General features: G+C 44.5%; 5 protein-coding genes and 2 long non-coding RNA genes across 12 annotated transcripts; 3 read left to right on the top strand and 4 right to left on the bottom strand.

Annotated features, from left to right (window-relative positions):
- The first annotated feature begins 30,915 nt into the window (after positions 1–30,915).
- LOC106563796 (dnaJ homolog subfamily C member 3) lies at positions 30,916–41,684 on the top strand. The gene is given in 10 exon segments (XM_014129653.2): positions 30,916–32,283; positions 32,914–32,988; positions 33,387–33,530; positions 33,847–34,028; positions 35,532–35,651; positions 36,820–36,925; positions 37,426–37,546; positions 40,829–40,961; positions 41,200–41,348; positions 41,536–41,684. Coding segments are annotated over 10 exon segments (1,314 nt in total). The 5' UTR covers positions 30,916–32,148.
- Positions 41,685–48,122: 6,438 nt separating this feature from the next.
- On the bottom strand, positions 48,123–126,717 carry coro6 (coronin 6). Of its 2 annotated transcripts, none has more exons than XM_045690171.1 (11): positions 126,397–126,717; positions 119,692–119,891; positions 88,870–88,992; positions 82,066–82,195; positions 81,658–81,836; positions 74,981–75,100; positions 74,624–74,728; positions 73,243–73,388; positions 68,468–68,525; positions 67,959–68,189; positions 48,123–49,371 (listed from the first exon to the last, which is right to left on the bottom strand). In XM_045690171.1, exons 2-11 carry the CDS (start codon positions 119,887–119,889, stop codon positions 49,204–49,206), a joined length of 1,458 nt encoding a protein of 485 aa, XP_045546127.1. In that variant the 5' UTR covers positions 119,890–119,891; positions 126,397–126,717; the 3' UTR covers positions 48,123–49,203. The 2 variants fall into 2 exon arrangements, with proteins under 2 accessions (XP_045546127.1, XP_045546128.1); XM_045690172.1 differs by lacking the exon at positions 48,123–49,371 and adding an exon at positions 61,045–61,914 and having other exon boundaries at positions 126,397–126,697.
- Positions 126,718–143,931: 17,214 nt separating this feature from the next.
- On the bottom strand, positions 143,932–151,250 carry LOC106563795 (uncharacterized). Its single transcript, XR_001319322.2, has 3 exons — positions 151,108–151,250; positions 150,937–150,996; positions 143,932–145,828 (listed from the first exon to the last, which is right to left on the bottom strand). It is a non-coding gene; the product is annotated as an uncharacterized lncRNA (long non-coding RNA).
- A 9,784-nt stretch (positions 151,251–161,034) lies between these two features.
- Positions 161,035–165,921, top strand: LOC123725204 (uncharacterized). The gene is made up of 3 exons (XR_006757714.1): positions 161,035–161,714; positions 164,838–164,907; positions 165,002–165,921. It is a non-coding gene; the product is annotated as an uncharacterized lncRNA (long non-coding RNA).
- A 12,665-nt stretch (positions 165,922–178,586) lies between these two features.
- LOC106563791 (protein phosphatase Slingshot homolog 1) lies at positions 178,587–251,383 on the bottom strand. Of its 3 annotated transcripts, XM_014129649.2 has the most exons (16): positions 251,203–251,383; positions 241,740–241,824; positions 222,133–222,176; positions 194,660–194,772; positions 194,213–194,277; positions 191,342–191,463; positions 191,191–191,256; positions 190,990–191,055; positions 190,210–190,404; positions 187,296–187,389; positions 187,063–187,191; positions 186,820–186,866; positions 186,488–186,634; positions 185,072–185,272; positions 182,017–183,187; positions 178,587–180,670 (listed from the first exon to the last, which is right to left on the bottom strand). In XM_014129649.2, the coding sequence occupies exons 2-16, from the start codon at positions 241,800–241,802 to the stop codon at positions 179,246–179,248; spliced, it is 3,948 nt and encodes a 1,315-aa protein (XP_013985124.1). In that variant the 5' UTR covers positions 241,803–241,824; positions 251,203–251,383; the 3' UTR covers positions 178,587–179,245. The 3 variants fall into 3 exon arrangements, with proteins under 3 accessions (XP_013985124.1, XP_013985123.1, XP_013985122.1); XM_014129648.2 differs by lacking the exon at positions 251,203–251,383 and having other exon boundaries at positions 241,740–241,952; XM_014129647.2 differs by lacking the exons at positions 222,133–222,176; positions 241,740–241,824; positions 251,203–251,383 and adding an exon at positions 204,221–204,820.
- A 2,915-nt stretch (positions 251,384–254,298) lies between these two features.
- Positions 254,299–258,185, top strand: nsrp1 (nuclear speckle splicing regulatory protein 1). Of its 3 annotated transcripts, XM_014129651.2 has the most exons (8): positions 254,309–254,508; positions 254,905–254,992; positions 255,414–255,501; positions 255,838–255,894; positions 256,011–256,139; positions 256,400–256,607; positions 256,734–256,836; positions 256,937–258,185. In XM_014129651.2, the coding sequence occupies exons 2-8, from the start codon at positions 254,973–254,975 to the stop codon at positions 257,805–257,807; spliced, it is 1,476 nt and encodes a 491-aa protein (XP_013985126.2). In that variant the 5' UTR covers positions 254,309–254,508; positions 254,905–254,972; the 3' UTR covers positions 257,808–258,185. The 3 variants fall into 3 exon arrangements, with proteins under 3 accessions (XP_013985127.2, XP_013985126.2, XP_013985125.2); XM_014129652.2 differs by lacking the exon at positions 254,905–254,992 and having other exon boundaries at positions 254,299–254,508; XM_014129650.2 differs by lacking the exon at positions 254,309–254,508 and having other exon boundaries at positions 254,623–254,992.
- Positions 258,186–264,448: 6,263 nt separating this feature from the next.
- On the bottom strand, positions 264,449–273,305 carry LOC106563790 (uncharacterized). Its single transcript, XM_014129643.2, has 4 exons — positions 273,220–273,305; positions 270,452–270,546; positions 270,174–270,278; positions 264,449–268,706 (listed from the first exon to the last, which is right to left on the bottom strand). The coding sequence occupies exons 3-4, from the start codon at positions 270,265–270,267 to the stop codon at positions 264,934–264,936; spliced, it is 3,867 nt and encodes a 1,288-aa protein (XP_013985118.1). The 5' UTR covers positions 270,268–270,278; positions 270,452–270,546; positions 273,220–273,305; the 3' UTR covers positions 264,449–264,933.
- Positions 273,306–288,358: the final 15,053 nt, after the last annotated feature.

The raw sequence follows: 288,358 nt of genomic DNA, 5'->3' as shown, positions 1-288,358 counted from the left end.
CAGACGCTCTTATCCAGAGCGACTTACAGTAGTGAATGCATACATTTCATACATTATATATTTTTTTTGTACTGGTCCCCCGTGGGAATCGAACCCACAACCCTGGCGTTGCAAACACCATGCTCTACCAACTGAGCCACACGGGACCACGTGTTTGACATAGACAACACACACTTAGTCACTTTTTTAAAATATATATATATATATATATTTTTTTTTTAAAGCACTTGACGTTTGGCAATCCTTTACTTGAAACGTCAGGATGCTTATAAACTGGTTATAATACTTTGTGTTCGCCACTGTTTTCAGACCGTGACGGACGCATTTAGCAGAGAGTTGTTCCGTATGCTAGTTTGGAACATTGCAGAAAACTTTGCTAGGGTTTTAATCAGTCACGTCCCTGTCAGTCTCTGGTCTGGATGGCCATTTTGTTCCAATGACAACAGCACTTTGGTGGCACTTACTGTACAAACAGACGTAAACACACACTTCATGAGAGTGGATCTCACATGATCCATATTCACCATTTCTTTCTCTTACCTTTTCTCGCTCTCCTTCACCTTTTTATCTCCATCCTTCAAATATCCCCCCTCCCCCCCAAACTATGGGGCATGGTGTATGTGAACAGAGTGATACGAGAGGGTGGGATTATAGAACTGGTAAAGGAAGCTGAGGTCAAGTCATAGAGGGATTTAAGGGAAGATGGGTGGAAGTGAGGATCTGGGGGTTACTGAATAAGAAGATAACTTTCAGTGTGGGGTTTACAGAATGTTCAAAGGAGAGTTCTAGAATGGTGGAGGTTGTCTGGGGGTAAAAATACTATACAAATACTAACCCCTGTACAGACTAGTACACTACAGTATGCAGTACAGACTAGAACAGAACAGGTGTAGTACGCTACAGTATGCCATACAGACTAGTACAGAACAGGTGTAGTACACTACAGTATGCCATACAGACTAGTACAGAACAGGTGTAGTACACTACAGTATGCCATACAGACAAGTACAGTACAGGTGTAGTACACTACAGTATGCCGTACAGACTAGTACAGTACAGGTGTAGTACACTACAGTATGCCGTACAGACTTTAGTACAGAACAGGTGTAGTATACTACAGTATGCCATACAGACTTTAGTACAGAACAGAACAGGTGTAGTACACTACAGTATGCCATACAGACTTTAGAACAGAACAGGTGTAGTACACTACAGTATGCCATACAGACTTTCGAACAGAACAGGTGTAGTACACTACAGTATGCCATACAGACTTTAGTACAGAACAGAACAGGTGTAGTACACTACAGTATGCCATACAGACTTTAGAACAGGTGTAGTACACTACAGTATGCCATACAGACTTTAGTACAGAACAGAACAGGTGTAGTACACTACAGTATGCCATACAGACTTTAGTACAGAACAGAACAGGTGTAGTACACTACAGTATGACATACAGACTTTAGTACAGAACAGTACAGGTGTTGGTTTATGACTGCTGAATGTCCTTTTGGGTGGGTGGTGATGCTGCTGTTGCTCCTGCACCGCCCCCTGTCGTTACCCCCCTACCCCTTTCTCCCTACCGGACCACCGTCCGACCCCCTCCTCAAATACAGACAGACCCCTCTCTCTCTCTCTCTCTTATATATATATATATATATATATATATATAAGGTGGGGGGAGGTGTGGTAAAATAATATATATATATATATATAAATAGTTGATTTAACAGCAATTTCATGTGGGATGTATAGGAAATAATGTGTTAATATTGTACATGTTTAGAATTGTAAAAAGAAAATCGCCATTTAAAACAAATCCATGTTGAGACCAATTAACTGCGTGTATTGTGAAGACACAAATCGCTGTGATAACTGACATGGTCTCTAACGATGCTTTGAAACAAGGAAATGAATGAAAAAAACATGATCAACAACACCTTGTACATACACACACACAACGTGTGGTCCTGGAGTAGTGTTATTAGATTCCATTGGGGTTCTATCGAGTTCTGTTGGATCCCATTAGATTCTATTGTCTCTACTAGTTCAGACTTGCCACTGACCTGTGAACTATTCTCCATCTTCTCTTGTCCACTCATTCTTTCTGCAAAGAACCTTCAGCTCTCTCCCCAAACTGAGGAGGATGTGCTGTACTGCTCTTCCTTTTAATGGTTTTAATTTACTGTTCAGGTTTTATTTCTCTTATCGAGAGAAATGGTTGGTTTTTATCTACATCGATTGATGTAATTCAGTTGGTCAGATTATGATGCCATCTAGATTATACTCTGAATGGTCAGATTAAAATAAGAGATCCACTCTGGTTCATCCTTGGAGAGGCGGGATCTCTGTACAGTCTGATCAGTATTCCTTCTGATCGTTACAGTTACAGGAACGATTCCCACGCCATGCAATCTGTATTAAACTGTATAGGTTGTGCAAAAAAGATGAATGTCTTACATAAAAGAATATATACAATTATAGAAAAGGTGATTTTAAAATGTTTAAAAGAAATTGAGAAAGAATGTTTTAGGAGACAAATGTAATATTTTGTTTGTAATTACTTATTTTGTTTGGCAGAGGGCTACTGAACAAAGATTCCACTGTAATAAAGTAATTTTAGTACTTCTGTGTCCTGTCAGTGTAGTGGCGGTTCAGCGTGAGTGTGTGTACTGCTTATTTAGAAACTGCAAGGCAATGAGTATGGTTACATGCACACAATAATATGATTATTGTGAATATTCCAATGTAATATAAGTTTGATTTAAACGTTTACTTGCTTTCCAAGAATAACGATTTCCCAAATAATCCTGTTTACATGGACACATCTGAAATCAGGCTGCCTGATGGGACTTTGATAAATGCAGAAAATCGGCAGTTGAAATAAACTTTATTTTTGGGAAGCCTATTTTATATAATAATAATCATTTCAAAGATTGCTCAGAAAACCATGTTTTAACCGGCGTACGCTTAAGATCAGCAGAGTAAGGTGTTTACATGACAATCAGTTTAATACTGAGTTATTAGTGTGGGTACTCAATGACAGTAGATGAATATAAATCCTTATCTTTAAATATAAACCAAACACATGACCAGGAGTTTTTCTTCTGTCAGGTCACGTGGTTGGACAGGTATGGCACCTTGACCTGTTGAAAGTCTCATTCCCTATAGGCCCCTTTCTGTGTTTGCAAATATTGTTGCACAAGGGCGTTAAGGGCTCAATTTGGTTGCAGAAACCCCTCCCTGATAATATGGACATCTGCTTGGAGCTCAAATGCAGAGAAAAAGTTTGTAGTTTTTTTTTCTGACTTTACTGAGAGAGAGTGACAGTGAGGAAAGATATCGGCCAAAGGGCAGCAGGCCGGATTCTAACCGATGCCGGCATAGGTGACACCATAGACCTGTGCCGTAGACCACCCTGGGCCACTGCTGAGTGAAGGTTTTGTTTAATCACAATCTATTGTGAATATTACAGATAGCCAATGTACGAAGCACAATGTCCTTATCACGACTCAGGATATGACCCAGATGCAGACACAGGAGGTAGATGGTTCAGGTCTCAGAATATATATTATAAGAAAGGAGTAGGCAAAGGGCATGCTCAGGACAGGCAAGTAAGGTTGGAACCGGGAAGACTAGAAAACAAACACTTGAGAAACGGGAAACACGATGGTAAGACCTGACAAAACAATACGAACTTTCAACAGACAAACGGAAAACACAGGTATAAATACACAGGGGATAATGGGGAAGAATAGGAGACACCTGGTCGGGGGTGGAGACAAGCACTAGACAGGTGAAACAGATCAGGGTGTGACAGTCCTATAAACCAGGGGTTCCCAACCTAGGGTAGCATGACCAAGAGCAGTAGTTCCCAAACTGTGGGTCGGCCCCCACTTGTGGGTCGTGGCAGGGGTCCAGGTGGGTCGCAGGATGACATTGCCAAATACATCTTTTGGATAGAAAAATGCTTTCAGTGTAAACTTAAATGACTAAAACCTAATAGAAAGTATGTAGAAAAGATGATGGACTTATACATTTTTCAATAGTAGCCTTTCAGGTTATGTCAATGTAGGACTCGTTTTACTGTGGATATAGATACTTTTGTACCTGTTTCCTCCAGCATCTTCACAAGTTCCTTTGCTGCTGTTCTGGGATTGAATTGCACTTTTCGCATCAAAGTATCAACTAGCTAGTTAGTTAACATTAGCTCACCATTCATGTAGTCAGACTTCTAAGTGGTGACATTCTAGCTAACCAACAATCCTTGCCATAGCGCTGGCCTAACTTTAGCTAGCAAGTCTGACTACACGAACAATGAGTTAATGTTAACTAGCTAGCTAAATATCAATTTCCTGGTGGGCTAACGCTAGCTAGCATGTCACCACGTAAAAAGTTACTACACTAAAGACTTGTCAACAAAAAGGTCAAAATAGTCATTATGCTAGCCTATGCTGGTTTTCTTTTTACTTGTAAGGATGGTAACATGCGTTGTACATGTAACTACAGTCGGTGGTTATCTAGCAAATTTTCATAAGCACCTAGCTGACCACAGATCTTTGACCTAACCAAAATAGCTTGTTAGCAGCTAGCAAACAGGGCTTATCTTATCACACAGCTCCAGTTCATGCAGGAACCAATGGGGTGCTGCATACAATGCTTTCGGGAAAGTATTCAGACCCCTTGACTTTTTCCACATTTTGTTACGTTACAGCCTTATTCTAAAATGGATAAAATCAATAAAAATATGCAGCAATCTACAGTACACACAATACCCCATAATGACAAAGCAAAAACAAGTTTTTAAAAATGTATTAAAATAAAAAACAGATTCCTTATTTACATAAGTATTCAGACCCTTTGCTATGAGACTCGAAAATTAGTTCAGTTGCATCCTGTTTCCATTGATCATCCTTGATGTTTCCACAACTAGATTGGTGTCCACATGTGGTAAATTCAATTGATTGGACATGATTTGGAAAGGCAGACACCTGTCTATATAAGGTCCCACAGATGACAGTGCATGTCAGAGCAAAAGCTAAGCCAAGAGGTCGAAGGAATTGTCCGTAAAGCTCAGAGACAGGATTGTGTTGAGGCACAGATCTGGGGAACGGTACCAAAAAATGTCTGCAGCATTGAAGTCCCCAAGAACACACTGTCCTCCATTATTCTTAGATGGAAAAAGTTTGGAACCACCAAGACTCCTCCTAGAGCTGGCCGCCCGGCCAAACTGAGCAATCGGGTAGAAGAGCCTTGGTCAGGGAGGTGACCATGAACCCGAGAGTTCTCTATGGAGATGGGAGAACCTTCCAGAAGGACAACCATCTCTGCAGCACTCCAACAATCAGGCCTTTATGGTAGAGTGGCCAGACGGAAGCCACTCCTCAGTAAAAGGCTCATGACAGCCCGCTTGGAGTTTGCCAAAAGGCACCTAAAGACTCTCAGACCATGAAACCAAGATTGAATTCTTTGGCCTGAATGCCAAGCGTCATATCTGGAGGAAACCTGGCACCATTCTTATGGTGAAGCATGTTGGTGGCAGCATCATGCTGTGGGGGTGTTTTTCAGCTGTAGGGACTGGGAGACTAGTCAGGATCGAGGCAAAGATGAAGAGAGCAAAGTACAGAGATCCTTGATGAAAACTTGCTCCAGAGCGCTCAAGAACTTAGACTGGGTTAAGGTTCACTTTCCAACAGGACAACGACCCTAAGCACACAGCCAAGACAATGCAGGAGTGGCTTCGGACAAGTCTCTGAATGTCCTTGAGTGGCCCAGCCAGAGCCCGGACTTGAACCTGATCGAACAAGTCTAGAGAGACCTGAAAATAGCTGTGCAGCAACGCTCCCCATCCAACCTGACAGAACTTGAGATGATGTGCAAAGTTCAATGGGAGAAATTACCCAAATACATGTGTGCCAAGCTTGTAGCTTCATACCCAAGAAGACTCGAGACTAATCGTTGCCAAAGGTGCTTCAACAAAGTACTGCGTAAAGGGCCTGAATACTTATGTAAATGTGATATTTCAGGGGTTTTTTAAACAGTTTTTTCTTTGTCATTATGGGGAGTTATGTGTAGCTTGATCAGGAAAAAAACCATTTAATCCCTTTTAGAATTAGGCTGTAACGTAACAAAATGTGGAAAAACTGACATTTACTCCCGAGGTGCTGACCTGTTGCACCCTCGACAACTACTGTGATTATTATTATTTGACAATGCTGGTCATTTATGAACATTTTAACATCTTGGCTATGTTCTGTTATAATCTCCACCTGGCACAGCCAGAAGAGGACTGGCCACCCTTCATAGCCTGGTTCCTGTCTAGGTTTCTTCCGAGGTTTTGGCCTTTCTAGGGAGTTTTTCCTAGCCACTGTGCTTCTACACCTGCATTGCTTGCTGTTTGGGGATTTAGGCTGGGTTTCTGTACAGCACTTTGAGATATCAGCTGATGTAAGAAGGGCTATATAAATAGATTTGATTTGAAAAAGTAAAGGGATCTGAATACACTGTATACAGGAATACCCACATTCACTGGAATGCCCCGAATTGAGGGCTGCAGTTGCACACTATTGAAACATCTGGATAAAAACAAAAAGCTTCCAGCAGAGATCCCTGCTCTCAGTTATGAGTTCCTAATCTTGTCAGATGGTAGTGTGACATCCAAGGATTCGAACTTCATCATGTGGTATTCTTACTTTGACACAGGGGTTTAGAAGTTTTAGAAGTAGTGGGGGGGTGGGGCATTAGATTTATTGTATTTATATTTTTTTTTTGAGGGGGTGGTAGGTTTGCTTTAATATTGCAGATAGATTGATGGAAATTACAATGTAATTATTTGCATTATTCCAATCCCCCATATACTTTTTTGTAAATACACTACCAGTCAATTTTTAGAACACCTACTCATTCAAGTTTTTTAAAATGTATTTTTACTATTTTCTACGTCAAATTTTATTGGTCACATACACATGGTTAGCAGATGTTATTGTCAGTGTAGCGAAATGCTTGTACAAAAATAGTGAAGACATGAAAACTATGAAATAACACATGGAATTATGTAGTAACCAAATCAAAATATATTTGATACTTGAGATACTTCAAATAGCCACCCTTTGCCTTGACTTTGCACACTCTTGGCATTCTCTCAACCAGCTTCATGAGGTAGTCACCTGGAATGCATTTCAATTAACAGGTGTGCCTTGTTAAAAGTTGAGCCAATCAGTTGTGTTGTGACAAGGTGGTGGGGGTATATCAAAGATAGCCCTATTTGGTAAAAGACCAAGTCCATATTATGGCAAGAACAGCTCAAATAAGCAAAGAGAAATGACACATCTCCACATCAACTCTTCAGAGGAGACTGTATGAATCACGCCTTCATGGTCGAATTGCTGCAAAGAAACCACTACTAAAGGACACCAATAAGAAGAAGAGACTTGCTTGGGCCAAGAAACACGAGCAATGGTCGTTAGACCGGTGGAAATTTGTCCTTTGGTCTGGAGTCCAAATTTGAGATTTTTGGATCCAACCGCCGTGTCTTTGTGAGACGCGGTGTGGGTGAACGGATGATCTCCAGATGTGTATTTCCCACAGTAAAGCATGGAGGAGGAGATGTTATGGTGTGGGGGTGCTTTGCTGGTGACACTGTCAGTGATTTATTTAGAATTCAAGGCACACTTAAAGAGCATGGCTACCACAGCATTCTGCAGCAATACGCCATCCCATCTGGTTTGGGCTTAGTGGGACTATCATTTGTTTTTCAACAGGACAATGACCCAACACACCTCCAGGCTGTGTAAGGGATGTTTGACCAAGAAGGAGAGTGATGGAGTGCTGCATCAGATGACCTGGCCTCCACAATCACCCAACCTCAACCAAATTGAGATGGTTTGGGATGAGTCGGACCGCAGAGTGAAGGAAAGGCAACAAACAAGTGCTCAGCATATGTGGGAAATCCTTCAAGACTGTTGGAAAAGCTTTCTGGTGAAGCTGGTTGAGAGAATGCCAAGAGTGTGCAAAGCTGTCATCAAGGCGAATGGAATCTGAAATATCTTTTGATTTAACACTTTTTTGGTTACTACAAGGTTCCATATGTGTAATTTATAGTTTTGATGTCTTCACTATTATTCTACAATGTAGAACATAGTAAAAATAAAGAAAACCTCTTGAATGAGTATGTGTTCTAAAACTTTTGACTGGTAGTGTGTCAGACATGTTCTGGATTCTCTTTCTCATGGTGTCATTGGATAGGGGTCTGGTTTTAAGTTTGTTGGCGGCTGACTCCCGCGATTTCAGTGCCCATATCAATCGCAGCAGGGAGTTTGAGATCCTCTGCGCCGGTGTGGTCTTTTTTGCACTTAGCAATACGCTGGGCCACAAGGTACGATGCGCAAAGTTACTTTTCTTGTACCATGCATATGTTGTTCAATGAATCTTGTGAGGCCTCCAGATATTGACATTTCCTTTTAAAAGTCAGATGTCTTACCTTTGTGGCTTGGATGCTTGGTGCCCAGATGCCTTTTCATTTTGGAGGGTTTTATGCTCTTATTAGCTAACAGCTTGTTGCATAGGACCCACTGCGGTCTACACTCACCCTGCCTGTCTTCTATATATGTAAAACCATATTTTATGAAGTCAGTGTCGTATTTTCTCTTCTTGACATGGACCGGGTTGTCTGCCTTGTTGTTGACCTTGGAAGCAGCAGTAGATGAAGAGGGAGCTGCATGTCATAAAAACTGGCCCATGACTTTACTCTGACAGCTAGACTACATATGTTAAATGACCGCTGACTATCCACATGTGCAATGCCTGCAGAAAACATCTGCATATGTAGCTGTCAATTAAGCTAGCTGTCAGAAGAAGATCTGTATTATCTGATTGGATGTGTCACATTTAAAACAAAGTTACAGAATGATTTTTTTTATTGGATCAACGTGTCAAACCAAATGTTTATTGGTCACATACACATATTTAGATGTTGTTGCGGGTGTTGCGGGTGTAGCGAAATGCTTGTGTTTGTGTGTGTCGAGAAATCTGTCATTTCATTGTGTGTGTGTGTGTGTGTGTGTGTGTGTGTGTGTGTGTGTGTGTGTGTGTGTGTGTGTGTGTGTGTGGGGGCGAGAATGTTATTGTATTGGTCAGTGAGTGAGCGCAGCGCGAAAAGCCTCCGAGTCCGAACATAGCTTGCCATTTCACCACTGAGGACGCACTGCATGTGTTAAGTCAGCAATAATAAGCGGTGCGGCGGATATATAATTATATATATATATATATATATATATAAAAAAAAAAAAAATATAATATATATATATATATATATATATACACACACACACACACACACACGTAACCCTCTCCAGGCTCGAATATGACTCTCACAATATGAACTTATGCAGAGTATCTCAGCAGCATGGGATGTTAGGTGAGAAGGACATCTCCAATAACAATTCCTATTGTAAACTGTCTAGGGTTATGACAATAGGGTATTAACTTCAGATGAAATGATTATAGGTTTCTGTTATTGAATCAGGATAAACCATCCCATGCATTACATGAAATTGAAACAATCAATGACTCCACCAAGGCAATATACATAACGTTCCATATGTGTCTTAAACATTTACAAACAAATATACATTTTCAGACACAACATCAAAATAAATAAAAAATAATCCCCAATGAGTCGTGCACAACCCGTGTCCAAATTATTTCAAGTTTGCTTAATTAACCTTTCTAGGGTATGTGGGACAAATCGTCCCACCTACTCAACAGCCAGTGGAAACCAGCTTTTTACATTAGCATGTGACGTTCAGAACTAGCATACCCACCGCAAACTTCCGGTGAATTTACTAAATTACTCACGATAAACGTTCACAAAAAACATATCAATTATTTTAAGAATTATAGATACAGAACTCCTTTATGCAATCGCGGTGTCCGATTTTAAAATAGCTTTTCGGCAAAAGCACATTTTGCAATATTCTGAGTAGATAGCTCGCCATCACGGGCTAGCTATTTTGACACCCACCAAGTTTGGCACTCACCAAACACAGATTTACTATAAGAAAAATTGGATTACCTTTGCTGTTCTTCGTCAGAATGCACTCCCAGGACTTCTACTTCATCCACAAATGTTGTTTTGGTTCAAAATAATCCATAGTTATGTTCAAATATCCTCTGTTTTGTTCTTGCGTTCAAGACACTATCCGAATGGTGACGCGCGGACGCGTATCGTGACAAAAAAAATTCAAAATATTCCATTACCGTACTTCGAAGCATGTCAAACGCTGTTTAAAATCAATTTTTATGCGATTTTTCTCATAAAAAAGCGATAATATTCCGACCGGGAGACGTCCTTTCTGTTCAGACTCAAAATCTAAAATGGACTCTTCACGTGCATGCGCGCCCTCGTCTCATTGTTCTCAGATCGACCACTTACCAAATGCGCTACTGTTTTTCAGCCATGGGCTGCAAAGTCATCATTCAACGTTCTGGCGCCTTCTGTGAGCCTATGGGAGCCTCAGAAAGTGTCACGTTACAGCAGAGATCCTTTGTTTTCAATAAAGAGAGTGTAGAAGGCCAAGAAATGGTCAGAGAGGGCACTTCCTGTACAGAATCTTCTCAGGTTTTTGCCTGCCATATGAGTTCTGTTATACTCACAGACACCATTCAAACAGTTTTGGAAACTTTAGGGTGTTTTCTATCTAAATCAAACAATTATATGCATATTCTAGTTTCTGGGCAGTAGTAATAACCAGATTAAATCGGGTACGTTTTTTATCCGGATGTGAAAATACTGCCCCCTACCCTAGAGAGGTTAAATAAACCGTTGGTGACGACGCACAGACATATCCTGAAGCACCTCACGTTGTGGTTACTCACTGCTTGGTAGATATTCCCTCAGCGAAGTATGGTAGTTCCATGCAGGTTTCCTCACAAAGTCCCAGGCAAGCACAGCTACCCATGCAGACAGTACTCCTTAGCCGTAACCGATATCCCCATGGGAACACGAACTCGTTAACCTCTTGGGGCTAGGTGGGACGCTAGCGTGCCACCCGTGGTGCACTCCATCAACAGCAGGTGCATTTCAAGAGCGGCAAATTTGAATCCAAATAAATGTCAAAATTCAAATTTTTCAAAAATACAACTATTTTACACCATTTGAAAGATAAACATCTCCTTAATCTAACCACGTTTTACGATTTCAAAAAGGTTTTACGGCGAAAGCATAAATTTAGAGTATGTTAGGACAGTACATTTACAAGAGTTGTGTGTAATGTTTTGTCAAGTCAAAGACAGGGTCACCAAAACCATAAAACCAGCTAAAATGATGCACTAACCTTTTACAATCTCCATCAGATGACACTCCTAGGACATTATGTTAGACAATGCATGCATTTTTAGTTCTATCAAGTTCATATTTATATCCAAAAACAGCGTTTTACTATGGCATTGATGTTGAGGAAATCGTTTCCCTCCAATAACCGGCAGTCAAGTCAGCGTCACAAATTAAATAATTAAAATTAGAAAACATTGGTAAAATATTATATTGTCATTTAAAGAATTATAGATTTACATCTCTTGAACTCAATCAACTTGCCAGATTTAAAAATAACCTTAATGGGAAATCACACTATGCAATAATCTGAGCACTGCGCCCAGAAAAATACGCGTTGCGATACAGACTAGACGTCATGTTGGGGAGATCTAAAATCGAAAATACTATGTAAATAATCCATTACCTTTGATTCTCTTCATCAGATGTCACTTCCAGGTATCACAGGTCCATAACGAATGTAGTTTTGTTCAAAAAAGCTCATCATTTATGTCCAAAAATCTCCGTCTCGTTAGCACATGATGTAAGCCAGCCGGACTTCTCGTCATGAACGAGGGGAAAAAATATATTTCCGTTCGTTCAAACATGTCAAACGTTGTATAGCATAAATCATTAGGGCCTTTTTTAACCAGAACATGAATAATATTCAAGGTGGACGAATGCATACTCTTTTATAACGTATTGGAACGAGGGTACCCAACATGAACTCGCGCGCCAGGTGTCTAATGGGACATCATCGTTCCATGGCTCTTGTTCGGTCAGATCTCCCTCCAGAAGACTCAAAACACTTTGTAAAGGCTGGTGACATCTAGTGGAAGCAATAGGAAGTGCCAAAATATTCCTAAGCCCCTGTGTTTTTCAATGGGATAGGTTTAAAGTCAATACAACACATCAGGTATCCACTTCCTGTCAGAAAATGTCTCAGGGTTTTGCCTGCCAAATGAGTTCTGTTATACTCACAGACACCATTCAAACAGTTTTAGAAACTTTAGAGTGTTTTCTATCCATATATAATAAGTATATGCATATTCTAGTTACTGGGTAGGATTAGTAACCAGATTAAATCGGGTACATTTCTTTTATCCAGACGTGCAAATGCTGCCCCCTAGACCCAACAGGTTAAGCTTCCCCAGCAATTATCTCCCGGTGTCACACGATGCTAGGCTAACCTCAAGGCTGGCTAATACCTCCACGACGAGACGATAGCTTCAGTCTTTACTAAGTTTTAACAAAATTATAACTCTTTTATAAAATAAAATATGTATTTCCCTTCATGTCTTAGTAGGTATGGGTTTTGTTCTAGTTCTGTCGTCTTCTTTTATAATTTTTCTTCACCAACCGTCCTAGGGTAAAACGTCCGTCCTTTCATCAACGTCTTTTTCCCTCTCCTTTTTTCCCAGGCCTCCCGTTAACCAGGTCAACTCCCATTGGCCACAACTTAACAAGCGACCTTTTTGGTCAAAACTTAAACTTCAAAGTAAAACAAACTATTCACTTATACATTGAATAAATATTTCTTCAAAAAGCATAATGCATTAACAACATTACAGTTTAGGAGCAATTCAATCATCTTTTAAATATAACACCAATTAATTATAACAAATAAACTCAATACCTGGTTCAAACAAGGGTATTACACACACATATATATATATATATATATATTCCTTACTGAGGAGTTGGCAACACTGTTCTTTCAGTATCACGAGCCTGGTCCAATAGGTATTATATATATATATATTCTTGCAAGAGTTGGTTTATACTACCCTTAAAATCATCCCAAATCAAATTGTATTGGTCACATACACATGGTTTGCAGATGTTATTGCGAGTGTACACAACGAAACCTAATATCTAACAAATTCCAGAACAAAACCTAATACACACAATCTAGTAAAGGAATGGGATGAGAATATAATATATGGATGAGCAGTGACAGAGCGGCTAAGATGCAACAGATTGTAAAGAATAGTGAAGGATACAGTATATACATACATCTGGCATTACTCATCTCATATGTAAACATTCTTAAAGTGGCATTATTATTATCCCATGACCCCCCAGTTGAGAATCACTGCACTAGTGACACCTGGTTGTCAAAATGATTGTGTAGCCTTGTCTTCTATCGAAACCAATACCTCATTGGTTTGACGAAACGAAACTTTGGTCTTTATAACGTACTTCTGATAAAGCAGATACATGCATCAGCACACCGCTTCGAAATAAACTGCTTAACGATTTCGACACATGCCTCAGAGCTCCGGTATCAAACATAACATCACTATCAATACGTTGTTGTGTCAAGTTGTAACGTTAGTGCTTTGAAAACTGGATCTATTGGCATCGGAGCTCAGGTGTCAATCGTCCCATCACTACAGAGACGTGGAGAAGTGAAGTACAGTGAACTATGAAGCCGGGTCGATGGAAAGGTCTCAGCGGGGTCCAATTTTACTTTTCACTGCTCTGTGTCATTCTGGACTTCCAGTTGGACGGTAAGACAAGCAGTATTGTAGACGGGTCTCGAGACCACCTATTGAGTGTCTCGGTCTTAACTCTGTGTCGGATAGATTTCTACTCCGTCTTGTATGGACTCGAGACCCAGGTCAAATATATTCACTCCTTTCTTTAAACAATGTTCTTATTGCCTATTGAAACCTGGGATTTCTACATTACTCGTAACATTAGGCTACAATCCTTTACTTTAATTGAAAAATAACCCCAAACATTGTCCGAATTTCCTTGACTAATTGGTAGGGAAGAGTGGGGCAAATTGTTGTTAAGTTGCGAGCTCACTATTAGTTAATGGAAGACCTGTTTGCGCAATAGCGAACCTACGTATTGGACCAGGCTCGTGATACTGAAAGAACAGTGTTGCCAACTCCTCAGTAAGGAAAGTAGCTATTGGCTGTCCTAAAAGTCGCTAAATCACCTCATCACCTAATTTGCATAATTGGTCATGTGCATGTAATTGTGATGGAAGCTGTAGGAGAGAGGAATAACGTCGTGGGAGAGACAAAAAGTGAGTAGAAAATACCCTAAATATGTTTAGAACTACAAATGAACTTATTTCTGTCGATTCTTCTTTTTTTTTTTTTATGTCACAATTCCAACCCTCCTCCTTTATTTGGGCTTGGGACCGGCAAAAGTGACCCAAAAGAGACACTCTGGCAGAGTTACTTAGTTTTTTATAATTTATTTAATTTTGTTTTTTAGTTTAGTTTTTTATATCCCGCCCTGGCTTAACCTCTTACATCTAGACGTTCCGCTAGCGGAACACCTGCTCCAATATCCAATGATAGGCGTGGCGCGAATTACAAATTCCTCAAAAATACAAAAACTTCAATTTTTCAAACATATGACTATTTCACAGCATTTTAAAGACAAGACTCTCCTTTATCTAACCACAGTGTCCGATTTCAAAAAGGCTTTACAGCGAAAGCAAAACATTAGATTATGTCAGCAGAGTACCCAGCCAGAAATAATCAGACACACATTTTTCAAGCTAGCATATAATGTCACAAAAACCCAGAAGACAGCTAAATGCAGCACTAACCTTTGATGATCTTCATCAGATGACAACCCTAGGACATTATGTTATACAATACATGCATGTTTTGTTCAATCAAGTTCATATTTATATCAAAAAACAGTTTTTTACATTAGCATGTGACGTTCAGAACTAGCATACCCCCCGCAAACTTCCGGGGAATTTACTAACAATTTACTAAATTACTCACGATAAACGTTCACAAAAAGCATAACAATTATTTTAAGAATTATAGATACAGAACTCCTCTATGCACTCGATATGTCCGATTTTAAAATAGCTTTTTGGTGAAAGCACATTTTGCAATATTCTAAGTACATAGCCCAGCCATCACGGGCTAGCTATTTAGACACCCGGCAAGTTTAGCCTTCATCAAAATCAGATTTACTATTATAAAAGTTTAATTACCTTTTGTTGTCTTTGTCAGAATGCACTCCCAGGACTGCTACTTCAATAACAAATGTTGGTTTGGTCCAAAATAATCCATCGTTATATCCGAATAGCGCCGTTTTCTTCGTGCGTCCCAGACACTATCCGAAATGGTAAATCAGGGTCGTGCGCATGGCGCAATTCGTGACAAAAAAATTCTAAATATTCCAATACCGTACTTCGAAGCATGTCAACCGCTGTTTAAAATCAATTTTTATGCAATTTATCTCGTAAAAAAAGCGATAATATTCCGACCGGGAATCTCCTTTTCGGCAAACAGAGGAAAAATCACAAAGACGGGGGCGGCCAGGGCACGCGCCTAAGCCCACAGTCCCTTGATCGGCCACTTGAGAAAGGCGATAATGTGTTTCAGCCTGGGCTGGGATGACGACATTCAGGTTTTTCCCGGGCTCTGAGCGCCCATGGAAGACGTAGGAAGTGTCACGTTAGAGCAGAGATCCTTTGTAAAAGATAGAGATGGCAAAGAAGTTCAAGAAATGGTCAGACAGGCCACTTCCTGTAAAGGAATCACTCAGGTTTTGACCTGCCATTTGAGTTCTGTTATACTCACAGACACCATTCAAACAGTTTTAGAAACTTTGGAGTGTTTTCTATCCAAAGCCAATAATTATATGCATATTCTAGTTACTGGGCAGGAGTAGTAACCAGATTAAATCGGGTACGTTTTTTATCCAGCCGTGAAAATACTGCCCCCTAGCCATAACAGGTTAAGCGGCGGCTTCCCGCATGCGCGATTCATTTGCAGTCTGGACGCGGAGAGGTGAACATCTCCTGCTCTGACTGCAGCTGGGAGGGACTGGGCCGCCTGTGAGTGCTTTGGGATGGGGGTGGGGCCCACGGCAGCACCCGCTGCTCGTTGAGAAGAGTAAGAACGATACGTGCTTTCACGTCAGAGTCTCCAAAAGTCTCCAATAACACCAGAAAAAGTCGCTAGATTTGTCGCTAGTCGCTTTTTTGAAAATGTGTCGCTAGAGGGTTCTGAATACTCGCTAAATATAGCGACAAAGTTGCTAAGTTGGCAACACTGACAGCAACCGTAATACCAGCGCAATGACGGAGGAGAGTGCAGTTTTTGTAAAACACAAAGGGCCAGTGGTGTGGTGGAAGCTATAAGCAGTTATACGCCCTATACCCACTTTTTTTTTCAGTGGGCATTGCCTATACTCACTTCTTAATCACTTCTGTTGCATATCAAAGTAGTGTAGTGGAGGTTTACTACTTATTAATTATGTAGTACAATAGAGATCATACACAAAAGTCGCCTACAGAATCACAAAGCACGTGAAATACACTGCTCAAAAAAATAAAGGGAACACTTAAACAACACAATGTAACTCCAAGTCAATCACACTTCTGTGAAATCAAACTGTCCACTTAGGAAGCAACACTGATTGACAATAAATTTCACATGCAGTTGTGCAAATGGAATAGACAACAGGTGGAAATTATAGGCAATTAGCAAGACACCCCCAATAAAGGAGTGGTTCTGCAGGTGGGGACCACAGACCACTTCTCAGTTCCTATGCTTCCTGGCTGATGTTTTGGTCACTTTTGAATGCTGGCGGTGCTTTCACTCTAGTGGTAGCATGAGACGGAGTCTACAACCCACACAAGTGGCTCAGGTAGTGCAGCTCATCCAGGACGGCACATCAATGCGAGCTGTGGCAAGAAGGTTTGCTGTGTCTGTCAGCCTAGTGTCCAGAGCATGGAGGCGCTACCAGGAGACAGGCCAGTACATCAGGAGACGTGGAGGAGGCCGTAGGAGGGCAACAACCCAGCAGCAGGACCGCTACCTCCGCCTTTGTGCAAGGAGGAGCAGGAGGAGCACTGCCAGAGCCCTGCAAAATGACCTCCAGCAGGCCACAAATGTGCATGTGTCTGCTCAAACGGTCAGAAACAGACTCCATGAGGGTGGTATGAGGGCCCGACATCCACAGGTGGGGGTTGTGCTTACAGCCCAACACCGTGCAGGACGTTTGGCATTTGCCAGAGAACACCAAGATTGGCAAATTCGCCACTGGCGCCCTGTGCTCTTCACAGATGAAAGCAGGTTCACACTGAGCACTTGACAGACGTGACAGAGTTTGGAGACGCCGTGGAGAACGTTCTGCTGCCTGCAACATCCTCCAGCATGACCGGTTTGGCGGTGGGTCAGTCATGGTGTGGGGTGGCATTTCTTTGGGGGGCCGCACAGCCCTCCATATGCTCGCCAGAGGTAGCCTGACTGCCATTAGGTACCGAGATGAGATCCTCAGACCCCTTCTGAGACCCTATGCTTGTGCGGTTGGCCCTGGGTTCCTCCTAATGCAAGACAATGCTAGACCTCATGTGGCTGGAGTGTGTCAGCAGTTCCTGCAAGAGGAAGGCATTGATGCTATGGACTGGCCCGCCCGTTCCCCAGACCTGAATCCAATTGAGCACATCTGGGACATCATGTCTCGCTCCATCCACCAACGCCACGTTGCACCACAGACTGTCCAGGAGTTGGCGGATGCTTTAGTCCAGGTCTGGGAGGAGATCCCTCAGGAGACCATCTGCCACCTCATCAGGAGCATGCCCAGGCGTTGTAGGGAGGTCATACAGGCACGTGGAGGCCACACACACTACTGAGCCTCATTTTGACTTGTTTTAAGGACATTACATCAAAGTTGGATCAGCCTGTAGTGTGGTTTTCCACTTTAATTTTGAGTGTGACTCGAAATCCAGACCTCCATGGGCTGATAAATTGGATTTCCATTGATTATTTCTGTGTGATTTTGTTGTCAGCACATTCAACTATGTAAAGAAAAAAGTATTTAATAAGATTATTTCTTTCATTCAGATCTAGGATGTGTTGTTTAAGTGTTCCCTTTATTTTTTTAAGCAGTATATATTCACATGAGTGCAGCACACAGCCTTGTTTCAGCGGAATATCATCTGCAGCCAGCAAAAGTTTGCCACATGGAGCAGCTCACTGAAGAATGACATCGTTAGCCGGTAGGGTAGGAAAGACAATCCGTTGTGTTGTGACAAGGTAGGGGTGGTATACAGAAGATGGCTCTATTTGGTAAAGACCAAGTCCATATTATGGCAAGAACAGCTCAAATAAGCAACGAGAAACGACAGTCCATCATTACGTTAAGACATGAATGTCAGTTAATCCAGAAAATTTCGAGGACTTTAAAAGTTTCTTCCAAGTGCAGTCGCAAAAACCATCAAGCGCTATGATGAAACTGGCTGTCATGAGGACCGCTACAGGAAAGGAAGACCCAGAGTTAGCTCACCAATAATAAGAGACTTGCCTAGGCAAAGAAAAACGAGCAATGGTCATTAGACCGGTGGAAATTTGTTTTTTGGTCTGGAGTCCATATTGGAGATTTCTGGTTCCAACCGCAGTGTCTTTGTGAGATGCAGAGTAGGTGAATGGATGATCTCCGCATGTGTAGTTCCCACTGTGAATTATGGAGAAGGAGGTGTGATGGTGTGGGGGTGCTTTGCTGGTGACACTGTCAGTGATTTATTTAGAATTCAATGCACACTTAACCAGCATGGCTACCACAGCATTCTGCAGAGATACGCCATCCCATCTGTTTTGTGGGACTATCATTTGGCTTCTCAAATGACTGCCTCGCCTGGTTCACCGACTAATTCTCAGACAGAGTTCAGTGTGTCAAATCGGAGGGCCGAGGACCGGACCTCTGGCAGTCTCTATGGGGGTGCCACAGGGTTCAACTCTCGGGCCGACTCTTTTCTCTGTATGTATCAATGATGTTGCTCTTGCTGCTGCTGATTCTCTGATCCACCTCTACGCAGACGACACCATTCTGTATACATCTGGCTCTTCTTTGGACACTGTGCTAACAAACCTCCAAATGAGCTTCAATGCCATACGGCAGTCCTTCCGTGGCCTCCAACTGCTTTTAAATGCTAGTAAAACTAAGTGCATGCTCTTCAACTGATTTCTGCCTGAACCCTCCCACCCGACTAGAATCACTACTCTGGACGGTTCTGACCTAGAATATGTGGACAACTACAAATACCTAGGTGTCTGGTTAGACTGTAAACTCTCCTTCCAGACTCACATTAAGCATTTCCAATCCAAAATTAAATCTAGAATCAGCTTCCTATTTCGCAACAAAGCCTCGTAAAACTGACTATCCTACCGATCCTTGACTTCGGCGATGTCATTTACAAAATAGCTCCCAACACGCTACTCAGCAAACTGGATATAGTCTATCGCAGTGCCATCCGTTTTATCACCAAAGCCCCATATACTACCCACCACTGCGACCTGTATGCTCTCGTTGGCTGGCCCTCACTATCCGTCGCCAAACCCACTGGCTCCAGGTCATCTGTAAGTCTTTGCTAGGTAACGCCCCGCCTAATCTCAGCTCACTGGTCACCATAGCAACACCCACCCATAGCACGCACTCCAGCAGGTATATTGCGCTGGTCATCCCCAAAGCCAACACTTAATTTGGCCGCCTTTCCTTCCAGTTCTCTGCTGCCAATGACTGGAACGAATTACAAAAATCTCTGAAGCTGTAGTCTTATATCTCCCTCTCTAACTTTAAGTATCAGCTGTCTGAGAAGCTTACTGATCACTGTGCCTGTACACAGCCAATCTGTAAATAGCAAACCTGACTACCTCATCCCCATATTATTACTTCCCCTCTTGCTCTTTTGCACCCCAGTATCTCTACTTGCACATCATCATCTGCACATCTATCACTCCAGTGTTAATGCTAAATTGTAATTATTTTCGCCTCTATGGCCTATTTATTGCTTTACCTCCCAACTTTTCTACATTTGCACACACTGTGTATATATATATATATATATATATATATATATATATATATATTTTTTTTTATTCTATTGTGTTATTGACTGTACGTATGTTTTTGTGTAACTCTGTGTTGTTGTTTTTTGTCGCACTGCTTTGCTTGCTGGTACTGCATATATTATTTTTTTATTCTTCAAGGGGTCCTAAAATTCGAATCAAATAGTCATACTATGGATCAATTAGCTATCTTAAAACAGACTTATAAGAATAATAAGGGCAAATTATCTTTTATCTTGAGACATATTCAAGTTCCTTCATTACATAATTTCATAGCTTGCAATAATTATTTTAATGAAAATACATTTTGCTTCTAACATCGTTATATATTCCTTAATAAGGAAAAAGGAGTTTACTGTATAAATATGGCAACTCTTGCTGTGAAAAAAAAATAGATTTGGTCTAGTTTTAAGGCTTTTTGTGTGGGTTTTGAGTGGTCATTGGTCTCAAAATTTTACATAGACCTGACAACCCTGTTAGTGAGTCTGCCAGATCGTAGGCAGTAGGGATGAACAGGGATGTTCTCTTGATAAGTGCGTGACTTCGACAATTGTCCTGTCCTGCTAAGCATTCAAAATGTAACGAGTACTTTTGGTTGACAGGGAAAATGTATGGCGTAAAAAGTACATTATTTTCTTTAAAAATGTAGTGAAGTATATGTTTTCAAAAATGTAAACAGTAAAGTACAGATACCACAAAAAAACAACTGAAGTAGTACTTTAAAGATTTTTACTTAAGAACTTTACATCACTGAAAATAACCATACCACAATATAGCCGTCTGCACCAAAAAATGTCCTGTCAACAAAAGCATATGTATAATCTCACTATCAAATAAACGTCAGAATCCAAGTTTTCTCCGAACCACACCATATTCCTACAAAGTGAGACAGTGGGCTGTCATTAGACTACTCACTTCACACGAGACTTCCTACCTTTGTTTAGACAGCAGGAATGTGGTTTGGCCAAAAGTTGGATTCAAATGTTTATTTGATAACGAGGGACACATTTCACTTTACGTCTGGCAAGTAGTGTTGCTTTGTGGGCTTCCAAAGAGGCTCACACAAATATTGTGTTTCAGGTGTCTTGGGGGATAACGTGGAGATTGAGCAACATCTTGAGATGGGCCGTAAATTGTTGGAATCTGGTCAACTTGCTGGGGCCCTGTCCCACTACCACTCTGCAGTGGGTAAGGTTACCAATCAGACACACATCATCATAGCTCTAACATCTTTAGATGTCTGCTTGTAGCCTGTTTGTGATTCTCTCCCTCTGTCTGTACGCTCTCTTAAAAATAAATTGGGCTGCTACTGCATTGCATAAGTCTTTCGAAAGGATGGATCATTGTATATCAACGTTGTCATGCATCCCTTTCTGATGTCTTTCTCCCTTCACTCTGTCTCTTTCATCTATTCACTTAGATAAACACATTGAACATTTAAACCTACACACTTTCAGTCGATGGATAGCCATGTAATCAATATAGCTACATGAAAATAGCTAGATATAAACTATGTGATAACCTACTGTGTTTAACCCTATGCCTTCCCTCAGAGGGAGACTAAGAACTACAGATGTTGGATCTTAATTTGATCAGTCTTTTGTTGCAGAGAATTTTCCTGATGCATCTGGAAATTCAAATGAGCAGTTCTCTTTCTCTCTATTCGGGGGCAGTCGAGTCATTGGGATCAGGGTTCGCTATCTTAAAATAATGTTTTCTCTCGCTCCCACAAATGCTATAGGCCTAGGTCCAATTACTGCAAATTCAAATGTACAAAAATATGACTCGTTTCAGGAAACTAGGCGTATGTCGCGCGTCACTACTTCACAGGAGAGGCAGTTGAACGTAAACGCAATTTCTTAAAATCAAATTGCGTTTTTTTTCGCAGAAATTCCTTTTGGAACATGTTCACTTTTATGTGCCTTAATAAGAAACTTGTATGCCATCTGTAAATACAAATAAAATTGTTAAATTAGGAGCCTAGTTGGTTTAGCCACGGAAAAAGGCAGGAACCTTCTCGCTAGCCATGATTGGCTGAGATAGTAGATGGAGGGGTATAATAGACTTAGTATAAACCAGCGTTTAGTCTTGACATCTTTGGTAGTTTAGAACATGGCCTCACATGTGAATCCTTAAAGAGATGGGTGGGGCTGAGGCATTAGAGGGTGTGATTGATGCTGAATGGGTGTAGACAAAGAGCTCTCCAGTAGGTTTACCAAAACATAGAAGGGCCCTTTACTCAAAAGTTGGGTTACAAGTTTATCAACTTTCAAAGCAGAATGACTTTCCCATTGTTCCTCAGCTGTAGTGTATGATATACCATTTTCTAGCTCTGAGTCTCTACTTTTATCCAATGTAAAAAAATACAATTTCAAATTTTGCTACATACTGTACGTCACACATGTATCTGAATTGCAGCCGTACATATCAGCAACTGTTGTTTTATACAGCTCAATCAAACAAGATAGTTATTGGTCTCCACTAGGCTACCACATACGTGTCTAGTGTATCCTAAGGTTGCAAATGAACTGTCAGAATGTAGTTCAGTCGTGTCCTGGGATGGACTAGTCTAACAGTTAGGACCACTGCCTTCAGCATGCACATATAGGCCTACCTTGTCGGTATGGGTTTGTTTCCGGCCCAAGCCGTTCTGGCAAAGATAACGCATTCTCCAGATTGACTTGATGTTGTTCCACATTTCAAATATATATATTTTTTCTTGAAAAGAAATGACCATACAAGACACCAGTGGCGTTTTTAGCATGTACATCTTGATGGGGCAAAGATAAACAAAAAGATGTGGGATGATTGCCAGCAAAGCCACTACACAACACTTAACAATACATCAATTGCACTATAACGGTGACAAACGGTGCCCACAAACTGTTACTGTAAAGCTGTCCCAACAGCAGAGACCCAACAGCAGTCTCAACATCTTATCACTGCTACACCTGGTTATCAGCGGAGCCTTGTCTGGCAGTGAAACAGATTATTCAACCTCATTTACTGCCTTTAAAAAAACATGGCTGAATTGCTTAAACAAATGGGGTTTCTACTGACTATTGAGATGTACAAACTATGGTATAAGGGTATGACAAGCGGATAAGAGGCAATCCGTAATTTGGATTAAGACATTAATGAGCGAGCTAGTACGGACGTAGTCAATATAACTATTTGTTAAGCACTTTTGAAATGTACAGCTACAGAATTCAGAACATGGGCAGTTCTTAGTGTTCTCCCTGTACACCAAGTCAGAACCGTAGGATAAATAAAGGGGGCATATAAGCAGACAATGAAAGCTCTTACAATATTCAATGATTACATTTCTCTAAAACAGGTTATAGGCTACATGTGCACCACCAAGTCAGAACAGTAGGCAAAATTAAGGGGGGAAACTAGACCAAATTATTAGGCTACTAACAGCTTACTACATTTACATTTTTACTTTTACGTAATTTAGCAGACGCTCTTATCCAGAGCGACTTAGAAATTGGTGCATTCACCTTATGATATCCAGTGGAACAACCACTTACAATAGTACACAACATACACTTAGTATTACTGTCTCCGCTACAATATACATATCTCCCTGGCATATTACATCATTTATGCAGCAGCATATAAGACATTTTTGGACTCACCTTGTTGTGCTGTGCTCACTTAAACAGGAAGGTGGCGCGGCGGAACTTCGTGGGCAAATTTTGTCATCAAACTTTGTCATCAAAGTCTGGCATTCTCTGTATTTGTAGTGCTTTCAAGACAACTGGAAACTCAGAAAAAAACAAGGTGGAATCATGATGACGATCTTCAGGTCGTAGCTCTAAAAAGAGGCCAGAGTTCCCAATTTACAATTCTGAGTTGGATGACCGTTCAAAATGTATTTTCCCAGTCAGAGCTCGCTTTTCCCCAAGTTCCCAGTTGTCTTGAACTCACTGCAATCAGATTTCCCAGTTCTGAGTTTACAGTTGTTTTGAGCGCGGCACAAATCATACTTCATTGACAGCATGGTCAATGTTGAATGTTTATCATTTTAAGCTTGGAAAAGAGACCCTTATTCCCAGATTTGGGACCATACAGCCACTACACTGAATAACAGGCTAGTGATTGCTTTACGATGCTTGCAGTTAGCCACTGATTCCTTCCAAACCACTCATTGTTGAATTTGCGATTTCCAACTTGTGTAATGTTTATGACCGATGAGCACTGATACGTTTTATCTATCATTTCTATTCATTATTATCTTCATTTCACAAGGATTAAAAAGGATGTGCCAGTAGATTGTCGACTTGATTCATGATGCTGACTCCTAGCTAAGATTTTTGAAATTATGATCAGTCCAACCAAAGCTAGTGTAGATATAACGTGATTTGATGTCTTGGATGGGCACTTCTAATGTAACTCTATTGGCAGCACCCAAGGGGCTTCCGAGCTCTACCCTTAGAATTGGCGGTGACGTAGTGCCCCCATGACTGACAGAACACTGAGCCAATCACGGCGCAACTAGAGAACATTACCAACCCTTATGCTCCGTATTTTCCGCTTGCTGCCCCACCACCACAGAAAGCGCTGAGCTAGACTGAAACACCTGCATTTTGGAGCTGCCTTACTAAAGAAAACAAAAAAGAGACCATGTTTGTATGCGGCTTTATTAACTCAATGATTTTTAATTTATTTTTTACTTTGTTTGCAAACTGATATGTGACACGTATTAACGCCAAAATAACATGCAAAACAGGCAAGTGGTAAACAAATAAAATAACAGTACAGCAACATCATTTCCATTCCTACAAAGTGTTGGGTAAAATGTCGTGGTAAACAAGGAAATACTTCATTTTTTTGTATAGAATGCTTGTGAAATAAATATATCGCCCGTAGTCTGTTAAAAAAGACTAAATTGTTCTGGTGAAAATATCCAACCAGAAGGTGAACATATCTTGAAAGACTTTGGTTGCAAGCAGGACTAAGGCAGAGAGGAAGAGGTGAAGCAAGATGTCTTGCTTTCGCCAAAATAAGCTCAATGTGTTTCTATGGGCTTAATATGCAGACCTAAGCTTGTCGCCTGCCTTTGGGACAACTCCCATTGTTAGGGCAGAGACATGACCATCTCACCATTAAATACAGATCTCTGACTAAGGTAACACCGACATAATATTTTAGGGAGTGGTATAGGTGACCAATAGTAGTTGCAATTGAGATCAGCTGTGGGGGTGAATTTAGTGCATATTGATGGTTTAACAAGACATCAACTGGTGATGATCTAGCACCATCGATGGTTGCAATAGGCCCCTTGTTATTTCATTATATTCCTATAGGCTACATTTTGTAGGCTACCTGTTAGCCTATCAATAGTCACATAATTAAAGGTGTGAAAACCGATAATCTACCGTTTGTGCAATTTATTTGACATTAATTTATTATTAAAGCCTGCCAGAACCATCTTGCAGATGTCCCCCAGCACAGGTACTCTCCAATGAAGACTGACATCCAACAAAGTCCATAGGCTGTACAGTTTAAATTACGGTCATTCAATTAAATTGACTTAATATCTATAAATGTGCACAATTTCATGAAAAGTTATATGGTTGGAATAATTTTACAATTTCAATAGCATTATTGAGAATAAATTTCATTATAATATCAAGTACCTGTGATGGTGAATGCATTCCAAAAATATATACACCAAGAGTGACGTTGCATTTTTAAAATCAGAATGAACAGGTAAGTGTTACAACAGTCAAACGATCAATCCCGAAATGTGACTATCAATCATGTTAATAATATGCAAATCAGACATCTCACAATGGAATTAAATTGATGTAAAAACATGTTTTTGTTGTATTTCAACTAACCCTAACCCTTTTCTTAACCTACTCCTCCAAACCTGCTACATTAATTCTCCTAACCTACTGCTAAAAGTACATTTTTGACAAAAGCTGTATCCCTGCTAGACAAAACCGGATTGACCCTCCATCCTCCTCCTCTTCTGAACCACTCCTTTCCACTTTAAAAGGTGTTCTCTTTTCTTGTCTATATATATATACATTTTTCACCTTTATATAACCAGGTAGGCCAGTTGAGAACAAGTTCTCATTTACAACTGCGACCTGGCCAAGATAACGCAAAGCAGTACGACAAAAAACAACAACACAGAGTTACACGTGGGATAAACAAAAGTACAGTCAATAACACAATATAAAAATCTATATACAGTGTGTGCAAATGGCGAAAGGAGGTAAGGTAATAAATAGGCCGAAGTAATTACCATTTAGCAAATTAACACTGGAGTGATAGATGTGCAGATGATGATGTGCAAGTAGAAATACTGGTGTGCAAAAGAGCAAAAAAAGTAAATAAAAACAATATGGGGATGAGGTAGGTAGTTGGATGGGCTATTTACAGATAAGCTGTGTACAGCTGCAGCGATCGGTAAGCTGCTCAGATAGCTGATGCTTAAAGTTAGTGAGGGAGATATAAGTCTCCAACTTCAGCGATTTTTGCAATTTGTTCCAGTCATTGGCAGCAGAGAACTGGAAGGAAAGGTGCCCAAAGAGGTGTTGGCTTTGGGGATGACCAGTGAGATATACCTGCTGGTGCGCGTGCTACGGGTGGGTGTTGTTATGGTGACCAGTGAGCTGAGATAAGGCGGAGCTTTACCTAGCAAAGACTTATAGATGACCTGGAGCCAGTGGGTCTGGCGACAAAAATATGTAGTGAGGGCCAGCCGACGAGAGCATACAGGTCCCAGTGGTGGGTGGTATATGGGGCTTTGGTGACAAAACGGATGGCACTGTAATAGACTGCATCCAGTTTGCTGAGTATAGTGTTGGAGGCTATTTTGTAAATGACATTGCCGAAGTCGAGGATCGGTAGGATAGTCAGTTTTACGAGGGTATGTTTGGCAGCATGAGTGAAGGAGGCTTTGTTGCTAAATAGTAAGCCGATTCTAGATTTAATATTTGATTGGAGATGTTTAGTATGAGTCTGGAAGGAGAGTTTACAGTCTAGCCAGACACCTAGGTATTTGTAGTTTCCACATAGTCTAAGTCAGAACCGTCCAGAGTAGTGATGCTAGTCGGGCAGGCAGGTGCGAGCTGCGATCGGTTGAAGATGCATTTATGCATTTAGTTTTATTAGCGTTTAAGAAGAGTTGGAGGCCACGGAAGGAGTGCTGTATGGAATTGAAGCTCGTTTTGAAGGTTTGTTAACACCGTGTCCAAAGAAGGGCCAGATGTATACAGAATGGTGTCGTCTGCGTAGAGGTGGATCAAGGAATCACACGCAGCAAGAGCGACATTGTTGATATATACAAAGAAAAGAGTCGGCCGACCGATTTGACACACTGAACTCTATCTGAGAAGTAGTTGGTGAACCAGGCGAGGCAGTCATTTGAGAAACCAAGGCTGTTGAGTCTGCCGATAAGAATAAGTGATTGACAGAGTCGAAAGCCTTGGCCAGGTCGTTGAAGATGGCTGCACGGTACTGTCTTAAATCGATGGCAGTTATGATATCGTTTAGTACCTTGAGCGTGGCTGAGGTACATCTGTGACCAGCTTGGAAACCGGATTGCACAGCGGAGAATGTACGGTGGGATTCGAAATGGGCAGTGATCTGTTTGTTAACTTTGCTTTCGAAGACTTTAGAAAGTCAGGGCAGGATGGATATAGGTCTGTAACAGTTTGGGTCTAGAGTGTCACCCCCTTTGACGAGGGGGATGACCACGGCAGCTTTCCAATTTTTAGGAATCTCGGATGATACGAAAGAGAGGTTGAACAGACTGGTAATAGGGGTTGCAACAATGGCGGTGTATAATTTTAGAAAGAGAGGGTCCAGATTGTCTAGCCCAGCTGATTTGTACGGGTCCAGGTTTTTCAGCTCTTTCAGAACATCTGCTATCTGGATTTGGGTGAAGGAGAAGCTGGGGAGGCTTGGGCAAGTAGCTGTTGGCTGGGGTTGGGGTAGCCAGGAGGAAAGCATGGCCAGCTGTAGAGAAATGCTTATTGAAATTCTCAATTATCATGGATTTATCGGTGGTGACAGTGTTTCCTAGCCTCAGTGCAGTGGACAGCTGGGAGGAGGTGCTCTTATTCTCCATGGACTTTACAGTGTCCCAAAACTTTTTGGAGTTACAGGATGCAAATTTCTGTTAGGAAAGCAAAGGCTAGCTTTTTCAAACTGCCTGTGTATATTAGTTCCTAACTTCCCTGAAAAGTTGCATATCGCGGGGGCTATTCAATGCTAATGCAGTACGCCACAGGATGTTTTTATGCTGGTTGAGGGCAGTCAGGTCTGGAGTGAACCAAGGGCTATATCTGTTCTTAGTTCAACATTTTTTGAATGGGGCATGCTTATTTAAGATGGTGAGGAAAGCACTTTTAAAGAATAACCAGGCATCCTTTACTGATGGAAGGAGGTAAATATCCTTCCAGGATAGCCGGGCCAGGTCGATTAGAAAGGCCTGCTCGCTGAAGTGTTTTAGGGAGCGTTTGACAGTGATGAGGGGTGGACGTTTGACCGCGGACCCATAACGGATGCAAACAATGAGGCAGTGATCGCTGAGATCCTGACTGAAAACAGCAGAGGTGTATTTAGAGGGCAAGTTGGTCAGGATTTATGAGGGTGCCCATGTTTACGGATTTAGGGTTGTAACTGGTGGGTTCCTTGATAATTTGTGTGAGATTGAGGGCATCTAGTTTAGATTGTAGGACTGCCGGGGTGTTAAGCATATCCCAGTTTAGGTCACCGAACAGAATGAACTCTGAAGATAGATGGGGGGCAATCAATTCACATATGGTGTCAATGGCAAAGCTGGGAGCTGAGGGGGGTCTATAACAGGCGGCAACAGTGAGATACTTATTTCTGGAGAGACCTGGAAAGTATGACAGAACTTTGTACGCTATCTCTGCAGTAGATTGCAACTCCTCCCCCTTTGGCAGTTCTATCTTGATGGAAAATGTTGTAGTTGGGGATGGAAATCTCAGAATTTTTGGTGGCCTTCCTAAACCAGGATTCAGACACGGAAAGGACATCAGGGTTGGCGGAGTGTGCTAAAGCAGTGAATAAAACAAACTTAGGGAGGAGGCTTCTGATGTTAACATGCATGAAACCAAGGCTTTTACAGTTACAGAAGTCAACAAATGAGAGCGCCTGGGGACACATAGGGCCTGGGTTAACCTCTACATCACCCGAGGAACAGAGGAGGAGTAGGATGAGGGTACGGCTAAAGGCTAGCAAAACTGTTCGTCTAGTGCGTTGGGGACAGAGAATAAAAAGAGCAGATTTCTGGGCGTGGTAGAATAGATTCAGGGCATAATGTACAGACGGATATGGTAGGGTGCGGGAACAGTGGAGGTAAACCTAGGCATTGAGTGACAATAAGAGAGGTTGCATCTCTGGATGCCCTAGTTATGCTGGGTGAGGTCACCACATGTGTGGGGGGTGGGACAAAAGAGGTATCTGAGGCATGTTGAGTGGGACTAGGTGCTCCGCAGTAAAATAAAACAATGGTAACTATCCTAAACAACAGTATACAAGTCATATTGACATTAGAGAGAGGCATAAAGCAATCACAGGTGTTGATTAGGAGAGATAGCTAAGACAACAACAGCTAATCAACTAAGACAACAACAACAGGTAAAATGGTGATGAATGGGCAGAGAGGGTCAGTTAACTACACACAGGGCCTGAGTTCGAGGCTGGGGCTGACAGATAAACAAAATGGAGTACCGTGATTAATGAACAGTCCAGCAGGCATCAGCTATGTAGCCAAGTGATCATAGGGTCCAGTGAACAGAAATAGATAAAACAGGGAAGCTGCTAGGTAGTCGTTACTACGCTAGCAAGCGGGAGACACGGTGTTCAAAAAAGTTAGCAGGCCGGGGCTAGTAGAAGCATCTTCACCAAAGTCTGGCAAAGGCCGGTTGAGGGCACAATGGATGGAATTACTTCGGGAGACTAGTCGTGATGGATCGGCAGGGCTCCGTGTCGACAAAGGGTCCAGGCCTGTTGGCAAAAGAGGTATCAATGATGTCGCTCTTGCTGCTGGTGATTCTCTGATCCACCTCTACGCAGACGACACCATTCTGTATACATCTGGCCCTTCTTTGGACACTGTGTTTGACAGTGATGAGGGGTGGTCGTTTGACCGCAGACCCATTATGGATGCAGGCAATAAGGCAGTGATCGCTGAGATCTTGGTTGAAAACAGCAGAGGTGTTGGTTAGGATGATATCTATGAGGGTGCCCGTGTTTACAGATTTGGGGTTGTAACTGGTAGGTTCATTGATAATTTGTGTGAGATTGAGGGCATCAAGCCTAGATTGTAGGATGGCCGGGGTGTTAAGCATGTCACAGTTTAGGTCACCTAACAGCACGAGCTCTGAAGATAGAAGGGGGGCAATCAATTCACATATGGTGTCCAGGGGGACAGCTGGGGGCAGAGGGTGGTCTATAGCAAGTGGCAACAGTGAGAAACTTGTTTCTGGAAAGGTGGATTTTTAAAAGTCAAAGCTCGAATTGTTTGGGCACAGACCTGGATAGTAAGACAGAACTCTGCAGGCTATCTCTGCAGTAGATTGCAACCCCGCCCCCTTTGGCAGTTCTATCTTGTCGGAAAATGTTATAGTTAGGGATGGAAATTTCAGGGTTTTTGGTGGTCTTCCTAAGCCAGGATTCAGACACTGCTAGGACATCCGGGTTGGCAGATTGTGCTAAAGCAGTGAATAAAACAAACTTAGGGAGGAGGCTTCTAATGTTAACATGCATGAATCCAAGGCTTTTACAGAAGTCAACAAATGAGAGCACCTGGGGAGTAGGAGTGGAGCTAGGCACTGCAGGGCCTGGATGAACCTCTACATCACCAGAGGAACAGAGGAGGGTTAGGATAAGGGTACGGCTAAATGCTATCAGAACTGGTTGTCTATTACGTTCAGAAGAGAGAGTAAAAGGAGCAGGTTTCTGGGCGCGATAGAATAGATTCCAGGCATAATGTACAGAGGGACGTCTAGAGGGACGTCTCGATGGAGGAAAGTCTGTTTTAGCCTCCGTGTGCGGTGATGTCGATAGACCAGTCGTGATGGATTAGTAGGGTTCCTTGTAGCAGAGGGGTCCAGGTCCAAATGGCAAAATAGGTATAGTGGACCAAGAAATTGGCAGATGGATCTATACAGCTAACAGTCCAATGTGCTCTAGACAGCTAGTGGGCCACGGCTAGCAGCTAGCGGGCCGCGGCTAGCAGATGGGCATTCAGGGGACGTCGTGATGTAGAGGCCAGTTGAGTACCCCCTCGAAATGATTACGTCGTAGTCCAGTCGTGAAGGATCAAAGGATTTGATTTTCACTTGTCCTCAACACAATTTCTAGAGCAGAATTAGAGCAGAATCTTATAAATACTTATCTTACTCTAGAGCAGAATCTTATAAATACTTATCTTACTCCAGAAATATAATACTACAAAGGCATAAGGTAATTAAAGTGCAACTTACCTCTCTCTGGCTAAGAAAGTTTTGACAAGCTATTTTGAATGCATTTCATTGTTCAAGGCCCACTGAGAGTAACTAGAAAAGTACAAGTTCCTCCAAAAAGGGCAGTGGGCCCGATTCAAACCCATGCCTACCCTGACATATGTGCCGTTGTCATTGACTACCCACTGGACCACTCAGGGACTGAGACACGTATTCATGTGTTTTGACTACCCACTGGACCACTCAGGGACTGAGACACGTATTCATGTATTTTGCCTATTGCTTGCCTTGAACATATAATAAACCAATTGTACAAAAAAAAAAGATTTTCCCTAATAAAAAAATACATCTACCCCTTACAAATATTGTCACTTTATTTTAATTCACATGAGACACATGTAGCCTACATAGGCTACTTGAACTGACGCCCAGTGGACCTGTAAAACACCACTTCCAGCAGCTCCCTAGCAGTGATTCTAAATATTAAATAGACCTTTAAAATCCTCCTGCTGTAGGATTCATTTCCTCCTGCAATGAAATGGTTCATATTAAGATCCAACATCTTTACCTGACCTACTATGAGCGGGCAGCTGTGTTTCTGGCAATGGGGAAGTCCAAGTCAGCCCTGTCGGACCTGACCAGAGCTATCCGACTCAAACCAGATGACGTCATTGTGAGTGGACATAGACAATTGTCAACAATAACATAATCTCTGTTTCATGACAAGTCACGGTTATGGACAACAACGTTGTGATATTGTTATTAACGTTCTTTCTCCATCCATCTCTGCCTTTCTACCTGTATCTATCTTTCTCTTTCTGTCTGGCTACTACCTCACTCACTCGCTTACTTACTTTACTACTACTACCACTACCACCACTACTACTACCACTACTACCACTACCACCACCACTACTACTACTACCACTACTACTACCACTACTACTACTACCACCACTACCACCACTACTACCACTACTACTACCACTACCACCACTACTACCACTACTACTACCACCACTACTACTACCACTACAACTATCACTACTACTACCACCACCACTACTACCACCACCACTACTACCACTACTACCACTACTACTACCACTACTACCACCACTACTACTACTACCACTACTACCACCACTACTACTACCACCACTACTACTACCACCACTACTACCACCACTACTACTACTACTACTACTACTACCACTACCACTACTACTACTACCACTACTACCACCACTACCACTACCACCTCTCTTTCTCTCTCTATTTCTCCCCCTCTCCATGTTTTCAGGCCAGAGTGCAGATGGGGAATATCCTTCTAAAGCAGGGCAACACCCAGAAGGCCCGGGAGAAATTTCAGGCTGTGGTAAGTCTCGATAAATAGAAATATAACTACTAGAATGCTACTACTAGAATAATATTATTTTTCTATGTCTAGATGCACATTATCCTTCTGTCAATCAAAATCTCACCGCTGTATTTTTTTCCCAATGCTCATTCCATCATCGCATCCTCTCGCTGTCTCATATTGCCGTTACATTTGTTTCTCATTCATTATCCTTTTGTAGTTGCAGTTATGTGATGTGGGCTAAGTAAAGTAAATCTGAAGTGTTAGATGAAACTTGATATGAGTTGAGTGCTATTATGTATTTATAGATATGAGTGATCTATTATGTATTTATAGATATGAGTGATCTATTATGTATTTATTACAAGTTATATTTGCTTCAGAAACTTTACCTTTTTTATTTTTCTGCTCCTCAGCTGCAGCGCTCCCCTGACCAGGAGGAAGCGTGGCACCAGCTGATGAGGGCCAACGAGCTGGAGGAGCTGCAGGAAAAGGCCCACGCGACCCACCACAGAAGAGACTACAGGACCACCATCAATGTGTTGGATCGGGTCATAGTGGTAGGGGCTAGCTCCGCCACAGCGCCTAGTCGTTAGGCATGGTGGTGGAGGTATAGGTTAGCGCTGCCCCAGGACCTAGGCATTGGGCCTGGTCATGGAGGTAGGGGTTAGCTCTGCCACAGTGCCTAGTCGTTGGGCCTGGTGGTGGAGGTACAGGTTAGCCACAGGGCCTAGTCGGAGGATGGAAAGTAATGCCTATTTTCCTAAACAATACCTTCATCATCAAACAGTGCTATATTATACTTCAACAGTCTTTGTATCAAATTGTAAAAAGGTAAAATTCACACCACTGACCCTACCTTCCTTTTTTCAAAAGCTGTCCCCCTGGGACCCTGAGTCTCTGGAGCTCCGGGCTGAATGTTACATCCACCTGGGAAACACCAGGAAGGCCATTCAGGACCTGACTCCCACCGCCTGGCTGAGGAATGACAACCGAGCTGCCTTCCTCAAGCTCAGTACCCTGCACTATAGCCTGGGGGAGAACAAGGAGTCAATAGGGTACGCTCACTAGGAATTTCTATTAGTAATAGGGAAGAGTGATTAAACAAACAACCACCCACATGTATCAAGCAAATACATATAAATTAAGAGGTTTTCGGCTTCAGGGCCACATTGATTTGTGTTTTTCTATCTGTCATTGATTTTGTGACACTTGAAGTTTGACAGTTGGTAAAGAATGCACAATGTCTTTCGAAAACAGTGCATTCGGAAAGTATTCAGACCCCTAGACTTTTTACACATTTTGTTATGTTACAGCCTTATTCTAAAATGTATTAAATTGTTTTTCCCCCTTATCAATTTGGGGCAGCAGTTGGCCTAGTGGTTAGAGCGTTGGGCCAGTAACCGAAAGGTTGCTGGAACGAATCCCCGAGCTGACAAGATAAAAATCTGTCATTCTGCCCCTGAACAAGGTAGTTAACTCACTGTTCCCCAGTAGGCCATAATTGTAAATAAGAATTTGTTCTTAACTGACTTGCCTAGTTAGATAAAGGTTAAATTTAAAACATTTAAATCAATCTACACACAATACCTGTAAGGTCTGTCGTCAGGAATGGACCAAGGCACAGCGGGAATGTGGATACTCATATTTTTAATAAACACAAGTAAAGCATCCACAGGAAAAAAAACAATAAACACGACAGGAACAGTTTTGCAGGCACACAAAACGCAGTGCAAAAACAACTACCCACAACCACAAGGAAAAACACACACTACTATATAGGACTCCCAATCAAAGGCAACTCAACACACCTGCCTTCAATTGGGAGTCCAACAACCAACTCACACGTAACACAAAAATCTCTGCCACGTCCTGACCAAAACTAATACAATTGCTCCCTCTGCTGGTCAGGACGTGACAGTACCCCCCCCAAAGGTGCAGACCCCGGAATGCACCTTAAAAAAGAAAACACAAAAAATCCCCAATACCCCAACAAAACCAATAAACAATACCCCCTAAACAACAAGGGAGGGAAGGGAGGGTGGCTGCCGTCAACGACGGCACTGTGCTACACCCTCCCTCCCCAACCCACCTATCCTGGAGGTGGCTAAGGTGCGGGACGTGAACCTCGCTCCACCTTCGGCGTCGCCCACTTCGGTGGCGCCGATAGCTGCGCCGGACAGACGGGCCACTCGGGCTGGGCCGGAGGACAGGCGGGGCACTCGGGCTGGGCCGGAGGACAGGCGGGGCACTCTGGCTGATCCGGAGGACAGGCGGGGCACTCTGGCTGATCCGGAGGACAGGCGGGGCACTCTGGCTGATCCGGAGGACAGGCGGGGCACTCTGGCTGATCCGGAGGACAGGCGGGGCACTCTGGCTGATCCGGAGGACAGGCGGGGCACTCTGGCTGATCCGGAGGACAGGCGGGGCACTCTGGCTGATCCGGGCAGTCGGGACACTCTGGCTGATCCGGGCAGTCGGGACACTCTGGCTGACCCCAAACTTTTGAATGGTAGTGTACATTGTGTAAATCTCTCTCTCTCTTTCCTCTCCTTCTGCAGTCACGTCCGGGAGTGTCTGAAGCTGAACCAGGATGACAAGAAGTGTTTATCCCACTTCAAACAGGTGAAGAAGCTCATCGAGCTGCTGTACTCTGCCGAGGAGCATATCAAGGAGGAGAGGTCCGTACTACTGCATTTAGTATGAACATTTCGAGAGTCTTTTGGTTGCCTGAAGAATATGATCACTTGCCCGAAAATGTTGTCAAGTTGTTTGGATGTCCTTTGGGTGGTGGACCATTCTTGATACACATGGGAAACTGTTGAGCGTGAAAAACCCAGCAGCTTTGCAGTTCTTGACAAACTCTAACCGGTGTACTGGTCTTTTGTCTTGCCCATTCACCCTCTGAATGGCACACATACACAATCCATGTCTCAATTGTCTCAAGGCTTAGAAATCTTTCTTTAACCTGTCTCCTCCCCTTCATCTACACTGATGGAAGTGGATTTAACAAGTGACATCAATAAGGGATCATAGCTTTCACCTGTATTCACCTGGTCAGTCTGTCATGGAAAGTTCTTAATGTTTTGTACATTCAATGTACAACACACTGTATGCCTTTCACCTACACATAGGGGAGGAATAGGAAAGATCAGAACTGGAGTTCTTTGTATCTGAGGAAACTCAACTTCCCCGACTGCCAAAAATGCCATACATTGTTTGTCTTTCACTTAAAGAATGGGGAAGAACCAGAAAGATCAGTTTAACAATGTTTATGTCTCTGTTTCCAGTATGAAGGAAGTTAGAGGTAGTTTCACGAGCCGATGCTAGATACCCATAGACTTCCAGTAATTGTGCTAATGCTAGTTAGCATTGGCTCGCAAAAATATGTCCCAACTTCCTTCATACTGGACACAGAGACATAAAAATGGTGCCTATGAGTTAATCTGACTCTGGGTAAGTAGATAAAGGGCCTTATTGCCAAAATCCCGAAGTATCCCTTTAAGGCTACTGGAATTCGTTGCAGTTTGGTTGTTTTCACTAGTTTTTTTTTTTTTACACCTAACCAATGGGGCAACGTCAGAGCAGGCTCAAATTCCATGCTTGCTCAGTTCACTTGCCCCAGGCAATAGGGCCACTCTAAATGTGGACTTATGTGTCAGTCCCTATGTGAGTTTTATATTTCAGTCCTTTTTTGTTCCTTTGACAGTTTTATATTTTAGGTTTCTTTGACAGTTTTATCAATAAACCTATTCTATTTGTACCCACTTTGATTGATTTTAGTTATGACTATTGTTTAACTCTTGTTGCCCTAAAATGAAAATGTATTATTAAATATTTTGTTCTCAGGTATCAAATGGCCATATACAACTATGAGTCAGTGATGAAGGCAGAACCTAATGTCCCCTACTACACCAATAAGACAAAAGAGAGGATCTGCTTCTGCCTGGTCAAGGTGGGTCCCATCACATAGAAACAGATGGATTGTGCCGTTGCCATGGCCATTTGATAGAAATAACTTGGCCTGTTCTAAAGTCAGAAATTAATTGGTAGTGTGATCAAATTCTCAGAACTACTTTCACAGCTACTGATTTCACAACTTTTTAAAAAGTATATTACTTAATGATTAGGGAACCACTAATAATTAAGCAATAAGACCCGAGGGGGTGTGGTATATAGTATGGCCAATATACCACGGCTAAGGGCTGTTCCTTGCACGACACAACGCGGAGTCCTTAGCCGTGGTATATTGGCCAAATATCACAAACCCCCGAGGTGCCTTATTGCTATTATAAACTGATTACCAACGTAATTAGAGCAGTAAAAATAAATGTTTTGTCATACCTGTGGTATACGGTCTAATATACCACGGCTGTCAGCCAATCAGCATTCAGGCTTCGAACCACCCAGTTATAATGCTTTATATACGTACGTTGCTCCATTATTCTCCCCCAGAAAAAGATGGCTGCCAAGGCAATAGACATCTGCTCTGAAGCCCACCAGAGAGATCCACGTAACATCAACATCCTTCGAGACAGAGCTGAGGCCTTCATCCTCAACCAGGACTACGAAGAAGGTACTTTCACCATGTTACTACTGTAGTATAGGGAACGATGACATGGAATGATAACCAACCAGAACTATGGAGACGGTACTATCACCATGTTACTACTGTAGCATAGGGAACGATGACATGGAATGATAACCAACCAGAACTATGGAGACGGTACTATCACCATGTTACTACTGTGGCATAGGGAACGATGACATGGAATGATAACCAACCAGAACTATGGAGACGGTACTATCACCATGTTACTACTGTAGTATAGGGAACGATGACATGGAATGATAACCAACCAGAACTATGGAGACGGTACTATCACCATGTTACTACTGTAGCATAGGGAACGATGACATGGAATGATAACCAACCAGAACTATGGAGACGGTACTATCACCATGTTACTACTGTAGTATAGGGAACGATGACATGGAATGATAACCAACCAGAACTATGGAGACGGTACTATCACCATGTTACTACTGTAGTATAGGGACGATGACATGGAATGATAACCAACCAGAACTATGGAGACGGTACTATCACCATGTTACTACTGTAGTATAGGGAACGATGACATGGAATGATAACCAACCAGAACTATGGAGACGGTACTATCACCATGTTACTACTGTAGCATAGGGAACGATGACATGGAATGATAACCAACCAGAACTATGGAGACGGTACTATCACCATGTTACTACTGTAGCATAGGGAACGATGACATGGAATGATAACCAACCAGAACTATGGAGAAGGTACTATCACCATGTTACTACTGTAGCATAGGGAACGATGACATGGAATGATAACCAACCAGAACTATGGAGACGGTACTATCACCATGCTACTACTGTAGTATAGGGAACGATGACATGGAATGATAACCAACCAGAACTATGGAGACGGTACTATCACCATGTTACTACTGTAGCATAGGGAACGATGACATGGAATGATAACCAACCAGAACTATGGAGACGGTACTATCACCATGTTACTACTGTAGTATAGGGAACGATGACATGGAATGATAACCAACCAGAACTATGGAGACGGTACTATCACCATGTTACTACTGTAGTATAGGGAACGATGACATGGAATGATAACCAACCAGAACTATGGAGACGGTACTATCACCATGTTACTACTGTAGCATAGGGAACGATGACATGGAATGATAACCAACCAGAACTATGGAGACGGTACTATCACCATGTTACTACTGTAGCATAGGGAACGATGACATGGAATGATAACCAACCAGAACTATGGAGACGGTACTATCACCATGTTACTACTGTAGCATAGGGAACGATGACATGGAATGATAACCAACCAGAACTATGGAGACGGTACTATCACCATGTTACTACTGTAGCATAGGGAACGATGACATGGAATGATAACCAACCAGAACTATGGAGACGGTACTATCACCATGTTACTACTGTAGCATAGGGAACGATGACATGGAATGATAACCAACCAGAACTATGGAGACGGTACTATCACCATGTTACTACTGTAGCATAGGGAACGATGACATGGAATGATAACCAACCAGAACTATGGAGACGGTACTATCACCATGTTACTACTGTAGCATAGGGAACGATGACATGGAATGATAACCAACCAGAACTATGGAGACGGTACTATCACCATGTTACTACTGTAGCATAGGGAACGATGACATGGAATGATAACCAACCAGAACTATGGAGACGGTACTATCACCATGCTACTACTGTAGTATAGGGAACGATGACATGGAATGATAACCAACCAGAACTATGGAGACGGTACTATCACCATGTTACTACTGTAGCATAGGGAACGATGACATGGAATGATAACCAACCAGAACTATGGAGACGGTACTATCACCATGTTACTACTGTAGCATAGGGAACGATGACATGGAATGATAACCAACCAGAACTATGGAGACGGTACTATCACCATGTTACTACTGTAGCATAGGGAACGATGACATGGAATGATAACCAACCAGAACTATGGAGACGGTACTATCACCATGTTACTACTGTAGTATAGGGAACGATGACATGGAATGATAACCAACCAGAACTATGGAGACGGTACTATCACCATGTTACTACTGTAGCATAGGGAACGATGACATGGAATGATAACCAACCAGAACTATGGAGACGGTACTATCACCATGTTACTACTGTAGCATAGGGAACGATGACATGGAATGATAACCAACCAGAACTATGGAGACGGTACTATCACCATGTTACTACTGTAGTATAGGGAACGATGACATGGAATGATAACCAACCAGAACTATGGAGACGGTACTATCACCATGTTACTACTGTAGCATAGGGAACGATGACATGGAATGATAACCAACCAGAACTATGGAGACGGTACTATCACCATGTTACTACTGTAGCATAGGGAACGATGACATGGAATGATAACCAACCAGAACTATGGAGACGGTACTATCACCATGTTACTACTGTAGCATAGGGAACGATGACATGGAATGATAACCAACCAGAACTATGGAGACGGTACTATCACCATGTTACTACTGTAGTATAGGGAACGATGACATGGAATGATAACCAACCAGAACTATGGAGACGGTACTATCACCATGTTACTACTGTAGTATAGGGAACGATGACATGGAATGATAACCAACCAGAACTATGGAGACGGTACTATCACCATGTTACTACTGTAGCATAGGGAACGATGACATGGAATGATAACCAACCAGAACTATGGAGACGGTACTATCACCATGTTACTACTGTAGCATAGGGAACGATGACATGGAATGATAACCAACCAGAACTATGGAGACGGTACTATCACCATGCTACTACTGTAGTATAGGGAACGATGACATGGAATGAAAGCACTTTGTCGCATTGTTTTTAACTCCCTCAAGTACTCTGGCTTTGTTCACTTGTGGGCTTGTTGTAGCTCAGGGACTCCCACACGTGCCATGTAACCCAGTGTTTATAGCCAGGAGCCTGAACTGACACTTGCACTTGACTTTTTTCCACCCTGACTAGCTCGGTCTTTGCTGATAGCTACTTTATTGAGGAAACATGTACTTACTGTGACTGTGATACAGTATGTGGTTGTCTCTCCTGATGAATGGTGAGACAACCACATAGATGAATTGAACTGTAAGTCACTCTGGATAAAAGCATCTGCTAAATGACTAAAATGTAAGTCCTAATTACTGCACAGCCAAACTCTCTCTGCCTTTTTTTCTTTACCCCTCCTTAGCGGTGGAAGACTACAAGGAAGTGATGGAGTTTGACAAGGAGAACAATGAGATCAGGGATGGTTTAAAGCGAGCCCAGGAACTGCTCGAGTTCACCCCGAAGAAAGACTATTACAAGATCTTAGGTGTCAAAAGGTATGCCTGACCTAGAGAAGGGAATCGTGTTCAAATACTTCTTCAAAACATAATTCCTGTCTATATGTGATCTGTCTATATGTGATCTACAAGTGATTGGACAAGGGAAAAGTTCATTCTTTTGAAATTGATTTCTATTCTCTTCTTTTCACCAACCTCTGTGATCACTTCAGGGAAATTGGAATGCATTTACTCCTTGTATTCAAACAAGCTTTTACCTTATGTTATTTTTCTCCAGGAGTGCCAACAAAGAGGAAATTATCCATGCGTACAGGCAGCAGGCCAAAAAGTGGCATCCTGACAAGTACAGAAAGGATTGGGAGAAGAGGAAGGCAGGGAAAAGGTTCATCGACATCACCTCTGCAAAACAGGTGCTCACCGACCCAGGTACTGTACTGTATATGCACCTGATAATGTTGATCAAGCCTAGTATGATTGTATTTAGGAAGCTGTGACCTATTTGGAGTATGAGGACATCCTGTCAAACAGTTTTCAGCAATCAAAATGTGTTGAAAGCATAGCCGGAAACAAGATTAACTTGTTGTTTATTCGCATGTCTCTCCATCCACTGTAGAAATGCGTAAGAAGTTTGACTCAGAAGTTTGATCCCTGGACCCAGAGAGCCTGCAGGGTGGAGGAGGGGGTCAGGGTGGCCAGGGATGGCCCTTCCACTTTAACCCGTTTGAGTCCGGTGGCAACTACTGCTTCAAGTTCCACCACTAGTACTACATAATACAATGCAAAATATATATATTAAAAAAGTCTGTCTCTTCACAGTAACCGTCATGCCGTAAGGTGTTCTTTAATCTTTTTTTTTCTGGTTTTATTGCTAGCTTGAGTTACCTGGGGTGGCAGAGAGTTCCATGTAGTCATGGCTCTATGCAATACTGCGTTTTCCCAGCCTCTCTTCTAGACCTGGGGACTGTGAAGAGGCCTCTGATTGCATGTCTTCTGTTGTACTGATGAGTGTCCGACCTGTGTACCAACTGCTTGAACAGACAGTTTGGTACCTTTTTAAATCAAATCAAATTTATTTTTATATAGCCCTTCGTACATCAGCTGATATTCTCAAAGTGCTGTACAGAAACCCAGCCTAAAACCCCAAACAGCAAGCAAAGCATGTGAAAGAAGCACGGTGGCTAGGAAAAACTCCCTAGGAAAAACTCCCTAGAAAGGCCAAAAACCTAGGAAGAAACCTAGAGAGGAACCAGGCTATGAGGGGTGGCCAGTCCTCTTCTGGCTGTGCAGGGTGGATATTATAACAGAACATGGTCAAAATGTTAAAATGTTAAAATGTTCATAAATGACCAGCATGGTCAAATAATAATAATCATAGTAGTTGTCGAGGGTGCAACAAGCACGTCCGGTGAACAGGTCAGGGTTCCATAGCCGCAGGCAGAACAGTTGAAACTGGAGCAGCAGCACGGCCAGGTGAACTGGGGACAGCAAGGAGTCATCATACCAGGTAGTCCTGAGGCATGGTCCTAGGGCTCAGGTCCTCCGAGAGAAAGACAGAAAGAGAGAAAGAGAGAATTAGAGAGAGCATATTTAAATACACACAGGACACCGGATAAGACAAGAGAAATACTCCAGATGTAACAGACTGACCCTAGCCCTCCGACACATAAACTACTGCAGCATAAATACTGGAGGCTGAGACAGGAGGGATCAGAAGACACTGTGGCCCCATCCGATGATACCCCCGGACAGGGCCAAACAGGCAGGATATAACCCCACCCACTTTGCCAAAGCACAGCCCCCACACCACTAGAGGGATGTCTCCAACCACCAACTTACCGTCCTAAGACAAGGCCGAGTATAGCCCACAACGATCTCCGCCATGGCACAACCCAAGGGGGGGGGCGCCAACCCAGACAGGAAGACCACGTCAGTGACTCAACCCACTCAAGTGACGCACCCCTCCCATGGACGGCATGGAAGAACACCAGTAGGCCAGTGACTCATCCTCTGTAAAAGGGTTAGAGGCAGAGAATCCCAGTGGAAAGAGGGGAACCGGCAAGGCAGAGACAGCAAGGGCGGTTCGTTGCTCCAGCCTTTCCGTTCACCTTCACACTCCTGGGCCAGACTATACTTAATCATAGGACCTACTGAAGAGATAAGTCTTCAGTAAAGACTTAAAGGTTGAGACTGAGTCTGCGTCTCTCACATTGGTAGGCAGACCATTCCATAAAAATGGAGCTCTATAGGAGAAAGCCCTACCTCCAGCCGTTTGCTTAGAAATTCTAGGGACAATTAGGAGGCCTGCGTCTTGTGACCGTAGCGTACGTGTAGGTATGTACGGCAGGACCAAATCGGAAAGATAGGTAGGAGCAAGCCCATGTAATGCTTTGTAGGTTAGCAGTAAAACCTTGAAATCAGCCCTTGCCTTAACAGGAAGCCAGTGTAGGGAGGCTAACACTGGAGTAATATGATCACATTTTTTGGTTCTAGTCAGGATTCTAGCAGCCGTATTTAGCACTAACTGAAGTTTATTTAGTGCTTTATCCGGGTAGCCGGAAAGTAGAGCATTGCAGTAGTCCAGCCTAGAAGTAACAAAAGCATGGATTAATTTTTCTGCGTCATTTTTGGACAAAGTTTCTGATTTTTGCAATGTTACGTAGATGGAAAAAAGCTGTCCTTGAAACAGTCTTGATATGTTCTTCAAAAGAGAGATCAGGGTCCAGAGTAACGCCGAGGTCCTTCACAGTTTTATTTGAGACGACTGTACAACCATCCAGATTAATTGTCAGATTCAACAGAAGATCTCTTTGTTTCTTGGGACCTAGAACAAGCATCTCTGTTTTGTCCGAGTTTAAAAGTAGAAAGTTTGCAGCCATCCACTTCTTTATGTCTGAAACACAGGCTTCTAGCGAGGGCAATTTTGGGGCTTCACCATGTTTCATTGAAATGTACAGCTGTGTGTCGTCCGCATAGCAGTGAAATTTAACATTATGTTTTCGAATGACATCCCCAAGAGGTAAAATATATAGTGAAAACAATAGCGGTCCTAAAACGGAACCTTGAGGAACACCGAAATTTACAATTGATTTGTCAGAGGACAAACCATTCACAGAGACAAACTGATATCTTTCCGACAGATAAGATCTAAACCAGGCCAGAACTTGTCCATGTAGACCAATTTGGGTTTCCAATCTCTCCAAAAGAATGTGGTGATCGATGGTATCAAAAGCGGCACTAAGATCTAGGAGCACGAGGACAGATGCAGAGCCTCGGTCTGACGTCATTAAAAGGTCATTTACCACCTTCACAAGTGCAGTCTCAGTGCTATGATGGGGTCTAAAACCAGACTGAAGCGTTTCGTATACATTGTTTGTCTTCAGGAAGGCAGTCAGTTGCTGTGCAACAGCTTTTTCTAAAATTTTGGAGAGGAATGGAAGATTCGATATAGGCCGATAGTTTTTTATAATTTCTGGATCAAGATTCGGCTTTTTCAAGAGAGGCTTTATTACTGCCACTTTTAGTGAGCTTGGTACACATCCGGTGGATAGAGAGCCGTTTATTATGTTCAACATAGGAGGGCCAAGCACAGGAAGCAGCTCTTTCAGTAGTTTAGTTGGAATAGGGTCCAGTATGCAGCTTGAGGGTTTGGAGGCCATGATTATTTTCATCATTGCGTCAAGAGATATAGTACTAAAACACTTTAGTATCTCCCTTGATCCTAGGTCCTGGCAGAGTTGTGCAGACTCAGGACAATGGAGCTTTGGAGGAATACCCAGATTTAAAGAGGAGTCTGTAATTTGCTTTCTAATGATCATGATCTTTTCCTCAAAGAAGTTCATAAATTTATTTCTGCTGAAGTGAAAGCCATCCTCCATTTGCGAAGGCTGCTTTTTAGTTAGCTTTGCGACAGTATCAAAAAGAAATTTCGGATTGTTCTTATTTTCCTCAATTAAGTTGGAAAAATAGGATGATCGAGCAGCAGTAAGGGCTCTTCGATACTGCACGGTACTGTCTTTCCAAGCTAGTCGGAAGACTTCCAGTTTGGTGTGGCGCCATTTCCGTTCCAATTTTCTGGAAGCTTGCTTCAGAGCTCGTGTATTTTCTGTATACCAGGGAGCTAGTTTCTTATGACAGATGTTTTTAGTTTTTAGGGGTGCAACTGCATCTAGGGTATTTCGCAAGGTTAAATTGAGTTCCTCGGTTAGGTGGTTAACTGATTTTTGTCCTCTGACGTCCTTGGGTAGGCAGAGGCAGTCTGGAAGGGCATCAAGGAATCTTTGGGTTGTCTGAGAATTTATAGCACGACTTTTAATGCTCCTTGGTTGGGGTCTGAGCAGATTATTTGTTGCAATTGCAAACGTAATAAAATGGTGGTCCGATAGTCCAGGATTATGAGGAAAAACATTTAGATCCACAACATTTATTCCATGGGACAAAACTAGGTCCAGAGTATGACTGTGGCAGTGAGTAGGTCCAGAGACATGTTGGACAAAACCCACCTCAACACAAAGACCAATAGAGGCGATACAGTCAATCTCCCCTCAACTTTGAGCCTGTAGAGACTGACATGCATACCACTGACATTCGCCCTCCGTGTACATCTAAGTGCAATACGTGCTGCTTTGTTCTGGACCAACTGCAATTTTTCACTCGAGTGGTCAAAGACACAAAGTCCTGTATAGGTGTGCCTTTCAGTCCTCCCATCTAGGCCCAGGCTGTTGATGCTGTCATTACATTCCTCAAACTACCCATGTTGTTTTTCTTTAGGATGTCAGTCTGCTGCTTTTACTTTTGCTTTGTGGTTGTGCCTTTTTCTTCCAACCTCATTATTCCTCAAAGGGCTTGTTTTGGTAGCAGCATAGCTTGTTTTGGTTTTTGCTCTGCTAGAATAGCCTGGGTGCTGGACTGTTTCTCCATTTATTTAATAACGCTAAGCCAAGCTCAAGTCGCATAAAAACAGATTCAGAATGACACCCAAATTATTCAAACAGATTATAATCAGAGATGCACAACGTTCAGAACTTTCAGAATGTTTTATAAGAGATGTTTGTTCTCTTCACCACATGAACAATATAAGTGTCTGTTCTGTTTGTTATATTTCTATCTGCAAAGCTTCAACGTTCTCCACTGAATATACCCTTGACTCGACTTAATTGACACAACAGGTGTTATGAAATATTTAGTGACTTAATCCTTCCTGGTTGTGTACCCAATCACCATAGAGAATGATAGATGCCTCTAGTTGCCATAAGGCAGTTTTAGCATTGGCAGTGCCATTTGAGGACTTAGACCATTTTAATGTAGTCAACTGGGTGGGACTTTCAACTTCATTGGCTGAACCCTTCTGATGACCTGGTTGGAGTGAAATCAAATAAAAATTTGATGGTTATCAAAACGTCATGCCAGGGTAAGCCTACACCAAACACAGACCTTATATGAAGTAGTTTAAAAAAACGATTGGAACCATTACTGGGTTTTACTGCTAGGTTTTAAATGGTACTATGACGCGTCCACTGTGCCGGAATATTCAGAATTGTTTAGAATCTTTGGTGCGCTGCAAGGTGTTATGGGACAGCCTTCCTGGAAAATTCATTTAGCAGACACCCTTATCCAGAGAAATTTACAGGAGCAATTAGGTTTAAGTGACTTGCTCAAGGGCACAATTGACAGATTTTTCACCTTGTCGGCTTGGGGATTCAAACCAGCTACCTTTTGGTTACTGGTCCAACACTCTTAACCGCTAGGCTACCTGTCACGAAACTACAGCCCCACCACAGATTACTGGAAGATTGTTCTCATATTTGCACAACAATAAAGACAACTCAAACACAAGAGCTAGAAATAGTGTGCCATTAAGTTTTGCACCTAAAAATCTACTTGACGTATGGACCAAATAAGATCATGATGACAGTATAAAGAAACTACACCATTCACATAAGGAGAACAGGGTTTGTTTTTTAATACAGTCGAGTAATACAGTATTTTTTTAATACAGTCGAGCATTTCAGTTGATTCTGTTTGGCAATGTAAAAACTGTCCATAGAAACTAAAACCATAAAATAACCAAGTAGTTTAGCAGTCAGTGACGTTCAAAGCTTTCAGTTACAGCTATACTGTATCCTTAGAATTCAAATTCAACTTATAGTTGATATTGACAATCCAATCAAATGTATTTATAAAACCCTTTTTACATCAGCAGTTGTCATAAAGTGCTTACACAGAAACCAAACCTAAGCCAGAGAGCAAGCCATGCAGATGTAGAAGCACGGTGGCTTGGAATGTTTTTAATGCTAATTAGCAACAGAGAAGACCTCAGCAAGAATACAACTTCCTGCAGGAAGTTCCTGCACATCATCTCTAACCGACACTGTCAGCTACCATTCACCAGCGCGATGAGAGCACCCCATACAATAGCAATCTGTCGATATAATCGAGAACTATCATCAGAAATCACGCAATATGAATCCGACTGTGGGGCACCGCCTGACCCACTAGTTGGCCAGAAGGTTCAAATCAACGTTTCATATCGTGGTGTAGATGGTATTGACAATGGCACAATAATGGCACAATAACGCAAGATCACATTTCCAGCATGGCCGACAACCAGAACTCACTTGCCTGCCATAGGAAGCAAAATGTTAATTAATAAATAATAAGTGAGCATGGCATTTGCAGCTCCTAAATTAATAAAAACATTTCAAATGTAGTTTGCTCTGGCAACTCGTGGCATAGCTGGCTGGCTAGCTTGACCGACATTGCTAGCCCGCGGGTGCGTTGCAGGTCGACATGGGTGCGTTCATTGCTAGTTTGCGGTTTCATTGCTAGCCCGTGGGCGTGTTGCAGGTTGACACGAGTGCGTTCCAGGTGGACTTCATTGCTTCTAAATTTATGGGTGTATTACAACGCTTGGATAGTTAACATAACAGATTACCATAATTGGTTCAGATTATTTGATGATTTAATGGTCTCTACTTTAATAAATTTTTTACAAATCCCAAATCACTATTTCAGGGCTGACCAACTCTGTTCCTGGAGAGCTACTATAGTGTAAGTTTTTGCTCCAAACCCAGTAGTAACTAACGTGATGCAGTTAGTACGGTGCGCTAGATAAGGGTTTGCACAAAAACCTACACACCCATTCAAACCCAGAATCCTATACTTTGTAGTGGAAATTCTAACCAGAAAGGAAGAGACTGTAGATTCTTCAAACAACAACTTTTTATTCAAAATCTGGAGCAGTGAACAATCCACTCAACATTGCAGAGTTAAGCTTGGGTCTCAGAGTTGGGTCTCAGCTTTTATAACCTTTGTCTACGTGGCAGTTTAGCAGATGTGTGAGATCATGATGGGAACATAGCATACAAACAAGTGATAACGGCAGTTTTGTTACTCCTTTCTGCTGTTAGAATTGTTACTACTGCTCAAGCTAGCGTCTGTTCTCTTCATATCTCCACACAGCTGTGCCCTTGAAAGACATGAAAATAACAGGATGGACCAGAAACCGGTCACAATCAGGCAGCCCTTAGTCACATGGCCAAAGACAAAGTTACTCTCAAACAAGAGAGGAAAAATCCTGGCTTCTTCTTCCATGACAGAAATGGACTGTGAAAATGTACAGGTTTAAGGCTTATACAGCGCATGTGCATAAGAGTTTGTAATTTTCCCCATCATATTCCTCCGCTTTGAGACTAATTTCAAACTATACAAAATTACAAGTAAGCATGTAAGTAATAATTCATAATGTAAGCCAATTGTCATAATCTAAGCAAAACTTCAAACAAGCAAAATATAAAGCATTGTAGGCTCTCTTACAGTACATTTAAGGCACACTTAACCAGTACATTATCTTTGTCAATGGCTTCCGTTTAGTTTTTTTCCCTTCATGGTGCAAAACATTTAAGGGAATAATTTAAACAGTTACAAATAATTTAAACAGTTACACAGGAGTACACTCTTTGTCTGTACAAAGAGGACAATCATCACATTGACACTGTCCATACTACCACAGTTCAGCATGGACCTACTGCTTCTTCTAGAAATGGGGCGGCTATTGTTTGCTGGACACCCGTCCTGAGCCTGACGTTGGCTCGAGCTGGAGCGGGTGTTATTTAAGTCCACCGTGGGACTATGCTGGTGTTGTATACTTCAGTTGCATTGTGGCCACTTCTCCCAGGGCCCATACAACAGCTGCAATGATAAGTCTGACCACGAAAGCAATAAACATGATGCGTAGTCTGGTCTTGGTCCTCCCATGGCCACTGGGGTCGCCTATGACGATCCATCAGCTGGTACATCTTTGTCTGGGTTGTGGAGCACCATCCTGCAGTAGCTGGCGTGAACCCACGTAGACCTCTGCAACCTTCACCTCTGTCTGGGTTGTCAGGAGCACCTGGAATGGACCAGTCCGGCGATGTTGGTGCGAAGTCTTTCTGCAATCTTGTATTGTGCCCTATATATATATATAAACACTGGATTAGATATGTCTTAAGTGTCATTCTGTTTTAGGACAAAGAAGAATGTAAATGTTTCCTGATCAGAGGTTTTGAAAGCATTATTTGACCAGGGAATGACCAGGATAGGGTCACCTCTACAGTTTACCTCTTACTATTTGTCTGTCTATCCCTGTGAAGTATGTCCTGTGATATCTATGTTGTATTTAAGTGAAGTGTTGAATGTTCTGTGATGTTGCATGTGTGCCATTATTCCCAAACAAATGCCGCTATGGTACAATGAAGTGTTCATTCATCCATTGTCGTTGGGCTATTGGACTCCCTACCCCTTCGATAGCTATCAGAGGGTTATGACTTAAAATTCATTTAAAAAAATAACATGCAAATCCTGGATCCTATCCTCTCTTATGATAATAAATGTTGATTCTTATGTTATTTAAAAGTCAAAGATTATTTAAGACGGCTGAAATCAATGGTGGAAATATATAGGGTCACAATAGTAAATCATGACATTTTGAAACTTTTACTTGAAAAAAGTAATGTTAGATTTGAGGTACAGATTTAAGATAGAGAGAACAGGCATTTGTAGGTATTGTCGTTTTTTTTACATCTAATTTCATTTATTTATCTTGCCTATTTCTACATAATTTTTATTAGTTTACCGAGTTGGAAGGTATGGGGGGGGGGTGTGACACAGCATTTCTTGTCCACAACCCAGAGGACCCCAAACCACTCAGCACAGGCTAATCTGGGAGGAGAAAGGAATTTATTGAGGGCCAGGATCTGATCGCCAAGTTCTGTACACTTTTCTTGTACACATTTTTTTATTTACTTTGGTAACACTTAACCTCAAGCATACAGATGTAGGATCTTACTTTGATCACCCTGTTGCAGGACAACTTTTCTGCAATGCAGGACATTTTTACCTTGTAGTGTATTTGAGGTTTGATACGGCTTCTGAAATTTGACTTGATTTTCCCTTAAAAATATATCACCCCCGACAAAAACACAATTTATTATAATCCACATTTCCTGTTACTGCAGAATTATTTTCCTGCTGTAGCAAACTGACTCAAATTAAGATCAATAATAACCTTTAAACACACTCATACAGTACTGGGCCTTTTTTATTGTTACATCTAGGCAAACCTGCAGCTTCACAGTCAAAGATCAAGGGGTTTGACAAGGCTAGGATGCAACCAGAAGTATTCAACCAGAATTATAGTATGTATCATTGTATTTGAAATGTACTATATATCTGTGATTCAACAATACAATAACAGTCCTGCACTGCTTTTAAGCAAGCTTAAAAAATGTAACCACTAATATTCACAGGCAGAGTTCTGGATACAAGGGCTGACATTTGATTTATCAATTAGCTCAAAACTGCTAACTAGTAAAACAAATTGTATAGTTTACATATATACAGTTTACAAAACAATATGAACACCTGTGCCCAGATTCACAAAACAGTTTTTAAGCAAAAACTTAATTTAGCTAGCTAGCAAGCAATGGTAATCATGTTTGCATATTTCTTAGTGAGATTACTGTTCTTGGGTTTAAAATAATCAATACTGAAACTTTCAGATGAAGTTTGTGTGAATTAAACAGGTTCAATTGCTTTCATTATATATTTCCTGTCACTGCCCTGAGTTTAAGACAAGGGTTTAACCATCTTAGAATAAAGAACATTTCCAATGAAATTTGATTATGGAAAAATTAAGTTCTCTTAACTTTTTGCTTAAGGAGAAACATAATAAATAGCACAAGAACATTTCCAAGAACCTTTTAGAGGAATAGCAGCTTTACTTAACTTTCTTCTTAAGTCTAAAGTTTAGGAAAAAATGGCAGTTAAGAAGAAATGTCTTCGTAAGAAGGTTTTGTGAATCTGGGCCCTGGCCTCTCCACTGCCACATTTATTCCTTTTAAATCCTTTGGAGTGCCAGGAAAAGCCTGACTACAAAGCCTGTTGGACACTTATTTCGACTTATTTTATTTAGCCTACTAACAACCTATTGGAGGAGAGATGCATGCTTACTCTTACTTCAAGACAACTGGGAACTCTGAAAAAAACAAGCTCCGGCTGGGAAAAAACTCGGAATTCCAAGTCAGGAACTTGGACCTCTATCTTGAGCTCCGACATGAAGATCACGGATGTCATGATTCAACTTTGTTCCCCCCCAGTTATCTTGAAAGCTCCATATATCCAGAGAATTAGAATTACCAGCCTCAGAAATTGCAGCCCAAATACATTCTTCACAGAGTTCAAGTAACAGACATCTCAACATTAAATCAGGCCTTCATGGTCGAATTGCCGCAAAGAAACCACTACTAAAGGACCCCACCGTGAAACATGGAGTAGGAGGTGTGATGGTGCTGGTGACACTGTCAGTCATTTATTTAGAATTTAAGGCACACTTAACCAGCATGGCTACCACAGCATTCTGCAGCGATATGCCATCTCATCTGGTTTGCGCTTAGTGGGACTATCATTTGTTTTTCAACAGGACAATGACCCAACACAACACACCTCCAGGCAGTGTAGGGGATATATGACCAAGAAGGAGAGTGATGGAGTGCTGCATCAGATGACCTGGCCTCCACAATCACCCAACTTCAACCCAATTAAGATGGTTTGGGATGAGTTGGACCGCAGATTGAAGGAAAAGCAGCCAACAAGTGCTCAGCACATGTGGGAACTCCTTACAGACTGTTGGAAAAGCATTCCAGGTGAAGCTGGTTGAGAGAATGCCAAGTGTGCAAAGCTGTCAAAGCCAAGGGTGGCTACTTTGAAGAATCTAAAATCTAAAATATATTTTGATTTGTTTAAAACTTTTTTGGTTACTACATGATTCCATATATGTCATTTCATAATTGTGATGTCTTCACTATTATTCTACAATGTAGAAAATAGTAAAAATAAAGAAAATCCCTTGAATGAGTAGGGGTGTCCAAACTTTTGACTGGTACTCTATATAGATGGGATTGATAGACCTAACTACTAGAAATGGGCAGATGTTTTAGTAAGTGGTGTCAGGTGTGGTCACGGGACGTTTCAAGTGTCCCTAAACCTCTCCAAAGTGGCATGTCTGTAAATGATATATTCCAGTGCTATTGCATATTTTAAATCCCTAAATGCTATTTGCTCTGCATAAAAACACAATTTATACCATATCAACCTCACTCACACTTTGTGGTGGTGTTATGGTGTATCCAGGGTACATTTCAGTGTCCATTCAACCTCTCCAAAGTGTCTGAATGTGGTAATTGCACTATTTTTGCACACTGGATGTGGCTAAAAGTTATTTTTCACTATAAAAACTAAATTTCTACAACACCAACCTCTCTTAAACATTGTGATGGTGGTAGGGGACATACAGAGGATATCCAAGTGTTTTGTCAACCTAGTGATTCGGTGGACATTTGATGTTGCCATTAAGTCATACATCATCAGGTAACATCGGCTAGATTTGTTCCTACCAACATCAGGATTAATGTGATACCCCCCATGTAGCTATAGATCAAAAACAGACCAAACTGAATCTTACCTTGTAAAATGTTTGCTGTTTGGTGAAAATGTTGTGTAAAAAAAAATAGTCAGGTGATCAATAATGGCAGACAAATAAAATATCCTCATGATCTGTGGAGTCCCGGCTTTCGGTGTGTATCAAGGTATTCCGTGTTTATTTCCTTTATGCTTCACAACGATAACCCGGATGTAGGTTGCAGCCGTCTTGAAATGAGGTCATCTGCTCGGCTTTCCCTTATATATTCTTATGCCCATATATGGTAGTAAGATTTGAAGGCACCGATCAATAGCCAAGATACTCAGCTTTTCCGCAGACACCCTGCTTTTGCAGATAGGGGCTACCGTTCTCATACCAAACTGAATTCAATAAAACAAATCAAATAGGGTCCACAAATATGGGGACTTTACTATAGCTCTGAGGTCAGGTCTAGGGTTGAATGGCGGAAACCCAGTTACTGAGATTTACCAGGATTTACCGCCCAAAATACCTCCCTTTTCCTGGGATAAATAACTTGCGAGAAACCGGTAAATTATAATAAATTATTTATATGAACAGCATGGCGTGAAATGGAACTGAAATTTAATGCAATGTCTAAATCTGGATTCTCTACGGCCTCTGCATGATGAATCATCAACGCTCAGGGTAGGGACATACAGCCCATCTCAGTATGGAGCGCAGTTCACAATGCATGCAGACATATCATCTCATCATGGTAACTTTTTTTATTGTGACAGGTAGGCCTACATTTGCTGAAGCATAGCCTACGCTACGGTAATAGGGGGGAGGAGAAAAGAGATAATAGGGGATTTGGTGCCCCCTTCTGGCTTAATACCTACACAATAGCCAGTAGGGTTTAACCTTTTACTCCAGTGGGCTAAATCAGTGTTTCTTGGAAGTCTTAAACAAATCTATTTTGAAACAAAAGTATACACCTCACACACGTGGTTATGGGCTTAAAAAGAAGAAGACACCTGTAGCATGTCAGATATAGAGTTACAATTTTGAGTTTGCATCCCAATATTACACTTTATATACCTCACAGAAAACTGAAATATAACAAAACCATTTGACATAGAAACACCGGATTTTTGGCATATTTTTGTATTTTTATGTTTATTAATTATATATTTTTTTAATAACATTCCACCCATGACACCACTAGAGGGTGATTTGGTCATTGGACTGCAGGAAAGGGTTTTAATAGCAGGAAGCAGGTTATCGAAATTTACAGAGTTCCCCCCCCAAACCCACTCCCGTTTCCCCGGGAAAATAACTGCGAAAAAACAGTCAATTATAATAAAATATTTATATAAAAAGTAAGATGTGAAATGGAACTGTTAAATGATATGCGATGTCTAAATCTGTCTTCTTCACGGCCTGCTCTGCTATCTGCATGATCAATCATCAACGCTAAGGTTGGGGACAGATAGGGCATTTCATACCGAGCGCAGACAATGCATGGACCAGCTGGTAACTTCTTTTTCTTGTCACAAGTAAATTTGCTGCAGCATCGCCTATGCTACAGTAAAAGGGAATAATATATTTGAAAGCACATCTAATTTACACATCTCCATCTGGCTTTCTGGGGTCACCGTATTTTTTTATGTAAAGATGATTTATCTTTTAATTGCAGCTGCAGAGTTTTTAAAAGTGCCTCTCACTCGAATTTCGTTGCTTTAAATCAGTGCGCATGTGAGCACTCTCTGTCTTTCTCTCTCTCCATCAATTCCATTCAAATTGCATCCAAAATAGATCATCCTGTTCATAGATATACTATATTTAGTACCAGTCAAAAGTTTGGACACACCTAGTCATTTTTTATTTTTATTGTACCTTTATTTAACTAGGCAAGTCAGTTAAGAACAAATTCTTATTTTCAATGACGGCCTAGGAACAGTGGGTTAACTGCCTTGTTCAGGGGCAGAACGACATATTTTTACCTTGTCAGCTTAGGGATTCAATATTGCAACCTTTCGGTTACTAGTCCAACGCTCTAACTACTAGGCTTCCTGCCGCCCCATCAAGGTTTTTTTTTATTTTTACTATTTTCTACATTGTAGAATAATAGTGAAGACATAAACACTATGAAATAACACATATGGAATCATGTAGTAACCAAAATAGTGTTAAACAAATCAAAATATATTTTAGATTTTAGATTCTTCAAAGTAGCCACCCTTTGCCTTGATGACAGCTTTGCGCACTCTAGGCATTCTCTCAACCATCTTCACCTGGAATGCTTCTCTAACAGTCTTGAAGGAGTTCCCACATATGCTGAGCACTTGTTGGCTGCTTTTCCAGCAATCTGCGGTTCAACTCATCCCAAACCATCACAATTGGGTTGAGGTCAGGTGATTGTGGAGGCCAGGTCATCTGATGCAGCACTCTATAACCCTCCTTCTTGGTCAAATAGCCCTTACACAGCCTGCAGGTGTGTTTGTCATTGTCCTGTTGAAAAGCAAATGATAGTCCCACTAAGCACAAACCAGATGAGATGGCGTATCGCTGCAGAATGCTGTGGTAGCCATGCTGGTTAAGTGTGCCATGAATTCTAAATAAATCACTGACCGTGTCACCAGCAAAGCACCATCACACCTCCTCCTCCATGCTTCACGGTGGGAACCACACATGCGTAGGTCATCTGTTCACCTACTCTGCGTCTCACAAAGACATGGCGGTTGGAACCAAAAATCTCAAATTTGGACTCATCAGACCAAAGGACAGATTTCCACCGGTTTAATGTCCATTGCTTGTGTTTCTTGGCCCAAGCAAGTCTCTTCTTCTTATTGGTGTCCTTTAGTAGTGGTTGCTTTGCAGCAATTGGGCATGAAGACCTGATTCACGTAGTCTCCTCTGAACGGTTGATGTTGAGATGTGTCTGTTAATTGAACTCTGTGAAGCATTTATTTGGGCTGCAATTTCTGAGGATGGTAATTATAATGAACTTATCCTCTGCAGCAGAGGTAACTTTGGGTCTTCCTTTCCTGTGGCGGTCCTCATGAGAGCCAGTTTCATCATAGCACTTGATGGTTTTTGTGACTGCACTTGAAGAAACGTTCAAAGTTCTTGAAATGTTCCGCATCGACTGACCTTCATGTCTTTAAGTAATGATGGACTGTTGATTCTCTTTGCTTATTTGAGCTGTTCTTGCCATAATATGGATTTGGTCTTTTACCAAATAAGTCTGGATACCACCCCTACCTTGTCACAACACAACTGATTGGCTCAAACACATTAAAAAGGAAAGAAATTCTCCAAATTAACATTTAACAAGGCACACCTGTTAATTGAAATTGATTCCAGGTGACTACCTCATGAAGCTGGTGGAGAGAATGCCAAAAGTGTACAAAGCTGTCATCAAGGCAAAGGGTGACTTTGTTGAAGAATCTCAAATATAAAATATATTTAGATTTTTTCAAATACTTTTTTGGTTACTACATGATTCCATATGTGCTATTTCATAGTTTTGATGTCTTCAATATTATTCTACAATGTATAAAATAGTCAAAATAAAGAAAAACCCTGCAATGAGTAGGCGTGTTCCATCTTTTGACTGTTACTGTAGATATATAGATACAGTATATAGATGTCCTAGCCTACCTCTTTTAGGAAATACATTCAATGCAGTATTAGCCTGATATTTAGTTAATGAATGAAGGGTAAATATGAATAAGCTTCAAACTTAGCCTCTGTCTTCCCTCTTGTGCATTAGGCACCTGCTCTCCGCTGCCTTCTCTCCTTAGCTCTTGTGGAGACCCAGGAAAAGCTACACTAGAATAGCTTGTTGGGCTTTTTTCTTCTTCTTGCATTTCTTATACTAATAGGAAGAGGGAAGCAATCCTGCTCTTGTGTTAAATACAGCAGCCAAAAGAGCTGGCGGGGAGTTTGAAAGAAGAGAACACGCAATGGAGATAGTCTATAGCAGTTATTTAGTCTGACCCATAATGATTCATTCTCGTTGAATAGAAGTGAAAGCCGTCTGCATCTAATTTAGTCCTATATTATTCAAGCAAGTCATTACAATGATGAAGATTAGGATAACAAAGGGTACACTATTTACAGTTGAAGTCGGAGGTTTACATATACTTAGGTTGGAATCATTAAAACTCGTTTTTCAACCACTCCACAAATTTCTTGTTAACAAACTATAATTTTGGCAAGTCGGTTAGGACATCTACTGTGGACATGACACAAGTAATTGAAAAAAAAATTGTTTACGGACAGATTATTTCACTTATAATTCACTGTATCACAATTCCAGTGGGTCAGAAGTTTACATACACTAAGTAGACTGTGCCTTTAAACAGCTTGGAAAATTCCAGAAAATGATGTCATGGCTTTAGAAGCTTCTGATACGCTAATTGACATCATTTGAGTCAATTGGAGGTGCACCTGTGGATGTATTTCAAGGCCTACCTTCAAACTCAGTGCCTATTTGCTTGACATCATGGGAAAATCAAAAGAAATCAGCCAAGACCTTAGAAAGAAATTGTAGACCTCCACAAGTCTGGTTCATCCTTGGGAGCAATTTCCAAACGCCTGAAGGCACCATGTTCATCTGTACAAACAATAGTACACAAGTATAAACACCATGGGACCACGCAGCCGTCATACCGCTCAGGAAGGGGACACGTTCTGTCTTCTAGAGATGAACGTACTTTGGTGCGAAAAGTGCAAATCAATCCCAGAACAACAGCAAAGGACCTTGTGAAGATGCTGGAGGAAACAGGTACAAATATATCTATATCCACGGTAAAACGAGTCCTATATCGACATAACCTGAAAGTCCACTCAGCAAGGAAGAAGCCACTGCTCCAAAACCGCCATAAAGAAGCCAGACTACAGTTTGCAACTGTACATGGGGACAAAAATCGTATTTTCTGGAGAAATGTCCTCTGGTCTGATGAAACAAAAATAGAACTGTTTGGCCATAATGACCATCGTTATGTTTGGAGGAAAAAGGGGGAGGCTTGCAAGCCGAAGAACACCATCCCAATCGTGAAGCATGGGGGTGGCAGCATCATGTTGTGAGGGTGCTTTGCTGCAGGAGGGACTGGTGTACTTCACAAAATAGATAACATCATGTGCCAGGGGAAAGTGGGCATCCAGCCAGTAGGGGTGATGCCAGTCCTGCGCTCAAGACCGCCAGTGCGCCTCTACGGTCCAGTGTTTCCTGCTACACGCACGAGCCATGAGGTGCGTGTCTCCAGGCTGGCACGTCCAGTACCAGCCCCATGCATCAGGCTTCTAGTGCGTCAGCCCAGCCTCGCCAGTCTGGAGCCGCCAGCCAGTCTGGAGCCGCCAGAGCCGCCAGCCAGTCTGGAGCCGCCAGAGCCGCCAGCCAGTCTGGAGCCGCCAGAGCCGCCAGCCAGTCTGGAGCCGCCAACCAGTCTGGAGCCGCCAGCCAGTCTGGAGCCACCAGAGCCGCCAGCCAGTCTGGAGCCGCCAGCCAGTCTGGAGCCACCAGAGCCGCCAGCCAGTCAGGAGCCGCCAGAGCCACCAGCCAGGCCGGAGCCGCCAGGGTCATCAGCCAGGCGAGCGCAGCAAGTGTCGCCCGCCAGCCGGGTGCAGCCAGGATCGCCCGCCAGCCGGGCGCAGTCAGGGTCGCCCACCGGTCCTCCGACGCGGCCAGGAGCGCCACCTAAGTGGGCGACGCCGAGCTGTGGAGCGGGGTCCACGTCCCGCACCTGAGCCGCCTCCGATATAGGTGGGTTGGGGAGGGGGGGTGTAGCACAGTGCCGTTGTTGACGGCAGCCACCCTCCCTTCCCTCCCTTTAGTTTAGGGGGATATTTTTGTTGTTTGGGGTTTTTTGTCTTTTCTTTTAGGTGCTTTCGGGGTCTGCACCTTTGGGGGGGGGGGGGTACTGTCACGTCCTGACCAGCAGAGGGAGTAATTGTATTAGTTTTGGTCAGGACGTGGCAGAGGGTTTGTGTTTTGTATGTATTTCTACGTTCTGTCTAGTTTAGTTTTTCTATGTTTAGGTTTGGGTGTTGGACTCTCAATTGGAGGCAGGTGTTTCTAGTTGCCTCTGATTGAGAGTCCTATATAGAGGTGTGTATTTGGTTTGGGGTTTGGTGGGTAGTTGATTTTGCACTGCTGTATGTGAGTACCTAGCCTGTAAAACTGTCGGTCTGTCGTTCTCTTTTGTTTATTGTTTTTCCGTGTTCACGTTTATTTAATAAATTATCATGATGAACACGCAACCCGCTGCGTATTGGTCCACCTTTTCTGACAGTGATTTTAACATATCGTCAGATGAAGGAGAAGACTGTTACACCAACTTATTGTGGGAAGCTTGTGGAAGGCTACCCGAAACGTTTGACCCAAGTTAAACTATTTAAAGGCAATGCTACCAAATACTAATTGAATGTATGTAAACTTCTGACCCACTGGGAATGCGATGAGAGAAATAAAAGCTGAAATAAATATTTTTTTACTAGGATTAAATGTCAGGAATTGTGAAAAACTGAGGTTAAATGTATTTGGCGAAGGTGTATGTAAACTTCTGACTTCAACTGTAACTGTGGAGAACAAGGAAGGAATGAAGCAACACAGGAGGTAATATGCACGTCACACATTAGGGGAAATATTATGAAAGGCATGCTAATAACATTAGGGGAAATATTATGAAAGGCATGCTAATAACAATAGGGGAAATATTATGAAAGGCATGCTAATAACATTAGGGGAAATATTATGAAAGGCATGCTAATAACAATAGGGGAAATATTATGAAAGGCATGCTAATAACAATAGGGGAAATATTATGAAAGGCATGCTAATAACATTAGGGGAAATATTATGAAAGGCATGCTAATAACAATAGGGGAAATATTATGAAAGGCATGCTAATAACATTAGGGGAAATATTATGAAAGGCATGCTAATAACAATAGGGGAAATATTATGAAAGGCATGCTAATAACAATAGGGGAAATATTATGAAAGGCATGCTAATAACATTAGGGGAAATATTATGAAAGGCATGCTAATAACAATAGGGGAAATATTATGAAAGGCATGCTAATAACATTAGGGGAAATATTATGAAAGGCATGCTAATAACAATAGGGGAAATATTATGAAAGGCATGCTAATAACAATAGGGGAAATATTATGAAAGGCATGCTAATAACAATAGGGGAAATATTATGAAAGGCATGCTAATAACATTAGGGGAAATATTATTAAAGGCATGCTAATAACATTAGGGGAAATATTATGAAAGATTGGCTAATGCATCAGCCTAGTAATTATAAAAATGTAAAATATGCCCTATTATATATTTTTTTAAATATCAAATTGTAGGCTGTGTGTCCTGCACCAGCATCACATCTTCTCTCCCAGCTTCATAGTCTGAACGAGGTGCTTAATAATTCTAGTTCATATAATACAGTATAATACAATACTGTAATACAGCTCCCAGCCAAAAATATTACTGGAGCTTGTTTCATTTATTTACCCAAGAGAGAATAATTGTATGTTTTTCTTTGGTGCCGTAGCCTATAATACTGTATGTATTGGATAACGGCACAATCATTTGGCCTTTTTTGGGATTGGGCTCATAAAATGTCTTTAATGTAGGGAGTGATTTATTCTCAGGATGGAACATTTGTAAAACACAGGGAAAACATGCCATAACAAATAAAATCAGCTCCATGACACAAGAAAAGGAAAAGGTTAGTCCAACCAGTTTAAAAAAAAAAGATTGTTTTAATTGATGTCATCACGTGTCTCATGTATAATCATTTACAGAACACACTAAAGTCTTCTTACATTTGATTTTTTTCACAAATGTGGGTATTTTTTAAAACCTTTTTTCCCCCAAACTTTTTTGCTTTATCGCACTATTTACATTTTGAGAAGGTTGACTGAGATCCACGGATAGTTATTACTGAGGGTTGGTCGGTGATGGATGGATGGGGATGGGGACAGTGTGTGTATGTGTGTAGCCTATGATACTGTTTGTATTGGATAACGACACAATCATTTGGGCTTTTTTGGGCTTGGGCTCATAAAATGTCTTTAATGTAGTGTGTGTGTGTGTGTGTGTGTGTAGTCTATGAGTGTGTGTGTGTGTGTGTGTGTGTGTGTGTGTGTGTGTGTGTGTGTGTGTGTGTGTGTGTGTGTGTGTGTGTGTGTGTGTGTGTGTGTGTGTGTGTGTGTGTGTGTGTGTGTGTGTGTGTGTGTGTGTGCGATCCAATTTCCAGACGCACCTAGAGAGAGAGATCTTTCGGTAAAACCTAACCACAGGAACTCCTTCAACCAGACCTATAGGAATATTTTCAACTGTGAGTTAATACAAACTCACAACTAGGTTTTCAAAATTCCAGTAACTTTCACAAAATGTCAAAGTTTTCCAGAAATCCTACTAACAAGTCACTCTCTCACAACCCGACTCAAACATTATTTTTAACTGACACTCTTTCTCTCTCTAGGTACTGAGCATTGGTTGGGGGGGGGGGTTGTGTGTGTGTTTGTGAGTACACGTGTGTGTGTGTTTGGGGGGTGGGGGTTATATGTGTTTGAAGTTAGGGGTTATTGGGGTTTCTAGAGTGGAATTTACTCAAAGGCAGGTTGCAGAGCTGCGAACTACACGAACGACAATGCGCCTTTTAAAAGACAATTTCACAGTTGTTCACGGAGATCACATTCATGGTATACACCCGCGGATTTCAGCTCAATCGTAAATGACCTTTAAAAGTCAAGTGCAATGTGCTTGTTGCTAACAGCTTTGATTGAATGTTGGCCTGGCTGTGTATGTAAGGCAGTAAGGCTATTGTGTAGGGGTGTGGCGGTGTATGTGGATAGTGGAATTGTGTGTGTGGACTGTTACAGAGTGTTGTCGTGGTGTATGTGTGTGTGTGTGAAGGATGTGTGTGTGTGTATTAGGCTGTGCCGTTGGTGTACTTGGAGAGTTTATTCTCCAAGTCACAGATTCTCTTCTCCTGAGACAGAACTGTTGCCTTGAGATTCTGAACTTCTTCCAACAACCGCTCTACCAACTGAGGCTGGAGAGAGGGAAGGAGGGAGAGGTAGGGAGGGAGGGGTAGGGAGAGAGGGAAGGAGGGAGAGGTAGGGAGGGAGGGGTAGGGAGAGAGGGAAGGAGGGAGAGGTAGGGAGGGAGGGGTAAGGGAGAGAGGGAAGGAGGGAGAGGTAGGGAGGGAGGGGGTAAGGGAGAGAGGGAAGGAGGGAGAGGTAGGGAGGGAGGGGTAGGGAGAGAGGGAAGGAGGGAGGGAGAGGTAGGGAGGGAGGGGTAGGGAGAGAGGGAAGGAGGGAGAGGGAAGGAGGGAGAGGTAGGGAGGGAGGGGTAAGGGAGAGAGGGAAGGAGGGAGAGGTAGGGAGGGAGGGGGTAGGGAGAGAGGGAAGGAGGGAGAGGTAGGGGAGGGAGGGGTAGGGAGAGAGGGAAGGAGGGAGAGGTAGGGAGGGAGGGGTAAGGGAGAGAGGGAAGGAGGGAGATGTAGGGAGGGAGGGGTAAGGGAGAGAGGGAAGGAGGGAGAGGTAGGGAGGGAGGGGAAGGGAGAGAGGGAAGGAGGGAGAGGTAGGGAGGGAGGGGTAAGGGAGAGAGGGAAGGAGGGAGAGGTAGAGAGGGAGGGGTAAGGAGAGAGAGGGAAGGAGGGAGAGGTAGGGAGGGAGGGGTAAGGGAGAGAGGGAAGGAGGGAGAGGTAGGGAGGGAGGGGAAGGGAGAGAGGGAAGGAGGGAGAGGTAGGGAGGGAGGGGTAAGGGAGAGAGGGAAGGAGGGAGAGGTAGAGAGGGAGGGGTAAGGGAGGGAGAGGGAAGGAGGGAGAGGGAAGGAGGGAGAGGTAGGGAGGGGGGGGTAAGGGAGAGAGGGAAGGAGAGGAGAGGGAGGGAGGGGTAAGGGAGAGAGGGAAGCAGGGAGAGGTAGGGAGGGGGGGTAAGGGAGGGAGAGGGAAGGAGGGGTAAGGGAGAGAGGGAAGGAGGGAGAGGTAGAGAGGGAGGGGTAAGGGAGGGAGAGGGAAGGAGGGAGAGGTAGGGAGGGGGGGGTAAGGGAGGGAGAGGGAAGGAGGGAGAGGTAGGGAGGGAGGGGGTAAGGGAGAAAGGGAAGGAGGGAGAGGTAGGGAGGGAGGGGTAAGGGAGAGAGGGAAGGAGGGAGAGGTAGAGAGGGAGGGGGTAAGGGAGGGAGAGGGAAGGAGGGAGAGGTAGGGAGGGAGGGGTAAGGGAGGGAGAGGGAAGGAGGGAGAGGTAGGGAGGGGGGGGTAAGGGAGGGAGAGGGAAGGAGGGAGAGGTAGGGAGGGAGGGGTAAGGGAGAGAGGGAAGGAGGGAGAGGTAGAGAGGGAGGGGTAAGGGAGGGAGAGGGAAGGAGGGAGAGGTAGGGAGGGAGGGGTAAGGGAGGGAGAGGGAAGGAGGGAGAGGTAGGGAGGGGGGGTAAGGGAGGGAGAGGGAAGGAGGGAGAGGTAGGGAGGGAGGGGTAAGGGAGGGAGAGGGAAGGAGGGAGAGGTAGGGAGGGGGGGGTAAGGGAGGGGCAGAGTGGGGAAAGAGGAAGGCAGGAAGGGAAAGAAGGAAGGGGAGAAAAAGGTAGGAGATGGAAAGGTAAGAAAAAAGGAAAAAGATGAAAGATAGGTCAGGGACAGGCAGCTACAGAAAAAAAACTGGAAAACAACAGGAAAACAGGCAGCTACAGGAACACAACAGGAAAACAACAGGCAGGTAGAGGAAAACAACAGGCAGGTAGAGGAAAACAACAGGCAGGTAGAGGAAAACAACAGGCAGGTAGAGGAAAACAACAGGCAGGTAGAGGAAAACAACAGGAAAACAACAGGCAGGTAGAGGAAAACAACAGGAAAACAACAGGCAGGTAGAGGAAAACAACAGGCAGCTACAGGAAAACAACAGGAAAACAACATGCAGCTACAGGAAAACAACAGGAAAACAACAGGCAGGTAGAGGAAAACAACAGGCAGGTAGAGGAAAACAACAGGAAAACAACAGGAAAACAACAGGCAGCTAGAAGAAAACAACAGGAAAACAACAGGCAGCTACAGGAAAACAACAGTAAAACAACAGGCAGCGAGAGGAAAACAACAGGCAGCTAGAGGAAAACAACAGGAAAACAACAGGCAGCTACAGGAAAACAACAGGAAAACAACAGGCAGCTAGAGGAAAACAACAGGAAAACAACAGGCAGCTAGAAGAAAACAACAGGAAAACAACAGGCAGCTAGAAGAAAACAACAGGAAAACAACAGGCAGGTAGAGGAAAACAACAGGCAGCTACAGGAAAACAACAGGAAAACAACAGGCAGGTAGAGGAAAACAACAGGAAAACAACAGGAAAACAACAGGCAGCTACAGGAAAACAACAGGAAAACAACAGGCAGCTACAGGAAAACAACAGGCAGCTACAGGAAAACAACAGGAAAACAACAGGAAAACAACAGGCAGCTACAGGAAAACAACAGGAAAACAACAGGAAAACAACAGGAAAACAACAGGCAGCTACAGGAAAACAACAGGCAGCTACAGGAAAACAACAGGAAAACAACAGGAAAACAACAGGCAGCGAGAGGAAAACAACAGGCAGCTACAGGAAAACAACAGGAAAACAACATGCAGCTACAGGAAAACAACAGGAAAACAACAGGCAGCTGTAGGGAAACAACAGGAAAACAACATGCAGCTACAGGAAAACAACAGGAAAACAACATGCAGCTACAGGAAAACAAGAGTAAAACAACAGGCAGCTACAGGAAAACAACAGGAAAACAACAGGAAGCTATAGGAAAACAACAGGAAACCAACAGGTAGCTACAGGAAAACAACAGGCAGCTACAGGAAAACAACAGGAAACCAACAGGCAGCTATAGGAAAACTACAGGAATACAACAGGCAGCTATAGGAAAACTATAGGAAAACAACAGGCAGCTACAGGAAAACAACAGGAAAACAACAGGCAGCTACAGGAAAACAACAGGAAAACAACATGCAGCTACAGGAAAACAACAGGAAAACAACAGGCAGCTACAGGAAAACAACAGGCAGCTACAGGAAAACAACAGGAAAACAACAGGCAGCTACAGGAAAACAACAGGAAAACAACAGGCAGCTACAGGAAAACAACAGGCAGCTACAGGAAAACAACATGCAGCTACAGGAAAACAACAGGAAAACAACAGGCAGCTACAGGAAAACAACAGGAAAACAACAGGCAGCTACAGGAAAACAACAGGAAAACAACAGGCAGCTAGAGGAAAACAACAGGAAAACAACAGGCAGCTACAGGAAAACAACAGGAAAACAACAGGCAGCTAGAGGAAAACAACAGGCAGCTACAGGAAAACAACAGGAAAACAACAGGCAGCTACAGGAAAACAACAGGAAAACAACATGCAGCTACAGGAAAACAACAGGAAAACAACAGGCAGCTACAGGAAAACAACAGGAAAACAACAGGCAGCTACAGGAAAACAACAGGCAGCTACAGGAAAACAACAGGAAAACAACATGCAGCTACAGGAAAACAACAGGAAAACAACAGGCAGCTACAGGAAAACAACAGGAAAACAACAGGCAGCTACAGGAAAACAACAGGAAAACAACAGGCAGCTACAGGAAAACAACAGGCAGCTACAGGAAAACAACAGGAAAACAACAGGCAGCTATAGGAAAACAACAGGAAACCAACAGGTAGCTACAGGAAAACAACAGGCAGCTACAGGAAAACAACAGGAAACCAACAGGCAGCTATAGGAAAACTACAGGAATACAACAGGCAGCTATAGGAAAACTATAGGAAAACAACAGGCAGCTACAGGAAAACAACAGGAAAACAACATGCAGCTACAGGAAAACAACAGGAAAACAACAGGCAGGTAGAGGAAAACAACAGGCAGGTAGAGGAAAACAACAGGAAAACAACAGGAAAACAACAGGCAGCTAGAAGAAAACAACAGGAAAACAACAGGCAGCTACAGGAAAACAACAGTAAAACAACAGGCAGCGAGAGGAAAACAACAGGCAGCTAGAGGAAAACAACAGGAAAACAACAGGCAGCTACAGGAAAACAACAGGAAAACAACAGGCAGCTAGAGGAAAACAACAGGAAAACAACAGGCAGCTAGAGGAAAACAACAGGAAAACAACAGGCAGCTACAGGAAAACAACAGGAAAACAACAGGCAGCTACAGGAAAACAACAGGCAGCTACAGGAAAACAACAGGAAAACAACAGGCAGCGAGAGGAAAACAACAGGCAGCTACAGGAAAACAACAGGAAAACAACAGGCAGCTACAGGAAAACAACAGGCAGCTACAGGAAAACAACAGGAAAACAACAGGAAAACAACAGGCAGCTACAGGAAAACAACAGGCAGCTACAGGAAAACAACAGGAAAACAACAGGAAAACAACAGGCAGCGAGAGGAAAACAACAGGCAGCTACAGGAAAACAACAGGAAAACAACATGCAGCTACAGGAAAACAACAGGAAAACAACAGGCAGCTGTAGGGAAACAACAGGAAAACAACATGCAGCTACAGGAAAACAACAGGAAAACAACATGCAGCTACAGGAAAACAAGAGTAAAACAACAGGCAGCTACAGGAAAACAACAGGAAAACAACAGGAAAACAACAGGAAGCTATAGGAAAACAACAGGAAACCAACAGGTAGCTACAGGAAAACAACAGGCAGCTACAGGAAAACAACAGGAAACCAACAGGCAGCTATAGGAAAACTACAGGAATACAACAGGCAGCTATAGGAAAACTATAGGAAAACAACAGGCAGCTACAGGAAAACAACAGGAAAACAATAGGCAGCTACAGGAAAACAACAGGAAAACAACATGCAGCTACAGGAAAACAACAGGAAAACAACAGGCAGCTACAGGAAAACAACAGGCAGCTACAGGAAAACAACAGGAAAACAACATGCAGCTACAGGAAAACAACAGGAAAACAACAGGCAGCTACAGGAAAACAACAGGCAGCTACAGGAAAACAACATGCAGCTACAGGAAAACAACAGGAAAACAACATGCAGCTACAGGAAAACAACAGGAAAACAACAGGCAGCTACAGGAAAACAACAGGAAAACAACAGGCAGCTACAGGAAAACAACAGGAAAACAACAGGCAGCTACAGGAAAACAACAGGAAAACAACAGGCAGCTACAGGAAAACAACAGGAAAACAACATGCAGCTACAGGAAAACAACAGGCAGCTACAGGAAAACAACAGGAAAACAACAGGCAGCTACAGGAAAACAACAGGAAAACAACAGGCAGCTACAGGAAAACAACAGGAAAACAACAGGCAGCTACAGGAAAACAACAGGAAAACAACATGCAGCTACAGGAAAACAACAGGAAAACAACAGGCAGCTACAGGAAAACAACAGGAAAACAACAGGAAAACAACAGGCAGCTACAGGAAAACAACAGGAAAACAACAGGCAGGTAGAGGAAAACAACAGGAAAACACGCAGACAGGAAAACAACATGCAGCTACAGGAAAACAACAGGAAAACAACATGCAGCTACAGGAAAACAACAGGAAAACAACAGGCAGCTACAGGAAAACAACAGGAAAACAACATGCAGCTACAGGAAAACAACAGGAAAACAACAGGCAGCTAGAGGAAAACAACAGGAAAACAACAGGCAGGTAGAGGAAAACAACAGGAAAACAACATGCAGCTACAGGAAAACAACAGGAAAACAACATGCAGCTACAGGAAAACAACAGGAAAACAACAGGCAGCTGTAGGGAAACAACAGGCAGGTAGAGGAAAGCAACAGGAAAACAACATGCAGCTACAGGAAAACAACAGGAAAACAACATGCAGCTACAGGAAAACAACAGGAAAATAACAGTAGTCAGAATTTCTAAAGATCAGAATAAGGCCTAATGATAGAGAGCGAGAGAGAGAGAGAGAGAGAGAGAGAGAGAGGAGAAATTAGAGGGAGAGTAGACATTGGAAAATGAGGGTTGATAAAGGGGTGATTATATACATAGTGACTCACAGGCAGGTTGGTGGTTAGGGACAGACAGACAGACAGACAGACAGACAGACAGACAGACAGAGTGTGACTCACAGGCAGGTTGGCTGAGCCGTCGCAGGAGGACATGCTGCGTCTGGTGGTGGGTCTGGAGTCCAGAACGTTCTTCTTGGCCACTTTGAGCTCGCGGCTCTTAGGGGGAACGTAGCCATCTCTCAAGGACTGGAGGATGGGGTCCTCGTCTCGCCCCTCCAGCCACTCCTCTGGCTCCAGAGCCGGGTCTGAACCCGCCGTGTCTGGGTACAGGTCATCCTGAAACAGGTCTGACTGGAGGGAGGAGGAGAGGGTGGAGGGGGAGAGAGAGGGAAGGTAAGGATGGAGGGGGGAGAGAGAGAGGGAGAGCAAGGGAGGAGAGAGGGAAGGGAGAGATGGAGGATGGGGAGAGAGAGGGAGGAGGGGGGAGAGAGAGGGGGGTAGGGTTAGGAAGGGGAGAGAGAGAGAGTGATGTGGAGGAGAGGGGGAAGAGAGGAAGGAAAGTTTTAACAAGCTGTAAATATAGGGAGGGAGAGAGGGAGAGGAGGAGAGGGAACGAGATAGAGGCTTACCTTTCTAGGTACTGTCATGGCGATGGGCTCACACTTCTTGTCATGAAGCTTATATAACCTGGAGATCAGGGTTGGAGTCAGAGAACAGCCACAACAAAAACATTACCCTGCTCAGCTAAGCCTACGCATTTTTGTATTTGTATATATAATGGATCTCCATTCGTTCTTGCCAAGGCAGCAGCTACTCTTCCTGGGGTCCAGCAAAATTAAGGCAGTTATACAATTAAAAAAACAAATTGTACAGTATATGAGAATATATCACTATGTTGCCAAAAAAGTTCAAGACTGTTATTTGTTCCCTTCAATAAAATGCATTCAAAACTACTTTCTGCACATTTCTGCTACTTTCTTAGGCTATACAAGTGCTATCTCTTGCTAAAAAATGTATGTTTACACCTATGCAGTACCAATAATAATAATAAACTTCTACTTCAGTAAAGAAAACAATTCTGACAGGTGTGTTGTAATAAAAACGAGTGGTGTCCACTGATTAAATGCAGTCTTTCTGCATTGTAAAGAGGGAAAACCCAGATATACACAAATTTTGTGATGAATGACAGGTTGTTTCTTCATGCAAAATAGATTTGGGGTTTAAAGTTCAATTAAGCTGCTTTATTTTAGGGGTTTAGTGAAGGCGGGTAATTTTTTACCCTTAGGACAAGGGGACTATACAGAATGTTAAGACTACACAAGAGTTAAAATCTCATTTTTACTGCTTGCATCAGTTCCTTGATGTGGAATAGTTCCATGTAATTATGGCTCTATGTAGCACGGTGCGCCTCCCATAGTCTGTTCTAGACTTGGGGACTGTGAAGAGACCTCTGGTGGCATGTCTTGTGGGGTATGCATGTGTGTCTGAGATGTGCACCAGTAGTTCAAACAGACAGCTCGGTGCATTCAGCAAGTCAATACTTCTTACAAAAACAAGTAGTGATGAAGTCACTCTCCTCCACTTTGAGCCAGGAGAGATTGACATGCATATTACTAATGTTAGCTCTCTGTGTACATCCAAGGGCCAGCCGTGCTGCTCTGTTCTGAGCCAATTGCAATTTTCCTAAGTCCCTTTTTGTGTGACCACATGAATGAACAGTAGTCCAGGTACAACAAAACTAGTGCATGTAGGACCTGCCTTGTTGATAGTGTTGTTAAGAATGCAGAGCAGCACTTAATTATAGACAGGCTTCTCCCAATCTTACCTACTGTCGTATCAATATGTTTTGACCATGACAGTTTACAATCCAGGGTTACTCCAGGCAGTTTAGTCATCTCAACTTGCTCAATTTCCACATTATTTATTACAAGATTTAGTTGAGGTTTAGGGTTTAGTGAATGATTTGTCCCAAATACAATGCTTTTAGTTTTAGACATTTTTAGGACTTATTCCTTGCCACCCACTCTGAAACTAACTGCAGCTCTTTGTTAAAACCTCTACAGGATCGGTGGGTCCCCCGTGGGACGGTTGAGCTAACGTAGGCTAATGCGATTAGCATGAGGTTGTAAGTAACAAGAAAGTTTCCCAGGACATAGACATATCTGAAATTGACAGAAAGCTTAAATTCTTGTTCATCCAACTGCACTGTCCAATTTACAGTAGCTATTACAGTGAAAGAATACCATGCTATTGTTTGAGGAGAGTGCACAGTTATGAACTTGAAAATGTATTAATTAACCAATTAGGCACATTTGGGAAGTCTTGATACAATATATTTTACAGAAATGCACTGGTTCATTGGATCAGTCTAAAACTTTGCCCATACACTGCTGCCATCTAGTGGCCAAAATCTAAATTGTGCCTGGGCTGGAATAATACATTATGGCTTTTCGCTTGCATTTCAAAACGCATGTTTTTTTCTTTGTATTATCTTTTACCAGATCTAATGTGTTATATTCTCCTACATTCATTTCACATTTCCACAAACTTCAGTGTTTCCTTTCAAATGGTATTAAGAATATGCGTATCCTTGCTTCAGGTCCTGAGCTACAAGCAGTTAGATTTGGATATCTAATTTTAGGCGAAAATTGAAAAAGCGGGTTCGATCCTTAAGAGGTTTTAAGTCTTGCAGTCATTTCAGTCTGTATAGTAGCTGACGTGTATAGTGTTGAGTCATCCACATACATAGACACATTTGCTTTACTCAAAGCTGTGTTCAGTTAGACAAGTAACTCTTTATCCACAGTATAACAGGGGGTGTAAAGCCATAACACATATGTTTTTCCAGCAGCAGACTATGATGGATAATGTCAAAAGCTGCACTGAAGTCTAACGAAACAGCCCCCACAATCTTTTTTTATCATCAGTATCTCTCAGCCAGTCATCAGTCATTTGTGTAAGTGCTGTGCTTGTTGAATGTCCTTCCCTTTAAGCATGCTGAAAGTCTGTAAAATAGCATTGTATCTGGTCAAACACAATTTTTTCCAAAAGTTTACTAAGGGTTGGTAACAGGCTGATTGGTGGGCTATTTGAGCCAGTAAAGGGGGCTTTACTATTCTTGGGTAGTGGAATGACTTTTTCTTCCCTCCAGGCCTGAGGGCACATACTTTCTTGTAGGCTTAGATTGAAGATGTGGCAAATAGGAGAGGCAATATCGTCCTCTATTATCCTCAGTAGTTTTCCATCCAAGTTGTCAGACCCCGGTGGCTTGTCATTGTTGGTATACAACAAAACATTTTCACCTCTTCCACACTCACTTTACAGAATTTAAAATTACAATGCTCGTCTTTCATAATTTGGTCAGATATACTTGGATGTGTAGTGTCAGCGTTTGTTGCTGGCATTTCATGCCTAAGTTTGCTAATCTTGCCAATGAAAAAATATCAATATCAGTTGGTTTTGTGATGAATGAGCCATCTGATTAAATGAATGATGGAGCTGAGTTTGACTTTTTCCCCAAAATGTCATTGAAGGTGCTCCAAAGCTTTTTACTATCATTCTTTGTCATTTATTTTTGTTTCATAGTGTAGTTTCTTCTTTTTACTCAGCCACATCATTTCTGAACACATTTGCCAATCAGTTGTGCAGCAAGACTTATTTGCCATTCCTTTTGCCTCATCCCTCTCAAACATACAATTATTCAATTCCTCATCAATCCACTGGGATTTTTACCTTTATTTATCTAGGCAAGTCAGTTAAGAACAAATTCTTATTTTCAATGTCGGCCTTGTTCAGGGGCAGAACAACAGATTTTTACCTTGTCAGCTCGGGGATTCGAACTTGCAACCTTTCGGTTACTAGTCCAACGCTCTAACCACTAGGCTACCTGCTGGTTACTAGTCCAATGCTCTAACCACTAGGCTACCTGCCGCCCCAATGGGTGCATGCTTATTAGTAACTCGAATAAGCAATTTCATAAATGTATCAAGTGCAGCGTCTGTTTGCTCCTCATTACACACCACAGACCAACAAATATTCTTTACATAAACAACATAGTTTTCACTACAAAACTTCTTGTATGACCTCTTATACACTATATTAGGCCCAGTCTGTGGAACTTTGGTTTTCCTAGATGTGGCTACTATATTGTGATCACTACATCCGATGGATCTGGATACTTCTTGCAAGCTAATTTCTGTAGCATTAGTAAAGATGTGATCAGTACATGTTGATGATTTAATTCCTGTGCTGTTTGTAACTACCCTGGTAGGTTGACTGATAACCTGAACCAGGTTGCAGGCACTGGTTACAGTTTGAAGCTTTTTCTTGAGTGGGCAGCCAGTCAATATTTAAATCACCCAGAAAATATACCTCTCTGTTGATATCACATACATTATCAAGCATTTCACACATTATCCAGATACTGACTTGGTGGTCGAAAGCAGTTTCCCATGAGATCCTCTTTAAGCTTTACAGGAATGTAGTTCTGAATATAAACAGTAACACCTCCACCATTGGCATTTCTGTCTTTTCTGTAAATGTTATAACCTTGTATTGCTACCACTGTATCATCAAAGGTATTATCTAAGTGAGGCTCCGAGATAGAATATGAATGTCACCTAGCAAATGATTGATTTCATGAACCTTGTTTCTTCAGCTACATATGTTAACGTGGGCTATTTTGAGCACTTTTCTTCTGCGTTGCTTGATTGTTTTCATTGCTTTACTGGGAAGCTTATCAGAAGTAGATATTCTCATGATATTTATGTTAGTGCAGGGTGAGCTGCACACAGTGGACTTCCTACTAGGGCACACCACCTCAGTGCTAACAGTATAACTCTGGTTCATAGGCATATGATTACTGTATACATTTACATTACATTTACATTTTAGTCATTTAGCAGACGCTCTTATCCAGAGCGACTTACAGTAGTGAATGCATACATTTCATTTCATAAATTTCATACAATCCTGGCGTTGCAAACACCATGCTCTACCAACTGAGCCACAGGGAAGGCTATATATACAATAGCTGTAGGATCAGCAGAAGCATTCAGGGCAGTAAGAGGGACATGAATTAGGTTACTTACATTGTGTCTACCAGCGCCTCTGTGATAATGTACATTTGCTGAAGAATTATGACAACTCAGCGACACAATGGTAGGGATTAGCTGAGCTGGGTCATTGATAAGTCATTGTCTCAACACAGCCTTATAATGCTGTGAAAGGATCCAGGAACCCAAATGATTTGGGTGGATCCCATCTTCCTTATAAAACTTGTTTTGTTTCCAAAAGGTATCAAAATTGCATTGCATATACCTGTGCGTAATGTCCATCCCTGATTGGGAGTGTGTGTGCGTGCGTCCGTGTGTGTCTGTGCGTGTGTGTCTGTGCAGTTTCCTACCTGGCGATCTCACACTTGCTGACATCCACCCCTCTCTTAGGCATGAAGCCCATCCCCCTCTGAGGCTCCTTGCTGCTGAAGGTACTGAGGTAGTGGACATAGGGAGGCTCCTCTGTTATCTCAAAGTACCGGATACTACTGTCCCCCTGGAGAGGAGGGGAGGAGTGAGTAGACGAGAGGGGAGGAGAGGCAAGAGGAGGAAAGGAGAGGGGAGAAGAAGGGAGGGGAGAGGAGGAAAGGAGAGGGGGAGAGGAGGAAAAGAGAGGGGGGAGAAGGGAGGGGAGAGGAGGAAAGGAGAGGGGGAGAGGAAGAAAAGAGAGGGGGGAGAGAGGGGAGGAGAGGGGGAGAGGAGGAAAAGAGAGGGGGGGAGGAGGAAAAGAGAGGGGGGGAGAAGGGAGAAGGGAGGGTAGAGGAGGAAAGGAGAGGGGGAGAGGAGGAAAAGAGAGGGGGGGAGAAGGGAGGGGAGAGGAGGAAAGGAGAGGGGGAGAGGAGGAAAAGAGAGGGGGGAGAGAGGGGAGGAGGGGAGGAGAGGGGGAGAGGAGGAAAAGAGAGGGGGGAGGAGGAAAAGAGAGGGGGGGAGAAGGGAGAAGGGAGGGGAGAGGAGGAAAGAAGAGGGGGAGAGGAGGAAAAGAGAGGGGGGAGAAGGGAGAAGGGAGGGGAGAGGAGGAAAGGAGAGGGGGGGAGAAGGGAGAAGGGAGGGGAGAGGAGGAAAGGAGAGGGGGGGAGAAGGGAGAAGGGAGGGGAGAGGAGGAAAGGAGAGGGGGAGAGGAGGAAAAGAGAGGGGGGGAGAAGGGAGAAGGGAGGGGAGAGGAGGAAAGGAGAAGGGGGAGAGGAGGAAAAGAGGGGGGGAGAAGGGAGAAGGGAGGGGAGAGGAGGAAAAGAGAGGGGGGAAGGGAGAAGGGAGGGGAGAGGAGGAAAGGAGAGGGGGAGAGGAGGGAAAAGAGAGGGGGGGAGAAGGGAGAAGGGAGGGGAGAGGAGGAAAGGAGAGGGAGGGGAGAGAGGGGAGGAGGGGAGGAGAGGGGGAGGAGGAAAGGAGAGGGGGAGGGGGAGAAGGGAGGGGAGGGGAGGAAAGAAGAGGGGGAGAGGAGGAAAAGAGAGGGGGGAGAAGGGAGAAGGGAGGGGAGAGGAGGAAAGGAGAGGGGGAGAGGAGGAAAAGAGAGGGGGGAGAAGGGAGGGGAGAGGAGGAAAGAAGAGGGGGGGGAGAGAGGGGAGGAGGGGGGAGGGGGAAAGGAGAGGGGGAGGGGGAGAAGGGAGGGGAGGAAAGAAGAGGGTTAGAGGAGGAGAGGGGAGGATTTATAGTAGTGGTATCAAGGTAATGGATAATACTGTTACTGTGTGTGTGCGTGCGTGCGTGCGTGCGTGTGTGTGTGTGTGTTTATACCTTTCCACAGAGGTAAACCATGTTGGTGTCTGGGTCGTAGTATGGTAACAACACACCGTTACTTGTGTCCAACTCCAGCAGTGCAATAGGCTCCTCAAAACTTGTCTGGTAGGAACAGAGCAAAGAAGGACAACATGAGAGGAGAGGGACGAGAGGAATTCATTGGACCGATGTTCACTGTCCTTCAAGAGGATTGACGAGTGAGGGTGCATGCATGTGTGTCCATGTGTGTGTGTGTGTGTGTGTGTGTGTGTGTGTGTGTGTGTGTGTGTGTGTGTGTGTGTGTGTGTGTGTGTGTGTGTGTGTGTGTGTGTATATATTTGTGTGTGCTTGTGTGTATTTGTGTGTGTGTGTTACCGGGTCCCACAAGCCCAGCTCTCTCTGGCTCATCCTAGTGAAGCCGGTAGTGAACAGGTTTCCGTCTCTGGTAAAGATGGCCCTCATCGGTCGGATCCCCTCGTGTGGAGCCATCCTCTCCTATTGGACAGAACGGACAAGCCAGACATCACTAACAGAATTCAGAGCACCCATCGAGGTAGAAAGAGGGCTCATCATGGCTTCTATGAAAGCACAAGCAGTCCCATTGAGTCTAGGCCTACACGATTTGGACTAAATATCTACACTGAACAAAAAATATAAACGCAACATGTAAAGTGTTGGTCCCATGTTTCATGAGCTGAAATAAATGATTCCAGAAGTGTTCCACATATAAAAAAAATGTATTTATCTCAAATTCTGTGCAGAAATTTGTTTACATTCCTGTTAGTGAGCATTTCTCCTTTGCCAAGATAATCCATCCACCTGACACTTGTGGCATATCTAGAGGCTGATTAAAAAGCATGATCATTACACAGGTGCACCTTGTGCTGGGGACAATAAAAGGCCACTTTAAAATATGCAGTCACACAACACAATGCCACAGATGTCTCAAGTTTTGAGGAAGTGTGCAATTGGCATGCTGACTGCAGGAATGTCCACCACAACTGTTGCCAGAGAATGTAATGTTTGTTTCTCTACCATAAGCCGCCTTCAACGACGTTTTAGATAATTTGGCAGTACGTCCAACCGGCCTCACATTGCAGACCACGTGTAAACATGCCAGCCCAGGACCTCCACATCCGGTTTCTTCACCTGTGGGATCATCTGACACCAGCCAGCTAATGTAACCGTTGGTTTGCACAACTGAAAAAGTTCTGCACAAACTGTCAGAAACAGTCTCAGGGAAGTTCTTTTGCGTGCTCGTCGTCCTCACCAGGGTCTTGACCTGACTGCAGTTTGGCGTCGTAACCGGCTTCAGTGGGCAAATGCTCACCCTTGATGGCCACTGTCATGCTGGAGAAGTATGGTCTTCATGGATTAACCCCAGTTTCAACTGTACCGGGCAGATGGCAGACAGCGTAGTGTGTATGGCGTTGTGTGGGCGAGAAGTTTGCTTATGTCAACGTTGTGAACAGAGTGCCCCACGGTGGCGGTGGGGTTATGCTATGGGCAGGCATAAGCTATGTACAACGAACACAATTGCATTTTATCGATGGCAATTTGAATGCACAGAGATACCGTGACGAGATCCTGAGGCCCATTGTTGTGCCTTTCATCCGCCGCCATCACCTTATTCAGCATGATAATGCACAGTCCCATGTCGCAAGGGTCTGTACGAAATTCCTGGAAGCTGAAAATGTCCCAGTTATTCCATGGCCTGCATACTCACCAGACATGTTACCCAATGAGCATGTTTGGAATGCTCTGGGTCGACGTGTACGACAGAAGAGGAGTGGGACAACATTTCAAACGCCACAACCAACAGCCTGATAAACTCAATGCGAAGGAGATGTGTCGTGCTGCATGAGGCAAATGGTGGTCACACTAAATGCTTGTGTTCCTAGCTCCAACAATGCAGTAATATCTAACAATACACAACAATACACACAAATCAACAAGTAAAAGAATGGAATGAAGAAATATAAAAATATTAGATCGAGCAATGGAGTATAAATATTTATATATACACTACATGACCAAAAGTATGTGGACACCTGTTGGTCGAACATCTCATTCCAAAAATATAGGCATTAATATGGAGTTGGTCCCCCCTTTGCTGCTATAACACATCTAGGCTTTCCACTAGATGTTGGAACATTGCAGCGGGAACTTTCTTCCATTCAGCCACAAGAGCATTAGTGTTGTCGGGCACTGATGTTTGGCTATTAGGCCTGACTCGCAGTCAGCATTCCAATTCATCCCAAAGGTGTTGGATGGGGTTGAGGTCAGGGCTCTGTGCAGGCCAGTCAAGTTTTTCAACACTGATCTCGACAAACCATTTCTGTATGGACCTCGCTTTGTACCCGGGGGCATTGGCAAGCTGAAACAGGAAAGAGCCTTCCCCAAACTGTTGCCACAAAGTTGGAAGCACAGAATCATCTAGAATGTATGCTGTAGCATTAACTGATGTTGCTACCAGAGGCAGTTTGGAACTTGGTAGTGTGTTGCAACTGAGGACAGACGAATTTTACGAGCTACACGCTTCAGCACTCGGTGGTCCCGTTCTGTGAGCTTGTGTGGCCCACCACTTCGCGGCTGAGCCGTTGTTGCTCCTAGACATTTCCACTTCACAATAACAGGACTTACAGTTGACCGAGGCAGGTACAGCAGGAAACAAAATTGACGAACTGACTTGTAAAGGTGGCATCCTATGACAGTTCCACGTTGAAAGTCACTGAGCTCTTCAGTAAGGCCATTCTACTACCAATGTTTGTCTATGGAGATTGCATGGCTGTGTGCTCGATTTTATACACCTGTCAGCAACAGGTGTGGCTGAAATAGCCGAATCCACTAATTTGAAGGTGTGTCCACATACTTTTGTATATATAGTGTATATAAATACTGTATATTTGTGTGATGGGATGTATAGACATTATGGACAGTATTTGGATAGAATATGTAGTATATCTGAAGAATACATGGATAGAGTAGTATATATACAGCAATAGTTGACTAAAATACAGTATATACTGTACACATAGTATGAAATGAGTAAAACAGTACGCAAACATTATTAAAGTGACCAGTGCTCCTTGTCTATGTACATAGGCAGCAGCCTCTAAGGTGCAGGGTAGAGTAAGGAGGGCAGGCGGTGTGCTCCCGGTGATGCGTTGGGCTGACCACACCCCCCTCTGGAGAGCCCTGCGGTGGCGGACAGTGCAGTTGTCGTACCAGGCGGGGATACAGCCCAACAGAATGTTTTCAATGGTGCATCTGCATTTCTTCAGTCTCCTGAGGTTATTCACCACACTGTCTGTGTGGGTGGACCATTTCAGATTGTCAGTGATGTGAACGCCGCGGAACTTAATAAAGCACATCTGTATTTCCAGTCATGTGAAATCCATAAATTAGGGTCTAATGAATATATTTAAATTGGCTGATTTCCTTATATGAACTGTAACTCAGTAAAATATTTGAAGGTTTTGGCCTTTCTAGGGAGTTTTTCCTAGCCACCGTGCTTCTACACCTGCATTGCTTGCTGTTTGGGGTTTTAGGCTGGGTTTCTGTACAGCACTTTGAGACATCAGCTGATGTAAGAAGGGCTTTATAAATAAATTTGATTGATTGATTGATTGAAATTGTTGCATGTTGCATTTATTATTTTGTTGGGATGTAAGGTAAGGAAGTATGTTGTTTTACTTCACACAAACATACATGCCTGCACGCACACACACACACACACACACACACACACACACCTGCACGCACACACACACACATACATGCCTGCACGCACACACACACACATACATGCCTGCACGCACACACACACACATACATGCCTGCACGCACACACACACACACACACACACACCTGCACGCACACACACACACATACATGCCTGCACGCACACACACACACACACACACACACCTGCACGCACGCACACACACACACATACATGCCTGCACGCACACACACACACACATGCCTGCACGCACACACACACACACATACATGCTTGCACGCACGCACACACACACACACACACATGCCTGCACAGACACACATACACACACACATGCCTGCACGCACACACACACACATACATGCCTGCACACACACACATGCCTGCACGCACACACACACACACATACATGCCTGCACGCACACACACACACATACATGCCTGCACACACACACACACACAAACACACATTCCTGCACGCACACACACACACACACACACACACACACACACACACACACACACATACATCCCAGCACGCACACACACACACATACATGCCTGCACGCACACACACACACAGACATACATGCCTGCACACACACACACACACACACACACATACATGCCTGCACTCACACACACACACAGACATACATGCCTGCACACACACACACACACAGACATACATGCCTGCACACACACACACACACACAGACATACATGCCTGCACGCACACACACACACACACATATACATGCCTGCACGCACACACACACACAGACATACATGCCTGCACACACACACACACACACACACATACAGACATACATGCCTGCATGCACACATACATGCCTGCACGCACGCACACACACACACGCACACATACATGCCTGCACGCACACACACACACATACATGCCTGCACGCACACACACACACACACACACACACACACACACACACACACACACACACACACACACACATACATGCCTGCACACACACACACACACATACATGCCTGCACGCACACGCACACACACACACACACACACACACACACACACACACACACACACACACACACACACACACACACACACACACACACACACACATGCCTGCACACACACACACACAATTCCACTGTTTGTTTGCTGTTGTATATGTGCTGTTGCCAGTGTCTTCTGTCTGTGTTGTCCATTTTGTCCTACATAGTTTTTTTGTTTTGTTATTATCCCCCGTCTCCACTGGAGGCCTTTTGCCATGCCGTCATTGTAAATAAGAATCACTCACTTTGAGTACAGAGTCTAGGTCTGGGAAACTGTGACCTTTGACCTCTCCGCGACCACCTCTCTCTTACCCCGTCATCTTTATTTCTTCCCCTCCCAGCTCCCCCATTCACCAACTCACCTCGACCACCTCTCTCTTACCCCGTCATCTTTATTTCTTCCCCTCCCAGCTCCCCCATTCACCAACTCACCTCGACCACCTCACTCTTACCCCGTCATCTTTATTTCTTCCCCTCCCAGCTCCCCCATTCACCAACTCACCTCGACCACCTCACTCTTACCCCGTCATCTTTATTTCTTCCCCTCCCAGCTCCCCCATTCACCAACTCACCTCGACCACCTCACTCTTACCCCGTCATCTTTATTTCTTCCCCTCCCAGCTCCCCCATTCACCAACTCACCTCGACCACCTCACTCTTACCCCATCATCTTTATTTCTTCCCCTCCCAGCTCCCCCATTCACCAACTCACCTCGACCACCTCTCTCTTACCCCATCATCTTTATTTCTTCCCCTCCCAGCTCCCCCATTCACCAACTCACCTCGACCACCTCACTCTTACCCCGTCATCTTTATTTCTTCCCCTCCCAGCTCCCCCATTCACCAACTCACCTCGACCACCTCTCTCTCTTACCCCGTCATCTTTATTTCTTCCCCTCCCAGCTCCCCCATTCACCAACTCACCTCGACCACCTCACTCTTACCCCATCATCTTTATTTCTTCCCCTCCCAGCTCCCCCATTCACCAACTCACCTCGACCAACTCTCTCTTACCCCATCATCTTTATTTCTTCCCCTCCCAGCTCCCCCATTCACCAACTCACCTCGACCACCTCTCTCTTACCCCATCATCTTTATTTCTTCCCCTCCCAGCTCCCCCATTCACCAACTCACCTCGACCACCTCACTCTTACCCCATCATCTTTATTTCTTCCCCTCCCAGCTCCCCCATTCACCAACTCACCTCGACCACCTCTCTCTTACCCCGTCATCTTTATTTCTTCCCCTCCCAGCTCCCCCATTCACCAACTCACCTCGACCACCTCTCTCTTACCCCATCATCTTTATTTCTTCCCCTCCCAGCTCCCCCATTCACCAACTCACCTCGACCACCTCACTCTTACCCCGTCATCTTTATTTCTTCCCTCCCAGCTCCCCCATTCACCAACTCACCTCGACCACCTCTCTCTTACCCCATCATCTTTATTTCTTCCCCTCCCAGCTCCCCCATTCACCAACTCACCTCGACCACCTCACTCTTACCCCGTCATCTTTATTTCTTCCCCTCCCAGCTCCCCCATTCACCAACTCACCTCGACCACCTCTCTCTTACCCCGTCATCTTTATTTCTTCCCCTCCCAGCTCCCCCATTCACCAACTCACCTCGACCACCTCACTCTTACCCCATCATCTTTATTTCTTCCCCTCCCAGCTCCCCCATTCACCAACTCACCTCGACCAACTCTCTCTTACCCCATCATCTTTATTTCTTCCCCTCCCAGCTCCCCCATTCACCAACTCACCTCGACCACCTCTCTCTTACCCCATCATCTTTATTTCTTCCCCTCCCAGCTCCCCCATTCACCAACTCACCTCGACCACCTCACTCTTACCCCATCATCTTTATTTCTTCCCCTCCCAGCTCCCCCATTCACCAACTCACCTCGACCACCTCTCTCTTACCCCGTCATCTTTATTTCTTCCCCTCCCAGCTCCCCCATTCACCAACTCACCTCGACCACCTCTCTCTTACCCCATCATCTTTATTTCTTCCCCTCCCAGCTCCCCCATTCACCAACTCACCTCGACCACCTCACTCTTACCCCGTCATCTTTATTTCTTCCCCTCCCAGCTCCCCCATTCACCAACTCACCTCGACCACCTCACTCTTACCCCATCATCTTTATTTCTTCCCCTCCCAGCTCCCCCATTCACCAACTCACCTCGACCACCTCACTCTTACCCCGTCATCTTTATTTCTTCCCCTCCCAGCTCCCCCATTCACCAACTCACCGCGACCACCTCTCTCTTGCGGGGGTCACATACACGGAGGCGTCGGTCCTTACAGGTGGTGCAGAACAGGCTGCCGTTACGGTTCCAGCTGACATTGTAGATGAGGTCTGGGTGGTCGTCCATGGAGATGAGCGCCTCGCCAGTTCCCACGTTCCAGATTATTATCAGGTTATCACTGCCTGGGGGTAGGGAGGGAGGAGTAGGGTGAGAGAGTGTGTGAGTGAATGCATGATTGTCTGTCTGTCTGTCTGTCTGTCTGTCTGTCTGTCTGTCTGTCTGTCTGTCTGTCTGTCTGTCTGTCTGTCTGTCTGTCTGTCTGTCTGTCTGTCTGTCTGTCTGTCTGTCTGTCTGTCTGTCTGTCTGTCTGTCTGTCTGTCTGTGTGTCTGTCTGTCTGTGTGTGTGTGTACCTGCAGTGAGTAGTATGTTGCGTGCAGTGGGGTGCCAGGTGACAATGCCGACGCGTTTGGAGTGTCCCTCCAGGACCACGATGGGCTCTGATATGGGCCGGGTCCCCATCTGGTCAGGGATCTGCCACACCTGCAGGGGGACACAATATAACTTAACACCTACAGGGGGACACAAAAAAACATTACACCTATAGAAGGACACAAAATAATGTTCCACCTAGAGGGGGAAAAACAATGTTACACCTATAGAAGGACCCAAAATAATGTTCCACCTAGAGGGGGAAAAACAATGTTACACCTATAGAAGGACCCAAAATAATGTTCCACCTAGAGGGGGAAAAACAATGTTACACCTATAGAAGGACACAAAATAATGTTCCACCTAGAGGGGGAAAAACAATGTTACACCTATAGGTTGCACCTCCAACACGGTCGCGTCATGCCATTGTTATGAACTTTCTCAAGCCGTGTATCCGCCATAGTAGTGTCCAAAAGTCAGGATAAGCGCGGTCATTTTGAACGGAGGCTAACAGAGGCTAACGCAGGCTAACGGAGACTAACGGAGGCTAATGACTGTTTCGCCTGGAAATACAATAACATTGCTAAAGTAGGAAAATATTTAGTAGGAAACAACTTTGCCCTCATTATCATGCCGTCAAATTTACTTTAGACTGATGGCAATGTTGTCATTAGCTAGCAATGTTTGTCAGAAATAGCTAGCTAATGTAAGCATTGCTGGAAGCACGAACATCCGATTGGTCTCTCCTTAATCATAGCTAGCTAGCTAATGTTGTACTGCATCTAAAGTCAATCTGGCAACATCACAATGGCAAAAGGTTTTCCTATAATTATCTGTCTCCTTTAGAAATGTTATTGTATTTCCAAGCCACAGTAATGTATTTTTGAGGAAATATTCATCAGTGCCAATTGACAATGCATTGAGTAGAATGCTCAGTCGGGCATCAGTCCTAAAACGAATGTTTCAAACAATATTGTGACGAAACGTGCAACCCCTGAATAAGGGGACACAATACAATGTTACACCTACAGGAGGACACAATGGGTGTGTTCGTAAATTCCATCTGGAGCACTCGGGGCGTTCATAAATTCAATCTGGAGTGCGCTCAGAGTGCGCTCTGGGTGTTCGCAAATTCAGAGCATTTTGCTCTAGGAGCGTTCAGAGCGCACACTGGACGCTCTGGCCGAGGAGTAGCGTTGATCCGAGCACGGCAGTCAAGCACCCAAGCTAACTGGCTAACGTTGGCTAGCTATTTCCAGATACAAATGAGAGAACACATCACTCTGACCATTTTACTCATCCTAGCAGAGCCGGTTAGGCTGTTTTCATGTTTTCCAGAGTGTTGGTGACTGTAACTGTGCTGCTGGCAACAATTGAATTACTATTTTTTTGCCGACGTTTACTGGCACCGGCCATATTCAACGGGTGTTGAGCGTTCGTAAATTCATCAGTTATTCTGCGCTCCAGGCACAGTTAGAGGAGAGTGCTCTGAAATCGGAGTAGATACCCAGAGTGAATATACGAACGCACCCAACAATATAACATTACACGCCTAAAGGATGACACATAACAACGTTACACCCATAGAAATAGAATAACTAGAACAGTCTTGGACCCTCTAAGCCTGGCAATTTGACTGGTAGACTCATGGAGATATGCCATATCTATATTTATGTAAGGGTTGACTCATAGCAGCGAGGAAGAGGCGGAGTGAAGAGGATCCCCTCCCGTCAAAATTTGTCCACGCGGGAATGTAGCGATAAGCAGATCACCTGCCTCCCCGCCTTTGGGACAACGTCTCCCATTGTTAAGGCAACGTCTCTTCATTATATACAGTATCACGGGTACATTCGCAAATGGCTGCTTGGTTTTGTGATGCAAAAATGTACACGTTAATGTAGAATATTCATTCAAATGATGCTAACTGATGTGGCTCATGCAATGGAATGTATTTTTTGTAATGTCAGTTGAGTTGATTCAACAAATTACAGCACAGATTGACTTCCTGCTTTTACTCTCGGCTGAAGGTAACAAAGGGGAGAATCTCAATTGCATATTCCTCGCATCTTCTCTCCTCCTTTCTCGTCTCCCTCTCAAAACCCATTGGATGAGAGATCTCGTTGTCTTAAACTTAGTCATCTTCAACCATAGAGAAAGATAGAGGACTCATTTTTATATCTGTGCCATTATTATTAGATATATTTTTTAGTGTCTGTGAGAGCATGGGCCGCGCCATTTAGGCTGTAACCCATAATAATCCCATCCCAGTTGACTATTTTGACTACTTTAATAATATAATATAATAATATATGCCATGGTGGAAGTCCTCAATGGCACTGCCCATGCTATAACGGTCTTCTGGCCACTAGAGGCCTCTATCATTCTCTATGTCTTCAACCTACTGTAGCTTTTACTTCCTGCTTTGCTCCTATGGGTACACCCAAACATGGCCGCCAGTCCACCCATTATGCCATCATTAACTTGAATGGAGACACCCATTCTATTGTTACACTTACACATGGACATAATACAATGTTACACCTACAGTCGTGGCCAAAAGTTTTGAGAATGACACAAATATTAATTTTCACAAAGTCTGCTGCCTCAGTTTGTATGATGGCAATTTGCATATACTCCAGAATGTTATGAAGAGTGATCAGATGAATTGCAATTAATTGCAAAGTCTGTCTTTGCCATGCAAATGAACTGAATCCCCAAAAAACATTTCCACTGCATTTCAGCCCTGCCATAAAAGGACCAGCTGACATCATGTCAGTGATTCACTCGTTAACACAGGTGTGAGTGTTGACGAGGACAAGGCTGGAGATCACTCTGTCATGTTGATTAAGTTCGAATAACAGACTGGAAGCTTCAAAAGGAGGGTGGTGCTTGGAATCATTGTTCTTCCTCTGTCATCCATGGTTACCTGCAAGGAAACACGTGCCGTCATCATTGCTTTGCACAAAAAGGGCTTCACAGGCAAGGATATTTCTGCCAGTAAGATTGCACCTAAATCAACCATTTATCGGATCATCAAGAACTTCAAGGAGAGCGGTTCAATTGTTGTGAAGAAGGCTTCAGGGCGCCCAAGACAGTCCAGCAAGCGCCAGGACCGTCTCCCAAAGTTGATTCAGCTGCGGGATCGGGGCACCACCAGTACAGAGCTGGCTCAGGAATGGCAGCAGGCAGGTGTGAGTGCATCTGCACGCACAGTGAGGCAAAGACTTTTGGAGGATGGCCTGGTGTCAAGAAGGGCAGCAAAGAAGCCACTTCTCTCCAGGAAAAACATCAGGGACAGACTGGTATTCTACAAAAGGTACAGGGATTGGACTGCTGAGGACTGAGGTAAAGTCATTTTCTCTGATGAATCCCCTTTCCGATTGTTTGGGGCATCCGGAAAAAAAGTTTGTCCGGAGAAGACAAGGTGAGCGCTACCATCAGTCCTGTGTCATGCCAACAGTAAAGCATCCTGAGACCATTCATGTGTGGGGTTGCTTCTCAGCCAAGGGAGAGGCTCACTCACAATTTTACCTTAGAACACAGCCATGAATAAAGAATGGTACCAACACATCCTCGAGAGCAACTTCTCCCAACCATCCAGGAACAGTTTGGTGACGAACAATGCCTTTTCCAGCATGATGGAACACCTTGCCATAAGGCAAAATTGATAACTAAGTGGCTCGGGGAACAAAACATTGATATTTTGGGTTCATGGCCAGGAAACACCTCAGACCTTAATCCCATTGAGAACTTGTGGTCAATCCTCAAGAGGCGGGTGGACAAACAAAAACCCACAAATTCTGACAAAATCCAAGCATTGATTATGCAAGAATGGGCTGCCATCAGTCAGGATGTGGCCCAGAAGTTAATTGACAGCATGCCAGGGCGGATTGCAGAGGTCTTGAAAAAGAAGGGTCAACACTGTCCCAGACCTTCTGGGACCTGCTGTCCCAGACCTGCTGGAACCCTGACCTGTTCACCGGACGTGCTACCTGTCCCAGACCTGCTGTTTTCAATCTCTAGAGACAGCAGGAGCGGTAGAGATACTCTCAAAGATCGGCTATGAAAAAGTCAACTGACACTTACGCTTGAGTTGCTGACTTGTTGCACCCTCGACAACTACTATGATTATTATTATTTGACCATGCTGGACCATGCATTTATGAACATTTGAACATCTTGGCCATGTGCTGTTATAATCTCCACCCGGCACAGCCAGAAGAGGACTGGCCACCCCTCATAGCCTGGTTCCTCTCTAGGTTTCTTCCTAGGTTCTGGCCTTTCTAGGGAGTTTTTCCTAGCCACCGTGCTTCTACACCTGCATTACTTGCTGTTTGGGGTTTTAGGCTGGGTTTCTGTACAGCACTTTGAGATATTAGCTGATGTAAGAAGGGCTATATAAATAAATGTGATTTTGACTTGATTTGAACACTGCAAATATTGACTCTTTGCATCAACTTGACACAATACAATGTTATAGCTACAGGGGGACACATAATAATGTTACACCTACATGGTGACACAATTCAATGTTACACCTACAGGGGGACACATAATAACGTTACAACTACATGGTGACACAATACAATGTTACACCTACAGGGGGACACAATAACGTTACAACTACACAGGGACACAGTACAATGTTATACCTACAGGGGGACACATAATAATGTTACACCTACAGGGGGACACATAATAATGTTACACCTACATGGTGACACAATACAATGTTACACCTACAGGGGGACACATAATAATGTTACACCTACAGGGGGACACAATACAATGTTACACCTACAGGGAGACACATAAAATTCTCAACATTAAATGTGCTACTCCAACCCCCCCCCCCCACCACCAATGTTCTCTCTGTGTGTGTGTGTGTGTGTGTGTGTGTGTGTGTGTGTGTGTGTGTGTGTGTGTGTGTGTGCGTGTGTTTTCAAACACAAACACGCACTCTCTCCCCCCTTCACACACACATAATCACACTCTAATGATAGCCAAGTTAGCTGGCCCAGTAAGCCAAGTCTTTTTGTCTGTGAAATCCAAAGGATGACATTACAGCTAAGGCCTTCTTCTCTGGTCACAATGCCAAGCCTGGACAGCTGTTATCTATCTATATATCCTATATATCCTATATATCCTATATCTATATATCCTATATATATCTATCCTATATCTATCTATCTATCTATCTATCCTATATCTATCTATCTATCTATCTATCCTATATCTATCTATCTATCTATCTATCTATCTATCTATCTATCTATCTATCTATCTATCTATCTATCTATCTATCTATCTATCTATCTATCTATCTATCTATCTATCTATCTATATATATCCTATATCTATCTATCTATCTATCTATCTATCTATCTATCTATCTATCTATCTATCTATCTATCTATCTATCTATCTATCTATCTATCTATCTATCTATCTATCTATCTATCTATCTATCTATCTATATATCCTATATCTATATATCCTATATCTATATATCCTATATCTATCTATCTATCTATCTATCTATCTATCTATCTATCTATCTAGCTATCTATCTATCTATCTATCTATCTATCTATCTATCTATCTATCTATCTATCTATCTATCTATCTATCTATCTATCTATCTGTCTGTCTGTCTGTCTGTCTGTCTGTCTGTCTGTCTGTCTGTCTGTCTGTCTGTCTGTCTGTCTGTCTGTCTGTCTGTCTGTCTGTCTGTCTGTCTGTCTGTCTGTCTGTCTGTCTGTCTGTCACCATGATCTATCCCATTTCCAGAACACACAAGGCATCAGTGTAGTAACACGTGTCATCATAAACAGCCAGTACTGTACATCATTAGTTCACACAAGCAGCCGCTTCAAGACAGAACCTCTGGTTTGAATCTTACTGACTGTATCATCATATGATATCTACTCCTTTAGCTTGATTTCACTATAATATATACTATATGTGTTCTTTAGCACAAAATCCCTTGTTTGCATCAACACGTTCCTTATTTGATAAAACCAGAATGCAATAAAACACACACACACACACACACACACACACACTTGTCCTTGTGCTGCCCTTGTGATGCAAGGTCTTGGTGGACTGTAGCACTAGGAGGTCTGATAAACTACATTCCTTGCACACACACACACACACACACACACACACACACACACACACACACACACACACACACACACACACACACACACACACACACACACACACACACACACACACACACACACACACACACACACACACACACACACACACAGCTTTGATATCTCATCCCTGCTCATCCTGAGAGGCTCTGTCATCTGATTGGTGGATGAGGCAGAGGGGTATTCAGGGGAGCTGTGTTAACACATGTTTATAAATACCAACCAGCCGTTACCCCAACAACCCAACCCAACCCCCCCCCCCCCCCCGCCCAAGACCACCCACACCCCACCCCTCCGCAGGCAGCACCCCTTCCCTCCACCTAACACGCCGTCCCCGTAACACCACCCACCTTTCTATTCTCCCATACACGCCAAGCCTGAGTCCTCAGCGCTTGTTATAAGTGAGGGTTTTAGGCAGGACACCGAGGCTAACATCCCACACTACAGTACTATAGTACTCCTCATGGGATCATTACTGACCACCGAGTCAGGACCTTTGGTTAAACAGCTCATTAGATGAACAGCAGTCCAGGGCCAGTTCTTAAAAAAACACTGACAGTTCATACATTATAATGTTTCCCTATGATATAACACACACACACAGGCTGCCAGCCTTACCATGGCTGTGGTGTCCTCTGAGCAGGATGCCAGGATGTTGTCGTTGTGAGGGCACCAGTCGATGTCCAGGACAGGCCCAGTATGGCCAGTCACCAAAGGGTGGTTCTTATCCAGACGACCCATCTACATCACATAGAGCAGGACAGACAGGCAGACAGCATCACATTACACTGCAATATACACAGTGTACACTCTAGTTAGAAAAACTCTACATTTTAGCAACAGCAATACAAATGTAGAAGTTATGCCCCACATCTTAGAAGATAGCTATATAATAATGATGTGGTTCCTAAGATGTTAAACATCTGATAATCTGCACAGCGGGACTGACAATAAAGACTCAATTCAAACCATAATTACACAATGCATCATACATCATTTCACATACTACACTTCTTTACTTTAGCCATGCCTGAAACACACACCAGGAACATGCGCAGTACTGACCAATGATGTCACTTCCTGTGCTATTTCACCACTTCCTGTTCCGTTAATGTGAACAACGTGTCTCTCAACCCCGTCACACATATACCCACGCACGTATACACACACACACACATACATACACACATCCTACCCTCCTGAAGTGTGTATTTATAGAGGTCTGATGAGGTGTTGAAAGGGGAGTTTTTCTTTTGGCTCGGACCCTGTGCAGGATGGATGGAGAGTAGCACAGATATATATAGACTGACTATCCAGCCCTCTAATGTACAGTGGGGTCTGAAATGATTGGCACCCTTGATAAAGACTAGCAAAACAAACTGTATAAAATAATACAGATACTGAGTTATATTGTATCCTCCACAAAATGGGGAAATTATATTATTTTATACCAATACCATTTCCCAGAGAAAGATATTTTGTTTAACAAGTAATCATTTCGACGCCAAACCCACCACTGGTGTGCGTGGCCAAAGGGCTCTATTTTCATGTCATCTGACCAAAGCACTGGTTCCAATCCAAGTCCCAACGCCGTTTAGGAAACTCCAGGCGGTTACGTTGTTTGGATGACATGGAAATAGAGCTCTTTGACCAGTGTTGAGTTTAACGTCGACATGAGCAGAAAATAACCTCAAACCTACTGTAAAATATGTTGGTGGATCTTTGATGTTATGGTCAAGGACATCACAAACTTTACCCAGTACCAGGACATTTTAGCCAAAAACCTGGTGGTCTCTGCCAGGAGGCTGGAACTAGGCCACAAGTGGTTCTTCCAGCAAAACAATAACCACAAGCACACATCAAAATCTACAAAGAAATGGTTCATTGGACACAAAATCAGCATTTTGTAATGGCCATCTCAGTCTCTGGACTTGAAACCTATTGAAAACCTATGGTTTGAAGTGAAGAGTGTAGAACAGAAGTGCAGACGAAGGATATCAAGGATCTGGAAGGATTCTGTATGGAGGAATGGTCTACGATCCCTCCCAATGGGTTCTCCAACTCACAAAACATTTTAAGAAAAAGCTCAGTGCCTTTATTCTCATAAGATGATGTATTGAAAGGTATTGAAAACAGCGGTGTCAATCATTTTGACACCTACCTTTAAACTAAATAAAAAAATTCTACTTGTTGAACAAAATCTCTTTCTCTGAGCAATTCTATTAGTATAAAATAATATAATAAAACATTTTTTAAATAGCATACAATGTAGCTCAGTATTTGTATTTATTAAATAGTCATTTTTGCTCATCTTTATTAAGTGTATCAGACTCCACAGTATAACCATCTCTCTCCCTCTCTCCCACTCCTCTTCCCTCTGTCTGTCCAGCCCTGTAATATACAGTATAACCATGTCTCTCTCTCCCTCTCTCCCACTCCTCTTCCCTCTGTCTGTCCAGCCCTGTAATATACAGTATAACCATGTCTCTCTCTCCCTCTCTCCCACTCCTCTTCCCTCTGTCTGTCCAGCCCTGTAATATACAGTATAACCATGTCTCTCTCTCCCTCTCTCCCACTCCTCTTCCCTCTGTCTGTCCAGCCCTGTAATATACAGTATAACCATGTCTCTCTCTCCCTCTCTCCCACTCCTCTTCCCTCTGTCTGTCCAGCTCTGTAATATACAGTATAACCATGTCTCTCCCTCTCTCCCACTCCTCTTCCCTCTGTCTGTCCAGCCCTGTAATATACAGTATAACCATGTCTCTCTCTCCCTCTCTCCCACTCCTCTTCCCTCTGTCTGTCCAGCCCTGTAATATACAATATAACCATGTCTCTCTCTCTCTCTCTCCCACTCCTCTTCCCTCTGTCTGTCCAGCCCTGTAATATACAGTATAACCATGTCTCTCTCCCTCTCTCCCACTCCTCTTCCCTCTGTCTGTCCAGTCCTGTAATATACAGTATAACCATGTCTCTCTCTCTCTCTCTCCCACTCCTCTTCCCTCTGTCTGTCCAGCCCTGTAATATACAGTATAACCATGTCTCTCTCTCCCTCTCTCCCACTCCTCTTCCCTCTGTCTGTCCAGCCCTGTAATATACAGTATAACCATGTCTCTCTCTCCCTCTCTCCCACTCCTCTTCCCTCTGTCTGTCCAGCCCTGTAATATACAGTATAACCATGTCTCTCTCTCCCTCTCTCCCACTCCTCTTCCCTCTGTCTGTCCAGCCCTGTAATATACAGTATAACCATGTCTCTCTCTCCCTCTCTCCCACTCCTCTTCCCTCTGTCTGTCCAGCCCTGTAATATACAGTATAACCATGTCTCTCTCTCCCTCTCTCCCACTCCTCTTCCCTCTGTCTGTCCAGCCCTGTAATATACAGTATAACCATGTCTCTCTCCCTCTCTCCCACTCCTCTTCCCTCTGTCTGTCCAGCCCTGTAATATACAGTATAACCATGTCTCTCTCTCCCTCTCTCCCACTCCTCTTCCCTCTGTCTGTCCAGCCCTGTAATATACAGTATAACCATGTCTCTCTCTCCCTCTCTCCCACTCCTCTTCCCTCTGTCTGTCCAGCCCTGTAATATACAGTATAACCATGTCTCTCTCTCCCTCTCTCCCACTCCTCTTCCCTCTGTCTGTCCAGCCCTGTAATATACAGTATAACCATGTCTCTCTCTCCCTCTCTCCCACTCCTCTTCCCTCTGTCTGTCCAGCCCTGTAATATACAGTATAACCATGTCTCTCTCTCCCTCTCTCCCACTCCTCTTCCCTCTGTCTGTCCAGCCCTGTAATATACAGTATAACCATGTCTCTCTCTCCCTCTCTCCCACTCCTCTTCCCTCTGTCTGTCCAGCCCTGTAATATACAGTATAACCATGTCTCTCTCTCCCTCTCTCCCACTCCTCTTCCCTCTGTCTGTCCAGCCCTGTAATATACAGTATAACCATGTCTCTCTCTCCCTCTCTCCCACTCCTCTTCCCTCTGTCTGTCCAGCCCTGTAATATACAGTATAACCATGTCTCTCTCTCCCTCTCTCCCACTCCTCATCCCTCTGTCTGTCCAGTCCTGTAATATACAGTATAACCATGTCTCTCCCTCTCTCCCACTCCTCATCCCTCTGTCTGTCCAGTCCTGTAATATACAGTATAACCATGTCTCTCTCTCCCTCTCTCCCACTCCTCTTCCCTCTGTCTGTCCAGCTCTGTAATATACAGTATAACCATGTCTCTCTCCCTCTCTCCCACTCCTCTTCCCTCTGTCTGTCCAGCCCTGTAATATACAGTATAACCATGTCTCTCTCTCCCTCTCTCCCACTCCTCTTCCCTCTGTCTGTCCAGCCCTGTAATATACAGTATAACCATGTCTCTCTCCCTCTCTCCCACTCCTCTTCCCTCTGTCTGTCCAGCCCTGTAATATACAATATAACCATGTCTCTCTCTCCCACTCCTCTTCCCTCTGTCTGTCCAGCCCTGTAATATACAGTATAACCATGTCTCTCTCTCCCTCTCTCCCTCTCCTCTTCCCTCTGTCTGTCCAGTCCTGTAATATACAGTATAACCATGTCTCTCTCTCCCTCTCTCCCACTCCTCTTCCCTCTGTCTGTCCAGCCCTGTAATATACAGTATAACCATGTCTCTCTCTCCCTCTCTCCCACTCCTCTTCCCTCTGTCTGTCCAGCCCTGTAATATACAGTATAACCATGTCTCTCTCTCCCTCTCTCCCACTCCTCTTCCCTCTGTCTGTCCAGTCCTGTAATATACAGTATAACCATGTCTCTCCCTCTCTCCCACTCCTCTTCCCTCTGTCTGTCCAGCCCTGTAATATACAGTATAACCATGTCTCTCTCTCCCTCTCTCCCACTCCTCTTCCCTCTGTCTGTCCAGTCCTGTAATATACAGTATAACCATGTCTCTCTCTCCCTCTCTCCCACTCCTCTTCCCTCTGTCTGTCCAGCTCTGTAATATACAGTATAACCATGTCTCTCTCTCCCTCTCTCCCACTCCTCTTCCCTCTGTCTGTCCAGCCCTGTAATATACAGTATAACCATGTCTCTCTCTCCCTCTCTCCCACTCCTCTTCCCTCTGTCTGTCCAGCCCTGTAATATACAGTATAACCATGTCTCCCTCTCCCTCTCTCCCACTCCTCTTCCCTCTGTCTGTCCAGCCCTGTAATATACAGTATAACCATGTCTCTCTCTCCCTCTCTCCCACTCCTCTTCCCTCTGTCTGTCCAGCCCTGTAATATACAGTATAACCATGTCTCTCTCTCCCTCTCTCCCACTCCTCTTCCCTCTGTCTGTCCAGCCCTGTAATATACAGTATAACCATGTCTCTCTCTCCCTCTCTCCCACTCCTCTTCCCTCTGTCTGTCCAGCCCTGTAATATACAGTATAACCATGTCTCTCCCTCTCTCCCACTCCTCTTCCCTCTGTCTGTCCAGCTCTGTAATATACAGTATAACCATGTCTCTCTCTCCCTCTCTCCCACTCCTCTTCCCTCTGTCTGTCCAGCCCTGTAATATACAGTATAACCATGTCTCTCCCTCTCTCCCACTCCTCTTCCCTCTGTCTGTCCAGTCCTGTAATATACAGTATAACCATGTCTCTCTCCCTCTCTCCCACTCCTCTTCCCTCTGTCTGTCCAGCCCTGTAATATACAGTATAACCATGTCTCTCCCTCTCTTCCACTCCTCTTCCCTCTGTCTGTCCAGCCCTGTAATATACAGTATAACCATGTCTCTCTCTCCCTCTCTCCCACTCCTCTTCCCTCTGTCTGTCCAGCCCTGTAATATACAGTATAACCATGTCTCTCTCTCCCTCTCTCCCACTCCTCTTCCCTCTGTCTGTCCAGCCCTGTAATATACAGTATAACCATGTCTCTCCCTCTCTTCCACTCCTCTTCCCTCTGTCTGTCCAGTCCTGTAATATACAGTATAACCATGTCTCTCTCTCCCTCTCTCCCACTCCTCTTCCCTCTGTCTGTCCAGCCCTGTAATATACAGTATAACCATGTCTCTCTCTCTCTCTCCCACTCCTCTTCCCTCTGTCTGTCCAGCCCTGTAATATACAGTATAACCATGTCTCTCTCTCCCTCTCTCCCACTCCTCTTCCCTCTGTCTGTCCAGCCCTGTAATATACAGTATAACCATGTCTCTCTCTCCCTCTCTCCCACTCCTCTTCCCTCTGTCTGTCCAGCCCTGTAATATACAGTATAACCATGTCTCTCTCTCCCTCTCTCCCACTCCTCTTCCCTCTGTCTGTCCAGTCCTGTAATATACAGTATAACCATGTCTCTCTCTCCCTCTCTCCCACTCCTCTTCCCTCTGTCTGTCCAGTCCTGTAATATACAGTATAACCATGTCTCTCTCTCCCTCTCTCCCACTCCTCTTCCCTCTGTCTGTCCAGCCCTGTAATATACAGTATAACCATGTCTCTCTCTCCCTCTCTCCCACTCCTCTTCCCTCTGTCTGTCCAGCCCTGTAATATACAGTATAACCATGTCTCTCTCTCCCTCTCTCCCACTCCTCTTCCCTCTGTCTGTCCAGCCCTGTAATATACAGTATAACCATGTCTCTCTCTCCCTCTCCCCACTCCTCTTCCCTCTGTCTGTCCAGCCCTGTAATATACAGTATAACCATGTCTCTCTCTCCCTCTCTCCCACTCCTCTTCCCTCTGTCTGTCCAGCCCTGTAATATACAGTATAACCATGTCTCTCTCTCCCTCTCTCCCACTCCTCTTCCCTCTGTCTGTCCAGCCCTGTAATATACAGTATAACCATGTCTCTCTCTCCCTCTCCTCTTCCCTCTGTCTGTCCAGTCCTGTAATATACAGTATAACCATGTCTCTCCCTCTCTCCCACTCCTCTTCCCTCTGTCTGTCCAGTCCTGTAATATACAGTATAACCATGTCTCTCTCTCCCTCTCTCCCACTCCTCTTCCCTCTGTCTGTCCAGCCCTGTAATATACAGTATAACCATGTCTCTCTCTCCCTCTCTCCCACTCCTCTTCCCTCTGTCTGTCCAGCTCTGTAATATACAGTATAACCATGTCTCTCTCTCCCTCTCTTCCACTCCTCTTCCCTCTCTCTGTCCAGTCCTGTAATATACAGTATAACCATGTCTCTCTCTCCCTCTCTTCCACTCCTCTTCCCTCTGTCTGTCCAGTCCTGTAATATACAGTATAACCATGTCTCTCTCTCCCTCTCTCCCACTCCTCTTCCCTCTGTCTGTCCAGCCCTGTAATATACAATATAACCATGTCTCTCCCTCTCTCCCACTCCTCTTCCCTCTGTCTGTCCAGCCCTGTAATATACAGTATAACCATGTCTCTCTCTCCCTCTCTTCCACTCCTCTTCCCTCTGTCTGTCCAGTCCTGTAATATACAGTATAACCATGTCTCTCTCTCCCTCTCTCCCACTTCTCTTCCCTCTGTCTGTCCAGTCCTGTAATATACAATATAACCATGTCTCTCTCTCCCTCTCTCCCACTCCTCTTCCCTCTGTCTGTCCAGCCCTGTAATATACAGTATAACCATGTCTCTCTCTCCCTCTCTCCCACTCCTCTTCCCTCTGTCTGTCCAGTCCTGTAATATACAGTATAACCATGTCTCTCTCTCCCTCTCTCCCACTCCTCTTCCCTCTGTCTGTCCAGCCCTGTAATATACAGTATAACCATGTCTCTCTCTCCCTCTCTCCCACTCCTCTTCCCTCTGTTTGTCCAGCCCTGTAATATACAGTATAACCATGTCTCTCTCTCCCTCTCTCCCACTCCTCTTCCCTCTGTCTGTCCAGTCCTGTAATATACAGTATAACCATGTCTCTCTCCCTCTCTCCCACTCCTCTTCCCTCTGTCTGTCCAGCCCTGTAATATACAGTATAACCATGTCTCTCTCTCCCTCTCTCCCACTCCTCTTCCCTCTGTCTGTCCAGTCCTGTAATATACAGTATAACCATGTCTCTCTCTCCCTCTCTCCCACTCCTCTTCCCTCTGTCTGTCCAGCTCTGTAATATACAGTATAACCATGTCTCTCTCTCCCTCTCTCCCACTCCTCTTCCCTCTGTCTGTCCAGCCCTGTAATATACAGTATAACCATGTCTCTCTCTCTCTCTCTCCCACTCCTCTTCCCTCTGTCTGTCCAGCCCTGTAATATACAGTATAACCATGTCTCTCTCTCCCTCTCTCCCACTCCTCTTCCCTCTGTCTGTCCAGCTCTGTAATATACAGTATAACCATGTCTCTCCCTCTCTCCCACTCCTCTTCCCTCTGTCTGTCCAGCCCTGTAATATACAGTATAACCATGTCTCTCTCTCCCTCTCTCCCACTCCTCTTCCCTCTGTCTGTCCAGTCCTGTAATATACAGTATAACCATGTCTCTCTCTCCCTCTCTCCCACTCCTCTTCCCTCTGTCTGTCCAGCCCTGTAATATACAGTATAACCATGTCTCTCTCTCCCTCTCTCCCACTCCTCTTCCCTCTGTCTGTCCAGCCCTGTAATATACAGTATAACCATGTCTCTCTCTCCCTCTCTTCCACTCCTCTTCCCTCTGTCTGTCCAGCCCTGTAATATACAGTATAACCATGTCTCTCTCTCCCTCTCTTCCACTCCTCTTCCCTCTGTCTGTCCAGCCCTGTAATATACAGTATAACCATGTCTCTCTCTCCCTCTCTCCCACTCCTCTTCCCTCTGTCTGTCCAGCCCTGTAATATACAGTATAACCATGTCTCTCTCTCTCTCCCACTCCTCTTCCCTCTGTCTGTCCAGCTCTGTAATATACAGTATAACCATGTCTCTCTCTCCCTCTCTCCCACTCCTCTTCCCTCTGTTTGTCCAGCCCTGTAATATACAGTATAACCATGTCTCTCTCTCCCTCTCTCCCACTCCTCTTCCCTCTGTCTGTCCAGCCCTGTAATATACAGTATAACCATGTCTCTCTCTCCCTCTCTCCCACTCCTCTTCCCTCTGTCTGTCCAGCCCTGTAATATACAGTATAACCATGTCTCTCTCCCTCTCTCCCACTCCTCTTCCCTCTGTCTGTCCAGCTCTGTAATATACAGTATAACCATGTCTCTCTCTCCCTCTCTCCCACTCCTCTTCCCTCTGTCTGTCCAGCCCTGTAATATACAGTATAACCATGTCTCTCTCTCCCTCTCTCCCACTCCTCTTCCCTCTGTCTGTCCAGCCCTGTAATATACAGTATAACCATGTCTCTCTCTCCCTCTCTCCCACTCCTCTTCCCTCTGTCTGTCCAGCCCTGTAATATACAGTATAACCATGTCTCTCTCTCCCTCTCTCCCACTCCTCTTCCCTCTGTCTGTCCAGCCCTGTAATATACAGTATAACCATGTCTCTCTCTCTCTCCCACTCCTCTTCCCTCTGTCTGTCCAGCCCTATAATATACAGTATAACCATGTCTCTCCCTCTCTCCCACTCCTCTTCCCTCTGTCTGTCCAGCCCTGTAATATACAGTATAACCATGTCTCTCTCTCCCTCTCTTCCACTCCTCTTCCCTCTGTCTGTCCAGCCCTGTAATATACAGTATAACCATGTCTCTCCCTCTCTCCCACTCCTCTTCCCTCTGTCTGTCCAGTCCTGTAATATACAGTATAACCATGTCTCTCTCTCCCTCTCTCCCACTCCTCTTCCCTCTGTCTGTCCAGCCCTGTAATATACAGTATAACCATGTCTCTCCCTCTCTTCCACTCCTCTTCCCTCTGTCTGTCCAGTCCTGTAATATACAGTATAACCATGTCTCTCTCTCTCTCTCTCCCACTCCTCTTCCCTCTGTCTGTCCAGTCCTGTAATATACAGTATAACCATGTCTCTCTCTCCCTCTCTCCCACTCCTCTTCCCTCTGTCTGTCCAGCCCTGTAATATACAGTATAACCATGTCTCTCTCTCCCTCTCTCCCACTCCTCTTCCCTCTGTCTGTCCAGCCCTGTAATATACAGTATAACCATGTCTCTCTCTCTCTCTCTCCCACTCCTCTTCCCTCTGTCTGTCCAGTCCTGTAATATACAGTATAACCATGTCTCTCTCTCCCTCTCTCCCACTCCTCTTCCCTCTGTCTGTCCAGCCCTGTAATATACAGTATAACCATGTCTCTCTCTCCCTCTCTCCCACTCCTCTTCCCTCTGTCTGTCCAGCCCTGTAATATACAGTATAACCATGTCTCTCTCTCCCTCTCTCCCACTCCTCTTCCCTCTGTCTGTCCAGTCCTGTAATATACAGTATAACCATGTCTCTCTCTCTCTCTCCCACTCCTCTTCCCTCTGTCTGTCCAGCCCTGTAATATACAGTATAACCATGTCTCTCTCTCCCTCTCTCCCACTCCTCTTCCCTCTGTCTGTCCAGTCCTGTAATATACAGTATAACCATGTCTCTCTCTCCCTCTCTCCCACTCCTCTTCCCTCTGTCTGTCCAGCCCTGTAATATACAGTATAACCATGTCTCTCTCTCCCTCTCTCCCACTCCTCTTCCCTCTGTCTGTCCAGCCCTGTAATATACAGTATAACCATGTCTCTCTCTCCCTCTCCTCTTCCCTCTGTCTGTCCAGTCCTGTAATATACAGTATAACCATGTCTCTCCCTCTCTCCCACTCCTCTTCCCTCTGTCTGTCCAGTCCTGTAATATACAGTATAACCATGTCTCTCTCTCCCTCTCTCCCACTCCTCTTCCCTCTGTCTGTCCAGCCCTGTAATATACAGTATAACCATGTCTCTCTCTCCCTCTCTCCCACTCCTCTTCCCTCTCTCTGTCCAGTCCTGTAATATACAGTATAACCATGTCTCTCTCTCCCTCTCTCCCACTCCTCTTCCCTCTGTCTGTCCAGCCCTGTAATATACAGTATAACCATGTCTCTCTCTCCCTCTCTCCCACTCCTCTTCCCTCTGTCTGTCCAGCCCTGTAATATACAGTATAACCATGTCTCTCTCTCCCTCTCTCCCACTCCTCTTCCCTCTGTCTGTCCAGCCCTGTAATATACAGTATAACCATGTCTCTCTCTCCCTCTCTCCCACTCCTCTTCCCTCTGTCTGTCCAGCCCTGTAATATACAGTATAACCATGTCTCTCTCTCCCTCTCCTCTTCCCTCTGTCTGTCCAGTCCTGTAATATACAGTATAACCATGTCTCTCCCTCTCTCCCACTCCTCTTCCCTCTGTCTGTCCAGTCCTGTAATATACAGTATAACCATGTCTCTCTCTCCCTCTCTCCCACTCCTCTTCCCTCTGTCTGTCCAGCCCTGTAATATACAGTATAACCATGTCTCTCTCTCCCTCTCTCCCACTCCTCTTCCCTCTGTCTGTCCAGCCCTGTAATATACAGTATAACCATGTCTCTCTCTCCCTCTCTCCCACTCCTCTTCCCTCTGTCTGTCCAGCCCTGTAATATACAGTATAACCATGTCTCTCTCTCCCTCTCTTCCACTCCTCTTCCCTCTGTCTGTCCAGCCCTGTAATATACAGTATAACCATGTCTCTCCCTCTCTCCCACTCCTCTTCCCTCTGTCTGTCCAGTCCTGTAATATACAGTATAACCATGTCTCTCTCTCCCTCTCTCCCACTCCTCTTCCCTCTGTCTGTCCAGCCCTGTAATATACAGTATAACCATGTCTCTCCCTCTCTTCCACTCCTCTTCCCTCTGTCTGTCCAGTCCTGTAATATACAGTATAACCATGTCTCTCTCTCTCTCTCTCCCACTCCTCTTCCCTCTGTCTGTCCAGTCCTGTAATATACAGTATAACCATGTCTCTCTCTCCCTCTCTCCCACTCCTCTTCCCTCTGTCTGTCCAGCCCTGTAATATACAGTATAACCATGTCTCTCTCTCCTCTCTCCCACTCCTCTTCCCTCTGTCTGTCCAGCCCTGTAATATACAGTATAACCATGTCTCTCTCTCTCTCTCTCCCACTCCTCTTCCCTCTGTCTGTCCAGTCCTGTAATATACAGTATAACCATGTCTCTCTCTCCCTCTCTCCCACTCCTCTTCCCTCTGTCTGTCCAGCCCTGTAATATACAGTATAACCATGTCTCTCTCTCCCTCTCTCCCACTCCTCTTCCCTCTGTCTGTCCAGCCCTGTAATATACAGTATAACCATGTCTCTCTCTCCCTCTCTCCCACTCCTCTTCCCTCTGTCTGTCCAGTCCTGTAATATACAGTATAACCATGTCTCTCTCTCTCTCTCCCACTCCTCTTCCCTCTGTCTGTCCAGCCCTGTAATATACAGTATAACCATGTCTCTCTCTCCCTCTCTCCCACTCCTCTTCCCTCTGTCTGTCCAGCCCTGTAATATACAGTATAACCATGTCTCTCTCTCCCTCTCTCCCACTCCTCTTCCCTCTGTCTGTCCAGCCCTGTAATATACAGTATAACCATGTCTCTCTCTCCCTCTCTCCCACTCCTCTTCCCTCTGTCTGTCCAGCTCTGTAATATACAGTATAACCATGTCTCTCTCTCTCTCTCCCACTCCTCTTCCCTCTGTCTGTCCAGCCCTGTAATATACAGTATAACCATGTCTCTCTCTCCCTCTCTCCCACTCCTCTTCCCTCTGTCTGTCCAGCTCTGTAATATACAGTATAACCATGTCTCTCTCTCCCTCTCTCCCACTCCTCTTCCCTCTGTCTGTCCAGCCCTGTAATATACAGTATAACCATGTCTCTCTCTCCCTCTCCTCTTCCCTCTGTCTGTCCAGTCCTGTAATATACAGTATAACCATGTCTCTCCCTCTCTCCCACTCCTCTTCCCTCTGTCTGTCCAGTCCTGTAATATACAGTATAACCATGTCTCTCTCTCCCTCTCTCCCACTCCTCTTCCCTCTGTCTGTCCAGCCCTGTAATATACAGTATAACCATGTCTCTCTCTCCCTCTCTCCCACTCCTCTTCCCTCTCTCTGTCCAGTCCTGTAATATACAGTATAACCATGTCTCTCTCTCCCTCTCTCCCACTCCTCTTCCCTCTGTCTGTCCAGCCCTGTAATATACAGTATAACCATGTCTCTCTCTCCCTCTCTCCCACTCCTCTTCCCTCTGTCTGTCCAGCCCTGTAATATACAGTATAACCATGTCTCTCTCTCCCTCTCTCCCACTCCTCTTCCCTCTGTCTGTCCAGCCCTGTAATATACAGTATAACCATGTCTCTCTCTCCCTCTCTCCCACTCCTCTTCCCTCTGTCTGTCCAGCCCTGTAATATACAGTATAACCATGTCTCTCTCTCCCTCTCCTCTTCCCTCTGTCTGTCCAGTCCTGTAATATACAGTATAACCATGTCTCTCCCTCTCTCCCACTCCTCTTCCCTCTGTCTGTCCAGTCCTGTAATATACAGTATAACCATGTCTCTCTCTCCCTCTCTCCCACTCCTCTTCCCTCTGTCTGTCCAGCCCTGTAATATACAGTATAACCATGTCTCTCTCTCCCTCTCTCCCACTCCTCTTCCCTCTGTCTGTCCAGCCCTGTAATATACAGTATAACCATGTCTCTCTCTCCCTCTCTCCCACTCCTCTTCCCTCTGTCTGTCCAGCCCTGTAATATACAGTATAACCATGTCTCTCTCTCCCTCTCTCCCACTCCTCTTCCCTCTGTCTGTCCAGCCCTGTAATATACAGTATAACCATGTCTCTCTCTCCCTCTCTCCCACTCCTCTTCCCTCTGTCTGTCCAGCCCTGTAATATACAGTATAACCATGTCTCTCTCTCCCTCTCTCCCACTCCTCTTCCCTCTGTCTGTCCAGCCCTGTAATATACAGTATAACCATGTCTCTCTCTCCCTCTCTCCCACTCCTCTTCCCTCTGTCTGTCCAGCCCTGTAATATACAGTATAACCATGTCTCTCTCCCTCTCTCCCACTCCTCTTCCCTCTGTCTGTCCAGCCCTGTAATATACAGTATAACCATGTCTCTCTCTCCCTCTCTCCCACTCCTCTTCCCTCTCTCTGTCCAGTCCTGTAATATACAGTATAACCATGTCTCTCTCTCCCTCTCTCCCACTCCTCTTCCCTCTGTCTGTCCAGTCCTGTAATATACAGTATAACCATGTCTCTCTCTCCCTCTCTTCCACTCCTCTTCCCTCTGTCTGTCCAGTCCTGTAATATACAGTATAACCATGTCTCTCTCTCCCTCTCTCCCACTCCTCTTCCCTCTGTCTGTCCAGCTCTGTAATATACAGTATAACCATGTCTCTCTCTCCCTCTCTCCCACTCCTCTTCCCTCTGTCTGTCCAGCCCTGTAATATACAATATAACCATGTCTCTCCCTCTCTCCCACTCCTCTTCCCTCTGTCTGTCCAGCCCTGTAATATACAGTATAACCATGTCTCTCTCTCCCTCTCTCCCACTCCTCTTCCCTCTGTCTGTCCAGTCCTGTAATATACAATATAACCATGTCTCTCTCTCCTCTCTCCCACTCCTCTTCCCTCTGTCTGTCCAGCCCTGTAATATACAGTATAACCATGTTCTCTCTCTCCCTCTCTCCCACTCCTCTTCCCTCTGTCTGTCCAGCCCTGTAATATACAGTATAACCATGTCTCTCTCTCCCTCTCTCCCACTCCTCTTCCCTCTGTTTGTCCAGCCCTGTAATATACAGTATAACCATGTCTCTCTCTCCCTCTCTCCCACTCCTCTTCCCTCTGTCTGTCCAGTCCTGTAATATACAGTATAACCATGTCTCTCTCCCTCTCTCCCACTCCTCTTCCCTCTGTCTGTCCAGCCCTGTAATATACAGTATAACCATGTCTCTCTCTCCCTCTCTCCCACTCCTCTTCCCTCTGTCTGTCCAGTCCTGTAATATACAGTATAACCATGTCTCTCTCTCCCTCTCTCTCACTCCTCTTCCCTCTGTCTGTCCAGCCCTGTAATATACAGTATAACCATGTCTCTCTCCCTCTCTCCCACTCCTCTTCCCTCTGTCTGTCCAGCCCTGTAATATACAGTATAACCATGTCTCTCTCTCCCTCTCTCCCACTCCTCTTCCCTCTGTCTGTCCAGCCCTGTAATATACAGTATAACCATGTCTCTCTCTCCCCTCTCCCACTCCTCTTCCCTCTGTCTGTCCAGCCCTGTAATATACAGTATAACCATGTCTCTCTCTCCCTCTCTCCCACTCCTCTTCCCTCTGTCTGTCCAGCCCTGTAATATACAGTATAACCATGTCTCTCTCTCCCTCTCTCCCACTCCTCTTCCCTCTGTCTGTCCAGCCCTGTAATATACAGTATAACCATGTCTCTCTCTCCCTCTCTCCCACTCCTCTTCCCTCTGTCTGTCCAGCTCTGTAATATACAGTATAACCATGTCTCTCTCTCCCTCTCTCCCACTCCTCTTCCCTCTGTCTGTCCAGTCCTGTAATATACAGTATAACCATGTCTCTCTCTCTCTCTCCCACTCCTCTTCCCTCTGTCTGTCCAGCCCTGTAATATACAGTATAACCATGTCTCTCTCCCTCTCTCCCACTCCTCTTCCCTCTGTCTGTCCAGCCCTGTAATATACAGTATAACCATGTCTCTCTCTCCCTCTCTCCCACTCCTCTTCCCTCTGTCTGTCCAGCCCTGTAATATACAGTATAACCATGTCTCTCTCTCCCTCTCTCCCACTCCTCTTCCCTCTGTCTGTCCAGCCCTGTAATATACAGTATAACCATGTCTCTCTCTCCCTCTCTCCCACTCCTCTTCCCTCTGTCTGTCCAGCTCTGTAATATACAGTATAACCATGTCTCTCTCTCCCTCTCTCCCACTCCTCTTCCCTCTGTCTGTCCAGCCCTGTAATATACAGTATAACCATGTCTCTCTCTCCCTCTCCTCTTCCCTCTGTCTGTCCAGTCCTGTAATATACAGTATAACCATGTCTCTCTCCCTCTCTCCCACTCCTCTTCCCTCTGTCTGTCCAGTCCTGTAATATACAGTATAACCATGTCTCTCTCTCCCTCTCTCCCACTCCTCTTCCCTCTGTCTGTCCAGCCCTGTAATATACAGTATAACCATGTCTCTCTCTCCCTCTCTCCCACTCCTCTTCCCTCTCTCTGTCCAGTCCTGTAATATACAGTATAACCATGTCTCTCTCTCCCTCTCTCCCACTCCTCTTCCCTCTGTCTGTCCAGCCCTGTAATATACAGTATAACCATGTCTCTCTCTCCCTCTCTCCCACTCCTCTTCCCTCTGTCTGTCCAGCCCTGTAATATACAGTATAACCATGTCTCTCCCTCTCTCCCACTCCTCTTCCCTCTGTCTGTCCAGCCCTGTAATATACAGTATAACCATGTCTCTCTCCCTCTCTCCCACTCCTCTTCCCTCTGTCTGTCCAGCCCTGTAATATACAGTATAACCATGTCTCTCTCTCCCTCTCTCCCACTCCTCTTCCCTCTGTCTGTCCAGCCCTGTAATATACAGTATAACCATGTCTCTCTCTCCCTCTCTCCCACTCCTCTTCCCTCTCTCTGTCCAGTCCTGTAATATACAGTATAACCATGTCTCTCTCTCCCTCTCTTCCACTCCTCTTCCCTCTGTCTGTCCAGCCCTGTAATATACAGTATAACCATGTCTCTCTCTCCTCTCTCCCACTCCTCTTCCCTCTGTCTGTCCAGCCCTGTAATATACAGTATAACCATGTCTCTCTCTCCCTCTCTCCCACTCCTCTTCCCTCTGTCTGTCCAGCCCTGTAATATACAGTATAACCATGTCTCTCTCTCCCTCTCTCCCACTCCTCTTCCCTCTGTCTGTCCAGCCCTGTAATATACAGTATAACCATGTCTCTCTCTCCCTCTCTCCCACTCCTCTTCCCTCTGTCTGTCCAGCCCTGTAATATACAGTATAACCATGTCTCTCTCTCCCACTCCTCTTCCCTCTGTCTGTCCAGTCCTGTAATATACAGTATAACCATGTCTCTCCCTCTCTCCCACTCCTCTTCCCTCTGTCTGTCCAGTCCTGTAATATACAGTATAACCATGTCTCTCTCTCCCTCTCTTCCACTCCTCTTCCCTCTGTCTGTCCAGTCCTGTAATATACAGTATAACCATGTCTCTCTCTCCCTCTCTCCCACTCCTCTTCCCTCTGTCTGTCCAGCTCTGTAATATACAGTATAACCATGTCTCTCTCTCCCTCTCTCCCACTCCTCTTCCCTCTGTCTGTCCAGCCCTGTAATATACAATATAACCATGTCTCTCCCTCTCTCCCACTCCTCTTCCCTCTGTCTGTCCAGCCCTGTAATATACAGTATAACCATGTCTCTCTCTCCCTCTCTCCCACTCCTCTTCCCTCTGTCTGTCCAGTCCTGTAATATACAATATAACCATGTCTCTCTCTCCCTCTCTCCCACTCCTCTTCCCTCTGTCTGTCCAGCCCTGTAATATACAGTATAACCATGTCTCTCTCTCCCTCTCTCCCACTCCTCTTCCCTCTGTCTGTCCAGCCCTGTAATATACAGTATAACCATGTCTCTCTCTCCCTCTCTCCCACTCCTCTTCCCTCTGTTTGTCCAGCCCTGTAATATACAGTATAACCATGTCTCTCTCTCCCTCTCTCCCACTCCTCTTCCCTCTGTCTGTCCAGTCCTGTAATATACAGTATAACCATGTCTCTCTCCCTCTCTCCCACTCCTCTTCCCTCTGTCTGTCCAGCCCTGTAATATACAGTATAACCATGTCTCTCTCCCTCTCTCCCACTCCTCTTCCCTCTGTCTGTCCAGTCCTGTAATATACAGTATAACCATGTCTCTCTCCCTCTCTCTCTCTCTCCCACTCCTCTTCCCTCTGTCTGTCCAGCCCTGTAATATACAGTATAACCATGTCTCTCTCTCCCTCTCTCCCACTCCTCTTCCCTCTGTCTGTCCAGCCCTGTAATATACAGTATAACCATGTCTCTCTCTCCCTCTCTCCCACTCCTCTTCCCTCTGTCTGTCCAGTCCTGTAATATACAGTATAACCATGTCTCTCTCTCCCTCTCTCCCACTCCTCTTCCCTCTGTCTGTCCAGCTCTGTAATATACAGTATAACCATGTCTCTCTCTCCCTCTCTCCCACTCCTCTTCCCTCTGTCTGTCCAGCCCTGTAATATACAGTATAACCATGTCTCTCTCTCTCTCTCCCACTCCTCTTCCCTCTGTCTGTCCAGCCCTGTAATATACAGTATAACCATGTCTCTCTCTCCCTCTCTCCCACTCCTCTTCCCTCTGTCTGTCCAGCTCTGTAATATACAGTATAACCATGTCTCTCCCTCTCTCCCACTCCTCTTCCCTCTGTCTGTCCAGCCCTGTAATATACAGTATAACCATGTCTCTCTCTCCCTCTCTCCCACTCCTCTTCCCTCTGTCTGTCCAGCCCTGTAATATACAGTATAACCATGTCTCTCTCCCTCTCTCCCACTCCTCTTCCCTCTGTCTGTCCAGCTCTGTAATATACAGTATAACCATGTCTCTCTCTCCCTCTCTCCCACTCCTCTTCCCTCTGTCTGTCCAGCCCTGTAATATACAGTATAACCATGTCTCTCTCTCCTCTCTCCCACTCCTCTTCCCTCTGTCTGTCCAGCCCTGTAATATACAGTATAACCATGTCTCTCTCTCCCTCTCTCCCACTCCTCTTCCCTCTGTCTGTCCAGCCCTGTAATATACAGTATAACCATGTCTCTCTCTCCCTCTCTCCCACTCCTCTTCCCTCTGTCTGTCCAGCCCTGTAATATACAGTATAACCATGTCTCTCCCTCTCTCCCACTCCTCTTCCCTCTGTCTGTCCAGCCCTGTAATATACAGTATAACCATCTCTCTCCCTCTCTCCCACTCCTCTTCCCTCTGTCTGTCCAGCCCTGTAATATACAGTATAACCATGTCTCTCTCTCCCTCTCTCCCACTCCTCTTCCCTCTCTCTGTCCAGTCCTGTAATATACAGTATAACCATGTCTCTCTCTCCCTCTCTTCCACTCCTCTTCCCTCTGTCTGTCCAGTCCTGTAATATACAGTATAACCATGTCTCTCTCTCCCTCTCTCCCACTCCTCTTCCCTCTGTCTGTCCAGCTCTGTAATATACAGTATAACCATGTCTCTCTCTCCCTCTCTCCCACTCCTCTTCCCTCTGTCTGTCCAGCCCTGTAATATACAGTATAACCATGTCTCTCTCCCTCTCTCCCACTCCTCTTCCCTCTGTCTGTCCAGCCCTGTAATATACAGTATAACCATGTCTCTCTCTCCCTCTCTCCCACTCCTCTTCCCTCTGTCTGTCCAGTCCTGTAATATACAGTATAACCATGTCTCTCTCCCTCTCTCCCACTCCTCTTCCCTCTGTCTGTCCAGCCCTGTAATATACAGTATAACCATGTCTCTCTCCCTCTCTCCCACTCCTCTTCCCTCTGTCTGTCCAGTCCTGTAATATACAGTATAACCATGTCTCTCTCCCTCTCTCCCTCTCTCCCACTCCTCTTCCCTCTGTCTGTCCAGCCCTGTAATATACAGTATAACCATGTCTCTCTCTCCCTCTCTCCCACTCCTCTTCCCTCTGTCTGTCCAGTCCTGTAATATACAGTATAACCATGTCTCTCTCTCCCTCTCTCCCACTCCTCTTCCCTCTGTCTGTCCAGCTCTGTAATATACAGTATAACCATGTCTCTCTCTCCCTCTCTCCCACTCCTCTTCCCTCTGTCTGTCCAGCCCTGTAATATACAGTATAACCATGTCTCTCTCTCTCTCTCTCCCACTCCTCTTCCCTCTGTCTGTCCAGCCCTGTAATATACAGTATAACCATGTCTCTCTCTCCCTCTCTCCCACTCCTCTTCCCTCTGTCTGTCCAGCTCTGTAATATACAGTATAACCATGTCTCTCCCTCTCTCCCACTCCTCTTCCCTCTGTCTGTCCAGCCCTGTAATATACAGTATAACCATGTCTCTCTCTCCCTCTCTCCCACTCCTCTTCCCTCTGTCTGTCCAGCCCTGTAATATACAGTATAACCATGTCTCTCTCTCCCTCTCTCCCACTCCTCTTCCCTCTGTCTGTCCAGCTCTGTAATATACAGTATAACCATGTCTCTCTCCCCTCTCTCCCACTCCTCTTCCCTCTGTCTGTCCAGCCCTGTAATATACAGTATAACCATGTCTCTCTCTCCCTCTCTCCCACTCCTCTTCCCTCTGTCTGTCCAGCCCTGTAATATACAGTATAACCATGTCTCTCTCTCCCTCTCTCCCACTCCTCTTCCCTCTGTCTGTCCAGCCCTGTAATATACAGTATAACCATGTCTCTCTCTCCCTCTCTCCCACTCCTCTTCCCTCTGTCTGTCCAGCCCTGTAATATACAGTATAACCATGTTCTCTCCCTCTCTCCCACTCCTCTTCCCTCTGTCTGTCCAGCCCTGTAATATACAGTATAACCACTCTCTCTCCCTCTCTCCCACTCCTCTTCCCTCTGTCTGTCCAGCCCTGTAATATACAGTATAACCATGTCTCTCTCTCCCTCTCTCCCACTCCTCTTCCCTCTGTCTGTCCAGCCCTGTAATATACAGTATAACCATGTCTCTCTCTCCCTCTCTCCCACTCCTCTTCCCTCTGTCTGTCCAGTCCTGTAATATACAGTATAACCATGTCTCTCTCTCCCTCTCTTCCACTCCTCTTCCCTCTGTCTGTCCAGTTCTGTAATATACAGTATAACCATGTCTCTCTCTCCCTCTCTCCCACTCCTCTTCCCTCTGTCTGTCCAGCCCTGTAATATACAGTATAACCATGTCTCTCTCTCCCTCTCTCCCACTCCTCTTCCCTCTGTCTGTCCAGCCCTGTAATATACAGTATAACCATGTCTCTCTCTCCCTCTCTCCCACTCCTCTTCCCTCTGTCTGTCCAGCCCTGTAATATACAGTATAACCATGTCTCTCTCTCCCTCTCTCCCACTCCTCTTCCCTCTGTCTGTCCAGCCCTGTAATATACAGTATAACCATGTCTCTCTCTCCCTCTCTCCCACTCCTCTTCCCTCTGTCTGTCCAGCCCTGTAATATACAGTATAACCATGTCTCTCTCTCCCTCTCTCCCACTCCTCTTCCCTCTGTTTGTCCAGCCCTGTAATATACAGTATAACCATGTCTCTCTCTCCCTCTCTCCCACTCCTCTTCCCTCTGTCTGTCCAGCCCTGTAATATACAGTATAACCATGTCTCTCTCTCCCTCTCTCCCACTCCTCTTCCCTCTGTCTGTCCAGCCCTGTAATATACAGTATAACCATGTCTCTCTCTCCCTCTCTCCCACTCCTCTTCCCTCTGTCTGTCCAGTCCTGTAATATACAGTATAACCATGTCTCCTCTCTCTCCCTCTCTCCCACTCCTCTTCCCTCTGTCTGTCCAGCCCTGTAATATACAGTATAACCATGTCTCTCTCTCCCTCTCTCCCACTCCTCTTCCCTCTGTCTGTCCAGCCCTGTAATATACAGTATAACCATGTCTCTCTCTCCCTCTCTCCCACTCCTCTTCCCTCTGTCTGTCCAGCTCTGTAATATACAGTATAACCATGTCTCTCTCTCCCTCTCTCCCACTCCTCTTCCCTCTGTCTGTCCAGCCCTGTAATATACAGTATAACCATGTCTCTCTCTCTCTCTCTCCCACTCCTCTTCCCTCTGTCTGTCCAGCCCTGTAATATACAGTATAACCATGTCTCTCTCTCCCTCTCTCCCACTCCTCTTCCCTCTGTCTGTCCAGCTCTGTAATATACAGTATAACCATGTCTCTCCCTCTCTCCCACTCCTCTTCCCTCTGTCTGTCCAGCCCTGTAATATACAGTATAACCATGTCTCTCTCTCCCTCTCTCCCACTCCTCTTCCCTCTGTCTGTCCAGCCCTGTAATATACAGTATAACCATGTCTCTCTCTCCCTCTCTCCCACTCCTCTTCCCTCTGTCTGTCCAGCCCTGTAATATACAGTATAACCATGTCTCTCTCTCCCTCTCTTCCACTCCTCTTCCCTCTGTCTGTCCAGCCCTGTAATATACAGTATAACCATGTCTCTCTCTCCCTCTCTTCCACTCCTCTTCCCTCTGTCTGTCCAGCCCTGTAATATACAGTATAACCATGTCTCTCTCTCCCTCTCTCCCACTCCTCTTCCCTCTGTCTGTCCAGCCCTGTAATATACAGTATAACCATGTCTCTCTCTCTCTCTCCCACTCCTCTTCCCTCTGTCTGTCCAGCTCTGTAATATACAGTATAACCATGTCTCTCTCTCCCTCTCTCCCACTCCTCTTCCCTCTGTTTGTCCAGCCCTGTAATATACAGTATAACCATGTCTCTCTCTCTCTCTCCCACTCCTCTTCCCTCTGTCTGTCCAGCCCTGTAATATACAGTATAACCATGTCTCTCTCTCTCTCCCACTCCTCTTCCCTCTGTCTGTCCAGCCCTGTAATATACAGTATAACCATGTCTCTCTCCCTCTCTCCCACTCCTCTTCCCTCTGTCTGTCCAGCTCTGTAATATACAGTATAACCATGTCTCTCTCTCCCTCTCTCCCACTCCTCTTCCCTCTGTCTGTCCAGCCCTGTAATATACAGTATAACCATGTCTCTCTCTCCCTCTCTCCCACTCCTCTTCCCTCTGTCTGTCCAGTCCTGTAATATACAGTATAACCATGTCTCTCTCTCCCTCTCTCCCACTCCTCTTCCCTCTGTCTGTCCAGCCCTGTAATATACAGTATAACCATGTCTCTCTCTCCCTCTCTCCCACTCCTCTTCCCTCTGTCTGTCCAGCCCTGTAATATACAGTATAACCATGTCTCTCTCTCCCTCTCTCCCACTCCTCTTCCCTCTGTCTGTCCAGCCCTGTAATATACAGTATAACCATCTCTCTCCCTCTCTCCCACTCCTCTTCCCTCTGTCTGTCCAGCCCTGTAATATACAGTATAACCATGTCTCTCTCTCTCTCCCACTCCTCTTCCCTCTGTCTGTCCAGCCCTGTAATATACAGTATAACCATGTCTCTCCCTCTCTCCCACTCCTCTTCCCTCTGTCTGTCCAGTCCTGTAATATACAGTATAACCATGTCTCTCTCTCCCTCTCTCCCACTCCTCTTCCCTCTGTCTGTCCAGCCCTGTAATATACAGTATAACCATGTCTCTCCCTCTCTCCCACTCCTCTTCCCTCTGTCTGTCCAGCCCTGTAATATACAGTATAACCATGTCTCTCTCTCCCTCTCTTCCACTCCTCTTCCCTCTGTCTGTCCAGCCCTGTAATATACAGTATAACCATGTCTCTCCCTCTCTCCCACTCCTCTTCCCTCTGTCTGTCCAGTCCTGTAATATACAGTATAACCATGTCTCTCTCTCCCTCTCTCCCACTCCTCTTCCCTCTCTCTGTCCAGCCCTGTAATATACAGTATAACCATGTCTCTCTCTCCCTCTCTCCCACTCCTCTTCCCTCTGTCTGTCCAGCCCTGTAATATACAGTATAACCATGTCTCTCCCTCTCTCCCACTCCTCTTCCCTCTGTCTGTCCAGCCCTGTAATATACAGTATAACCATGTCTCTCTCTCCCTCTCTCCCACTCCTCTTCCCTCTGTCTGTCCAGCCCTGTAATATACAGTATAACCATGTCTCTCTCTCCCTCTCTCCCACTCCTCTTCCCTCTGTCTGTCCAGCCCTGTAATATACAGTATAACCATGTCTCCCTCTCTCCCACTCCTCTTCCCTCTGTCTGTCCAGTCCTGTAATATACAGTATAACCATGTCTCTCCCTCTCTCCCACTCCTCTTCCCTCTGTCTGTCCAGCCCTGTAATATACAGTATAACCATGTCTCTCTCTCCCTCTCTCCCACTCCTCTTCCCTCTGTCTGTCCAGCCCTGTAATATACAGTATAACCATGTCTCCCTCTCTCCCACTCCTCTTCCCTCTGTCTGTCCAGTCCTGTAATATACAGTATAACCATGTCTCTCTCCCTCTCTCCCACTCCTCTTCCCTCTGTCTGTCCAGCCCTGTAATATACAGTATAACCATGTCTCTCTCTCCCTCTCTCCCACTCCTCTTCCCTCTGTCTGTCCAGCCCTGTAATATACAGTATAACCATGTCTCTCTCTCCCTCTCTCCCACTCCTCTTCACTCTGTCTGTCCAGCCCTGTAATATACAGTATAACCATGTCTCTCTCTCCCTCTCTCCCACTCCTCTTCCCTCTGTCTGTCCAGCCCTGTAATATACAGTATAACCATGTCTCTCTCTCTCTCCCACTCCTCTTCCCTCTGTTTGTCCAGCCCTGTAATATACAGTATAACCATGTCTCTCTCTCCCTCTCTCCCACTCCTCTTCCCTCTGTTTGTCCAGCCCTGTAATATACAGTATAACCATGTCTCTCTCTCCCTCTCTCCCACTCCTCTTCCCTCTGTCTGTCCAGTCCTGTAATATACAGTATAACCATGTCTCTCCCTCTCTCCCACTCCTCTTCCCTCTGTCTGTCCAGCCCTGTAATATACAGTATAACCATGTCTCTCTCCCTCTCTCCCACTCCTCTTCCCTCTGTCTGTCCAGCCCTGTAATATACAGTATAACCATGTCTCTCTCTCCCTCTCTCCCTCTCCTCTTCCCTCTGTTTGTCCAGCCCTGTAATATACAGTATAACCATGTCTCTCTCTCCCTCTCTCCCACTCCTCTTCCCTCTGTCTGTCCAGTCCTGTAATATACAGTATAACCATGTCTCTCTCTCCCTCTCTCCCACTCCTCTTCCCTCTGTCTGTCCAGCCCTGTAATATACAGTATAACCATGTCTCTCTCTCCCTCTCTCCCACTCCTCTTCCCTCTGTTTGTCCAGCCCTGTAATATACAGTATAACCATGTCTCTCTCCCTCTCTCCCACTCCTCTTCCCTCTGTCTGTCCAGCCCTGTAATATACAGTATAACCATGTCTCTCTCTCCCTCTCTCCCTCTCTCCCACTCCTCTTCCCTCTGTCTGTCCAGCCCTGTAATATACAGTATAACCATGTCTCTCTCTCCCTCTCTCCCACTCCTCTTCCCTCTCTCTGTCCAGTCCTGTAATATACAGTATAACCATGTCTCTCTCTCCCTCTCTTCCACTCCTCTTCCCTCTGTCTGTCCAGCCCTGTAATATACAGTATAACCATGTCTCTCTCTCCCTCTCTTCCACTCCTCTTCCCTCTGTCTGTCCAGCCCTGTAATATACAGTATAACCATGTCTCTCCCTCTCTCCCACTCCTCTTCCCTCTGTCTGTCCAGCTCTGTAATATACAGTATAACCATGTCTCTCTCTCCCTCTCTCCCACTCCTCTTCCCTCTGTCTGTCCAGCCCTGTAATATACAGTATAACCATGTCTCTCTCCCTCTCTCCCACTCCTCTTCCCTCTGTCTGTCCAGCTCTGTAATATACAGTATAACCATGTCTCTCTCTCCCTCTCTCCCTCTCTCCCACTCCTCTTCCCTCTGTCTGTCCAGCCCTGTAATATACAGTATAACCATGTCTCTCTCTCCCTCTCTCCCACTCCTCTTCCCTCTGTCTGTCCAGCCCTGTAATATACAGTATAACCATGTCTCTCTCTCCCTCTCTCCCACTCCTCTTCCCTCTGTCTGTCCAGCCCTGTAATATACAGTATAACCATGTCTCTCTCTCCCTCTCTCCCACTCCTCTTCCCTCTGTCTGTCCAGCCCTGTAATATACAGTATAACCATGTCTCTCTCTCCCTCTCTCCCACTCCTCTTCCCTCTGTCTGTCCAGCTCTGTAATATACAGTATAACCATGTCTCTCTCTCCCTCTCTCCCACTCCTCTTCCCTCTGTCTGTCCAGCCCTGTAATATACAGTATAACCATGTCTCTCTCTCCCTCTCTCCCACTCCTCTTCCCTCTGTCTGTCCAGCCCTGTAATATACAGTATAACCATGTCTCTCTCTCCCTCTCTCCCACTCCTCTTCCCTCTGTCTGTCCAGCTCTGTAATATACAGTATAACCATGTCTCTCTCTCCCTCTCTCCCACTCCTCATCCCTCTCTCTGTCCAGCCCTGCAGCATATATATAACTCTCCTCACTCTGAAGTGAAGAGGATATTCAGTAACTTCAGTTCACCTTGGTTGGAGAGAGAGGTAGCGGCAGTGTTCCTTTCCTCTCTTTCTCTCTCCCCCTCGCTCTCCCCCTCGCTCTCTTTGTCTGTCTGTTTTTCACTAATAGATAGACAGACAGTTGTTGAGATTTACTGTCAGTTTCAGAGATCAGAATATGTCTGCATCAATGTGATGTTCCCCGGCCCCAAAACCTTGTCCAGTGGTCACTGCTTATTTTATATTTATTTAACCTGTATTTAACTAGGTAAGTCAGATAAGAACAAAATATTATTTACAATGACGGCCTACCCCGGCCAAACCCAGACAACCCTGGGCCAGTTGTGCACCGCCCTATGGGACTCCCAATAACGTCCGGATGTGATGCAGCCTGGATTAAAACTCGGGGACTGCAGTGATGCCTCTAGCACTGAGATGCAGTGTCTTAGACCACTGAGCCACCCGGGAACCCCGCTGGAGTGAACATTTGTGAGAATCTCTAGGTCCAATGGCCCCCAAGGAATCAGGGGTGTCAGTTAGGTAAGGCAGGGTATCCCTCTGGGTATGGCAGGGTATCCCTCTGGGTACGGCAGGGTATCCCACTGGGTATGGCAGGGTATCCCTCTGGGTACGGCAGGGTATCCCTCTGGGTACGGCAGGGTATCCCTCTGGGTACGGCAGGGTATCCCTCTGGGTATCCTACTGGGTATGGCAGGGTATCCCTCTGGGTACGGCAGGGTATCCCTCTGGGTACGGCAGGGTATCCCTCTGGGTATGGCAGGGTATCCCACTGGGTATCCCGGTGGGTATGGCAGGGTATCCCTCTGGGTAAGGCAGGGTATCCCTCTGGGTACGGCAGGGTATCCCACTGGGTATGGCAGGGTATCCCACTGGGTATGGCAGGGTATCCCTCTGGGTACGGCAGGGTATCCCTCTGGGTATGGCAGGGTATCCCACTGGGTACGGCAGGGTATCCCACTGGGTATGGCAGGGTATCCCTCTGGGTATGGCAGGGTATCCCACTGGGTATGGCAGGGTATCCCTCTGGGTACGGCAGGGTATCCCACTGGGTATGGCAGGGTATCCCTCTGGGTACGGCAGGGTATCCCACTGGGTATGGCAGGGTATCCCTCTAGGTACGGCAGGGTATCCCTCTGGGTATGGCAGGGTATCCCACTGGGTATCCCACTGGGTACGGCAGGGTATCCCTCCGGGTACGGCAGGGTATCCCTCCGGGTACGGCAGGGTATCCCACTGGGTATCCCACTGGGTATGGCAGGGTATCCCTCTGGGTACGGCAGGGTATCCCTCTGGGTACGGCAGGGTATCCCTCTGGGTATGGCAGGGTATCCCTCTGGGTACGGCAGGGTATCCCACTGGGTATCCCACTGGGTATGGCAGGGTATCCCTCCGGGTACGGCAGGGTATCCCACTGGGTATCCCACTGGGTACGGCAGGGTATCCCTCCGGGTACGGCAGGGTATCCCACTGGGTATCCCACTGGGTATGGCAGGGTATCCCTCTGGGTACGGCAGGGTATCCCTCTGGGTACGGCAGGGTATCCCTCTGGGTATGGCAGGGTATCCCTCTGGGTACGGCAGGGTATCCCTCTGGGTACGGCAGGGTATCCCACTGGGTACGGCAGGGTATCCCTCTGGGTACGGCAGGGTATCCCTCTGGGTATGGCAGGGTATCCCTCTGGGTACGGCAGGGTATCCCTCTGGGTACGGCAGGGTATCCCTCTGGGTATGGCAGGGTATCCCACTGGGTACGGCAGGGTATCCCAAATAATTCAAATCCCGATTAAAATGCAATGACTGTTTGGTGTATTGAAAGGCTTTCTTTAGGACCATGCAGAGCATCGCTCGGAGAGAAGCTACTAGCCTGCATGCCTTTATCTCAGCAGTGAGCAGACACAGTGCTGTTTTATGCACCGGTTACATTCACCTTGGACAGCATAGGCAGCACATCCTACAGGCTAGGGGATGATAAGCTTTCCCTGAAGTACATTTTATTACATCTGCAAAGATTAGCTATATAATTACTCGTGCATATGTAGAAATTAATGAATTAATTCAAAATACTACATCAGAGAGCATGATTTGGCCACAGAGGATCATTTGCTTCTTTTAAAGAATTTGTTGTGGATTGCTTTAAACGTGCAATTTGGGCAGCGCGTGGCAAATAGCTGATTGTTGAGTTGCAGCAGGCAGTGAAAAGCAGTTCGATATGCCTAGGCCTGTAGCAATATTTCTAAATACAATGGTAGGAAAAACATAGCAAATGGCTTTTGCTGAAAAGAGAAATACTATGTCTACTTATGATAAGGTAAAAGGTTTATGTTTCTGACTCCATATGATATGGTAAATATACGCAATGCAAAAAACATCTACATTTAAATGGTATTAATATTATTTCGCATATATTTCAGTTAATTCCCATATATTCCCATTAATTCCCACAGAAAGTGTCAACCTCTGAATATTCCCCAAAATGTGAAACCCTAATGACAACAAACACTTTATTGAAGAATCCCTACTGTTGACCAATCACCGACAATGGGGCGTTGACTTCGGCGCCGAACTTCGTCTTCCTTCAATAAAAAATGTTGTCTGCCCGAAAAGACTCACTGAATTCCAAAACAAACAAAAACGTCACAGAATGTCGTCATACTACAGTATATGCACAAACTCTTCTGAACTGTTTTGGCTGGGAAGCATGCGGACGCCTTCAGGCAGGGGGCAGAGAGACCTGCCCTGTCTGAGTGAAGGTTGGGAAACCCTGCTTCAGGTAACACCTTGCTGTGTGTGGATAGACTGCGAAGAGAGCAAGGCCTGTGCAGAACCGACAGTAACACATCGGGAGCTTTATCCTCTAGGGAAAAACACGAGAACTCAGATAACAACAACTTCAACACCACCTTAGAGTTCCAGCTGAATTCTTCCCCTAGCAAGGACACTCAACCAAGGGCACCAAACATTCCCTGTTATTAACACAGAAAGAAAAACAAGGCAGCTTGCTTGGAACTCTACTGCTGCAATGCAATACATCTATAACTGTAATTAGCTAACTTTTAGATGATAAGCTGCCTTCATCATGAGGCAAACACTAATATAAACATCTAACTAAACCTTGAATGAATGGCAACTACTATCTTACCAGTCTAGAACTTTGTAAATCCTCTAAGTATCTGTCTTGTCTTGGCAGGTTTTACTAAACAGGTGGTTAGTTAGTCTGAGCTTTCAGTCGGTGGTAGGAACAATCCCCTCCAGTGTATTCTAAAGAGAGAGCAGGGTACTTAAGGCCAGACTAAACCTTCAGCAACCGGCACGTGTAAAGTTTCCATCTGTCATTTTGTTTTAGAGGGGAGTGTGTTAATCTATACTTATCTATCTAGATGATTGCCTTGTCTCCTTTTAACATATTTATTTTGTTCTATTGTTTCTGTGTGTTATTTCCCGTGGAAAGAAACTGGTGCACAAAGAAAACACTTGGTGAATTTGGCTCTAGAGAGAAGGGCGAAACGTGAGACTCGGGGAAAGGGGGGATTCATTTTCTCTCAGCCTAATGGCAAAATGTGTAAAATAACATGACATTAACTATAAAATTGCAAATTGTTCTCTATGCCCTATGGCAAAATAAATCCCCCAAAATAATTAGAAAAATAACATGTTTTTTTTGGGGGGGGGGGGCCTTGCTCGCACCTTGAGGGAGGGTCCTGTGAAACTGCGTTATGCCACTGATTAGAAGTGAACTCTCACACATAAACACAATATTGACTGAATATATAACTTTTGAATTGAGCTCAATCATGCCCACACAATCAATGCTGTTCCCATCAGGCATATCAGCTAGACTAGAGAAAGGTAACACACCACTCTGACATTTTAACAAAACACACTTGGGACCTAAGACTTAGCTTGGACTGTAGAAGTTCACTGAGATGTATATATCTGACAACACAGTCCAATTCAACTGCCCAACACAGAAAGCTCATTGTGTTCATAATATTTTGTTAAATCACCTCTAAGGAACTTCAAACCAAGGCTGGTATTCAAACAAACTGACATCGCACTGCACTTGACGTTTAAAGGCCATTTCCCCGACTTTAGCAGAGATCACATTCACTGTAAATGACACAGATATCAGCTGAAGCATAAATCACCTTTAAAGGTCAAGTACAGTGCGATTTGATTTGAACTTGTCCCTGAGTTTTCCCCATCACTTTGGCAGTGGCTATTACGTTAAGTTAGTACTAGTAGTGGCTTTTGAAACAAATCCGAACCATGGATGACAGACTACTTTCAGGATAAGTTCAAATATACAGGCAAAGGTCAAAAACAGATTAAGCGACAATCAGCAGTTGAAACAATAACAAAAGCCACCACCTTGTCTCTGTTTCTGTAAAAAGCTGAGGGATGGGGCTGGAGAAATGTCACGCTCAAATTCATAGACGGCTATGGATGCATGGACAGACCATCCATGATATCAACATTATACTTTTAACCATGTTTTGAGGCTATATCGTGTGTTTTTTTTTTATATTTACTTTGTTCACAAACATTGAAGTAAAACAAGCTTATATTTTCGGTTCTGATGGGCTACGACAGTTGAACTAAGGTCATGAGGCATTTATAAGTAATAAGAGTTAATGGGTATATGTAATTAATTTATAAGTAAAAAAATGGATGTAGCAATTGCAGAATACCCCTTTAAGGTTTGACTGACCTCCAGCCCTGTCCCTGGCAGGGTGTCTACTATGTTGTTGTTTGAATCCCAGATTGCACCTTTAAGGTTTGACTGACCTCCAGCCCTGTCCCTGGCAGGGTGTCTACTATGTTGTTGTTTGAATCCCAGATTGCACCTTTAAGGTTTGACTGACCTCCAGCCCTGTCCCTGGCAGGGTGTCTACTATGTTGTTGTTTGAATCCCAGATTGCACCTTTAAGGGCTGACTGACCTCCAGCCCTGTCCCTGGCAGGGTGTCTACTATGTTGTTGTTTGAATCCCAGATTGCACCTTTAAGGGCTGACTGACCTCCAGCCCTGTCCCTGGCAGGGTGTCTACTCTGTTGTTGTTTGAATCCCAGATTGCACCTTTAAGGGCTGACTGACCTCCAGCCCTGTCCCTGGCAGGGTGTCTACTATGTTGTTGTTTGAATCCCAGATTGCACCTTTAAGGGCTGACTGACCTCCAGCCCTGTCCCTGGCAGGGTGTCTACTATGTTGTTGTTTGAATCCCAGATTGCACCTTTAAGGTTTGACTGACCTCCAGCCCTGTCCCTGGCAGGGTGTCTACTATGTTGTTGTTTGAATCCCAGATTGCACCTTTAAGGTTTGACTGACCTCCAGCCCTGTCCCTGGCAGGGTGTCTACTCTGTTGTTGTTTGAATCCCAGATTGCACCTTTAAGGTTTGACTGACCTCCAGCCCTGTCCCTGGCAGGGTGTCTACTATGTTGTTGTTTGAATCCCAGATTGCACCTTTAAGGGCTGACTGACCTTAGAGAGGGGCAGGACGAGGAAGGCTCCGCCCCCGCTGGACTCCACAATGACGGCCAGGAACTTTGGGTTGACGGCACAGAACGAGCTGTCCCACGTCACCTTGGAAACGCGAATGTCATCATAGCCCTGCTCCGTCTTCCCCGCCTGTCCGAAGACATGCCGGAACTTACTCTGTCGTACGATGCTGCGACTCATCGCTATGGAGACAAAGAAGGGAGGGGGTAAAGATGAAGAGAGAGATGGAGAGAGGAAGAGTGAGAGAGGGGCGACGAGGAGGGGGTGTGGGGGGACAGAGAGATGGAGTGAGGAAGAGTGGGAGAGGGGCGACGAGGAGGGGGGTGTGGGGGGACAGAGAGACGGAGTGAGGAAGAGTGAGAGAGGGGCGACGAGGAGGGGGTGTGGGGGGGACAGAGAGACGGAGTGAGGAAGAGTGAGAGAGGGGCGACGAGGAGGGGGGGTGTGGGGGGACAGAGAGACGGAGTGAGGAAGAGTGGGAGAGGGGCGACGAGGAGGGGGGTGTGGGGGGACAGAGAGACGGAGTGAGGAAGAGTGAGAGAGGGGCGACGAGGAGGGGGGGTGTGGGGGGACAGAGAGATGGAGTGAGGAAGAGTGAGAGAGGGGCGACGAGGAGGGGGGTGTGGGGGGACAGAGAGATGGAGTGAGGAAGAGTGAGAGTGGGGCGACGAGGAGGGGGGTGTGGGGGGACAGAGAGATGGAGTGAGGAAGAGTGAGAGAGGGGCGACGAGGAGGGGGGTGTGGGGGGACAGAGAGATGGAGTGAGGAAGAGTGAGAGGGGAAGATACATATGGGAGAGGTGGGGAGAGGGAGAGGGGAGAGAGAGAGAGAAGAAGAGTGAGTGAAGGAGGGAAACATGAGTGAGTGAGGAAGTGACAATTACAGATATGCAATGTCAATCAATCATGCATTTAATCAATCATTCAAGAAATGTTGAAACTCTTATTGACCAAGAGAAGTAATATCAAACCAACTTAAATGATCTGAATCATGGGACTGATCTCACCTCTTCCATTGACAAGCTATGCCTCTTGGCATTCTGCGAAACACACACGATGGTATATTAGGATGGAAGTGTCAAAAGTCAAGTGTAGTTGTTATGTGTCTGTTGCTGATAGTAATATAACACGGTTGAGTTGTTATGTGTCTGTTGCTGATAGTAATATAACACGGTTGAGTTGTTATGTGTCAGTTGCTGATAGTAATATAACACGGTTGAGTTGTTATGTGTCTGTTGCTGATAGTAATATAACACGGTTGAGTTGTTATGTGTCTGTTGCTGATAGTAATACAACACGGTTTAGTTGTTATGTGTCTGTTGCTGATAGTAATACAACACGGTTGAGTTGTTATGTGTCTGTTGCTGATAGTAATATAACACGGTTGAGTTGTTATGTGTCTGTTGCTGATAGTAATATAACATGGTTGAGTTGTTATGTGTCTGTTGCTGATAGTAATATAACACGGTTGAGTTGTTATGTGTCTGTTGCTGATAGTAATATAACACGGTTGAGTTGTTATGTGTCTGTTGCTGATAGTAATATAACACGGTTGAGTTGTCATGTGTCTGTTGCTGATAGTAATATAACACGGTTGAGTTGTTATGTGTCTGTTGCTGATAGTAATATAACACGGTTGAGTTGTTATGTGTCTGTTGCTGATAGTAATATAACACGGTTGAGTTGTTATGTGTCTGTTGCTGATAGTAATATAACACGGTTGAGTTGTTATGTGTCTGTTGCTGATAGTAATATAACACGGTTGAGTTGTTATGTGTCTGTTGCTGATAGTAATACAACACGGTTTAGTTGTTATGTGTCTGTTGCTGATAGTAATATAACACGGTTGAGTTGTTATGTGTCTGTTGCTGATAGTAATATAACACGGTTGAGTTGTTATGTGTCTGTTGCTGATAGTAATATAACACGGTTGAGTTGTTATGTGTCTGTTGCTGATAGTAATATAACACGGTTGAGTTGTTATGTGTCTGTTGCTGATAGTAATATAACACGGTTGAGTTGTCATGTGTCTGTTGCTGATAGTAATATAACACGGTTGAGTTGTTATGTGTCTGTTGCTGATAGTAATATAACACGGTTGAGTTGTCATGTGTCTGTTGCTGATAGTAATATAACACGGTTGAGTTGTTATGTGTCTGTTGCTGATAGTAATATAACACTGTTGAGTTGTTATGTGTCTGTTGCTGATAGTAATATAACACGGTTGAGTTGTTATGTGTCTGTTGCTGATAGTAATATAACACGGTTGAGTTGTTATGTGTCTGTTGCTGATAGTAATATAACACGGTTGAGTTGTTATGTGTCTGTTGCTGATAGTAATATAACACTTGAGTTGTTATGTGTCTGTTGCTGATAGTAATATAACACGGTTGAGTTGTTATGTGTCTGTTGCTGATAGTAATATAACACGGTTGAGTTGTTATGTGTCTGTTACTGATAGTAATATAACACGGTTGAGTTGTTATGTGTCTGTTGCTGATAGTAATATAACACGGTTGAGTTGTTATGTGTCTGTTGCTGATAGTAATATAACACTTGAGTTGTTATGTGTCTGTTGCTGATAGTAATATAACACGGTTGAGTTGTTATGTGTCTGTTGCTGATAGTAATATAACACGGTTGAGTTGTCATTTGTCTGTTGCTGATAGTAATATAACACGGTTGAGTTGTTATGTGTCTGTTGCTGATAGTAATATAACACGGTTGAGTTGTTATGTGTCTGTTGCTGATAGTGATATAACACGGTTTAGTTGTTATGTGTCTGTTGCTGATAGTAATATAACACAGTTGAGTTGTTATGTGTCTGTTGCTGATAGTAATATAACACGGTTGAGTTGTTATGTGTCTGTTGCTGATGTACTGTTGTCATGTTGTTGTCCGGGGCAACGGGCCAGAACAATGTAAGCCGTGAAAACACAGGAGACACATTCTAGAACTCTGATGATCCATCAGCACAGATATTAATAGTGTGATTGTCCCACACAAACACCCACATGCGCACACATACACTCACATACACACACACACACAGATACAGACACACACACACACAAACACCCACATGCGCACGCATACACTCACATACACACACACAGATACAGACACACACACAAACACCCACATGAGCAGGCATACACTCACATACACACACAAACACCCAAATGCACTGGCATACACTCACATACACACACACACAGATACAGACACACACACACACACAAACACCCACATGCGCACTCATACACTCACATACACACACACACAGATACAGACACACACACAAACACCCACATGCGCAGGCATACACTCACATACACACATACACACACACACACACAAACACAGCTGATGAAGATATGGGATCAGACCACAAGATAAATGAGTAAAGCATTAAGTCAAGATATAAACTCAAACTGCAGTATCTGTATGTAATGTAATACTATATAGAAGTAAAGCATTAAGTCAAGATATAAACTCAAACTGCAGTAGTCTGTATGTAATGTAATACTATATAGAAGTAAAGCATTAAGTCAAGATATAAACTCAAACTGCAGTATCTGTATGTAACGTAATACTATATAGAAGTAAAGCATTAAGTCAAGATATAAACTCAAACTGCAGTAGTCTGTATGTAACGTAATACTATATAGAAGTAAGTACTGTTGGATAATATGTACATCTGTGATAAACAGAATATTTCCTGTATATATGGAAATGAAGGGTACGTGGACATGGACACACACATACAGAAGAAAGGCCATAGGCTGGCACTAAAACCCACATCCAAAATTACCCAGCTGCCCCTGCAGACAGGAGCCCAGGAGAATTAGGACCTGAGCAATCTCTCTGAATGGCGAAATGAAATACTGTAGTAAAACAACTCTCCGTTCAGAGAAGAAAGTCAAGTTAAGCTGTTGGGATTTTTGGAGATGGAGACCTTTTTGGAGACCCAATGAAGACCGAAACACATAGCAGCATAGAATCAGTGTCTCTACTGGACTACTGGAGATGAACAAACCAGTCCTGTCAATCATGAGTCCTTGGTGTTATAATGGTTCTGATATTGACTCAACTAACCTCAGTTTACTGGAACAACTGCCCTTCAGTAATGTGTATCTAATACGAGCTCTTACTATCAGATAGATGCCGAAAAAGTAGTCCAAGACTAGAAACCATTGAAACTACCTGTAAATCCACAACTGGCTTAATCTGTTTCCAAGATAACAGCCAAATATGTGCTCACCCAAGTGCTTTATGATTTGCCACAGCATGTATGTAAGTATGCAGCATTACACGACCCAACATCTGATAGGCCTTAGTTCCGCTTATTTCTTGGGTGTGTGTTATCAGGGAATTCCAGTCACCACATACAAGGTCTCTGCTGTGTGAGTCCTGATCCCAGCTCTACTCAGCAACATGACACAGTTATCATAAGAAACGTGAACAGAGTGTAATAGAGTGTAACCGAGTGTAACAGAGTGTAACCGAGAGAAAAAGGACTGTAATAGAGTGTAACTGAGTGTAACAGAGTGTAACATAGTGTAAATAGAGTGTAACTGAGTGTAACCGAGTGCAACAGAGTGTAACAGAGTGGTAAATAGAGTGTAACCGAGTGTAACCGAGTGTAACCGAGTGCAACAGAGTGTAACCGAGAGTAAATAGAGTGTAAATAGAGTGTAATAGAGTGTAACAGAGTGTAACCGAGTGCAACAGAGTGTAACGGAGAGTAACTAGAGTGTAACAGAGTATAATAGAGTGTAATAGAGTGTAATATAGTGCGAGTATAATAGAGTGTAATAGAGTGTAACAGAGTATAATAGAGTGTAATAGAGTGTAACAGAGTGTAAATAGAGTGTAATAGAGTGTAACAGAGTGGTAAATAGAGTGTAACAGAGTATAATAGAGTGTAATAGAGTGTAATACAGTGTAACCGAGTGCAACAGAGTGTAACGGAGAGTAAATAGAGTGTAACAGAGTATAATAGAGTGTAATAGAGTGTAATATAGTGCGAGTATAATAGAGTGTAATAGAGTGTAACAGAGTGTAAATAGAGTGTAATAGAGTGTAACAGAGTGTAATAAAGTGTAATAGAGTGTAACAGAGTGTAAATAGAGTGTAATAGAGTGTAACAGAGTGTAATACAGTGTAACAGAGTGTAATATAGTGTAATAGAGTGTAACAGAGTATAATAGAGTGTAATACAGTGTAATAGAGTGTAATAGGGTGTAATAGAGTGTACTAGGGTGTAACAGAGTGTAATATAGTGTGAGTATAATAGAGTGTAATACAGTGTAACAGAGTGTAATAGAGTGTAATAGGGTGTAACAGAGTGTAATAGGGTGTAACAGAGTGTAATAGAGTGTAATAGGGTGTAACAGAGTGTAATAGGGTGTAATATAGTGCGAGTATAATAGAGTGTAATACAGTGTAACAGAGTGTAATAGAGTGTCATAGAGTGTAACAGAGTGTAATAGGGTGTAATATAGTGCGAGTATAATAGAGTGTAATACATTGTAACAGAGTATAATAGAGTGTCATAGAGTGTAACAGAGTGTAATAGAGTGTAATAGGGTGTAACAGAGTGTAATATAGTGCGAGTATAACAGTATAATAAGGTAAGCCTACTCTTTACTAAACAGTTTATAACAGTATAATAAGGTACTCATTAGAAACAAACCGTTCAGAGCAAAAAGATAGGAATGCATAGATTTCCATTACTGCATGTTTGTTCATATCCCAGAAACCATTCCATTTACATTGTAACCGCCTAGGAAACACTCTTATCCAGAGAGACTAACAATCAATGCATTCAACTACCTCCATTAGAGTACAGACAAGTTCTGTCTGTCTGTCTGTCTGTCTGTCTGTCTGTCTGTCTGTCTGTCTGTCTGTCTGTCTGTCTGTCTGTCTGTCTGTCTGTCTGTCTGTCTGTCTGTCTGTCTGTCTGCCTGCCTGCCTGCCTGCCTGCCTGCCTGCCTGCCTGCCTGCCTGCCTGCCTGCCTGCCTGCCTGCCTGTCTGTCTGTCTGTCTGTCTGTCTGTCTGTCTGTCTGTCTGTAGCTGTGATAGGCCTTAGTTCTTATATTCTCTGCTCTGTTCTGGCATGGCTCTCCAGACAGAGCAAAAGAATGACATGGTCACTTTCCTAATATAGACATGCCAAACTGTCCGTTCCCACCCCCAGCTCTAACCTTACCACTGGGGCTCTGGGGAGAGGGCCTAACCATCCCAAATAGGAAAATGAAACAGATCTCCCTGATCTGTCAATAACAAGAATATTGGCGAATACACACAAATACACGCACACACACAATCCTTAAGCGCATACGCGTAAGCACGCACACATCTGGAAACCTACCACAGTAGCCTAATAATGTTACCCCTATAAGGAAATAAGGGGGGGCAACCCCCCCCCCCCCTCCCCCTCCACCCTCTGGCCCTGCACAACGTGCTCCATTTGGTTCAGCAGTCACAACTTAAAGCTCGACACTGTCCGCGGATAAAAAGTGCGCAGTCACATTGTCACAATCTATGACTTTCCCAGCATTACGCACACACTGGCAATGCGGTAAAAGAAGCTGTCGCAGCATTCAACTGCGGCGTCGACGGCTATTGACGTTATTAATGATAGTAGAACACGGCTGCTTTAGGTTAATTGAGGCAACTCACTCAGCTCGGTATTTGTTGGGTATCTCCACCGGTCGTTCGCCCTCCGAATTCTCCACTCCCCCTTCCCTTGGTCGTTTTCTGTTGTCGGTAACGCGCCGTGCTTATTGGAGTGTTTTCTCTGGTTCTCTGTGGTCCAGTTTTGTACACTTGGTGCGGACTTGGCGGCGGACGCGAGGTACAACTATGACGCTGCGAGACGAGCAAGAAGGGAGGGGGTCTGAAAGGGGGACAGAGAGAGAAGGAGAGGAGGGAGGGGATATGGGAAAGGGGTCAAAGGGGTCCCGTCTATTTTCGAAAGGCCCTGTCTGGCTATCTCTCGTATGCCTGGGACAGAGCTATAGGTTGAGCTGCGATCGCGCGCAGGAGTCAGGTGGTCACTGGCTAGGCTGTGCCACACAAGCGCGTGAAGAGGTAGAGGGGGTTAGCGGCTTACCTTAAAACGTAGACAGCCTGCCATGTTCGTAAACTATAGTCTACTTATAAACTGTCAGATATGCTATGGGCATGAATAAATTATTTAGACGATTAAAATATATATTTTTACAAATGTGGGCCAATACACTTTGTTTTCCAAGACTGCTGTCAACATGTGGCAGCCATTTCCTAAACTATCTAGTGTGAGACCTGGTAACAGGCCGACATAAATTCCGTGGGCTACTCGGTCAGACAGTGGCACAACGGACAACTGTCACTCTGTTACAAACTATCATCTGTCCTCCTCCGTTCGGTTTGACAGCTGCGCGCGGCTCCAGACCGCTGAGATGTACTGCATGCACCCAGACCTAATACCGGTAGAGGGCGACAAACTCAGCACTGGCCTAGTGAAGTCTAGTCGGCCTAGTGAAGTCTAGTCGGCCTAGTGAAGTCTAGTCGGCCTAGTGAAGTCTAGTAGGCCTAGTGAAGTCTAGTCGGCCTAGTGAAGTCTAGTCGGCCTAGTGAAGTCTAGTCGGCCTAGTGAAGTCTAGTCGGCCTAGTGAAGTCTAGTAGGCCCTAGTGAAGTCTAGTAGGCCCTAGTGAAGTCTAGTAGGCCTAGTGAAGTCTAGTCGGCCTAGTGAAGTCTAGTAGGCCTAGTGAAGTCTAGTCGGCCTAGTGAAGTCTAGTCGGCCTAGTGAAGTCTAGTAGGCCTAGTGAAGTCTAGTAGGCCTAGTGAAGTCTAGTTGGCCTAGTGAAGTCTAGTAGGCCTAGTGAAGTCTAGTAGGCCTAGTGAAGTCTAGTCGGCCTAGTGAAGTCTAGTAGGCCTAGTGAAGTCTAGTCGGCCTAGTGAAGTCTAGTCGGCCTAGTGAAGTCTAGTACGCCTAGTGAAGTCTAGTCGGCCTAGTGAAGTCTAGTCGGCCTAGTGAAGTCTAGTCGGCCTAGTGAAGTCTAGACGGCCTAGGGAAGTCTAGCAGGCCTAGTGAAGTCTAGCCGGCCTAGTGAAGTCTAGCAGGCCTAGTGAAGTCTAGCCGGCCTAGTGAAGTCTAGGCGGCCTAGTGAAGTCCAGCAGGCCTAGTGAAGTCTAGGCGACCTAGTGAAGTCTAGGCGGCCTAGTGAAGTCTAGTAGACCTAGTGAAGTCTAGCCGGCCTAGTGAAGTCTAGTCGGCCTAGTGAAGTCTAGTAGACCTAGTGAAGTCTAGTCGGCCTAGTGAAGTCTAGTAGGCCTAGTGAAGTCTAGCCGGCCTAGTGAAGTCTAGCAGGCCTAGTAAAGTCTAGCAGGCCTAGTGAAGTCTAGTAGGCCTAATGAAGGCTAGTCGGCCTAGTGAAGTCTAGTAGACCTAGTGAAGTCTATGGGCCAATGAAGACTGTAACACACGATTTGTTCACTTCTTCAGTTCACTTTATTGGCCTTGGAGGAATTTAAAAAGTTAAATTAAGATGCAAGACAACATGAGGTTACAACAGGTCACACAACAGGACACACAAGTGACAAGAAGAACTAAGCAGAGAACATTAGGAGGTAGTGTCTTATGGATACCTATTAATGCCTGCCTTTATGGCTATAGGCCAATAAGAATGACAGTGTAACGGCTGTCGGGAGAGAGAGTAGACCAAGGCGCAGCGGAGTTAGTGTTCATCGTGATTTTAATTTAATAAAGAACACTACACAAAACAAAACGAGAAAACTGACAGCCAAACAGTCCTGTCAGGTGCAAAAAACTCAACAGAAACAATTACCCACAAAACCCAAAGGAAAAACATGCTCCTTATGTGTGACTCCCAATCAGCAACAACGAACTTCAGCTGTGCCTGATTGGGAGCTACACACGGCCCAAAACAAAGAAATACAAACCTAGAAAACGAACATAGAACGCCCACCCAATGTAACACCCTGGCCTAACCAAAATAAAGAACAAAAAACCCCTCTCTATGGCCAGGGCGTTACAGACAGTGATATCAACATATGAGATGGGGGATCCTGGCGACATTATGGCAAAGGGAAAACCGACCATATCTTCCCTCCATTCTACTGGCCAAGATGGTTGACCTGCGATTGCGGATTCTCGAATGCAATATTCTTTGCTTTTCTGAAACATGGCTCTCAGACAAGATACCCCTCATGGCTATCCAACTCGATGGATTCTCCATTCACCGTGCGGACAGGACAGTGGAATCAGGGAAATCGAGAGGGGGGGAAGTGTTTGCCTCTTCATCAACAACAACTGGTGTGCTGACTCGAAGTGTCGACCCATTGTTCACCCATCTAGGAATATCTGCTGGTCAAATGTTGAACCTTCTACTACCCGAGGGAGTTTTCAGATCTTATGGGGAATGTTGTATAATATGGTTACGGTTGAGGACAGGAACAAGTACAAGAAGTCCCACTATGACCTCCACAGTCATCAAACAAGCAAAAGGACAATACATAGACGGGACCGAAGCTTTGAGTTCCTCTGATTACACATCGCTGACGATCTGGGGTGGTCCACCCACGCAGACAGTGTGGTAAGGAGGGCGCAACAGCACCTCTTCGGTCTCGGGAGGCTGAGGAAATTTGCTTTGGCACCTGGAGCCCTCGCAAACTTTTGCAGATGCACAATTGAAAGCATCCTGTCAGGTTGTGTCACCGCCTAGTGCAGCAGTAGCACCGGCCGAAACAGCAGTGCTCTCCAGAGGGTGGTGCGGTTCACCCAACGCATCACCGGGGGCAAACTACCTACCCTCCAGGACACCTACATCACCCGATATCACAAGAAGGACAAGAAGGTCATCAAGAACAAAAACCACCTAAGCCACTACCTGTTCACCCCGCTATCATCCAGAAGGTGAGGTCAGTACAGGTGCATCAAATCTGGGACCGAGAGATTGAAAAACAGCTTCTATCTCAAGGCCACCAGACAGTTAAATACCCATCACTAGGCGGCTTCCACCCGGTTACATAAACCTGCACCTTAGAGGCTGCTGACCCGTATACATAGACATGGAACCTCTGGTCACTTTAATAATAGAACACTAGTCACTCTAATAATGTTTACATATTTTTGCTTTACTCATGTATATACTGTATTCTATTCTACTGTATTTTAGTCTATGCCACTCCGACATTGCTCATCCTAATATTTATACATTCCTTAATTCCATTATTAATATTTTAGGTTGTGTGTATTGTGTGTATAGTTGTGAATTGTTAGATATTACTGCACTGTCGGAGCTAGAAACACAAGCATTTCGCTACACCCGCAATAACATCTGCTAAACACGTGTATGTGACAAATACATTGTGATTTGATTTGATTGATATAAATCAGGTGGAATCATATTATACAGGCTCCGATGCCCACCACATGTGGCAGGGGCTACAGTCCACAACGGATTACAATCAGGTCAACACCTGCAAGGCCGCGGGGATCGAGGTTATTCCAGGGCTCGTTCTCAGAGCATGCGCAGAACAGCTGGCAGGCATATTCACGGTAATTTTCAACCTCTCCTTGACCCAGTCTGTAATCCCCACATGTTTTAAGATGACCATCATTCCTGTTCCTAAAAACTCTAAGACTTCCTGCCACAATGACTACCGCCCTGTAGCACTTACATCTGTAATCTTGAAGTGCTTTGAGAGGCTGGTTATGGAACACATCAACGCCATCATCCCAATTGGAGTGGGTCTGATCAGATCCACAGACAGATCCACAGACAACGCAATCTCAGTTGCACTCCACACTGCCCTCACCCACCTAGATAACAGGAATACCTATGTGAGAATGCTGTTCAGCATTCAACACCAATGTCCCCGCCAAGCTCGTCACCAAGCTTAGGACCCTGGTACTGAGCACCTTCCTCTGCAAAAGGATCCTGGACTTCCTGATGGGCCAACCCCAGGTGGAGAGAGAAGGCAGCATCACCTTTGCCACGCTGACCCTTAACACAGAGGCGAGCACACCCCCATCCACATCGATGGGCTGCAGTGGCGCGGGTTGAGAGCTTCAAGTTGCTCATTGTCCAAATCACTAAGAACTTAAAATGGTTCACATACACACGGACACAGTCACGAAGAAGGTTCTAAAAGTGATTGAAAAGATTTGGCATGGGCCCTCAAATCCTCAAAGCATTCTACAGCTGTACCATTGAGAGCATCTTGACTGGCTGTATCACTGATTGGTTTGGCAACAGCACTGCCCTTGATCGCATGACGCTGCAGTACGTTACTGTGACCGAGCTTCCTGCCATCCAAGACCTCTATATCAGCTGGTGTTAAAGGAAAGCCCGGAAAATCATTAAAGACTCCAGGATGACTGCTTTCTCTGCTTCTGCATGACAAGCGGTACCGGTACAGTTCTTGTGTGTTTTGTTCTACCTTATGATATTTGTTGTATTACATTATGACTGATTACTGCACTGTTGGATGTAGATCTTGCAAGAAATGCATTGCACTGTACTTGTGTACGTGGCATTAAAACTTGAAAACTTAAAAGTAGAGAATTCCTTGGCACTTTGTTATGTTACACTCAGCCAAGTTGACATGAGCTCACGCTTTGGATGAACCCTAAATGGCAAATAGTGCCTTCAGAAAGTATTCACACCCCTTGATTTTTTCCACATTCAGGAGTAAAAATTGGCTCAACAGCTCACATAATAAGTTGCAAGGACTCATACAATTACCTGTAAGGTCCCTAAGCCGAGCAGTGAATTTCGAACACAGATTCAACCACAAAGACCAGGGAGGTTTACCAATGCCATGCAAAGAAGAGCACCTATTGGTTGATGGGTAAAAAAAAACAGCCAGATATCCCTTTGAGCATGATGAAGTTATTAATTACACTTTGGATGGTGTATCAATATACCCAGTCACTATAAAGATACAGGTGTCCTTCCTAACTCAGTTGCCGGAGAGGAAGGAACCCGCTCAGGGATTTCACCACTTAGGCCAATTGTGACTTTAAAACAGATACAGTGTTTAACGGCTGTGATAGGAGAAAACTGAGGATGGATCAACAATATTGTAGTTACTCCACAATACCAACCTAATTGACAGTGTGAAAAGAAGGAAGCCTGTACAGAAAAAATATCCCAAAACATGAATCCTGTTTGCAACAAGCTACTAAAGTAATACTGCAAAAAACGTGGCAAAGCAATTCACTTTTGTCCTGAATACAAAGTGTTATGTTTGGGGCAATTCTTATAAACCCATTACTGAGTACCATTCTTCATATTATCAAGCATAGTGGTGGCTGCATCATGTTATGGGTATGCTTGTAATCGTTAGGGACTGGGAAAGTTTTCAGGATAAAAAAAGAAATGGAATGGAGCTAAGCACAGGTAAAATCCTAGAGGAAAAGCTGGTTCAGTCTGCTTTCCACTAGACACTGGGAGATTCATTCTCCTTTCTGCAGGACCTAAAACACAAGGCCAAATCTACACTGGACTTGCTTACCAAGAGGACAGTGAATGTCACCGGGTTAGAGTTTTGACTTAAATCTATTTGAAAATCTATGGCAAGACCTGAAAATGGTTGTCTAGCAATGAAAAACAACTAATTTGACAGAGCTTGAAGAATTTTTAAAAGAATAATGGGCAAATGTTGCACAATCCAGGTGTGGAAAACTCTTGGAGACTTACCTAGAAAGACTCACAGCTGTAATCACTGCCAAAGGTGCTTCTACAAAGTATTGACTCAGGGGTGTGAATACGTATGAAAATGAGATATTCATTATCAATACAATTGCAAACATTTATAAAAACATGTTTCACTTTGTAATTATTTAATTCATTTTCAATTCAGGCTGTACCACAACAAAATGTGGAAAAAGTCAAAGTGTGTGAATATTTCCTGAAGGCTCTGTATATATTAGAATCTACACAATAATGGAAAGTTACCAGATAGTATAATAACAGAGAAAGGATTGATCATAATTACAAGACCAATAGTCACACCGGTGACACTAGCTATCTAGTGGCTCAAAGGGAGTGTGACAGAGACCAACATGATGAAACAGAGATAGGAGGAGAGGGATAGAGGAGAGCCCCTGCTGGCTGTGGTGGCAACTATAGGTGTAGTCACAGTGATGCTGTTCTTTCTTAGTAACAGCATTGGGGACAATGGTGACTTGTGGCTGGACTGTGTTATCCACTCTCTGATAGACTTGAAACAGGTTCCCATGTTACCTACGGCGTCCACTTCCACCAGCTCTACCTCCAGGGAACAGCAGGAGGCGCTCTAGGCTGCCAGAGTCACGTACCCACCACGCGCCTACCACCTGGGTCCATGGGACAGCAACCTTACCTGGGTTCAGTGGACAGCAACCTTACCTGTGCCCAGGGGACAGCAACCTTATCTGGGTCCAGGGGACAGCAATGTTACCTGGGTCCAGGGCCAGTGCAAGCGGGTTATAGTTATTCAAGGTGACCAAAATAAATATATACACAAAATGAAATTACAAAGAGGCATGCCTAAACTAAAGATATTAACCAAAAACAGATTCACAATCGCTCATCATTTTCCGCACCTGAGTCATTTTCAATGCTTCCTGGCAGAGCACACCTGACCTGGTTGGTGCTGCCACCTGGGGATTGAGTGTGGAAGTGTAGTGTAGTGAAGTGTAGGGAATTGTGTAGTTATACTCCTAACACTAACCTACAGTAACAAAGTGCGCTGAGAGTCGGGAAGCAAGTTCAGGGAGTGAGTGTTTTAATAAATAAATTAAACATAATAAAAAACAAGACACACGAACAATGAACAGACAGGAAACAGAAACAATGATGCCTGGGGAAGGAACCAAAGGGAGTGACATATATAGGGCAGATAATCAAGGAAGTGATGGAGTCCAGGTGAATGATGACACGCAGGTGAGTGTAACGATGGTGACAGGTGTGCGCCATAATGATCAGCCTGGTGACCTAGAGGCCGGAGAGGGAGCACACGTGACAGTACCTCCTCCCCGACGTGCGGTTCCAGCCGCAGGACCCCGACCAAAATTACAAACCCGGGGATCAGGAGTGGACCAGTCACCTCTGCTGAAGCGCGGGAAACCTGTCAGTCCAGCTGAGAGGCGGGAGCATGGCATACGTGACGGTACCCCCTCCCCGGCGTGTTCGGTTCCAGCCGCAGGATGCCAACCCAAGGGACGATCCCGGGGACACCTACCTAAACTATTCCATAACACCTTGTGATGAGAGACTTCAATTTCAGTTCAATTCCTCCTTAGTTCAATATAATGGACAAATGAAAAATCTCTGGATTATCTGTGGAATCTCTGGAATACCTGAGGGTCTAGTGAAATGGGGGAGAGGGAGCTTCCTGTGATGTAGATAGTCAGGTTTCTCATAGACTCATCTACTGTGAAGGAGAAATGATCAGCCCTTCCTGGACTCCTCACAGCCTGTAGAATTGTCACCTGGACGAAAGTACCCGCAAAACACTAGTCTCAACGTCAACAGTGAAGAGGCGACTCCGGGATGCTGGACTTCTAGGCAGAGTTGAAAAGAAAAAGCCATATCTCAGACTGGCCAATAAAAAGAAAATATTAAGATGGGTAAAAGAACACAGACATTGGACAGAGAAACTCTGCCTAGAAGGCCAGCATCCTGGAGTCGCCTCTTCACTGTTGACGTTGAGACTGGTGTTTCAGAAGAAAGTACTTTGTTTCTGGCCATTTTGAGCCTGTAATCGAACCCACAAATGCTGATGATCCAGATACTCAACTAGTCTAAAGAAGGCCAGTTTTATTGCTTCTTTATTCAAAACAACAGTTTTCAGTTGTGCTAACATAATTGCAAAAAGGTTTTCTAATGATCAATTAGCCTTTTAAAATGACACACTTGGATTAGCTAACACAACGTGCCATTGGAACACAGGAGTGATGGTTGCTGATAATGGGCCTCAGTACGCCTGTGTAGATATTCCATAAAAAATCTGACGTTTCCAGCTACAATGGTCATTTACAACATTAACAATGTCTACACTGTATTTCTGATCATTTTGATGTTATTTTAATGGTGTTTTTCTTTCAAAAACAATGACATTTCTAAGTGACCCCAAACTTTTGAACGGTAGTGTACATATTCTCATTCACCCCTTTAGATTTCTGTGTATTAGGTAGTTGTTTGGGAATTGCTAGATTGCTTGTTAGATATTACTGCACTGTCGGAACTAGAAGCACAAGCATTTCGCTACACTCGCATTAACATCTGCTAACCATGTATATGTGACCAATAAAATGTCATTTCATTGGAGAAAAACAAAATTAGAAAACAAACCCGATTTTGATAAACTCCCATATATACTGGGTGAAATACCACAGTGTGCCATCACAGCAGCAAGATTTGTGACCTGTTGCCACAAGAAAAGGGCAACCAGTGAAGAACAAACACCATTGTAAATACAACCCATATTTATGTTTATTTATGTTCCCTTTTGGACTTTAACCATCTGCACATCGTAACAACACTGTATATAGACATAATATGACATTTGTAATGTCTTTATTTTTTTGGAACTTCTGTGAGTGTAATGTTTACTGTTCATTTATATCATTTATTTCACTTTGTATATTATCTACTTTACTTGCTTTGGCAATGTTAACATATATTTTCCATGCCAATAAAGCCTTGAATTGAATTGAGATCGAGAGAGAGAGCGAGAAAGAGCAAAAGTAAAGGAATTTTATGTTCTCCTCTAGGATGTTGAAGGTCAATAAATACCAAGGTGATGAAAAAGATATGAGAGGAAAAATACAAATACTATCAGTTAATGTTGCTCGTTACATATACCAAGGCCCAGCTACTCAAATCAAATTGTATTTGTCACATGCACCGAATACAACAGGTACAACCTTACCATGAAATGCTTACTTACAAGCCCTTAACCAACAATAGAGTTCAAGAAAGAGATTAAATATTTACTAAATAAACTAAAGTAAAAACCATAAAATAACAATAACGAGGCTATATACAGTGGGAACCAGTAGAGAGTAAATGTGCGGGGGTACAGGTTAGTTGAGGTAATTTGTACATGTACAGCGCCTTCGGAAAGTATTCAGACCCCATGAGTTTTCCACATTTTGTTACGTTACAGCCTTATTTCAAAATTGATTAAATAAATACAAATTCTCAGCAATCTACACACAACACCCCATAATGACAAAGCGAAAACAGGTTTTTAGAAACAGAAATACCTTATTTGCATAAGTATTCAGACCCTTAGCTATGAGACCTGAAATTGAGCTCAGGTGCATCCTGTTTCTATTGATCATCCTTGAGATCTTTCTACAACTTGATTGGAGTCCACCTGTGGTAAATTCAATTAATTGGACATTATTTGGAAAGGCACACACCTTTCTATATAAGGTTCCACAGTTGACAGTGCATGACAGAGCAGAAACCAAGCCATGCTGTCAAAGGAATTGTCCACAGAGCTCCGAGACAGGATTGTGTCGAGGCACAGATCTGAGCAAGGGTACCAAAATAATTCAGCAGCATTGAAGGTCCCAAAGAACACAGTGGCCTCAATTATTCTTACATGGAAGAAGTTTGGAACCATCAAGACTCTTCCTAGAGCTGTCCACCAGGCCAAACTGAACAATCAGGGGAGAAGGGCTCATCCTGAGTGGCACAGCGGTCTAAGGTACTGCATCTCAGTGTTAGAGGCATCACTACAGACACCCTGGTTCGAATCCAGGCTGTATCACAACCGACCGTGAATGGGAGTTCCATAGGGCGGCGCACAATTGGCCCAGTGTCGTCCGGGTTTGGCTGGTGTAGGCCGTCATTGTAAATAAGAATTTATTATTCACTGACTTGCCTAGTTAAATAAAGGTTCAATTTTAAAAAATAAAAAAAAGGGCCTTGGTCAGGGAGCTGACCAAGAACCCGATGGTCACTCTGACAGAACTCCAGAGTTCCTCTGTGGAGATAGGAGAACCTTCCAGAAGAACAATCCTCTCTGCAGCACTCTTCCAATAAGGGCTTTATGGTCGAGTGGCCAGACGGAAGTCATTCCTCAGTAAAAGGCACATGACAGCACGCTTGGAGTTTGCCAAAAGCCACCTAAAGGACTTTCAGACCATGAGAAACAAGATTCTCTGGTCTGATGAAACCAAGATTGAACTCTTTGGCCTGAATGCCAGGTGTCACGTCTGGAGGAAACCTGGCACCATCCCTACGGTGAAGCATGGTGGGATGTTTTTCAGCGGCAAGGACTGGGAGAGAAGTCTGGATTGAGGGAAAGATGAACGGAGCAAAGTACAGAGAGATCCTTGATGAAAACCTGCTCCAGAATGCTCAGGACCTCCGACTGGGGCGTAGGTTCACCTTCCAACAGGACAAGAACCCTAAGCACACAACCAAGACAATGCAGGAGTGGCTTCGGGACAAGTCTCTGAATGTCTTTGAGTGGCCCAGCCAAAGCCTGGACTTCATCCCGATCAAACATCTCTGCAGAGACCGGAAAATAGATGTGCAGCGACGCACCCGTTCCAACCTGACAGAGCTTCAGAGGATCTGCAGAGAAGAATGGGCAAAACTCCCGAAATTGGTACCAAGTCAATGTGCGGGGCACAGATTAGTCGAGGTAATTTGTAGTGTAGGTAGGGGTAAAGTGACTATGCATAGATAACAAACAGTGAGTTGCAGCAGTGTAAAAACAAATGGGTGGGGGTGTCAATGAAAATAGTCCGGTTGGCAATTTTATTAATTGTCAGCAGTCTTATGGCTTGGGGGTAGAAACTGTTAACCTCTATGGGCTAGGTGGGACGCTTGCGTCCCACCTACTCAACAGCCAGTGTAATCCCGTGGCGCGTTATTCAAATACCTCAAAAATGCAAAAACTTCAATTTTTCAAACATATGACTATTTTACACCATTTTAAAGACAAGACTCTCGTTAATCTAACCACACTGTCCGATTTCAAAAAGGCTTTACAACGAAAGCAAAACATTAGATTATGTCAGCAGAGTACCCAGCCAGAAATAATCAGACACCCATTTTTCAAGCGAGCATATAATGTCACATAAACCCAAACCACAGCTAAATGCAGCACTAACCTTTGATGATCTTCATCAGATGACAACCCTAGGACATTATGTTATACAATACATGCATGTTTTGTTCAATCAAGTTCATATTTATATCAAAAAACAGCTTTTTACATTAGCATGTGACTAGCATTCCCACCGAACACTGCCGGTGAATTTACTAAATTACTCACGATAAACGTTCACAAAAAACGTAACAATTATTTTAAGAATTATAGATACAGAACTCCTCTATGCACTCGATATGTCCGATTTTAAAATAGCTTTTCGGTGAAAGCACATTTTGCAATATTCTCAGTAGATAGCCCGGCATCACAGGGCTAGCTATTTAGACACCCAGCAAGTCTAGCACTCACCAAAGTCAGATTTACTATAAGAAAAATGTTATTACCTTTGCTGTCTTCGTCAGAATGCACTCCCAGGACTTCTACTTCAATAACAAATGTTGGTTTGGTCCCAAATAATCCATTGTTATATCCAAATAGCGGCGTTTTGTTCGTGCGTTCAAGACACTATCCGAAAGGGTAAATAAGGGTGACGAGCATGGCGGAATTCGTGACAAAAAAATTCTAAATATTCCATTACCGTACTTCGAAGCATGTCAACCGCTGTTTAAAATCAATTTTTATGCCATTTTTCTCATAAAAAAAGCGATAATATTCCGACCGGGAATCTGCGTTTAGGTAAACAGACGAAAGAAAATAAAGCATGGGGTCGACTCGGGCACGCGCCTAAGCCCATAGTACTCTGATCGGCCACTTGCCAAACGCGATAGTGTGTTTCAGCCAGAGGCTGCCTCGATATCGTTCAGCTTTTTCCCGGGCTCTGAGAGCCTATGGGAGCCGTAGGAAGTGTCACGTTATAGCAAAGATCCTCAGACTTCAATAAAAAGAGCCAAGATAAACAACACCTTGTCAGACAGGCCACTTCCTGCATGGAATCTTCTCAGGTTTTGGCCTGCCATATGAGTTCTGTTATACTCACAGACACCATTCAAACAGTTTTAGAAACTTTAGGGTGTTTTCTATCCAAAGCCAATAATTATATGCATATTCTAGTTACTGGGCAGGAGTAGTAACCAGATTAAATCGGGTACGTTTTTTATCCGGCCGTGTCAATACTGCCCCCTAGCCCTAACAGGTTTTAAGGAGTCTTTTGGACCTAGACTTGGCGCTCCATTACCGCTTGCCGTGCGGTAGCAGAGAGAACAGTCTATGACTTGGGTGAGTGGAGTCTTTGACAATTTTTTGGTCCTTCCTCTGACACAGCCTAGTATATAAGTCCTGGAAGGCATGAAGCTTGGCCCCAGTGACGTACCTCTGTAGTCTGTAGTGCCTTAAGGTCGGATGCCGAGCAGTTGCCATACCAGGCGGTGATGCAAATAGTCAGGATGCTCTCGATGGTGCAGTTGTAGAAATTTTTAAGGATCTGGGGACCCATGCCAAATCTTTTCAGTCTCCTGATGGGGAAAAGGCATTGTCGTGCCCTCTTCACGACTGTCTTCGTGTGTTTAGACAATGATAGTTTGTTGGTGATGTGGACACCAAGGAACTTGAAACTCTCAACCCGCTCCACTACAGCCTTGTCGATGTGAATGGGGGTGTGTTCGGCCCACCTTTTTCTGTAGTCCATGATCAGGTCCTTTGTCTTGCTCACATTAAGGGAGAGGTTGTTGTCCTGGCACCACACTGCCAGGTCTTTGACCTCGCCCCTATAGGCTGTCTCATCGTTGTCGGCGATCAGGCCTACCACTGTTGTGTCATCAGCAAACTTAATGATGGTATTGGAGTTGTGCTTGGTCACACAGTCGTGGGTGAACAGGGAGCACAGGAGGGGACTAAGCACGCACCCCTGAGGGGCCCCTGTGTTGAGGATCAGTGTGGCAGATGTGTTGTTTCCTACCCTTTCCACCTGGGGCGGCCCGTCAGGAATTCCAGGTTTCAGTTGTAGAGGTAGATGTTTAGTCCCAGGGTCCTTAGCTTAGTGATGAGCTTTGTGGGCACTATGGTGTTGAATGCTGTGCTGTAGTCAATGAACAGCATTCTCACATACAGTTGAAGTCGGAAGTTTACATACACTTAGGTTGGAGTCATTAAAACTCGATTTTCAAATATTCTTGATAACAAACTATAGTTTTGGCAAATCAGTTAGGACATCTACTTTGTGCATGACACAAGTAATTTTTCCAATAATTGTTTACAGATAGATTATTTCACTTATAATTCACTGTATCACAATTCCAGTGGGTTAGAAGTTTACATACACTAAGTTGACTGTGCCTTTAAATAGCTTGGAAAATTCCAGAAAATGATGTCATGGCTTTTGAAGCTTCTGATAGGCCAACTGACATCATTTGAGTCAATTGGAGGTGTACCTGTGGATGTATTTCAAGGCCTACCTTCAAACTCAGTGCCTCTTTGCTTGACATCATGGGAAAATCAAAATAAAATCAGCCAAGACTGAAGGTACCACGGTCATCTGTACAAACAATAGTATGCAAGTATAAACACCATGGGACCACGCAGCCGTCATACCGCTCAGGAAGGAGATGCGTTCTGTCTCCTAGAGATTAACGTACGTTGGTGCGAAAAGTGCAAATCAATCCCAGAACAACAGCAAAGGACCTTGTGAAGATGCTGGAGGAAACAGGTACAAAAGTGTCAATATCCACAGTAAAACAAGTCCTATATCGACGTAACCGGAAAGTCCGCTCAGCAAGGAAGAAGCCACTGCTCCAAAACCACCATAAAATAGCCAGACTACAGTTTGCAACTGTACATGGGGACAAAGATCGTACTTTTTGGAGAAATGTCCTCTGGTCTGATGAAACAAAAATAGAACTGTTTGGCCATAATGACCATAGTTATGTTTGGAGGAAAAAGGGGGAGGCTTGCAAGCCGAAGAACACCATCCCAACCGTGAAGCATGGGGGTGGCAGCATCATGTTGTAGGGGTGCTTTGCTGCAGGAGGGACTGGTGTACTTGACAAAATAGATGGCATCAAGAGGAAGGAAAATGATGTGGATATATTGAAGCAACATCTCAAGACATCAGTCAGGAAGTTAAAGCTTGGTCACAAATGGGTCTTCCAAATGGACAATGACCCCAAGCATACTTCCAAAGTTGTGGCAAAATGGCTTAAGGACAACAAAGTCAAGGTATTGGAGTGGCCATCACAAAGCCCTGACCTCAATCCCATAGAAAATGTTTGGGCAGAACTGAAAAAGCATGTGCGAGCAAGGAGGCCCACAAACCTGACTCAGTTACACCAGCTCTGTCAGGAGGAATGGGCCAAAATTTACCCAACTTATTGTGGGAAGCTTGTGGAAGACTACCCGAAACATTTGACACAAGTTAAACAATTTAAAAGCAATGCTACCAAATACTAATTGAGTGTATGTAAACATCTGACCCTCTGGGAATGTTATGAAAGAAATAAACGCTGAAATAAATAATTCTCCCTACTATTATTCTGACATTTCACATTATTCAAATAAAGTGGTGATCTTAACACATTTTTACTAGGATTAAATGTCAGGAATTGTGAAAGACAGTTTAAATGTATTTGGCTAAGGTGTATGTAAATTTCCCACTTCAACTGTAGGTCCTCTTTTAGTCCAGGTGGGAAAGGGCAGTGTGGAGTGCGATTGAGATTGCGTCATCTGTGGATCTGTTGGGGCGGTATATGAATTGGAGTGGGTCTTGGGCAGGTTATAAATGAGATATTCTAGATATCACCATTTTTTCTAAGAGTGTGCAGATGAAAGAGAGATGTATTTTATTAGTTGTACGTGTCTGTCCTACACTACAAGTTTATCACCCACTGTCACTGTACCTGAAGTCCTGATAGACTGCAGTATCTCTCAGTTCATTGATCTGGTCTGCATCAGGCTCACAAAGTCTTGTAGCACAAAGAAATTGAATAGGATACAAAAGAAACACTGTCCATTACTTAACATACTACATAAATAACACATTATCCATGGTGCACTGGTCTTGTATGACCACATACAGAACCAGGAAAAACATGGACTTGCAACAATTTTCATGGTTTGATCAGATTGTGTGGACTACATATGAATGATTACTGACTAAAATGGGATAATACGTGTACAGGTTGTACAGTATAAGATTTTATGTTTTCCAAAATGATTTTGGAATTCAGTACTTTTTAGAATGTAGGGACAGTGGTGGTCCAAAATAGGGGAGGGTTGTCAAGCTTCTTTTATTGGTTTGAGGAGGATTGTTTTATTTTTTATTGGACACGGGACGATAGGGCATTTTTTCCCAGGTTTACATTCCCCATGTTGCAGGTTTTACTTTATAATTTATTTCATTCGAGCCAAATTTCCTCATCTGCTTGCATGCTCCTCCCCTATATCAAGGTGTTTTGGTACTTCCTTTATGCTCTACTCTTTTCTGTGTGCTAACTTTTACCATACCACAGGTCAGTATATTCTACCAGTCTAACAGTCTATCCTGCCCTCTATCCACCAGTCAGTGAAAATAGTGGATAGTTTGTCCAGATCTGCAATATGCAACTAGCAATCATACCACACATAAATAATTCAAAGCTGCACCAATTTTCAATATAAAAGAGGAGAAGCCAGGTTCATCATTGCGCATGAAAGAACAGTTAAGACATGAGACATGCAGTTTAAAAAGCTCCCCTATTGATCTTGTTTAGGGGCAATACAATTATTCTACCTAGACTAGCCTACAACACCACAATGCAATGCAAAATTACATTATTGTTTTCAAGTGAGTACAATTCTACTATAGGCTGCAAGTGCCATTTGAATAGTGGGGCATAAGTCCTGAATATTTAAGTCCATTTGGATCAGTTGTGGATCTACTCTTGCCAGTTTAGCGTAGAAGGCCAGTCTGGCTGTATTTTAAGCTCGGATACTGAGATGCGCTGTCTGTTGCAGATCATCATTCTCCCAAGTTGCCCTATGATAATGTGGCCACATATGCTCCCAGCAGGCAGTTATTCAGGAAAGCTTAAATGTTCACTTCCTTTCTTTTTGTCTCAATATAAAATAATTTCTGGGTAATAATTAAATACCTTACTGTGGATTGTTTGAAATTAAAAACGGTCAACATTAAACAAAAATAGTATCTTAGCAAAGAGAAATTTATCAAGCAAGAATTTTGCTAGGACTGTCTGGGAGTGGTCTGAGTGGGGAGTGACATCACCAGGCAGGCCAAAACGCCATCCCACCAAAACGGCTCTTACACTAAAATGGCATTTTCATCAATTTCACAGTATTATTCCAACATCATAGTGTGGAAATATATATAAAAGACAGGAAAATCACGTTTTTGACTGCACTGGGCTTTTAAGCAAAATGGGACTATGGCTAGTCCTGTCTGTGTGAAGGAGAGGCCAGTTAACAAGACTTATTATAACATAATAGTTTCTTTATATAGTGAACAAAAATATAAACGCAACAATTTCAACAATTTTACTGACTTACAGTTCATATAAAGAAATCAGTCAATTGAAATAAATGAATTAGGTGTAATCTTTGGATTTCACATGACTGGGCAGGGGTGCAGCCATGGATGGGCCTGGGAGGGCATAGGCCCAAATACCCCACTGGGGTGCCAGGCCCAGCCAATCAGAATTAGTTTTACCCTCACAAAAGGGCTTTATTACAAACAGAAATACTCTACATATTCATCAGCTGTCCGGGTGGCTGGTCTCAGACAATCCTGCAGGTGAAGAAGCCAGATGAGGAGGTCCTGGGCTGGCGTGGTTACACGTGGTCTGCGGCTGTGAGGCCGGTTGGACGTACTGCCAAATTCTCTAAAACGAAGTTGGAGGTAGGTTATGGTAGAGAAATTGACATCGAATTCTCTGGGATGGACACTTTATCGGTATGCCTGATTATATAAAGCGGTCACAGCAGATGTGTGTGTGCCACCCTGACAAAGGATTCCAGAAAGCAGGGACTTTCTACTGTCTGAATGATTGCTGTGGCCATACTGTATAAACCCCATGTGGTTGTGGTTCCTTGGCAGGTTGGCATGTTCTGTTCAGTTCAGATTCAGGTTCATTTAACATCATCAAAAATATACATACAATGTATGATGTCATTTTACATTTATTGAACCTTAAATTACACAAATGTTGGAATATATGCCAATCATCAACCTATTACCTTTAAAGGTAGCATCTCATTTAGAAGGAAAACAAATCGAAACACATTTCATCATCATCACAATCCTTATTGTCACAGACATCAATTCAACATCCATTCCATGTTGGTTCAACTTCAATTCATTGAAATAACGTGCAAACAATGTTGATTCAACCAGTGTCCAGTAGGATGTAAAACCTTTCTCCAGAAATACATTTTGACACAGCATACAAAGCAACAAAGTGAGAAAAGCTCATTTATATGGAAAATAATCTGACCAAGAGCAACCATTTCTTATCATCATCATCATCATCAGTCAATTCATTTTGAGAGTGCATACAAAGCATAGCAATGAGAAACCTTCTCCACACTGCATTAATGGGAAGGCTCCTGTTCTGAGAGAGAGACATAGACAGAGAGAGCTGGTGAACCTTTAGAGTCATTGAAAACAAGACAGTCTTCCCAGAGTTGGAGCAGCTATGAGGCTTCTCCCTCACTATGCACCTTTTAATGTTGCACCTACTATCTACTTTGAATGAAACTCTCACTTTGCAGAGTCAGAGCACTGGAAAATGGAAAGGTTTTAAGGCTCAGTCACACAGCGACTATTAACGGTTAAAGCAGCGGATGGTCGTCCTATCACTTACTGTCACCATGGTGTGTTATAGTGACTATCTGCTGGGTGCCTGGCGAACGACAGCTGTTTGCAACGATTCAACATGTAGAATCGTCGGGTAAATTAACAAAAAATAACTGACAATATTCTGGTCAGAAGCAGTTGGACCGTGCATCGTTCTAGTGTATTTTCCTTTCTAAAAGGTGTGCATGCTGCACTGATGTTGCTTTAGGCTGCTTGACTGAGAGAAACCCCCCCCACACTTGGCGCAGTGGTAAGGTTTCTCTCCAGTGTGAACCCGCGTGTTTTTTCATAATCGATGAAAAGGCACTTTTCTTTCCACACTGGGGGCATTCGTAAGGTTTCACTCCGGTGTGGCCTCTCTTGTGCCTTCTTAGATCTCCAGTTGAAGAGAAGCGTTTCCCGTAGTCTGAGCAGTAGTGAGGTTTCTCGGAACTGTGCAAACTTTGGTAATTCTCCTTCATGCGATCTACCCGTGAAAACACTTTACTACACACAGAGCACACACTAGCAGGCGGAGGGTGTACACTGTGAATAAGCTGATGAACTTGAAGTTTTGGGCGGTGGGAAAAACTCTTATCGCACTCTGAGCATCGGTAAAGTTTGTCTCCACTATGCACCCGCTGGTGTTATTTCATGTTACCTAAATGTGAGAAACCCTTACCACACAGGCAGATGTAAGGCTTCTCTCCTGTATGTATTCTTTCATGCAAATTCAGGTTTCCAGAGTTAGAGAAGCCTTTTCCGCATTGTATGCAATGGTAGGGTTTCACACCTATATGTATTCTTTGGTGGACTACGAAGCCTGATGACAAAGTCTTTGCCACAGTCAAAGCAGTGGTAAGGTTTCTCCAAAATACCACTAGGTATTTTCAAACTATGAACTCTATTGTGAGATGTTAGGTGATGTTTCAAGGAAAATCCCTTTCCACACAAAGAGCATATGTGTGGTTTCTCTCCTGTATAAATTGTCTTATGTTTTTTCAGATGTTTTGGTCTCGAGAAACTCTTCCCACACTGATCACAGATATGAGGCTTCTCTCCTGTATAAATTGTGCAATGGAATTTCAGGTTTGATAGTTGTGAGAATCTTTTTCCACACTGGGAGCAGTCATATGTTTTATCTGGTTTGGTCTTGTAAAGGTCTGGCTCCCCTGCTGCAGAACAACTCATTCCGCTGTCAGAGGTAGAGGTTGGGCTCTCTCCTGCTGAAGACAGAGTGTTTAGTTAAACAAAGAGACTTCCTAAAACCTCCATATCTATCTATCAGTCTGTCTATCAGAAATCCCTCCACCGTTCCTTGACTACTCACCCCTAACTTAGCTGAAACAATTGGATATCAAACATATGAGTAACAAGTCCTCCAGTACATGTAAAAGTATTCCATACAGTAGTTATATTAATACATTGACTAAATGTGCCTTCAGAATGTATTCACACCCCTTGACTTTTTCCACATTTTGTTGTGTTACAGCCTAAATTTATTAAAATGTAGATTTCTTTGTCACTGGTCTACACACAATACTCCATAATGTCGAAGTGGAATAATGTTTTTATAAAATGTTGCAAATTAATAAAAAATGAAAAGCTGTAATGTCTGGAGTCAATAAGGATACAACCCTTTTGTTATGACAAGCCTAAATAAGTTCAGAAGTATACAAGTCACATAATACGTTTACATGGACTCACTCTGTGAGCAATAATAGTGTTTAACATGATTTTTGAATGACTACCTCATCTCTGTACCCTACACATACAAGTATCTGTAAGGTCCCTCAAACAGATTCAACCACAAAGACCAGGGAGGTTTTCCAATGCCTCGCAAAGAAGGACACCTGTTGGTAGATGGGTATTTTTTTTATTTTTAAAACAGAGATTGACTATCCCTCTGAGCATGGTGAAGTTATTAATTACACTTTGGATGATGTATCAATACACACAGTCACTACAAGGATACAGGAGTCCTTCCTAACTCAGTTGCCAGAGAGGAAGGAAACCGCTCATTGATTTCAGCATGGGGCCAATGGTGACTTTAAATAGTTACAGAGTTTAATGGCTGTGATAGGAGAAAACTGAGGATGAATCAAGAGCATTGTAGTTTCTCCACAAAACTAACCTAATTGACAGAGTGAAAAGAAGGAAGCCTGTACAGAATAAAAAATATTCCAAAACACGCATAATGTTTGCAAGAACGCACTAAAGTAATACAGAAAAAACAATTGCTAAACAATTAACTTTTTTGCCCTGAATACAAAGTGTTATGTTTGGGGCAAATCCAATAAAACACATTACTGAGTACCACTCTCCATATTTTCAAGCAAAGTGGTGGCTACAGTACATCATGTTATGGGTATGCTTGTAATCGTTAGGGACTGGGAAAGTTTTCAGGATGAAAAAAGAAATGGAATGGAGCTAAGCACAGGTAAAGTCCTAGAGGAAAACCTGATTCAGTCTGCTTTCCACCAGACATTGGGAGATTAAAACCTACCTCCATGGACTGGATACAGGATGAGAGAGAGAACATAAAACCTACCTCCATGGACTGGATACAGGATGAGAGAGAGAACATAAAACCTTCCTCCATGGACTGGATACAGGATGAGAGAGAGAGAGAACATAAAACCTACCTCCATGGACTGGATACAGGATGAGAGAGAGAACATAAAACCTTCCTCCATGGACTGGATACAGGATGAGAGAGAGGACATAAAACCTACCTCCATGGACTGGATACAGGATGAGAGAGAGAGAGAACATAAAACCTACCTCCATGGACTGGATACAGGATAAGAGAGAACATAAAACCTACCTCCATGGACTGGATACAGGATGAGAGAGAACAAAGGCATTTCCTTTCCATTGATATCATCTGTAGGTGTAACCTTTCAACCCAAAATCATCCACCATTGACCAATCAAATGATACACACCAAGCCCCAATCTCCACAGGGTGTCACAGCATCAAAGTCCAAAACGAACAGAAAAACGTCACAAAATGTCCGAATTCAGAGTTCACCTTGTACAAGTACAAGTTACCACAGAGATCATCCATCCATATAGATAGCATCAGAGTTATCCTCAGTGACCAAGTCGCAGATAGAAACATTTACAAAAACATGGATACTATAGCCTTATTCTATCACAATAGTCAGTTCTCTGGATACTGTAACAGAGAGAAACATTTTGGCCCCTCAGAAGGGGGGGGGGGACTAATCCTTGGGCATTGTCCTTTGCTTTCCTTGTGTTCCTGGACCAGTTGCCATGCAACTCCAGATAACAGAGAGCACATCAGCCTACACAGGCAGACTGTTCCCTCTGCTACCGCACGGCAGGTGGTACCATGTTTAGAACCAACAGGACCATAAACAGCTTCTACCCTCAAGCCAGAAAACGGCTAAACAAGACTTCTAAATAGGGACTCAAATGGCTTCCTGCACTTACCCTTTTTTGCGCTAACTCTCCTGCAATGACTATGCACACACACTGGACTCTACCCACACATCCTTACACTGACACCCCAAAACACACACATCCTTACACTGACACGCCAAAACACACACACATCCTTACACTGACACCCCAAAACACACACACATCCTGACACTGACACCCCAAAACACACACACATCCTTACACTGACACCCCAAAACACACACACATCCTAACACTGACACCCCAACACACACACACATCCTAACACTGACACCCCAACACACACACACACATCCTTACACTGACACCCCAACACACACACACACATCCTTACACTGACACCCCAAAACACACACACATCCTTACACTGACACCCCAAAACACACACACATCCTTACACTGACACCCCAACACACACACACATCCTTACACTGACACCCCAAAACACACACACATCCTTACACTGACACCCCAACACACACACACACACATCCTTACACTGACACCCCAACACACACACACACACACATCCTTACAGTGACACCCCAACACACACATCCTTACACTGACACCCCAACACACACATCCTTACACTGACACCCCAACACACACATCCTTACACTGACACCCCAACACACACACATCCTTACACTGACACCCCAACACACACACATCCTTACACTGACACCCCAAAACACACACACATCCTTACACTGACACCCCAACACACACACATACTTACACTGACACCCCAAAACACACACATACTTACACTGACACCCCAAAACACACACATACTTACACTGACAACACACATGCAAACTGATGTCATACACACACACACTCACCACATACAGTTGCTGCTACTGTTAATTATCTATCCTGTTGCCTAGTCACTTTAACCCTACTATCTGTACATAGTTACCTCAATTACCTTGTACCCCTGTAGCGACTAGGTACTCCCAGGATATGGCCATGTTATTTTTACTCGTTATTAGTATTCACTGTGTATTTATTCCTTGTGTCACTTTAAATATATATAAAATATATATATATATATATATATATATATATATATATATATATATATATATATATATATACTGCTCAAAAAATAAAGGGAACACTTAAACAACACAATGCAACTCCAAGTCAATCACACTTCTGTGAAATCAAACTGTCCACTTAGGAAGCAACACTGATTGACAATACATTTCACATGCTGTTGTGCAAATGGAATAGACAACAGGTGGAAATTATAGGCAATAAGCAAGACACCCCCAATAAAGGAGTGGTTCTGCAGGTGGGGACCACAGACCACTTCTCAGTTCCTATGCTTCCTGGCTGATGTTTTGGTCACTTTTGAATGCTGGCGGTGCTTTCACTCTAGTGGTAGCATGAGACGGAGTCTACAACCCACACAAGTGGCTCAGGTAGTGCAGCTCATCCAGGATGGCACATCAATGCAAGCTGTGGCAAGAAGGTTTGCTGTGTCTGTCAGCGTAGTGTCCAGAGCATGGAGGCGCTACCAGGAGACAGGCCAGTACATCAGGAGACGTGGAGGAGGCCGTAGGAGGGCAACAACCCAGCAGCAGGACCGCTACCTCCACCTTTGTGCAAGGAGGAGCAGGAGGAGCACTGCCAGAGCCCTGCAAAATGACCTCCAGCAGGCCACAAATGTGCATGTGTCTGCTCAAACGGTCAGAAACAGACTCCATGAGGGTGGTATGAGGGCCCGACGTCCACAGGTGGGGGTTGTGCTTACAGCCCAACACCATGCAGGACGTTTGGCATTTGCCAGAGAACACCAAGATTGGCAAATTCGCCACTGGCGCCCTGTGCTCTTCACAGATGAAAGCAGGTTCACACTGAGCACGTGACAGATGTGACAGAGTCTGGAGACACCATGGAGAACGTTCTGCTGCCTGCAACATCCTCCAGCATGACCGGTTTGGCGGTGGGTCAGTCATGGTGTGGGGTGGCATTTCTTTGGGGGGCCGCACAGCCCTCCATGTGCTCGCCAGAGGTAGCCTGACTGCCATTAGGTACCGAGATGAGATCCTCAGACCCCTTGTGAGACCATATGCTGGTGCGGTTGGCCCTGGGTTCCTCCTAATGCAAGACAATGCTAGACCTCATGTGGCTGGAGTGTGTCAGCAGTTCCTGCAAGAGGAAGGCATTGATGCAATGGACTGGCCCGCCCGTTCCCCAGACCTGAATCCAATTGAGCACATCTGGGACATCATGTCTCGCTCCATCCACCAACGCCACATTGCACCACAGACTGTCCAGGAGTTGGCGGATGCTTTAGTCCAGGTCTGGGAGGAGATCCCTCAGGAGACCATCCGCCACCTCATCAGGAGCATGCCCAGGCGTTGTAGGGAGGTCATACAGGCACGTGGAGGCCACACACACTACTGAGCCTCATTTTGATTTGTTTTAAGGACATTACATCAAAGTTGGATCAGCCTGTAGTGTGGTTTTTCACTTTAATTTTGAGTGTAACTCCAAATCCAGACCTCCATGGGTTGATAAATTGGATTTCCATTGATTATTTTTGTGTGATTTTGTTGTCAGCACATTCAACTATGTAAAGAAAAAAGTATTTAATAAGATTATTTCTTTCATTCAGATCTAGGATGTGTTGTTTAAGTGTTCCCTTTATTTTTTTTGAGCAGTGATATATATATATATATAAAGATTATTTAAAAAAGAAATATATAACTCTGCATTGTTAGAAAATGACCCATAAGTAAGCGTTTCACTGTTAGTCTACACCTACTGTTTATGAAGAATGTAACAAATCAAATTTTATTTGCAACACATGCAGATGTGTGATATGACTGACTGTCCAGTACAGTAGTACTGATCATATTAAAACTTACCAGGCAGAGGAGACTCCGACATTTCCTCATACTTTTCTTCCTTCAGAACTCCAGAATAGTCTGCATAGAATGTTCCGATTACATCAGTTAAACAATACAGGATAAGGAAGGAAACCTCCTGGATGTCACCATTACACAAAATACACGTATCCATCCCTAATCAGCACTTACTTGGAATAGGGAAGAAAAATATTCATGATCCACTTCTTCCTCTTCTTTTTGGACTTCGCTCAGCTCCAGCGTCTGACTACGCGCTTCCATCTTTACTGACGTAATCTTACAGTATCCTACCGCTCCGGCGACCTCTACAGTCAGCTGAGTAGCGTCCCTAAATGTGTAGATCATTTGTTTTTATTATTTGTTTTGCTGGGGTCAAATACAGACAAATTCCACCTATATGTTTGGGCATCATCATCCTTGCAAAAACGGTCAAACGAACATTGCATAACAGTGAATGGTTGACATTTAAAGTGAAAACAAGAGGGTAACAAAAGGACAGGAAAAAAAAGATTGGGTATAGTCTAAATAAATGTGCATGCACGATAATAAAGCACTGGAGACATCTTGTAAATTGACTGAAGATTATACGGCACAAGGCAGGCCTATGCTTTCTATACAGTTTTTTTTATTTGATTTAACTAGGCAAGTCAGTTTAAAATGTTTATCTTGTAAACGCCATTCCGGGCTCCCGAGTGGCGCAGCAGTCTAAGGCACTGCATATCTAGTCACTACAGACACCCTGGTTCGAATTAAGGCTGTATCACAACCGGCCGTGATTGGGCGGCGCACAATCGGCTCAGCGTCGTCCGGGTTTGGCCGTCATTGTAAATAAGAATTTGTTCTTAACTGACCTGCCTAGTTAAATCAAGGTAAAATAAAAGTTTAACATATATTGAGGTGTGCTCACCGGGACAATGCCTAGACTACTACGATAATGTATTTAGTTCCCGTTTTATAAATCTAGTTTGATTGAATTTTTCATCCTAAACTTACATTTTATTGCAACCGGTAGAATGCAATGCAACATTTTCTCCCACAGTTTTTTTTTTACTGGTCTCACAAACATTTTTATGGTGCGTTTGACTTCGCTCACGAGTCTTTGGCCATTTATTCCCTTAGCTCAAGACCACACAGTAACCTAAGCTACATGAAACAAACATGAGAACTAGACCTACAGTTATTCAAATGGCAATCTATAAATACACTCACGTCATTTAATGACTTCACTTCTCTCTCTTAAGTTTTTCGGTTACCTATAGCCTACCTGTTTCAGCCTATGTTGAACAATAAGCTACATCTAGTATCAGTTTATACCATATTTCACTACATGTGTTCGCATAATCATCATCACCATCATCATCCCACGATATGACAAGTTTGGGTTACACATTCCATTGCCCTTATTATTGTTCTCCTTTCATAGTATTTCAATTAACCATTGCTACATTGTACATAGGCGTATGATGTTTCCCCAGAAATGCCAATACGAGACGTCAGGAACTGCATTAAACCTCAGTGGTTAGATGACTTCCAAATGAAATTAGGCCTGTGCCATCCAGGACGTACATACCAGGCGGTGTCTGAGAAAGTCCAGAAAAATTGCCAAAGACTCCAGCCACCCGAGAAATAGTAGGTTCTCCAGGCTCCCGTCCGGCAGGTGGTACCGCTGCATCAAGGCTCAAACCAACAGACTCCTAAACAGCTTCTATCCCCTGGCCATAAGACTGTTAACTGTTAAATGGCTAAAACTACTGCTGTCCCTGTCGCACAGACTATCCACACTGACTCTATACCCATCCACAGCGATCAGTTGAAGAGCATGCATTTAGTTTTACTAGCGTTTAAGAGCAGTTGGAGGCCACGGAAGGAGTGTTGTATGGCATTGAAGCTCGTTTGGAGGTTTGTAGGGCCAGATGTATACAGAATGGTGTCGTTTGCGTAGAGGTGGATCAAGGAATCACCCGCAGCAAGAGCGACATCATTGATCTATACAGAGAAAAGAGTCGGCCCGAGAATTGAACCCTGTGGTACCCTCATAGAGACTGCCAGAGGTCTGGACAACAGGCCCTCCGATTTGACACACTGAACTCTATCTGGGAAGTAGTTGGTGAACCAGGCGAGGCAGTCATTTGAGAAACCAAGGCTGTTGAGTCTGCCGATAAGAATACAGTGATTGACAGAGTCAAAAGCCTTGGCCAGGTGTATGAAGACGGCTGCACAGTACTGTCTTTTATCGATGGCGGTTATGATATCGTTTAGTACCTTGAGCGTGGCTGAGGTGCACCCGTGACCAGCTCGGAAACCGGATTGCACAGCGGAGAATGCACGGTGGCATTCGAAATGGTCAGTGATCTGTTTGTTAACTTGGCTATCGAAGACTTTAGAAAGGCAGGGCAGGATGGATATAGGTCTGAAATAGTTTGGGTCTAGTGTCACCCCCTTTGAAGAGGGGGATGACCGCGGCAGCTTTCCAATCTTTAGGAATCTCAGACGATATGAAAGAGATGTTGAACAGACTGGTAATAGGGGTTGCAACAATGGCGGCAGATCATTTTAGAAAGAGAGGGTCCAGATTGTCTAGCCCAGCTGATTTGTACGGGTCCAGGTTTTGCAGCTCTTTCAGAACATCTGCTATCTGGAGTTGGATGAAGGAGAAGCTGGGGAGGCTTGGGCAAGTAGCTTTGGGGGGTGCAGAGCTGTTGGCTGGGGTTGGGGTAGCCAGGAAGAAAGCATGGCCAGCCGTAGAGAAATGCTTATTGAAATTCTTGATTATCGTGGATTTATCAGTGGTGACAGTGTTTCCTAGCCTCAGTGCAGTGGGCTGCTGGGAAGAGGTGCTCTTATTCTCCATGGACTTTACAATGTCCCAAAGCTGTTTGGAGTTAGAGCTACAGGATGCAAATTTCTGTTTGAAAAAGCTAGCCTTTGCTTTCCTAACTGACTGTGTGTATTGGTTCCTGACTTCCCTGAAAAGTTGCATATCGCGGGGACTATTCGATGCTAGTGCAGTCCGCCACAAGACGTTGTTTTTGTGCTGGTCGAGGGCAGTCAGGTCTGGAGTGAACCAAGGGCTATATCTGTTCTTAGTTCTACATTTTTTGAAAGAGGCATGCTTATTTAAGATGTTGAGGAAATTACTTTTAAAGAACAACCAGGCGTCCTCTACTGAGGGGATGAGGTCAATATCCTTCCAGGATACCCGGGCCAGGTCGAAAGGCCTACTCGCAGAAGTGTTTTAGGGAGCGTTTGACAGTGATGAGGGTGGTCGTTTGACCGCGGACACATAACGGATGCAGGCAATGAGGCAGTGATCGCTGAGATCCTGATTAAAAACTGCAGAGGTGTATTTGGAGGGCAAGTTGGTCAGGATAATATCGGTGAGGGTGTCCATGTTTACGGATTTAGGGTTGTACCTGGTGGGTTCGTTGATAATTTGTGTGAGATTGAGGGCATCTAGCTTAGATTGTAGTACTTTCAGGGTGTTAAGCATGTCCCAGTTTAGGTCACCTAACAGAACGAGCCCTGAAGATAGATGGGGGGCAATCAATTCACATATGGTGTCCAGGGCACAGCTGGGAGCTGAGGGGGGTCTATAACAGGCGGCAACAGTGAGAGACTTATTTCTGGAGACTTGTCAAATATCCAGACACAATGGGTCCCTTACTATCTCCAGAGGTGGTCAGGAAGATCACAATGAGTCTTTTATTCGTCTATGTGGGCACAATCAGAATGTGGACAAGATGAGTACAAATGACACGTTAGAACCAGGTATAAACGGGAATTATATTTCATATATATTAACTATTGTCTTTTTTTAAATGAATGGTTCCTAAAAAAAAGACAACATTACAAAATTTCAAAACAGTAAAGTGCATATTTGACAAACCTCCCCATATCATTGTTATTTCTGATAGAAAGGGAAGGGAGAAACTGCACTTTTCAGTCCCACACACAGACACACTTCCGATTATGTGCAAAAATGATAACACACTCAAATACACACTACATACAGTACGCAACAAACATTACACATCCTGAAATGATAACACACTCAAATACACACTAGACAGTATGCAACAATAAACATTACACATCCAAGAAGTGACTATAAAATGCCCACAACTTACACACCCACACACACAAATACACACACTGTGCCGTGGCGGAGATCTTTGTGGGCTATACTCAGCCTTGTTCCGGGATGGTATGTTGGTGGTTGGAGATATCCCTCCAGTGGTGTGGAGGCTGTGCCTTGGCAAAGTGGGTGGGGTTATATCCTACCTGTTTGGCCCTGTCCGGGGGTTTCATCGGATGGGGCCACAGTGTCTCCTGACCCCTCCTGTCTCAGCCTCCAGTATTTATGCTGCAGTAGTTTATGTGTCGGGGGGCTAGGGTCAGTCTGTCACATCTGGAGTATTTCTCTTGTCTTTTCCGGTGTCCTGTGTGAATTTAAATATGCTCTCTCTAATTCTCTCTTTCTCTTTCTCTCTCTCGGAGGACATGAGCCCTAGGACCATGCCTCAGGACTACCTGGCTTGATGACTCCTTGCTGTCTCCAGTTCACCTGGCCGTGCTGCTGCTCCAGTTCCAACTGTTCTGCCTGCAGCTATGGAACCCTGACCTGTTCACCGGACATGCTACCTGTCCCAGACCTGTTGTCCCAGACCTGCTGGAACCCTGACCTATTCACCGGACGTGCTACCTGTCCCAGGCCTGCTGTTTTCAACTCTCTAGAGACAGCAGGAGCTGTAGAGATACTCTCAAAGATCGGCTATGAAAAAGCCAACTGACACTTACTCTTGTGTTACTGACTTGTTGCACACTCGACAACTACTATGATTATTATTATTTTACAATGCTGGTCATTTATGAACATTTGAACATCTAGGCCATGTGCTGTTATAATCTCCACCCGGCACAGCCAGAAGAGGACTGGCCACCCCTCATAGCCTGGTTCCTCTCTAGGTTTCTTCCTAGGTTCTGGCCTTTCTAGGGAGTTTTTCCTAGCCACCGTGCTTCTACACCTGCATTGCTTGCTGTTTGGGGTTTTAGGCTGGGTTTCTGTACAGCACTTTGAGATATCAGCTGATGTAAGAAGGGCTATATAGATACATTTGATTTGATTTGACACACTCCATTAAAGTGGCCTTGAAACCAATGTAGGCAAGCCTGAGACAGATGTGCTTGTTTTTAACTGATCTGAAGAAATAAGCTTGTGTTAGCATTAATCAATGTTCTTAGGGGAAGCAGCCATATTGTAGACCTATCTGGAGTTTCTCTAATCTATGAGGGATGGGGTACACCTAGTACCGGCAGAGGGCAACAAAGATACTCTGCACTGGCCGGTGGCCGCAAACAATTTGAAGGGGTAGTTCACACCACAAATTACATTATACAATCTATGTTCCAAGGAAGACTGTAAGCCACTATTTGTTTCATTTATATTTTATTGATGCCATAAATCAATGGTGCCACCTGTCAATCAATGATTTTAGAGGGTGGGATAATGATGATTAAGGGTTTCACAGTCCAGATCCGTCTACATTGCACAATGGGCGTCTGACTACCTCCAGAAGAGGTCAGGAAGACCTCACCACAATCAGATCACAATCTAAAACTGTGGTCACAATCAGAATGTGGACAAGATCAGGGAGAAGGATGCACGTTAGAACCTAAATAAAAAACAGGGCTATAGAATCTTTGCTCCAAGGAAGACTGTAACCCACGATTTGTCTGCAATGTTTCCGCGTTCGCGGATACCACATTTAGATTTTATTAGGATCCCCATTAGCGACATCTAGTCTTAATGGGGTCCGACACATAACAAAAAATACACAGATCAGACACGGACAGAGTATGATTAGCTCGGTTTCAAGGGTGTTTATTAAATAATAAATCAAAAAGAAAAGAAAAGGATAGGTCTCCCCCATGAGACCTTCTCCGGGATACTGTCTTCTGGGCCTTGCTGGATCCTGTCGTGCACACAAACTCAACTCACTCGCCGTAGCTCAGATAACCGTCTCCAACTACATGGAAGTCACCTCACTTCCCCTAGTCCTCTCCTGTGTGCTGCCCTTCTGGCAGCTTTATGGGGCTTGTACAGCTGGTGAGCAATCAGCCCTTGATTACTCACCAACTCCCCAATCAGCCCCAATTAGTCCTGGGAGGAGAGCCCGTCGAGACCTGGCACATCCAGCAGATGGAGCCATCGCCTCGACGAGTTTCCCCCTGGTGGCTGACCTGCTGTACACCACCCCCGTGACCAGGGTGAAGTGGGTACCCAACAGGTAATACTTGAGTGTTTAGTGCCCACTTCACCGCTAGACACTCTTTCTCCACAATGGAGTACTTTTTCTCTCTAGGAACCAGCTTTCTGCTGATGTACATGATGGGGTGCTCCTCCCATCATTCTGGGACAGAACGTCACCTAGTCCCGTATCGCACACATCCATCTGGACCACCTTCGGCACCTGGAAATCGGCGTTATGAGGATCGGATGGGAGTACAGCGCTTCCTTCAGACGGCTGAACGCCGCTTCTGTCTCGTTCGTCCATTTCACTGTTTTCGGGAGGCGGACCCTGGTTAGATCGGTGAGGGGGGAAGCTATAGCAGCAAAGTTAGGGATAAATCGGCTATAGTATCCTGCCAGTCCCAGGAAGGACTTGACCTGTGTCTTGGTGCGTGGAACGGGCCAGTCACGCACTGCGTGACCCTTCCTCTCCTGGGGCTTGACATTCCCCCGTCCGATGAAATACCCCAGGTACTCCACCTCCTCGAAACCTAGTTTGCACTTCTTAGGGAGTCAACCCGGCTTGTCTGAGTGTGTCCAGCACCGCCTGGAGGCGCATCAAGTGCTCTTCCCAACCTTGGCTGTGGATGATGATGTCATCCAAATAGGCCGCTGCGTACTGCTGGTGGGGTCGAAGTACTTTGTTCATTAGCCGTTGGAATGTGGGCGGGGCTCCGTGGAGACCGAACGGGAGCACCCGGTACTGATACAACACATCTGGTGTCGAAAATGCCGTCTTCTCCCGGGAGGAGGCTGCCAACGGTATCTGCCAATATCCTTTGGTCAGGTCAAGGGTGCTGATGTACCGGGCCTTTCCCAATCGGTCGATGAGCTCGTCCACCCTCGGCATGGTATATGCATCGAACAAGCTGATGTCGTTCACCCCCCGGAAATATTTACAGAAGCGGAGGCTACCGTCCGGTTTGGGCACCAACATGAATTTACTAAAAATGTACTAAATTACTCACGATAAACGTTCACAAAAAGCATAACAATTATTTTAAGAATTATAGATACAGAACTCCTCTATGCACTCGATATGTCCGATTTTAAAATAGCTTTTCGGTGAAAGCACATTTTGCAATATTCTCAGTAGATAGCACGGCATCACAGGGCTAGCTATTTAGACACCCAGCAAGTTTAGCCCTCACCAAAGTCCGACTTACTATAAGAAAAATGTTATTACCTTTGGTGTTCTTCGTCAGAATGCAATCCCAGGACTGCTACTTCAATAACAAATGTTGGTTTGGTTCAAAATAATCCATAGTTATATCCAAATAGCGGCGTTTTGTTCGTGCGTTCAAGACACTATCCGAATGGTAAAGAAGGGTCACGAGCACGACGCATTTCGTGACAAAAAAATTCGAAATATTCCCTTACCGTACTTCGAAGCATGTCAACCGCTGTTTAAAATAAATTGTTATGCCATTTTTCTCGTAAAAAAGCGATAATATTCCGACCGGGAATCTGCGTTTAGGTAAAAAGACGAAATAAAATAAAGCATGGGGTCGACTCGTGCACGCGCCTAAGCCCATTGTCCTCTGATCGGCCACTTGCCAAAAGCGCAAATGTGTTTCAGCCTGGGGCTGCCTCGATATCATTCAGCTTTTTCCCGGGCTCTGAGAGCCTATGGGAGCCGTAGGAAGTGTCACGTTACAGCAAAGATCCTCAGTCTTCAATAAACAGAGACAAGATTCTCAAGGAATAGTCAGAGAGGGCACTTCCTGTAAGGAATCTTCTCAGGTTTTGGCAGGTTTTGGCAGGTTTTTGCCTGCCATATGAGTTCTGTTATACTCACAGACACCATTCAAACAGTTTTAGAAACTTTAGGGTGTTTTCTATCCAAAGTCAATAATTATATGCATATTCTAGTTTCTGGGCAGTAGTAATAACCAGATTAAATCGGGTACGTTTTTTATCCGGCCGTGTAAATACTGCCCCCTACCCCCAACAGGTTAAAAACATTAACATGTAGTGTGTGTGCATCTCATAGTTACACCTTCATGTCAGTACATTCACACAGCAAGTAGGTCACATGGGGGAGAGGCGTTCACTGTAAACACTGCGTTCGGGAACAATAGTAATGGCATCTTTTGTAGGAACTAACTCCACCATGGCTTGTTGGCCAAAGTCTATGGGGAAATTAATGTTGTTTTTTTTGTAGGGTTTTTGGATTAATGCTGGTAAAAACAGCCTTAGGAGATCTTATACATTTTGTTCTATGAGATAATCTTCATCAGCTAACATAATTTTTTGTGAATTTTGAAGCATTTATGTAATCAAAACAAACACATAAATCACAAAGGCTTTGTAATGAATAAATGTCATGTTAATTGACTGATATTATCTCATTAAACACCTTAAGCCTGTGTTAACCTCAAATCTTATTTTCGGTGTCTGCTGCAATAGCCCATCCGTGACAAGGCTTGATGAGTTGTGCGTTCTGAGATGCCATTCTGCACACCACTGTTGTACTGTGCCATTATTTGACTGTTTGTGGCCCGCCTGTTAGCTTACACGATTCTTGCCATTCTCCTGTTTTTTGTTTGTTACGCCATTCTCTGTAAACCCTAGAAATAATGGATCCGTCGCGCCTGGCATCGACAATCATACCACGCTCAAAGTCTCTTAGGTCACTCGTTTTGCCCATTCTAATGTTCAATCGAACAGTAACTGAATGCTTCGATGCCTACTTTATATAGCAAGCCATGGCCACATGACTCACTCTCTGAGAGATGGCGGAAGTGGATGCTGATTGTGGTGGGGATTATGATCCCAAGAGCCCTGTAAGGGTGAAGGAGATTGAGGTGGAAAAACTTAGAGTGGTCGAATCTCTCGAATCTCCTATGTGGAGGTGATTAAAAGTGTTGAGAAAACAAGTGACACTAGTAAAGATATGGTATTGGATGGATGACGTGCCTGTAGTAAATGTTAGCTGCCATTCAAAAGAAACCATGTATGTTAAAAAGGAGGATTTTGTGGTGTTCATTGCCACAGTTCTAAACTCAAGTCTCAAAGAAATCAAAGAAACTGGACATTATTGTGGTTGAGGCAGAAAGGTTTTTGGTACTGTGTAGGGATCAGATCTGTTTTGCTTTCAACAGAGCATTTGTTTGATTTAGTTTACTTAATTTTTTGAAGGTAGTTTATTCGTTTTTGGTAGTTTGTTCAGTTTTTCCTGTTCCCATCCCACACAGAAGAGGGCGGTGTGTACACAGTGATGTCAACTTAGCAATTTTGTTGCTAGATTTAGCAACTTTTCATACTACCCTGGCAGCTTCTTTGTCAAACAGCACCTAGCAACAAATTTAGTTACTTTTAAAAATATATTTTGAACTTTTAGCAACTTTTGAAAAGTGACTCAAATGCTAAAATGCTGGCATTTCCCCCTCTAAATGACACAAAAACGATTTTCTCTGTCACACACAACACACGTGCCCAGCTGCAAATGTGCATTGTGAGTGACGTCAGCAGCAGGCCAGCAGCAATTTCAGCAAATTGTAAATCATTGTTGGCTGATTGCAGCAGCAGTAGTACGGGTTCTACGAGCCAAACCCAATGAATATAGTTGGTCACGAATGTTTGATCTTGAACAGAACTTACAACATCAATCAACATGTCTCAATCAAAACTGTACAGAAAAGAGTGGGAGTCTGTACCTGAACTAATGTCAAATCATATTTTTCGCCGAGATGGCCAGTCAATTTGAGTAACGTTATTGTGTATTCTACGAAATGACGCAGTTTTACGTTATCACGCAATGACATCGCAACGTCATTTAGCAACTTTTAGCAACAAATCAACCTGCCTCTAGCAACTTACCAAACGACATTATACCGTAGAAGAAGAAGACTCGCCGTCTGTTGGAGTGATCCATTTTCGTGAACAGGTTGATGAACAAAATAAACCGGCCTGGACACTGGGTGTATGTAATAGCCTAAACATTACGACACTTCTAGTCAATCAAACAAGCCTCACGTAAATCGACAAACTCTCATACACCTCCATACAAAAAAAGGGTTTAACTCACGTGGACACATTTTGGGCGGAGTAAATCCTCTCGCTTCGCCTCTTCATCTGATTACCTTGAAAACAACGGTCGGACATCTTGGACGCAGTGTCCAATTCTTGAATTTATACCAGTGGTCGAGTCAGTAGCTAGTGCTTTGAAAACTTCATTGGAGTATCGGCGCTCCGGTATCACGAGTCCCATCACAAAGCCTCTAGCGCGACCGAACAAAGCACATACTATAACATATATTTAGGTACTTCCTAGCTACTGTAGTTAGCAACAACAATGAGAAACTGCTGTGCGGTGAACTGTGCTAATAGAGGTGGTCAAGGATGGAGATTATTCACTATACCAAGAGGATCTCACCCCTTCCAAAAGAATAGAAGACGGTTGTGGCTGCAAGCCATAAAACGAGTGGATTGGGTCCTGATGGTCTGAGGGGTGATTATAGCTTGTGTGGAGCTCATTTCATCTCTGGTAAGTATGCTTGGGCTAGTTAGCAAATGCTAATACGTTTACTAGTTAAAGTTAAAATGACGGAATCAATAAAAATAACAGCGCAATACCCGCCTTTGTTTAGCTAAAAAGTTAGGGTATGGGGCTGGAGAAATGTACTTAACCACTGAAATTCACATGTGTGTCGTGAACAGCGTGAGCAACAATAGTGGAATCGGCTGTTCGCCTTTAAAAAAAAATTACCCTGTTTACATTTATGTAAACTGATAAAAATTTGAGGAATCATCACACAATTGAACTAGATAGACCCACATGGTTGGAATGTTTTTTTGTTGTTTGTTAATTCAACAGACAATAATTAGTTAATTTGACACAAAATACATTTTGAAATCTTATTGTGGATGTATTAGACTTCATAATTGCATTGTGGGCAAAAGTTCCAACCTTACCTGTGGATCTTGGGTCCATGAAATGGGGTATCAGCCTACACAGTGACACCCACAGATTACAGTTCTTGAAGAGTATAGACAAATATTAACGTAGTAGCTTCTTATCGTGGGACTTCAGTACCTCCAGTGATATTTTATTTATTTTTATTTTTTATTTTTAGAACTTTTCTTGTTGAAAAGCAATATCCCAATTTATAAATACAGTAAAGTACACACACTGAAGGGTAAATTAAAAGTAACACAATAAAATAACTAACAAGGCTATATACAGGGGGTACCGGTACTAAGTCAATGTGCGGGGGTACAGGTTAGTCAAGATAATGTGTACATGTAGGTAAGGGTAAAGCGGGCGGGGGTCAATGTAAATAGTCCGGGTGGCCGTTTGATTAATTGTTCAGTAGTCTAATGGCTTGGGGGTTGAAGCTGTTAAGGAGCCTTTTGGACCTAGACTTTGCGCTCCGGTACCGCTTGCCTTTTGGTAGCAGAGAGAACAGTCTATGACTTGGGTGACTGAAGTCTTTGACCATTTTTTGGGGCCTTCCTTTGACACTGTCTAGTTGGGCATTCAAGGAGTTGGTTTGATGGAAAGTTGTGATGTCAATAGAGAACAAAAGAGGAAAGTCCCCCCCACACTTGTGGCATGTCATGACTTACCTGGACCACTTAATGAGATATGCCGTTAAGTAATCAGGTGCTAAATGAGGTGAAATGGAGAATGGAGTGCCATTTTAACTGTGGGAAATCAACTTACTATTCGGGTCTATTGTGTGTATGGAACATATTGCGATATACCGGACACTTGAGAAATTTAACCAACCCATAAAGCATCATCACATTTGCAGACTTATGTAAGACAGCCTACTATTCAGAATGTGATGAGTAGATTGGCCAGTCATAATTTAGGCTTATAATATAACTGAATCACTGTTCGCAAAAAAAGCCAGTTCAAAGCATGGCTGAGTGGCGTATAGCGTAGAGGCCTGGGCTATAGGCCATATCAGATATGTTCTTTCTTTGTACGGGAAAACACATTTCATACAATTCTACTACACTTTGTATGACTGGAGACATCAGCAGAATAGTTTTTAATTTGAGAAACAGATCAATAAAACCAACGTTGTCCATATAAACAGGCCTAAGGGGATACACAAATAGAATACTTTCCAAATGAACTGTAGTTGATTTGATTAAAACACATAGGATGTATGTATACATACATACATATATATATATATATATATATATATGCCTGTTTTTAAAATGTTCAACCAATTGATCAATCAAGTACTTGGGAGTATGGCTAGATGGTACTGTCTTTCTCTCAGCACATATCAAATCTGCAGGCTAAGGTTAAATCTAGACTTGGTTTCATCTATCATAATAGCTCCTCTTTCACCCCTGCTGCCAAACGAACCCTGATTCAGACTACCATCCTACCCATGCTAGATTATGTAGACGTAATTTATAGATCGGCAGGTAAGGGTGCTCTCGAGTGGCTAGATGTTCTTTATCATTCGGCCATCAGATTTGCCACCAATGCTCCTTATAGGACACATCACTGCACTCAATACTCCTCTGTAAACTGGTCATCTCTGTAGACCCGTCGCAAGACCTACTGGTTGATGCTTATTTATAAAACCCTCTTAGGCCTCACTCCCCCCGATCTGAGATATCTACTGCAACCCCTCATCCTCCACATACAAGACCCGTTCTGCCAGTCACATTCTCTTAAAGCACCCACATCCATGGGTTGCTCCTCTTTTCAGTTTGCTGCAGATATCGGCTGGAACGAGCGACAAAAAAACACTCAAACTGGACAGTTTTATCTTCATCTCTTCAGTCAAAGACTCAATCATGGACACACTTACTTAAATATAGGTTAAATAAAAATAAATCAATTGAACAGGTCAGGGTTCCATAGTCCTAGGCAGAAACTGGATCAGCTGCACGACCAGGTGGACTGGGGACAGGGGGGCACTGTAGCCCCATCCGACAATACCCCCTGACAGGGCCAACCAGGCAGGATAAACCCCATCCACCCCACACCACCAGAGGGATAGGCTGATACCCCATTTCATGGACCCAAGATCCATAGGTAAGGCTGTACATTGCAATATTAATGTCCAATACACACAATAGACTGACTGTGAAGATTATTTCCCCAAAATTGAGGTTATAAAGTGTTTTATATTTACGTTGTTTACAAACGTTGGAGTAAAACAAGCTGATATTTTGGCTTCTGATGTGGTACGACAGTTGAACTAAGCTCATGAGGCATTTATAAGTTACTGCTATATTCTTCAAGAATCAGTGGGTATAGATCATTCAACTAAGGATTCTAGCTTTAAAGGAATAATTCACAAAAATAACAAAATTAACATATTGATTTCCATAGCCTGCAAAGGACAAGCAATTAAATGATTTGGTTTTGTTTACCATGTCACTGTTTCCCAATGTGAACTTCATAGCATTTGTGGCACATCCAACACAGGTCAATGGTACTGATTTTATCCTCTTTTTGTTGCTTCATGTCCAAATCTTCTATAATGAACTACATTGACCTACACAATCAATTCTAGATACTTAAGGATGATTTTGACATAATTTAGCAAGCCAAGATAAAATAACCTTCTAGTAAATCAGATAAGTTTGCTAGCCAGTCCATTCACTAATCACCATTTTTCTTTCCAACCAGGAGAACCTTCTATGGACTACGACAGCCCCGATTTTGTTCCATCAATATTTCCCCAAGGCAAACAGACAAGGTATGTTTGTATTCATTACATTTTGTGTTTTCCATTTTAAATGCATTTTCATTCAGTTGCTAATTCTCACTTGAGCTCTACTGTTGTCCCCTAGAAACTCAAGAAAGACAAGATGCAGTAAAGCACAGTCTAACGGCAGTGCTGTTGCCATGGCAAGCCCAGACACAGAGGTCGATGACCTTCCTGACTGTTCTGAAGGTACACAGTTATGTTAACACTTAGGCTTTGACATTGTAAGGCATTACTGCTGAGCGATTAACCAAAATGTCAGTTATTTTTCGTTTTTTAAACAACTAATTGACAGATGTCGGTTAAATAATTTTAATTCCATTTCGTTCAGTTTTTTTTCCTGTGAGCTCAATGCGCACATCACACAGTTTCTTTAGAGATAAATAAGATCAAGCCTGAACTTCACAATGTAGTAGGGAGTTGTAGTTTCCAACAGGCCAACATTCTACATAGTTTAGCGCATAAAACATGGTAGTTGACTACAATGACCATAATCCATTGCGCATCTACTCGTCCAGTCTGTTTCTTTTATAACTGCTACTACGGAATAGAGAAGAGTGCAAAGTGCGTGATGTGAGGAGATTACAGAGAGCAGCTGTTGCTCTACCTGAAAATACATGATCTAAGTGATTGATAGTTGGTATTCAGCAGTCCTAAAAGTATGCCTTCATTTTGTAGTTCTACAAAGTAAATGTTATTTTGTCAAGACAGCATAGGCAGCAGCTCTATAGAGATGAGATGATGACTTGGAATAAAATGATAGTAATTAAATAAAACAAATGTAATATACACAACAAGGAACACCTAGGTCCTGGAGAACAGGAGCAGAGTTAAAGGGAACAGGGTAGGAGACAGAGACGTAAACAAGCAAACACACATCACTCACCCTCCCCCGTAAAGATGTTCATGTTCACAAGCAATCTTTCATAATTTCATATCACTGTCATTTGTCTGTAAAAACAAAGTTGAGCAAATAAAGTTGTTGCTGTCACCCTGCGAAAACTATTTTTTGCCCTGTTCTGACATTGTACATGATGCATTGTCATGCTCATCTTTGTGACAGATTTTCTCTACTATAATTAGCTAGCCAATAACACTGGGGGGGGGAAAAAACATTTTGGTGGAATGTGACCAAGCAATAAATGTACAAAGAAATGGAAGTATGCTTTTTTGCCAGTTGTTATTATAATAACTTAAACATTTAGCTACAATTTGATTTTCATTTATTATGTACCTGTCTAGTTAGCTAGCTAATAGATGCAATGACAAGGTCAATGGAACACAGGCCGTGAGGGATAAAGGACACCGGATTGGCACACATTGAACAAATCTGATCTAACAAAGTGGATATTCGTCAAATCTATCATGATTGGGGCATTGGAACAAACCCAGATTGTGGTTACTAAAGTTTGATTTGGATATATTTGTTTGTTTTCACTGCATAACATTTAACGTTTTAGAAGTGAAATGCTAACCCCCGTGCGTATAAGCTGGTATCATACAGTTGAAGTCGGAAGTTTACATACCCTTATTTTGGAGTCATTAAAACTCGTTTTTCAACCACTCCACAAATTTCTTGTTAACAAACTGTAGTTTTGTCAAGTCGGTAAAGACATCTACTTTGTGCATGACACAAGTAATTTTTCCAACAGTTGTTTACACAATTCCAGTGGGTCAGAAGTTTACATACACTAAGTTGACTGTGCCTTTAAACCGCTTGGAAAATTCCAGGACATGATGTCATGGCTTTAGAAGCTTCTGATAGGCTAATTGACATCATTTGAGTCAATTGGAGGTGTACCTGTGGATGTATTTCAAGGCCTACCTTCAAACTCAGTGCCTCTTTGCTTGACATCATGGGAAAATCAAAAGAAATCAGCCATGACCTTAGAAAAAAAATTGTAGACCTCCACAAGTCTGGTTCATCCTTGGGAGCAATTTCCAAATGCCTGAAGGTACCACGTTCATCTGTACAAACAATAGTTCGCAAGTATAAACACCATGGGACCACGCAACCGTCATAGACACGTTCTGTCTCCAAGAGATGAACGTACTTTGGTGCGAAAAGTGTGAATCAATCCCAGAACAACAGCAAAGGACTTTGTGAAGATGCTGGAGGAAACAGACAACAGTAAAACAAGTTCTATATCGACATAACCTGAAAGGCCACTCAGCAAGGAAGAAGCCACTGCTCCAAAACCGCCATAATAAAAAGCCAGACTACGGTTTGCAACTGCACATAGGGACAAAGATAGTTCTTTTTGGAGAAATGTCCTCTGGTCTGATGAAACAAAAATATAACTCTTTGGCAATAATGACCATTGTTATGTTTGGAGGAAAAAGGGGGAGGCTTGCAAGCCGAAGAACACCATCCCAACCGTGAAGCATGGGGGTGGCAGCACCATGTTGTGGGGGTGCTTTGCTGCAGGAGGGACTGGTGTACTTCACAAAATAGATGGCATCACGAGGCAGGAAAATTATGTGGATATGTTGAATCAACATCTGAAGACATCAGTCAGGAAGTTAAAGCTTGGTTGCAAGTGGGTCTTCCAAATGGACAATGACCCCAAGCATACTTCCAAGTTGTGGCAAAATGGCTTAAGGACAACAGTCAAGGTATTGGAGTGGCCATCACAAAGCCCTGACCTCAATCCTATAGAACATTTGTGGGCAGAACTGAAAAAACGTGTGCGATCAAGGAGGCCTACAAACCTGACTCAGTTACACCAGCTCTGTCAGGAGGAATGGGCCAACATTCACCCAACTTATTATGGGAAGCTTATGGAAGGCTACCTGAAATGTTTGACCCAAGTTAAACAATTCTAAGGAAATGCTACCAAATACTAATTGAGTGTATGTAAACTTCTGACCCACTGGGAATGTGATGAAAGAAATAAAAGCTGAAATAAATAATTCTCTCTACTATTATTCTGACATTTCACATTATTAAAATAAAGTGGCATTTTTACTGGGATTAAATATCAGGAATTGTGAAAAACTGAGTTTCAATGTATTTGGCTAAGGTGTATGTAAACTTCCAACTTCAGCTGTATAAACTCAGCAAAAAAAGAAACGTCCTCTCACTGTCAACTGCGTTTATTTTCAGCAAACTTAACGTGTAAATATTTGTTTGAACATGAGATTCAACAACCGACATAAACTGAACAAATTCCACAGACATGTGACTAACAGGAATGGAATAATGTGTCCTTGAATAATGGGGGGGGTCAAAAGTAACAGTCAGTGTCCGGTGTGGCCACCAGCTGCATTAAGTAGTGCAGTGCATCTTCTCATGGACTGCACCAGATTAGCCAGTTCTTGCTGTGAGATGTTACCGCACTCTTCCACCTGCAAGTTCCCGGACATTTCTGGGTGGAATGGTCCTAGCCCTCACCCTCCAATCCAACAGGTCCCAGAGGTGCTCAATGGTATTGAGATCCGGGCTCTTCGCTGGCCATGGCAGAACACTGACATTCCTGTCTTGCAGGAAATCACGCACAGAACAAGTAGTATGGCTGGTGGCATTGTCATGCTGGAGGGTCATGTCAGTATGAGCCTGCAGGAAGGGTACCACATGAGGGAGGAGGATGTCTTCCCTGTAACGCACAGCGTTGAGATTGCCTGCAATGACAACAAGCTCAGTCCGATGATGCTGTGACACACCGCCCCAGACCATGACGGATCCTCCACCTCCAGATTGATCCTGTTCCAGAGTACAGGCCTCAGTGTAACGCTCATTCCTTCGACGATAAACGCAAATCCAACCACCACCCCTGGTGAGACAAAACCGCGACTCATCAGTGAAGAGCACTTTTTGCCAGTTCTGTCTGGTCCAGTGACGGTGGGTTTGTGCCCATAGGCGACGTTGTTGCCGGTGATGTCTGGTGAGGACCTGCCTTACAACAGGCCTACAAGCCCTCAGTCCAGCCTCTCTCAGCCTATTGCGGACAGTCTGAGCACTGATGGAGGGATTGTGCATTCCTGGTGTAACTCGGGCAGTTGTTGTTGCCATCCTGTACCTGTCCCGCAGGTGTGATGTTCGGATGTACCGATCCTGTGCAGGTGTTGTTACACGTGTTCTGCCACTGCGAGGACGATCAGCTGTCCATCCTGTCTCCCTGTAGCGCTGTCTTAGGCATCTCACAGTACGGACATTGCAATTTATTTCCCTGGCCACATCTGCAGTCCTCATGCCTCCTTGCAGCATGCCTAATGCACGTTCACACAGATGAGCAGGGACCCTGGGCATCTTTCTTTTGGTGTTTTTCAGAGTCAGTAGAATGTCCTCTTTAGTGTCCTAAGTTTTCATAACTGTGACCTAACAGCTTACAAACGGTAGGCAATTAAGACAGTAGCCGTTCCACAGGTGCATGTTCATTCATTGTTTATGGTTCATTGAACAAGCATGGGAAACAGTGTTTAAACCCTTTACAGTGAAGATCTGTGAAGGTATTTTGATTTTTATGAATTATCTTTGAAAGACAGGGTCCTGAAAAAGGTGTGTGTATATATATATATATATATATATATATATATATAACTCATTACATACTCATTGTAAAATTGAGTATGTAATGAAGTAATACCTCAGATATTGAAATGATAAATTACCCGCTCTCCCCGTCTAACGTCGTCTCTGTCGCTCTCCCCCGTCTAACGTCGTCTCTGTCGCTCTCCCCCCGTCTAACGTCGTCTCTGTGTGTGTGGAGCTGGGAAGAACAGGCGCAATGTATTCTGGTCTTTTGTAGTTAATTCAAAGAACAAAAATAGGACAGCCCTCTGAATAACCTTAAATAAACATTTTTATTGATGCACAAACATTTTCTGTCCTATTTTTGACCTTTTGGATTATATGCGAAGATTCAGCACCTGGTCTAAGTTTATATAAAGGTGGAGTCGAGCACCTTGTTTCTTTTCATAGTAGTTAAGCACCACTTTTCTGAGCGTTCTAGGTTGAATATCTGGGTATTCTAGGTTGAATATTTGCCTATTGAAAACTACAACTCTACAGCGTCGTATGATTTCTCTCATTATTCTCTCATAAAATGTGGCTAATCGCTCAGCACTAACAAATAAGTTGTCAGTCAGAACGAGAGTGAGCAGGGAATCAATCTGACTTCTTCAGTGATGCTTATTGTTTACAACTGAGCAATCAGGGGAGAAGCGCCTTGGTCAGGGAGGTGACCAAGAACCCGATGGTCACTCTGACAAGAGCTCTAGAGTCCCTCTGTAAAGATGGTTGTTATTCTGGAAGGGTTTCCCATCTCTGCAGCACTCCACCAATCAGGCCTTTATAATAGAGTGCCAGACGGAAGCCCCTCAGTAAAAGGCACATGACAGCCCGCTTGGAGTTTGCTAAAAGGCACCTAAAGACTGACCATGAGAAACAAGATTCTCTGGTCTGATAAAACCAAGATTGAACTCTTTGGCCTGAATGCCAAGTGTCACATCTGGAGGAAACCTGGCACCATCCCTATGGTGAAGCATGGTGGTGGCATCATGCTATGGGGATGTTTTTCAACAGCAGGGACTGGGAGACTAGTCAGGATCGAGGCAAATTACAGAGAGACCTGCTCAGGACCTCAAACTGGGGTGAAGGTTCACTTTTCAACAGGACAACAACCCTAAGCACACAACCAAGACGACGCAGAAGTGGCTTCGGGAAACGTCTCTGAATGTCCTTGAGTGGCCCAGCCAGAGTCCAGACTTGAACCCGATCTAACATCTTTGGAGAGACCTGAAAATAGCTGTGCAGCAACGTTCCCCATTCAACCGAACAGAGCTTGAGGATCTGCAGAGAAGAATGGGAGAAACTCCCCAAATACAGGTGTGCCAGGCTTGTAGCGTCATACCCAAGAAGACTCGATGCTGTAATCAAGTACTAACAAAGTACTGAGTAAAGGGTCTGAATACTTTTGTAAATATTTTTTATTTATGTTTTTATTTATTTTAATTTCACTTTTATTTAACCAGGTAGGCTAGTTGAACAAGTTCTCATTTACAACTGTGACCTGGCCAAGATAAAGCAAGCAGTTCGACACATAACAACACAGAGTTACACATGGAGTAAAACAAACATACAGTCAATAATACAGTAGAAAAATAAGTCTATATACGATGTGAGCATATGAGGTGAGATAAGGGAGGTAAAGGCAATAAATAGGCCATGGTGGCGAAGTAAATACAATATAGCAATTAAAACACTGGAATGGTAGATTTGACGGATGAGTGTGCAAAGTAAAAATACTGGGGTGCAAAAGGGGCAAAATAAATACAGTAGGGGAAGAGGTAGTTGTTTGGGCTATTTATAGATGGGCTACAGTGGGGGGGAAAAAGTATTTGATCCCCTGCTGATTTTGTACGTTTGCCCACTTACAAAGAAATTATCAGTCTATAATTTTAATAGTAGGTTTATTTGAACAGTGAGAGACAGAATAACAACAACAACAAAAATCCAGAAAAACGCATGTCAAAAATGTTATAAAATTATTTGCATTTTAACGAGGGAAATAAGTATTTGACCCCTCTGCAAAACATGACTTAGTACTTGGAGGCAAAACCCTTGTTGGCAATCAGAGGTCAGACGTTTCTTGTAGTTGGCCACCAGGTTTGCACACATCTCAGGAGGGATTTTGTCCCACTCCTCTTTGCAGATCTTCTCCAAGTCATTAAGGTTTTGAGGCTGACGTTTGGCAACTCGAACCTTCAGCTCCCTCCACAGATTTTCTATGGGATTAAGGTCTGGAGACTGGCTAGGCCACTCCAGGACCTTAATGTGCTTCTTCTTGAGCCACTCCTTTGTTGCCTTGGCCGTGTGTTTTGGGTCATTGTCATGCTGGAATCCCATCCACGACCCATTTTCAATGCCCTGGCTGAGGTTCTCACCCAAGATTTGACGGTACATGGCCCCGTCCATCGTCCCTTTGATGCGGTGAAGTTGTCCTATCCCCTTAGCAGAAAAACACCCCCAAAGCATAATGTTTCCACCTCCATGTTTGACGGTGGAGATGGTGTTCTTGGGGTCATAGGCAGCATTCCTCCTCCAAACACGGCGAGTTGAGTTGATGTCAAAGAGCTCCATTTTGGTCTCATCTGACCACAACACTTTCACCAGTTGTCCTCTGAGTCATTCAGATGTTCATTGGCAAACTTCAGACGGGCCTGTATATGTATTCTTGAGCAGGGGGACCTTGCGGGCGCTGCAGGATTTCAGTCCTTCACGGCATAGTGTGTTACCAATTGTTTTCTTGGTGACTATGGTCCCAGCTGCCTTGAGATCATTGACAAGATCCTCCCATGTAGTTCTGGGCTGATTCCTCACCGTTCTCATGATCATTGCAACTCCATGAGGTGAGATCTTGCATGGAGCCCCAGGCCGAGGGATATTGACAGTTCTTTTGTGTTTCTTCCATTTGCGAATAATCGCACCAACTGTTGTCACCTTCTCACCAAGCTGCTTGGCGATGGTCTTGTAGCCCATTCCAGCCTTGTGTAGGTCTACAATCTTGTCCCTGACATCCTTTGAGAGCTCTTTGGTCTTGGCCATGGTGGAGAGTTTGGAATCTGATTGATTGATTGCTTCTGTGGACAGGTGTCTTTTTACAGGTAACAAGTTGCACTTAGGAGCACTCCCTTTAAGAGTGTGCTCCTAATCTCAGCTCGTTACCTGTATAAAAGACACCTGGGAGCCAGAAATCTTTCTGATTGAGAGGGGGTCAAATACTTATTTCCCTCATTAAAATGCAAATCAATTTAGAACATTTTTTACGTGTTTTTCTGGATATTTTTGTTGTTATTCTGTCTCTTACTGTTCAAATCAACTTACCATTAAAATTATATACTGATCCTTTCTTTGTCAGCGGGCAAACGTACAAAATCAGCAGGGGATCAAATACTTTTTCCCCCCACTGTATGTACAGATGCAGTGATCTGTGAGCTGCTCTGACAGCTGGTGCTTAAAGCTAGTTTGGGAGATAAGTGTTTCCAGTTTCAGAGATTTTTGTAGTTCGTTCCAGTCATTGGCAGCAGAGAACTGGAAGGAGAGGCGGCCAAAGGAGGAATTGGCTTTTGGGGTGACAAGTGAGATATACCTGCTGGAACGCGTGCTACGGGTGGGTGCAGCTATGGTGACCAGCGAGCAGAGATAAGGCGGGACTTTACCTAGCAGGGTCTTGTAGATGACCTGGAGCCAGTGGGTTTGGCGATGAGTATGAAGCGAGGGCCAGCCAACGAGAGCGTACAGGTCGCAGTGGTGGGTAGTATATGGGGCTTTGGTGACAAAACGGATGGCACTGTGATAGACTGCATCCAATTTGTTGAGTAGGGTGTTGGAGGCTATTTTGTAAATGACATCGCCAAAGTCGAGGATCGGTAAGATGGTCAGTTTTACGAGGGTATGTTTGGCAGCATGAGTGAAGGATGCTTTGTTGCGAAATAGGAAGCCAATTCTAAATTTAACTTTGGATTGGAGATGTTTTATGAGTCTGGAAGGAGAGTTTACAGTCTAACCAGACACCAAGGTATTTGTAGTTGTCCACATATTCGAAGTCAGAACTGTCCAGAGTAGTGTTGCTGGACGGGCGGGCAGGTGCAGGCAGCGATCGGTTGAAGAGCATGCATTTCGTTTTACTTGTATTTAAGAGCAGTTGTAGGCCACGGAAGGAGAGTTGTATGGCATTAAAGCTCGTCTGGAGGGTTGTTAACCTCTCTGGGAAATGTGGGACGCTAGCATCCCACCCGCAGGACACACTATTCAACAGCCAGTGAAATAGCAGGGCGCCAAATTCAAAACAACAAAAACCTCATAATTCAAATTTGTCAAACATACAACTATTTTACACCATTTTAAAGATGAACTTCTTGTTAATCCAACCACATTGTCCGATTTTCAAAAAGGCTTTACGGAGAAAGCATTGCATTAGATTATGTTCGGACAGCGCCGAGACAAGAAAAACCACACAGCCATTTTCCAAGCAAGGAGAGGCGTCACAAAAACCAGAAATACAGCTAAAATTAATCACTAACCTTTGATCTTCATCAGATGGCGCTCATAGGACTTCATGTTACACAATACATGTATGTTTTGCTCGATAAAGTTTTACATTGACCTGTAATTTTACATTTTACATTGACGTGTAATGTTCAGAAATGTTTTGCCTCCCAAAACTTCCGGTGAATGAGCACATCAATTTACAGAAATACTCATCATAAACGTTGATAAAATATTAAACTGTTATTCAAAGAATTATAGATACACTTCTCCTTAATGCAACCGCTGTGTCAGATTTCAAAAAAACTTTACAGCAAAAGCACACTTTGCAATAATCTGAGTACGGCACTCAGAGACGAAACCAAACTCGCCATTTTGTGGAGTCAACAAAACTCAGAAATAGCATTATAAATATTCACTTAACTTTGATGATCTTCGTCAGAATGCACTCCCAGGAATCCCAGTTCCCCAATAAATGGTCATTTGTTTCGATAAAGTCCATATATGTCCAAATACCTCCTTTTTGTTTGCGCGTTCGGTAGAGTACTCCAAATGCGCTGTGCTTGCGCAGTTAAGTTCAGACGAAAAGTCAAAAGTTATATTACAGACGATGTATAGAATGTCAAACGATGTATAGAATCAATCTTTAGGATGTTTTTATCATAAATCTTCCGTAATATTCCAACCGGCTGATTCCTTTGTCTTCAAAAAAGAAAAGGAACACAGCTAACTCTCTCATAGGAGTGCGCGCCACTGAGCTCATGTCATTTTCTCACTCATCTACTTCCAGGAGCTCTTATTCTCTCCCTATTCGCAATAGAAGCATGAAACAACGTTCTAAAGACTGTTGACATCTTGTGGAAGCCTTAGGAAGTGCAAAATGAACCCTAAGTCACTGTATACTGGATAGGGAATCACTTGAAAAACTACAAACCTCAGATTTCTACACTTCCTGGTTGGATTTTTCTCAGGTTTTTGCCTGCCATATGAGTTCTGTTATACTCAGACATCATTCAAACAGTTTTAGAAACTTCAGTGTTTTCTGTCCAAATCTACTAATAATATGTATATCCTACCTTCTGGGCCCAAGTAGCAGGCAGTTTAATTTGGGCATGTCATTCATCTGAATTTCCGAATACTGCCCCGTCACTAAAAAGTTAAGTGTCCAAAGATGGGCCAGAAGTATACAGAATGGTGTCGTCTGCATAGAGGTGGATCAGAGATTCACCAGCAGCAAGAGCGACATCATTGATATATACAGAGAAGAGTCAGCCCAATAATTGAACCCTGTGGCACCCCCATAGAGACTGCCAGAGGCCCGGACAACAGGCCCTCAGATTTGACACACTGAACTCTGTCGGAGAAGTAGTGGCGAACCAGTTGAGGGAATCATTTGAGAAACCAAGGCTGTTGAGTCTGCCGATGAGGATGTGGTGATTGACAGAGTTGAAAGCCTTGGCCAGGTCAATGAATACGGCTGCACAGTACTGTTTCTTATCGATGGCGGTTAAATATAATATATTTAAATTAGCAGAAATTCTAAACCTGTTTTTGCATTGTCAGTATTGTGTGTAGATTTGATTCATTTTAGAATAAATTTGGAAAAAGTGAAGTGGTCTGAATAGTTCCCGAAGGCACTGTATAAGTGAGTTTGTCCCAATACTTTTAGTCCCCTCCATTTTAGATGACTACGTGCAAAAAGTTCTTTAACTTTTTAAATGTTCACTCAGATGACAATACCCTCCAATTAAAGCTGACAGTCTGCACTTTAACCTCGTAGTCATTCTATTATTTAAAATACAAAGTGCGGGAGTACAGAGACAAAACAAAAAAAAGAGTAATTGTCACAATACATTTGGAACTCTGTGTTTGTTTCTTTTTGACCATTTTAATAGAAAATAATCACATTAAGGTACTTCATTGTTAACCAGAAATGATTTGATATTGAGATAAAAACGGTTGCAATGGATCTTTAAGCTGGCACACTTCATGGTGGTCTTCATCAGTAACCACATTTCCATCCAGTTTTTATGCAAGTAAAGTCATACCGTATAAAAATATCACGACAGCTGTGATGGAAACGAGTAGTTTTGGTACAATTTTCTTTTTGTGTCGAATTATTTAGGCAAGAAATGGTGGTGGAAATATTGGTATAATATATCGAGGAAACGGAGTCCCACTATGACTCTGTTCAGTTATGATGATCTTCAGTGCATGGTCATCTTGATGCTCCTTTCCAATAAAATTCAAAGTATTGTTTTAAATATACTGAAGTAGCAAAATGAAAAGTATAAATCATAACTTCTTCACAGTATATTAGGCAAACCAGACTGCACTGTTTTCTTGGACAGCCAGGGTCACACTCCAATACTCAGATACCATTGAACACATGCTTCGTTTGTGAGTCCGCCAGATCTGAGGCAGTAGGGATGACCAGGGTTGTTCTCTTCATAAGTGTGTGAATTTGACCATTTTCCTGTCCTGCTAAGCATTCAAAATGTTATGAGTACTTTTGGGTGTCAGGGAAAATGTATGGAGTAAAAAGTTATTCAGTGAAGTAAAAGTTTTCCAAAATATAAAGTACAGGTTCCTACAAAAAACAACCAAAGTAGTACTTTACACCACTGCCATGACCAAAGCACATTTGCTATTTAACGGAACAGTTGTGATAAACCGGTAGTTGAAATGCGATGGAAACGTTACATTTTTATTCGGTGTGAAAGAGTACGTCATAAGCGCCTGTCTGGTGGAAACACTACTGCTCTAATTGGATGGAAACTTAGCTAGTGACTCACTGTGGAAAAGAGGGAAACACTACTGCTCTAATTGGATGGAAACTTAGCTAGTGACTCACTGTGGAAAAGAGGGAAACACTACTGCTCTAATTGGATGGAAACTTAGCTAGTGACTCACTGTGGAAAAGATGGAAACACCACTGCTCTAATTGGATGGAAACTTAGCTAGTGACTCACTGTGGAAAAGATGGAAACACCACTGCTCTAATTGGATGGAAACTTAGCTAGTGACTCACTGTGGAAAAGATGGAAACACCACTGCTCTAATTGGATGGAAACTTAGCTAGTGACTCACTGTGGAAAAGATGGAAACACCACTGCTCTAATTGGATGGAAACTTAGCTAGTGACTCACTGTGGAAAAGATGGTAACGATTAAAAGTGTAATCATTGATCGGGCTTGCATAGAGCTCACCAGATTGTAGTCCTAAAACCTGGAAATTATACTGAACAAAAATATAAACACATGTAAAGTGTTGGTCCCATGTTTCATGAGCTGAAAAAAAATATCCCAAAAATGTTCCATAAGCACAAAAAGCTTATTTCTTTAAAATGTTGTGCACACACGTTTACCTCCCTGTTAGTGAGCATTTCTCCTTTCCCAAGATAATCCATCCACCTGACAGGTGTGGCATATCAAGAAGCTGATTAAACAGAATGATCATTGCACCTTGTGCTAGGGACAATAAAAGGCTCCTCTAAAATGTGTTATTTTATCACACAACACCACAGATGTTTTGAGGGTGTGTGCAATTGACTGTAGGAATGTCCACCAGAGCTGTTGCCAGAGAATTTTATGTTCATTTCTGTACCATAAGGCACCTCCAACATCGTTTTAGAGAAGTTGGCCGCATACCACGTATGTCCGTCCACATCCGGCTTCTTCACCTGCAGGATAATCTGAAGGGGGGTGCTGAGGAGTATTTCCCTCTGTTATAAACTCCTTTTGTGGGAAAAAACTAATTCTGAGTGGGTGGGCCTATGGCTGCACCCCTGCCCAGTCATGTGAAATTTACATTTACATTTAAGTCATTTAGCAGACACTCTTATCCAGAGCGACTTACAAATTGGTGCATTCACCTTATGATATCCAGTGGAACAACCACTTTAAATCTATGGATTAGGGCCTAATGAATATATGAACTGTAACTCAGTAAAATCTTTGATATTTTTGTTCAGCCATCCCTATAGGATAAATGAATGGGGTTTTGGAATAAATGCAGAACATTTGGTCTGAGTTAACAGTGGCTTATTATTTTGTCCTGAGATAATAGCAGCGAACATGACCTTAATGAAGCCTTTGTTTTTTTTATTGACTAATTCTTCAAGTGAAATTAGCTGATGATTATCAAACAGAACGTATTAGGTCTCCTAAGCCTGTGTTTATCCAAAATAGCCATTCATTTTCTCCAACGAACCATGGCAGAGTTAGTGCCTACAAAAAGATGCCATTACCATTTCTCTCTTTTGAATGTCTTTTGAAAACAAAAAGGTTGTGCCTGAAGATATTACTACAGTAGTTAAGTTCTCAAAGCTCATTGGAGGAGAGGATCCAAGGTCGACTTCCTCCTCCAATGAGCTTTGAGAAGTAAAGGACAGAGGAAGAACTGGGGTGCGTGCAGTTTGTACTGAATGACACGTGGTGAAAGTGCAGGTTTGGATGGTGAGGTGTGGCCTGATTAATATGGGTGTGAACATCTGAAATGCCAAAACTCATGCAGCTCACCGTAATCACAACGGTTCTTAACTGGTTCTGTACAGAACGGTTCTTAACTCGTTCTGTACAGAACCATTTCCATTGAATTCAACATTGCACACCGTTCTGTCGTCAGTCTATATGTCATACGTAAAGAAATATTTTGTGGTCCTTTTGAGAAACAGTCGGAGTTAAGTTGTCATTATTTATTGGTCACAGTTTAAGCACATAAAAAAATGAGAATATTTACAGATTTAAAAGGAAATGACATTTCTGCACTGTAAAATACTCACAACTATTCAACTCACATTAAGCATGCTCCAAGAGTAGGAACCATACATTAATCAAAAAACACTAAAGTGCATATTTGAGAAACCTCCCCATATCATTGTTATTTCTGATAGGAAGGGAGAAACTGCACTTTTCAGTCCCACACACACTTCCTATTATGTACACAAAAGTCAAACATTATTTTAAAACACACACACACACGGAGATATTCTGCCTCACACAAACAGTTCAGACTCCAACCAATAGAAAACAAAGGACATCCTAAAATGATAACTCAAATACACACTACATACAGTATGCAACAAGAAACATTACACATCCTAGAAGTCACTACATACATGATGCCCTCACGCCCTGAAGCGATCAGCTTTGTGTTAGCTATAATCCATCTAGCCTTCCAATGATCCTAGAGGAGGCTGGCATATTTTACACACATCTGACTATCATCTGCCAGGGAAGGTGGTAGGGGCTAAGGGAAGTGGCTGGCGTTTGACCAGCTTTCAAATAGTTCCAGAAAGAAATGAACCAGTTTTCATCACTCTCTCACACACAGTGAGGGTCACATAGTGTGGTAGAGGGTGCTGACAGTCCGTTTCTTCAGCCTACGTAGGGGGTGTGTCCTTCCGTACTGCTGTCGTGTTGCCACGGAGATCAGGTCAGGCGTCAGCGAGGGGGCGTGGCCAGAGTCACGACGTTTCCCCTTCTGCCAGCCTTGATTGGATGTAGGAGAATGCAAGTGTTCTGAGGGGGTGTGTCCACTCTCACAAGGCCTCTCCGCTCTGTTGGTGAGGGACTCTTGCCTGCTGGTCGAGACAGAAGGACACAGGGCATTGTGGAACAGCACCCTCAGTTTCCTGGAGGACTCGTCAGCTGCTGTGGAAGGAAGGAGGGGTTCCACAGCGGGTGTCGCCAGAGAGGTGGGGCTAATATCCCAATTGCTCAGGTCATTGGCCGACAGCTCTAAGCAGCCCAGCTTAGCCAATGAGGCAGAGCGCTTCATCAGGGAGGGCGGTGTAAGCCCAGCCTGGCGAATCCGTGCCTCCACCTCCCTGGCTCTCTGCCTGTCGCCACCCCTGACCCTCTTCTGCCTCGCCTGCGTACCTTCCCCCCACACCTGGCCCACACACCTGGGTACCTTGGCTCCGCCCCCGCTCACCTGGCGAAGGAACGCCCCCAGCTCCCGCAGAGTTTCCCATGTCTCCCTCATGATGTCGTCACCGGGGAGTCCTCGACCCGGGAGACTGTCCCAGTCTGTGCCCGACTCAAACTCTGTCACCCCCTCCAGACACAGGAAATCCACGGAAGAGAGGGGGTCGATGACGGAGTTTAGGGTAGGATAGAGAGGGGTGATGAGGGTAGGGTGGAGGGTAGATGCAAGGCTGCCATCACTAAGGTTGTGTTTGTGCATTTGGACACTGTCTTCATGTAAACCTTCTCTCCAAGCCTCCTGTCCTCCATCTTCCTCCATAGGACTACAGCCCCCATCCTTTTCCTGCACAGTGCTGACCTCTGACCCCTGCAGGCAGCGTGGTGCATTCTGGGGGTTGGAGTTTGTCTCTGGGAAGGGGTGAGAGGCAGGAGGGGAGTGTTCTCTTGAGTGAGGGAAGAGAGGGGAGCGACGATGGGGGTGGGTGGGGGGGAGGGAAGGTGGAGGAGGGGAAGGGGAGTCCTGCCTCATTCGCTGCTCCAGCTGTTGGGTGACGCGGCGCACAGAGCCCATCGCCCAATCAGCAGAGTGAGGGGCGGGAGGAGAGTGGGAGACTGCTTCCATCTCTTCTGCTTCATCCTTCACTTCCTCTTTGACAACCTCCACTTCTTGCTGTGACTCTGCATCTTTGCCCTCTACTTCCTGGTTTGACTGACCCACTTCGTGGTCCTGGGAAGCAGTAGGCTCTGGTTGGCTGGGAGGGCCAGGGGGAGGGGCCACAGTGTGCGTCATGGACTCCAGTTCAGTGACTATGAGGTGAACAGAGACAATGCTCTCCTGAGAGAAAGAACAGCAATCAGTACAATAAATAACAATATAGAAGTAGTCCTTTTGCAAGTTGGTAGCCTAAATTAATTTTCTTAAGATCCCCACTAACACCACTGGGTGGTGATGTTGGAGAACACAAACACACAACTGAATCTATTAGGTACTCATATCTTCAGGGCATGGATTCTACAGGTCAGAAACGTTCAACAGGTATGTTGTTCCATGCTGATGCATCACGCAGTTGCTGCAGATCGGACTGGCCCATCTTAGCTAGCATTTCTTTTGGTTTTTTTAGCCCATAGATTTTGTTGTCATTTTTTTGTCACTAAATATCACATGAATACACATTATACATGGCAAAATGTGTAGAATTGCAAGAAAATTAGCTTTAACATCTGCAAAATGTTCTTTCCACCCCATGACAAAATGTAAAGAACTGCAGGAAATAAGCTTTAAACCTGCAAAATTCTTTCCAACAAGAGCAGTGTGAACAGTTTGTGGTGTCATGAACGGTGCTTGTGCCCATAGAAATAGACGTGGGTGCTAGCTGGGGGCGCGGGATGTTCCCCAATGCTGGAAGAGGGGCCACGAGTGAAAAAGTTTGGGAACCCCTGATTTAGCAGGTGCTGTTATCCAGAGTGACTTACAGGAGCATTAAGTGTCTTGCTCAAGGGCACAGACAGATGTTTCACCTAGTCGGCTCGGGATTCGTACCAGCAACCTTTCGGTTACTGGCCCAATGCTCTTAACCCGCTAGGCTATCTGACATCCAGTTTTTAGCTGATAAGAGTGGAACCCATCTGTGACAAAGAGCAACGAGTTGTGCATTCCGAGATGCCATTCTGCACACCACTGTTATTTGTCCGTTTGGGGCCCGCCTGTTAGCTTGCACGATTCTTGCCATTCTCCTTTGACCTCTCTGCCGCTGACTTGATATTTTTGGTTTATCCTACCGTTCTCGGTAAACCCAAGACACTGTCGTGCGTGAAAAGCCCAGGTGGGCGGCTGTTTCTGAGATACTGGCACCGACAATCATACCACGCTAAAAGTTGCTTAGGTCAGTCGTTTTGCCCATTCTAACATTCAATCAAACAGTAACTGAATGCCTCGATGCCTGTCTGCCTGCTTTAAATAGCAAGCCACAGCTACGTGACTCACTGTCTGTAGGAGCAATGCATTTTTGTGAACAGGGTAATAAACTGTCCGGTGAGTGTATTTCTGTATGAACATGCTTCTGTGTGGAACAGTTGTATTGCAACTACAGATAGTCAAACCCTAATTAAATCACCAATTGCCTTTATTACAGTGCAAAGACTCATCACAGGATTTGATCAAAATCATTCAAATAGTCTCACCCTCTTCCTCTCCTCGACCTCCTCCTCCTCCCCAGTCGCCACAGCAGAGGGATCCTCCTGCTGTTCCTGTCCTGGATCCCTGGGTATGGGCTGAGGTGTCTGCTGCAGTGCCTGATCAGAAAGGCAACGGGTCCTCCCATCCTGAGTCAGGCCCTGGAACTTCTCTCTGGCGCTGAAGAAGTTGATGTGGTCTGTGCTGAGAGCCGAGGACCCCTCCGCCTCGAGAGCAGGGTCCTGAGGGGGAGCACTGGGCTGACTAATGATGAGTACCTCAATACTGGAGGGTTGTTGTAATGCTGAACTGCCCAATGATGCCCCAGGTAACCGCTGGTCACAGTCTAGTTTCTTGTCAGGCACTGGTGTGGACGGCTCTTGTGGTCCTGCTGTTTGTGTGCTTGTTTCCGGGGTCATCGACGATGACTCAGGCACTGATGGTGTCACCTGCAGCTGGCAGTATTTTTCCTTAGGCAAGGTGGTGGACGGCTCCTTGGCTTTCGGAGTCTCGTCTTCATCGGAGGGGGTTGGAAGGGTGGCGGGGGAGACAAGGAGGTGGTGGATAGGGGGCGAATGAGGGCGTCCGACCGGCACGGTCTCCGCCACGGTTACCGTGGAAATGTTAGGCACCACAGTGGCCGCCCGCGGCTGAGGGAGAGGGGTTGAGGGGTCCTCTTCATAATCACACAGGCCGTTGGAAAGAGGGGGTGACTGGGAACACACAGACTCCCCCTGGGCCTGGGAACCAGTGGAACCAATAGTAGCTGCTGTTGAAGGATTCTGGTCCCCGGTGCCTAACGACCGGTCCCCGGTGCCTAACGACCGGTCCCCGGTTGTGGAGGTCAACAGAGCTTCAGTCCTAGTCTCCTGGTTAGTGTCCAGATTATTCTCCTGGGTAGCAGTAGTATTGGGCTGGCTACTGGACTGTACCACCTTCCCTGCACTAGAAGGGGTCCCACACTCAGAGATGGACCGCACCACCTGGCCCGTGTTGGAGGGGGATCCCAGCGGCTGCAGCAGCTCCTGCAGGGAGGGGGCGGCGGGGCTGTTACCCTGGTTACGAGGGTGGGAGCGGCCCAGGGTGTGGGGGTGTTGGACGGTCTTACACAGCGGCTCGTGGTGCTCCGATAGGTCACTGTCCGAGTGGGAACGCCACAGCTTGTTGTGTCTCTGCTTACTGGGGGGGTAGTGGAGAGAGAGGGTAGTGGAGAGAGAGGGGGGAGAGAGGGTAGTGGAGAGAGAGGGTAGTGGAGAGAGAGGGGGGAGAGAGGGTAATGGAGAGAGGGTAGTGGAGAGAGAGGGGGAGAGAGGGTAGTGGAGAGAGAGGGTAGTGGAGAGAGAGGGGGAGAGAGGGTAGTGGAGAGAGAGGGGGGAGAGAGAGGGTAGTGGAGAGAGAGGGGGGAGAGAGAGGGGGAGAGAGGGTAGTGGAGAGAGAGGGGGAGAGAGGGTAGTGGAGAGAGGGTAGTGGAGAGAGGGTAGGGGAGAGAGGGTAGTGGAGAGAGAGGGGGAGAGAGGGTAGTGGAGAGAGAGGGGAGAGAGGGTAGTGGAGAGAGAGGGTAGTGGGAGAGAGGGGGGAGAGAGGGTAGTGGAGAGAGAGGGGGGAGAGAGGGTAGTGGAGAGAGAGGGGGAGAGAGAGGGGGAGAGAGGGTAGTGGAGAGAGAGGGGGGAGAGAGAGGGGGAGAGAGGGTAGTGGAGAGAGAGGGGGAGAGAGAGGGGGAGAGAGGGTAGTGGAGAGAGAGGGGGAGAGAGGGTAGTGGAGAGAGAGGGGGAGAGAGGGTAGTGGAGAGAGAGGGGGGAGAGAGGGTAGTGGAGAGAGAGGGGGAGAGAGGGTAGTGGAGAGAGGGGTGGAGAGAGAGGGGGAGAGAGGGTAGTGGAGAGAGAGGGGGAGAGAGGGTAGTGGAGAGAGAGGGGGAGAGAGGGTAGTGGAGAGAGAGGGTAGTGGAGAGAGAGGGGGGAGAGAGGGTAGTGGAGAGAGAGAGGGGGGGAGAGAGGGTAGTGGAGAGAGAGGGGGAGAGAGGGTAGTGGAGAGAGAGGGGGGAGAGAGGGTAGTGGAGAGAGAGGGTAGTGGAGAGAGAGGGTAGTGGAGAGAGAGGGTAGTGGAGAGAGAGGGGGGAGAGAGAGGGTAGTGGAGAGAGAGGGGGTAGTGGAGAGAGGGGGTAGTGGAGAGAGAAAGAGGGGGGGCGAGGGTAATGCGAGAGAGGGGAGTTGGAGAGAGGCAGGGGAGAAAGGAAAGAATGACCGAAGAAGAGGAAAAAAGAGGGAATTGAGAGAAGAGATCAACATTAAATACTAGTTTCTGGTAGGCTCCTCCATCCAGCTCCATACCAGACTGGCTGCTCATTGGCTGACTGAAAACTGACTCATGGGCCCGGCTGACTCATGGGTAATTCCCCTGACTCATGGGTAATTCACACCAGGAGTTACTTGTGTGTTTATGTGTGAGGCACACACACACACACACACACACACACACACACACGTGTACAAAACATTAGGAACACATTCCTAACATTAAGTTGCACCCTTTTTGCCCTGAAAACCATCTTAATTCATTGGGGCATGGACTCTACAAGGTGTTGAAAGCGTTCCAAGGTGGCTGGGTGTCCTTTGGGTGGTGGACCATTCTTGATACACACGAGAAACTGTTGAGAGTGAAAAACCCAGCAGCGTTGCAGTTCTTGACACAAACCAGTGCGCCTGGCACCTACTACCATACCCCATTCAAAGGCACTTTAATTATTAGTCTTCCCCTTCACCCTCTGAATGACACACAATCCCTGTCTCTGTTGTATGAAGGCGTTTTAAACCTTCTTTAACCTGTCTCCTCTCCTTCATCTACACTGACTGAAGTGGATTTAACAAGTGACATCAGTAAGGGAACATAGCTTCACCTGGATTTACTGGTCAGTCTCATGGAAAGAACAGTGTGTTTCTCACAACTAACATCTGCTTAGAATGTCTTTACTGGGTTTGTGCTGTAAGTGACAGACAATGCAACCTGAGTGAGTGAGAGTGAATGGGTATGTGTATTAGCTAGTGCAGTGTGTGTGTGTGTGTGTACCTGGCCAGCAGTATGCCCTGGTACTCCTCTAGCTGTCTCATGAAGGAGGGGTTAGGTTTGGTGACAGCACGTCGTTCCTTAACGAAGTTGAATGCTCTCTCCAGGTCCCAGCCGTACTCCTTCATAGCGTAGGCTATCACCGTGGACGCAGAGCGACTCACACCCATCTTACAGTGAACCAAACACTTAGCTCCTGCTTTCCTACAGGGACACGACGAGACATTATTTAACACACACACTATAACTGGTTAACGTAATGACATAGGAGCAGAGATCAGAAACATTAGAGAGACAGACAAAGATGGGAAAGACAGAGAGAAACACAGAGACCCATCTCTAGAAAGATGTGAGTGAAAGTTAATGTGGCGAGAGAGTTGAGAGAAAGAGAGAGTTGAGAGAAAGAGAGAGTTGAGAGAGTTGAGAGAAAGAGAGAGTTGAGAGAGTTGAGAGAAAGAGAGAGTTGAGAGAAAGAGAGTTGAGAGAAAGAGAGTTGAGAGAAAGAGAGAGTTGAGAGAGAGTTGAGAGAAAGAGAGAGTTGAGAGAGTTGAGAGAAAAGAGAGAGAGAGTTGAGAGAAAGAGAGTTGAGAGTTGAGAGAAAGAGAGAGTTAAGAGAGTTAAGAGAGAAAGAGAGAGTTAAGAGAGTTAAGAGAGAAAGAGAGAGTTAAGAGAGTTAAGAGAGAAAGAGAGAGTTGAGAGTTAAGAGAGAGTTGAGAGAAAGAGAGAGTTGAGAGAAAGAGAGAGTTGAGAGAAAGAGAGAGTTGAGAGAAAGAGAGAGTTGAGAGAAAGAGAGAGTTGAGAGAAAGAGAGAGTTGAGAGAAAGAGAGAGTTGAGAGAAAGAGAGAGTTGAGAGAAAGAGAGAGTTGAGAAGAGAGAGTTGAGAGAAAGAGAGAGTTGAGAGAAAGAGAGTTGAGAGAAAGAGAGTTGAGAGAAAGAGAGTTGAGAGAAAGAGAGTTGAGAGAGTTGAGAGTTGAGAGAGTTGAGAGAAAGAGAGAGTTGAGAGAGTTGAGAAAGAGAGAGTTGAGAGAAAGACAGAGTTGAGAGAAAGACAGAGTTGAGAGAAAGAGAGAGTTGAGAGAAAGAGAGAGTTGAGAGAAAGAGAGAGTTGAGAGAGTTGAGAGAGTTGAGAGAGAGAGTTGAGAGAAAGAGAGAGTTGAGAGAAAGAGAGAGTTGAGAGAAAGAGAGAGTTGAGAGAAAGAGAGAGTTGAGAGTTGAGAGAGAAAGAGAGAGTTGAGAGAAAGAGAGAGTTGAGAGAAAGAGAGAGTTGAGAGAAAGAGAGAGTTGAGAGAAAGAGAGAGTTGAGAGTTAAGAGAGAAAGAGAGAGTTGAGAGAAAGAGAGAGTTGAGAGAAAGAGAGAGTTGAGAGAAAGAGAGAGTCCACAGAGGTCTGAGTCAGTCGGCCAGTCCAGTAGTGACTCACCTGGCTCTGGAGATGAACTTGTAGGTGTCGTTCCAATAGGCCAGCAGGTCTGTAGCCTCTTCATCATACACACGGATGTTATGGTACTCAAACACACCTGGGAAGAAGTTGTCAATCTCCCTCGTCACGTTCAGAATATACTGCACACTGGGGAGGATGAGGATGAGGGAGAGAAAAGGGAAGGAATGAAGGGAGAAAGAGGAACAAGGGAAGGAGAGAGAGGTGGCCAGGTTGTCATTATAGATAGGCAATGGAAATGTCAATAGAATTGAGATTTTGAATTTTATGAGCAGTGCAGTATGGGAGTAGTAGTTCTCTAGAACAAGACTTACCCACTGTTCTGCAGCTCTTCCAAATTGGATGCGTTCCACTCAGAGCCCTGGAGGGAAACAAAAACACTAAGATCAGTTCCACTCCAGTCCAGCTTTTTTTCCAATGTGCCTTTACCCCTTAAGGTCATGTGGAAGCCAGTTTAATGGCCGACAATAATAGCCAGTTTAACAGTAAGGATTACTAGAGAAAAGACTGGGATAGAATCAGAAAAGAATGCCAGAGAGACCAATCGACCGACCTACCAGGTAAACATGGTCAAATATCTCAGTGGGACTGTCCATCTGACCCAGGATCAGGATCATCTCGTTGTCTATGTACTCCTTAAACTCACACAGGTTACACACCATGTGCACCTCCAGCTCTGTGCGGATCTAGGACAGACACACAGGTTATACGCTCATACACACAATGTGCATTTCCACCACGCTACTAACAGACAATGTAAAAACTATGAGGGCATGTTATGAACACACACCTCTTTGCAGGTGACATTCTCCAGGTCTTTATGCATCATGATCTCTCTCAGACGAGTCTTGATGAGCCGCTCTGTCCTCTCTCTCTCCGTCGGCCTGGAAACAGAGCGGGGCAGTGGAAGTGTGTGAGATAACCCTCCCTCCTGGACTTCAAACGCTGACCCTTCCAGCTTTATTCCTACCCTTTCTTAACCCCTCCCGTTCTTAACCCCTCCCGTTCTTAACCCCTCCCTTTCTTAACCCCTCCCTTTCTTAACCCCTCCCTTTCTTAACCCCTCCCGCTTTGTTAACCCCTCCCTTTCTTAACCCCTCCCTTTCTTAACCCCTCCCGTTCTTAACCCCTCCCGTTCTTAACCCCTCCCTTTCTTAACCCCTCCCGTTCTTAACCCCTCCCTTTCTTAACCCCTCCCTTTCTACCCTTTGTTAACCCCTCCCTTTCTACCCTTTGTTAACCCCTCCCTTTCTACCCTTTCTTAACCCCTCCCGTTCTTAACCCCTCCCGTTCTTAACCCCTCCTTTCTTAACCCCTCCCTTTCTTAACCCTCCCTTTCTTAACCCCTCCCTTTCTTTAACCCCTCCCTTTCTACCCTTTGTTAACCCCTCCCTTTCTACCCTTTCTTAACCCCTCCCTTTCTACCCTTTGTTAACCCCTCCCTTTCTTAACCCCCCGACCCTTTCTTAACCCCTCCCTTTCTACCCTTTCTTAACCCCTCCCTTTCTACCCTTTGTTAACCCCTCCCTTTCTTAACCCCTCCCTTTCTACCCTTTGTTAACCCCTCCCTTTCTACCCTTTCTTAACCCCTCCCTTTCTACCCTTTGTTAACCCCTCCCTTTCTTAACCCCTCCCGTTCTTAACCCCTCCCTTTCTTAACCCCTCCCTTTCTTAACCCCTCCCTTTCTACCCTTTGTTAACCCCTCCCTTTCTTAACCCCTCCCTTTCTTAACCCCTCCCGTTCTACCCTTTCTTAACCCCTCCCATTCTACCCTTTTTCAGGCCATAAACCACAGAGCTATATAATAGTGGTATACACCTGTGAATATGTAGTGGTGTGTGTGTGTGTGTGTTATAGTGGTGTGTTGTATAGTGGTATAGTGGTGTCTGTGTGTGTTATATAGTGGTGTGTGTGTAGTGTATAGTTGTGTGTGGCGTGTATAGTGGTGTGTGTGTAGCGGCGTATAGCGGTGTGTGTGTAGCGGCGTGTGTGTGTAGCGGCGTGTGTGTGTAGCGGCGTGTGTGTGTAGCGGCGTATAGCGGTGTGTGTGTAGCGGCGTGTGTGTACCGTGTGTATAGCGGTGTGTGTGTAGCGGCGTGTGTGTACCGTGTGTAGTGTGTATAGCGGCGTGTGTGTAGTGTGTGTAGCGGTGTGTGTGTTGCGGCGTATAGCGGTGTGTGTGTAGCGGCGTATAGCGGTGTGTGTGTTGCGGCGTATAGCGGAGTGTGTGTTGCGGCGTATAGCGGAGTGTGTGTAGCAGCGTATAGCGGTGTGTGTGTTGCGGCGTATAGCGGAGTGTGTATAGCGGCGTATAGCGGTGTGTGTGTAGCGGCGTATAGCGGTGTGTGTGTAGCGGCGTATAGCGGTGTGTGTGTAGCAGCGTATAGCGGTGTGTGTGTAGCAGCGTATAGCGGTGTGTGTGTAGCGGCGTATAGCGGAGTGTGTGTAGCGGCGTATAGCGGAGTGTGTGTAGCAGCGTATAGCGGTGTGTGTGTAGCGGCGTATAGCGGTGTGTGTGTAGTGTATAGCGGAGTGTGTGTAGCGGCGTATAGCAGTGTGTGTGTAGTGTATAGCGGAGTGTGTGTAGCGGCGTATAGCGGTGTGTGTGTAGCGGCGTATAGCAGTGTGTGTGTAGCGGCGTATAGCAGTGTGTGTGTAGTGTATAGCGGAGTGTGTGTAGCGGCGTATAGCAGTGTGTGTGTAGTGTATAGCGGAGTGTGTGTAGCGGCGTATAGCGGAGTGTGTGTAGCGGCGTATAGCAGTGTGTGTGTAGTGTATAGCGGAGTGTGTGTAGCGGCGTATAGCAGTGTGTGTGTAGTGTATAGCGGAGTGTGTGTAGCGGCGTATAGCAGTGTGTGTGTAGTGTATAGCGGAGTGTGTGTGCGGCGTATAGCGGTGTGTGTGTAGTGTATAGCGGAGTGTGTGTAGCGGCGTTAGCGAGTGTGTGTAGCGGCGTATAGCAGTGTGTGTGTAGTGTATAGCGGAGTGTGTGTAGCGGCGTATAGCGGTGTGTGTGTAGTGTATAGCGGAGTGTGTGTAGCGGCGTATAGCGGTGTGTGTGTAGTGTATAGCGGAGTGTGTGTAGCGGCGTATAGCAGTGTGTGTGTAGTGTGTAGCGGCGTATAGCGGTGTGTGTGTAGTGTATAGCGGAGTGTGTGTAGCGGCGTATAGCGGTGTGTGTGTAGTGTATAGCGGAGTGTGTGTAGCGGCGTATAGCGGTGTGTGTGTAGTGTATAGCGGAGTGTGTGTAGCGGCGTATAGCAGTGTGTGTGTAGTGTATAGCGGAGTGTGTGTAGCGGCGTATAGCGGTGTGTGTGTAGTGTATAGCGTACACCAGCACTATGTGAGATTTTAACAATAACTATTTCTAGAAGGTCCCTTTCAGGTCCATAGAAACAGCAAGGATGTTTAAACCCTCCTTCTTAATCCACCTTCACCTAATTAGGCAGTTAAACAAGAACTTGATGGCAGAGATAGTTATTCCTCAGGACCAGAGCCTTGTGAAGCTGGTTGTAGCCCTGTCAACATCTGAACAATACATGTCTCTGGTGACAACACACGTTTTGTTTTACTGCACATCGGCTATGTGTTGATCATGGGACCTCAAGTCATAAAACATTTCCAATGTAGTGATTACACACGGCAAATAAACATCAACGTTGAAACAGTCCCACGCATCATGTAGCGCGTTTATGACACTCACACGTCAGAGAACATCACGGGAGAGTCGGCACGGTGTGATTGGACGTCCTGCATGGCGTTCCACTCGTTGATGCGCGATTGGTCAGAGGAGACCCGGCTCTGGTAGTAGCTGACCCAGGTCAGGAACAGACTGCCGGGGAAGTAGTTATGGCAACGAGCCACCTCACACGCCTTGTGGAGCGACTGCAGAGCAGACCTGGGAGAGGGAGTGGAGAGAAATGGAGAGGGGGGGAGAGGAGAGGAGAGAAATGGAGAGGGGGGGAGTGGAGAGGAGAGTGGAGAGGGGGGGAGTGGAGAGGAGAGTGGAGAGGGGGGGGAGTGGAGAGGAGAGTGGAGAGGGGGGAGTGGAGAGGAGAGTGGAGAGGGGGGGAGTGGAGAGAAATGGAGAGGGGGGGAGTGGAGAGAAATGGAGAGGGGGGGAGTGGAGAGAAATGGAGAGGGGGGGGTGGAGAGAAATGGAGAGGGGGGGAGTGGAGAGAAATGGAGAGGGGGGGAGTGGAGAGAAATGGAGAGGGGGGGAGTGGAGAGAAATGGAGAGGGGTGGTATAGAGAAGGATGAGAGGGGGTAGAGGGAGAAGATAGAGGGATGGAGAGAAATGGGCAGAGAAGGATGGAGAGACCGTGGGTGGGGGGGGGGGGGAGAATGTGACATTGATGAGAAATTGAGAAGATCAAAAGGTAAATGGTATGCAAGGTAAAATAACAAAGAAGAGGTGTATCAGACATTAGCTAGCATGGTGGAAACAAACCAAAAACAGAATATTCTGAAAAGTGTACTCACCACATGGCCTGCACCGACACAGGCTTGAATACATGGATCCTGTTATCAGTGGACACACTGAAACCCCTGAGAGAGAGAGAGAAATAAGCACTCATAAGAATTTACAAGGTCCCTTTTTCCTGAAAGTCCTCTGAAACATACATCTGTGGAGATGAGTGTGTCCCTGTCAGTATGGTGTGTATGTGTGAGAGACATTGTTACCCGTCTCCATCCAGGTGTATCAGCGAGTCGCTCCATAGAGGGAGAACCAGCCCCACCGAGCACGAGCTGGAAGACCCACACAATAAGCCTGTGTTACTACACCACATTTCTCTGTGATAGAGATCGTATTGGACTGAGTCCACACACACACCTGTCTGCAGGGCTGAAGTCCATACCCAGCACCAAGCTCTCCTCGGTGTCCTGACGGCCGTTAGTGGAGACCACCACCATGTAACGAGTCCCCTGGTACAAGCTACTCTCCAACCGGACAGCCTAGAGAGAGGGAAGTACAGAGAGAGAGAGAGAGAGAGAGAGAGAGACAGAGAAGTACAGAGAGAGAGAGAGAGCGACAGAGGGAAGTACAGAGAGAGAGAGAGAGCGAGAGGGAAGTACAGAGAGAGAGAGAGCGAGGAGGGAAGTACAGAGAGAGAGAGAGCGAGAGGGAAGTACAGAGAGAGAGAGAGCGAGAGGGAAGTACAGAGAGAGAGAGAGAGCAACGGAGGGAAGTACAGAGAGAGAGAGAGCGAGAGGGAAGTACAGAGAGAGAGAGAGAGCGACGGAGGGAAGTACAGAGAGAGAGAGAGCGAGAGGGAAGTACAGAGAGAGAGAGAGCGAGAGGGAAGTACAGAGAGAGAGAGAGAGCGAGAGGGAAGTACAGAGAGAGAGAGCGAGAGGGAAGTACAGAGAGAGAGCGAGAGGGAAGTACAGAGAGAGAGAGAGAGCAACGGAGGGAAGTACAGAGAGAGAGAGAGAGCGAGAGGGAAGTACAGAGAGAGAGAGCGAGAGGGAAGTACAGAGAGAGAGAGCGAGAGGGAAGTACAGAGAGAGAGAGCGAGAGGGAAGTACAGAGAGAGAGAGCGAGAGGGAAGTACAGAGAGAGAGAGAGCGAGAGGGAAGTACAGAGAGAGAGAGCGAGAGGGAAGTACAGAGAGAGAGAGAGCGAGAGAGGGAAGTACAGAGAGAGAGAGAGCGAGAGGGAAGTACAGAGAGAGAGAGAGCGAGAGAGAAGGAAGTACAAGAGAGAGAGAGAGCGACAGAGGGAAGTACAGAGAGAGAGAGAGAGCGAGAGAGAGAAGTACAGAGAGAGAGAGAGAGAGCGACGGAGGGAAGTACAGAGAGAGAGAGAGCGAGAGGGAAGTACAGAGAGAGAGAGAGCGAGAGGGAAGTACAGAGAGAGAGAGAGAGCGAGAGGGAAGTACAGAGAGAGAGAGAGCGAGAGGGAAGTACAGAGAGAGAGCGAGAGGGAAGTACAGAGAGAGAGAGAGAGCAACGGAGGGAAGTACAGAGAGAGAGAGAGAGCAACGGAGGGAAGTACAGAGAGAGAGAGAGAGCGAGAGGGAAGTACAGAGAGAGAGAGCGAGAGGGAAGTACAGAGAGAGAGAGCGAGAGGGAAGTACAGAGAGAGAGAGAGCGAGAGGGAAGTACAGAGAGAGAGAGCGAGAGGCGAGAGGGAAGTACAGAGAGAGAGAGAGCGAGAGGGAAGTACAGAGAGAGAGAGAGAGCGAGAGGGAAGTACAGAGAGAGAGAGAGAGCGAGAGGGAAGTACAGAGAGAGAGAGAGAGCGAGAGGGAAGTACAGAGAGAGAGAGAGAGCGAGAGGGAAGTACAGAGAGAGAGAGAGCGAGAGGGAAGTACAGAGAGAGAGAGAGAGCGAGAGGGAAGTACAGAGAGAGAGAGAGCGAGAGGGAAGTACAGAGAGAGAGAGAGCGAGAGGGAAGTACAGAGAGAGAGAGAGCGAGAGGGAAGTACAGAGAGAGAGAGAGCGACAGAGGGAAGTACAGAGAGAGAGAGAGAGCGAGAGGGAAGTACAGAGAGAGAGAGAGCGAGAGGGAAGTACAGAGAGAGAGAGAGAGCGAGAGGGAAGTACAGAGAGAGAGAGAGCGACAGGGAAGTACAGAGAGAGAGAGAGCGATAGGGAAGTACAGAGAGAGAGAGAGCGACAGGGAAGTACAGAGAGAGAGAGAGCGACAGGGAAGTACAGAGAGAAAGAGAGCGACAGGGAAGTACAGAGAGAGAGAGAGCGAGAGGGAAGTACAGAGAGAGAGAGAGCGATAGAGGGAAGTACAGAGAGAGAGAGAGCGAGAGGGAAGTACAGAGAGAGAGAGAGAGCGAGAGGGAAGTACAGAGAGAGAGAGAGAGCGAGAGGGAAGTACAGAGAGAGAGAGAGAGCGAGAGGGGAAGTACAGAGAGAGAGAGAGAGCGAGAGGGAAGTACAGAGAGAGAGAGAGAGCGAGAGGGAAGTACAGAGAGAGAGAGAGAGCGAGAGGGAAGTACAGAGAGAGAGAGAGAGCGAGAGGGAAGTACAGAGAGAGAGAGAGAGAGCGAGAGGGAAGTACAGAGAGAGAGAGAGCGAGAGGGAAGTACAGAGAGAGAGAGAGAGCGAGAGGGAAGTACAGAGAGAGAGAGAGAGCGAGAGGGAAGTACAGAGAGAGAGAGAGAGCGAGAGGGAAGTACAGAGAGAGAGAGAGAGCGAGAGGGAAGTACAGAGAGAGAGAGAGAGCGAGAGGGAAGTACAGAGAGAGAGAGAGAGCGAGAGGGAAGTACAGAGAGAGAGAGAGAGCGAGAGGGAAGTACAGAGAGAGAGAGAGAGCGAGAGGGAAGTACAGAGAGAGAGAGAGAGAGAGGGAAGTACAGAGAGAGAGAGAGAGCGAGAGGGAAGTACAGAGAGAGAGAGAGCGAGAGGGAAGTACAGAGAGAGAGAGAGAGAGAGAGAGGGAAGTACAGAGAGAGAGAGAGAGAGAGAGGGAAGTACAGAGAGAGAGAGAGAGAGAGAGAGGGAAGTACAGAGAGAGAGAGAGAGCGAGAGGGAAGTACAGAGAGAGAGAGAGAGCGAGAGGGAAGTACAGAGAGAGAGAGAGAGAGAGGGAAGTACAGAGAGAGAGAGAGAGAGAGAGAGAGGGAAGTACAGAGAGAGAGAGAGCGACGGAGGGAAGTGCAGAGAGAGCGAAGGAAAGGAAGCGTGAAAAGCAGATCTTGATTATTGCGTTGACGTTTTGATCATGCAGGTGTGTGTGTTTACTCACCAGTTTGATGTTGTCCTCTGGTCGGAGGAGAGTGAACATGGTCTGCAGGTGCTGCTGGAGGTCACCTGGAGAGACGGGCGCACACACACTTAACACTGCACTCTGTGTTCCCATGATAACCACCACCACACTGTTCCATTCCTCAGTATAGCATCCTAATGGCCTTTACAGTAGACTGCATATCTGCTCATCTCTTCTCTTTGTCACATTAATGCTTCATCACTGGCATCTTTCCATCTCTCTCTCCGCTAATTGAACCGTGAATTAGGGAGTTTCTCATGGCCACGGTGCTTTGCTTGCTCTTTGCGGTCTAGGCCAGGTAACTGGTAAACACTTGGTGACAACTGCTGATGTCAAAAAGGGCTTTATAAAATACATTTCAATGATTGATCTGGACATGAAACTACTGTGCTCAGTTTCCCATAATGTCTGTACTCCGTACTGTACCTGCATGTTTGCTGCGGAGCTGAGCGAAGCGGGAAGCAGAGGTAGGGGAGGAGCCATTTCCCCGGGGCAGGAAGAGGGCGGCACCTTTCACTGTCAGGAAGCTCTCACTGATACTGGAGAGAGAGAGTGGGACAAGAGAGAGAGATGGAGCGGAGGAAGAGTGTTAAAATGCTTTCACAACAACCAATACAATCCTATTATGGTAGAACAGCCCAATCTGCTGCCCCTGAGGCAGGGCAGTGTAACTGAGGAATAACAGGGAAAAGAGGAGGTCGCTTAGAGACAGAGCGGAACAAAAGCAGACCGTCCCGTGCCCCCCCGACTCTCTTCCAGGTTCCAGCACACCACTACATATGGGTTGTTGTCTGATGACAGAGTGTCACCTATTAGATGGATGTTCTCTAAAAACGCTACAGGCCGAGGGGCGATGTTCTCTTAAAACGCTACAGGCCGAGGGGCGATGTTCTCTTAAAACGCTACAGGCCGAGGGGCGATGTTCTCTTAAAACGCTACAGGCCGAGGGGCGATGTTCTCTTAAAACGCTACAGGCCGAGGGGCGATGTTCTCTTAAAACGCTACAGGCCGAGGGGCGATGTTCTCTTAAAACGCTACAGGCCGAGGGGCGATGTTCTCTAAAACGCTACAGGCCGAGGGGCGATGTTCTCTTAAACGCTACAGGCCGAGGGGCGATGTTCTCTTAAAACGCTACAGGCCGAGGGGCGATGTTCTCTTAAAACGCTACAGGCCGAGGGGCGATGTTCTCTTAAAACGCTACAGGCCGAGGGGCGATGTTCTCTTAAAACGCTACAGGCCGAGGGGCGATGTTCTCTTAAAACGCTACAGGCCGAGGGGCGATGTTCTCTTAAAACGCTACAGGCCGAGGGGCGATGTTCTCTTAAAACGCTACAGGCCGAGGGGCGATGTTCTCTTAAAACGCTACAGGCCGAGGGGCGATGTTCTCTTAAAACGCTACAGGCCGAGGGGCGATGTTCTCTTAAAACGCTACAGGCCGAGGGGCGATGTTCTCTTAAAACGCTACAGGCCGAGGGGCGATGTTCTCTTAAAACGCTACAGGCCGAGGGGCGATGTTCTCTTAAAACGCTACAGGCCGAGGGGCGATGTTCTCTTAAAACGCTACAGGCCAAGGCGTGTGTGAACCAGAAGTCCTCACAAGGATAGTAAAACAGCTGAAAATACTATATTTTTGGTTATGGAAAATATATTATACAGTGGTTTAGATGGTACAACGATTATCTACACTAAACTTGCTTGTTTTGACAAACTGAAACTAGGCAAACTAACATTTTTGCAACCAGGAAATGGCAGAGCGATTTCTGCATAGTGCAACTTTAACATGGTTGTGAATGTATCTCATCTGTATCACTGAATTTGCACAACGACTCATCCCGAATTGAATTCCGCTGCTCTACAGATCGCTCCAGGGAAGAAACGCTAGTAGGTGTGGTATTTGGCCGGAGCGATGTGGTAGTCAGGCCATCATTGAATACCTACAGTAATCAGAAAGATGACTTAACAGTACAGAGGACTAGGCCTACTCACTGACTGTGTCCCAATGGTAACCCATTTCCTGTATAGTGCACGAGTTTTGACTAGGGCTTTGGACAAAAGTAGTGCATCATATAGGGAATAGGGTGCCATTTGGGACAAGCCTCCTACTGTACAGTCATCTACTGTACTCCCAACTCTGTCTACTTGCGGTGGTCTTCCATGTTTTCTGCTGAGAACAGCAGTTTTATCCTGCAGGCTGAAACTGACCTCAGTACTAAAGGCATTCATGTACTGGTCGGCAGCAGAATACCGTAGGTACAGTACTGATCTGCAGCAGAATACCGTGCAGAAGGTACAGTACTGGTCTGCAGTAGAATACCGTACAGAAGGTACAGTACTGGTCTGCAGTAGAATACCGTGTGGGAAACTGAGCTACAGTATGGGACTGAAGCAGTGCAAACTGAGCTTTCAGACCAAAACACTGAACACACATGCCACTAAATACCTCTGCCATGTTCTCTACCACCCTTACACAAAATCACTGTTTCTGGAGAAAATACACTTTTTCATACTCTGAATCTATGGGTTTTAACCCTGAGCAATACTAATGTTCTTTCATCATGACAACAAACCATCCTCCATAACATGACACACAGGGAGAGATTACACACAAAGACACACACGGAAATGTGCTTTCAAACACACAGCTGGTTCCAATTTTGTGGTGGCTTAACTGTACTGGACATGCTCATAAACTAACGAACGAGGGGGAGAGAGAGGAGCTTAAAAACACAGGAGGTCAAGAAAACAATGTGTGTGAGACCTCTGCACGGCCATTTTAAACTTGACCCTCCTCTACAGTGCTTCATTCAGCCACTCTCTCTCTACTGCAGTCACTAGCTTATGGCTTTGGCCTTTATACAACATTAGGCGCAAACCCATATTAGATAAAGTAATGATATTTCTATGGGCTTACCCATTGGTCTAACTTACCCAGAAGGCCATGTAGCTGCACTTCAGGAAACATATTAAAGTGTTTTACATTTTATTACAGCAGGGGTTCTCAAAGTATATATTACTTTTTTAATTTTAATGATTAAACGACTTTTGGCCAACGGATCCGTGGAATACGTTTAAAGTGTGTAAAACAAAAAAGGTGATATTATTCATCTACAATGTATGTTCTTAACCCTGGGCAACATGGGCCTGGGGAGGCTCACAGGGATATTAGTATCCACAGTACTCTGTTCTTAACCCTGGGCAACATGGGCCTGGGGAGGCTCACAGGGATATTAGTATCCACAGTACTCTGTTCTTAACCCTGGGCAACATGGGCCTGGGGAGGCTCACAGGGATATTAGTATCCACAGTACTCTGTTCTTAACCCTGGGCAACATGGGCCTGGGGAGGCTCACAGGGATATTAGTATCCACAGTACTCTGTTCTTAACCCTGGGCAACATGGGCCTGGGGGAGGCTCACAGGGATATTAGTATCCACAGTACTCTGTTCTTAACCCTGGGCAACATGGGCCTGGGGAGGCTCACAGGGATATTAGTATCCACAGTACTCTGTTCTTAACCCTGGGCAACATGGGCCTGGGGAGGCTCACAGGGATATTAGTATCCACAGTACTCTGTTCTTAACCCTGGGCAACATGGGCCTGGGGAGGCTCACAGGGATATTAGTATCCACAGTACTCTGTTCTTAACCCTGGGCAACATGGGCCTCGAGAGGCACACAGGGATATTAGTATCCACAGTACTCTGTTCTTAACCCTGGGCAACATGGGCCTGGAGTGGCTCACAGGGATATTAGTATCCACAGTACTCTGTTCTTAACCCTGGGCAACATGGGCCTGGAGAGGCACACAGGGATATTAGTATCCACAGTACTCTGTTCTTAACCCTGGGCAACATGGGCCTGGGGAGGCTCACAGGGATATTAGTATCCACAGTACTCTGTTCTTAACCCTGGGCAACATGGGCCTGGGGAGGCTCACAGGGATATTAGTATCCACAGTACTCTGTTCTTAACCCTGGGCAACATGGGCCTGGGGAGGCTCACAGGGATATTAGTATCCACAGTACTCTGTTCTTAACCCTGGGCAACATGGGCCTGGGGAGGCTCACAGGGATATTAGTATCCACAGTACTCTGTTCTTAACCCTGGGCAACATGGGCCTGGAGAGGCACACAGGGATATTAGTATCCACAGTACTCCACCAATTATCAATTGTTCAACTGAATACTATTCCCCAGTGCATTTTGACATAAATGCACTGCAACTTAAAGTTCATATGGATCCGTTTAAATCGCAATATCAAACAATTTCTGGGAAACAATTAAGTACCTTTTTTGCTTACTACATGATTCCATATGTTCTATTTCATAGTTTTGATGTCTTCACTATTATTCTATAGCAAAAACAAAGAAAAACCCTTGAATGAGTAGGTGTCTCCAAACTTCTGACTGGTACTGTATATTTCCCAAGCCAATAAAGCCCTTTGAATTGAGAGAGCGAGAGCGGGACAGAGAGCGGGACAGAGAGAGGGACAGAGAGAGGGAAACAGAGCGAGCGAGCGAGACAGAGAGCGAGACAGAGAGAGGGACAGAGAGAGGGACAGAGAGAGGGACAGAGAGAGGGAAACAGAGAGAGGGAGACAGAGAGAGGGACAGAGAGAGGGACAGAGAGAGGGACAGAGAGAGGGACAGAGAGAGGGAAACAGAGAGAGGGAAACAGAGCGAGCGAGACAGAGAGAGGGACAGAGAGAGGGACAGAGAGAGGGACAGAGAGAGGGACAGAGAGAGGGACAGCGAGAGGGACAGCGAGAGGGACAGAGAAGGGACAGAGAGAGGGACAGAGAGAGGGAAACAGAGCGAGGGAAACAGAGCGAGGGAAACAGAGCGAGCGAGACAGAGAGCGAGACAGAGAGCGAGACAGAGAGCGAGACAGAGAGCGAGACAGAGAGCGAGACAGAGAGAGGGACAGCGAGAGGGACAGCGAGAGGGACAGAGAGAGGGAAACAGAGCGAGCGAGACAGAGAGCGAGACAGAGAGCGGGACAGAGAGAGGGACAGAGAGAGGGACAGAGAGAGGGAAACAGAGCGAGCGAGCGAGACAGAGAGCGAGAGAGAGAGAGAGAGGGACAGAGAGAGGGACAGAGAGCGAGACAGAGAAGGGACAGAGAAGGGACAGAGAGAGGGACAGCGAGAGGGACAGAGAAGGGACAGAGCGAGCGAGACAGAGAGCGAGACAGAGAGCGAGACAGAGAGCGAGACAGAGAGCGAGACAGAGAGCGAGACAGAGAGCGAGACAGAGAGCGAGACAGAGAGCGGGACAGAGAGCGGGACAGAGAGAGGGACAGAGAGAGGGACAGAGAGAGGGACAGAGAGAGGGACAGAGAGAGGGAAACAGAGCGAGCGAGCGAGACAGAGAGCGAGACAGAGAGAGGGACAGAGAGAGGGACAGAGAGAGGGACAGAGAGAGGGAAACAGAGCGAGCGAGCGAGACAGAGAGCGAGACAGAGAGAGAGGGACAACGAAAGCTGTTTAATGTTTCCCCTGTTTATTTCCCTTTTGTTTATTGTCTATTCCATTTGCTTTGGAAATGTAATCCTGTTTCCCAAACATAAGTTTGTACTTTAACTATTTGCACATAATGACATTTGTAAAGTCTTTATTCTTTTGGAACTTGAGTGTAATGTTTACTGTTCATTTTAATTGTTTATTTCACCTTTGTTTATTATCTACTTCACTTGCTGTGGCAATGTTAACATATGTTTCCCATGCCAATAAAGCCCTTGAATTGAAATTGAATTGAGAGAAACAGAGACCGAGAGAGAGAAACAGACAGAGTAATCCAACCATTTGTATGCAGCAATCTTCTCCATTTCAAATCCTCTCACTCATTGATCGATACAGGTGAGTGTCATAATGACATGGGGCACATTGGGGTGGACCCACCAGTCTCAATGAGCGGAGATTTGAAATATAAAAATGGAAGCGTACACATTGTTGGATTACTTCATAGAGCAAATAAAGATATATATTTGAATGTACAATATGTTCCATTATCAAAACGCACCACCTGCAACTGGACACAATGACATCTTAGAATATACCAAGATGATATCGCCAAGTTAACCTGTTGTGGATAGGGGGCAGTATTTTCACGGCCGGATAAAAAAACATATCCGATTTAATCTGGTTACTACTCTTGCCCAGAAACTAGAATATGCATATAATTAGTAGATTTGGATAGAAAACACTCTAAAATTTCTAAAACTGTTTGAATGGTGTCTGTGAGTATAACAGAACTCATATGGCAGGCAAAAACCTGAGAAGATTCCAAGCAGGAAGTGGCCTGTCTGACAATTTGTTGTCCTTCTGTTGCATCTCTATCGAAATTACAGCATCTGAGCTGTTACGTGACACTTTCTAAGGCTTCCATTGGCTCTCTAAAGCCTTCAGAAACCGGATTTAGGCGTCTCTTGTCTCTGGGCAGATAACAGCAGCACAGTTTGTCAGTGGTCTGCCTGGTGACAGAGAGACTGGAGATGCGCGTTCATGAGACCTTGCCATTTTTTTCTTTCCCTCTTTGAATGAATACAACATTGTCCGGTTGGAATACTATCGCTATTTTACAAGAAATAGCATAAAAATTGATTTTAAACAGCGTTTGACATGCTTCTAAGTACGGTAATGGAACATTTTGATTTTTTTTGTCACGAAATGCGCTCGCGCGTTACCCTTTGGATAGTGACCTGAAAGCACGAACAAAACGAAGGTATTTGGATATAACTATGGATTATTTGGAACCAAAACAACATTTGTTGTTGAAGTAGAAGTCCTGGGAGTGCATTCTGATGAAGAACAGCAACGGTAATACCATTTTTCTAATAGTAATTCTGAGTTTAGTGAGCCCCGAAGTTAGCGGGTGTCTGAATAGCTAGCCTGTGATGGCTGAGCTATGTACTCAGAATATTGCAAAATATGCTTTCGCCGAAAATATATTTTAAAATCTGACATAGGGATTGCATAAAGGAGTTCTGTATCTATAATTCTTAAAATAATTATGTATTTTGTCAACGTTTATGATGAGTAATTTAGTAAATTCACCGGAAGTTTTCGGTGGGAATGCTAGTTCTGAACATCACATGCCAAAAGCTGTTTTTTGATATAAATATGAACTTGATTGAACAAAACATGCATGTATTGTATAACATAATGTCCTGGGAGTGTCATCTGATGAAGATCATCAAAGGTTAGTGCTGCATTTAGCTGTGGTTTGGGTTTTTGTGACATATATATGCTTGCAGGGGAAATGGCTGTGTGATTGTTTTTTGGCTATGTACTCTCCTAACATAATCTAATGTTTTGCTTTCGCTGTAAAGCCTTTTTGACATCGGACAATGTGGTTGGATTAACGAGAGTCTTATCTTTCAAATGGTGTAAAATAGTTGTATGTTTGAGAAATTGAAGTTATAGCATTTAAGGTTTTTGCATTTCGCACCACGCTATACTATTGGATATTTGGCGAGGCGTTCCGCTAGCAGAATGTCTGTCCTCAACAGGTTTTAAGGTTGGTCGAAAATTCTCTGTCCTACACCAAACACTACTTAGCCTGTAACTCCCAGTAAGTAATGGACACCAAAAATCTTTGGTTAAATCACATTATCTGGGCTCCTGAGTGGCGCAGTGGTCTATGGCACTGCATCTCAGTGCTAGAGGCATCACTACAGACACCCTGGTTCAAATCCAGGCTGTATTTTAATGAGCAGGCTTTCTTTCATGATTTGTTTTATTTTGACTGGAGCAAGAGAGCTTATTCCTGATGTGGAAACTGCCTGGAAATGATTTCATGATGGTTTTTTTCCCCAAATAGTAAACAAACATGCCCCACTCCACCGGCTCAGAGTTAAAGGGAGGGATAATCCATGGTTTTCTTCTGAGCTGTATTATTCACAAACCTAGTCAAGCCTGGGCTAAAGCAAGGAAATCATGTTCTGATGCTAAATGGCTTCTTTTTAGGCAGTTACGAAAGGTGCTATTTTCTTCTCAGGAAGGCAAAGTCTGAATATTTTATGTCTGTTACCACTGATAACCTGAATGACCCTAGAAAGTTTTGGAAGGCTATTAAGTCTGTCTGGTAACAGTAATGGTAATGAAATTACCGTCACATGTATTGAAGGACTGCTGCTGTATATGACAAAACTGAAATGCTGAATTGTTTCAATGAGCACTTTGTATCATCTGGTAGGCTGTTTGATTCAGTATCCTGTCTCTGTACAACCCTGTATGGATGAACCTGTGAGAGTTGGTCAAACGTTTAGCTTTTTGCCATTCTCAGTGCAGGAGGTACATAAAGCCCTGAAAACATTAGATCAGAGAAAGCCTGCAGGTCCTGATCTTCTGGATCCCTGCTTTGTAAAACTGGCAGCTGATTTCATAGCTGAACCACTTACATATCTGTTCAATCTAACCCTGGAATGGAATGAAATTCCCAAGATCTGGAAATCAGCATTTGTAAAGGGGGGAGATCCAACTCTTAAATAATTATTGGCCAATCTCAAAGCTGTCTCACCTGGTGAAAATACTTGAAACCCTTGTGAGTGAACAGCTAAAAGAGTTTTTATATACTAACTCTATTTTATCAATGTACTAAAATCGGGCTTCAGGAAGAAGCATAGCACAATTACAACAGCCATGAAAGTTTTAAATTATATCACTGAAGCCCTTGACAAAATACAGCACTGTCTCTCACTTTTATTGATCTCTAAGGCTTTTGATAGAGTTGATCATGCTATACTGAGGCAGAGATTGTCAAGCGTAGGTCTTTCGGAGGATGCAGTTTTATGGTTTGCTAACTATCTGTCTGATAGTGCACTCAATTTGATGGGCTCATGTCTGTTAAAATTGTCTGTCTAATGGTGTGCCCCAGGGCTCTGTACTTGGTCCCCTCTTATCCCATATTTATATAAATAATTTAGACAAATGTGCAAAATGCACGACTTCACTTTTATACTGATGACACTGTTTATTGTTGTGCCTCGTCTCTCACAAAAGCTTTTTATACTGTTCAACATACCTTGTGTCAATTGAAGCTTATCCTCAATACTGACAAAACTAATGGTGTTTTCTAAAGCAAGAACTAGACCTCTGAGCCTTTCACCACCTGTCAGGGCAATGAGACAGACTGTAACCTCATAAATATCTTGGAATTTTAATTGATGAAGGCCTCTTCTAAATTGCATATTCAACAACTTACATTTATGCCTATACTAGACTATGGGGATATTTTATAAATGAATGCTTCTGCTCAGTGTTTGAGATCAATTGACACCCTTTACCATGGAGCATTGAGATTTATTTTAAACCGCAAAACCCTTATGCACCACTGCACTTTATATACACATGGGTTGGCTGGCCTTCTCTAGTCAATAGTAGGCTCAGTCACTGGTATACTTTTATTTACAAAGCCATTTTGGGGTTTCCTACCATTTTATTTTGACATTTTTATTGTTCAGAAATGTGGTGGGTACTCTTCGTTTGGGGGACTTTATCCTGCTAACTGTTCCAAATGTCCGAACTGAATTTGGTAAAAGGGCTTTTATGTACTCTGCGCCATCGTCTTGGAACGCCTTACAAAATACTTTAAAACTGGAAGAACTTGTCCAGATTGGTGTTTTTAAATAATTGATTAAGGATTTTGAGGCCGATTCCCTGACCTGTCAATGTTGTTTATTTGCTGTTTTATGATTTTGTTATACTCTTGTGAATAATATATATTTTTTTACTAGATTACCTGTCGTTTTCATGTCCGTCTGTAATTATGTAATGACATGGTGCTGCCTAACTTGGCCAGGACGCTCTTGAAAAAGATATTTCAAAATCTCGATGAGCCCTTCCTGATTAAATAACGGCTAAATAAAACATATGTAGCTAAATGTAAATGCAGCATTTGAGTTGTCTGCTTCGCTGCAGACTGATTGGGGTATATGAAGCTAGAGGTGGGAGCAGGGCCTCAACTGGAGCCTTTAACTGCAAACTTACAGCTGATCAATCTTGCTCTGGGAGATGACGGAGTCCTCTATGAAGTACGGTGTCAAGGCGTAGAAGCACCGGGCCGGAGAGCTCCGTGGAGACGGGGCTACAACACCGGGAGGCATCGCTGCGATGTGGAGGACGGGAGTGGGTCGACCTGTGGTGCTGTGGCGAGGCTTGCTTCACTCCAGAGCGGCCATGTGATTGGTTACGCACGGGTGACCATGAACCACTGTACTGCACTGACCACGATCGGGGACAAACCGAAAAACACGCCACTGATGTCTAGTTTTAGAACCTCAAACTCTTATTTCATCCAGATACACGGTTCGCGCACGAGCACCAAATCACTAGCACACCAAACAACGCGAGTCCGCTCCGTTTAGTCCAAAGTCAACATATGTAATAACACTAACATAATAAAAACGTAAACAAATACAATCAATATAAAAACGCTAAAAACAGAAGTTCAATGTTTCACAATTCGCTCTCCAGATTCACTTCATTATTGGTGCCAAATAAACGCTTGACTGGATCAAGAGCCTGGAGAGACTGATCTGTGTGAGCTGTATTCTGTTCAGATGATGACATCCTGAATGTTCCCAACCGGCAGTTGGGCTGCGGTAAATACCACTACCCGGGAGAAAGGGAGGAGACTGCGCACATGTGCTTCAATCCGGGCTCCGCGGGGATAGAAGGTGTAGCGCTGAAGCCATAAACACTGATCTTAGATCGGCGTTGGTGGTGCTCCCCAATGATCGTTATGGTTACAGGATGTGGAGGAAAGCTGATCCTAGATCTGCGCCTAAAGGTCGCCTTCTGCCTAGCGGCAGCGACACACGACCCGACTGTTTTCAGCTTCCTTCCAGTAAGAACGCGACGAAAACAAAACACGGAACAAAGATTGGGAAATCCAACAGCAACCAGATAACACGAGGAGAACATGAGCCAGGTCCTAGCCGGGGTTGTTTATCTGGTAGTGAAGCAAGCATGTTGATTTCAATGTATTAGGTGGCCTACACCTACATTTTATGTTGTGGAAAATACAGGCTTAAACCAACAAACATGTTCATATTCTCAGCTGTCAAATGACAACAAGTAGCATCCTAATCCTACCACATTGTGTGAGTCTGTGTATGATGTTTTCTAATTGTGTGTCTGGCTGAATGTTTGTGTGTGTTGTCCTCGACCCTCTATGTGGTATAGAGGAAAGACAGTGAGGTGTTGTGGTTAGATTGATTATGGCTCAGCAGTGTGCAGCGATGCTGCTGTCATGCCCTTGATTAACCTGATGGGCCACACACACACGAGATTGAATCCTTCCATGATCACATGCAATCTATCAATTTAATTTCAATCACAGACACATTTAATCCTAACATATAGCGGATGTATAGAATAGGATAGATAAGGTTATATATAATGATGATTGGGTCCAATAAGATAATAGTATAATATTCAGAGCTGTTAAAGCCTGGATACTACAGCTGATGACAGAGAAACCCTTCATCCTCTACTGCTAACTGATTGGAAGAGGAACTCATGACCCAATCACCTTCCTGCTCCATTGCTCTTTATTTTTACGCCACTTACCACATTCTTTTCTCCCTCATATCACTACATGTCTTCTCTCTCTCTTTCTGTCATGCTTGTCTTTCCTCTGTTCAGATTTATCTGTCTCTATCATTCCATCTCTAACACACAAAAACTCACACGGAGGATATCGCTGTGCTTGTGGAAACCTTGTTCACTAGGGAGCTGAGCTCATGTTTGCAGCACTGTGAGTGGGAAAGCAGGAAAATGTTCAGTGTGTGTGTGGGAATGTTCCTCTTTCTCCCTAGCTCAGCGTTTCCCAAACTCAGTCCTCGGGACCCCAAAGGGTGCACGTTTTTGCCCCAGCACTACACAACTGATTCAAATCAAAGTTTGATGATTAGTTGATTTGAATCAGCTGTGTAGCACCAGGGCAAAAACCAAAACGTGCACCCCTTGGAGGGGCCCCAGGACCGAGTTTGGGAAACCCTGCCCTAGCTCATCTTCTATCTCTCTGGTTGGACCACTGAAATTGAAACTTTCCAATGAGACAGAAGATGCTGGACAAAAACACCAGACACTCTGTTGGACCAGCCATGTCACTGGGTCTGTGTCCACACACACACACACACACACACACACACACACACACACACACACACACACACCATGGTGACCCTACAAGCCACATGTAAAAACACTCACACCAGGCTCACAAAAATATATACACACACATACTCTAATCCTTTCTGAGGCGGGATGGGGTTTACTAATTGATTAGTGCGTTAATAATCTGATCGACTTCCTGCTAGTAGATTATTTAGATAACCTTCAATACCTGACTGGATTGGTGCCAAATGCCAATAAATATACACTGAGTATACAAAACATTAAGAACACCTGCTCTTTCCATTACCAAAGGACTTCCAGCCAATTTGACACAACTGTGGGAAGCATTGGAGTCAACATGTACCAGCATCCCTGTAGAACGCTTTAGACACCTTGTAGAGTCCATCCCCCTGATTAATTGATGCTGTTCTGAGGGCAAGGGAGGGTGCAACTCAATATTAGGAAGGTGTTCCTAATGTTTGGTATACTCTGTGTGTGTCTCTCAGAGTTTAGCCTACCGGTGTCTGGGCAGTCATCTTACTGTATGCAGTGGGGCACACTACATGGACTAGATCCCTCAAAACAACTCTGGATGCCCAAGCCAGTTCAACCACATTTTTTCATTGTTCTAATCAGGGACTGATTTAGGCCTGAGAACCAGGTTGGTGCAATGAATTATCAAGTAGGACAGAAAACCAGCCGGACTTGGCAGGAGAAGAGTTGAATACCCCACGGACTAGAGAGTATGTTTTAACCAGCCGGACTTGGCAGGAGAAGAGTTGAATACCCCACGGACTAGAGAGTATGTTTTAACCAGCCGGACTTGACAGGAGAAGAGTTGAATACCCCACGGACTAGAGTGTGTATGTTTTGCTCCCCCGACATCATTGTATTGCTACTGTTCACTGACCTGCAAGGTTACACCTGGCTGCTGCTATCTGACATTAATGTGGAACAGACAGCGGTTTAACTACTTTGCAGATATGAAACCGACAATCAGAATATATCAGTAAAAAATATGAAATTCCCAGGTTATGCTACAAAACAAACTTTATAAGAGTATTTAAAAATAGGTTATATTCCATGATGTACACTAAGACATTGTTGGCAGAATAGATGGATTCAGTTCAATGCATGATTAATATAACTCACCAATACATTTCTTGGTAGTCCAAAAAATATTGCTATCAGGTTGTAAATCACAGATACACTGTTTCAATGACTCAATATTTTGGACAAAAACGGATAAACGTTACTAAGGCTGGGAATGTCAATACAATCAAACTAGCAAAGGCAATTATCACAGGTAAGTCATAATGTGGCTAATAGGCTAGCGTATCTATTTATGTAGCAAGTTAAAAACACAGGGCTTACCGTAGGCTAGATAGCTAGCTATCTGCTAGGAGGATGTCATGTCATTGGAGGAGTGGTTGAGTGACTGACTTTTTCCCCTCATATTGTTTTCGGTAGCTATATACAGCTAGAGATGCAGGTGTCATTTGGTTAGCTAACAAGAACTTGAACGACTGTTATACAGTTAGCATATATCTTGCGTTAGCAAATTCACTCTGGCTATCTACTCCGATTTCAGATCACTTGTCTGAGTGTGCCACAGCGCAGAATAACTGAATTTACGCAACACCTGAATATGACCGCTGTCAGTAAACGTTGGCAAATCAATAGTCACGAACGCTCTAGATAACAGCCTAGCTAACCCACTCTGCTAGGGCAAGTAAAATGGTCAGAGTGAAGTAGCAAGCTAGCCAACCTTAGCCAGGAAGACAAGCTGCAGAAGGACGAGAACGCTACAATTCCCCATTGTTTATCATTGCAATTTTGATGGCCAACTAGCTGAAATAGTTGAGAGGGTTTATCTAATGTCCCATCATTATATTTTAGCTCATCTTGCTCTGGCTAGCATTAGTTGTTGATGTACAGTATCAGTAAGAAGTATTGACACACCTACTCATTCAAGGGTTTCTTTATTTTTACTATTATCTACATTGTAGAATAATATTGAAGACATTGAAACTATGAAATCATGTAGCAACCAAAAAAAAGTGTTATCAAAATACTTTATATTTGAGATTCTTCTATGTAGCCACCCTTTGCCTTGATGACAGCTTTACTTTGAATGCTTTTCCAACAGTCTTGAAGGAGTTCCCACATATGCTGAGCACTTGTTGGCTGCTTTTCCTTCACTCCGCGGTCCAACTCATCCCAAACCATCTCACTTGGGTTGAGGTCAGGTGATTGTGGAGGCCAGGCTATCTGATGCAGCACTCCATCACTCTCCTTTTTGGTCAAATAGCCCTTACAAATGACGGTGCAAACCAGATGGGATGGCGTATCACTGCAGAATGCTGTGGTAGCCATGCTGGTTAAGTGTGCTTTGAATTCTAAATAAAATCAGACAGTGTCACCAGCAAAGCACACCATCACACCTCCTCCATGCTTCACGGTGGGAACCACACATGCGAAGATCATCCGTTCACCTACTCTGCGTCTCACAAAGACACGGTGTTTGGAACCAAAAGTCTCAAATTTGGACTCCAGACCAAAGGACAGATTTCCACCGGTCTAATGTCCATTGCTCGTGTTTCTTGGCCCAAGCAAGTCTCTTCTTATTGGTGTCCTTTAGTAGTGTTTTTTTGCAGCATTTTAGCCATGAAGGCCTGATTCACACAGTCTCCTCTGAATAGTTGATGTCGAGATGTGTTTGTTACTTGAACTCAGAAGCATTTTTTTGGGCTGCAATTTCTGAGGCTGGTAACTAATGAACTTATCGTCTGCAGCAGAGGTAACTCTGGGTCTTCCTTTCCTGTGGCGGTCCTCATGAGAGCCAGATTCATCATAGCACTTGATGGTTTTTGCGACTGCACTTGAAGAAACTTTCAAAGTTCTTGACATTTTCAGGTTTGACTGACCTTCATGTCTTAAAGTAATGATGGACTGTCATTTCTCTTTGCTTATTTGAGCTCTTCTTGCCATAATATGGACTTAGTATTTTACCAAATAGGGCTATCTTCTATATACCACCTCTACCATGTCACAACACAACTGATTGGCTCAAATGCATTAAGTAAGAAAGAAAGAAATTCCACCAATTCACTTAACAAGGCACACCTGTTAATTTAAATGCATTCCAGCTGACTACCTCATGAAGCTGGTTGAGAGAATGCCAAGCATGTGCAAAGCTGTCAAGGCAAAGGGTGGCTACTTTGAAGAATCTCAAATATTTTGATTTGTTTAGCACTTTTTTGGTTACTACATGATTCCATGTGTTATTTCATAGGTTTGATGTCTTCACTATTATTCTATAAATGTAGAAAATAGTAAAAATAAAGAAAATCCATGGAATGAGTAGGTGTGTCCAAACTTTTGACTGGTACTGTGCATAATGGAGAGAGCCTACCTTTCATGGTTGTTTGATCAATAGGACTGTAAAGTTCCCAAATGTAAGGGGACTCCTGTGGTACTGACATATTTTTAGAAATCCATTCAGGTGTATTTTGTGGCTTTTGGTGAATGCATCCTAATGATCTAAAGTCACGCTGTTGCAACTGTCTGTAAACACACAGTACAGTTCAAAGTGAATGATGGCAGGCCTGTGTAGCAAATGGCTTGTTTGCATAAAGGCCTACTGTAGCTCTGATTGTCTATGGTGCACCGGTCTGTGTAGACTCCGGTCCTGGACGAGACAGATGTTTTTATTAGGTTTTATTTGCTGCAGTGTCTATTAAATTGTCCAAACACACGGCCGCTTTCCCAATCTATATTGCTATAGCAGTTTCACAAATTACCTAGAATGTCTGGGAATTACGTATACGAAAAATGAATGAAACGTGAAAATGACCATAAGTGCTTGCTTGTCAGAAAATGTAAAAAAAATAAAAATCTTCCTGTGGTGTCTATGAATAGGATTTAATAAGATTTCATGTTGCTAAAATGCTGTCAGTTCCACTTTAAGGAACTGGTATAATGCTTTTAATTTCCTGGTAAAATGAAGGTAAACATTACCTGAATACAACAGGGAGGTGTTCAACAGTCCCAGCAGCTATTTCTAACCTCATCTCTCCTTGTTTATTTAGGACTGACCTACTGAAACAAAACCTCACAAAAAAACTGCTTACAGAGAATGGAGGGACTGACTGGTACAAATCGGTTACACTCATACAATCGTTTCCTTTCTTTAGCTCTATTCTCTTCTCATATCACCTGGCTGTATGTTCTAGTCCCTCCTCATATCATCTGGCTGTATGTTCTAGTCCCCCATATCATCTGGCTGTATGTTCTAGTCCCTCCTATCATATCACCTGGCCGTATGTTGAAGTCCCTCCTCATATCATATCACCTGGCTGGTATGTTCTAGTCCCTCCTCATATCATATCACCTGGCTGTATGTTCTAGTCCCTCATATCATATCACCTGGCTGTATGTTCTAGTCCCTCATATCATATCACCTGGCTGTATGTTCTAGTCCGTCATATCATATCATCTGGCTGTATGTTCTAGTCCCTCCTCATATCACCTGGCCGTATGTTCTAGTCCCTCATATATCACCTGGCCGTATGTTCTAGTCCCTCATATCATATCACCTGGCTGTATGTTCTAGTCCCTCCTCATATCATCTGGCTGTATGTTCTAGTCCCTCCTCATATCATATCATCTGGCTGTATGTTCTAGTCCCTCCTCATATCATCTGGCTGTATGTTCTAGTCCCTCCTCATATCATCTGGCTGTATGTTCTAGTCCCTCCTCATATCACCTGGCTGGTATGTTCTAGTCCCTCCTCATATCATATCACCTGGCTGGTATGTTCTAGTCCCTCCTCATATCATATCACCTGGCTGTATGTTCTAGTCCCTCCTCATATCATATCACCTGGCTGGTATGTTCTAGTCCCTCGCCAAATCACCTGGCTGGTATGTTCTAGTCCCTCCTCATATCATATCACCTGGCTGGTATGTTCTAGTCCCTCCTCATATCATATCACCTGGCTGGTATGTTCTAGTCCCTCCTCATATCATATCACCTGGCTGGTATGTTCTAGTCCCTCCTCATATCATATCACCTGGCTGGTATGTTCTAGTCCCTCCTCATATCATATCATCTGGCTGTATGTTCTAGTCCCTCCTCATATCACCTGGCTGGTATGTTCTAGTCCCTCCTCATATCATATCACCTGGCTGTATGTTCTAGTCCCTCCTCATATCATCTGGCTGTATGTTCTAGTCCCTACTCATATCATATCATCTGGCTGTATGTTCTAGTCCCTCCACATATCATCTGGCTGGTATGTTCTAGTCCCTCCTCATATCATCTGGCTGTATGTTCTAGTCCCTCCTCATATCATCTGGCTGTATGTTCTAGTCCCTCCTCATATCATCTGGCTGTATGTTCTAGTCCCTCCTCATATCATATCACCTGGCTGGTATGTTCTAGTCCCTCCTCATATCACCTGGCTGGTATGTTCTTGTCCCTCCTCATATCACCTGGCTGGTATGTTCTAGTCCCTCCTCATATCACCTGGCTGGTATGTTCTAGTCCCTCCTCATATCACCTGGCTGGTATGATCTAGTCCCTCCTCATATTATATCACCTGGCTGTATGTTCTAGTCCCTCCTCATATCATATCACCTGGCTGGTATGTTCTAGTCCCTCCTCATATCACCTGGCTGGTATGTTCTTGTCCCTCCTCATATCACCTGGCTGGTATGTTCTAGTCCCTCCTCATATCACCTGGCTGGTATGTTCTAGTCCCTCCTCATATCACCTGGCTGGTATGTTCTAGTCCCTCCTCATATCACCTGGCTGGTATGTTCTAGTCCCTCCTCATATCATATCACCTGGCTGGTATGTTCTAGTCCCTCCTCATATATCACCTGGCTGGTATGTTCTAGTCCCTCCTCATATCATATCACCTGGCTGGTATGATCTAGCCCCTCCTCATATCATATCACCTGGCTGGTATGTTCTAGCCCCTCCTCATATCACCTGGCTGGTATGTTCTAGTCCCTCCCCATATCACCTGGCTGGTATGTTCTAGTCCCGCCCCATATCACCTGGCTGGTATGTTCTAGTCCCTCCCCATATCACCTGGCTGGTATGTTCTAGTCCCTCCCCATATCATATCACCTGGCTGGTATGTTCTAGTCCCTCCCCATATCATATCACCTGGCTGGTATGTTCTAGTCCCTCCCCATATCACCTGGCTGGTATGTTCTAGTCCCTCCCCATATCACCTGGCTGGTATGTTCTAGCCCCTCCCCATATATCACCTGGCTGGTATGTTCTAGTCCCTCTTCATATCACATCACCTGGCTGGTATGTTCTAGTCCATCCCCATATCACCTGGCTGGTATGTTCTAGCCCCTCCTCATATCACCTGGCTGGTATGTTCTAGTCCCTCCTCATATCACCTAGCTGGTATGTTCTAGTCCCTCCTCATATCACCTAGCTGGTATGTTCTAGTCCCTCCTCATATCACCTAGCTGGTATGTTCTAGTCCCTCCTCATATCACCTGGCTGGTATGTTCTAGTCCCCTCCTCATATCACCTGGCTGGTATGTTCTAGTCCCTCCTCATATCACATCACCTGGCTGGTATGTTCTAGTCCCTCCTCATATCACATCACCTGGCTGGTATGTTCTAGTCCCTGCCCATATCACCTGGCTGGTATGTTCTAGTCCCTCCTCATAGCACCTGGCTGGTATGTTCTAGTCCCTCCCCATATCACCTGGCTGGTATGTTCTAGTCCCTCCCCATATCACCTGGCTGGTATGTTCTAGTCCCTCCCCATATCACCTGGCTGGTATGTTCTAGTCCCTCCCCATATCACCTGGCTGGTATGTTCTAGTCCCTCCCCATATCACCTGGCTGGTATGTTCTAGTCCCTCCCCATATCACCTGGCTGGTATGTTCTAGTCCCTCCCCATATCACCTGGCTGGTATGTTCTAGTCCCTCCCCATATCACCTGGTTGGTATGTTCTAGTCCCTCCTCATATCACCTGGCTGGTATGTCCTAGTCCCTCCTCATATCACCTGGCTGGTATGTTCTAGTCCCTCCTCATATCACCTGGCTGGTATGTTCTAGTCCCTCCTCATATAACCTGTCTGGTATGTTCTAGTCCCTCCTCATATCACCTGGCTGGTATGTTCTAGTCCCTCCCCATATAACCTGGCTGGTATGTTCTAGTCCCTCCTCATATAACCTGTCTGGTATGTTCTAGTCCCTCCTCATATCACCTGGCTGGTATGTTCTAGTCCCTCCCCATATCACCTGGCTGGTATGTTCTAGTCCCTCATATCATCTGGCTGTATGTTCTAGTCCCTCCTCATATCATATCACCTGGCTGGTATGTTCTAGCCCCTCCTCATATCATATCACCTGGCTGTATGTTCTAGCCCCTCCTCATATCACCTGGCTGGTATGTTCTAGTCCCTCCTCATATCATATCACCTGGCTGGTATGTTCTAGTCCCTCCTCATATCACCTGGCTGGTATGTTCTAGTCCCTCCTCATATCACCTGGCTGGTATGTTCTAGTCCCTCCTCATATCATATCACCTGGCTGGTATGTTCTAGTCCCTCCTCATATCATATCACCTGGCTGGTATGTTCTAGTCCCTCCTCATATCATATCACCTGGCTGGTATGTTCTAGCCCCTCCTCATATCATATCACCTGGCTGGTATGTTCTAGTCCCTCCTCATATCATATCACCTGGCTGATATGTTCTAGCCCCTCCTCATATCATATCACATGGCTGGTATGTTTTAGCCCCTCCCCATATCACCTGGCTGGTATGTTCTAGCCCCTCCCCATATCACCTGGCTGGTATGTTCTAGCCCCTCCTCATATCACCTGGCTGGTATGTTCTAGTCCCTCCTCATATCACCTGGCTGGTATGTTCTAGTCCCTCCTCATATCACCTGGCTGGTATGTTCTAGTCCCTCCTCATATCACCTGGCTGGTATGTTCTAGTCCCTCCTCATATCATATCACCTGGATGGTATGTTCTAGCCCCTCCCCATATCACCTGGCTGGTATGTTCTAGCCCCTCCTCATATCACCTGGCTGGTATGTTCTAGTCCCTCCTTCATATCACCTGGCTGGTATGTTCTAGTCCCTCATATCATATCACCTGGCTGGTATGTTCTAGTCCCTCCTCATATAACCTGGCTGGTATGTTCTAGTCCCTCCTCATATAACCTGGCTGGTATGTTCTAGTCCCTCCTCATATAACCTGGCTGGTATGTTCTAGTCCCTCCTCATATAACCTGGCTGGTATGTTCTAGTCCCTCCTCATATAACCTGGCTGGTATGTTCTAGTCCCTCCTCATATAACCTGGCTGGTATGTTCTAGTCCCTCCTCATATAACCTGGCTGTTATGTTCTCGTCCCTCCTCATATCATATCACCTGGCTGGTATGTTCTAGTCCCTCCTCATATCACCTGGCTGGTATGTTCTAGTCCCTCCTCATATCATATCACCTGGCTGTTATGTTCTAGTCCCTCCTCATATCATATCACCTGGCTGGTATGTTCTAGTCCCTCATATCATATCACCTGGCTGGTATGTTCTAGTCCCTCATATCATATCACCTGGCTGGTATGTTCTAGTCCCTCATATAACCTGGCTGGTATGTTCTAGTCCCTCCTCATATAACCTGGCTGGTATGTTCTAGTCCCTCCTCATATAACCTGGCTGTATGTTCTCGTCCCTCATATCATATCACCTGGCTGTATGTTCTAGGCCCTTCCCATATCACCTGGCTGGTATGTTCTAGTCCCTCCTCATATCATCTGGCTGTATGTTCTAGTCCCTCATATCATCTGGCTGTATGTTCTAGTCCCTCATATCATATCACCTGGCTGTATGTTCTAGTCCCTCATATCATATCACCTGGCTGTATGTTCTAGTCCCTCCCCATATCACCTGGCTGGTATGTTCTAGTCCCTCCTCATATCATATCACCTGGCTGTATGTTCTAGTCCCTCATATCATCTGGCTGTATGTTCTAGTCCCTCATATCATATCACCTGGCTGTATGTTCTAGTCCCTCATATCATATCACCTGGCTGTATGTTGCAGTCCCTCCTCATATCATATCACCTGGCTGTATGTTGCAGTCCCTCCTCATATCATATCACCTGGCTGTATGTTCTAGTCTCTCCTCATATCATATCACATCACCTGGCTGTATGTTCTAGTCCCTCCTATCATATCATATCACCTGGCTGTATGTTCTAGTCCCTCCTATCATATCATATCACCTGGCTGTATGTTCTAGTCCCTCCTATCATATCATATCACCTGGCTGTATGTTCTAGTCCCTCCTATCATATCATATCACCTGGCTGTATGTTCTAGTCCCTCCTATCATATCATATCACCTGGCTGTATGTTCTAGTCCCTCCTATCATATCACCTGGCTGTATGTTCTAGTCCCTCCTATCATATCATATCACCTGGCTGTATGTTCTAGTCCCTCATATCATATCATATCACCTGGCTGGTATGTTCTAGTCCCTCATATCATATCACCTGGCTGGTATGTTCTAGTCCCTCATATCATATCACCTGGCTGGTATGTTCTAGTCCCTCATATCATATCACCTGGCTGGTATGTTCTAGTCCCTCCTCATATCATATCACCTGGCTGGTATGTTCTAGTCCCTCCTATCATATCACCTGGCTGGTATGTTCTAGTCCCCCTCATATCATATCACCTGGCTGGTATGTTCTAGTCCCTCATATCATATCATATCACCTGGCTGTATGTTCTAGTCCCTCATATCATATCACCTGGCTGGTATGTTCTAGTCCCTCATATCATATCACCTGGCTGGTATGTTCTAGTCCCTCATATCATATCACCTGGCTGTATGTTGCAGTCCCTCCTCATATCATATCACCTGGCTGTATGTTGCAGTCCCTCCTCATATCATATCACCTGGCTGTATGTTCTAGTCCCTCATATCATATCACCTGGCTGGTATGTTCTAGTCCCTCCTCATATCATATCACCTGGCTGGTATGTTCTAGTCCCTCATATCATATCACCTGGCTGGTATGTTCTAGTCCCTCATATCATATCACCTGGCTGGTATGTTCTAGTCCCTCATATCATATCACCTGGCTGTATGTTGCAGTCCCTCCTCATATCATATCACCTGGCTGTATGTTGCAGTCCCTCCTCATATCATATCACCTGGCTGTATGTTCTAGTCTCTCCTCATATCATATCACCTGGCTGTATGTTGCAGTCCCTCCTCATATCATATCACCTGGCTGTATGTTGCAGTCCCTCCTCATATCATATCACCTGGCTGTATGTTGCAGTCCCTCCTCATATCATATCACCTGGCTGGTATGTTGCAGTCCCTCCTCATATCATATCACCTGGCTGTATGTTGCAGTCCCTCCTCATATCATATCACCTGGCTGGTATGTTCTAGTCCCTCATATCATATCACCTGGCTGTATGTTGCAGTCCCTCCTCATATCACCTGGCTGTATGTTGCAGTCCCTCCTCATATCACCTGGCTGTATGTTGCAGTCCCTCCTCATATCATATCACCTGGCTGTATGTTCTGAGAAGTGTAAGTATTGGGACATAGACCCAAGTGTGTGTGTTTTTTTGGTTTTACTATCCTTGTAGGGACCAGACATCCTGACAATGATAGTAAAACAAGGAACATTTAGACAAATGGGGACATTTCACAGGTCCCCACAAGGAAAAAGGCAATTTAAGGCTTAGGTTTAGAATTAGGGGTAAGGCTTAGGGAAACTATGATTTTTTAAAATGGGAAACAATTGTTTAGACCCACAAGGATATTAAAACAAACGTGTGCTTGAATGAGTAATCAGGTTCTGAGGTAATGATTAACACTAGGAACACAGACTAACATTGTGGTCATCCAAAGCCTGATTGATGGAAGGCTGTGGGGTGCAAATGGGTATCTGACGCTATCACTGTGGTCAGATAAACAGGGAAGTCCACTAACCCAAAGTCTGATGCAAGAGGGTGCAGTCAAACTGTGAAAGCAGTTCCTGGTTGATTTCCTCTCTGGAACCAGCTCACCAGGGTTTGCATACAGAGCAGAGGTTTATGTCATTTTATCTGATCAAATAAACGTATGTACATGTGTAGAGGAGGCGGCGTGAGTCACCTAGGCTTTAGCTCAGAGGGCTAGTACAGTCCAAGTCACATTGGCAACCTGGGTTCAATACAACGTCTGCTGTATGCATGCATGCATGCTGGATGCACGTAATCTATCGAGAACAATAAAAGGTATCTCATGAAAGTCACACCTCGCCCTGACATAGCCAATCACAACCTGTGGAAGCCTGAGGCGGCCAATCACCTGAACGCTGTGTCATTAGACTTGATAAATCAGTCATTTATGACTGTGCAAAGACAGACACAGCCAGCCAGCCGTTAATACTGTACTAGTGCCAGGGGACTTTTACAGTGAACAATATAAAAGTGACGTCCCCTGTTGACATTGTCCAACCACTACTGACTCAGTCAATACACAGAGCAGTGTATCCCTTTCCTTTATAGATGCTGGGGCGGGACAGCTGTTTACCTCTGTTGCTGCCTCCCAAAACAACTTGGCTTCAATCTGGTTTTAAAAGACCTTGGATGTTGTTTTGGGGACTTCTGTGCTCCTTCCATGGAACAATGGAGAGAAAACACCAGTTGACCTAAAACAGCATGGTTTCTCACAGTGTAGTAGATTACCCTCAGAAGCACACACACACATACATATATAAAACTAGGCCTATGTAGTCCAGGTACAGTATATTGACACACACACACACATATAAAACTAGGCCTATGTAGTCCAGGTACAGTATATTGACACACACACACACACACACATAAAACTAGGCCTATGTAGTCCAGGTACAGTATATTGACACACACACACACACACACACACACATACATATATAAAACTAGGCCTATGTAGTCCAGGTACAGTATATTGACACACACACACACACACACATATATAAAACTAGGCCTATGTAGTCCAGGTACAGTATATTGACACACACACACACACACATATAAAACTAGGCCTATGTAGTCCAGGTACAGTATATTGACACACACATACACATATAAAACTAGGCCTATGTAGTCCAGGTACAGTATATTGACACACACACACACACACACACACACACATACATATATATATAAAACTAGGCCTATGTAGTCCAGGTACAGTATATTGACACACACACACATATATAAAACTAGGCCTATGTAGTGCAGGTACAGTATATTGACACACACACACACACACATATAAAACTAGGCCTATGTAGTCCAGGTACAGTATATTGACACACACACACACACACACACACACACATATAAAACTAGGCCTATGTATTCCAGGTACAGTATATTGACACACACACACACATATAAAACTAGGCCTATGTAGTCCAGGTACAGTATATTGACACACACACACACACACACACACACATATAAAACTAGGCCTATGTAGTCCAGGTACAGTATATTCACACACACACACATATATAAAACTAGGCCTATGTAGTCCAGGTACAGTATATTGACACACACACATATAAAACTAGGCCTATGTAGTCCAGGTACAGTATATTGACACACACACACACATACACATATAAAACTAGGCCTATGTAGTCCAGGTACAGTATATTGACACACACACACACATACACATATAAAACTAGGCCTATGTAGTCCAGGTACAGTATATTGACACACACACACATACACATATAAAACTAGGCCTATGTAGTCCAGGTACAGTATATTGACACACACACACACACACACACATATAAAACTAGGCCTATGTAGTCCAGGTACAGTATATTGACACACACACACACACACACATATAAAACTAGGCCTATGTAGTCCAGGTACAGTATATTGACACACACACACACACACACACACACACATATAAAACTAGGCCTATGTATTCCAGGTACAGTATATTGACACACACACACACATACACATATAAAACTAGGCCTATGTAGTCCAGGTACAGTATATTGACACACACACACATACATATATAAAACTAGGCCTATGTAGTCCAGGTACAGTATATTGACACACACACACACACACACACACACACACACACACACACATACATATATAAAACTAGGCCTATGTAGTCCAGGTACAGTATATTGACACACACACACACATACATATATAAAACTAGGCCTATGTATTCCAGGTACAGTATATTGACACACACACACACACATATAAAACTAGGCCTATGTAGTCCAGGTACAGTATATTGACACACACACACACACACATATAAAACTAGGCCTATGTAGTCCAGGTACAGTATATTGACACACACACACACACATACACATATAAAACTAGGCCTATGTAGTCCAGGTACAGTATATTGACACACACACACACACATATATAAAACTAGGCCTATGTAGTCCAGGTACAGTATATTGACACACACACACACACACATATAAAACTAGGCCTATGTAGTCCAGGTACAGTATATTGACACACATACACACACATATATAAAACTAGGCCTATGTAGTCCAGGTACAGTATATTGACACACAGGTCCATCTGACAGTTTACATGGTATTAGGACGACCCCTGTTCATCCCCTTAAACGCTACACCATTTGCACTTAGCAGCACACCAGGACGCACAAACAACCCCAGGCAGGCAGCATCTGGAAATAGGATCCACTCGAAGAGTTCGCCTGAAAAGGTTAAATCTGGAGCGGCTGAAAACAGCAGCGTGTGTATGTGTGTGTGTTAAAATACTTTCCATAGTGTGAGCTGCTCAAAGGGGTGTGATGGGTCCACACTCAAAAAGGATGTCGCATAAAGATTACTTCATTACTCATTGTTTGTTCATTACTCATTCATTGTTTTTAATTATTTTCACTGCATCAGGGATAGCGTACACAGATGTTTCGGCTTTACATCCTTCTTCAGCGTGTTGTGTGAGCTGCTTCCATGTGTATTTGTTGAATAGATAAAAATATATCTTTTTCAAAAGTGATTTGTATCCTCTTTTAATGAGAAGGCACACACACACACACACAACTCAAAAGAGTGCGCGCACACACACACGTTGCTGCTCCTTGTGAATATTGATTTCACTCCCAGCTGCACAAACACTGACAGCTCTCTCAGTGCGATAACAGAAACCCAAACTGGCCTGTGATCCATGTTCTGTTCTAATTATTTTGGCCCACATCCTGACAGACTCCGACAAGCTACACTGCTCTCTAGTTGACAGTCAGAGAACTGCAGTGCCAATCTTGGCAGCCTTTCTGACAAGAATGGGACAAATAAAGCATTGGGAAGAGATGAAGCCCTAATACAGACTTTGTTTTGTAAACACACAGACGAACACACGAGCAGAAGGCAATGTTACGTGAGAGCTGTTCAGCTGGAGTCTGTTGTGGACAGAGACATGACAAACCTGATCTACAACGACTCCACAGCTCAGGCACTCACTGGTCTAGGCAACAATGGGAGAACCAGATTGTGATGTTACAATAGCACAGGACAGTACTTTAGCACAGGAGTTCTTTATGGAGTCTCAATCACAGAGGAGCTCTTTATGATGTCACAATCACACAGGACAGAACACTCACACAGGTGCTGTTTGAGGTCACCAGCGATGTTTCCATTAACTTGTCCAGTGATTTGTCGATTTAGAAAGTTTGCATAGAGAATACATGTGACAATTGCCTGCTAGGGTGCGTTTCCATTGAACTATCTTGTGCCGATGAAAATAGCTGGACATAATGACATCACACCTATTTGTTTCATGTCTCAGGTAGTCCGCGAAAGCCAGCATGGATAGAATGCAATAATTGTCTAATATTTTCCATATTCTAATAATTATCATGTGCCATCGTATCGCCACGGTGAGACTTGCACTCCTGTAGATCTGAAATAATTGGAAGGTGAAACTTGCCAGCCAACCAGAAAAGCAAGGCGAAGCAATTCAGGCATTCTTGAAAGTCAGGACAATTCTTGTCCTGCAGAGAAAAATGCTTATAGTTGAAGAAAAAAAGAAAGGTATTTCGCAAGACCTAGGCATTTACAATTATGCCGCATTCAAAACAACTGGAAGCTCGGATCTCCGAAATAGCAGACTTCAGTGCATTCAAACCTGGGAACTCTGGGGGAAAAAACAAGCTCCGACTGGGAAAAAATATATAGCGATTTGTACAGCCATCCGACTCGGAAACTCGGGCCTCTTTCTAGAACTCTGACTTTCTGACCTGAAGATCACTGATGTCATGACTTGGCCTATTTTTCCGAGGTCCCAGTTGTTTTAAACGCAGTATCTGTTGTGGAGTGAGCTTTATAGTTACGCAGTGACATCACATGCCCTGCGTACCTTCAAAATGATTCGTCAATCATCATTTATTCAAAAAACACAGTTTCCATCGTCATTTGCCACAAAATTTAGACCGAAGAAAAATCCACCCGTCAAACGGATAAAATGTTTGTCGATCTTTAGAACACATACGTCTCAATGATTTTTATTTGCAACATTGCTTTTGTCGAATAAACCTGGGTCAATGGAAACCTGCTTACTGCCATACTGCCACATATTTCTCACAATTGCACATGGTCTCTCTCTGATGTCACAATGACACAGAGTGACATTTGTAGTGTCACAAACAAGAGTGATGATATCGGGGTGTGTGTCTGTCTTACCTCCTAGGCTGAGAGCGCCGGTCATCCTCCCCACTGCCAGACTCCTGAGGAGAGAAAACACAACATCAGTGTGGTCAGCTAGTCCAGAGAATGACCAACTCTCACACTGACCAGCTGAGGTAACAGATCCCATTTAACTGATTCAAAAAAGGGTTTTAACTGTAATCCACTACCTTACCAGCAAAAATATTGTAATCAGATTTACAGATACTTTTCATTTCAGAAAGAATGTTTGCACCATTTTTCTGACACCTTTCTGTTTCAATAACCATGTGGATGAATTATCTGATGTGTGATAAATCATGACCAGGCTGATGGAAACAATACGCCAGTACAATTTTATAAATGCTAACAGACCATTTATTTGTTGACATCGTGAGATTTCTTTTTGTCGATACATTTAATTATATGAGAAATTGCGGTGGAAACGCCTTTATGCACAAATATTGATATACTATTCATCATATCGAAGTAAACTTGGAGTCACGTGATATCTTGTGTGGTCCTCCCACTAGGACTCAGGAAAGCATACAGTTTATTAAACTACAAATTAAATAAATGATGAACTGAACAGGGTGATGAAAGTGTACGTGATGAGCTTGATGCTCCTTTCCAATAAATATTGAGGGTCGTATTCTGGTGACATTATAATCGATGTGGCTGCCATTTGACAAATAAAATTAAATGGCTCGTATCCATAACCTCAATGTAGGTAGTCATACCCGCACTGTATATGCGACCTGTTGAGCAGTTGGCTAGAGCACACCAGACAAGACCAGAGTGGGCACATTTGCTTTATAACGCAACAGTATTTGTGACAAAACCATCAGTAGAGTTGAAAATGCGATGGAAACCCATGTAACTTGTATTTTTCCATTCGGTACCTGGGAATGTAACCTTTATTTTATGTGTATACGTCACCACACACAGATTTTTATCCGCAATAAGTCAGTTTGATGGAAACATCTCGTGAAAAACGCGCCATATGCACATTTTAGAAAATTCGCATGAAAATCGGTCGCAAATTGGATGGAAACCTAGCCAATGACATTCAAATAAGCATTGAAAAAAAGCGCAAGATTAAGTTAGTTTCGCCTGAGTGAGTCTGACCACAAGTCAGAGACCACTATGATGACCCACCAAATGCGTTTGATGGATCGTGGGAAAGGAGCCGGAATAGGCTTTGGTAGGCTACAGTCCAAGCTCTTCCAATGGTGCTTCTGCTGTCGGCATCCAAAGATGATCCAACTTGAATAAACGCTTGGAGGTAAGGACAACAGCAGTGGTGTAGCCTACGTAAATCCGAGATACAAAACGTAACAAAATACTAAATTGTGTATGGTATGTATACATTTCTGGATGTCCACCACACATGTCGTATGATATGTTACGAATTCCAATTCGTATTATACGTGATGCATTTGCAAAACGTACAATATGTTTTAATTTTCAAAACATGATATCGCTAACGTTAGCTAGGCTATGGGTTAGGGTTAAGTTTAGGAGGGTTAGGGGAAGGGTTTGCTAACTTGGTAAGTATACTGAACAAAAATATGAATTCAACATGTAAAGTGTTGGTCCCATGTTTCATGAGCTGAAATAAAAGATCCCAGAAATGTTCCACATTTACAAAAAGCTTATTTCTCAATTTTCTGGCCACAAATTTGTTTAAATGCCTGTTAGTGAGAATTTCTCAGTTTCCAAGATAATCCATTCATTTTACAGGTGTGGCATATCAAGAAGATGATTAAACAGCATGAACATTACACAGGTGCACCTTGTGCTGTGATTGTGGCCTCTGGAATGTTGTCCCACTCTTCAATTACTGTGCGAAGTTTCTGGATATTGGCAGGAACTGGAACGTTGTACACGTCAATCCAGAGCATCCCAAACATGCTCAATGGGTGACATGTCTGGTGAGTATGCAGGCCATAGAAGAACTGGGACATTTTCAGCTTCCAGGAATTGTGTACAGATCCTTGCGACATGGGGCTGTACATTATGCTGAAACATGAGGTGATGGCAGCAGATGAATGGCACAGGATCTCGTCACAGTATCTCTGTGCATTCAAATTGCCATCAATAAAATGCAATTGTGTTTGTTGTCCGTAGCTTATGCATGCCCATAGCATAACCCCACCATGGGGCACTCTGTTCACAACGCTGACATCAGCAAACTGCTCGACCACAGGACACCATACACGCTGTATTCCATCTGCCCGGAACAGTTGAAACCCAGATTAATCCTTGAAGAACACTTCTCCAGCGTGCCAGCAGCCATCGAAGGTAAGCACTTACATATTGAAGTTGGTTACGACGCCGAACTGCAGTCAGGTCAAGACCCTGGTGACGACGACGAGCATTCAGATGAGCTTCTCTGAGACAGATTCTGACAGTTTGTACAGAAATCTTTGGTTGTGCAAACCCCCAGTTTCATCAGCTGTTCGGGTGGCTGGTCTCAGACGATACTGCAGGTTAAGAAGCCAGATGTGGAGGTCCTAGGCTGGCATGGTTACACATGGTCTGCAGTAGCGGGCATATGCTTAAAGATTCTGGTGAAAATACGCACGGTCTTTATCAAAATGAAATGTTTTTGCATATTTTCAGTGTGGAACCTGTCTATGTTTAGGGGAGTTATAGCCTAGGCTAACCAATTCTAAATGGCTCTAGCAGTTCCTAAAGTGGAAAATAGACAAAAAACTGCAGCTCATTGTCGGAACACATATTTTCCTAAGTCAATCAACCAGTCCATTTAGAATTTGTGATAAAACTGTTGTCATTTGGCAAGGAATGTAGCTTGTGTATCCCATCAATTAGATATGTTTTTATAGGAACTTTTATAGGGTCCAGTGTGGTCCTCGACCTGAATTTTTATTTTACATTTGAAAATGCATTTCCTGCCATTTTACACAGTTTGACATGACTTATCATGCCCCTCTTCAGGGGGATTTTGATGAGGATTTTGAAACCACAGTATAAGTGGAAGGATAAGTGCTAATTTCCTGCTACTCTAGACATTTTGCCATGAGGCTGAGAGAAAATGTTGCCGTTTTAAAGTAACAGTCCAGTGAAAATCTCACTTTTAAAAAGTTCAGATTCTGTTAAACCCCTAGAGTCGATGTCCATGCCCCCACAGAAATCTAATCAGCATATATTTTTTTTAAATCCCATAAAAAATCTGTCAGTTTAAGCTAGATGTATCTGTTTTTCTTGCATTTGACGCGTCTCAATCCACCGCATTGCGGTGCCATCTGCATTGCGGTGAAAGGTGACAGAGTGGTGTTTGTCAGACCATGAGACAGCCCGAAAATTGGTATTCTGTACTGTTTGAACGGTTCGGCCAACAAACTATTATGAACCCTGTATGGAAAGATTAGACTCTCACGATGGTGTTCTCCGTCTTGGGACTCATCTGAAGTCGGTACAGCCGATCTGCCAACTTCAGTCTTTAGGGGGTGAACAGTTTGGGCTACACACTAATCTGTGTAAAGGTGAGACTCCCAGGAACATGTAAGTTGTTTTGCTCTAGGACGCTTCAAGACTTGTCTGAACGTCCCCTGGTACCAGTCCAAAAAATGTATGGAAGAATGTATGGACACTGTTTCGTGACAAAAATAAGGGGTTAAATATATTTTTTTTAATTACTAATGTTTCCTGATCTTTCTTATATATCTCAGGATATAGGACAGACACATCGGAACAAACTTCTTATATATCTCAGGATATAGGACAGACACATCGGAACAAACTTCTTATATATCTCAGGATATAGGACAGACACATCGGAACAAACTTCTTATATATCTCAGGATATAGGACAGACACATCGGAACAAACTTCTTATATATCTCAGGATATAGGACAGACACATCGGAACAAACTTCTTATACATCTCAGGATATAGGACAGACACATCGGAACAAGCTTCTTATACATCTCAGGATATAGGACAGACACATCGGAACAAACTTCTTATATATCTCAGGATATAGGACAGACACATCGGAACAAACTTCTTATATATCTCAGGATATAGGACAGACACATCGGAACAAACTTCTTATACATCTCAGGATATAGGACAGACACATCGGAACAAACTTCTTATATATCTCAGGATATAGGACAGACACATCGGAACAAACTTCTTATATATCTCAGGATATAGGACAGACACATCGGAACAAACTTCTTATATATCTCAGGATATAGGACAGACACATCGGAACAAACTTCTTATACATCTCAGGATATAGGACAGGGGTGTCTATCAGTTCCATGCAGTGAATCTGTTATTCAATGCGTTTTTATGGGCTAATAGCAGTACAGCTATATAAAATGTTTAAATCAAATTATTGTATATATTTTTTTTATACATCAAACAGCAAAATTATCCTTTGTATGAACCTCTCAAAACAATTCCATATAGCTTAGTAGAACCCTGTGAAATGACGTCAACACATACTGGAGGAGTTCATGGCTAGCTACAAGTGGCTAGTTTAGCTAACACACTAGCTTCTGTACGTCGGTCATGGCGTGCATGACTAGAATAACACGTCGATGAACCACCAAAGGCATACCCCATTTCTGTTTGAAAATTGAGGAAGGAATAGGAGATGGGCCTTTTTTCATGCCCAAAGTCTACCGTTAAAGCTAATTTCCTGCAATTCTACACATTTGGCCATTGCTTATGACGTGTTCTTATGCTATCTGAGGGTCCCCCGAAATCTCTTCAGGAAAATCATTTCACTTGCCCGTTCATGCAGCCACAATGCACATTTCACCAAATAGTTGTACAGTATTTGAAAAAATTATTTATCCCTACAATTGAGTAGGCTAATAAGTCCTTATTGTTTTACCTGAGCATAATCTAAAAACTTTGGCTAATCTATATTTCCAAGGACTATTCTTGAAGATCAAGGGGTATTTTCTTAAATTGTAATGACTGGAAATTACAGACTTTGGTTTTTAATGTGAAAATATAGACCAATCAAATGATTATCTGCAGGAGAAAAGCAATGGGTTTAGAAGAAGACTACATATCCAACCCATCAAGTCAAATGCAACACCCAGTATCTATGTATCTAACATTGATTTATCCTGCAATATATGTTGTTCAATTGGTAATATTCATTTTTGATTACTGAGTTTGGGAAATCCAAAGGTTACTTTACTGATTACAATTTTGGAACGGTAACTAGTAAATAACGGATTACATTTAGAAAGTAACCACTATAAACCTGGCACTAACACACACACACACACACACACACACAGAGAATGACCAACTCTCACTCACACACCCAACAATGACCAACTCTCTCTCACACACACACACACACACACACACACACACACACACACACACACACAAACACGAACTCTCTCTCTCACACACACACCCGACAATGACCAACTCTCTCTCACACACACACACCTGACAATGACCAACTCTCTCTCACACACACACGACAATGACCAACTCTCTCTCACACACACACGACAATGACCAACTCTCTCACACACACACACACGACAATGACCAACTCTCTCTCTCACACACACACACACACACACACACGACAATGACCAACTCTCTCACACACACACACACGACAATGACCAACTCTCTCTCACACACACACACACGACAATGACCAACTCTCTCTCTCTCACACGACAATGACCAACTCTCTCTCACACACACACGACAATGACCAACTCTCTCTCACACACACACACACACGACAATGACCAACTATCTCACACACACACACGACAATGACCAACTCTCTCTCACAAACACACACACACACGACAATGACCAACTCTCTCTCACACACACACACACACACGACAATGACCAACTCTCACACACACGACAATGACCAACTCTCTCTCACACACACACACGACAATGACCAACTCTCTCTCACACACACACACACACAACAATGACCAACTCTCTCTCACACACACACACACACGACAATGACCAACTCTCTCTCACACACACACACCCACGACAATGACCAACTCTCTCTCACACACACACACCCGACAATGACCAACTCTCTCTCTCACACACACACGACATTGACCAACTCTCTCTCACACACACACACGACAATGACCAACTCTCTCACACACACACACACACACACACACACACGACAATGACCAACTCTCTCTCACACACACACGACAATGACCAACTCTCTCACACACACACGACAATGACCAACTCTCTCATACAGACACGACAATGACCAACTCTCTCACACACACACGACAATGACCAACTCTCTCACACACACACACACACACACACACACACACACACGACAATGACCAACTCTCTCTCACACACACACCACAATGTCCAACTCTCACACACACACGACAATGACCAACTCTCTCTCACACACACACACACACACGACAATGACCAACTCTCTCACACACACACACACGACAATGACCAACTCTCTCTCACACACACACCCGACAATGACCAACTCTCTCACACACACACGACAATGACCAACTCTCTCTCACACACACACACGACAATGACCAACTCTCTCTCTCACACACACACGACAATGACCAACTCTCTCTCTCACACACTCACACACACACACGACAATGACCAACTCTCTCTCACACACACACACACGACAATGACCAACTCTCTCTCACACACACACGACAATGACCAACTCTCTCTCTCACACACACACACACACGACAATGACCAACTGTCAGACACACACACACACACGAGAATGACCAACTCTCTCTCTCACACACACACACGAGAATGACCAACTCTCTCTCACACACACACACACACACACACGAGAATGACCAACTCTCTCTCTCACACACACACACACGAGAATGACCAACTCTCTCTCACACAAACACACGAGAATGACCAACTCTCTCTCACACACACACGAGAATGACCAACTCTCTCTCACACACACACGAGAATGACCAACTCTCTCTCTCTCACACACACACGAGAATGACCAACTCTCTCTCTCACACACACACACACACACACACACACACACACACACACACGACAATGACCAACTCTCTCTCACACACACACACACACACACACACACACACACACACGACAATGACCAACTCTCTCTCACACACACACGACAATGACCAACTCTCTCTCACACACACACCACAATGACCAACTCTCACACACACACGACAATGACCAACTCTCTCTCACACACACACACACACGACAATGACCAACTCTCTCACACACACACACACGACAATGACCAACTCTCTCTCTCACACACACCCGACAATGACCAACTCTCTCACACACACACACGACAATGACCAACTCTCTCTCACACACACACGACAATGACCAACTCTCTCTCTCACACACACACGACAATGACCAACTCTCTCTCTCACACACTCACACACACACGACAATGACCAACTCTCTCTCACACACACACACGACAATGACCAACTCTCTCTCTCACACACACACGACAATGACCAACTCTCTCTCACACACACACACACACGACAATGACCAACTGTCAGACACACACACACACACGAGAATGACCAACTCTCTCTCTCACACACACACACGAGAATGACCAACTCTCTCTCACACACACACACACACACACGAGAATGACCAATCTCTCTCTCACACACACACACACGAGAATGACCAACTCTCTCACACAAACAGACGAGAATGACCAACTCTCTCTCACACACACACGGAATGACCAACTCTCTCTCACACACACACGAGAATGACCAACTCTCTCTCTCACACACACACACGAGAATGACCAACTCTCTCTCACACACACACACACACACACACACGACAATGACCAACTCTCTCTCACACACACACACACGACAATGACCAACTCTCTCTCACACACACACACGACAATGACCAACTCTCTCTCACACACACACACACGACAATGACCAACTCTCTAACACACACACACACGACAATGACCAACTCTCTAACACACACACACACGACAATGACCAACTCTCACACACACACACACACGACAATGACCAACTCTCTCACACACACACACGACAATGACCAACTCTCACACACACAAACACACGACAATGACCAACTCTCACACACACACACACACACACGACAATGACCAACTCTCACACACACACACGACAATGACCAACTCTCTCACACACACACCACAATGTCCAACTCTCACACACACACGACAATGACCAACTCTCTCTCACACACACACACACGACAATGACCAACTCTCCCTCACACACACACGACAATGACCAACTCTCCCTCACACACACACGACAATGACCAACTCTCCCTCACACACACACGACAATGACCAACTCTCTCTCACACACACACACGACAATGACCAACTCTCTCTCACACACACACACGACAATGACCAACTCTCTCTCACACACACACACGACAATGACCAACTCTCTCTCACACACACACACGACAATGACCAACTCTCTCTCACACACACACACGACAATGACCAACTCTCACACACACACACACACGACAATGACCAACTCTCACACACACACACACACACGACAATGACCAACTCTCTCACACACACACACACGACAATGACCAACTCTCTCACACACACACACACGACAATGACCAACTCTCTCACACACACACACACGACAATGACCAATCTCTCACACACACACGACAATGACCAACTCTCTCACACACACACACGACAATGACCAACTCTCTCACACACACACACGACAATGACCAACTCTCTCACACACACACACACACACACACACAATGACCAACTCTCCCTCACACACACACGACAATGACCAACTCTCTCTCACACACACACACGACAATGACCAACTCTCTCTCACACACACGACAATGACCAACTCTCTCTCACACACACGACAATGACCAACTCTCTCTCACACACACACGAGAATGACCAACTCTCTCTCACACACACACGAGAATGACCAACTCTCTCTCACACACACACGAGAATGACCAACTCTCTCACACAAACACACACGACAATGACCAACTCTCACACACACACACACGACAATGACCATCTCACACACACACACACACGACAATGACCAACTCTCACACACACACGACAATGACCAACTCTCACACACACACACACACGACAATGACCAACTCTCACACACACACACACACGACAATGACCAACTCTCACACACACACACACACGACAATGACCAACTCTCACACACACACACACACCGACAATGACCAACTCTCACACACACACACACACGACAATGACCAACTCTCACACACACACACACGACAATGACCAACTCTCACACACACACACACGACAATGACCAACTCTCTCACACACACACGACAATGACCAATCTCTCTCACACACACACGACAATGACCAACCTCTCACACACACACGACGACAATGACCAACTCTCTCTCACACACACACACGACAATGACCAACTCTCTCACACACACACACGACAATGACCAACTCTCTCACACACACACACGACAATGACCAACTCTCTCACACACACACACGACAATGACCAACTCTCTCACACACACACACGACAATGACCAACTCTCTCACACACACACACGACAATGACCAACTCTCACACACACACACAGACAATGACCAACTCTCTCACACACACACACGACAATGACCAACTCTCTCACACACACACACGACAATGACCAACTCTCTCACACACACACACGACAATGACCAACTCTCTCACACACACACACACGACAATGACCAACTCTCTCACACACACACACGACAATGACCAACCTCTCACACACACACACGACAATGACCAACTCTCACACACACACGACAATGACCAACTCTCACACACACACACGACAATGACCAACTCTCTCACACACACGACAATGACCAACTCTCTCACACACACGACAATGACCAACTCTCTCACACACACACACACACGACAATGACCAACTCTCTCTCACACACACACAAGAGAATGACCAACTCTCTCTCACACACACACGAGAATGACCAACTCTCTATCACACACACACACACACACACACGACAATGACCAACTCTCTCTCACACACACACACGACAATGACCAACTCTCACACACACACACGACAATGACCAACTCTCTCACACACACACACGACAATGACCAACTCACACACACACACACGACAATGACAACTCACACACACACACACACACACACACACACGACAATGACAAACTCTCACACACACACACGACAATGACCAACTCTCACACACACACACGACAATGACCAACTCTCTCACACACACACGACAATGACCAACTATCACACACACACACGACAATGACCAACTCTCACACACACACGACAATGACCAACTCTCACACACACACACGACAATGACCAACTCTCACACACACACACGACAATGACCAACTCTCACACACACACACGACAATGACCAACTCTCACACACACACACGACAATGACCAACTCTACACACACACACACGACAATGACCACACACACGACAATCAACTCTCACACACACACACGACAATGACCAACTCTCACACACACACACGACAATGACCAACTCTCACACACACACACGACAATGACCAACTCTCACACACACACACGACAATGACCAACTCACACACACACACGACAATGACCAACTCTCACACACACACGACAATGACCAACTCTCACACACACACGACAATGACCAACTCTCTCACACACACACCCACGACAATGACCAACTCTCTCACACACACACCCACGACAATGACCAACTCTCTCACACACACACACACGACAATGACCAACTCTCTCACACACACACACACACGACAATGACCAACTCTCACACACACACACACACGACAATGACCAACTCTCTCACACACACACACGACAATGACCAACTCTCACACACACACACACGACAATGACCAACTCTCTCACACACACACACACGACAATGACCAACTCTCTCACACACACACACGACAATGACCAACTCTCTCACACACACACACGACAATGACCAACTCTCACACACACACACACACGACAATGACCAACTCTCTCACACACACACACACGACAATGACCAACTCTCACACACACACACACGACAATGACCAACTCTCTCTCACACACACAAGAGAATGACCAACTCTCTCTCACACACACACGAGAATGACCAACTCTCTCTCACACACACACACACACACACACACACACGACAATGACCAACTCTCTCTCACACACACACACGACAATGACCAACTCTCACACACACACACACACACACGACAATGACCAACTCTCACACACACACACACGACAATGACCAACTCACACACACACACACGACAATGACCAACTCACACACACACGACAATGACCAACTCTCTCACACACACACACACGACAATGACCAACTCTCACACACACACACACGACAATGACCAACTCTCTCACACACACACGACAATGACCAACTCTCTCACACACACACGACAATGACCAACTCTCTCACACACACACGAACACTCACACACACACGACAATGACCAACTCTCTCACACACACACGACAATGACCAACTCTCTCACACACACGACAATGACCAACTCTCTCACACACACACACACACACACACGACAATGACCAACTCTCTCACACACACACACACACACGACAATGACCAACTCTCTCACACACACACACACACGACAATGACCAACTCTCTCACACACACACACACACGCCACAATGACCAACTCTCTCACACACACACGACAATGACCAACTCTCTCACACACACACACGACAATGACCAACTCTCTCACACACACACACGACAATGACCAACTCTCTCTCACACACACACACGACAATGACCAACTCTCTCACACACACACACACACGACAATGACCAACTCTCTCACACACACACACACACACACGACAATGACCAACTCTCTCTCACACACACACACACACGACAATGACCAACTCTCACACACACACACACACGACAATGACCAACTCTACACACACACACACACGACAATGACCAACTCTCACACACACACACGAAATCACACACACACACGACAATGACCAACTCTCTCACACACACACACCACAATGACCAATCTCTCTCACACACACACGACAATGACCAACTCTCTCACACACACACACGACAATGACCAACTCTCTCACACACACACGACAATGACCAACTCTCTCACACACACACCGACAATGACCAACTCTCTCACACACACACACGACAATGACCAACTCTCTCCACACACACACGACAATGACCAACTCTCTCACACACACACGACAATGACCAACTCTCTCACACACACACACGACAATGACCAACTCTCTCACACACACACACGACAATGACCAACTCTCTCACACACACACGACAATGACCAACTCTCTCACACACACACACACGACAATGACCAACTCTCTCACACACACACACGACAATGACCAACTCTCTCACACACACACACGACAATGACCAACTCTCTCACACACACACACGACAATGACCAACTCTCTCACACACACACACACGACAATGACCAACTCTCTCACACACACACACGACAATGACCAACTCTCTCTCACACACACACGACAATGACCAACTCTCTCACACACACACGACAATGACCAACTCTCTCTCACACACACGACAATGACCAACTCTCTCACACACACACACGACAATGACCAACTCTCACACACACACACGACAATGACCAACTCTCTCACACACACACACGACAATGACCAACTCTCTCACACACACACGACAATGACCAACTCTCTCTCACACACACACGACAATGACCAACTCTCTCACACACACACACGACAATGACCAACTCTCTCACACACACACACGACAATGACCAACTCTCTCTCACACACACACGACAATGACCAACTCTCTCACACACACACGACAATGACCAACTCTCTCACACACACACGACAATGACCAACTCTCTCTCACACACACACGACAATGACCAACTCTCTCCACACACACACACACACAACAATGACCAACTCTCTCACACACACACACACACACACACGACAATGACCAACTCTCTCACACACACACACACGACAATGACCAACTCTCCCTCACACACGACAATGACCAACTCTCTCTCACAAACACACACACGACAATGACCAACTCTCTCTCACAAACACACACACACACGACAATGACCAACTCTCTCTCTCTCACACACACGAGAATGACCAACTCTCTCTCTCTCACACACACGAGAATGACCAACTCTCTCTCTCTCACACACACGAGAATGACCAACTCTCTCACACACACGAGAATGACCAACTTTCTCACACACACGAGAATGACCAACTTTCTCACACACACGAGAATGACCAACTCTCTCACACACACGAGAATGACCAACTCTCTCTCACACACACACACGAGAATGACCAACTCTCTCTCTCACACACACACACGAGAATGACCAACTCTCTCTCACACACACACACACACGCGAGAATGACCAACTCTCTCACACACACACACACGCGAGAATGACCAACTCTCTCACACACACACACGCGAGAATGACCAACTCTCTCACACACACACACACGCGAGAATGACCAACTCTCTCTCACACACACACACACGCGAGAATGACCAACTCTCTCTCACACACACACGTGAGAATGACCAACTCTCTCTCACACACACACGTGAGAATGACCAACTCTCTCTCACACACACACGTGAGAATGACCAACTCTCTCTCACACACACACGCGAGAATGACCAACTCTCTCTCACACAGACGCGCGAGAATGACCAACTCTCTCTCACACAGACGCGCGAGAATGACCAACTCTCTCTCACACAGACGCGAGAATGACCAACTCTCTCTCACACACACGCGAGAATGACCAACTCTCTCTCTCACACACACGCGAGAATGACCAACTCTCTCTCTCACACGCGAGAATGACCAACTCTCTCTCACACGCGAGAATGACCAACTCTCTCTCTCACACGCGAGAATGACCAACTCTCTCTCTCACACGCGAGAATGACCAACTCTCTCTCTCACACACACGAGAATGACCAACTCTCTCTCTCTCACACACGAGAATGACCAACTTTCTCACACACGAGAATGACCAACTCTCTCACACACACACACGAGAATGACCAACTCTCTCACACACACACACGAGAATGACCAACTCTCACACACACACACACACGAGAATGACCAACTCTCTCTCTCACACACACACACACACGAGAATGACCAACTCTCTCTCTCACACACACACACACACGAGAATGACCAACTCTCTCTCTCACACACACACACACACGAGAATGACCAACTCTCTCTCTCACACACACACACACACACGAGAATGACCAACTCTCTCTCTCACACACACACACACACACACGAGAATGACCAACTCTCTCTCTCTCACACACACACGAGAATGACCAACTCTCTCTCTCTCTCACACACACACACGAGAATGACCAACTCTCTCGCTCTCTCACACACACACGAGAATGACCAACTCTCTCTCTCTCACACACACACACACGAGAATGACCAACTCTCTCTCTCTCTCACACACACACACACACGAGAATGACCAACTCTCTCTCTCTCTCACACACACACACACGAGAATGACCAACTCTCTCTCTCTCTCTCACACACACACACACACGAGAATGACCAACTCTCTCTCGCTCTCGCTCTCTCACACACACGAGAATGACCAATCTCTCTCTCTCGCTCTCTCACACACACGAGAATGACCAACTCTCGCTCTCGCTCTCTCACACACACGAGAATGACCAACTCTCTCGCTCTCGCACACACACGAGAATGACCAACTCTCTCGCTCTCGCTCTCTCACACACACGAGAATGACCAACTCTCTCGCTCTCGCTCTCTCACACACACGAGAATGACCAACTCTCTCGCTCTCGCTCTCTCACACACACGAGAATGACCAACTCTCTCGCTCTCGCTCTCTCACACACACGAGAATGACCAACTCTCTCGCTCTCGCTCTCTCACACACACGAGAATGACCAACTCTCTCGCTCTCGCTCTCTCACACACACGAGAATGACCAACTCTCTCGCTCTCGCTCTCTCACACACACGAGAATGACCAACTCTCTCGCTCTCTCACACACACGAGAATGACCAACTCTCTCGCTCTCTCACACACACGAGAATGACCAACTCTCTCGCTCTCTCACACACACGAGAATGACCAACTCTCTCGCTCTCTCACACACACGAGAATGACCAACTCTCTCGCTCTCTCACACACACGAGAATGACCAACTCTCTCGCTCTCTCACACACGAGAATGACCAACTCTCTCGCTCTCTCACACACACGAGAATGACCAACTCTCTCGCTCTCTCACACACACGAGAATGACCAACTCTCTCGCTCTCTCACACACACGAGAATGACCAACTCTCTCGCTCTCTCACACACACGAGAATGACCAACTCTCTCGCTCTCTCACACACACGAGAATGACCAACTCTCTCGCTCTCTCACACACACGAGAATGACCAACTCTCTCGCCCTCTCACACGAGAATGACCAACTCTCTCTCTCTCGCTCTCTCACACACACGAGAATGACCAACTCTCTCTCTCTCGCTCACACACACACACACACACACACACACACAACAGGCTATGCAGTTTAACTACCCTTATTAGAGCAGAGAGACGAGCCGTTCAGCCTGGATTCAATTTGCTCACCCTCTCCAGGAAAATGACCTCAGTCTGTTTATAAGGCGCGGTCCGAGAGAAAAAGATTCACACACAAACATGTTTAGATTCTCCCTGACTGTCTCGTTTTTATTTTGGTGATTGTTAGTTCTCAAAGATGATCTTATTTAAAAATATATAGCTCCATTATCTTTCCTACATACATTATCTGGTTTTAGTCGTTTAAGTTTACACTGAAAACATTATACCATCTTAAATAATTTCCCCCAAATATATACATTTATTTTTTTTTTAAAAAATGCAGTGGGGGCCATTATTTATCAACTGCAATGCACCTCTGCTAAATGCATACAGGGAAAACACTGATCTCCATATTAACACAGCTATAACACGTTATACTCCACTAGTATATATTTTATGCTTCTATTTTTGCAAATAAATAAAGAGAACCATTAATGTATATGGCTGAGCGAAGAAATTATGACCAGAGCCTAAAAATGGAAATTCATGAAGAGTGGGGAGACAGTGTGGTTCAGGGTTACTACGGTTGGTCAGTGTGGTCAGATACCAGGAAGGGGCCAGGTTTTTGTATTTGTCTGGACAGGAAGTGAGAGAAGCACAGATTCCACCAGTCGGGACATTTACATACATGCAAAACCCTCAAGGTGTATGGAAATGTGTGCATGTAGTTCAAGACATGTCATATGATGGGACAATGAGATACCAGGTGGGTTGGATGATAAACTTTACCTCAATTATCTTAAAAAAAAAAAAAAAAGGTGTACTTAACTGTCAATCAACATCCTCCATCTTTAAGACAATGGAAAAATCCTACGCTTCATTATCTAAATATTAAGAATGTGGGATTTGAGGACATGTTGGCCAGAGAGTAGTGCAGGTGCTGGAGATGGGGGTAAGAACAGGTGGGTCTGGGCAGGTGTGATGTTGTAGATAGGTGTGTGTCTGTATATGTTTTGGATTGTTTGAAAAATATATAATTAATAAAAAGCAGTGCGTTTTGAGGCACCTGCAGGATAGGACGGGTAGGGGGGAAAAATGAGGTGAATCCCCACCGCCATTCAAGGTTTTCCACTGACCACTCAGGAAGAGAAGGGTGAGCTACTGAATGTAGGAGTCCCTTGACTCCATGGACTATTACAGCAGTGTCTCTGGCCCTCATTGTCATAGCAACACTGTATTGGAGCTGGCCAGGTTCAGCATGGGGTTCTAGAGAGCGAGAAGACCCAGTGGGCATCTCACAAGACACCTCACACACCACCACCCAGCCATGGGACACAGCGCATGTATGCGTTGTGGGTTTGTTCATTAGGATCCCCAGTTGCTGATGCAGCAGCTACTCCTCCTGGGTCTACACAAAGGATAGATAGATGTGTGCGTTTATCTGTATCCCCATTAGCTTTTGCAGAAGTAGCAGCTACTGTTTCTGGGGTCCTGTGTGGAGGGCAGGGGGAGGAAAGCAAGGCTATCATCTGGCCTCACTCACAGAACCTGTTCGGCTGGGGGAAGGCAGAGAGAGATGTCAATGACAGGGTCACGTCCAAGATCACAATGCTGGTGAGGAACGTTCAGCAACATAACCTCAGTTCACACTCGTTGTTTTGAGGAAGCTAAAAGCAAATGACCGGTTGTATTCCTTTCTGTCCCCCCAGACCGCCTAGTCAGTACTGTCTTTGACTCCAAACAGGCTCAACTGGTCGACACAGACAGTTCAAGGACAGACTGATGACAACAACAACCATGGTAGTGGTTTAACTTAGTTTGAGGCATCTTCTGCAACTAAACTGTTACGCCATAAACAGAGCTGCTTCCCTGATAGTGTCAGCCTGACTGACTCACCAGAGCACAAACACTCAAACTCGGGTGAGTTTGTGGCATTGACTGGTGTTATGACTAATCTAGCATCCTCATGAGATCAAGGTGTTACTCACAATATATCGTGATCTGATAACGTCGCAATGAAGTCCTACCATTTCACTTCAGCCCAACAGTCTTCTGGTTTAGATGAAAACACAGAATAGGAGAAATACACATAACTTGTTGTGTATGCAAAAAGGCTGAAAATTGGCTGATGTTTTTTTCTGTTTTGTTCTTTGTTAAAAAATGTAGGGTTGCTGCAGTTTCTTATTATGTACATTGTGAGAAATGTAGAGTAAGAGTACTTTCTAAAGGCAGAGCACCCAACGAGGGACGTACTCCTGAGAAGTGAACCACTACTGTTGCTCCACTTGTGACATTCAAGAGCTGAAGAGAAAGAATGAGAGGCATTGACCGTTGGAGTAGTGGCATTTCCCGTGCTTCTATATCTACATTGCTTGCTGTTTGGGGTTTTAGGCTGGGCTTCTGTATAGCATTTTGTGACATTGGCTGATGTAAAAAAGGACTTTCTAAATAAATGTGATTGATAGTTGCTAGAAGATACTGAGCCAACTTTACACTTGTTTACACTGAGCTGCACTGGAGTCAAAATGCTGCTGACAATACTGGAAAACTGCAATTTTCATCCTCATGGTAGCTAGCATTAGCCACAGCAGCCATTATGGAATGGCATACCTGTGAGGTTTGTTTTTCGACCCATATCTCGCGCCGGATCCATGGTGTCTCCATGATCGCATTCCGACCCCAGTGCAGTTCAGTAAAAACAAGCGTAACAGTAGGGGTCGGAATATTCTGGCAAGATTGACAGATAATACTACACTGTACCTAAGAGACACATTGTGTTGAGTGAATATTTATCTGGTTCTTCAGGCAGCCTACAACTACTAGCACTCACTATTATGCAAGTGACCCCTGAACCATGCAGGAAGACAGAGCACTATTTAGCAATATGCAGCATGAACTCTTGCTTCCTGATTGCCTGACAGGCTTCTGTAACGAGGCACAGGACACACAGGCGGTGTGTAAATACCGGAACCCGGTTCAGCTGCTTTGCATAGATAGATAATACGTCTACACCGGTCAAGGCAATAAACTACTAGTTTACATGCCAACGACACAACAGTCTAGAGACTTGTAAATTACCCGCATTCATAAGCGTCACGAGAACCACAAGGCTTTATTACATACTGAAGAGCAGGAAATGTGGCTTTAGTTAGTTACTTCAACAACAAACGGGTCACGGTTTATTCCAGGAAACAAAGAAAGTGACAAAACCATGTTCCTGGTCTGATAAAGTGTTTTTTGATGACTTGGGGAGGCCAGTTATTCTAGTGAGCGAACCTGCCCATTTTACATTAGACTACGGTCACTCGCTGATGTTTCTAGTAGCCTGGGCTTACCGGCGTGTAAGTTACGTCGCGATGTCAGTAGCAGCTGACGAAACCTACCAGACAAAATGTAGCCTCTTTCTCCTCATGAAACCATACTAAGATGTGATACTATTTAACACACACTTCATTGTCTGTGCTTGGTAAATTTGTTGCAACAGTGATAGTTACAATGCGTCACATTTGAACTGATACATTTGCTACTGTAATTACAAAATGAATATACATTTTACGCATGCGTACAAGTACAAAGGCAGTTATGTACAGTCCGCAAAAACAGCGGAAATCAACCCAAAGCTTCGAGCGAGAGATTCGATGGTTGGGGGGTCGAAACGACCGTGGCTTACCGAAACACAGGGGCTGGAACTGGTGCTGGGGGTCGGCGAGCGCTGCACGGTAACCAGCGCCATTCAGCGACCGGGAAACAGATACCTGAGAGAAAGCGACAACGGAAAGACGGTCATAATTGTTTCAAGAGAAACCAGCTGTACCCGTGGTATTCGCTCGTTCTCAGGCAGCTACCTACTCCCCGGCTATTTCCTCTGTATGGAGGATCTGCGCATGCGCAGCAACCGCCAGCTGTTAATTCCGATTAACCCGTGCTGGAAACAGACAAAGCAGCAGACAATACACCAGAGGGGTGTACAGTGCATTCGGAAAGTAATCAGACCCCTTCACTTTTTCCACATTTTGTTACATTATAGCCTTGTTCTAAAATGTATTAAATTGTTTTTATTCCTCATCAATCTACACACAATATTACATAATGACAAAGCAAAAACAGTTTTTATTTTATTTTTGCTTTGTATTAAACAAAAAATAATAATGAAATATGACATTTACATAAGTATTCAGACCCTTTACTCAGTACTTTGTTGAAGCACCTTTGGCAGCGATTACAGCCTCGAGTCTTCTTGGGTATGACACTACAAGCTTGGCACACTTGTATTTGGGGAGTTTCTCCCATTGTTCTCTGTAGATCCTCTCAAGCTCTGTCAGGTTGGATGAAAGATAAGCTTGAAATGGGCATAGTCTAATTGATTCAACAACCCAAAACACATATTTTCTTAGTTAGTTGGCTAACTCATTGAGCCTTCTTTGTAGTATACCTCTTAGTGTAAGCTATGAAGTGATTTCCCACACTCTCCATCTAGAATAATAATAAACATGGCTGTCTGACTTGTCTTCTGCTGAATTTACATTGCTAAATGACTATAATGACAGATGCTCTTATTCAGAGCGACTTACTAAGATAACCACATATCACAGTCATAGTATATACATGTTTCCTCAATAAAGTAGCTATCAGCAAAGTCAGAGCTAGTCAGGGTGGAAAAAAGTAAAGTGCAAGTGTTTGTTTCTGAAAATATGTATTTTTTTTGGGGGGGGGGGTATTTATGATACTTTGAAGACGTAGTGTTTCAGATGTTTTCGGAAGATGGGCAGGAACTCTGCTGTCCTAGCGTCAGGGGAAAGCTAGTTCCACCACTGGGGTGCCAGGACTGAGAAGTGCTTGGGCTGAGCGGGAGCTGTCCTCCCGTAGGGGTGGCAGGGCCAAGAGACCAGAGTTGGCAGAACGGCATGCTCAGGTTGGGGTGTAGGGTTTGAGCATAGCCTGAAGGTAGAGTGGGGAAGTTCCTCTTGCTGCTCTGTAGACAAGTACCATGGTCTTGTGATGGATACGAGTTTCGACAGGAAGCCAGTGGATTGTGTGGAGCAGCAGGTTGACATGGGAGAACTTACTTGCCTTTTTTTGTGTGCTTTGAGAGTCTTTGAAAAGCGCTATATTTTTTTTATTAATTTATTTTTATTTCACCTTTATTTAACCAGGTAGGCAAGTTGAGAACAAGTTCTCATTTACAATTGCGACCTGGCCAAGATAAAGCAAAGCAGTTCGACAACATACAAAAACACAGAGTTACACATGGAGTAAAACAACATACAATCAATGATGCAGTAGAAAAAAAAATAAGACTATATACAATGTGAGCAAATGATGTGAGATAAGGGAGGTAAAGGCAAAAAAATGCCATGGTGGCAAAGTAAATAAAGTATAGCAAGAAAAACACTGGAATGGTAGATTTGTAGTTTGAAGAAAGTTCAGAGATAAAATATATATAATATGGTGCAAAGGAGCAAAATAAATAAAATAAATAAATACAGTAGGGGAAGAGGTAGTAGTTTGGGCTAAATTATAGATGGGCTATGTACAGGTGCAGTGATCTGTGAGCTGCTCTGACAGCTGGTGCTTAAAGCTAGTGAGGGAGATAAGTGTTTCCAGTTTCAGAGATTTTTGTAGTTCGTTCCAGTCATTGGCAGCAGAGAACTGGAAGGAGAGACGACCAAAGGAGGAGTTGGCTTTAGGGGTGACCAGAGAGATATACCTGCTGGAGCGCGTGCTACAGGTGGGTGCTGCTATGGTGACCAGTGAGCGGAGATAAGGGGGGACTTTACCTAGCAGGGTCTTGTAGATGACCTGGAGCCAATGTGTTTGGCGACGATTATGAAGCGAAGGCCAGCCAACGAGAGCGTACAGGTCGCAGTGGTGGGTAGTATATGGGGCTTTGGTGACAAAACGGATGGCACTGTGATAGACTGCATCCAGCTTGTTGAGTAGGGTATTGGAAGCTATTTTGTAAATGACATCGCCGAAGTCGAGGATTGGTAGGATGGTCAGTTTTACGAGGGTATGTTTGGCAGCATGAGTGAAGGATGCTTTGTTGCGAAATAGGAAGCCAATTCGAGATTTCACTTTGGATTGGAGATGATTGATGTGAGTCTGGAAGGAGAGTTTACAGTCTAACCAGACACCTAGGTATTTGTAGTTGTCCACAAATTCTAAGTTAGAACCGTCCAGAGAAGTGATGCTGGACAGGCGGGCAGGTGCAGGCAGCGATCGGTTGAAGAGCATGCATTTAGTTTTACTTGTGTTTAGGAGCAGTTGGAGACCACGGAAGGAGAGTTGAATGGCATTGAAGCTCGTCTGGAGGGTTGTTAACACAGTGTCCAAAGAAGGGCCAGAAGTGTACAGAATGGTGTCGTCTGCGTAGAGGTGGATCAGAGATTCACCAGCAGCAAGAGCGACATAATTTATGTATACAGAGAAAAGAGTTGGCCCAAGAATTGAACCCTGTGGTACCCCCATAGAGACTGCCAGAGGTCCAGACAGTAGGCCCTCCGATTTGACACACTGAACTCTGTCAGAGAAGTAGTTGGTGAACCAGGCGACGCAATCGTTTGAGAAACCAAGGCTACTGAGTCTGCCGATGAGGATGTGGTGATTAACAGAGTCAAAAGCTTTGGCCAGGTCAATGAATACGGCAGCACAGTATTGTTTCTTATCGATGGCGGTTACGATGTCGTTTAGGACCTTGAGCGTGGCTGAGGTGCACCCATGACCAGCTCTGAAACCAGATTGCATAGCGGAGAGGGTGCGGTGGGATTCGAAATGGTCGGTAATCTGTTTGTTGACTTGGCTTTCGAAGACCTTAGAAAGGCAGGGTAGGATGGATATAGGTCTGTAGCAATTTGGGTCAAGAGTGTCACCTCCTTTGAAGAGGGGATGACAGCAGCTGCTTTCCAATCTATGGGAATCTCAGACGACACGAAAGAGAGGTTGAACAGGCTAGTAATAGGGGTTGCAATAATTTCGGCAGAAGGAGAAATGGCGGAGGCTTGGGCTAGTAGCTGTGGGGGGTGCAGTGCTGTTGAATGCAGTAGGGGTAGTTAGGTGGAAAGCATGGCCAGCCGTAGAAAAATGCTTATTGAAATTCTCAATTATAGTGGGCTTATCGGTGGTGACAGAGTTTCCTATCCTCAGTGCAGTGGGCAGTTGGGAGGAGGTGTTCTTATTCTCCATGGACTTTACAATGTCCCAGAACTTTTTAGAGTTGGAGTTGCACGAAGCGAATTTCTGTTTGAAAAAGCTAGCCTTGGCGTTTCTAACTGCGTGTGTGTATTGGTTTCTAACTACCCTAAAAAGATGCATATCGCGGGGGCAGTTCGATGCTAATGCAGAACGCCACAGGATATTTTTGTGTTGGTTAAGGGCAGTCAGGTCTGGGGAGAACCAAGGGCTATATCTCTTCCTGGTTCTAAATTTCTTGAAAGGGGCATGCTTATTTAAGATGGAGAGGAAGGCATTTAAAAAAAATAACCAGGCATCCTCTACTGACGGGATGAGGTCAATATCCTTCCAGGATACCAGGGCCAGGTCGATTAGAAAGGCTTGCTCGTTGAAATGTTTCAGGGAGCGTTTGACAGTGATGAGTGGAGGTCGTTTGACCGCTGACCCATTACGGGTGCAGGCAATGAGGCAGTGATCGCTGAGATCTTGGTTGAAAACAGCAGAGGTGTATTTAGAGGGCACGTTGGTTAGGATGATATCTATGAGGGTGCCAGTGTTTGCGGCTTTGGGGTTGTACCTGGTGGGTTCATTAATAATTTGTGTGAGATTGAGGGCATCAAGCTTGGATTGTAGGATGGCTGGGGTGTTAAGCATGTCCCAGTTTAGGTCACCTAGTAGCACGAGCTCTGAAGATAGATGGGGGGCAATCAGATCACATATGGTGTCCAGAGCACAACTAGGGGCCGAGGGGGGTCTATAGCAGGCGGCAACGGTGAGAGACTTGTTTTTGAAGAGGTGGATTTTTAAAAGTAGAAGTTCAAATTGTTTGGGTACAGACCTGGATAGCAGGACAGAACTCTGCAGGCTATCTCTGCAGTAGATTGCAACACCGCCCCCTTTGGTCGTTCTATCCTGTCTGAAAACGTTGTAGTTAGGGATGAAGATTTCAGAGTTTTTGGTGGACTTCCTAAGCCAAGATTCAGACACAGCTAGGACATCCGGGTTGGCAGAGTGTGCTAAAGCAGTGAATAAAACAAACTTAGGGAGGAGGCTTCTAATGTTAACATGCATGAAACCAAGGTTATTACGGTTACAGAAGTCATCAAAAGAGAGCGCCTGGGGAGTAGGAGTGGAGCCAGGCACTGCAGGGCCTGGATTCACCTCTACATCCCCAGAGGAGCAGAGAAGAATAAGTATGAGGGTACGGCTAAAAGCTATAAGAATTGGTCGTCTGTGACGTCCAGAATAGAGAGAAAAAGGAGCAGGTTTCTGGGGGCGATAAAATAGCTTCAAGGTATAATGTACAGACAAAGGTATGGTGGGATGTGAGTACAGAGGAGGTAAACCTAGGCATTTAGTGATTATGAGAGAGATATTGTCTCTAGAAACATCATTGAAACCAGAAGTCGTCATAGCATGTGTGGGTGGAGGAACTGAGAGGTTGGATAAGGTATAATGAGCAGGGCTAGAGGCTCTACAGTGAAATAAGCCAATAAACACTAACCAGAACAGCAATGGAGAAGGCATATTGACATTAAGGAGAGGCATGCTTAGCCGAGTGATCAAAGGGTCCAGTGAGATTCAGACAGCTAGCCGGGCCATAGGTAGCAAGCTGGTGGAAGATGGGAGGGAAGTCTGTTTTTAGCCACCTCGTGCGTTTCCGTCTGTGGGTTAGTGGGGTTCCGTGTGGAAGGGGGGACCAGTCCAAGTTGGCAAAATAGTTAAGTTATAGTGGCCCAAGAAAAGTGTCCGATAGACCTATTCAGATCGCAGCCGAAAAGACAGCTAACGATTAGCGGGCCGCAGATGGGCGATCAGGTTACGTCGCGACGGAGGGGCCAGTTGGATAACTCCCTCGGGCAGATAACGTCGGTGGTCCAGTCGTGAAGACCCGATGGGGCTCCGCATCGGCAGTAAAACGGGTCAGGATAGGTGAGTTGTAGCCCAGGAGACACTTCAGCTGGCTAGCTCAGGAATAGCCCAGGAGTGGCTGACGGAACTCTTCAGCTGGCTAGCTCCGTAATAATGTGTGTTAATTCCGTGACCGACGTTGCCAATAGTCACTCAGGTAGCAGCTAGTTAGCTGCAAGATCCAGGTGTAAATGTCCAGAGCCTGCGGTAGAAATCGGGGAAAGGAGAGAGAATAGGTCCGGTATGCTCTGGTCTGAGTCGCGCTGTACAAAAACTGGCGATAGCATTTTCGAGCTAATGGATAGCTGAGGACAGCTAACCGTGGCTAGCTGAACTTCAACGTTAGCCAGTGAAAATGGCTAACCTCTTGCTAGCTTCTGTTGTGGAATTCAGATGAGGTAAATAATACTTTCTTTTTTAAATTGGTGAGGCGGGTTGCAGGAGAGTGCTTTGAGGTTGAGTTTTTAGAATAAAAAAAAATATATATATATAAAAAGATAAGTGAAGAAAAAAAATATGTAAATATATATATACACACGGGACACGACAAGAGGAGGGTAGAGGACGTCTGAACTGCTACGCCATCTTGGAAATAAAAGAGAAAAAAAAAAAAGAAGATAAGGTGAATAAATTATAATTATTATATGCAGTCGGTCTTCAGGACAAAGGTTTGGATTCAAAGCCTACATTATCCACTATCAGCTCAGTTTTGAACTAGTGAGCACGGTGAATCTGAGGGAGAAAGTCAAGACTGTGTTTCTTAGCTCCTGTGGCACAAGACTCGCTGCCTGTCTGAGCTTGCACTATGCTACTACTCTCTTCAACCGCAAGTAGGTAGAAGATGTCACTAAACACAAATCCGTTTATGTTTTCCCAGTTTAATAAATGAGCTCAGGACAGGGGTGGGAAAACTACGGCCCGCGTGCCCATTCAATCCAGATCCGGCCCATGGGAATTATTACCATTTTATTTGGCCAAAAGTATGTGGACACCCCTTCAAATGAGTGGATTCGGCTATTTCAGCCACACCCATTGCTGACAGATGTATAAAATCGAGCACACAACCATGCAGTCTCCATAGACAAACACTGTCAGTAGAATGGCCCGTACTGAAGACCTCATTTACATTCAACGTGGCACCGTCATAGGACGCCACCTTTCCAACAAGTCAGTTCGTAAAATTTCTGCCCTGTTATTGTGAAGTGGTAACGTCTTGGAGCAACAACGGCTCAGCTGCGAAGTGGTAGGTCACACAAGCTCACAAGGTAATAGCCATTGCATTGCATTGCTGTCTGTGGTTGCAACACTCAATATAGAGTTCCAAACTTCCTCTGGAAGCAATGTGAGCACAAGAACTGTTCATCGGGAGCTTCATGAAATGGCTTTCCATGGCCGAGCGGCCACACACAAGCCTAAGATCAACATGCGCAATTCCAAGCGTTGATTGGTGTGGTGTAACGCTTGCCGCCATTTGACTCTGGAGCAGTAGAAACATGTTCTCTGGAGTGATGAATCACGCTTCACCATCTGGCATTCCGACGGACGAATCTGGGATAGGCTGATGCCAGGGGAACGCTACCTGCCCCAATATATAGTGCCAACTGTAATGTTTTTCATGGTTTGGGCTAGACCCTAGTTCCAGTGAAGGGAAATCTTAACGCTACAGCATACAATGACATTCTAGACGATTCTGTGCTTCCAACTTTGTGGGAACAGTTTGGGGAAGGCCCTTTCCTGTTTCAGCATGACAATGCCCCTGTGCACAAAGCGAGATCCATACAGAAATGGTTTGTCGAGATTGGTGTGGAAGAACCTGACTGGCCTGCACAGAGCCCTGACCTCAACCCCATCGAACACCTTTGGGCTGAATTGGAATGCCGACTGCGAGTCAGGCCTAATCGTCCAACATCAGTGCCCGACCTCACTAATGCTGTTGTGGCTGAATGGAAGCAAGTCCCCACAGCAATGTTCCAACATCTTGTGGAAAGCCTTCCCAGAAGAGGCTGTTATAGCAGCAAAGGGGGGACCAACTCCATATTAATTTTTGACGAGCAGGTGTCCCCATACTTTTGGCAATGTAGTGTATTTAGAAATCATTACAATTTTTCTGGCCTGAAAACAAAATCTGTTGAATTTCGAAATCCCGATGTGGTCCTCGAGCCAAAGAATTTGACCACCCCTGGGTTAGCGCGTGGAGAGTAAACTGATCCTAGATCTGTGCCTAAGGGCAACTTCTACTCTGAACATACATTACCTGCGTCCCTAATGGCAAACTATACTCTCTATAGTGCACTAGTTTTGACCAGGTTCTCTGTTCAAAACTAGTGCACTAAATTGAGAATAGGGTGCCATTAGGGACACTCCCTGTATTCACACCATCCACACACACAGCTGTTGTCAGCAGGAAGTGTATCGCCACTTCCACCACTTCCTCTTCCTGTAACCCCTATCCCCCATAATACAATGTGCTCAACAACAGCAATATAGGTCTTCATAAACAATATAGTGTGCATTGTCCTATAATTCTGGCTATGTTCAAATGTCTGTTTTGTTTTGTTTTAAAGGATGGTTCTGATGCAAAACAAAGTTTTGTTTAGACAACCAATACGCACATGGACAACACCTGTTTACTCAAACAGACACACATATACTGTGCTTTATCTCCATGAGAGGGATTTGCTGCTCTGTCGAGTCTTCTCCAATAGAGAAGCAAACCCTTCATGGGTGGTGAAAAGGAGAGATAGTTTTAATGTCATATGCACAAGTACTGTGAAATGCCTTTCTTGCAAACTCAAAACCCAACAATGCAATAATCAATAATGTATTACTAGGAAAAAACACACAAGAATAAGAAATATGAAATACACAATAAAGTAAGTAAGCATACTATATACAGGAAATATTTAAAAAGTCCATTCCAATACCATATTTACAATTTGCAGGGATACTGGAATGATGGAGGTAGATATGTATAGAGATATCTTTATGAGTGGAGAAGAGGAGAGATATCTTTATGAGTGGAGAAGAGGATATATCTTTATGAGTGGAGAATCGGAGAGATATCTTTATGAGTGGAGAAGAGAGAAGGATATATCTTTATGAGTGGAGAAGAGGAGAGATATCTATGAGTGGAGAAGAGAAGAGGAGAGATCTTTATGAGTGGTGACGAGGAGAGATATCTTTATGAGTGGAGAAGAGATAGTCACAAACTACCCAGCTGAATTAAAACACCCTGACAAAACTTCCCATTAAGAAGGCTTTTTGACACAATGGCCAGAAATCAGTTTGTTTTGTTAGGTTGTTAAGTTGTTGTTAATTGCTTCATGCATCATACCTATAATTGCTTCACCACACAATTATGCATGTGTGAAAGAACATGACTACGTGAAAATAAATTGTAACACACAGTTCATGTTTCAGTAGAGCCTGCCCCACCCATTTCAGTACTTAGCAACCTGCAAGAGCTATAACACACAGAAAGAAAGAGATAGCTCTGAGGTGTACCAAATGGAAACAAAGCTAAACAGAACCAACATTTTTACAGAAACGCTTGTTTTCGTTAGGTTGTGTGCAAATGAATACACTCGTGATCTAGTTATCCATCCATCCCTGGTAGTCCCTCTGCCTGAGTAGCAGAGTCTCACTGTCTTTGTGAGGGGATAAACAACAGTGGCAGCAGAGAGTACGGGACATGAGATTTGGATTACGACAGGGATAATGGTGTTGAGGTTTACAGTCACTCAGGAGAGACAACGGAAGAGTCAGGAGGGAATCAAAGCCTCAGCTTTAATCACAGGGTAGCTCTCTGAGCACACTGATCTCAGCAGAGATAATGACAATCAGAGAAAGCGTGGGTATTAGTGGTATGGTATTACTAAGGAGAACTGGCATGGTGGTGGAGATCCAACAACCCATGAAATTGTTATGGTTTTACGGTAATTAAATGCAATAAAAACTTCTTTTTTTTTTCAAGCCTTCCTCATCTCCAAATAGGAATTATCGTTTGTGCTGTTGCCCAAAGGCTGGCAGATATTGAGTCGTTTTCCTCTTACCGTCCAAAGGGAATGCATGCAGCCCGCTTTACACTCGTATCCTCGATTTAATGGCGAGAAGACGGATAAAACTGGGAAAATATGCATACTTTCTTTATGAAACACCATTTGATTTTCCACAAGCATGCTAGATTAGCTAATGCTAGTCCTGAATGTTGCGTATCGCGTTCAGACAATTAGGTTGCAGCGGTCTGTTTTTTTAACCTCTGCTCTGATGTTTCAAAATAAAAGACTGCTGCAACTTGATTGGGTGAACGCGACACGCAACGTCCAGGACTAGCATTAGCTAATCTAGCATGGTGGTGGAAAATTGTGTTTCATAAAGAAATGTACGGACGAAATCGATGCCTTTGCAGCCTGAATGGAGACTGTTTTATGTACGAACCGGTCCACCTGGGATACGAGTGTACAGTTGGCTGCATGCATTCCCTTTTGGACAGTAAAATGAAACAACTAATATCGCCATCTGCCAGCCTTTGGGTTAGGTCAGGGATCATCAACTAGATTCAGCCGCGGGCCAATCATTTCTTGAGCGGATGGTCGTTGGTCCTGAACATAATAAAAACAATTTTTAGACTGCAAATTGACCGCAAGCAGATATAATATTGGACTAAAACATAATAAATTCAAACGTTGATTACATTTGGAGTCATTCCTCTACATAGGGTGCTGTCTTTCAGATGGGATGTTAAAATGGGTGTCCTGACTCTGTGGTCATTTAAATGCCCGTGGCACTTATTGTAAGAGTTGGGGTGTTCACCCCAGTGTCATGGCGAAATTCCCAACCTGGCCACATTCCATCATGGCCACCTATAATCATCCACCTCATTCCTAATTGGCATATATCACTCCTCACCTCTCCACCTGATAGCTGATGTGTGGTGAGCTTTCTGGCACAAAAATGGTCGCTGTACATCACTGAGGTGGATGCTACACATTGATGGTGGATGAGGTGAGTTTCCCCCTACTATGTAAAGAGCTTTGAGTACCTCAGTTAGTAGACCTCAGTTAGTAGAATAGTGCTATATAAATCCAATCAACTATTATTCATTATTATTATTTGTATACATTCACGTCTATTATGTGGAGGAATCATTTGGTACAGATTTCCAAAATAAAAATCACTTGAAGCTGATTTCCTGGTGTTTTCATCGTCTTAAAAAAAAAATGAGCTCAGAAAACTTGGGGGGGGGGGACAAATAAAACCACCCACGGGCCAAATTTGTCTCTCGGGCCGCCAGTTGGGGAATTCTGGGCGAGGTTGTGCCAGAGAGGAAAAGGCAAAGTGAGAGGGATATAACTGGGCCCAAAATCTGTATTTTCCAGCAGGTGGCGTCATTTCGTTTATTTCGCTCATCAATCAAGGAGTTTTTGTATGGAGGTCAATGAGAGTGTTACATTTGGTTAACGAACACATTGCATGGTTTATTTGCTACGTGTGGTTTATTTAATCTAATTTAAGTGTCATGATGCTTAGGTTGTTACGAGTGTACTGATATAAGTAGGACACTTGACTTTTTTTATTGAAAAAACAATATATTAGAGTTGTGCCTGTTGTTCATACATGCCAGTTGGCTCGAACGGTCCCACCTGGTCTTGCCTCCCGACTGCCTTTCATTTTTTAAGACATTTATTTTCATTGTTAGAGCGGCCACTTGGAATCTGATCAATATAATGGATAATCTGTGGTTGTGCTTCATTTGGCCAAAGATTATAAATATACCGACAAGATACTTGTCTCTCTGCCAAACAATGGGTGTCGTTGTCCTCAAAGCGGCACGGTGGGCTGTCCTCATTGTTATTTTATTGTGTTACTTTTTTTATTTAGTAAATGTTTTTCTTAACTCCTATTTTCTTAAAACTACATTGTTGGTTATTAAGGGCTTGTAAATAAGCATTTTACCGTAAGGTCGACACCTGTTGTATTCCGCGCATGTTAGAAATACACTTTGATTTGATTTAAACCTGGGTCAATGGAAACCTGCCCATTGAGAGAATGTCGAATTTGGTGAACAAAAAATGTAACGGCCTACGTGAGGTTTATTTGACCGAATAGAAGTTTCGTAATGCTTAGGTTGTTATGAGTGTACTGATATAAGGACACGTGACATATATCGGCGTTGTCTCAAAATGGCTAAACATATTGATGACATGAGGCTATTAGCATAGCATCTCTCTCCATTGAATACAGGCGGTTGACGTCAAAAACCCTCATAGAATATCCACCTATCCAAAGAGAGGAATAGAAGGCAGAGGGAAAAGCAATGTCGCAAAAAAATTGTAATTGAAACGGCAGATATAGAATACAACATTTTTATCCGTTCGACAGGGGTGGATTTTTCTTTTGTGAAACATTCTTTGTTATGACAAATTCCGTTAGAAACGGTTTTTCGAATAAATTATGATTGCCGAATATTTTTGAAGGATGCGTCTATAAGCACCACTCCACATTTAATTCTGAATTCCTAATGCTTGCAATTATTATTATTATTTTTACTTTTTGAACCCTTAACCCTTTATTTAGTTAATTTCAGAGGTCTCTATAGCATGTCATTTGGGAATTTCTATTTTCTAGTATTCTAATGGGCGGACTTGAAAAAAACCACATGTCCTGCTGTTTTTTTCATCCCAAGTCAAGCACTAGAGACATGAAATAAATAAGTGGGAGGGCATAGGCTACAGGCTGTCTCCAAAATATTCATGTGTAATTTGCCAAATGGGCAATGGAAACACTTCAATCACTAAATTTTTATTTGACACTAGGATTTTGGGAATAAAAAAAAGTCATTACGTCCAGCTGTTTTCATCGACACAAGATAGTTCAATGGAAACCCACCCTAGCTGACATTGTCGCATCTATTTTCTATGCGAATTTTCTAAATGTCGACAAAAAACAATCACTGGACAAGTTAATGGAAACAGCTACTGACCTCCATACAAAAACTCATCGCTTGTGAGCGAAGGAAACGAAACAACGCCACCTGCTGGTGAAGACAGATTTTAGGCCGAGTTAAACGTCTCGCTTCGTCTCTTCTCTGATTTGGCAGTGGAAGTGACGACTTTCCACTAGTTACCACAGCCACAAAGTCAAAATAGCTGTTTCATTAAAAAACATGGTTCTGAGGTTAAGCATACGGTTATCAGTGTGGTTAAGGTTAGGCTTAGGTTAAAAATCAGATTTTTAAGAGAAATATGCGGGGGTTATGACTTTGTGCTTGTGGTAACTAGTGACGACCGAAGTGGCGGTGTACTGTGTCCAAGCAACCATCTTTGTTGATTCACTCTAGACCTGCAGGAGTTTACAAGGTACATTTACAGACAGGCCTTTGCTGATAAAGTATTAATAGAGATTGTTTTACTCGGTCCAATAAACGGAGCCTACTAAAACGTAGACCCTGAAATGTCCATCTGAACGACTCTTCTCCACATCCGGCCATGATTGGGCGTCCCATTTTGTCCGGGTTTAGCCGTCATTGTAAATAAGAATTTGTTCTTAACTTACTTGCCTAGTTAAATAAAAAATACAATTATCCAATTCGCTGCAACGTTGAGCGTCTGATCATTGGTATTTGGCACTTTCGCTATATACAGCGACGAGGACAAGGCTCCACATGAATTGAGAAAATATAACCGTATTCTATTTATGTATATTAACCTGGCTATATTGCACATGTTTTTGCAACCATCAAATTATTTTTGAAGGCTTAATACTTTATATTCGCTTGCCAACGAATCTGCCGCAGCGGTTCAGAGATATTTCAAGGAGTAAGATGGCGGCACCTAGTAAACAGTAAGTAGAAATTGACACTACAAAATGTTATTATATCGCAACTAGCTAGGTATTTATAATACAAACATGTTTATTTCGTCGTTGTTTCTTATGGTCGCCGTGTGCAATGACTGGACACACTACAAACAGCAATGTGTGCACGACCATGCAATCCACTACCAACAACATTGTTAGCTACTTGCTAACGTTAGCTATCAAGTTAACAAAAGGTAGCAGCCAGTCGGTCCCGCATTACCACCTTCATGCAATCAATGAAGTTTAGAGAAGAGAACACAAACCTGATTTGGCCTAGATTTTAGATCACGGAAATTCTGTTCCTTTTCGTAACGAATAGCTTGTATCTAGCTACCGTTAGTTAGTTTCCCACTTTATTTCTTTCAAATGTTGGTGCTTGCTGTCCATTCATGTCACCTGTTCCCAGGTACGGCCTGATCATACCCCAGAAGAGAGCGCCTAAGACAGCCACCTTGCCCAGACCCTCAGTGTTTGGGGATGACTCTGATGAAGAGGTAGGAAAAGGGTCTGAATGTCCATCAATCTCCTATTGTATCTTATTGAGATATGCTAATAGTTAGTCTCGTAGGGCCATCCTTCCAAATCTAGTTTTGTTTACTTGTGAGAAGCCTGGGGTTTCCTAGGCTAATTAGTAGTGAACTCTTTTGCAAAGAAGCCTAAGAAGATTACATTGTGTGTGGGTTACAGATCATTTAGAGAAGTCTGAAGTTTCTCCACTCCTTGGCTCATGCCCTTTGTTGCAGCCAGTGAGATGAGTGTGAGTGAGTTGCAAGCTTTGCCAAATGATTGAAGCTCTATCAGAAGTGATGTTGTGTGATCCTGTCTTCCAGACCTCGGTTGGGGAGAGTTTGCAGAAGGAGGCTCTGAAGAAGAGGATGATGAAACAGGTGAGTGAATGGATGAATGAGAAACCTCCGGTGGTAACAACAAATTCTCCAGAAGTTGCTTCTTTATGTATTTTTGTGACCGAGACCCAGCTTTCTCTCGTGTGTGTGTGTGGCAGACACGTCTGGAGATGCAGAAGGCTCTAGAGCAGGACAGCAGTGTGTATGACTACGATGGTGTCTATGATGACATACAGAAACAGAGGCTGGAGAGCAGCAAGAAAATGCTGGGAGGAACCGACAGGAAGGTACAGCAGATCCAGAACAACCCCCAGCCTCCTCCCACCTTTTCAAATCTTCTCTAATTTGCTATTCTTTCCATTTCAATCCCCCCTTTCCTTCACCTTTTCACTTGCTCCCCCGCCCCCCTCTTTTCCTCTCCTCACAATTTCACTGTGTTTTTCTCCATTTTGCCTTTCTTTTGTCACTTATGTCCACCCACTCTACTCATCCTTCCTCTCCTCTTTGCTCATACTGCTCTCTGTCCTTTATCTCTCTCTCTCCATAGCCAAAGTACATCAACCAGCTGCTGCAAGCGGTGGAGGAGAGGAAGAAGGAGCAGGAACGAAGAGATGAGAGGAAGATCCAGAAGGAGAGAGAGGCGGAGGGAGAGCAGTTTGCAGACAAGGAGGCTTACGTCACCTCAGCCTACAGACAGAAACTCAAGGAGAGACAGGAGGAGCTGGAAAAAGAAAAGCGAGAGGCAGCAATGGAGGGTGAGAGACACTGCTGTGTGCGCATGTGTGTTTGTGAACATAGATGTGTGTGTGGGAGAAACTGTCTGTTATGAATCCAGTAGTTTATATAATAAACAAAGCCATGCTGTGTGTTTGTGTGTCTAGCTGCTCTGGATGTGAAGAAGCAGAAAGACCTGAGTGGTTTCTACAGACACCTGCTGAACCAGACCGTAGGAGAGGAGGCCATACCAGACCGCTCTGTACCGAGGTCAGAGTTCACACACCCAAACACAGCTAAAATCTCTCCCTTTACTACCAGTATGTGTACATGAATATTTGATTGAACTCTCCTCTCTCTCTTAATGCAGGGATCAGAGTTCAAAGGCAGTCAAGACAGAAGCGCCATCCCCACCGCCTTCACCTCCCTCACAAGACCACGTCCCCAGTTCCCATAGCGACAGCGAGGAGGGGCAGGATCAGAAGGCAGGGTTCAGTAAGCCGGCCCCTGGTGCCAAACGCCACTACAGACAGAGGTCCCCTTCCTCTGGGAGTGGAGAAGAGGAGCGAGAGAAGGATAGAGAGAGAGAAAAGAAGAGACACAAAGAGAGAGACAGAGACCAAGGAAGGGATAGAGAGAGGGTCAGAGAGAGAGACAGGGAGGACAGGCATGGTGGACGGAGAGATGAGAAGGATGGAAGAAAGGAGAGGGATAGAGACAGGGAGGAGGACAGGAGCAGGGGGAGGCGGGATAAAGAGAGAGAGGAGAGACACGGGAAGAGAGAAAGGAGCCCGAAAGACAGAGAGAAGGAGAATGGGGAGAAAGAGAAACAGAGAGAGCTAGACAAAGACAAGGGGAGAGAAAGGGACAAGGGCAGGGAGAAAGAGAGGAGTAGGGATGGAGAAAAGGAGAAGACTATAAGAACCGACGGAAAGGATGAAAAGGAGGGAGAGGGGTCAGAGAGGAAGGGGAAGGAGGGAGAGGGGTCAGAGAGGAAGGGGAAGGAGGGAGAGGGGTCAGAGAGGAAGGGGAAGGAGGGAGAGGGGTCAGAGAAGGAGGGGTCAGAGAAGAAGGGGAAGGAAGGGTCAGAGAAGGAGGGGAAGGAGGGAGAGGAGAGTAAAGTGAGTAAGTTTGTCAAGCGCAGCAGTGAGCAGACCGTGACCTCAGCCAGAGACCGATACCTGGCCAGACAGATGGCACGCTCAGCCACCAAGACGTACATAGAGAAGGAGGAGGACTGAACACACACAAACTGTGACAGCTGTGACTGTGTGATGATATAGAGGGTGACCGATGAACTGAGACACGTCAACAGATGTGTGTGAACTTCGTTCTCTAATACACTGCACTTGATGGACCCACCAAATAAGAGTGTGGTCTCATGGTTCTACTGTCTGGGGAGATAGATGTAATGGTAGAGAGTGATTTAAATGAGTGAATGCAGGACTTGAGTTAAGTGAGAGGGTGAATAAGTGATGAAAATGTAGTGTGAGTGAGTTGCCCCACACCAGGGAACTATGTGTTTTTGTTGAATATTTCTGTTCTATTCCAGTTTTTTTTCTCCTGGTGGACAGAACCGTACTTCCTGTTTATGTTGTGTTAATAAATGTCTGAACATATGGCTGGTGTCATTGTCTCTCATATATTCAGTATTTATCTGTATATTAATATGGGCTATTCCTGGGGCAGCTGTAATGACCGTTTAACATAGTTTACTGTACCCAATTGTTGTCTTTACATACCCATTAATAATTTAATATACCCCCAGTCACTATTTTTATATACCAATTATCTATAGATAGAAATGTTTCTGCGATTGAATGGGACTGATGTAGTCTCAGTCAACAGAGCAGAACAAGTATATAGTTGTTGACATGTTTGGGAGCATCGATTATAACATGTTTTCACAACAAAACATTGAATTAAACTGTTGACAGCCTCTCTCTGCACGCTGGAGAAAGGAATGAAGGAGAGAGAGGAGGAGCTGGGAACTCAAGTGGTGAGTATTCTGTAGCTAAAGGTAATATGTCAGCCTATTAATTATGAAAATATAAAGAAATGCCTTATTAGATTATTCAAATACAAATTCACTGTAATTGTAGGCTACTGTGTAAGCTGCCCTGCACAATCAATGAACCAACAGCCCCGCCTTGACCTGCCTATATGCTCTCTCCCAGACTCATTAATATAATACTAATATTAATAATATGCATGTCCATCTCTCCTGGCTGAAAGTGGAGAGATTGACTTCATCGCTACTTTTATTTATGAGAGGTATTGACATGTTGAATGCACTGAGCTGTCTTGTCTAAACTACTGGCACACAGCTCGGACACCCATGCATACACCGCAAGACATGTCACAAGAGGTCTCTTCACAGTCCCCAAGTCCAGAACAGACTATGGGAGGCACACAGTACTACATAGAGCCATGACTACATGGAACTCTATTCCACATCAAGTAACTGATGCAAGCAGTAAAATTAGATTTAAAAAACACCTTATGGAACAGCGGGGACTGTGAAGCAACAGTGGCGCAGACACATGCATACACACACACGATAACATATACACTATACATACACATGGATTTAGTACTGTAGATATGTGGTAAGGGGGGGGGGGTAATGTTTTTTTAAATTGTATAAACTGCCTTAATTTTGCTGGACCCCAGGAAGAGTAGCTGCTGTTTTGGCAGCAGCTAATGGGGATCCATAATAAATACAAATTAATAGAATGCTTGGAGCGTACAATAATGTGACCAGTCCATCCATTATAATAATGATACAGGCCACTCAAAGCGATTACTAGAATTTGTTTAATTTTGGAGTATAGGCTAGACCAATTATGTACCAAAGATATGTGTTTAATATGCGGTAGGTTATGTATTGTATAACGGCATAATCATTTTCATTATTACTTTTATGGGCTCATATATAGGCCTATATATATGCATAAGCTCTACTAGGCATCTGGGTGTTTTGAATCACCACCTTAGAAAGGGCTGTCCATTTCATTGTTGAAACAACATCCACAATGACCATGTTTTTCACTCAATTTCAACCTGTTGAACTTTATTCTAGACCATGGGACAAAATAGACAGGGTAACTTTTTATTTTTCCCACAAGTGAACTTCTGCACTGGAATGAAATGTTTTTCAACAGCTTTTCCCTGACCAGCTCGTTCCCAATGTGTAGTCCTGTCCTGTGTAGTCCTGTCCAATGTGTAGTCCTGTCCTAAGACTTTGGAACTATGGTTGAACCCACCACCAATTTAATCCCTGTTCATTAACCTTCATAACAGTAATATTATCCTTCTTAGCAGTGCTATAAACATGTCTTTTTTTTCTACAACATTTTTATAATGTATACATTTAGAATTTTAGCCATCTAGCAGACAGTATTATTCAGAGTGAATATGGTAGGTAAAACAACCACATATCACAATCACTGCAAGTCAAACTTTTCTGCAAAATCAATGCTAGAAAGAGAGAGAAGTATAAAGGTTGTATTCCAAACAGCACCCTATTCCCTATGTAGTGCACTAGTTTTGACCAGTGCCCATAAGGCTTTGGTTAAAGTAATGCACTATATAGGGAATAGGGTGCCATTTGAGGCAGAGGGCGAGAGTACAGAAGCTTTCCAGAGTGATGTTCTTATGGGAGCCGTGTCATTCATAATAATGTGTCTCAGAGTGGGATAGTAGATGAATGAGAGAGAGGAAACAGAGAGAAAGAGACTTCACTATTTGCACATCGTTACAACACTATATATACATAATATGACATTTGAAACATCTTTATTCTTTTGTAACTTCGGTGAGTGTAATGTTAATTTTTATTGTTTATTTCTACTTCACTTGCTTTGGCAATGTTTACATATGTATCCCATGCCAATAAAGCCCTTCAATTGAATTTAATTGAGAGAGTGTGGTAGAGAGACAGACACACAGAGAGAGGCAGAGGGAGAGAGAGACAGGCAGAGGAACTTAGGAGACTCAGAGAGACACAGGCAGAGAAACAGAGAGAGTGTGGAGAGAGAGTGTGGAGAGAGACAGAGAGAGATCAGAAGACGGAAGATCAGGTACCTGCAACACAGACTACACTGCACAACTCATTGAAGGACAGGGTGCCAGTACCGGAGACATCAGTACCATAGAAGATGTTCTGGAAGAGACACACACACACACACACACACATATATATAAATAAATAAATAAATATATATATATATATATATACAATTTACTATGAGCTTTCCTAAATAAATGTAACTGATTGAATAACAAACAGGTTTCAAACCCATCCCTAATGCCACTAAAGACTGCTTTAGCCCTCTAACCTAAAGGCATTAACTCCCCCAGAGGGCAGAAATATTCAAATTCTCTTGAAATTGAACTATATAATCTTGTTCACCTACCTTGAATCTGGTTCCACAATCATAGACTAAGAAACTCTGGGTAACTTATGAAGCCGTTGGCCAGGTGATGTTGGACTGGGGATAATAATGTTAAGGACGTCTCCTTAACAAGCTCTGTGACCCCTTTCTAATTGAGACTCATGTAATTTCCTACTTAAACTTTTCAAATAAAGCCTGAACTCCAACATATTCAATCAGTTACATTTATTTAGGAAAGCTCATAGTAAATGGTATGTGTGGTGTGTGTGTGTGTGTGTGTGTGTGTGTGTGTGTGTGTCTTCCAGAACATCTTCTATGGTACTGATGTCTCGGGTACTGGCACCCTACCCTATCCTGATCTTCTCTGTCTTCTGATCTCTCGCTCTCTCTGTCTGTTTCTCCCACACCCTCTCTGTTCTTATGCCCATCTCTCTCTGTGTCTCTGTGTCTGTCTCCTCTCTGTTTCTCACCCTCTCTCTCTCTCTCTCTCTCTCTCTCTCTCTGTATGTCTGTCTCTTGCCTAGTTAATAAAGGTAATAAAAAAAATATATATATAGACTTTAAGGATAATAATGAACGTGGTTTAATTTGGAAATCACAAATTTTACATGTGCATGCTCAGGTAAATATTTACATGGAATCGGCCAAAATGACAATGACAGATTGTAGTGCTAGGTTCTGTACAAACGGAGTATAAACTCAAACGGACGACTAGAAAAACCTCACACCCAGTTTATTCACCTACTAAGTCATACAGCTGCAAATACATGTTGCACATGATCAAACAAGCATTTATATGTCAAGATGAGATGAGTGGTGTAACTTTTTCACAACTGCTATCAGCTACCCGACACTGCCTAGATGTTGCTCTGTTGTCTTCGCAGTCGAACCGTCTGCTAGCAGTTCCTCTTTATCTGGTCACTTCTCCATGATGTTTATAAGTGACCTCGTGTTCACTTTACTCAACAGACCTGGGTCATCTACTGTATTCCCCTTTTCTCTCACAGTAACTTTCACTCACACCTAGTTCCTCTTTACCCTTCCCTGACCCCTAACATCTACAACTTTTGACCGGTAGTGTATAACACCTACTCATTCAAGGTTTTTTCTTAATTTTTTACTATTTTCTACATTGTAGAATAATAGTGAAGACATCAAAACTATGAAATAACACATATGGAATCATGTAGTAACCAAAAAAGTGTTAAACAAATCAAAATATATTTGAGATTCTTCAAAGTAGCCACCCTTTGCCTTGATGACAGCTTTGCACACACTTAGCGTTTTCTTTTAACCAGCTTCAAGAGGTAGTCACCTGGAATGCATTTAAATTAACAGGTGTCCCTTCTTAAAAGTTAATTTGAGGATTTTCTTTCCTTCTTAATGCATCTTCACTATTATTCTCAATGTAGAAAATAGTCAAAATAAAAAATTGAATGAGTAGGTGTTCTAAAACTTTTGACCGGTAGTGTATATTCTTTATAAACTCAGCAAAAAAAAGAAACGTCCCTTTTTCAGGACCCTGTCTTTCAAGGATAATTTGTAAAAATCTAAATAACTTCACAGATATTAATTGTAAATGGTTTAAACACTGTTTCCCATGCTTGTTCAATGACCCATAAACAATTAATGAACATGCACCTGTGGAACGGTCGTTAAGACACTAACAGCTTACAGACGGTAGGCAATTAAGGTCACAGTTATGAAAACTTAGGACACTAAAGAGGCCATTCTACTGACTCTGAAAAACACCAAAAGAAATATGCCCAGGGTCCCTGTTCATCTGCGTGAACGTGCCTTAGGCATGCTGCAAGGAGGCATGAGGGCTGTAGATCTTGCCAGAGCAAAAAATTGCAATGTCCGTACTGTGAGACACCTAAGACAGCTCTACAGGGAGACAGGATGGACAGCTGATTGTCCTCGCAGTGGCAGAACACGTGTAACAACACCTGCACAGGATCGGTACATCCGAACATTACACCTGCGGGACAGGTACAGGATGGCAACAACAACTGCCCGAGTTACACCAGGAATGCACAATCCCTCCATCAGTGCTCAGACTGTCCGCAATAGGCTGAGAGAGGCTGGACTGAGGGCTTGTAGGCCTGTTGTAAGGCAGGTCCTCACCAGACATCACCGGCAACAACGTCGCCTATGGGCACAAACCCACCGTCGCTGGACCAGACAGGCTGGCAAAAGTGCTCTTCACTGACGAGTCGCGGTTTTTTCTCACCAGAGGTGATGGTTGGATTCGCGTTTATCATCGAAGGAATGAGCGTTACACCGTGGCCTGTACTCTGGAGCGGGATAGATTTGGGGGTGGAGGGTCCGTCATGGTCTGGGCGGTGTGTCACAGCATCATCGGACTGAGCTTGTTGTCATTGCAGGCAATCTCAATGCTGTGCGTTACAGGGAAGACATCCTCTTTCCTCATGTGGTACCCTTCCTGCAAGCTCATCCTGACATGACCCTCCAGCATGACAATGCCACCAGCCATATTGCTCAATCTGTGCTTGATTTCCTGCAAGACAGGAATGTCAGTATTCTCCCATGGCCAGCGAAGAGCCCGGATCTCAATCCCATTGAGCACGTCTGGGACCTGTTGGATTGGAGGGTGAGGGCTAGGGCCATTCCTCGCAGAAATGTCCGGGAACATGCAGGTGCCTTGGTGGAAGAGTGGGGTAACATCTCACAGCAAGAACGGGCAAATCTGGTGCAGTCCATGAGGAGGAGATGCACTGCAGTACTTAATGCAGCTGGTGGCCACACCAGATACTGACTGTTACTTTTGATTTTGACCCCCCCTTTGTTCAGGGACACATTATTCAATTTCGGTTAGTCACATATCTGTGGAACTTGTTCAGTTTATGTCTCAGTTGTTGAATCTTATGTTCATACAAATATTTACACATTACGTTTGCTGAAATAAACGCAGTTGACAGTGAGAGGACGTTTCTTTTTTTGCTGAGTTTACATGTAAAGTGATCAATTAGTTCTAGTATGGTAACATAAATACGTACATTTCAAGCTAGAATCCAACATTTGTTTTCTACTCCTATGCAAATATTGAGGACCTCACATTCCCAAAAGCAACACTGTCATGCTGAGAATAATGAGAATGAACAGTGTCTTGTGAATTTCATACCTTAAATGTCAAGAATGGTGCCGCTTACACAGACCAGTATTTCTCAACCTCTGGTCCTTAGACCTCTGCTGGTCCCTGGGATGTTGCTGGCCGGTCCCTGAGCTGTTTAACTAGTTTAGTCAGTTCTACAGTGCTAGCTTTAATGTAAGCTGTCCCCCAAGGAGGAAAAACTAAAGCTTGCCATAGTTTTCCGGTCCTTTGAATAAAGGTTAAGAAACACTGACCTAGACACACACCTTTGTAATAACCCCCTACCAAACATGCTACTTCCAATGTCATGACTAACATATTACTTACAATATGTGCCCAATAGAAAATGAATAGTGAACTTCTTGAATTACAAAGGACTTTTATTAAAATAAAAAAGGATAAACAATCAACATGAAAGTAGGCAAAAGTTATACATTTTTTGATAGATACTTTATTACATCCCGAGGGGAAAGTAGGTCTCTATATTTATATGAATCAATGTCTGCTTTATTTCTACATTACTTTCTCTTATGATAATCATTAACAATCAGTAGCAAGATCAGCTGCTTCATTTAGGCTCCTGTTCTGTGGGCCGGTCTGGCTCGCACAAGGCTACTTATTTAATGTTGAAAATGTGTCAACTGAGGGTTGATAGATTTACGTGACACTCGTTCTAATACAAAGCATTGCAATCAACCCCAGTAAGCGGACAATTGAGTGGTTCTAGATATAGGTCTGATTTAATACTACAACTTTAACTGAGTTATGACCCATTCACTTGATTAGCGCAAGCCACCGAGGGTTCCACTTGATTGAAAGCAGGGCGAGGTCATGGACTTTGACTTTGAGTTAGGCCTACTTCTTCCCTTGCCACTCTCTGACTACTTTCTGTATTTGGTTGACTCTTTTTGCGATCTTCTGCAGTCTGTCTTGTTTCTCCTTAAGCTTGCGTTGCTCATCGGGGAGTAGATGCTCTCCTCTTGCCATCTTCTCCAGAAGCTCAGACTCATATTTCATTTTCTTCAACCCTACAATGCGATCTTCGAAGCCTGGCTTGCATTCGTCCTCCTCGGTGCGAATTAACATCTCAATGTACTCCACAGTGGAGAGAGAGCTTGGCTTCAGTGCAATCTCATTCAGCCTCTTAAGACAGTTGGAGGACAGCTTGATCAAGTACTTCAGCTTGTCCTCGATAACAACATACTCATCTTCAATCTTCTCCAGCATCTGCTTGTTGTTCATAAACTTGCCCTGTGCCATCATGAAGTTGTCCTTCAACTCTTTAATGGTCTTTTTCTCTGTCTTAGTTTCATATGTCCACAAGGCTTTTTCCTTGTCGTGGTGAAGGTAAGAGCAGTTTCCTGGACACATGACACAGTTACCATTATCATCCATCACGGCACATTTTTTTATGTCATCCTCGTTAGGGAGAAAGCAGCTGGTGTGGCATGTGAACTGGCATATGATGCAGTTTGTAGCAAAACAACTTGATTTGGTCCTCTTAGCAACTAGAACCTCTACCTCTGTCTCAAAGTCTTGGTTCTGTTTCAAGTTCATGTCATCGTTCTCCAGGCACTGTTTGACTGTTTTGATCTCATTCAGCTTTGACAGACCTGCTGTGATCTGAGGGGCCAGTCGTGTCATGACCTGCTCCAAACGCTCACGTTCTTCCAGCACTTTCTTGGTCATTGTTAGATCTTTGCTCTCAATGCTTTCCAAGTCTTTGAAGAAAGCTTTCATCTGTTTAAAAGTTGACTTCCAGACAATTTTCTTTAGCACTTCATCATTATCATCCTCTGAACCATCTCCATCAGAGCTTTTGTCTTCTACTTTCTGATGGAGCAGAGCTGAATTGTTGAATTTGAAATGGGTTGGGAGTCCCTTATTGTTTTTCTTACAGGGAAGGTCTGCAGCTTGGATGGCCTCCAGCACAGGTATGTCCTTCCCATCAGCAAATGTCACGAGCATCAGGATGTTATCAGCAACGTCTTTTCCAAAAATGGACAGGATGGAGTCAAATATGTATTTCTGATTGGTACTGAGACGGGCGAGGGATGCCTGCACTACAAAGCAGACTGCATCAATGTGATCAATCCCTAAAGGGTTACACAATAATTCCTTCACTTGCTCTGTGATCAGTTTATCATGTGCCATTCCTCTAGTGTCTCCAAACCCTGGTGTGTCAATAATGGTCAGCGAATAAGAAATCTGAAAGCCTGGCTGGTTGTAGACCTCGTATGATGTTACGATTGAAGTCTGGCTCTCAGCCTGTGACCTGTTGGTCACCTCATGGATGAGCTTAAAGCGGTAGCGATCTTCCCACTTTACCCCGAGAATGTAGTTGATCATGACATTGACCAGAGTGGTTTTTCCTGAACCTGTGCACCCCAGAAGCAGTATTACCTTGTTATTCCCTTTCTCAACTTTCCTTCCAAATGTGTACTGTTCAAAACTTTCCTTTACACCCAACTTCTGTTCCAGATTCAGCCTATAGATTGAGGGGTTGCCTTTCTTTACCCTCCCTGATTTCTTCAGAAATTCCTCACTTTTTGTTGCTGTTGATTGGCTCCTCTTCGGTTGGGTGTCAGAAGCCCTGATGGTAGTCAGCACTGCCTCAGGACTGGGTAGACTCTTCCCTGCTTCACCACAGTTAGCAGAGACTCTGACACTGTATGGAGTTTCAGGCTTTAGACCTTCCAGTGTGCACTCTCTGGTGGTGGTTTTGATGGTGTGCCACATCTTATTGTCAACAGCCTTCGCACACTCTCTGTAGTCAACCTCATAGCCTATGACTTCAACATCGTCTCCCACCATGGTAGGAATGTCCCAGTTCACTCTGATACTTTCATATTCCAGGTTTTTCTCTGTGGGTGGTCCAGGGGGGCTACATGGGCGGGTCCTGGAGTATTCCGTCCAGTCACTGGAGAGGCTCACACCAGGTCGACACACCGCCCTGCAGCTGAAGCGGTAATCTTTATAGGGGTTCAAACGTCTGATGGTGACCTGGTTAGTAGTGGTATCAGCTTTGATCTCTGTCCACTCAGATTCAGCCTGCACAGCCTGGTACAAAACCTGATACGACTCCACAGACTTGACGCCAAGGTTGGGAGTGTTGATTTGCACGTGGACACAGTCATGCTCCATACTCTTGATGGTGGGGACACCTGGCTTTGATGGCAGTTCAAACTGGGGACTCAACAGTGTCCCTCTCTCATAGACATGGATGGAGGACGCAGTGATGAGTTTGTCTGGAATTGATGCAATGCAGAATGCAATATTTTCTCGGTCTTTGTTTGACTCTTTGAAGTCTAGGAACAGTTGTATGTTTTGCCTGGTTAGGGTGGTTACCTCCCCCGAGCGAAACCACTTTTCTGCTGCTGATTTCCCAGCTGCATTGGGGTCATAAGGAATCAGTGAAGAATCACTCTTTGATTCTTCCAGCAAGTAGTTCTCCAAGTCTACCACGTACTCGTCTTTGTCATTCAAAGAGGAGAATGCAAAGCACACTACGTGATCTTTAGCTTGATCAAGCACTATTCCATCCAATTCACTGCTTGAGTACACAACTTGTACCTCTTTCATTATGTCAAGGTAAGAGCTGACAACATTCATCTCTCTCTCTCTGTCGTCCAGGTATGTGATCATAAGGTCATTCTGGAATGGAGAGCGTTCCTTACTGTTGAGCATTTTTATCAGCACTTCTTCCTCCATTCCTCCTCCTCTTATGTTGGGAAGAACCTTGCAAAGACCTTTCTGGAAAACCAGCTTGTACTCTGAGCACACGTCCCTAAACTTGCTGAGCTTGGCTTTGATTTCAGGGAACTTGATAGCCATGTCTTCCTTCATCATGTCCCGGAATGTTACATCAGTGTTGTCCAACCCATCCAAGAGTCGCTGTGCACGACGCACCAGGCTAACACTGATCTGTCTGACTAGCTGGGCAGCTGCAGAGTCCAGGTTCTTGAGAGGATAGAGCCAGACAGTCATTGGCACAGCATGTTCTCCCTTCTCCCCTAGCAGACGTGGCAGGCCAGCATACAGCCTGGTGGCATCTTCAAATGTGACAGGGTTGTTTTCTAGTGCAAAATCACCATGGAAAGTGCAACTGAATGTATTCGCCTGTTGCTTCTCTTCCTCGCTCATCTTCAGTGATGCCTGCCCTTCTATTGTTATGAGGGGGATCTTCTTTATTGTGGCCTGCAGGTTTCCCTGAATATCCTGGTGGTTTTCTCCTGAGGAAACCTCACGATCAAAAACAAAGAAGGCTTGTGCACCGTAGAGAATGGCAGTCACCACATGTGTGGCAGAACCCTCTCGGAAGACATTATGGTGTTTCACATTTCCTGCCCCCAGGTGGTCCATGGTCAGCTGCTCAAAGCGAGTGGTGGTACGGTACTGCAGAGAAACCCTAGACTGATGCTTTGAGGTCTTTTTATCATGTAGGAATTCAGCAGAACCCTTCACACTGACTAAGCCACCAAGGAAACTGGCCTCCAGAGATGCAGACACATTCAAAGCTTCTGACTTGGCTTCACTTGAGTCGGAAGCAATGATTTTGAAATCAGTGTTAGGTTGTGGAGAGACATTTATGTCTTTCTGTAGCATTTCAGAATCCCAGAGTGTGATACCTGCAGTTTAAAAAAATGAGAATGACAAATAACTTTTATAGTGAAAAAAATAACAATCTCCAACATGTACAGTCGTGGCTAAAAGTTGAGAATGACGCAAATATTACTTTTCACAAAGTCTGCTGCCTCAGTTTGTATGATGACAATTTGCATATACTCCAGAATGTTATGAAGAGTGATCAGATGAATTGCAATTAATTGCAAAGTCCCTCTTTGCCATGTAAATGAACTGAATCCCCCCCAAAACATTTGCAGAATTGTTTATACATGAAATCGTGGTTTCATTCAAAGAATGAATTGAAGATAAGTTTTACTCATCAAAGTAATTATTCTAGGTGACATGACAACCGTAGTTACAAAAGCTACACCTATCTTTGCCATTGATCACTTCTGTAACAGCATTACTATATATGACGACTTCAAAATGTTGTGGGTCCTCTAGCTTTTCTAACTCTGTGATGGCCATAGAGATGTAGAAGACAGCTCATCTTTGCAATGGATGCTTTTGTGACAGTATCGTTGTCGCCATTAAGGGCTATCCATTTGAATGTAGTCAATTTCTTCTTAGTATATTTTTATAAGTGTATTTGCAGTTCGTAAAAAAACTAAAAAGGTGCACAACACCACCTACTGTGCTACAGTGTGCACAGTCTGAACAGGTGGAAAATGTAAAAATGTATAAAGCCAAGGATGGTGATTTACTGCCACCTGCAGTTATGGAATGTTTGGTCAGAAGTATAATTCATTGGCTGACCCCTCTTGCTGACTTGAAAGGAAATATGTTATCCTTCCTTTGAAAGTTTCCATGAATAACAACATGAAATTATAGTCTTTCACAAAAAATGTTCAAACTAATTATTTAGGCTCACAAAATTGCATTCTGATAGTGCCTGCTTCCTGTTTGACATCAAAAGCCGGTCCGACTTCTGTTGTCAAATAGGAAGGCTGCACCCTACCTGTCTTCCGTTAGCATCATTTAGAGGTGTGGTCATCTCCTCATGACCAACACGGCAAACTGGGACAAGCATGTAGAAATAGCTCTGCCTTTACCTGGTTGCTAATATTCTACATTTCACTTTGTGACAAAACAAGCCATCTTTAGTGTAGAAAATCATTGTACCATCTAAATCGCTGTGAAATATGTTTTAAATAAGGACATATTGTATTTTCAGCTGTTTAATAAAGCTGGTTTACAATACCAAAAGTAAAACTTTCGGTTTTAGGGAAGTGGGAAGTGGCAGTGGAGGGGGGAGTTTGAGTTCAGGCTAAGTTGCAATTCACCTAGTTTCCACAAGAGGGCATTGTTTTACTTGTAGCTCCTGTAACCCATGAAAGTCACACCAACTTGACTACTTCAAAATGGGGAAAGCCTTCAAGTGATGCTGCCCATGCTAGAACAGGCTTTGGGACAAGTCTATCCAACTCTATGGTGCAAACACAGTCAATGAATTGAATAGTTTTCTGTACCTGGAATGAGGACATCCCTGCGACAGTCATACAACATCCCCAGCTGGAATGGTCGGCCCAGAGCTGCTGTCTCAATGGTCTCAGAGTCAGACATGACTCAGTGTTCTGAAAACACATCAGAGCAGGGGTTTATGCACGGCTATATATTCTTCAGAACTATTGTATAGTAGAAACATTAAGATGAATGCAGGGCTTTACATCTAGGGGAGTCAAACTTTAGGTTGAAATAACAAAGGTACAAAAGACAGACATAAGACGCAGACATCTGAATCACTCACATTTCTGTCTCCTCCTCAGTCTTGTGTTGTTCTCCTGGATGGGAGGTGAGCTCTAGGGCCTTGATGCTCAGCCTTTGATTATCCAGGCTGCGCCTCTGTAACGGGAAACATCAGAAAAACACTTAAAAATTAATACCATCTACTTTTGGATAAAGATGAAGTATAAATTATGTTAATTTGTCATAAACATTATCCCAAGTGAGCATGAGCTCTGTGGTCTCAGAGTCCACAATGGCATGGGAACCTTGTGTTAAGTGCATTTCAAGACCTGCACACTTGAGTTTTTCTGCTGGTGTAATTATAATTGAGTAAGGGAGGAGTCACAGATAGTCAAATATGGATAACAGAATCTTTGGAATGGTCAGGAAATCTACATTATCTTTATAAGACCAAAAAAAGTAAACCTGAATAATTGATTTAATCACAATCTATACTGTAGCCAAAGCCAGCAGTAAAAACATATGTTTTAAAGGTATAAATATAATGAAATGAAAATTTTTTGCACTTTATATAAATCAAAAATCTTTACATTTCTAAATGAGGTTAACATATGACATGAACAAATATAACAGATGCAGAAATATGAACGATAGTTTATTCAGATGTAACAAAACTATATGACTGTGTATGGCGAGACCAGGTTCCTCTTATTGGACAATACATTTTGAAACAAATAAAAAACAAAGTCAATCAAATGTGTTATACACCTGTAAAAAAAAGTTATGACCAATCTTACCAAAGTTTGTCTTAAAAAATAGTATCTGTAAAAAATGATGTCTGCATTAATTCCCACAGGATGTAGGTAATTATGCCAAAAGATCTAGACTTTATTAGATGACATGAAGCTACATCTGACTACATTTACACACTTGCTTGGATAATCACACCACAGGCCTTACTGCTACCGCCAGACAAGAGAATAACATTACAAGAAAGGTAAGGCCAATACAAAAGCACACAGAAACTTGCTTTTATTGCTCAAGATATCAAATAATTTTGAGTTAATAGACTTTTGTTTGCCACATATGCATTTTGTACTGCTTTCTTTGGGATTCAATAGATTTCCTCTCCTCTTGCCTTGGTCCTGCTTCTGTTTTTCTGCCATTTTACTTTCTCCATCTGGACTCATTCAAATTCATCCTGAATGAGGTTTCTTTCTGACTCTGCTTTGTTCTCCTGGAATTGTTCTATCGCAATTTAATTAAAATTCTTTTCAGCCTTTGCCTCATCCACAGGCTGTGATAAGTCACATTTCCTTGTTTTTTTTCTTCCATGTATACTTTGAAGGGAGATATCACAAAACAAACAGAAAAAATGTTTTCATCAATTAACAATATTCTCTAGTTAGTCTACTCATCAATGTATTTTCTACAGTTTAATCATCTATTTTTCTCCCTCAGTTTCATCTCTTTCTTTTGATGCTTTCAGTTCTTTATGTATCCTGGTCCTTTCATCTTCCTCTTGCTTTCTTTGGGATTCACGTTGTATATTTCTCTGCCTCTCCAGCTGCTCTCGTTGTTCTTTGTCCATCCGTTGTTCTGTTTCCATTCGTGCTTTCTCCCCCTTGAGCCGAAGGCATTCCTGCTCAAATCTTCTCTTTTCTGCTTCTGCCACGACTGCCCGTTGTCGCGATTTATGGTCCACTTCAACTGTATGACTTTGACCCATTTTCTAAGTCTTTTCCTGCCGGTTTTGTAGGTTAGACTTAACTGCACTGATTCTTTGAGATGACATGTCAAAGCAAACAAAAACAGACAAGGAATGTTTTACTTAAAAGGAGAGCATTTGACACTATTCAATACTTTTCTGAGCATCAACTGGCTTTTTCTCATAGTTAGATTTTGAATTGTGTTAGTGTTGTGGATATGTGGTCAGAAACACACAAAGGAGCTATGGCAGCTGTACATGTAAGTTATACAGAGGTTTAAGACCGTGGGCTCCACGCATACACATTATCTTTAGTTAGGTAGTAAGACAGAAATGACAAAACTGTTACTTTTCAATTTAGTGATATTCTGGTCAATTGTCAATTTTCATTTAAAAATATCAGTGGCAAGTGGACAAAACAGGGAAAAGTTAGGTTTACTTATCTAAATTATTAAATGCAAGAGCCCCGAACTATGACTAGAAATCTCAGTCACTTTACTTCAGAATCTAACTGCCAATGTTTTCAGAATTTCCATCCATTTTTTTTGAAGACCTATTCTGAAATTGTCTGACATTGCACATTCCTCAGCATTCAGGGTAGGTTTTTACTGCTTTAAAAAAAACACATGGGTGAAATAAACTTTCAATAGAATCCAACCAAATATAGTACAATATGTTTTAAAACAATCTGTGTATACATAAAAAGTCATCCAAAAGTTTTAACAATCAATTATAATTTCCCTAGACCTGTAAAATTATGCTTTCTTAATTTGAGCCAGTTTGCTACAGCAGGAAAATAATCCTTCAGGAACAGGAAATGTGAATTATTATGTGGATTACAATTAATGGACATTTCTGTAGGGTTGACACGTTTTGTTAGGGCAAATCAAGCCTGAAATTTCTAAGTGCAAATTAAAATCTTTAGAAGCCTTTTTAAAACTCAAATACATTACAAGTTTGCATTTCCTGCTGTGCAGGAAAATTCTCAGCATCAAAAGTGATCAAATTAAGACCCTACATCTGTACCTTAAGGATATGACGCTTGTAGATGGATGGAAATCACAAAATATAACTAAGTTTAAACTTCAAAATACATATTAAAGAGTAAGTATAAAACATACGTCAAGGTCTTCAGATGAAAATATGCGTCTGTGCCATAAGGTTCATTGATGGATGTAGACTGAGGCTTGACAGCCCATTTTATAGCCCTAACCTGGGTCGTGGAAATTACCACCAGTGAAACTGAAATTAATCATTCTTTATTATAAGAAAGCTGGAGGGGTTCCAACAAACTTAATCCACAAAGTACAAGTCTGTGCAGGTCTGTCAGGGGCTCTGCCCGGGGCAGTCCTCCTTTATACGACTACACAAAAAACGACATAGGCATGATTCATGGGATTGGTTCCTGCAGGAGACTAGCTTTAATCAGGCGCACTCAGTATCCCAAGAAAATGAGCACTGTCTCCTATCTTAACTTCCAGAACATATTATGGGCATTCTGTCAATTGGTCTGAGGAGGTCATGATGTCCAGTTACCTGCACAAACCATGAGAGTGAGAGAGAATGACACAAGATGTAATGTGCGTCGTATAGAGGGGACCAAGGTGCGGCGTGTTGAGTGCTCATAATATTCTTTAATGAAAAACGAAACACTTTGCAAAGAAACAAAACGACAGCACACAGTTCCGTCAGGCAACATACAACTAAACGGAGAACAACTACCCACAAACACAATAGAAAAAACCCCAACTTAAATATGATCTCCAATTAGAGGCAACGAGGACCAGCTGCCTCCAATTGGAGATCAACCCAAAAAACAACAACATAGAAATAGAAACATAGAATATAACATAGAAATAGAAAACATATAAAACCACCCAAAAACACCCCCTGTCATGCCCTGACCTACTCTAGAAAATGACATCTTACAAGGGTCAGGACGTGACAGTACCCCCCCAAAGGTGCAGACTCTGAATGCAACTAACAAAACCAACAAAACAAAAAGGGAGGGTAGGGAGGGTGACAATTGTCTATGGTGGCTCAAATGCAGTCCACATAACCTTAACCTCCAGCAGAGGAGGCGGCTCCGGTTCGGGGCGTAACCCCCACTCCACCCGCTTTAGTACTACCGGACCGTGGATCGTCGGAGGAACTGGACTGTAGATCGGCGCTGGAGGTTCTGGGCTGCAGGCGGCCGCTGGAGGTTCTGGGCTGCAGGCCGCCGCTGAGGAGCGTCGCCAGAAGCTCCGGACTGAGGAGTGTCGCCGGAGGCTCCGGACTGAGGAGCGTCGCCGGAGGCTCCGGACTGAGGAGCGTCGCCAGAGGCTCCGGACTGAGGAGCGTTGCCAGAGGCTCCGGACTGGGAAGCGTCATTATAAGTTCCGGACTAGGGACCGTTGAATGCAGGCTCCATGCCATGGATCATCAGTACAGGTTCCGTGCCATGGATCATCACTGGAGGCTTCGTGCCATGGATCCTCTACAGGCTCCAGGCCATGGATTATCCCTACAGGCTCCGGACCATGGATTATCCCTACACGCTCCAGACCATGGATTACCTCTGGAGGCTTCGTGCCATGGAACATCCCTACAGGCTCCGCGCCATGGATCATCACTAGAGGCTTCGTGCCATGGATCATCTCTACAGGCTTCGGACCATAGATTATCACTGGAGGCGTTCTCGTGGAGCTGGAACAGGTCTCACCGGACTGGAGAGACGCACTGAGGACTGGGTGCGCACAGCAGGCACCGTCCGTACTGGGCTATGGAGGCGCACTGGAGGGAGAGTGCGAGGAGCAGGCAGAGGACGTACTGGGCTATGGAGGCGCACTGGAGGGAGAGTGCGAGGAGCAGGCACAGGACGTACTGGGCTATGGAGGCGCACTGGAGAGAGAGTGCGAGAAGCAGGCACATGCTCACCACAATAAGCACGGGGAGTTGGCTCAGCTCTCACCCCTGGCCCAGCCAAACTACCCGTGTGCCCCCCCCAAAAACATTTTTGGGGCCTGCCTTTTGTTCTTCCCCGTAGGCTACGACACCTGTCTAGCCAGGCAGCAGGCTGTTAGCCAGCCTGCCAGCTTAGTGGAGTCTGCCACTAGCACAGTCAGCGTAGTCAGCTCAGCTTTCCCCATTGAGACCGTGTCTGTGCCTCGATCTAGGTTGGGCAAAATTAAAAATGGCGGTGTTCGCTTTAGCAATCTCACTAGTATAAAGACCTCCTCCATTCCTGCCATTATTGAAAGAGATTGTGATACCTCACATCTCAAAATTGGGTTACTTAATGTTAGATCCCTCACTTCCAAGGCAGTTATAGTCAATGAACTAATCACTGATAATAATCTTGATGTGATTGGCCTGACTGAAACATGGCTTAAGCCTGATGAATTTACTGTGTTAAATGAGGCCTCACCCCCAGGTTACATTAGTGACCATACCCCCGTGCATCCGGCAAAGGCGGAGGTGTTGCTAACATTTACGATAGCAAATTTCAATTTACAAAAAAACAACAACAATGACGTTTTCGTCTTTTGAGCTTCTAGTCATGAAATCTATGCAGCCTACTCACTCACTTTTTATAGCTACTGTTTATAGGCCTCCTGGGCCATATGCAGTGTTCCTCACTGAGTTCCCTGAATTCCTATCGGATCTTGTAGTCATAGCAGATAATATTCTAATTTTTGGTGACTTTAACATTCACATGGAAAAGTCCACAGACCCACTCCAAAAGGCTTTCGGAGCCATCATCGACTCAGTGGGTTTTGTCCAACATGTCTCTGGACCTACTCACTGCCACAGTCATACTCTGGACCTAGTTTTGTCCCATGGAATAAATGTTGTGGATCTAAATGTTTTTCCTCATAATCCTGGACTATCGGACCACCATTTTATTACGTTTGCAATTGCAACAAATAATCTGCTCAGACCCCAACCAAGGAGCATTAAAAGTCGTGCTATAAATTCTCAGACAACCCAAAGATTCCTTGATGCCCTTCCAGACTGCCTCTGCCTACCCAAGGACGTCAGAGGACAAAAATCAGTTAACCACCTAACCGAGGAACTCAATTTAACCTTGCGCAATACCCTAGATGCAGTTGCACCTCTAAAAACTAAAAACATCTGTCATAAGAAACTAGCTCCCTGGTATACAGAAAATACACGAGCTCTGAAGCAAGCTTCCAGAAAATTGGAACGGAAATGGCGCCACACCAAACTGGAAGTCTTCCGACTAGCTTGGAAAGACAGTACCGTGCAGTATCGAAGAGCCCTTACTGCTGCTCGATCATCCTATTTTTCCAACTTAATTGAGGAAAATAAGAACAATCCGAAATTTCTTTTTGATACTGTCGCAAAGCTAACTAAAAAGCAGCCTTCGCAAATGGAGGATGGCTTTCACTTCAGCAGTAATAAATTTATGAACTTCTTTGAGGAAAAGATCATGATCATTAGAAAGCAAATTACAGACTCCTCTTTAAATCTGGGTATTCCTCCAAAGCTCCATTGTCCTGAGTCTGCACAACTCTGCCAGGACCTAGGATCAAGGGAGATACTAAAGTGTTTTAGTACTATATCTCTTGACGCAATGATGAAAATAATCATGGCCTCCAAACCCTCAAGCTGCATACTGGACCCTATTCCAACTAAACTACTGAAAGAGCTGCTTCCTGTGCTTGGCCCTCCTATGTTGAACATAATAAACGGCTCTCTATCCACCGGATGTGTACCAAGCTCACTAAAAGTGGCAGTAATAAAGCCTCTCTTGAAAAAGCCGAATCTTGATCCAGAAATTATAAAAAACTATCGGCCTATATCGAATCTTCCATTCCTCTCCAAAATTTTAGAAAAAGCTGTTGCACAGCAACTGACTGCCTTCCTGAAGACAAACAATGTATACGAAACGCTTCAGTCTGGTTTTAGACCCCATCATAGCACTGAGACTGCACTTGTGAAGGTGGTAAATGACCTTTTAATGACGTCAGACCGAGGCTCTGCATCTGTCCTCGTGCTCCTAGATCTTAGTGCCGCTTTTGATACCATCGATCACCACATTCTTTTGGAGAGATTGGAAACCCAAATTGGTCTACATGGACAAGTTCTGGCCTGGTTTAGATCTTATCTGTCGGAAAGATATCAGTTTGTCTCTGTGAATGGTTTGTCCTCTGACAAATCAATTGTAAATTTCGGTGTTCCTCAAGGTTCCGTTTTAGGACCACTATTGTTTTCACTATATATTTTACCTCTTGGGGATGTCATTCGAAAACATAATGTTAAATTTCACTGCTATGCGGACGACACACAGCTGTACATTTCAATGAAACATGGTGAAGCCCCAAAATTGCCCTCGCTAGAAGCCTGTGTTTCAGACATAAAGAAGTGGATGGCTGCAAACTTTCTACTTTTAAACTCGGACAAAACAGAGATGCTTGTTCTAGGTCCCAAGAAACAAAGAGATCTTCTGTTGAATCTGACAATTAATCTGGATGGTTGTACAGTCGTCTCAAATAAAACTGTGAAGGACCTCGGCGTTACTCTGGACCCTGATCTCTCTTTTGAAGAACATATCAAGACTGTTTCAAGGACAGCTTTTTTCCATCTACGTAACATTGCAAAAATCAGAAATTTTCTGTCCAATAATGACGCAGAAAAATTAATCCATGCTTTTGTTACTTCTAGGCTGGACTACTGCAATGCTCTACTTTCCGGGCTACCCGGATAAAGCACTAAATAAACTTCAGTTAGTGCTAAATACGGCTGCTAGAATCCTGACTAGAACCAAAAAATTTGATCATATTACTCCAGTGTTAGCCTCCCTACACTGGCTTCCTGTTAAGGCAAGGGCTGATTTCAAGGTTTTACTGCTAACCTACAAAGCATTACATGGGCTTGCTCCTACCTATCTTTCCGATTTGGTCCTGCCGTACATACCTACACGTACGCTACGGTCACAAGACGCAGGCCTCCTAATTGTCCCTAGAATTTCTAAGCAAACGGCTGGAGGTAGGGCTTTCTCCTATAGAGCTCCATTTTTATGGAATGGTCTGCCTACCAATGTGAGAGACGCAGACTCAGTCTCAACCTTTAAGTCTTTACTGAAGACTTATCTCTTCAGTAGGTCCTATGATTAAGTATAGTCTGGCCCAGGAGTGTGAAGGTGAACGGAAAGGCTGGAGCAACGAACCGCCCTTGCTGTCTCTGCCTTGCCGGTTCCCCTCTTTCCACTGGGATTCTCTGCCTCTAACCCTTTTACAGAGGCTGAGTCACTGGCCTACTGGTGTTCTTCCATGCCGTCCATGGGAGGGGTGCGTCACTTGAGTGGGTTGAGTCACTGACGTGGTCTTCCTGTCTGGGTTCTCTCGGAGGACCTGAGCCCTAGGACCATGCCTCAGGACTACCTGGTATGATGACTCCTTGCTGTCCCCAGTCCACCTGGCCGTGCTGCTGCTCCAGTTTCAACTGTTCTGCCTGCGGCTATGGAACCCTGACCTGTTCACCGGACGTGCTTGTTGCACCCTCGACAACTACTATGATTATTATTATTTGACCATGCTGGTCATTTATGAACATTTTAACATTTTAACATTTTGACCATGTTCTGTTATAATATCCACCCTGCACAGCCAGAAGAGGACTGGCCACCCCTCATAGCCTGGTTCCTCTCTAGGTTTCTTCCTAGGTTTTTGGCCTTTCTAGGGAGTTTTTCCTAGGGAGTTTTTCCTAGCCACCGTGCTTCTTTCACATGCTTTGCTTGCTGTTTGGGGTTTTAGGCTGGGTTTCTGTACAGCACTTTGAGAATATCAGCTGATGTACGAAGGGCTATATAAAAATAAATTTGATTTGATTTGAAATTTGATATTACCTGCCCCCAAGTCCAGTTTCTCCTTTCGGTCCACTCCATCGACCAGGTATCCATCTCTGCCCGGGCACCCCACTTGATCCAATCGTGGTGGGTAGTTCTATAACGTGCGTCGTATAGAGGGGACTAAGGCGCGGCGTGTTGAGTGCTCATAATATTCTTTAATGAAAAACGAAACACTTTGCAAAGAAACAAAACGACAGCAAACAGTTCCGTCAGTCAACATACAACTAAAAGGAGAACAACTACCCACAAACACAATAGAAAAAAACCCAACTTAAATATGATCTCCAATTAGAGGCAACGAGGACCAGCTGCCTCCAATTGGAGATCAACCCAAAAAACAACAACATAGAAATAGAAACCTAGAATATAACATAGAAATAGAAAACATAGAAAACCACCCAAAAACACCCCCTGTCATGCCCTGACCTACTCTACTATAGAAAATGACATCTTACAAGGGTCAGGACGTGACACAAGTTGTACAATTCAAGGCTGTCACTTCAGACAACAACATTTCCTTTACACCTGTTTCTAATTTCTTATTTTATTGTCAAACAAATCTCACATCCCCATATGTGGTCTTCTTGTAAATCACATGACACCTTCCTTCTGTTTCAGACTGCTTGATACAGTAGGTCTAAAATAGTTTATTGCTCTAACACTCTTAGTGCGCTCCAAATGGCACCCTATTCCCTATTTGATGCTAAAAGTTTGACCAGGGCCCTATAAACTACATTTTAGAGCTGACTTTTATTGTCCCCAGCACAAGTTGCACCTGTGTATTGATCATACTGTTTAATCAGCTTCTTAATATGCCACATGTATGGATTATCTTTGCAAAGGAGAAATGCTCACTAACAGGGATGTAAACAAATTTGAGCACAAAATGTGAGAGGGAGAAGCTTTTTGTGCGTATGGAACATTTCTGGGATCTTTATTGCAGCTCATGAAACGTGGGACCAACACTTTACATGTAGCGTTTTATATTTTTGTTCTGTATATATATATATATATATATATATATATATATATATATATATATATATATATATATATACACACACACACACACACACACACACACACACACACACACACACACACACACACACACACACACACACACACACACAGTACCAGTCAACATAGAAACAAGTTTAAAAAAAAGAAAAATCCTTGACTGAGTAAGTATGCCCAAACTTTTGACTGGTACTGTATATATAGTGCATTCGGAAAGTACTCAGACCCCTCGCTTTTTCCACATTAACTTACGTTACAGCCTCAGCCTAAAATGGATTAAAAAGTTTTTTCCCTCATCAATCAACACACAATACCCCAGAATGACAAAGCAAAAACTGGTTTAAAAAAAGTAAGTATTTACACCCTTTACTCAGTACTTTGAGAAAGCACCTTTGGCAGCGATTACTCGTTGAGTCTTCTTGGGTATGACACTACAAAATTGGCCTACCTGTATTTGGGGAGTTTCTCCCATTCTTATTTGCAAATCCTCTCAAGCTCTGTCAGGTTGGATTTGGATGTTCGATCAGGTTCATGTCCGGGCTCTGGCTGGGACACCCAAGGACATTCAGAAACTTGTCCCGAAGCCACTCCTGCGCTGTCTTGGCTGTGTGTAAGGGTCGTTGTCCTGTTGGAAGGTGAACCTTTGCCCCAGTCTGAGGTCCTGAGCGCTCTGTAGCAGGTTTTCGTCAAGGAACTCTCTGTACTTTGCTACGTTCATCTTTCCCTCAATCCTGACTAGACTCCCTGTCCTTGCCGCTGAAAAACATCCCCACCGCATGATCCTGCCACCACCATGCTTCACCGTAGGGATTGTGCCAGGTTTCCTCCAGACGTGACGCTTGGCATTCAGGCCAAAGAGATCAATCTTGGTTTCATCAGACCAGATAATCTTGTTTCTCCTGGCCTGAGAGTCTTTAGGTGGCTTTTGGAAAATCCCAAGCGGGCTGTCATGTGGCTTTTACTGAGGAGTGTCTTCTGTCTGGCCACTACCATAAAGGCCTGATTGGGGGAGTGCTGCAGAGATGGTTATCCTTCTGGAAGTGTCACGGCTGTCTGAAGAATGGGACCAAAGCGCAGCGTGTGTATCATTCCACATTTTATCACAACTGTGAAACTATGCAATACATACGAATAAACAAAACAACAAACCGTGACAAAGAGGTGCAACATACACTTACTCAAAATAATCTCCCACAAACCCAGGTGGGAAAAACAACCACTTAAATATGATCCCCAATTAGAGACAACCATGACCAGCTGCCTCTAATTGGAGATCATCCCAAAAAACAACAACATAGAAATACAACAACTAGAACCCCACATAGAAATACATAAACTAGACAAAACCCCCAACATAGAAAAAATAAACTAGAACCAACATAGACATAAATAAACCAGACAAAACCCTCTGTCACGCCCTGACCTACTCTACCAGCTTTCTATGGTCAGGACGTGACAGTACCCCGCCCCCAAAGGTGCAGACTCCGAACGCACAACCCCAAACAATAAAAAAAAACAGGGAGGGTTAGGGTGGGTGTCTAATGTTGGTGGCGGCTCCCTCCGCTTTCGTGTCACTGGACCGTGGATCATCGCCGGAGGCTCTGGACTGCAGACCACCGCTGGAGACTCCGGACTGGGGGACGTCGCTGGAGACTCCGGACTGGGGGACGTCGCTGGAGACTCCGGACTAGGGGACGTCGCTGGAGACTCCGGACTGGGGGCCGTCGCTGGAGGCTCCGGACTGTGGGTCATCTCAGGAGGCTCCGGACTGTGGGCCGTCTCAGGAGGTTCCGGACTGTGGGCCGTCTCAGATGGTTCTGGACTGTAAAACATCGCCGGAAGCTCCGGACTGGAAACTGTCGCCGGAAGGTCCGGACTGGGAACTGTCGCCGGAAGCTCTGGACTAGGAACAGTCGCCGGAAGCTCTGGACTTGGAACTGTCACGGAAGCTCTGGATTGGGAACTGTCGCCGGAAACCCTGGACTGGGAACTATCGCCGGAAATCCTGGACTGGGAACTGTCGCCGGAAACCCTGGACTGGGAACTGTCGTCGGAAACCCTGGACTGGGAACTGTCGCCGGAAACCCTGGACTGGAAACTGTCGCCGGAAGCTCTGGACTGGGAACTGTCGCCGGAAGCTCTGGACTGGGAATGCGCACTGGAGGCCTGATGCATGAGGCTGGCACAGGTGGCACTAGACTGGTAACACGCACCTCAGGGCGAGTACGGGGAGCAGGAACAGGACATCCCGGACTGGGCAGGCGCCCTGGAGGCCTGATGCGTGGGGCTGGCACAGGTGGTGCCAGACTGGTAACACGCACCTCAGGGCGAGTGCGGGGAGCAGGAACAGGACACACTGGACTGGAGAGACTCACTGAAGGCCTAGTGGATAAGAGCGTCTGCAAAATGACTTAAATGTAAATGTAAATGTAGTGCGTGGAGCCGGGACAGGTGGCCTCAGACTGGTGACACGCACTTCAGGGCGAGTGCGAGGAGCAGTAACAGGGCGTACTGGGCTGTGGAGGCGCACTGGAGGTCTGGAGCGTAGGGCTGGCACAATCCGTCCTGGCTGGATGCTCACTTTAGCCCGGCAAGTGCGGGCCGTGGTCACCTCCATGACCAAGGGCCTTCTCCCCCGATTGCTCAGTTTAAGAATGATGGAGGCCACTGTGTTCTTGGGGACCTTCAACGCTGCAGACATTTTTTAGTACAGTTCCCAAGATCTGTGCCGCAATTTCTTCAACCTCAAGGCTTTGGCTTTTGCTCTGACATGCAATGTCAGCTGTGTGACCATATATAGACAGATGTGTGACTTTCCAAATCATGTTTAACCAATTGAATGTACCATAGCTGGACTCCAATCAAGTTGTAGGAACATCTCAAGGATGATCAATGGACACAGGATGCACCTGAGCTCAATTTATCATAGAAAAGGGTCTGAATACTAAAATCTAAAAACCTGTTTTTACTTTGTCATTATGGGGTATTGTGTGTTTCCTGCTGAGGATTAAAAAAAATACATTTTAGAATAAGGCTGTAATGTAACAAAATGTGGAAAAAGTCAAGGGGTCTAAATACTTTCCGAATGCAATGCACGTGTTTGTTCACACAAAATAGGCTAGTTCTTCTTTCTCTCTGACTCTCTTATTTATCATGGCCTGAGAGCTCTTCACACCAGAGACAGACCTTCACACCAGAGACAGCCCTTCACACCAGAGACAGCCCTGCATACCAGAGACAGCCCTTCACACCAGAGACAGCCCTTCACACCAGAGACAGCCCTTCACACCAGAGACAGCCCTGCATACCAGAGACAGCCCTTCACACCAGAGACAGTCCTGCATACCAGAGATAACCCTTCATACCAGAGACAACCCTTCACACCAGACAGCCCTGCACACCAGAGACAGCCCTGCAAACCGGAGACAGCTGTCATGTCTTTGGCTATGTCGGATTAAGTGATATGACATGCTATTCTATAAAGTCCTTTCTCTGTAATTAATATTACCTGATTAAGCTAATCATGTAAATGTAATTAACTAGAAAGTCGGAGCACCACGAAAGACTGTCTATAGAGCTGTTATCTTCCGAATAAACTCTTAAAGACCTAGTAATGTTTTACATCAATAGCAGTCAATATTAATCGTCACCTTATTTCAGTCTCATCTGAAAGTTGTAAATTCTTGGTTACCTTCACGAACCCTGGCTAACAAGTTGAATCAGCAATACAAACTTTGCTTTAATTATTTATTTAATAAATACCTAAATAATCACACAAATGTATATATACACAGAATGCAAATTATGTCATACAGAAAACGTCCCTGGTGGACGGAGCCTGACATGATGGCTGGGTTTGAGTGAAAGAGCAGGAGAGACTGAGGAACAAAGGGAGAAGTTATGCTATCGTAAATACAGTATCTTATGCATTCTAAATTACCGCCTATTTGGAAAAGGAAAATGCAATACATTTTTACTCTGAGCTGTGCTTCGGTAGGTTGGTTGTAGATGCTGGCCGTGTTGCCCAACAGAGATCTTCCGGTCCTCGGAAGAATGTCTCTGGTGGTAAATTGGATACGTTGTAGTATCGTCATTGTGTGTTAGACTGGATCCGTCATCCGTCCTTTCCTAGCCCACGTTTACAGTGGCCGCTGCTAACTCAACGACTACGAGGTATCACTTCTGTAGTGAATAAGAGTTCAAAGTTCATACCATTCGCAACCAAAGCTCATGCTGAGGTTGGCTTAGTTCTGTAGTTGACATGTTAGTTATTTTTAACTTAGACCTGTCGTCCTCACGTCCTCGGAACAGCTTATTATCTGAATCCTTCTGACATCGGACCGTCGCCCTAATGTACCCAGAACAGCTTATTATCTGATTCCTTCTGACATCGGACCGTCGCCCTAATGTACCCGGAACAGCTTATTATCTGAATCCTTCTGACATCGGACCATCGCCCTAATGTACCCAGAACAGCTTATTATCTGATTCCTTCTGACATCGGACCGTCGCCCTAATGTACCCGGAACAGCTTATTATCTGAATCCTTCTGACATCGGACCGTCGCGCTAATGTACCCGGAACAGCTTATTATCTGAATCCTTCTGACATCGGACCATCGCCCTAATGTACCCGGAACAGCTTATTATCTGAATCCTTCTGACATCGGACCATCGCCCTAATGTACCCGGAACAGCTTATTATCTGATTCCTTTTAACGTGAGGCTGCAGGCATCGCGTACTCAGAACAGGCAGTTACATTTTTGTAAAAGGGCTTACATAGTAGGGGAGAAAAGGGTGTGTTTCATGGTTTATAACCAATGTCTCTTCACATGGGCGGCCACTGAGTGAGCAGAGCTCTAACCTTATGAAAACCCAATTCTCTCATTTGGAAGCTAAAATTACATTTAATCTTTTCACAAATAGTTTCATATTTAAACATTTAAATTGCACAACAATTCCATGTGAATCTGATAACTATAATGAGTAGATTTTCCAAGATACAGTTTATGTCGTCCTATCATCAGTAATCATGTCTCAGACGCCAACTGATCTGGCATCATATTCATTTAGTACCAACGCATATTCTCAACTGGTTGGATTACCGAAATATGGTTCCTTTCCCCCCACCTTTTGATGTTCCCAGACTCTATATGTTTAACAAAGGCTTTTCAAGAGTCCTTCTGTAGTCAAGAGAGAGAGGGAAGGGAGAAAGGTATTTATGGAGGGTCATAAACCTACACACAGGCCAACATCATGAATCAGCCCTGCACACCAGAGACAGCCCTTCACACCAGAGACAGCCCTTCACACCAGAGACAGCCCTGCACACCAGAGACAGCCCTGCACACCAGAGACAGCCCTGCACACCAGAGACAGCCCTGCACACCAGAGACAGCCCTGCACACCAGAGACAGCCCTTCACACCAGAGACAGCCCTTCACACCAGAGACAGCCCTGCACACCAGAGACAGCCCTTCACACCAGAGACAGCCCTTCACACCAGAGACAGCCCTGCACATCAGATACAGCCATGCAGATCAGAGACAGCCCTGCACACCGGAGACAGCCCTGCACACAGGAGACAGCCCTGCACACCGGAGACAGCTTGCACACCAGAGCTCTGCACACCAGAGACAGCCCTTCATACCACACCAGAGCCCTGCACACCAGAGACAGCCCTTCATACCAGAGACAGCCCTGCAAACCGGAGACAGCCCTGCAAACCGGAGACAGCCCTGCAAACCGGAGACAGCCCTGCAAACCGGAGACAGCCCTGAAAACCGGAGACAGCCCTGCAAACTGGAGACAGCACTGCAAACCGGAGACAGCTCTGCAAACCGGAGACAGCCCTGCACATTAGAGACAGCCCTGCACACCAGAGACAGCCCTTCATACCAGAGACAGCCCTGCACACCAGAGACAGCCCTTCATACCAGAGACAGCCCTGCACACCAGAGACAGCCCTTCATACCAGAGACAGCCCTTCATACCAGAGACAGCCCTTCATACCACACCAGAGCCCTGCAAACCAGAGACAGCCCTGCAAACCGGAGACAGCCCTGCAAACCGGAGACAGGCCCGCAAACCGGAGACAGGCCCGCAAACCGGAGACAGCCCTGCAAACCGGAGACAGGCCCGCAAACCGGAGACAGCCCTGCAAACCGGAGACAGCCCTGCAAACCGGAGACAGCACTGCAAACCGGAGACAGCACTGCAAACCGGAGACCGCCCTGCAAACCGGAGACAGCCCTGCAAACCGGAGACAGCACTGCAAACCGGAGACAGCCCTGAAAACCGGAGACAGCCCTGCAAACCGGAGACAGCCCTGAAAACCGGAGACAGCCCTGCAAACCGGAGACAGCCCTGAAAACCGGAGACAGCCCTGCAAACCGGAGACAGCCCTGAAAACCGGAGACAGCCCTGCAAACCGGAGACAGGCCTGCAAACCGGAGACAGCTCTGCAAACCGGAGACAGCCCTGCAAACCGGAGACAGCCCTGCAAACCGGAGACAGCCCTGAAAACCGGAGACAGGCCTGCAAACCGGAGACAGCACTGCAAACCGGAGACAGCCCTGCAAACCGGAGACAGCCCTGAAAACCGGAGACAGCTCTGCAAACCGGAGGCAGCCCTGCACATTAGAGACAGCCCTGCAAACCACACTAGAGCCCTGCACACCAGAGACAGCCTTTCATACCAGAGACAGCCCTGCACACCAGAGACAGCCCTTCATACCAGAGACAGCCCTGCACACCAGAGACAGCCCTTCATACCAGAGACAGCCCTTCACACCAGAGACAGCCCTTCACACCAGAGACAGCCCTTCACACCAGAGACACCCCTGCACATCAGATACAGCCATGCAGATCAGAGACAGCCCTGCACACCGGAGACAGCCCTGCGCACAGGAGACAGCCCTGCACACCGGAGACAGCTCTGCACACCAGAGCTCTGCACACCAGAGACAGCCCTTCATACCACACCAGAGCCCTGCAAACCAGAGACAGCCCTGCAAACCGGAGACAGCCCTGAAAACCGGAGACAGCCCTGAAAACCGGAGACAGGCCTGCAAACCGGAGACAGCACTGCAAACCGGAGACAGCACTGCAAACCGGAGACAGCTCTGCAAACCGGAGACAGCCCTTCACACCAGAGACAGCCCTGCACACCAGAGACAGCCCTTCACACCAGAGACAGCCATTCACACCAGAGACAGCCCTGCACACCAGAGACAGCCCTGCACACCACACCAGAGCTCTGCACACCAGAGACAGCCCTTCATACCACACCAGAGCCCTGCAAACCGGAGACAGCCCTGCAAACCGGAGACAGCCCTGCAAACAGCTTGCCTGGAGACTGGAGCAGCAGCACAACCAGATGGACTGGGGACAGCAAGGAGTCATCAGGCCAGGTAGTCATGAGGCATGGTCCTAGGGCTCAGGTCCTCCGAGAGAAGAGAAAGAGAGAAATAGAGAGGGAGAGAATTAGAGGGAGCATACTTAAATTCACACAGGACACCGGATAAGACAGGAGAAATACTCCAGATGTAACAAACTGACCCTACAGGAGGGGACTGAGCACGCCCGGCTGAGGGGCCCCCATGTTGAGGATCAGCGTGGCAGATGTGTTGTTACCTATCCTTACCACCTTGGGGCGGCCCGTCAGGAAGTCCCGGATCCATTTGCAGAGGGAGGTGTTTGGTCCCAGGGTCCTTAGCTTAGTGATGAGCTTTGAGGGTACTATGACGTTGAACGCTGAGCTGTAGTCAATGAATAGCATTTTAACATAGGTGTTCCTTTTGTTCAGGTGGGAAAGGGCAGTGTGGAGTGCAATAGAGATTGTGTCATCTGTGGATCTGTTGGGGCAGTATGCAAATTGGAGTGGGTCTAGGGTTTCTGGGATAATGGTGTTGATGTGAGCCATTACCAGCCTTTCAAAGCACTTCATGGCTACAGACGTGAGTGCTACGGGTTGGTAGTCATTTAGGCAGGTTATATTAGTGTTCTTGGGCACAGGAACTATGGTGGTCTGCTTGAAACATGTTGGTTTTACAGACTCAGTCAGGGAGAGGTTGAAAATGTCAGTGAAGACACTTGCCAGTTGGTCAGCACATGCTCGGAGTACACGTCCTGGTAATCCGTCTGGCCTTGCAGCCTTGTGAATGTTGACCTGTTTAAAGGTCTTACTCACATTGGCTATGGAGAGCGTGATCACACAGAACATTGGTGCTCTCTCTTACATCTCTCTTTCAAGTGAGGGGTTAATTAACATTGTTCTTAAATACTTCTGTATCTTCACTTGTGACTCAGACCACTCTTAAAGCTACAAACTATTTGAGGTGAACACAACCTGCAGAATAACGTCATTACGGTAAATAACTGTA

The sequence above is a fragment of the Salmo salar genome, chromosome ssa11 (genome assembly GCF_905237065.1).
Source record: "Salmo salar chromosome ssa11, Ssal_v3.1, whole genome shotgun sequence".
Classification (NCBI taxonomy): domain Eukaryota; kingdom Metazoa; phylum Chordata; class Actinopteri; order Salmoniformes; family Salmonidae; genus Salmo; species Salmo salar.
Note: the sequence above shows the minus strand (reverse complement) of the source record. Positions and strands in the feature narration are given on the sequence as shown.

What these genes read in the sequence shown, in the direction of transcription:
- coro6 (XM_045690171.1), bottom strand. Translation starts at nt 119,889, where the DNA reads ATGAGTCGCAGCATCGTACGACAGAGTAAGTTCCGGCATGTCTTCGGA. An exon ending in GCAAGAGAGAGGTGGTCGCG is followed by an intron (nt 75,101 to 81,657) that starts GTGAGTTGGTGA and finishes TCTGTCCAATAG; the next exon opens with GAGAGGATGGCTCCACACGA. An exon ending in ACGGCTCAGCCAACCTGCCT is followed by an intron (nt 49,372 to 67,958) that starts GTGAGTCACACT and finishes ATATATATATAG; the next exon opens with GGCACAATACAAGATTGCAG.
- LOC106563791 (XM_014129647.2), bottom strand. Translation starts at nt 204,336, where the DNA reads ATGCCTCCCGGTGTTGTAGCCCCGTCTCCACGGAGCTCTCCGGCCCGG. An exon ending in CAGAGCAAGATTGATCAGCT is followed by an intron (nt 194,773 to 204,220) that starts GTAAGTTTGCAG and finishes CTCTCTCTCCAG; the next exon opens with TATCAGTGAGAGCTTCCTGA. An exon ending in GCTCCGCAGCAAACATGCAG is followed by an intron (nt 194,278 to 194,659) that starts GTACAGTACGGA and finishes CCGTCTCTCCAG; the next exon opens with GTGACCTCCAGCAGCACCTG.
- nsrp1 (XM_014129651.2), top strand. Translation starts at nt 254,973, where the DNA reads ATGGCGGCACCTAGTAAACA. An exon ending in GGGATGACTCTGATGAAGAG is followed by an intron (nt 255,502 to 255,837) that starts GTAGGAAAAGGG and finishes CCTGTCTTCCAG; the next exon opens with ACCTCGGTTGGGGAGAGTTT. An exon ending in CCAGACCGCTCTGTACCGAG is followed by an intron (nt 256,837 to 256,936) that starts GTCAGAGTTCAC and finishes CTCTTAATGCAG; the next exon opens with GGATCAGAGTTCAAAGGCAG.
- LOC106563790 (XM_014129643.2), bottom strand. Translation starts at nt 270,267, where the DNA reads ATGTCTGACTCTGAGACCATTGAGACAGCAGCTCTGGGCCGACCATTC. An exon ending in CAGGGATGTCCTCATTCCAG is followed by an intron (nt 268,707 to 270,173) that starts GTACAGAAAACT and finishes TTTAAACTGCAG; the next exon opens with GTATCACACTCTGGGATTCT.